The following is a 288,358-nucleotide window of genomic DNA, read 5'->3' on the forward strand; positions in this document are numbered from 1 at the left end:
CGGGAGCTTCCTTTGTCAAAGCATACATCAAGGAAGCAGCTTTTGCTACACGAAGAAGCAGAACACAACAGAATCCTCATCCCTGTGCCTTTGCCACCTCTGCTCCTGACTATTCTCATTCTCTGCTGCTCGGTCTCCTCTTCCATCCTGCATAAACGCCAGCTCAACAAGAACTCTGCCGCCCGCACGCTAACTCGCACACAATTCCATTTACCCTTCGCCATTCTCTCACTGACCTGCCTTGGCTCCCTGGTCTGACGCTGTTTTGATATTAAAATTCCCAACCTTGTATTCGAATTCCTCATGGCCTTGCCCTCCCCTCGCTCTGTAATCTCCTCCAGCCCTACCTCCCTCAATGATCCTCCAACGCAGACCTCTTGTACATTCGCCGCCCTCCTCCGCAGCATCATTGGTGGCCAGGCCTCCAGCTGTCTTGGCCCGAAGGTCTGGGATTTCCTCCCTAAAACTGTCCATCCCTTTACTTTTCTCTCCTCCTTAGAACTCTTTGATCATGCTTTCAACCACTTTCCTACCGTCTCCTTTATGTGACAGTTTTTGCATAGAAACATAGAAAATAGGAGCAGGAGGAGGCCATTCGGCCCTTCGAGCCTGTTCCACCATTCATTATGATCATGGCTGATCATCCAACTCAGTAGCCTAACCCCATCTCCCCCCCCATATCCTTCGCCCAAGAGCTGCAACGACCTCCTTGAACACATACAATGTTTTGGCCTCAACTACTTCCTGTGGTAATGAATTCCACAGGCTGACCACTCTCTGGGTAAAGAAATTTCTCCTCATCTCTGTCCTAAATGGTCCACCCCGTACCCTCAGACTGTGACCCCTGGTTCTGGACACCCCCACCATCGGGAACATCCTTCCTGCATCTACCCTGTCCAGTCCTGTTAGAATTTTATAGGTTTCTATGAGATTCCCCCTCATTCTTCTGAACTCCAGTGAATATAATCCTAATATACTTCAGTTCCGCCATCCCAGGAATCAGTCTGCTAAACCTTAGTGTCGTGGAAATTATAATAACGATAAATTCCTCGAGGTTCGATTTAAAGAAACTTATTTACACAAATATATTTGCGGAGAGAGAGTGTTCCAGCTGCAAAGCCAGTGCCCTGCACTCTGAGATTCGATTGAAGACAGCATATTTTTACAGTCTGAAATAACAGCTTGAAGTAAACAGGCATGTTTATATTAAATAGACCTTGGAAAGTGAGTAAGATGAAATACGTAGTACGTATGTTCTTGCCCTTGGCTAAAAACAACTGGAGTACACATTTTGTTATCTTTCGGAGGACAATGTGTTTTCATAATAAGGCCGAGACCAGAATATTAAGCAGTATTTCATTTATGTTTCCTGACCTACTTATTTCCATTCAAAAGCAGTGTTGAACTATAGTCAAGCATTTCCCAGCATGCTTCTAAATTGGCAATTCATTAATTTCCCATCCACACTTAGAACATACAGTGCAGAAGGAGGCCGTTTGGCCCATCGAGTCTGCACCGACCCACTTAAGCCCTCACTTCCACCCTATCCCCGTAACCCAATAACCCCTCTTAACCTTTTGGACAGTCAGGGCAATTTAGCACGGCCAATCCACCTACCCTGCACATCTTTGGACTGTGGGAGGAAACCGGAGCACCCGGAAGAAACCCACGCACACACGGGGAGGATGTTCAGACTCCGCACAGACAGTGACCCAAGCCGGGAATCGAACCTGGGACCCTGGAGCTGTGAAGCAACAGTGCTAGCCACTGTGCTACCGTGCTATATGAGTGAGAGTTGTTGTTGTAATTATAACAACACTGGTGGGCATCTATGAGAAAATAGCCCACCCACCTTCTTCACCGCAAACAACATGGAACATTACCAGACCAGGAGAACAAAACTTCACAAATAAATATATGTCCTAATTCAAAATCAACAACCTGTGACTGACCTGGGAACTAACTTTGCAAGTACATTGAAATGCAATAAATCAGTGTTCTTCAGTGAAGATCAAGGACAGTGTTTATATTATGTTTAACTTAACTAATTGGTAGATTCCATTTACCTGTCATCCATCACTGAAAGATAAAGCTGCACTGTTCCCTTCGGTTAGAAGCTTCTGGAAGCGCATCGTAGGTGAACACTGCCCCCTTCTGGATGGTAGTAGTTTTATAATCTTTATTAATGTCAAAAGTATGGCCACGCTAAATTGCCCCTTAATTGGAAAAAATGAATTGGATACTCTAAAAAAAAATTTTTTTTAAATTAGTGTCACAAGTAGGCTTACATTAACACTGCAATGATGTTACTGTGAAAAGCCCCTAGTCGCCACACTCTGGTACCTGTTCAGGTACACTGAGGGAGAATTCAGAATGTCCAATTCACCCAACAAGCACGTCTTTCGGGACTGTGGGAGGAAACCGGAGCACCCGGAGTAAACCCACGCAGGCACGGGGAGAACGTGCAGACTCCGCACAGACAGTGATCCAAGCGGGATTCGAACCAGGGTCCCTGGCGCTGTGAAGCAACAGTGCTAACTATTGTGCCACCGTTCCTTGAGTTTTGTTTTATAAATTTACAGTATCCAATTCATTTTTTCCAATTAAGGGGCAATTTTAGCGCGGCCAATCCACCTACCCTGCCCATCTTTGGGTTGTGGGGGCGAAACCCACGCAAACACGGGGAGAATATACAAATTCCACACGGACAGTGACCCAGAGCCGGGATCGAACCTGGGACCTCGGAGCCGTGAGGCAGCAGTGCTAACCAGTGCGCCACAGTGCTGCCTTTCCCCGTTCAGTGAGTTGAAGATTTGCTCAAATTCGGCGAACTCAGTTGAAATGGCAAACGGCATAAAATTTTCTTGGAATCATTGAAAAATGATTTTTGAGTGGTGGGGGGGAATAGCTCGATGAAGTATATTGGTGCTCTGGTGAAACAGCTAAATATGTGGGTGAAATGCGGGGGGGGGGGGGGAGCGGAGAAGTCCAGATATTTTCTGTGTGAGGCAGCCAGGTTCGAGCAATCAATCTTATTATTTATTGTGGTTCCTAGAACTTCCATCGCACTTTTGACACTAACTCTGGAGTTTACAACATGTAGAATTTCTCACATTGGTTCATGACTGCCGGACCAATACAATACCCGTATGATACACAGAGTGAGCAAGCCCCGCATTATGGGTTATACACAGATATGAAAACTATATGGATCCCAAATCATTTTGGAATGATGTAGCATCTCAGTTTTAAAGAATGCAACGCCTCTTTCTGTCAGCATTATCATTAACTTGCAAATTTTCCTTTTGCTTCGAAAGGTGTGGTTTGCTTAGCCATTTTAGAGGGCAGTTAAAAGTCAACCACGTTTCAAGGGGCGGCACGGTGGCGCAGTGGTTAGCACTGCTGCTAACGGCGCTGAGGACCCGGGTTCGAGCCCGGACACAGGTGTGGAGTTTGCACATTTTCCCCGTGTCGGCGGGGGTCTCACCCCCACAACCCAAAGATGTGCAGGATATGTGGATTGGCCACGCTAAATTGCCCTTAATTGGCATTTAAAAAAAAAAGTCAACCACCTTTCTGTGGGTCTGGAGTCACAAATAGGTCACACCGGGTAAGGATGGCAGATTTCCATCACCTTCAAGGGCATCAGTGAACCAGATGGGGTTTTTACAACAACTATGGTCATCGTTAGACCTTTAATTCCAGATTATTTTTCATTGAATTCAAATGTCATCATCTACTGAAATTCGAACCCTGACACTGGGTCAGTAGTCCAGTGACAATATCAGTACTCCACCATCTCCCCTCTCTGTTTCGATTGTGTTTTTTTGATCATTTTGTATCATTTTAGTCCTCAGCGTGAAATAAGATAAACTGAGACTTCAGTTTCTTCCAATAATGTTTGTCATTGTGCGAGAAAATTCTGTTCATTTTTTTAAAACCGCAAAAAAACTATTGGATTACCAGGATGAAGGACAGCAATCTGTTGGCTCAGAAACCACAGGATTATTCTGCCTGCAGCAATGGTTTCTAACCTATTCCCATTCACCTTCGTGAAGCCAAATTTCAGGATGCATGTTTTCTTTTCACTTCTAACATCATCAGGGGCCACGTTAGTCTTTTCTGTTCTTTCTTTCCTTCAGTTTTCTCTCCAATAAAACATTTTTGGTGCTTCTGGGTCATAGTTTACTGCATTTGCTGATCTGTACGTCACTGCTTGTTCAGTTTCACTCTTGCTATAACTTGTAAGCCTTTTTTAAAACATGTCTAACCTTAAAAGAAAATTTACAATCAAAGTTTTACAACTAAGATCTTGGTATGTGTTGTATTCAGCTGTTTGACGATTGATTGAAGTGTGCCTGTTGACTGCTCACTGCGCTGTGAGTCAAGCCTATGGGTGCTGTTAGAGAAACGGAAGAAAGTTGACTGCATGAGTATTGTAATAATCCTGGTCCTGGACACAGATGGTGTGTCATCTCTGCATAGCTCTGAGGCGGAAAACACAAGGGTGATGGAGGGGGAGAATAGTTTAAACTCAGGTCAGCACTGCTGTCTCACAGGGAACCGGGTTCGATTCCGACCTCTGTGCGGAGGCTGCACGTTCTCCCCGTGTGTGCGTGGGTTTCCTCCGGGTGCTCCGGTTTCCTCCCACAGCCCAAAGACGTGCTGGTTAGGTGGATTGAGCAGCCTAAATTGCCTCTTACTGTCCAAAGGTTAGACGGGGATATGGCTGGAGGAGTAGGCCGAGGTAGGGAGCTCTTTCAGAGGGTGGGTGCAGACTCAATGGGCCGAATGGCCTCATTCTATGATGAAATGTAATGGCTCCAGCACCTTTCCTTTCTTTGCTGGGAGGTCCATTCGGGCCATGGCGTCAATGGATTTTGGGGATCAAGACCTGCTTGGTTAGGATGGGTATGGCCTGTCCACAGGTAGTAGTGGCCCGTAGGAAGTGATACACGTCCATTGCCTTGGGGCTGGAAGCCAATGAGCATTTGGGAAGCTTGCAGAGGTATATCTATGGCCGGGGCTATCAAACTCACATTGACCCCCAGTGGCATCTTCCGGTTCCACCAGAGTCTACGGCTCACCCATCCCACCACCGGGGAACCCCTGGTGGGGATCGACTTCACCAGGGGCGGAAGATGCCCGCAGCGGGGATGACCGTAAAACCCCGCCCTACATATGTCACAGACGGCAACTGTTCGTGAAAAAGAAAAGTATGATGATCGATCGATACACATTCTGCCAGACACGGCAGGGAAATGGGGAACGCACAACAATAGATGGCACAGATGCAGCTAATTGTAAATTTGACAACAACCTCATTTGTGACCAACTGATCGAAAATACTTCAAATCCATGAATTAGAGAATTGCTCCACAGGGAGGGTGAAGATCTAACCTTGGCAAAAAAACCATAACCTTGGCAGTCCAAATTCAATCTGCCATGTTTGACTGGAAGAGGCTCCAACAGGAATGCACTCTGAGACGCAAGGACGGCAGACACAGCTTGTGTAGCCAGCTCAAGTACAAGGGTTATGGACAAACCGGCCACAGCAGTCTGGGCAACACATGTCATGCATCACGGACAGAGACTCTCAGAAATGTGGAAGTACCCATTGATTCAGGATCACATTTCAATGGTGGGAAGTGTAACTCATGCTCAAAAATGAGTCACTTTGCAAAGGTGTGGAGGCCTTCGACAAAGACTTCCATCGGTTCAACACATGGAGCAATCTATTCCTGCGAGTGAAATACAGCATGTGTGTTACATCAGTGATGGTAAAGCACTGCGTTATTTTAAGGATTGCTCAGTAGATATTGCAGGCATCTCAGTGACACTCCTTATTGATATTGGTTCAAAAATGTTTATATTGAGTGACGGACTTTACCATTGGTGTTTTCCGCAATTTTCTCTAACTCCTGCCACCGACACTCTGCAAGCTTACGATGACTTGATCGTTCCTGTTTTTGGAATGATCACAGTTCCAGTCTGCTACAAAGACGTCAACCTAGGCAAGTTCACATTCTTGGTAGCCAAAGGCTTATGGGGGTAAACCTGTTCGATAATCTTTGCTGAAACTTTTAAGACTCTATTGGAACATGTACTAATGTGATCGATGACCCTGACTAGATGTGGCAGGGGACTAGCTTAACTCAGTTGACTGGACAGCTGGCTCGTGATGCAGAGCAAGGTCAGACGATAGAGCAAGGCCAAAAACGCAGGTTCAATTCCCATACTGGCTCAGGTTATTCATGAAGACTGCGACTTCTCGACCTTTTCCCCTGCCTAAGGTGTGGCGATCCTCAGGTTAAATCGCCACCTCAAAGGGGAAAGCAGCCTTTGGTCATCGGGACTATCGCGACCTTACACAGCAATATCCTTTTCATAGAATTTACAGTGCAGAAGGAGGCCATTCGGCCCATCGAGTCTGCACCAGCTTTTGGAAAGAGCACCCTACCCAAGGTCAACACCTCCACCCTATCCCCATAACCCAGTAACCCCACCCAACACTAAGGGAAATTTTGGACACTAAGGGCAATTTATCACGGCCAATCCACCTAACCTGCACATCTTTGGACTGTGGGAGGAAACCGGAGCACCCGGAGGAAACCCACACACACATGGGGAGGATGTGCAGACTCCGCACAGACAGTGACCCAAGCTGGAATCAAACCTGGGACCCTGGAGCTGTGAAGCAATTGTGCTATCCACAATACTACCGTGCTGCCCCACGGTGATTTCTTACAGATCACCAGATTGATTCCGGGGATAAAGGGGTTGACGTATGAGGAGAGATTAAACAGTTTGGGTTTATACTCGCTGGAGTTTAGAAGGATGAGAGGGGATCTGATTGAGGTGTATAAAATACAAAAAGGGATTAATAAAGTAAATGTAAACCAAATATTCCCCCTTTTGGGGAAATCTAAAAAAAGAGGTCACAGATATAGGTTGAGGGGCGGTAGATTTAGAACTGAGATGAGGAGGAACTACTTCTCGTAGAGGGTGGTGAATTTGTGGAACTCGCTGCCTCATAGTTTGGGAGAGTCCGAATCATTAAATAGTTTCAAGAGGGAGAAAGATATATTTCTGATACAAAATGGGTGAAAGGGATATGGGGAACGGGTGGGGGAGGTGGATCTGAGACCAGGAAGAGATCAGCCAGGATCTGATTGAATGGGGGAGCAGCTTCGAAGGGTTGAATTGGCGACTTCTATGTCCCTGTGTATGAGCTTGGAGGCTCTGCTTTATCAACAACCTTTGCTGGGCTTCAGGTTTTCAGGGTTGGATCCTCTCCATGTCCAGTTTGTTCTCTCAACAACTCAAGGCAAGGATGTGGCAAGACCTGGAGTCACAGAGAATATTACAGTGCACAAGCGGCCCTACAGCCCATCGAGTCTGCACCAACACATGAAAAACACCTGACATGTCTACCAATCCCATTGGCCAGCACTTAGTCCATAGCCTTGAATGTCAGGATGTGCCAAGTGCTCACCTAGCTACATTTTAAAGGATGTGAGGCAACCCGCCTCTGCCACCCTCTCAGGCAGCGCGTTCCAGACCCTCACCACCCTCCCAGGCAGTGCGTTCCAGACCCTCACCACCCTCCCAGGCAGCGCGTTCCAGACCCTCACCACCCTCCCAGGCAGCGCATTCCAGAGCCTCACCACCCTCCCAGGCAGCGCGTTCCAGACCGGCACCACCCTCCCAGGCAGCGCGTTCCAGACCGGCACCACCCTCTTGGGGAAAAGGTTTTTTCCTCACCCCTACATCCCCCTTCTGTCCCTCACCTTGAAATTGTATCCCCTCGTGTGTGACCCTTCAACTAAGGGGAACAGCTGCTCCCTATCCACCCTGTCCATGCCCCTCATAACCTTGCTCACCTCGGTCAGGTCGCCCCTCAGTCTTCTCTGCTCCAGTGAAAACAACCCAAGCCTATCCAACCTCTCTTCATAACTGAAACGTTCCATCCCAGGCAACATCCTGGTGAATCTCCTCTGCACCCCCTCCAGTGCAATCACATCCTTCCTATAATGTGGCGAACCTATTGACCTATTGACTACAAAGGTAAGAATGCTACCACTGAGCAATCTGCGACCATTGTTCTTGTATCCTTCCCAAAATTGAATTGCATCTACTGTTTATTAGGACTTAAAGCTTCAGGTCTGCAGGAAAAAGCATGGTTAAAATACAATGTTAAAAAAAAAATAGTACGAAGTCTTACAACACCAGGTTAAAGTCCAACAGGTTTGTTTCGATGTCACTAGCTTTCGGAGCGCTGCTCCTTCCTCAGGTGAAGGAGCAGCGCTCCGAAAGCTAGTGACATCGAAACAAACCTGTTGGACTTTAACCTGGTGTTGTAAGACTTCGTACTGTGCTCACCCCAGTCCAACGCCGGCATCTCCACATCAAAAAAAAAAGACATGCTACGAATAGACTACAAATGGAAAGGCCTCAAATTGCAGGACTGAGCTAATCAAATCCTCCATCCTCACCACAAAATGGATAATTCAAATGTGGAGACTTTGTACCTCGGTTGAAATGGGTCCACAGAATGTGTACCTACCACTTGTTCCCTGAATCTCGAAGCTGCCTGTTGAGATACGAGTGCGATCTTCACAATCGTTCTCAGAATTATTGCCAATTTATTGACTGCGCAGTTGACAGGTAAATCTGTTGGAGCTCCCGTGGATGTTTCACACCCGCTCCGAATTGTATCCAAGTAAGCGTAATTAATCTTTGTTAGAAAGACCTGCTTCAACATTGCCAGATTAACGAGTTCTCGGTCATTCTCATTACACACACAAGTGACAGGTTAATCCCCTTTGCTGTTCATTCAGGTCTTTTCTCTCATGTTGCAAATCAAATATTCTCAGTTACGGCTAAACAAGAACTAATTTATCAATATTAAAGTCTCTTCCTTTTCCCCACTCCCCCAACTACTGTGCGACATTCACTCTGGAACTTGGTAACCCTTTCAATTCAGATTTTCAGCTCTTTTAACGATACTGGGCTGGATTCCCGCAGCCGCGTGTTTCGCGACGGAACGGCGTCCGCTAGCGCCGGGATTCACTACTCCTGCCGCTTGTCAAAGGGATTCCCCGTTGAAGCCGCCCCACGTCACCAGGAAACCTGGCCAGAGAATTCCAGTCACTTCCTGTGCTGCACACAAGCACCTCGGCTAGGTACGTTACTGATTGCCTCTTTCTTGATCTATCACATTAGCTTATTACAAAAGTGAGTGATGCACGATCAATAACTCCAGAAGCGAGGTTGGAGACAATTGAAGGCTTTAATACTCTAGATGTTTCCCTCAGCAGCGCAGGTACAGAAGAAAGCTGCTGGGGAGGCACGGGCTCTTATACCCCGTCTTGCAGGGTGGAGCTAACATACAAGCTTATCCAATGGGAACAAGAACATTCTCCACCAATGGTATTCCGGCATTACCAGGTACCGTAATCCTTCTAACACAGACTACCACATTCACCCCGTGTTAAAAAAGAGTCCGGCGGGGTTGGCGGCTTCGTATTACAACGTGGTAAAGTGGTAGAAGTTACAATTATGAAGGCACCGTAATACCTCTGTACAGCGTTTTGCTTTATTACATCTTAACTATTTACAACAGTAATGTACATTTCAAAATGAAGCAATTAGTCGATCGGGCGCCCTGGTCATCCTCTTCGATCGTCGTAGCTTTGGTGGTGATGCCGGTGGAGGTTCGGACGTCTGTGACTCCGGGAGCGTGGCTTCGGCTTCTGTGGCCACTTCATCACCCCTAGACGGGGCCTCTGGAAGGACCGACTGACCTGGGAAAGGGGCAGCTGTGGGGTGCGCCGGTGGGCAGGAGGGCCTAGACGGGGCGGGTGGAAGAACCGATCCACCTGGGAAGGGGGCGGCTATGGGGTGCGCCGGTGGGAGGGAGGGTGGGGCTGATGGCGGGGGTGTGTGTGGCGATCCAGCGGGCGCCAGGTCCCGTAGGGAGGCCGTATCCTGTCGGCCGTCGGGGTACGCCACGTAGGCGTACTGAGCGTTAGCATGGAGGAGATGGACCCTCTCGACCAATGGGTCCGATTTGTGCACCCGCACGTGATTTTAGAGCATGTTGGGTCCGGGAGTTGACAGCCAGGTCGGGAGCGAGGTCCCAGAGGAGGACTTCCTGGGGAAGACAAGGAGACGTTCGTGAGGTGTTTGGTTGGTCGTGGTACAGAGCAGCGACCGGATGGAGTAGAGGGCATCCGGGAGGACTTCCTGCCAGCGGGAGACTGGGAGATTCCTGGACCGCAGGGCCAGTAGGACGGTCTTCCAGACCGTTCCGTTCTCCCTTTCTACCTGTCCGTTTCTCCGGGGGTTGTAACTGGTCGTCCTGCTCGAGGCAATGCCCTTGGTGAGCAGGAATTGACGCAATTCGTCGCTCATAAAGGAGGACTCCCTATCACTGTGTATGTAGGCGGGGAAACTGAACAGCGTAAAGATACTATGGAGGGCTTTTATGACGGTGGTTGCGATCATGTTCGGGCAGGGGATGGCGAATGGGAACCGGGAGTACTAGTATCACATCCAGGAAGTACGTGTTGCGGTCGGTGGAGGGGAGGGGGCCTTTGAAATCCATACGTTCAAAGGGACGGGATGGGAAGCCTTTATCAGGTGCGCTTTCTCTGGCCTGTAGAAGTGCGGCTTGCACTCCGCGCAGATTTGGCAATTCCTGGTGGCTGTCCTGACCTCCTCGATGGAGTAGGGCAGGTTGCGGGTCTTGGTGAAATGGAAAAATCGACTGACCCCCGGGTGGCAGAGGTCCTTGTGGAGGGCTCGGAGGCGGTCCACTTGTGCGAGGGCACATGTGCCACGGGATAGGGCATCAGGAGGCTCGTTTAGCTTCCTGGGACGATACAAGATCTCATAGTTGTAGGTGGAGAGTTCGATCCTCCACCGCAAGATCTTGTCATTTTTAATCTTGCCCCGCTGTGCATTATCGAACATGAAAGCAACCGACCGTTGGTCAGTGAGGAGAGTGAATCTCCTGCCGGCCAGGTAATGCCTCCAATGTCGCACAGCTTCTACTATGGCCTGGGCCTCCTTTTCGACTGAGGAATGGCGGATTTCGGAAGCATGGAGGGTGCGTGAGAAGAAGGCCACGGGTCTGCCCGCTTGGTTGAGGGTGGCCGCCAGAGCTACTTCGGACAAGTCGCTCTCGTCCTGGAAGGGGAGGGTCTCGTCAATGGCGTGCATTGTGGCCTTTGCAATGTCTGCTTTGATACGGCTGAAGGCCTGGCGAGCCTCTATTGACAGGGGAAAAACTATGGATTGGATCAGTGGACAGGCCTTGTCCGCATAGTTGGGGACCCACTGGGCATAGTAGGAAAAAAAACGTAGGCAGCGCTTCAGGGCCTTGGAGCAGTGCGGGAGGGGGAATCCATAAGGGGGCGCATGCGTTCAGGGTCGGGGCCTATAACTCCATTATGCACTACGTAGCCGAGGATGGCTAGGCGGTCGGTGCTGAACACGCATGTATCCTTGTTATACATGAGGTTAAGGATTTTTGCGGTCTGGAGGAATTTTCAGAGGTTGGTGTCGTGGTCCTGCTGGTCGTGGCCGCAGATGGTGACATTATCGAGGTACGGGAGTATGATCCATAACCCGTGCCGGTCAACCATTCAGTCCATCTCTCGTTGGAAGACCGAGACCCCATTAGTGACACCGAAGGGAACCCTTAAGATGTGGTAGAGCTGCCCATCTGCTTCGAAAGCAGTGTATTTGCGATCACTAGTGCGGATGGGGAGCTGGTGGTAGGCGGACTTAAGATCCACCGTGGAAAAGACCTTGTATTGCGCGATCCTATTGACCAGGTCGGATATGCGGGGGCGAGGGTACGTGTCAAGCTGCGTAAACCTGTTGATGGTCTGACTGTAGTCGATGACCATCCTATGCTTCTCCCCGGTCTTTACAACCAATACTTGAGCTCTCCAGCGGCTGTTGCTAGTCTCAATGACACCTTCCCTCAGTAACCATTGGACCTCTGACCGAATAAAGATCCGGTCCTGGGCACTGTACCGTCTGCTCCTGGTGGCGACTGGTTTGCAATCCGGGGTGAGGTTCACAAACAGGGAAGGCGGATCGACCTTGAGGGTCGCGAGGCTTCGGACAGTGAGGGGGGTATAGGGCCGCCGAATTTGAAAGTTAGACTTTGGAGGTTGCACTGAAAGTCCAACTCCAGGAGTGTGGCTGCAGAGTTGGGGAAGGACGTAGAGTCGGTAATTTTTGAACTCCCTTCCCTGGACCGTGAGGTTTGCTACACAAAACCCTTTGATCTCTACTGAGTGAGATCCGGAGGCCAGGGAGATTTTTTGATTAACGGGGTGGACGGGGAGAGAACAGCGCCTTACCGTGTCGGGGTGTATGAAGCTCTCCGTGCTCCCAGAGTCGATTAGGCAGGACGTTTCATGCCCATTGATGAGCACCGTCGTCGTAGCAGTCGAGAGTGTTCGGGGCGGAGACTGGTCCAGGCTCACCGAGGCTAATTGTGGCAGCAGTTGGATGTTCTCTTCGGGCGGTGTGTGGTCAGCCGAACTGTGGTCCTGGGAGTCCATCCAAGATGGCGGCGCCCGCTGGCCGCACGTGGTCCGTGGAGAGAGTTGTGATGGCGGTCTGTATTCGCCTCTGGAGACCGCGGCGACCGCCCGGGCCTGGCATACCGCCACAAAGTGGCCCTTTTTGCCGCATCCCTTGCAGATGGATGAACGGGCCGGACAGCGCTGTCGGGGGTGCTTGGCTTGCCCACCAAAATAGCAGCGGGGCCCCGCAGTTGCCCGGCCTTCTCGCAGCACAAGCTTGTGGGGGGATGGGAGATGCCTCGGGGTCGGCCGCGGTGGGTTCCATGCTGCCCAGGGGGCTGCCACACGGCCGGGGACGTAAGCGCGGGCATTTCGGGAGGCCACATCCAGGGTGCCGGCAAGGGCCCGTGCCTCCTTGAGGCCTAGTGTCTCTTTCTCCGGATTTGTGAGGACAGCATACCTGCAACGAAAGCGTCCCGAATCAAAAGTTCTCTGTGGTTGTTTGCTGAAACTTGCGGGCAGCTGCAGTTTCTCCCCAACACCAGGAGTGCACTGTAGAATTCTTCCAGTGATCCCCCAGGGATTTGTCGCCTCGTCGCTAGTAGATGTCGGGCGTAGACCTGGTTTACAGGGCGAACAAAATGTCCTTTCAGCAGCTTCATGCGGCATCGAAATCGTCCGCGTCCTTGATGAGGGTGTAGATTTCTGGGCTCGCCCTTGAGTGCAGAATTTGTAGTTTCTGTTCTCCCGTGGGTGTTTTCAGCCATCCCGAGATATCCATTGAAGCACGCCAGCCAGTGCTTGAAGGTTGCCGCTGAGTTTGCCGCGTGGGGGCTGAGTTGCAGACACTCCGGCTTGATTTGGAGCTCCATTCTTTTAAATCTAGTGAATTAAATTGATGCACAATCAATAACTCAGAAACGAGATTGGAGACAATTGAAGGCTTTAATACGCTAGATGTTTCCCCCAGCAGCGCAGGTACAGAAGAAAGCTGCTGGGGCGGCACGGGCTCTTATACCCCGCCTTGCAGGGCGGAGCTAACATACAGGCTTAACCAATAGGGCAGCACGGTAGCATTGTGGATAGCACAATTGCTTCACATCTCCAGGGTCCCAGGTTCGATTCCGGCTTGGGTCACTGTCTGTGCGGAGTCTGCACATCCTCCCCCTGTGTGCGTGGGTTTCCTCCGCGTGCTCCGGTTTCCTCCCACAGTCCAAAGATGTGCAGGTTAGGTGGATTGGCCATGATAAATTGCCCTTAATGAACAAAATTGCCCTTAGTGTTGGGTGGGGTTATTGGGTTATGGGGATAGGATGGAGGTGTTGACCTTGGGTAGGGTGCTCTTTCCAAGAGCTAGTGCAGACTCGATGGGCCGAATGGCCTCCTTCTGCACTGTAAATTCTATGAAAATGGGAACAAGTACATTCTCCACCAATGGTATCCCGGCATTACCAGGTACCGTAATCCTTCTAACACAGACTACCACAGTGAGTATCGCTTCCTTAGAGGATGAGACTGGGGAATGAATACTGGGGAATGAGGAAATGGCAGAGCCCTTGAACAAGTATTTTTAAAAATGTGTCTTCACACCAGGAGACACAAATGGCGACTGAACGAGAGGAGGAGTCCACTGTAATGGCTTTTGGAAATTAGCATACTACAGGACAGCCAGAAACGACTGCTCGATAAAGTGGAAGACTTGGAGAACCGGTCTCGCAGGCAAAATATCCGAATCGTCGGGCTACCAGAGTTGGGGGGGGGGGGGAAAGAAAAATAATTCTATGTTTTGTTTTGTCTTGTTTAAAATTTCAGTCTTTCTAATTCTGTGAGTTAAGTCGCAATGTTTGGGAAGAAAAGGTTTTTTTTTCTTGTGTAATTTGATTTTGATTTATTGCTTTATGTACTGGGTTACAAAGGAAAAAACTTTTAAGTTGCGATGGGGGGGGGGGTTACTTTTCTGTAAGAAAGGTGGTTGATTCTTGCATGCATAATTTTGCTTAAGCGGCTTGAAGCTTCTTCTAGTGTGTTTGATTCTGTTTGAAGGTGATCTGGCAGATGGCAGGTTTTCTGATGCCAGAGGGTGGGAGCTGATGGGCTAGCTGGATAGCTAGCTCAAGGGAGCAAAGTGGGGGGAGAGCTGAGGAAAGACAAAGTGGGGGGAGGGGGCGGGGGGTACTGCTGACGGGTAAGGGACAGCTAGGAGATGAGGGATGGAGATCAGATGGTGGTCGCCGCTGAGGGGCGGATCAAGTGAGGTGTGGAACACGGGCTAGGAGCTGGCCTAGGAAGGTTCGTGGCTGATCGACAGCGGAGGGGGCAAGGGCCCCCCACTGACCAGACTGGTTACGTGGAATGTTCGTGGACTGAACAGGCCGGTTAAGAGAACCCGTGTGATTGCACATCTGAGAGTTAAAAGCGGACGTGGCCATGTTACAGGAGACACACCTGAAGCTGGGAGACCAAATTAGATTAAAGAAGGGATGGGTCGGGCAAGTGTTTCATTCAGGACTGGACTTTAAAACAAGGGGGGGTGGCTATCCTGATTAACAAAAGGGTGACATTCGAGGTGGGGAGGATAGAGGCAGACCCGGGAGGCAGATTGGTTATGGTTAGCGGGAAGCTGGAGGGAATGGCAGTGGTGCTGGTGAATATATATGCCCCAAACTGGGATGATGTCGCGTTTGCCAGGAAGGTGCTGGGAAAGATCCCAGACCTTGACTCGCACCGGCTGATCATGGGGGGTGACTTTAATATGGTCCTGGACCCAAGATTGAACCGGTCGAGTGCTAGGTCGGGGAAACTATCAGCAATGGCAAAGGAACTGCAGGGGTTCATGGAGCGCATGGGAGGGGTGGATCCGTGGAGATTTGAGAGACCAAGGAGCAGGGACTATTCATTCTACTCCCATGTACAAAAGGCGTACTCCAGGGTAGATTTCTTTGTGCGAGATAAAATACTTTAGCAGTGGAAGGAGCAGTGCACCGAAAGCTAGTGTTTGAAACAAACCTGTTGGACTTTAACCTGGTGTTGTAAGACTTCTTCCTGTGCTCACCCCAGTCCAACACCGGCATCTCCACATCACTGTTAGCAGGGGTTGAGGACACTGAGTGCTCAGCAATTGTGGTCTCAGATCATGCACCTCACTGGATAGACCTACGGGCAGACACGGGAATGTCCCAGCGCCCACAGTGGAGGCTAGATACAGGGCTGTTAGTGGATGAGGAGATCTGTGAGCGAGTGAGAGAGGCCATTCGGGGGTACATAAAGATCAATGACACGGGAGAGACTGCGGCTGGGGTGGTCTGGGAGGCACTGAAAGTGGTTATTAGAGGGGAATGTATTTCGATTCGAGCCCACAGGGATAAAACTGAGCGGTCGGAGCTGGACAGGTTGGTAGGAGAAACCTTACAGGTGGACAGGAGATATTCGGAGTCTCCAAATGAGGAGCTCCTGAAGGAGCATCAGAGACTTCAAATGGAGTTTGGGCTCCTTTCCACAGGAAAGGCAGAGGGTCAGCTGAGGAGGGTAAAAGGGCAATGTATGAACATGGGGAGAAAGCTGGCAGGATGCTGGCACATCAGCTGAGGAAACAGGAGGCGGCGAGAGAAATAGGGAAAATAAAGGATATGAGGGGGAAGACGGTGACGGACCCGGGGGCGGTGAATGAAGTGTTCCGGGAATTTTATAGCCAGCTATACGAGTCGGGACCCCCGGTTGGGGAGGAGGGCATGAATCAATTCCTGGGGAGGTTAAAGTTCCCGAAGGTAAATGAGAAGCTGGTGGAGGCCCTGGGGGGCCCGATTGGGGTGGGGGAGGTGATAGATAGTCGAGGGGCGATGCAATAGGGTAAAGCCCCGGGACCTGACGGATTCCTAGTGGAATTTTATAAGAAGTTCTCTGGGTTACTGGGGCCGCTCCTGGTTGAGGCTTTTAACGAGTCCAAGGAGCTGGGAGTACTCTCCCCAACGTTATCACAGGCATCAATTTCTCTCATCCTGAAGCGGGACAAGGATCCGGAGAGCTGTGGATCGTACAGGCCAATCTCCCTCTTGAATGTAGATGCCAAATTATTGGCAAAGATCCTGGCCACTGGAATAGAGGATTGTGTCCCGGAGATAATTGGGGAGGATCAGGCGGGATTTGTAAAGGGCAGGCACCCGACATCCAAACTAGACGGCTTCTTAATGTAATTATGATGCCAGCGGAGGGGAGCGAGGCTGAGGTGGTAGTTGCCATGGACGCGGAGAAGGCTTTCGACTGGGTGGAGTGGAAGTATCGATGGGATATTTCAGGCAGGTTTGGGTTTGGGCAGGGATTTGTGGAGTGGGTCCAGTTATTGTACAAGATGATCAGAGGATTGGATAGGGTGGACAGTGAGAGCCTTTTTCCTCGGATGGTGATGTCTAGCACGAGGGGACATAGCTTTAAATTGAGGGGAGATAGATATAGGACAGATGTCAGAGGTAGGTTCTTTACTCAGAGAGTAGTAAGGGCGTGGAATGTCCTGCCTGCAACAGTAGTGGACTTGCCAACACTAAGGGCATTCAAATGGTCATTGGACAGACATATGGACGATAAGGGAATAGTGTAGATGGGCTTTAGAGTGGTTTCACAGGTCGGTGCAACATCGAGGGCCGAAGGGCCTGTACTGCGCTGTAATGTTCTATGTTCTATCCGGCCTATTGAGTCTTCACCAGCCCTCCGAAAGATGACTCCATCTAGGCCCACTCCCTTGCCCTAACCCCATACCCTAGCCCGGACATCTTTGGACACTAAGGGCAGTATGGCATGGCCAATCCACCTAACCCGCACATCGTTGGACACCAAGGGGCAATTTTAGCGTGGCCAATCCATCATCCTGTGCATCTTTGGACTGTGGGAGGAAACCGGAACACCCGCAGGAAACCCACGCAGACATGGGAAGAACGTGCAAACTCCACACAGACAGTCACCCAAGGTCGGAATCGAACCCGGGTCCCTGGTGCTTTGAGGTAGAATGCTCCTTCGGAAAGTAAGTGCAGACTCGATGGGCCACATAGCCTCTGTCACCATCTAAGATGGCCACCTGCAAAGGGCCATGGGAATTATGGCTAACCCAGGACTCAGACAGATAGAGAACCTATGTGTATCTAAAACACAGGTAACCAGACCTGACCGAAACCCCCGCTTGTTTACATTTTAATGGCCCATTTTCCCAGGACAATAGAACTCAAATCAAACAGGTGTCAGAGGTAGGTTCTTTACTCAGAGAGTAGTAAGGGCGTGGAATGTCCTGCCTGCAACAGACTCGCCAACATTAAGGGCATTCAAATGGTCATTGGATAGACATATGGACGATAAGGGAATAGTGTAGATGGCCTTAGAGTGGTTTCACAGGTCAGCGCAACTTCGAGGGCTGAAGGGCCTGTACCGTGCTGTAATGTTCGAATGGACCCCGGTGGCAAACGTAAGAACTAACCGAGTTCGGGTGGAATACTTTAGTCTATGTCGGGGAACAAGGCCGGGATGCCCGCTCTCCCCATTACTGTTTGTCCTGGCCATAGAACCCTTAGCAATGGCCCTGAGGGCAGTGAATGCCCGGCAGGGTATAGTGAGGTGGGGGGGGGGGAATGCAGGGTCTCTCTCTATGTGGACGATTTGCTGCTTTACGTCACGGACCCGGTTTTGGGGGGGGGGGGGGGATGATAGGAATCATGGAGGTATTAGGAGAATTTGGGCGATTTTCAGGCTACAAGTTAAATACGGGAAAGAGCGAGATGTTCGTGATCCAGGCACGGGGGCAGGAAAGGAGGCTGAAGGAGCTACCTTTTAAAGTGGTTGGGAAGAGTTTTAGGTATCTGGGATTCAAGTGGCCAAGGATTGGGGCAGCTTCACAAGTTAAATTTGGGCAAAGCAGTGGATCAAATGAGAAGGGATTTTTGTAGGTGGGACATGCTCCCACTGACGCTGGCGGGGAGGGTTCAGACGGTGAAGGTGACGGTCCTTCCGAGGCTGCTTTTCTTGTTTCAGTGTCTCCCGATTTTTGTCCCAAAGGCTTTTTTCAGAAGTATGAATGCGGCGATATCGATGTTTATATGGGCGGGTAAAACCCCGAGAGTAAGGAGGGCACTCCTGGAACAGGCCCGCGGGGAAGGAGGATTGGCTCTCCCGAGCTTTATTAACTATTACTGGGCTGCCAACATATCGCTGGTCAGGATGTGGGTCGTGGGGGAGGGGTCGGTCTGGGAGCGGATGGAGGCAGCATCCTGCAAAGGTACGAGTTTGGACGCTTTACTGATGGCGCCCCTGCCGTTCCCGCCGGCTCGGTACTCCACAGGTCCGGTGGTGGTGGCAGCCCTGAGGGTGTGGGGGCAATGGAGGCAGCATATGAGACTGGATGGGGCGTCAGTGTGGTCACCGATCTGTGACAATCAACGGTTTGTCCGGGGGGGGGGGGGGTGGCTGGGGGGGGGCTTTAAGGTATGGCAGCGGGCAGGGATTGAGAGGTTTGGGGATCTATTCGTCCAGGAGGGCTTCCCAACCTTGGAGACATTAGAGGAGGAGGTTGATTTGCCGGGTGGAAATGGGTTTCGGTACCTTCAAGTGCGGGACTTTGTACGGAGACGGGTCCCAAGCTTTACCCAAGCTCCCCCTGAGGGGACTACAGGATAAAGTGCTGTCAAAAACAGGGGTTGGAGGTGAAAAGGTTTCGGAGATACACAGGGAATTGTTAGAGTGGGAAGGGGTCCCTATCAGAGAGGTGAAGAGGAAGTGGGAAGAGGAGTTGGGAGGGGAGCTGGAAACTGAACTGTGGGAAAAAGCCTTGTAAAGGGTAAATGCATCCTCGTCCTGCGCCAGGCTCCGCTTGATTCAGTTCAAGGACCCAGGGCCCACATAACGGTAGCCATGATGAGTAGGTTCTTCAAGGAGGTGGAGGACAGATGTGGACGGTGTGGGGGTAGCCCGGCCAACCATGTTCATATGTTGTGGGCATGTCCCGAACTGAGGGGATTCTGGCAGGGATTTGCGGATGTTATGTCAGAAGTCCTGGAAGGTAGGGGAACTCCGAGTCCAGAATTGGCAACATTTGGGGTGTCGGAGGGTCCGGGGGCAAAGGGGGGAGGGAGGCGATATCCTTGTGGTAATACCAGGTATTGCGGTACCAGAGAGAGGAATAACCATTGGCTAGACCGCGGCGTCTACCATTGGGCAATGTACATAGCCCCGCCCTGAGAGGCGGGGTATAAGAACCAATGCCGTCCCAGCAACCTTCACTTCTGTAACTTCGCTGCTGGGTGCAGTTCTATCTGATTAAAGCTGAATCGATATGACTCCTCGTGGTCTCGAGATTATTGATTGTGCATCAATTTAATCAAATAAGTACTTTTGAAGGATGGATCTCCGCATCAAGCCGGCGTGCCTTCAGCTCAGCCCGCACGCAGAAAACTCCACCGAGATTTTTAAGCATTGGCTGGCATGCTTCCAGAGCTACCTTGAGACGGCTGCCGACATCCCCACGGAAAGGCAGAAAATGCACCTCCTACGCTCGCGGGTCAGCCCGACGATCTACCCCCTGATCGAAGGGGCGGCGAACTATGATAAAGTCATGGAACTGCTGGAAGGACACTACATTCGTCCACTTAATCAGGTCTACGCCCGTCACCTGCTGGCAATGCGACGACAGAGCCCACATGAGACGCTTGAAGACTTCTACCGGGCACTGATCGTGCTGGGCCAAAACTGCGGCAGCCCAGCGGTGACGGCGAACGAGCACTCCGAACTTTTAATTCGAGACGCTTTCGTGGCAGGTATGATCTCCCCCGACATTCGCCGAAGGCTGCTCGAAATGGAGACGCTGGGCCTCACCGAGGCCCGGGCACTGGCAGGGTCCATGGACGTGACGTACAAGAACGCCCTTGCGTACGCCCCCGCGTGCACCGCGCCCCCCTGGGCTGCGTGGCACCCCCGACATACCCGCCTAACCCCCAGACTTACCCGCTAACTCCGCAGGCCTGCGCGGCAAGGCGCCCCGCTACCGCCGTCGGCCAACGCTGCTTCTTCTGCGGCCAGGCGAATCACCCGCGCGCGCGCTGCCCGACCCGCACCATCACCTGCAAAGGATGCGGCAAGAAAGGCCACTATGCCGCGGTCTGCCTCGCCCGCGCGGTGAACGCGGTGTCCAATGACTACCCTCAGCCATTCCTCCAGCCACCCGCTGCGCAACCACAGCCGTTCTTCCACGACCCGACCATCCCAGGCCCACCGCCGCACTCCCTTTTCCCAGCCCCGCCGGCCCAAGGTGCACCTCAGCCTTTGCCCCACCAGGCAGCGTCGCAGCCACAGCCATTTTTCCCCCCGGCAACCATGCTGGAGGAGTGCGCGCAGCAATTTTGTCCCTCGCCGGTCCAATCGTCGGGGTCTCTGTCCCCGAACTCCATGGGCGATCCCTGGCCGGCACCATCTTGGATGGGGCCTCAAGCCCCCAGCGCGGCTGGCTACGTGCTGTCAGACCAAAACCCCTTGCTGCAGCTGGCCTCCGCCACGCTGGAGCAGCGTGTGCCGCCAGCTTGCTCCTCCCCGCCGCCATCTTCCGAGTCCCCGGACTCCACATGTGATCCATGGCCGGCGCCATCTTTGATGGGGCCTCAAGTCCCCAGCGCGGTTGGCTACGTGCTGCCCGACCAAAACCCTTTGTTGCAGCTGGCCTCCGTGGGAGCAGAGTGCGCCTTCCCGCCGCCATTTTGTTTCTCCCTGCCGCCATCCTCGGAGTCCCCGGACTCCATGTGCGATCCATGGACGGCGCCATCTTGGATGGGGCCTCAAGCCCCCAACACGGCTGACGATGCGCTGCCCGATCTTCACTCCTTGCTGCAGCTGGCCTCCGTTACCCTGGACCAGAGTCGGCCCCGAACGCTAGCAAAGGCCACCACGACGATCGGCATCAACGGCCACGTGACGTCATGCCTCATCGACTCCGGGAGCACGGAGAGCTTCGTCCACCCCGACACGGTAAGGCGCTGTTCTCTGGTCACCTATCCCACCCAACAAAGGATCTCCCTGGCCTCCGGGTCACACGCAGATAAAAGAGTTCTGCCTCGCGAACCTCACCGTCCAAGGCAGGGAATTCCGCAATTTCCGCCTATATGTGCTGCCGCACCTCTGCGCAGCCACCCTTCTGGGACTGGATTTCCAGTGCCACCTACAAAGCCTTACTTTTAAATTCGGCGGCCCAATACCCCCTACTGTTTGCGGCCTCGCGACGCTTAAAGTCGACACGCCTTCCCTGTTTGTGAACCTCACCCTGGATTGCAAACCCGTCGCCACCAGGAGAAGACGGTACAGCGCCCAGGACCGGACCTTCATCAGGTCCGAGGTCCAAAGGCTGCTGAAGGAAGGGGTCATCGAAGCGAGCAACAGCCCCTGGAGGGCTCAAGTAGTGGTGGTAAAGACCAGGGAGAAGCATAGGATGGTCATCGACTATTGCCAGACCATCAACAGGTTTACGCAACTGGACGCGTACCTCCTCCCCCGTATTGCCGACCTGGTAAACAGGATTGCGCAATACAAAGTCTTCTCCACGGTGGATCTCAAGTCTGCCTACCACCAGTTACCCCTCCGTTGTGACCGCCAGTACACTGCCTTCGAAGCAGATGGGCGGCTCTACCACTTTTTAAGGGTTCCCTTTGGTGTCACTAATGGGGTCTCGGTCTTTCAGCGTGAGATGGACCGAATGGTTGACCGGTACGGCTTACACGCAACGTTCCCGTATCTTGACAACGTCACCATCTGCGGCCATGACCAGCAGGACCACGACACCAACCTCCGTAAATTTCTCCAGACCGCGCACCTCCTGAATCTGACCTACAATAAGGAGAAGTGCGTGTTTAGCACCGACCGTCTAGCCATCCTAGGCTACGTAGTGCGAAATGGAGTCATAGGCCCCGGCCCCGAACGCATGCGCCCCCTTATGGAGTTCCCCCTCCCTCACTGCCGCAAGGCCCTAAAGCGCTGCCTCGGCTTCTTTAGCTACTATGCACAATGGGTCCCTAATTACGCAGACAAAGCTCGACCCCTAATCCAATCCACGACCTTCCCCCTGACGACGGAGGCCCACCAGGCCTTCTGCCGCATCAAAGCGGACATCGCAAAAGCCACGATGCGTGCCACCGACGAGTCCCTCCCCTTCCAGGTCAAGAGCGACGCGTCTGACGTAGCTCTGGCCGCCATCCTCAACCAAGCAGGCAGGCCCGTGGCTTTCTTCTCCCGCACTCTCCATGTCTCCGAAATTCGCCACTCCTCAGTCGAAAAGGAGGCCCAGGCCATAGTAGAAGCTGTGCGACACTGGAGGCATTACCTGGCCGGCAGGAGATTCACTCTCCTCACGGACCAACGGTCGGTGGCCTTCATGTTCGATAATGCACAGCGGGGCAAGATTAAGAACAACAAGATCTTGCGGTGGAGGATAGAACTCTCCACCTTCAATTACGAGATCTTATATCGTCCCGGGAAGCTGAACGAGCCTCCTGATGCCCTATCCCGCGGCACTTGTGCCACCGCACAAGTAGACCGCCTCCGAGCCCTCCACGAGGACCTCTGCCACCCGGGAGTCACCCAGTTCTTCCATTTTGTTAAGTCCCGGAACCTGCCTTACTCCATCGAGGAGGTCAGGACTGTCACCAGGAATTGCCAAATCTGCGCAGAGTGCAAACCGCACTTCTACCGACCAGAGAGGGCGCATCTGATAAAGGCTTCCCGTCCCTTTGAACGCCTCAGCATGGACTTCAAAGGCCCCCTCCCCTCCACCGACCGCAACACGTACTTCCTGAACATGATTGATGAGTACTCCCGGTTCCCATTCGCCATCCCCTGCCCCGACATGACCACAACCACCGTCATCAAGGCCCTCCAGGGTATCTTTACACTGTTCGGTTTCCCCGCGTACATACACAGTGATAGGGGGTCCTCCTTTATTTTAAAAAAATATATATTTTATTCAAAATTTTTGGCCAACCATAACAGTACATTGTGTATCTTTTACACAGTAATATAACAATATAAATAACAATGGCCAGTTTTTTAAACAAGAAATAAATAATATATAAACAACATCAAAATTAAAAAACAAAACTAAATGGCAACTGCCTTGTCCCGAATAAATACTCTCAAAAAATACAATTCAGCAGTCCAGTATACAATTACCTATAACAACAACCTATACATATTATACTCATACACTAACATCCCTGAGAGTCCTTCTGGTCCGTCCCCCCCGTCCCCCCGTCCCCCCACCCCCCCCCCCCCCACCCCCGGGTTGCTGCTGCTGTCTTCTTCTTTTCCATTCCCTCTATCTTCCTGTGAGTTATCCGACGAACGGTTGCCACCGCCTGGTGAACCCTTGAGCCGATCCCCTTAGGACGAACTTAATCCGTTCCAGCTTTATAAACCCTGCCATGTCATTTATCCAGGTCTCCACACCCGGGGGCTTGGCTTCCTTCCACATCAACAGTATCCTGCGCCGGGCTACTAGGGACACAAAGGCCAAAACATCAGCCTCTTTCGCCTCCTGCACTCCCGGCTCTTCTGCAACCCCGAATATAGCCAACCCCCAGCTTGGTTCGACCTGGACCCCCACCACCTTCGAAAGCACCTTTGTCACCCCCACCCAAAACCCCTGTAGTGCCGGACATGACCAGAACATGTGGGTGTGATTCGCTGGGCTTCTCGAGCATCTCGCACACCTATCCTCTACTCCAAAAAATTTACTGAGCCGTGCTCCAGTCATATGCGCCCTGTGTAACACCTTAAATTGTATCAGGCTTAGCCTGGCACACGAGGACGATGAGTTTACCCTACTTCGGGCATCAGCCCACAGCCCCTCCTCAATCTCCTCCCCCAGCTCTTCTTCCCATTTCCCTTTCAGCTCATCTACCATAACCTCCCCCTCGTCCCTCATTTCCCTATATATGTCTGATACCTTACCGTCCCCCACCCATGTCTTTGAGATCACTCTGTCCTGCACCTCCTGCGTCGGGAGCTGCGGGAATTCCCTCACCTGTTGCCTCGCAAAAGCCCTCAGTTGCATATACCGGAATGCATTCCCTTGGGGCAACCCATATTTTTCGGTCAGCGCTCCCAAACTTGCAAACGTCCCATCTACAAACAGATCTCTCAATTGTGTTACTCCTGCTCTTTGCCATGTTCCAAATCCCCCATCCATTCTCCCCAGAGCAAACCTATGGTTATTTCTTATCGGGGACCACACCGAGGTTCCCGTCTTTCCCCTATGCCGTCTCCACTGCCCCCAAGTTTTCAGAGTAGTCACCATCACCGGGCTTGTGGTGTATTTCTTCGGTGAGAACGGCAACGGCGCCGTCACCATGGCTTGTAGGCTAGTCCCCCTGCAGGACGCCCTCTCCAATCTCTTCCACGCCGCTCCCTCCTCTTCTCCCATCCACTTACATACCATTGCGATATTGGCAGCCCAGTAGTACTCACTTAGGCTCGGTAGTGCCAGCCCCCCCCTATCCCTACTACGCTGCAAAAATCCCTTCCTCACTCTCGGGGTCTTCCCGGCCCACACAAAACTCATGATACTCTTCTCAATCCTTTTGAAAAAAGCCTTCGTGATCACCACCGGGAGGCACTGAAACACAAAGAGGAATCTCGGGAGGACCACCATTTTAACCGCCTGCACCCTCCCTGCCAGTGACAGGGATACCATGTCCCATCTCTTGAAGTCCTCCTCCATCTGTTCCACCAACCGCGTTAAATTTAACCTATGCAATGTACCCCAATTCTTGGCTATCTGGATCCCCAAGTTGCGAAAGTCCCTTGTTACCTTCCTCAGCGGTAAGTCCTCTATTTCTCTGATCTGCTCCCCTGGATGCACCACAAACAACTCACTTTTCCCCATGTTCAGTTTATATCCTGAAAATTCCCCAAACTCCCCAAGTATCCGCATTATCTCTGGCATCCCCTCCGCCGGGTCCGCCACATACAACAACAAATCGTCCGCATACAGAGATACCCGGTGTTCTTCTCCTCCCCTGAGTACTCCCCTCCACTTCCTGGAACCCCTCAATGCTATTGCCAGGGGCTCAATCGCCAGTGCAAACAATAATGGGGACAGAGGACATCCCTGCCTCGTCCCTCTATGGAGCCGAAAATACGCAGACCCCCGTCCATTCGTGACCACGCTCGCCATCGGGGCCCTATACAGCAGCTGTACCCATCTAATATACTCATCTCCAAAGCCAAATCTCCTCAACACCTCCCACAAATAATCCCACTCCACTCTATCAAATGCTTTCTCGGCATCCATCGCCACCACTATCTCCGCTTCCCCCTCTGGTGGGGGCATCATCATTACCCCTAGCAGCCTCCGTATATTCGTATTCAGATGTCTCCCCTTCACAAACCCAGTTTGGTCCTCATGGACCACCCCCGGGACACAATCCTCTATCCTCATTGCCATTACCTTGGCCAGAATCTTAGCATCTACGTTCAGGAGGGAAATAGGCCTATAGGACCCGCATTGCAGCGGGTCTTTTTCCTTCTTTAGGAGAAGCGATATCGTTGCCTCTGACATAGTCGGGGGCAGCTGTCCCCTTTCCCTCGCCTCATTAAAGGTTCTCATCAGTAGCGGGGCGAGCAAGTCCACATATTTCCTGTAAAATTCAACTGGGAATCCATCCGGTCCCGGGGCCTTTTCCCCCCTGCATGCTCCTAATTCCTTTCACTACTTCCTCCATTTCGATCTGTGCTCCCAGTCCCACCCTCTCCTGCTCCTCCACCTTAGGAAATTCCAGCTGGTCCAGAAAACACATCATTCTCTCCTTCCCATCCGGGGGCTGAGCTTCATATAATCTTTCATAGAATGCCTTGAACACTCCATTCACTCTCTCCGCTCCCCGCTCCATCTCTCCCTCCTCATCCCTCACTCCCCCTATTTCCCTCGCTGCTCCCCTTTTCCTCAATTGGTGGGCCAGCAACCTGCTCGCCTTCTCCCCATATTCGTACTGTACACCCTGTGCCTTCCTCCACTGTGCCTCTGCAGTACCCGTTGTCAGCAAATCAAATTCTACGTGTAGCCTTTGCCTTTCCCTGTACAGTCCCTCCTCCGGTGCCTCCGCATATTGCCTGTCCACCCTCAGAAGTTCTTGCAGCAACCGCTCCCGTTCCCTACTCTCCTGCTTTCCTTTATGTGCCCTGATTGATATCAGCTCCCCACTAACCACTGCCTTCAGCGCCTCCCAGACCACTCCCACCTGGACCTCCCCATTATCACTGAGTTCCAAGTACTTTTCAATACACCCCCTCACCCTTAGACACACCCCCTCATCCACCATTAGTCCCATGTCCATTCTCCAGGGTGGACTCCGTTCTTTTTCCTCCCCTATCTCCAAGTCCACCCAGTGTGGAGCGTGATCCGAAATAGCTATAGCCGTATACTCCGTCCCCCTCACCTTCGGGATCAACGCCCTTCCCAAAACAAAAAAGTCTATTCGCGAATAAACTTTGTGGACATAGGAGAAAAACAAAAACTCCTTACTCCTAGGTCTGCTAAATCTCCATGGGTCTACTCCTCCCATCTGCTCCATAAAGTCTTTAAGCACCTTGGCTGCTGCCGGCCTCCTTCCAGTCCTGGACCTCGATCTGTCCATCCCTGGTTCCAGCACCGTGTTAAAATCTCCACCCATTACCAACTTCCCCACCTCTAGGTCCGGGATACGTCCTAACATGCGCCTCATAAAGTTGGCATCATCCCAGTTCGGGGCATATACGTTCACTAAGACCACCGTCTCCCCCTGTAATTTGCCACTCACCATCACGTATCTGCCCCCACTATCCGCCACTATAGTCTTTGCCTCAAACATTACCCGCTTCCCCACTAGTATAGCCACCCCCCTGTTTTTCGCATCTAGCCCCGAATGAAACACCTGCCCCACCCATCCTTTGCGTAGTCTAACCTGGTCTATCAGTTTCAAATGCGTCTCCTGTAACATAACCACATCTGCCTTAAGTTTCTTAAGGTGTGCGAGTACCCGTGCCCTCTTTATCGGCCCGTTCAGCCCTCTCACATTCCACGTGATCAGCCGGGTTGGGGGGCTCTTTACCCGCCCCCCCCCCCTTGTCGATTAGCCATCCCCTTTTATCCAGCTCCTCACCCGGTTCCCACGCAGCTGTGTCTCCCCCAGGCGGTGCCCTCCCGCCCCGCCCACCCCACCCCATACCAGCTCCCCCTTCCCCCCAGCAGCAGCAACCCAGTAAATCCCCCCGCCCACCCCCCCGCTAGATCCCCCACTAGCGTAGCTACACCCGCCATGTTGCTCCCAGAAGTCAGCAAACTCTGGCCGACCTCGGCTTCTCCCCGTGACCTCGGTTCGCACCGTGCGACGCCCCCTCCTTCCTGCTTCCCTATTCCCGCCATAATTATCATAGCGCGGGAACAAAGCCCGCGCTTCCCTTTTGGCCCCGCCCCCAATGGCCAACGCCCCCAGCTCCTCCACCTCCCTTCCTCCCTCCCCCACAACCTGTGGAAGAGAGAAAAGTTACCGGGTCGCAGGATTAACAACATAAAAATCATCTCTCCCCCCTTTTTTCCCCCCTCTTTGCCCCGCATATTTGCCCCACCACTTTTTTAATAACCCGCTTATTCCAATTTCTCCTCAACAATAAATGTCCACGCCTCATCCGCCGTTTCAAAGTAGTGGTGCTTCCCTTGATATGTGACCCACAGTCTTGCCGGCTGCAGCATTCCAAATTTAATCTTCTTTTTATGAAGCACCGCCTTGGCCCGATTAAAGCTCGCCCTCCTTCTCGCCACCTCCGCACTCCAGTCTTGATATACGCGGATCACCGCGTTCTCCCACCTACTGCTCCGAGTTTTCTTTGCCCATCTGAGGACCATCTCTCTGTCCTTAAAACGGAGGAATCTCACCACTATGGCTCTGGGAATTTCTCCTGCTCTCGGTCCTCGCGCCATCACTCGGTATGCTCCCTCCACCTCCAACGGACCCGTCGGGGCCTCCGCTCCCATTAACGAGTGCAGCATCGTGCTCACATATGCCCCGACGTCCGCCCCTTCTGCACCTTCAGGAAGACCAAGAATCCTTAAATTCTTCCTCCTCGCTTTATTCTCCAGCACCTCCAGCCTTTCTACACATCGTTTATGGTGTGCCTCGTGCATCTCCGTCTTCACCACCAGGCCCTGTATATCGTCCTCGTTCTCGGCAGCCTTTGCCTTCACGACCCGAAGCTCCCTCTCCTGGGTCTTTTGCTCATCTTTTAGCCCTTCAATCGCCTGTAATATCGGGGCCAACAGCTCCTTCTTCATCTCCTTTTTAAGCTCTTCCACGCAGCGTTTCAAAAACTCGTGTTGTTCAGGGCCCCATATTAAACTGCCACCTTCCGACGCCATCTTGGTTTTTGCTTGCCTTCCTTGCCGCTGCTCTAAAGAATCCACCGCAATCCGGCCACTTTCCTCTCCTTTTTCCATCCGTATCCAGGGGGGATTCCCTTCTGGTTTACCGCACAGTGCTTTTAGCCGTTAAAATTGCCGTTGGGGCTCTTATTAAGAGCCCAAACGTCCATTCCACCGGGAGCTGCCGAAACGTGCGACTTAGCTGGTCATCGCCGCACCCGGAAGTCCTCGGGGTCCTCCTTTATGAGCGACGAGCTGCGCCAGTTCCTGCTTAGCAAAGGCATCACCTCGAGCAGGACGACCAGCTACAACCCCCGGGGAAACGGGCAGGTAGAAAGGGAAAATGGAACGGTCTGGAAGACCGTCCTGCTGGCCCTTCGGTCCAGGAATCTCCCAGTCTCCCGCTGGCAAGAAGTCCTCCCAGTGGCCCTGCACTCCATTCGGTCACTGCTATGTACTGCCACGAACCAGACACCTCATGAACGTCTCCTTGTTTTCCCCAGGAAGTCCTCCTCGGGGACCTCGCTCCCAACCTGGCTAGCAACACCTGGAACTGTCCTGCTGCAAAAACATGCGAGGGCGCACAAGTCGGACCCGCTGGTCAAAAGGGTCCACCTGCTGCATGGCAACCCCCAGTACGCCTACATAGCATTCCCCGACGGACACCAAGATACGGTCTCCCTCCGGGACCTGGCGCCCGCCGGAGCCCCATGCGCGCCCGAGCCACTGCCACCCCCCCCTCCGTACCTGACCGGAGGGTCAGTACTGCCGCCAGAACCCCGACCCAGAGCCGAGCAAGCACCGACGCCCCCTACAGGCACCCCTTCCTTCTGCCCATCTTTCGACCTTACAGCGCCGCCTAGGGGTGACGAAACTGCCTGGGAGGAAGACACCATGTTCCCGGAGTCACTACTACCAGGGCCCTCACCAGGATCGCCGCCGAAACTTAGACGCTCCAGTAGGACGACCAGGCCGCCCGATCGTCTGATTGCAGCACCATGAGGAAAATTAACAACGCAAGAACTTTCTCCGCAACCCTCGATAGCATGGTACCTGCAATACCTGGTCCTACCATGAAAAGGCGACAGTAATACTGGGCCATCACCCGGCTGACTCTTTTTTTAACAGGGGGTGAATGTGGTAATACCAGGTATTGCGGTACCAGAGAGAGGAATAACCATTGGCTAGACCGCGGGGTCTACCATTGGGCAATGTACATAGCCCCGCCCTGAGAGGCGGGGTATATGAACCAATGCCGTCCCAGCAGCCTTCACTTCTGTAACTTCGCTGCTGGGTACAGTTCTATCTGATTAAAGCTGAATCGATATGACTCCACGTGGACTCAAGCGTATTGATTGTGTATCAATCCTGGCCTTCTCCTCCCTGGTGGCCCGGAGATGGATCTTGCTGAGATGGAGGGACTCGGAGCTCCCGGAGTCAGGAGTGTGGGTCAGCGATATGGTTGGGTTTCTCAGTCTGGAGAAAATCAAGTTCGTTCTGAGAGGATCAATACAGGGATTCGCCCAGAGTTGGCAGCCGTTCATCGATTCCTTCAACAAAAACTGAATGTCAGCAGTAAGGGGGGTGGGGGGAGGAAAACAGGAAGCACGGTACTGTTAAATGAGGACAGGGAGCTTTGTATACGGGTAATTGGGGACAGGGCGGGAGAAGTGGGGGACGTGGTTTATTGTTTGTTATTCTTTTAGGGGGTATTTTGTGCGTCGACTCGTGCGGTTGTTTTAGAAATGTCAACATGTTAAATTGTGAAAATTACAAATGCTTCAATAAAATATTTTCTAAAAAAAAAAGTCTTCGCATGATGTAGAGCTTGAGACCTGGATTTTTCCTATGAATGTCTGACAGCGTTCCTTTTTGGACCAAGTCCATCACTTTCCCCATCATTGGATCCGTTCGTGTATATCTTTGAACAGGAGGTGAAGTCGCAGGTACACCGTCCACGAGCAAGAAATACAAAATATTGAAAAAATGTTCTTCAGGGTCACGCTGGACTTTTAACAGCAATCGTGCTAAAGCATTTACCTGCTGCTCGGAATCGCGATACTGGATATCGTAAGTGTGTGCCGATAATATCAACGAAATCTATGAGTTGCCAAAGGGGATATACTTTTATACGGCCCAAAGATTGTGGGCAAGAGTTGATGTTTCGTCAAAAGGGTAAAATGAATCCCTAAAGGTAATGATGGAACCTTCTTACACCGAAAATGATGTTAAAAGCTTCTTTTTCTAGCTGAGCGTAATTCATTTCTGCGCTAGTAAGAGTGCGTGAAGCAAATGCTAGTGTTCATTCTTCTTGTCAAAGAGATCTAGGAGTACAGGTCCACATGTCATTGAAAGGGGCAACACAGGTGGAGAAGGTAGTCAAGAAGGCATACGGCATGCTTGCCTTCATTGGCTGGGGCATTGAGTATAAGAATTGGCAAGTCATGTTGCAGCTGTATAGAACCTTAGTTAGGCCACACTTGGAGTATAGTGTTCAATTCTGGTCGCCACACTACCAGAAGGATGTGGAGGCTTTAGAGAGGGTGCAGAAGAGATTTACCAGAATGTTGCCTGGTATGGAGGGCATAAGCTATGAGGAGCGATTGAATAAACTCGGTTTGTTCTCACTGGAACGAAGGAGGTTGAGGGGCGACCTGATAGAGGTATACAAAATTATGAAGGGCATAGACAGAGTGGATAGTCAGAGGCTTTTCCCCAGGGTAGCGGGGTCAATTACTAGGGGGCATAGGTTTAAGGTGAGAGGGGCAAGGTTTAGAGTAGATGTACGAGGCAAGTTTTTTACGCAGAGGGTAGTGGGTGCCTGGAACTCACTACCGGAGGAGGTAGTGGAAGCAGGGACGATAGGGACATTTAAGGGGCATCTTGACAAATATATGAATAGGATGGGAATAGAAGGATACGGACCCAGGAAGTGTAGAAGATTGTAGTTTAGTCGGGCAGTATAGTCGGCACGGGCTTGGAGGGCCGAAGGGCCTGTTCCTGTGCTGTACATTTCTTTGTTCTTTGTTCTTTGTTCTCCTGGAGGCACAATGTGCAACATGACTGCACCCACCCCACAGGGTGAGGCATCGCAAGCTAATTACGACTTCGTCTCGGGATTATAACGAACCAATAGCTCTGATTTCAGTGAAGCTTCTTTCACTTCATTGTAGCAGTTTCACACTCTTCCTGCCAGTTCCATGCCTGTTTGACACATGGCAACATGTGTAAAGGTATCAATCCTGTTGCTAAATTTCGCACAAATTTACCATAATAATTGATAAATCCTAAAAACAACCTTAATTGTTTTACATTTTGAGGACGTGGTGTTTCTAAGGTTGCTGATATTTTCTTCGGCTTTTTGTGCAAACGATCTTTGTCGATGATCCGACCAAGGTAATTAATAGATAACTTGAAAAATTTGCACTTTTACTTTGTAACTCTCAGGTTGTGGCTCTGTAACTGCTTCAGGGTAGCTTCCAAATTCATCAAGTATTCCTGTTCACTCGAACTGGTGATGAGTGTGTCATCTGAATGACATTTCACTCCATTCAACCCACTTAGAATTTGATCCATGGATCTTTGAAAAAGAGCAGGCGCAGAGGTTATTCCAAAAGGAAGTCTTCTGTACCAAAACGGACTTCTGTGTGTTACTATGGTGACTAGCAGCTGTGATTCAGAAGCCACGGTCATCTGCAGGCATGCCTGTGGAAGATCAATTTTACTGAATTCCTGTCCTCCAGAATGTACAGCAGCAGTGGATAATGATCTATGCACTAAAGTGGGCCGAATGGCCTCCTTCTGTGCTGTAAATAGCAAACAAATAACAAATTAGTAGTTTTTAAATCTCCACAAATTCTCACTGAGCCATCCTGTTTTAATACAGGAATGATTGGTGTCGTCCTATCACTTGTAGCAACAGGTCCAATGACTCCTGTCCTTACCAATCTGTCTAGTTCTTCTTTGACTTTAGGCCTGATGGGATATGGTAAGGTTCTAGCTTGAGGACATTTGGGTGTGCTGCCTGGCTTGGTTTTTAGGTATACCTCAACTCAGTCATAGAGCCCAGCGAATCTTCAAGCACCTTCCTGTACTTCTTCAGGAGGTGGGCTGTGGGGTTGGGGTGATCAGGCATGAAACACCATTGCCACAGCCGGCAAGGCAGCCATGAAGCTGCACCCGCCGCTGGCTGCCCACTGTGAACTTAGGGCCACTGGTCGTATGGGTGACCCCCCCCCACCCAGGCCACCCCCTAGGTGGCCCACCTGACCCATCAGCAGTATGGGTGCGCTCCAGTGCAACCAGTGTTGGCTGGGATGGTGCGTGTGGGAAGTGAAATGTGTGTAAGCGGCTGCAGCTGGTCAGCCTCCTGAGCGTCAATCGTGAACCTGGCGAATCCCGTACCGCTTCTCATTGGAATCGATTGTTTGCCACATAGCGCCAGTGCTAGCCCCTCAACGGTCGCTGTATCGGTCCAGATGTGGTGGCAGTTTTGCTGTCGTAGGAACCCACAAATCCTGCCCTGGCGTCAACACTTAGTCTCAGGAACGTAGAAGCCCGCCCCAAGTCTTTTTATTCCAATGTGAAAAGACGGGATCTCTCTTTCTAGGTTATTAGCAGCGGACTTGGACAAGGTTTTACAGGTCAAAGTCACCATCAATTGACATATTTAGCTGGTTATGATTTTGGCATTTAAAACGGTTTCCCAGTATTTTAAAAGGACATTTGAAACATTTCTGGTTAGGGGTTTCTGGATGGTTGGTGGTGGGTTTGCGGGGGGGGGGGGGGGGGGGGCTGGCAGTAACTGCCTCTCATTGTGTACCTGGTACAATGACATGTTTTTCACCTCTTCCAAAGTTATTTGGTGCTGAATAATCACTCTTATTTCACATCTGCTGGAGTAAGGTCATCGTCAGAATATAATGGCAGGGGTGACTTGCAACACCACACACTTCCACTTCTCTAACTAAGGGTAGATGCAGGAAGCATGATGATCTTCCCAGAACCCACTCACCTTCTTTGTCTCTAAATTTCCCAAATTTAAATTTCAACGCGTCTGCGCCGGCCATCAAACATCTATCTACTGCTACGGCATCTAAAGTGCTCATCTAAATGCTACTTAATTGTTGTGAGAGTTCCTGCCTCTACCACCCTATCAGGCAGCGAGTTCCAGATTCCCAACACCCTCTGTATCAATCCCTTCATTTTGGAAAAAAGTTGATCCCTGGTATATGGGAGTCGCTCGCAGGATTAGCATTTATTGCCCATTCCTAATGGCCCTCGAGACGGTGGCAGTGAGCTGACATCTTGAACCGCTGCGACCCATGTGGTGTAGGTACACGCACAGTGCTGATAGTTAATGAGTTCCAGGATATTACCCCAGTGACAGTGAAGGAAAGGCAATGAGTGAGTGGGAAAAAATCTGGCAAATGTGAAATTGTCCAATTTGGCAGGAAGAATGAGAGAGCAACATACTATTTACATGGTGAGAGAATGCAGAGGGATCTGGGTGTCCAAGTGCATGAATCACATAAGTCTAGTATCGAGGTTAATAGAATATTATTGCTTATTGTGGGGGGAATTGAATACAAATTCAGGACATCAGTGAGATCACATATTCTTTTTAATTATTGTCACAAGTAGGCTTACATTAACACTGCAATGAAGTTACTGTGAAAAGCCCCTAGTTGCCACACTCCGGTACTTGTTTGTGTACATCAAGGGAGAATTCAGAAAGTCCAATTCATCTAACAAACACGTCTTTCGGGACGCGTGGGAAGAAACCGGAGCACCCGGAGGAAAACCACGCAGACACGGGGAGAACGTGCAGGCTCCGCACAGACAGTGACCCAAGCCGGGAATCGATCCCGTGTCCCTGGTGCTGTGAAACCACAGTGCTAACCACTGTGCTACCCTGTCTGGAGTATTGGGTACAGAATTGATCGCCTTATTAAAGGAAAGACGTAAGGGAAAAATGCGTTGGAAGCAGTTGTCTTATGAGGAATGATTGGACAGGTTAGATCTGTATCCACTGTAGAAGAGTGAAAGGCAACTCGATTGAAACCTTTAAGATGCTGAGGGGGGTGGGTATTGACAGGGTGGATGTGAAGAGATGTTTCCTCTTGCAGGGAATCTGGAACCCAGGGGTCACTGTTCAAAAATGAGGGATTGCTCATTTAAGAAGGAGATGAGGAGAAATGTTTTATTTCTGGGGATTGAGAGTCACTGGAACTCTCTTCCTCAGAAGCCGGTGGAAGCAGAATGTTTGAATATTTTTAAGGCGGAGTGAGATAGATTCTGGATTAACAAGGGGGTGAAAGGTTATCAGGCGTCGGCAGGAATGTGGGGTGAGGTCACAATCAGATCAGATCTTATTGAATGGGATAGCAGGCTCGAGGGGCTGAGTGACCCACTCCTAATTCGGATGTTCATAAAGTTCCAAGTCGGGATGGGGAGCGATTCGAGAGGAAGCTATCGCACTCCCACTTTCATGTTGCCCTTGTCCTTCAAGGTGGTGGGGGTTGTGGGTGTGGCAGATGCACGGATGGATGTAAAGTTGCCCCGATGAAATGGAGATGAAATTCAGGTGGACTTCCTCTTCCCCGGGATGACCTCCCGCTGCAAATATGCTCTCTTCCCCCCCCCAGTCCCTGTGAATACGGGGGTAGTGAATCTATGGAGCAGGCTTTCTGAGGAAGATGGTGGAAGCTGAAAGTGTCGATTCCTTCAAATGCAAGAAAGAGGGGGCAGCACAGTGGCGCAGTGGTTAGCACTGCTGCCTCACAGCGCCGAGGTCCCAGGTTCGATCCCGGCTCTGGGTCACTGTCCATGTGGAGTTTGCACATTCTCCCCGTGTCTGCGTGGGTTTCGCCCCCACAACCCAAAGATGTGCAGGTTAGGTGGATTGTTTACGCTAAATTGCCCTTAATTGGAAAAGTGAATTGAGTACTCTAAATTTATAAAATAAATAAATAAATAAATGCAAGAAAGATTGATTGGTATGATTGGCCAGTGTCATAATATACACCAGTATATCATGGTGCAGACACACACACTGATGGACACACAGCAAGACCAATCAACACACACAACACCGCAGCCAATCACCAGTTAGAGCACACTCACTATAAAGACAGAGGGCATCAGAGTTCCCGCTCATTCGGGATGCAGCCTCCTAGAAGGACAGAGCTTACAGCTTACAGCACAGATCTTCACCATGTGCTGAGTGCATAGACTGGTTAGGACAGGCATAGGTCTTTAGTTCAAGCTAACATCGTGTTAACCCACAGTGAAAGTATGTTCAACAGTTTCTAACTTAATAAAATAGTGTTGCACTGTTTTAAGTGTTGGTGGCCTGTATGTGTTCCACGGATCCAGAGCACCCAACACATCATGATACCAGGAGTTGAGGGATATTAGAACTTCTTAGACCTACCTGCAAGTGATCTGCCTTCCACCAGCATACAGCCATCCTGCAAAATGGACAGTGTCCGCCCGCCGCCGCCGCTCCGCATCACCGGTAACCTGGGGGCCAACTGGAAGATATTCAAACAAGGCTTCCAGCTCTACCTTGAAGCTACAGACCGGGAAGCTGCCTCTGACACCAGGAAGATCGCTCGCTTCCTATCCATGGCCAGGGAACATGCCATCCACATTTTCAATTCTCTCACCTTTGCTGATGATGAAGATAAATCAAAATTCAAGACGGTCCTCCTTAAGTTTGACACTCACAGCAGCATAGAGGTGAATGAAAGTTGAGCAAACTTGGCCACTATGCTGCTTTATGCAGATCAGCTCAGCCTGCCAACTCATATCGCTCCAGCCAGCCTCGCAGGAATGTTCGGGCCATCCAACCCATGGTCACCGAGTCCGATTCGGACCTGCTACCCGATATTGACACCGAGGACCCGAAGGCGCCTTTTCGAGTCGGTATCGTTACAAAAAACAGGGTGTCCCCGAAGCAAAGAATCCAGCCTCTATCGGTATACAGCATCGATCCAGACGATGAGTGGTGTGCCACCCTGATGGTCAACCGGACCCAAATACGATTCCGCCTGGACACTGGTGCCTCCGCCAATCTCATTGCGTGGTCTGACCTCCAAAGCCTTCGTGTCAAACCAGCCATCCTGCCATCAGCCTGCCAGCTATTAGATTATAATGGCAATGCCATTGCTGCCAGCGGCTCATGCCAACTTGAAGTGACGCACAGGTCACGCAGAGCCATCCTTCCCTTTGAAATCGTGGGCTCCTCGAAAGCCTCCCTGCTTGGCGCGCAGGCATGCAAGCTGTTGAACCTAGTTCAGAGAGTTCACTCTCTCTCTCCTGCTGACGCGTCTGCCTTTCAGGACACCGACTTCAGGGCGCAGCTCACCGCTATTATCAACCAGTACCACAACGTCTTCGAGGGCATGGGCACGCTCCCGTACGATTTTATTAAAACCAAATGCCACACCTGTGGTGCACGCACCTCGCAGGGTCCCGGCACCCCTTAGGGACCGCCTCAAGCAGCAGCTGCAGGACCTCCAGAACCAAGGAGTGATTTCCAAAGTCACGGAACCAACCGACTGGGTCAGTTCCATGGTATGTGTAAAAAAGCCTTCCAGCGAATTGAGAATTTGCATTGATCCCAAGGATCTAAATCGCAATATCATGAGGGAGCATTATCCAATTCCCAAGCGCGAAGAGCTCACATGTGAGATGGCTCACGCCAAGCTCTTCACCAAACTCGACGCCTCAAAAGGATTCTGGCAAATCCAGCTCGACAAATCCAGCAGGAAACTTTGCACATTTAATACCCCCTTTGGCAGATATTGTTACAACAGGATGCCGTTTGGGATCATATCTGCATCAGAAGTGTTCCATAGGATTATGGAACAAATGATGGAAGGCATTAAAGGTGTGCGCGTCTATGTCGACGACATAATCATTTGGTCCACCACCCCGCAGGAGCATGTTAGTCGCCTCCAGCGCATATTCAGACGTATACATGAGCATGGCCTCCACCTCAACAGGGCCAAATGCTCTTTTGGTCAGACGTAACTCAAGTTCCTCGGGGACCACTTCTCCCAATTGGGTGTGCAGCCAGATGCGGACAAGGTAGCTGCCATCACAGCTATGAAAACACCAGAGGACAAGAAGGCGGTCCTCCGATTTCTGGACATGGTCAATTTTTTAGGGACATTTATCCCTAACCTCGCCTCTCATACCACGGCTCTCAGGAACCTGGTCAGGAAGACGACAGACTTCCAATGGCTCCCTGCCCACGAGCACGAATGGAGAGAACTCAAAACAAAACTGACCACGGCCCCGGTCTTAGCTTTCTTTGATCCAGCAAAGGAGACCAAAATTTTGACCGATGCCAGTCAATCCGACATTGGGGCAGTGCTGCTTCAACGTGATGAGGCCTCATCATGGGCCCCCGTTGCATATGTGTCACGTGCGATGACCCCCACGGAGCAGCGCTACGTGCAGATAGAAAAGGAGTGCCTGGGCCTTCTGACCGGTGTGGTTAAGTTTCACGATTACGTCTACGGACTTCCTCAATTCACTGTCGAGACCAACCATCGCCCGCTGGCCAATATAATACAGAAAGACTTGAACGACATGACGCCTCGCCTCCAGCGTATTCTTCTCAAGCTCCGGCGATACGACTTCCAGCTGGTATGCACCCCAGGCAAAGACCTCATCATTGCTGACGCTCTCTCCAGGGCAGTCAACACTCCATGTGACCCAGCGGGATTTGTCTGCCAGGTTGACGCCCATGTGGCATTCGCGGCCTCCAATCTACCTGCCACGGATGAATGCCTCATCCAAATTCGCCGCGAGAGGGCGGCTGACCCCTTGCTACAGCGTGTCATGCGCCACCTAACAGAGGGATGGCTCAAGGGCCAATGCCCTCAGTTCTATAATGTCAGAGATGATCTGGCGGTAGTAGACGGGGTTCTTCTAAAACTGGACCGCATTGTCATCCCGCATTGTCATCACGCATAGCATGACCTGGAACAACTACACGAGGGCCACCTAGGCGTGGAAAACTGCCGCCGACGGGCCCGAGAGGCTGTCTCCTGGCCCGGCATTAATGAGGACATAGCCAACACAGTGCTCAACTGCCCCACTTGTCAGCGCTTCCAGCCGGCCCAACCACGTGAGACCCTGCAGCCCCATGAGTTGGTCACGTCACCTTGGACCAAGGTGGGCATCGACCTGTTCCACGTGCTGGGTAGAGACTATGTCCTGATCGTGGACTACTTTTCGAATTACCCGGAGGTGATACGGTTGCACGACATCACCTCGTCTGCAGTCATTCGTGCATGTAAAGAAACCTTTGCTCGACACGGCATCCCGCTCACGGTTATGTCGGACAATGGCCCCTGCTTCGCCAGCCAGGAATGGTCCAACTTTGCCAGGCGGTACAATTTTTCCCATGTGACATCCAGTCCCCTGTACCCCCAATCCATCGGCAAAGCGGAGAAGGGAGTACATACAAAGAACAACAAAGAACAAAGAAATGTACAGCACAGGAACAGGCCCTTCGGCCCTCCAAGCCCGTGCCGACCATGCTGCCCGACTAAACTACAATCTTCTACACTTCCTGGGTCCGTATCCTTCTATTCCCATCCTATTCATATATTTGTCAAGATGCCCCTTAAATGTTCCTATCGTCCCTGCTTCCACTACCTCCTCTGGTAGCGAGTTCCAGGCACCCACTACCGTCTGCGTAAAAAACTTGCCTCGTACATCTACTCTAAACCTTGCCCCTCTCACCTTAAACCTATGCCCCCTAGTAATTGACCCCTCTACCCTGGGGAAAAGCCTCTGACTATCCACTCTGTCTATGCCCCTCATAATTTTGTATACCTCTATCAGGTCTCCCCTCAACCTCCTTCGTTCCAGTGAGAACAAACCGAGTTTATTCAATCGCTCCTCATAGCTAATGCCCTCCATACCAGGCAACATTCTGGTAAATCTCTTCTGCACCCTCTCTAAAGCCTCCACATCCTTCTGGTAGTGTGGCGACCAGAATTGAACACTATACTCCAAGTGTGGCCTAACTAAGGTTCTATACAGCTGCAACATGACTTGCCAATTCTTATACTCAATGCCCTGGCCAATGAAGGCAAGCATGCCGTATGCCTTCTTGACTACCTTCTCCACCTGTGTTGCCCCTTTCAATGACCTGTGGACCTGTACTCCTAGATCTCTTTGACTTTCAATACTCTTGAGGGTTCTACCATTCACTGTATATTCCCTACCTGCATTAGACCTTCCAAAATGCATTACCTCACATTTGTCCGGATTAAACTCCATCTGCCATCTCTCCGCCCAAGTCTCCAGACAATCTAAATCCTGCTGTATCCTCCGACAGTCTTCATCGCTATCCGCAATTCCACCAACCTTTGTGTCGTCTGCAAACTTACTAATCAGACCAGTTGCATTTTCCTCCAAATCATTTATATATACTACAAAGAGCAAAGGTCCCAGCACTGATCCCCGTGGAACACCACTGGTCACAGCCCTCCAATTAGAAAAGCATCCCTCCATTGCTACTCTCTGCCTTCTATGGCCTAGCCAGTTCTGTATCCACCTTGCCAGCTCACCCCTGATCCCGTGTGACTTCACCTTTTGTACTAGTCTACCATGAGGGACCTTGTCAAAGGCCTTACTGAAGTCCATATAGACAACATCTACTGCCCTACCTGCATCAATCATCTTAGTGACCTCCTCGAAAAACTCTATCAAGTTAGTGAGACACGACCTCCCCTTCACAAAACCGTGCTGCCTCTCACTAATACGTCCATTTGCTTCCAAATGGGAGTAGATCCTGTCTCGAAGAATTCTCTCCAGTAATTTCCCTACCACTGAAGTAAGGCTCACCGGCCTGTAGTTCCCGGGATTATCCTTGCTACCCTTCTTAAACAGAGGAACAACATTGGCTATTCTCCAGTCCTCCGGGACATCCCCTGAAGACAGCGAGGATCCAAAGATTTCTGTCAAGGCCTCAGCAATTTCCTCTCCAGCCTCCTTCAGTATTCTGGGGTAGATCCCATCAGGCCCTGGGGACTTATCTACCGTAATATTTTTTAAGACGCCCAACACCTCGTCTTTTTGGATCTCAATGTGACCCAGGCTATCTACACCCCCTTCTCCAGACTCAACATCTACCAATTCCTTCTCTTTGGTGAATACTGATGCAAAGTATTCATTTAGTACCTCGCCCATTTCCTCTGGCTCCACACATAGATTCCCTTGCCTATCCTTCAGTGGGCCAACCCTTTCCCTGGCTACCCTCTTGCTTTTTATGTACGTGTAAAAAGCCTTGGGATTTTCCTTAACCCTATTTGCCAATGACTTTGCCAATGACATATAGTCAAACGGCTCCTATGCAAGGCTGCCGATGCTGGGTCTGATTTCTACCTTGCCTTGCTGGCCTATCGCCCCGTCCCACTGTCCACTGGCCTGTCGCCAGCCCAGTTACTCATGGGTCGCACCCGGAGGATGACGGTGCCGTCCATCCATGACCCAGACCTCAACCACATTCCGGTCCTTTGCCGGATGCAGCTGTCTCGTGCACAGCACAAGGCGGCTCATGACTCCCGTGCAGCTGATCTCCCTGCTCTGGCTCCAGATGACAATGTCTGCGTCCATCTTCCGGATGGTGGCTGGTCTGCAACCGCTGTTGACCTTCGGCAGGTGGCCCCCCGCTCGGTCCTGGTTCGTCTACCGGATGGCTCTATTCTGCGCCGCAATCGCCGCATCTTCGTCTCGTTCCGCGCTCGCTACGTGATCCTCTGCCAGCGCCACGCCCTCCTGTTGACCCTGACCTGAACTATGCAGAGATTCTGGTCACTCTGCATCCTCCTCACTCTGACGCAGTCCTGCCCGCTCCTGAACTGGCGGCTCTCGACCCACCCTTGAGGGGGTCAACCAGAATTTGTTGCTCACCTCAGAGACTTAATTTATGAACTTTGCGGACTTATAGACTCTCTGAATTGTTCCGTTGCTTTGTTTGATCGTTTCCCTGGTTTGTATATAGTGTTGATCTCGTTATTCTTGTTGCATACTGCTTCTCTGCATCAGGCACCTTCCCATGTAAATTGCTTAGTTCTCATGTACGTAGTCCTGTAAATATGTCTTTGCACCCCACACGTAGCTAGGAACATTCTCAGCATACATTATTTATTGCCACACACATACATTCTTTTATAAAAGGGGGGATGTCATAATATACACCAGTATATCATGGTGCAGACACACACTGATGGACACACAGCAAGACCAATCAACACACACAACACCGCAGCCAATCACCAGTTAGAGCACACTCACTATAAAGACAGGGGGCATCAGAGTTCCCGCTCATTCGGGATGCAGCCTCCTAGAAGGACAGAGCTTACAGCTTACAGCACAGATCTTCACCATGTGCTGAGTGCATAGACTGGTTAGGACAGGCATAGGTCTTTAGTTTAATCTAACATCGTGTTAACCCACAGTGAAAGTATGTTCAACAGTTTCTAACTTAATAAAATAGCGTTGCACTATTTTAAGTGTTGGTGGCCTGTATGTGTTCCACGGATCCAGAGCACCCCACACATCGACCAGGATGACGCAAGTAGAACAAGTTGAATCTTGGGGAAGCCTACGTGATTTGCAAATGAGATGATGGAGGCCATTTTACGCGATGTCGTCATGAATGATAACCTGGTGTAAAGAAGGTAAACTAACCAGTCACAGATCTGTAAGGGGTCCTGTCCCTCCATCGGGCACTCAGGCCTTTTCCATCTATTGATTGGTAAAAGCTGCCTTACCGCCAGCTCTTTTTCACCAGACACTCCTCCCGGTCATAGGTGGAACCAACGTCCCTGGACGCGGAAATCTCTGCTGTTGTCATTGTAACAAAGGGCGGCACGGCGGCGCAGTGGTTAGCACTGCTGCCTCACGGCACTGAGGGCGCGGGTTCGATCCCGGCCCCGGGTCACTGCCCGTGTGGAGTTTGCACATTCTCCCCGTGTCTGTGTGGGTCTCACCCTAACAACCCAAAGATGTGCAGGGCAGGTGGATTGGCCACGCTGAAATGCCCCTTAATTGGGAAAAAAATAATTGGGTACTCTAAATTTATTTTTAAAAGTTGTTGTAACAAATGAGACGAGAGAAGACAGTTGCTAAAGGAGGGGGGGGAAGAGGGTAGGGTTGGGGGCGGATTGCTTTTTGAGTCATAGGTGGGTTGGTTGGTAGAATGGGGGCATCCTTTTGTTTTGTGTTATTTTGTTTTATGTATAAAATGTTAAAAACTGAATAAAAGCGAAGAGAAAACCAGGTTCTGAAGTGATGCAATTTAATATCCCAGTGTTACTGTGACAAAATTCATAAACTATTCCCAACTCTACATTTCAGCTAATTAAATAACACTACATTTAATGGAAAACAACTTCACGTAAAACTTAAATATTAGTATCAAATAACAACTTTAGTATCGAACAAAAGACAAGCCAGATGTGTTTGCACTTCAATCATCCCACACTCCCTCCCTCTCCTCAATGTATTTGACCCCTTGGTATTAGGTTTCGCAGGCCCTCAGCTAACTTAACTCTCACTGTCAACCTTCGCATGCGAGCCTAAATGGCAATGTACGTCCTGGCTGACTAATTGACGTTGAGGCCATCATATCTTGGGCTTCACTTGAACGCCAATCCATGCACCTTTGGACAGCGGGCAACAGGGAACAAATGCCCTAGTTGTTCTTTTATCCCCCCCCCCCCCCCCCGCCCAAGCCTAAACATGGCATCTCCAACTCAGTGACAACACAGCCCAGTGCTCAGAGCTGATGTTCCTGATCAATACCGTCTGCAACACAGCGTGTAATACATTGCTGCTTTTGCTGGAAACCAAAAGAAGGCTGGTATCAGACAACTTACAGCAACAATTTGCATTTATATAGCACCTAAATGTAGCAACATGGGCACTTCACAAAGGCGTCATCAAACCAATAGTTTTAACGCTGGGTTACACAGGGCATTGTTAGCACAGGTGGCCAAAATACTTGGTTGGAGAGGTACAAGAATGTGTTAAAGGAGGAGGGAGGAGAGTTTAAGAGACCAACTGGCTGCAGCACGTCCACTTAGCGGTGCTGTTGAACGAAGTGGGCGGATGGACAGAGTTCACAAGAGAATTGTAAAGCCAGAGATTACAGAGATGGAGGGGGGCGACAGGACTGAAAAATGGAATCTCTGGCAGGACCCCTTAAAAATCAGTGTAATCGTTCCAAAGGAATATCTCTCTAACCGTGCCCCGATTTCCTGGAATGATTTGGTTGGAAGGGGGAGCACGGAGGAGTTAACGAGGTGAAATACCCAAGCTCACAGATTTAAGGGAGTGGGAATAACACTCAGCAGGAAGTTGAAACCCTGCTGGTAATTTTAAACTAGCTTGCCTGGCGGGAAGCCAACACATTTGGATCACTGGCCTGATTTCCCACCCCACAGAGATTTAATTTTCAGGAAATTTGGGCGAAGCAGTGGTTAGCACTGCTGCCTCACAGCGCGAGGTCCCAGGTTCGATCCCGGCTCTGGGTCATTGTCCGTGTGGAGTTTGCACGTTCTCCCCGCGTTTGTGTTTCGCCCACACAACCCAATGATGTGCAGGGCAGGTGGATTGGCCACGCTAAATTGCCCCTCAATTGGGAAAAATAAATAAATGGTTGTGTACTCTAAATTTACATTAATGAAAGAATGAAAATCGCTTATTGTCGCATGTAGGCTTCAAATGAAGTTACTGTGAAAAGCCCCTAGTCACCACATTCCGGCGCCTGTTCGGGGAGGCTGGTACAGGAATTGAACCTGCGCTGCTGGCCTTGTTCTGCTTTACAAGCCAGCTGTTTAGCCCACTGTGCTAAACCAGCCCCAAAACCATTTTAAAAAAAGAAATTCAAAAATGAGGCTGCTTCGAGCCACATTCATTCTCCACTGGAGTTCGAGGTCCACATGACCCTTTGCGCTAATACAGCTCTCGATACTTTTTTTTGGGGGGGGAAGAGGGGGTGGTCAGTCCTGTGGCGGAATATTACAGCCCCCCCCCCCCCCCGCCCTTTTTTGCTGGCGGGCTTTTCTGGTCTGGCTGGAGTCAATGGACTTCTGAACAGCCCGCCAAATTCCCCCCTGCCCCGCGCCGCGACAGGACCATACAATCCTGCCCTAGGTTTTCCCCTGTGGCTTTCCTGTTTCACCCCCGCTCCCCCCCCCCCCCCCCCCCCACCCCCAGCACCATCAGAACAAAATGTCAGTCACATAAACAAAAAATCAAGAACTCTTTGTTGCCATTTCACTCTTTTTTTTAAAAAATAAATCTCGTACCGGTACTAGCTCCTCCAGAGATATGGGATCCAGTTACAAATATGTGCTCCATAGACTGGGGAATGAGAACTGTAATTGAGGGCCGGCCTCCAGTCTTTGGTAGCCTGAGAACTTTAATCGTCACCAAAAATAACATCCACATAAAAATAAATACGGCCTAATAAAATCTACAGAAAGATCCAATAGCTTGTCGAGAATGCAGTGGTATCTGGGCCGATGAAGTCAGCGCAGTTGATTAACCCTGGACCAGCCAACACTTTAAAATTTCATTTCTAATCCGTTGCTGTGGAAAATAGCAAAATGTCTAACGTCATGCCGACGGGCAGTTTGCCAACCTAGGGTGTAACCAGGAGATCAGTTTATGCCACTGTGCACTATAAAAGGATAAGGAATAATTTTGATTTCCGATGAATAAATGCATGTTGGCTCTCACACTGTACCATAGAATCGCAACAGTACAGACAGAGACCATTCGGCCCATCGAGTCTGCACCGACCCACCCGAAAGAGCACTCTACCTACATCCACTTCCCAGCTACCCTGCACCATCTCCGTAACCTAACCTGCACATCCCTGGAAGCTAAGGGGCAATTGATCGTGGCCAATCCACCTAACCTGCACATCTTTGAACCGTGGGAGGAAACCGGAGCACCCGGAGGAAACCCACGCAGACACGTCACCCAAGGTTGGAATTGAACCCTGGCGCTGTGAGGCAGCAGTGCTAACTACTGTGCCACCATACCACACGTTATCTCACTATCATCAGAGTTCTGAATATTATTTATATAATGCATTTTTCCCACATGTGCACTGCATAAAACACACTGCCACGCAGGGGGTTCCCCTGCTAACTAATATTGTGACCCACAAGGATCACTCTATATTTACCCTCCCTTCTGTGCGGAATGAATAGCAAGTCTTGAAGAGATATGCAGGTTAGGTGGAGTGGTCATTCTAAATTGCCCCTTAGTGTCCAAAGGTTTGGTGGGGTTACGGGGATAGGGTGGGGCCGTGGGTCGAGGTAGGGGGCTCTTTCAGAGGGTCGGCGCAAACTCGATGGGCTGAATGGCCTCCTTCTGCACTGTGGGGATTGTATGATTTTTGTTGGGTACCTGCCTCCCTCTGCTCCGCTGGCCTGAGGAACTGGCGATATCGGGATCTTGCAGAGGCAAGCCTGTTGAACCTTTGACTCATGCTACAGAGCCTAGATGACCCCCGCTCCCTTTCATAAACTGGTTTGAATGCATTTGTGAAAATTGAGCACCAGATCACACGAGAGTCCAGAAACTCTGCCAACGCCAGTTGACTTTGTGAATGCGTCTCCGAAGTGCATCATGGAATTAATGCTCATTCGCAATGCTGGTGTCTGGCTCATTGAATGCAACAAGCAAATGCCAACAGGATTTACGGGAGAACATTTGCATCTCTCATTCTCCAGGTTCACTTACTGGCAACACACGCCAAGAGCTGGGAGGAGGTACATACCTATACGTTTCTGTTAATTAACTCTGGCAGACAAATCATAACATGAATCGACCCCGATGTTTTAATGTGCAGTGCCAACTCGTCCCGACAGGGGAGTTGCAAAGCATCAATGCCATTTTCCTTCCCTAGGCACGGTCAACTCCTCTCTCGAATGGAGATGTGCATCGTCCAATGCTATCCCCTCCAAAGACAGAGTTGTCAATCTTCCCTCCGACCTCTTCCCTCCGACCTCCTCCTCTCCCGTCAGGGGATCCGTCATCAGCTCCCATCATCAGAAACAGAAAATCCTTCCATAAACAAAAACAATACTTAGGTGGCGGTTTTGGACCAGAGCAGGTGCGATGGTCCATTTCTGTGCTGCAAACCTCTGTGACTCTAGTAGTATTAAGTGTGATCAGGAAGCTCTTGTTTACAAACCATTGCAAAAATGAGCTTCGAACAAATAAATAGGAGAATAAAACTGGATCAGATTTTTAAACATGATTCGATCACTAATCGATATAAACAGGAATTGACCTATACTGTAATATCTTGGGCTGCTTGCTGCCCTTTTACTGTCTTGACATTCAATAATGAATGCATTATGGTCCGTCGCTTAGGAGAAACAAAGTCTTTGCACAATCTGCCTTAAAACGCATCTTGTTTTCAGTGAGTGTCGCCAGTGAGTCCAATATACAACAATAATTGCCCAGGTTCGATTTCGGATTGTAAGTGCTGTGCAGGAAAAAGCAACATCTACAGGAAAAGACAGGGTCCATGAAGGTAAACTGTTGCCTCTGGTTGGAGATTCTAGAACTAGGGGACATAGTCTAAAAATTAGGGCCAGGCCGATGAGGAGAGATGTTGGGAAGGGTGGTAGCAGTTTGGAACTCTCTCCCACAATCAGCAGTTGATGCCAGATCAGTTGTTAATTCTAAATCTGAAAGAGATAGATTATTGTTGAGCAAAGATATGAAGGGATATGGACCAAAGGCAGAAAATGGAGTTAGGTCACAGATCAGCCATGATCTCAGTGAATGGCGGGACAGGCTCAAGGGGATAACTAGCGTACTCCTGTTCCTGTGCTTCACCTTCAGCAAGGAGGGAAAGAAACTGTTCCTCCGTCTCTGGGCAGCACGGTAGCATCGTGGATAGCACAATTGCTTCACAGTTCCAGGGTCCCAGGTTCGATTCCCGGCTTGGGTCACTGTCTATGCCGAGTCTGCACATCCTCCCCGTGTCTGCGTGGGTTTCCTCCGGGTGCTCCGGTTTCCTCCCACAGTCCAAAGATGTGCAGGTTAGGTGGATTGGCCGTGATAAATTGCCCTTAGTGTCCAAAATTGCCCTTAGCGTTGGGTGGGGTTACTGGGTTATGGGGATAGGGTGGAGGTGTTGACCTTGGGTAGGGCGCTCTTTCCAAGAGCCGGTGCAGACTCAATGGGCCGAATGGCCTCCTTCTGCACTGTAAATTCTATGATAATATATGGCGGCAATTATTTCCATGAGCATATTGGGTTTGGCCGCCTTGGTCCAAATTTAACAGCACTCCCGTTTGCCCAGGAGTACTGGACACTTACACTTTGTTGGTAAACATGAAGAGCGGATTGAGTCAGGGTCCAGCTTTCCAACATAGGTGTAAATATTATGGACAGGAGTAACGCCACCAGCCCCTCATGAAGCCTCAAATGTGCTGTCAGTTATATCTGACAGACTGCTCATCATTAGGGACAAAGATCAGGAACAAAAGGAGTGACCTGAAACATTCAGCCTGGTAAAGGATGCAGCAGTGATTAAGGTGAGATCTAGAAGGGCTGCGATTCGGGTCAGATTATCCGGAGTAATGCAGAAAAACGTGGGGGTCGGTTAGCTCAGCTGGCTAGATGGCCTGAGTGCGAATCAGGATGACGCCAACTGCACGGGTTCAATGCCAGTTCAATGGTGGTTCATTGAGGCGCTGCCCCTTCACCTTGTCCCTTCAGTCAATTGATCTCTCGTTAGAGAATTTTCTATTGTCCTTTGTGGACTATTGTCGAATTACTTGCTGCAGGAGATCTTGCTCCGGGATTTTGAGGAACATTTACTTCTCGACGTTGTGTTCAATAGATTCCAACCAACTGAATGTTTAGAAGAAATAAGCAACAACTTTAGGATTGGTGCTGGTGGGAGCAGCAGTCGGTGGAGGTGACAGGAGTATAAATTCAGCCAACATAATGTGGCATGTCTATGGGTGGGTGCGGAGTTCTAGTAGAGTTATTCACTCTCCAGTAATGACGCCATGTCAACGTGCCACCAACTTCATAAACCAAGAATCTAACATTTTGGAAGCGGTTAAAGACAAACAGACGGTCCGTTACGTCCAGATGACAGCAGGCATTGACAAATAAACCCAGGCATTAGGTTCCCTTTCCGGCGGACTTCTGATGAGTTTGCCTGAATCCCGCTGGCATCAGAGGGCTGCCTATCGGAGACGGCACCATCTAATTCCAAAAACGTACCGTCAGTTCCGGGATTGGAAGTAACAATTTGATTGGCTCCAGGAGGCAAATTCGACAGGCTGACAATTGAACCATGACTGAATTCATAACGTTTTACCTCTCGATACTAATAATGGAGCCCAGGAACTGGGCAGGAGTTGCCAGCAACCCTACCAAAAACATAAGTAGCTGACCTAAGTGTAATGTTTCTATTGAGTGCATAACTACAAATATTTAATATTTAGCACACTCTGAAGAAAGCTGGATTTGTCCGCTCGGTTCAATATTATGGGAAAGTGCTATCAACTCCCATTTGATACGTCACGCTCGTCATTCTCCTCTGGTTGGTTGAACATTCGAGCCGGGCAGGTCGGCGGCTTGACCTCCCGCTTGTTGGCACCGGTCCGTGTTCCTGACCCGCAGGCCTTGCTGGTGTCCTTTGTGACGGTGCTGTCGGGCGCCCGGGCACAGTCTTGGTGAGTGCTGGTGGCATCCGCTTCCACACGAGCGGCGGGCATTGTCCTGTACAGCTCCAGCCGTGCAATCAAGGGGTGCCCCAAGTTCACCGCTGCCGTTTCTTCCAGCTTTGGGTTCTCCTTCAAGAGGCGGTACCGGACCGTCACCCATAGGATCAAAGGTTTCTATAGAAACAGAAATAGGGATTAAGACGAGCTTCCAAGAAAAGCAGGTTTGTTTCCCGTTTTGGATAACTTACACCATCCCTTGTTTTACCAATCTTAACCTGTTCTGAAAAACAACGTACTAAACCAAACAAAAATGTGCTAAAGAAAAATCACCTGCTATTAAGAATGCGTATAATGGTGGTAATGTCACTGGATGAGAAATCCGGAGGCCCGTCTAATACTCTGGGGACACAGGGTTCAAATCCCACTACAGGAATCGGTGGAATTTAAATTCAATTAATAAATCTGGAATATAAAGCTATAAATATGAAACTGTCACTGGTCAAGTCTACTGTGATGAACGGTTACTGCCTTATCATCATGTAAGGTGATGTCCCCTTTAAGACCAGGCTTGGAACCCTTGGGACTCCGCCTCTGGCTCCGCCCATCTGGGAGCCATACATAAAGGCCTGCCTCATGGTCTGTATAGCAGTCAGCACTCATCCAAATCTGTAGCATAGTTATTAGCCTAATAAAGCCTTCTTTACAGTTTAATCTCTAAGCATCATTATTGAGGGTACCTCATCTACTGCTTCTCGAAAACATCCATTTGGCTGATTAATATCCTTTAGGGAAGGAAATCTGCACAAATCAGCCAGAATCTAGTGGAAGAGGCCTCGCCGTGACCTTGAGTCAACTCAGGAAGGCTAAAGCATTTCCTTTGTGGGCAACTGGCCACCAACAAACATGTCGAGTGAGATAGTGGCTGGAATTCTCCATCCTTTGGGATTCCCTGTTCCCATTGGCGGGCCATTCGCTGGAGATCCCACTGACAAGCGGCGGGAGTAGAGAATCCCACCGCCAGCGAACGACGCGCCGCCGAGGCTGGGGCAGCGGAAAATCCAGCCCACTAACTGGACACGAGAGCAACATGCCTCACAATGCAGCTGCAGCAGGAGCAAGGATGGCAAACGTCAGAAAGGTCAAAGCGTTAACCCCGGGCCAAGCGAAGGCGGCAGATGTTAGCATCACCATTTCAGTCAACCACCAAATGCACCACTGTCCCTCAGTCCTGCCAGTCAGCCGCGCAAGCCAGGGTCCAGATATTGAAGAAATGTGAGAAGAAGCCCGGCTCAGAAACACACAGGAATTCTTGACATGACGCATAGGGGCGGCATGCTGGCATAATGGCTAGCACTGCTGCCTCACAGCGTCAGGGTCCCGGGTATACTTTAAACTATCGGTGTGGAGTCTGCACGTCCTCCCCGTGTCTGCGTGGGTTTCCTCCGGGTGCTCCGGTTTCCTCCCACAGTCCAAAGATGTGCAGGTGAGGTGGATTGGCCGTGATAAATTGCCCCTTAGTGACCAAAGATGCGTAGTTTAGATGAGGTAATGGGGTTACCGGGATAGGACGGGTGGGTGGGCCCAGGTAGGGTGCTCTTTCGGAGGGTCGGTGCAGACTCGATGGGCCGAACAGCCTCCGAACAGCACTGTAGGGATCCGACGTTTCTATGAAGGAGGAGTTAGTGCAAATCACCTCCTTTATTTCTGGGTATAAGAAATGAAGGAGCAGGAGGCCATTCAGCCTTCCTGGCCTGCAACACCATTCAGTTAGATCACGGACCTCAACCACATTTAACCCGTCTTCTATTCTTTCATGAGATATGGATGGCGCAGGCTTGAGTGGCTTGCCAGACCATTTCAGAGGGTAGTTAAGAGTCAACCACATTGCTGTGGGTCTGGAGTCACATGTAGGCCAGACCGGGTAAGGACGGCAGATTTCCTTCCCTAAAGGACATTAGTGAACCAGATAGTTTTACATCGTTACTGAGACTAGTTTTACAAATCCAGATTTATTAAAGTAAATTTGAATTTTAAATTTGAACCCGTGTCCCCATTTGGATCTCCAGGTTACTGATGTTGCCACCATTTCCCCAAAGGCCTTGTTGTACATCCCTTGACACCCGCACCTGACAATTGACACCAAACATTTATGGGGAATAGCGAGCTCCGGTAGTGTTTTTGAGTGTTACCATTCTGAGGAAGGCTGGCGACTTCCTTTGACCCCCTCCATGGGTACCATTTTGAATATGGGCTCAACCAATTATAGCTTCTCATTCTTGCCCCTATTAGGTGGTTTGACTGAGGAGGAGCATCAGACAGATCTGTGACACCCGGCTGACCTGAAGGGGCAGGTCCACCCCACAGCGTTGTGACTCCGCCACATCTAGGGCAAGGAGGCAGGTCCCCAAATTATTCCAGCCACAAGGGGAAACAGAACCTCACGCTGTGAGCACCAATCCGGCCCACACTGGCCGCCCTGCCAACGGGCTCCCCCAAGGAGACCGGGTTGCTGTGGCTACACACGGTTTTTACATGTATGAAACTCTGGCTAGCGATGGCAAGTTATTTCCATCAGATGGCTGACCTCTCCCACTCTTGCCGCTTGCTATTAATCTGTGTTGGAAGGATTTACAAGTTGATAATCGACCTCGTTTGGTCGCATTGTGAATGCGACTTCCATGAACATCCAGAATGATGAGCTATTGGTTCAGGGATAAGGATACTACGCCGCAGCTAGAGGGGTTTTAGGGAGGGAATTCCAGACCCCAGGGAGATGAAGGCATAACTATTAATAGGCCGGAGTTGGGGTTTCGTGGGCCAGATCTGAGAGTTCTCCGAGGGACGTAGAACTGGAAGAGGTTACAGAGATAGGCATGGTGAGATCATGAAGGTTTATTCTTAAGGCAAAGTAAAGACCGACACGCAGCATACAGCACGCAGGTCCCAGCTGGCTACCGATCATGCTGGGCCCAATCCGGGCCGGTTTTTAAGTGTTAGTTTCATGAGATCCAGCTGCTAGGCCTCTGCCCCTCAGTGGGGGAGCTTGTATTCCCGCAGCGCGGGTTCAATTCCCGTACCAGCGGGACTAGGGGGTTTTCACAGTAACTTCATTGAAGCCTACTTGTGACAATAAGCGATTATAATTATTATTCCACGCACCCCACGGGGAGATCAATCAGGTCATCCCCGGGGGTCTCGTGAGGGCCATCACGACGAATATACAAATTTTAAATCTGAGGGGGATGGAGGGCTGCCTGCCAAAGTAGGCTGATGAGTACGAAGGTTGGCAAAGGCATGGATAACGGGTTTGACGGCTGCTGGCTGAAGCAGGTGCCAAGACGGACGATGCTTCAGATATGGAGGTAGGTCGCCTTTGTGATGGAGGGGATATCGGATCAGAGGTGTGGCCAGGGTCACTGCCAACAGTCTGGTTCACCCAGAGCCGACGTCTCAGGAGAGGGGGATGCCGAGGGGATGGAGTTTGCGACAGGAAAGACGATGGATTCTGCCGCCCGAAAGTCTTTAACGAGAGGAAATTGCAGCTTATCTAGGGCTGGACATCAGAAGAAGATTCTGACAACACAAAGTAGGATTTGTGGCCTAGCGAGACGAACGGGGAACTATATACAGAGCCCTCTGCCCGCCTCAACTGGGGTCTGTGATATCTGAGGCTTGAGCGTATAATTCAGGCTAATACTCCAGTGTCGTGTGGAGTCCGTCACTTGGGGAAGTTTCCAATGAAATCTTAAATAACGGCCCCAGCTACCCTCTCCAGTGAATGTAAAAGATCCAATTCTATTCTCTAGGTGAGCCTGACCAATAGTTATCCCTCAACCAACATCACAACAGATTATCTGGGCAGTGCCGCATTTCCTGTGGGTGGGAGCTTGCTGTGCACAAATTGACTTGTCGTTTATCGGCATTACAACAGCGACTAGCTATAATCGGCGGTAAAGTGCTTTGGAGAGCGCTGGGGTTGTGGGAGGTGCTATATAAATGCAGGTTTCCTCTTGTTACCTCCAGTTTATGCAGGCCGCACAGATGGAGTGTAGTGTCTGACTGCTGCTGATCATTCAGACTAGACAGCAGGAAATCCATTTGTGCTGAGCCCCCGCTCAGGTCCGAACAAACACTCGCCAGCTCCTGTTGGAAAAATAAAGAAGGTACCAATCTTCCGACAAGCCACTCGATGTGCGTCACAAATGTAAAGAAAAAAAAAAGGCATCTTAAGTTCATTCTTCCCTTCACTCGGCCCATCTTCTTCATTTTCCTGCCCCTCCGTACCACAACCATTACTGAGATTGCAGGGCGGCCCTTTCCAATACCCTCACCCTGAAATGGTGGGTGCCCAGGAGGTGAAAGCATGGAAGATACGATATCTTCCCATTTGGATAAAGGAGGAGTGACCTCCTGAAACACCTTCCCATCCTGTTGCTCTCACTAGGCCAGCACTGGCCAGGCAAATAAACATGAGGATTTCTTCATGTTTACTAACCGGGTACAGGGCCTCACATACATCACTGAGTTGACCATTTCCCAAGAGGAATGAGCTGACGCTCCACTGGTTGTTGACTTGCCAGCTTGTGACTGTCAAAAGGTACATTCCACAATCCACTCTGCAATATGCTGCCTGGTCACAAGGTTTCTTACAGGTATTACGTCAATCTTTGTCCTCTGCTTGTGACCTCCAAAGCATGTGATGGGTAAAGAAATCTGGGAGTTGCCGTATATAATAGTGTTCCTGGCCTGATGGTGTCAGCTGTCCCACAATGAGCTGCTTCACCCACTTGTATTATTTACTGTGTGTGTTGGGAACTTGGCATCCTCTAATCTCCTCTATTCCCTACAACCCTCCCTATCTCTGCAACTTCCTCCAGCCCCTCCAGCCCTCCCTACCTCTGCAACTTCCTCCAGCCCCTAAACCCTCCCTATCTCTGTAACCTCCGTTAACCCCTATAACCCCCCTATCTCTGTAAAAGCCTCCAGCCCCTACAATCCTCCCTATCGCTGTAACCTCCACTGACCCCTACAACCCTCCCTATCTCTGTAACCTCCGCTAACCCCTACAACCCTCCCTATCTCTGTAACCTCCGCTAACCCCTACAACCCTCTCTATCTCTGTAACAGCCTCCAGCCCCTATATCCCTCCCTATCTCTGTAACCGCCTCCAGCCCCTATATCCCTCCCTATCTCTGTAACCTCCTTCAGCACCTATAACCCTCCCCATCTCTGTAATCTACTCCAGCACCTATAACCCTCCCTATCTCTAGCACCTCCTCCAGCACCTATAACCCTCCCCATCTCTGTAACCGCCTCCAGCCCCTTTAACCCACCCTATCTCTGCAACTTCCTTCAGCCCCTACAACTCTCCCCATCTCTGCAACTTCCTCCAGCCCCTACAACCCTCCCTACATCTGCAACTTCCTCCAGCCCCTACAACCCTCCTCATCTCAGTAACTTCCTCCAGCCCCTACAACCATCCTTATCTCTGTAACTTCCTCCAGCCCCTACAACCATCCCTATCTCTGCAACTTCCTACAGCCTCTACAACCATCCCTATCTCTGTAACTTCCTCCAGCCCCTATATCCCTCCCTATCTCTGAAACTTCCTCCAGCCCCTGCAACCCTCCCTATCTCTGTAATCTCCCCTAACCCCTAGAACCCTCCTATCTTGCAACTTCCTCCAGCCCCTACAACCATCCCTATCTCTGCAATGTCCTCCAGCCCCTATATCTCTCCCTATCTCTGTAACTTCCTCCAGCCCCTGCAACCCTCCCTATCTCTGTAACCACCACAGCCCCTACAACCATCCCTATCTCTGTAACTCCCTCCAGCCCCTACAACCATCCCTATCTCTACAACTTCCTCGAGCCCCTATATCCCTCCCTATCTCTGTAACCTCCTCCAGCCCCTATATCCCTCCCTATCTCTGTAACTTACTCTAGTCCCTGCAACCCTCCCTATCTCTGTAACCACCACAGCCCCTACAACCCTCCCCATCTCTGCAACATCCTCCAGCCCCTACAACTCACACTATCACTGTAACCTTCTCCAGCACCTATAACCCTCCTTATCGCTGTAACCGGCTCCAGCCCCAACAACCCTCCCTATCTCTGCAACTTCCTCCAGCCGCTACAACCCACCCTATCTCCGCAACTTCCTCCAACCCCTCCAACCCTCTTTATCTCTGCAACTTCCTCCAGCCCTATATATCCCTCCCTATCTCTGCAAGTTCCTCCAGCCCCTACAACCCTCCCTATCTCTGCAACTTCCTCCAGCCCCTACAACCATCCCTATCTCTGCAACTTCCTCCAGCCCTGCAACCCTCCTTATCTCTGCAACTTCCTCCAGCTCCTATATCCCTCCCTATCTCTGTAACCACCTCCAGCCCGTATATCCCTCCCTACCTCTATCACCTCCTCCAGCACCTATAACCCTCCCCATCTCTGTAACCGCCTCCAGCCCCTTTAGCCCACCCTATCTCTGCAACTTCCTCCAGCCCCTACAACCCTCCCTATCTCTACAACTTCCTCCAGCCCCTATATCTCTCCCTATTTCTGTAACCTCCTCCAGCCCCTATATTACTCCCTATCTCTGTAACCTCCTCCAGCCCCTATATCCCTCCCTATCTCTGTAACTCCCTCCAGCCCCTGCAACTCTCCCTGTCTCTGTAACCACCACAGCCCCTACAACCATCCCTATCTCTGCAACTTCCTCTAGCCCCGACAACCCTCCCTATCTCTGTAACTTCCTCCAGCCCCTACAACCATCCCTATCTCTGCAACTTCCTCCAGCCCCTATATCCCTCCCTATCTATGTAACCTCCTCCAGCCCCTATATCCCTCCCTATCTCTGTAACTTACTCTAGTCCCGGCAACCCTCCCTATCTCTGTAACCACCACAGCCCCTACTACCCTCCCCATCTCTGCAACATCCTCCAGCCCCTACAACTCACACTATCTCTGTAACCTCCTCCAGCACCTATAACCCTCCTTATCTCTGTAACCGGCTCCAGCCCCGACAAACCTCCCTATCTCTGCAACTTCCTCCAGCCGCTACAACCCTCCCTATCTCCGCAACTTCCTCCAGCCCCTACAACCCTCCTCATATCTGCAACTTCCTCCAGCCCCGACAACCCTCTTTATCTCTGCAACTTCCTCCAGCCCTATATCCCTCCCTATCTCTGCAAGTTCCTCCAGCCCCTACAACCCTCCCTATCTCTGCAACTTCCTCCAGCCCCTACAACCATCCCTATCTCTGCAACTTCCTCCAGCCCCTGCAACCCTCCTTATCTCTGCAACTTCCTCCAGATCCCCCCGCATCCTTCTAAACTCCAATGAGTACAGTCCCAGCCTACTCAACCTCTCGTCATAATCTAATCCCCTCAACTCTGGGATCAACCTAGTGAATCTCCTCTGCACTCCCTCCAGTGCCAATATGTCCTTTCTCAGGTAAGGAGACCAAAACTGAACACAATACTCCAGATGCGGCCTCACCAACACTTATACAATTGCAGCATAACCTCATTAGTCTTGAACTCCATCCCTCTAGCAACGAAAGACAAAACTTGATTAGCCTTCTTAATCACCTGTTGCACCTGCACACCAACCTTTTACGACTCGTGCACCAGCACACCCAGGTCCCTCTGCACAGCGGCATGTTTTAATATCTTACCGTTTAAATAATAATCCATTCTGCTGTTATTCCTCCCAAAATGGATTGCCTCACACTTGGCAACATTGAATTCCATCTGCCAGACCCTAGCCCATTCACCTAACCTATCCAAATCCTTCTGCAGACTCCCGGTATGCTCTGCACTTTTTGCTTCACCACTCATCTTAGTGTCGTCTGCAAACTTTGACACATTGCACTTGGTCCCCAACTCCAAATCGTCTATGTAAATTGTGAACAACTGCGGGCCCAACACTGATCTTTGAGGCACCCCACTAGTTACAGGTTGCCAACCAGAGAAACACCCATTTATCACCACTCTCTGCTTTCTGTTAGTTAACCAATCCTCTACTGTAACCGCCTCCAGCCCCTTTAACCCTGCCTATCTCTGTAACCTCCTTCAGCACAGATAACGCTCCCCATCTCTGTAACCTCCTTCCAGCACCTATAACCCTCCCTATCTCTGTAACCTCCTCCAGCACCTATAACCCTCCTTATCTCTGCAACTTCCTCCAGCCACTATATCCCTCCCCATCTCTGTAACAGCCTCCAGCCCCTACAACCCTCCCCATCTCCGCAACTTCCTCCAGCCCTACAACCCTCCATATCTCTGTAACCACCTCCAGCCCCTACAACCCTCCCTATCTCTGTAACCTCCGCTAACCCCTTCAACCCTCCCCATCTCCGCAACTTCCTCCAGCTCCAACAACCCTCCCTATCTCTGTAATCTCCTCTATCCCCTATAACCCTCCTATCTCTGCAACTTCCTCCAGCCCGTATACCCCTCCATATCTCTGCAACTTCCCCCAGCCCCTACAAAGCTCCCTATCTCTGTAACCGCCTCCAGCCCCTACAAAGCTCCCTATCTCTGTAATCTCCTCTAACCCCTACAACCCTCCAAATCTCCGCAACCTACACCAGCCTCTACAACCCTGCATATCTCTGTAACCGCCTCCAGCCCCCACAACCCTCCCTCTATCTCTGCAACCTCAGTTAACCCCTTCAACCCTCCCTATCTCCGCAATTTCCTCTAGCCCCTACAACCTTCCAGATCTCTGTAACCGCCTCCAGTCCCCACAATTCTCCCTATCTCTGTAACCTCCGCTAACCCCTACAACCCTCCCTATCTCTGTAACCTCCGCTAACCCCTACAACCCTCCCTATCTCTGTAACCTCCGCTAACCCCTACAACCATCCTTATCTCTGTAACAGCCTCCAGCCCCTACAACACTTCCTATCTCTGTAACGTCCTCAAGCCCTAACAACCCTCCCTATCTCTGTAACCTCCGCTAACCCTACAAACCTCCCTATCTCTATAACCTCTCCAGTCCCCACAACCCTCCATATCTCTGTAACCTCCGTTAACCCCTACAACCCTCCCTATCTCTGTAATCGCATACAGCCCTTACAACCCTCCCTATCTCTGCAACATCCTCCAGCCCCTACAACCCTCCCTATCTCTGTAACTTCCTCCAGCCCCTACAACCCTCCCTATCTCCGCAACTTGCTCCAGCCCCGACAACCCTCCCAATCCCTGTAATCGCATAGAGCCCTTACAACCCTCCCTATCTCTGCAACATCCTCCAGCCCCTACAACCCTCCCTATCTCTGTAACTTCCTCCAGCCCCTACAACCCTCCCAATCTCCGCAACTTGCTCCAGCCCCTACAACCCTCCCAATCTCTGTAACCTCTCCAGTCCCTGCAACCCTCCATATCTCTGCAACTTCCTCCAGCCCCTACAAACCTCCCTATCCCTGTAATCTCCTCCTTATCTCTGCAACTTCCTCCAGCCCCTATATCGCTCCCTATCTCTGTAACAACCTCTAACCCCTACAACCCTCCCTATCTCTGCAACTTCCTCCAGCCCCTACAACCCTCCATATCTCTGTAACCGCCTCCAGTCCCTATAACCCTCCCCATCTCTGTAGCATCCTCCAGCCCCTATATCCCGCCCTATCTCTGTAACAGCCTCCTGCACCTACAACCCTCCCTATTTCTGTAATCTCCCCTATCCCCTACAACCCTCCTATCTCTGCAACTTCCTCCAGCCCCTATACCCATCCATATCTCTGCAACTTCCTCCAGCCCCTACAAACCTCGCTACTCTGTCACCTCTCAAGCCCCTACAACCCTTCCTATCCCTGCAGCTTCATCCAGCTCCTACAACCCTCCCTATCTCTGTAATCTCCTCCAGCACCTACAACCCTCCCTATCTGTGTAACCTCCTCCAGCACCTATAACCCTCCTGATCTCTGCAACTTCCTCCAGCCCCTATATCCCTCCCTATCTCTGTAACAGCCTCCAGCCCCTACAACCCTCCCTATTTCTGAAATCTCCTGTAACCCCTACAACCCTCCCTATTTCCGCAACTTCCTCCAGCCCCACAAACCACCCTATTTCTGTAAACTCCTCAATCCCTACAACCCTCCCTATCTCGGTAACTTCCCAGAGCCCCTACAGCACACCCTATCTCTGTACCATCCTCCACACCCGATAACATTCCCCATCTCTGTAACATCCCCCAACCCCTACAACTTTACTCATCTCTGTAACCTCCAGACAACACACTAGGGTAGGGAAATCACATCCTATATCACACACTGGGATAGGGAAATCACATCCTATACCACACACTGGGATAGGGGGAAATCACATCCTATATCCCACACACTGGGATGGGGGGGGGGGGGGGGGGGGAAATCACATCCTATATCCCACACACTAGGATAGGGGGAAATCACATCCTATACCACACACTGGGATAGGGGGAAATCACATCCTATACCACACACTGGGATAGGGGAAAATCACATTCTATATCCCACACACTGGGATAGGGGGAAATCACATCCTATATCCCACACACTGGGATAGGGGGAAATCACATCCTATATCCCACACACTGGGATAGGGGGAAATCACATCCTATACCACACACTGGGATAGGGGGAAATCACATCCTATATCCCACACACTGGGATGGGGGGGGGGGGAAATCACATCCTATATCCCACACACTGGGATAGGGGAATCACATCCTATACCCCACACACTGGGATAGGGAAATCACATCCTATATCCCACACACTGGGATATGGGGAAATCAAATCCTGTACCCCACACACTGGGATAGGGAAATCGCATCCTATATCCCACACACTGGGATAGACGGAAATCACATCCTATACCCCACACACTGGGATAGGGAAATCACATCCTATATCCCACACACTGGGATAGGGGGAAATCACATCCTATACCCCAAACACTGGGATAGGGAAATCACATCCTATATCCCACACACTGGGATAGGGAAATCACATCCTATATCCCACACACTGGGATAGGGTGAAATCACATCCTATACCCCACACACTGGGATAGGGAAATCACATTCTATATCCCACACACTGGGATAGGGGGAAATCACATCCTATGCCCCACACACTGGGATAGGGAAATCACATCCTGTATCCCACACACTGGGATAGGGGGATATCAAATACTATACCCCACACACTGGGACAGGAGGAAATCACATCCTATGCTACACACACTGGGATAGGGAAATCACATCCTGTACCCCACACACTGGGACAGGGGGAAATCACATCCTATACCCCACACACTGGGATAGGGGGAATACACATCCTATACCCCACACACTGGGAGAGGGAAATCACATCCCATATCCCACACACTGGGATAGGGGGAAATCACATCCTATACCCCACACACTGGGATAGGGGAAATCACAGCCTATACCCCACACACTGGGATAGGGGAAATCACATCCTATACCCCACATGCTCGAATAGGGGGAAATCACATCCTATACCCCACACACTGGGATAGGGGGAAATCACTTCCTATACCCCACACACTGGGATAGGGGGAAATCACATCCTATACCCCACACACTGTGATAGGGAAATCACATCCTATACCCCACACACTGGGATAGGGAAATCACATCCTATACCCCACACACTGGGATAGGGAAATCACATCCTATACCCCACACACTGGGATAGGGGGAAATCACATCCTATACCCCACACACTGGGATAGGGGAAATCACATCCTATACCCCACACGCTGGGTTAGGGGAAATCACATCCTATACCCCACACACTGGGATAGGGAGAAATCACATCCTATACCCCACACGCTGGGATAGGGGAAATCACATCCTATATCCCCCACACTGGGATAGGGGGAAATCACATCCTATACCCCACACACTGGGATGGGGGAATCACATCCTATATCCCACACACTGGGATAGGGGGAAATTACATCCTATACCCCACACACAGGGAGGGGGGAAATCACATCCTGTGCCCCACACACTGGGATAGGGGGTAATCACATCCTATACCCCACACACTGGGATAGGGAAATCACATCCTATACCACACACTGGGATAGGGGGAAATCACATCCTATACCCCACACACTGGGATAGGGGGAAATCACATCCTATACCCCACACACTGGGATAGGGGGAAATCACACCCTATACCCCACACGCTGGGATAGGGGGAAATCACATCCTATACCCCACACGCTGGGATAGGGGGAAATCACATCCTATACCACACACTGGGATAGGGGGAAATCACATCCTATATCCCACACACTGGGATGGGGGGGGGGGGGAAATCACATCCTATATCCCACACACTGGGATAGGGGGAAATCACATCCTATATCCCACACACTGGGATAGGGGGAAATCACATCCTATATCCCACACACTGGGATAGGGGGAAATCACATCCTATATCCCACACACTGGGATAGGGAAATCACATCCTATACCACACACACTGGGATAGGGAAATCACATCCTATACCACACACTGGGATAGGGGGAAATCACATCCTATATCCCACACACTGGGATGGGGGGGGGGGAAATCACATCCTATATCCCACACACTGGGATAGGGGGAAATCACATCCTATACCACACACTGGGATAGGGGGAAATCACATCCTATACCACACACTGGGACAGGGGGAAATCACATCCTATATCCCACACACTGGGATGGGGGGGGGGAAATCACATCCTATATCCCACACACTGGGATAGGGGGAAATCACATCCTATATCCCACACACTGGGATAGGGGGAAATCACATCCTGTATCCCACACACTGGGATAGGGGGAAATCACATCCTATATCCCACACACTGGGATAAGGGGAAATCACATCCTATACCCCACACACTGGGATAGGGAAATCACATCCTATATCCCACACACTGGGATAGGGGGAAATCACATCCTATATCCCACACACTGGGATGGGGGGGGAAATCACATCCTATACCCCACACACTGTAATAGGGAAATCACATCCTATATCCCACACACTGGGATAGGGGGAAATCACATGCTATACTCCACACACTGGGATAGGGAAATCACATCCTATATCCCACACACTGGGATAGAGAAATCACATCCTATATCCCACACACTGGGATAGGGGAAATCACATCCTATACCCCACACACTGGGATAGGGGGAAATCACATCCTATACCCCACACACTGGGATAGAGAAATCACATCCTATATCCCACACACTGGGATAGGGGAAATCACATCCTATACCCCACACACTGGGATAGGGAATTCACATCCTATATCCCACACACTGGGATAGGGGGAAATCACATCCTATACCCCACACACTGGAACAGGGAAATCACATCCTATATCCCACACACTGGGATAGGGGAAATCACATCCTGTACCCCACACACTGGGATGGGGGGAAATCACATCCTATACCCCACACACTGGGATAGGGGAAATCACATCCCATACCCCACACACTGGGATAGGGGAAATCACATCCTATACCCCACACACTGGGATAGGGGGAAATCACATCCTATACCCCACACACTGTAATAGGGAAATCACATCCTATATCCCACACACTGGGATAGGGGGAAATCACATGCTATACCCCACACACTGGGATAGGGAAATCACATCCTATATCCCACACACTGGGATAGAGAAATCACATCCTATATCCCACACACTGGGATAGGGGAAATCACATCCTATACCCCACACACTGGGATAGGGGGAAATCACATCCTATACCCCACACACTGGGATAGAGAAATCACATCCTATATCCCACACACTGGGATAGGGGAAATCACATCCTATACCCCACACACTGGGATAGGGAAATCACAGCCTATATCCCACACACTGGGATAGGGGGAAATCACATCCTATATCCCACACACTGGGATAGGGAAATCACATCCTATATCCCACACACTGGGATAGGGGAAATCACATCCTGTACCCCACACACTGGGATGGGGGGAAATCACATCCTATACCCCACACACTGGGATAGGGGAAATCACATCCTATACCCCACACACTGGGATAGGGGAAATCACATCCTATACCCCACACACTGGGATAGGGAAATCACATCCTATACCCCACACACTGGGATAGAGAAATCACATCCTATACCCCACACACTGGGATAGGGGAAATCACAGCCTAAACCCCACACACTGGGATAGGGGAAATCACATCCTATACCCCACACACTGGGATAGGGAAATCACATCCTATACCCCACACACTGGGATAGGGGGAAATCACATCCTATACCCCACACACTGGGATAGAGAAATCACATCCTATACCCCACACACTGGGATAGGGGGAAATCACATCCTATACCCCACACACTGGGATAGGTAAATCACATCCTATACCCCACACACTGGGATAGGGGGAAATCACATCCTATGCCCCACACACTGGGATAGGGGAAAACACATCCTATACCCCACACACTGGGATAGGGGAAATCACATCCTATACCCCACACACTGGGATAGGGGAAATCACATCCTATACCCCACACACTGGGATAGGGGAAATCACATCCTATACCCCACACACTGGGATAGGGAAATCACATCCTATACCCCACACACTGGGATAGGGGGAAATCACATCCTATACCCCACACACTGGGATAGGGGAAATCACATCCTATACCCCACACACTGGGATAGGGGAAATCACATCCTATACCCCACACACTGGGATAGGGAAATCACATCCTATACCCCACACACTGGGATAGGGGGAATCACATCCTATATCCCACACACTGGGATAGGGGGAAATTACATCCTATACCCCACACACAGGGAGGGGGGAAATCACATCCTGTGCCCCACACACTGGGATAGGGGGTAATCACATCCTATACCCCACACACTGGGATAGGGAAATCACATCCTATACCACACACTGGGATACGGGGAAATCACATCCTATACCCCACACACTGGGATAGGGGGAAATCACATCCTATACCCCACACACTGGGATAGGGGGAAATCACACCCTATACCCCACACGCTGGGATAGGGGCAAATCACATCCTATACCCCACACGCTGGGATAGGGGGAAATCACATCCTATACCACACACTGGGATAGGGGGAAATCACATCCTATATCCCACACACTGGGATGGGGGGGGGGGAAATCACATCCTATATCCCACACACTGGGATAGGGGGAAATCACATCCTATATCCCACACACTGGGATAGGGGGAAATCACATCCTATATCCCACACACTGGGATAGGGGGAAATCACATCCTATATCCCACACACTGGGATAGGGAAATCACATCCTATACCACACACACTGGGATAGGGAAATCACATCCTATACCACACACTGGGATAGGGGGAAATCACATCCTATATCCGATGGGGGGGGGAAATCACATCCTATATCCCACACACTGGGATAGGGGGAAATCACATCCTATACCACACACTGGGATAGGGGGAAATCACATCCTATACCACACACTGGGACAGGGGGAAATCACATCCTATATCCCACACACTGGGATGGGGGGGGGAAATCACATCCTATATCCCACACACTGGGATAGGGGGAAATCACATCCTATATCCCACACACTGGGATAGGGGGAAATCACATCCTGTATCCCACACACTGGGATAGGGGGAAATCACATCCTATATCCCACACACTGGGATAAGGGGAAATCACATCCTATACCCCACACACTGGGATAGGGAAATCACATCCTATATCCCACACACTGGGATAGGGGGAAATCACATCCTATATCACACACACTGGGATGGGGGGGGGAAATCACATCCTATATCCCACACACTGGGATAGGGGAAATCACATCCTATACCCCACACACTGGGATAGGGGGAAATCACATCCTATACCCCACACACTGTAATAGGGAAATCACATCCTATATCCCACACACTGGGATAGGGGGAAATCACATGCTATACCCCACACACTGGGATAGGGAGATCACATCCTATATCCCACACACTGGGATAGAGAAATCACATCCTATATCCCACACACTGGGATAGGGGAAATCACATCCTATACCCCAGACACTGGGATAGGGGGAAATCACATCCTATACCCCACACACTGGGATAGAGAAATCACATCCTATATCCCACACACTGGGATAGGGGAAATCACATCCTATACCCCACACACTGGGATAGGGAAATCACATCCTATATCCCACACACTGGGATAGGGGGAAATCACATCCTATACCCCACACACTGGGATAGGGAAATCACATCCTATATCCCACACACTGGGATAGGGGAAATCACATCCTGTACCCCACACACTGGGATGGGGGGAAATCACATCCTATACCCCACACACTGGGATAGGGGAAATCACATCCTATACCCCACACACTGGGATAGGGGAAATCACATCCTATACCCCAGACACTGGGATAGGGGGAAATCACATCCTATACCCCACACACTGTAATAGGGAAATCACATCCTATATCCCACACACTGGGATAGGGGGAAATCACATGCTATACCCCACACACTGGGATAGGGAAATCACATCCTATATCCCACACACTGGGATAGAGAAATCACATCCTATATCCCACACACTGGGATAGGGGAAATCACATCCTATACCCCACACACTGGGATAGGGGGAAATCACATCCTATACCCCACACACTGGGATAGAGAAATCACATCCTATATCCCACACACTGGGATAGGGGAAATCACATCCTATACCCCACACACTGGGATAGGGAAATCACATCCTATATCCCACACACTGGGATAGGGGGAAATCACATCCTATATCCCACACACTGGGATAGGGAAATCACATCCTATATCCCACACACTGGGATAGGGGAAATCACATCCTGTACCCCACACACTGGGATGGGGGGAAATCACATCCTATACCCCACACACTGGGATAGGGGAAATCACATCCTATACCCCACACACTGGGATAGGGGAAATCACATCCTATACCCCACACACTGGGATAGGGAAATCACATCCTATACCCCACACACTGGGATAGAGAAATCACATCCTATACCCCACACACTGGGATAGGGGAAATCACAGCCTAAACCCCACACACTGGGATAGGGGAAATCACATCCTATACCCCACACACTGGGATAGGGAAATCACATCCTATACCCCACACACTGGGATAGGGGGAAATCACATCCTATACCCCACACACTGGGATAGAGAAATCACATCCTATACCCCACACACTGGGATAGGGGGAAATCACATCCTATACCCCACACACTGGGATAGGGAAATCACATCCAAAATCCCCACACTGGGATAGGGGGAAATCACATCCTATGCCCCACACACTGGGATAGGGGAAAACACATCCTATACCCCACACACTGGGATAGGGGAAATCACATCCTATACCCCACACACTGGGATAGGGGAAATCACATCCTATACCCCACACACTGGGATAGGGGAAATCACATCCTATACCCCACACACTGGGATAGGGAAATCACATCCTATACCCCACACACTGGGATAGGGGGAAATCGCATCCTATACCCCACACACTGGGATAGGGGAAATCACATCCTATACCCCATACACTGGGATAGGGGAAATCACATCCTATACCCCACACACTGGGATAGGGAAATCACATCCTATACCCCACACACTGGGATAGGGGGAAATCACATCCTATACCCCACACACTGGGATAGGGGAAATCACATCCTATACCCCACACACTGGGATAGGGGAAATCACATCCTATACCCCACACACTGGGATAGGGGAAATCACATCCTATACCCCACACACTGGGATAGGGAAATCACATCCTATACCCCACACACTGGGATAGAGAAATCACATCCTATACCCCACACACTGGGATAGGGGAAATCACATCCTATACCCCACACACTGGGATAGAGAAATCACATCCTATACCCCACACACTGGGATAGAGAAATCACATCCTGTACCCCACACACTGGGATAGGGGAAATCACATCCTATACCCCACACACTGGGATAGGGAAATCACAGCCTAAACCCCACACACTGGGATAGGGGAAATCACATCCTATACCCCACACACTGGGATAGGGAAATCACATCCTATACCCCACACACTGGGATAGGGGGAAATCACATCCTATACCCCACACACTGGGATAGGGGAAATCACATCCTATACCCCACACACTGGGATAGGGGGAAATCACATCCTATACCACACACTGGGATAGGGGGAAATCACATCCTATACCCCACACACTGGGATAGAGAAATCACATCCTATATCCCACACACTGGGATAGGGGAAATCACATCCTATACCCCACACACTGGGATAGGGAAATCACATCCTATATCCCACACACTGGGATAGGGGGAAATCACATCCTATACCCCACACACTGGGATAGGGAAATCACATCCTATATCCCACACACTGGGATAGGGGAAATCACATCGTGTACCCCACACACTGGGATGGGGGGAAATCACATCCTATACCCCACACACTGGGATAGGGGAAATCACATCCTATAATCCACACACTGGGATAGGGGAAATCACATCCTATACCCCACACACTGGGATAGGGAAATCACATCCTATACCCCACACACTGGGATAGGGGGAAATCACATCCTATACCCCACACACTGGGATAGGGGAAATCACATCCTATACCCCACACACTGGGATAGGGGAAATCACATCCTATACCCCACACACTGGGATAGGGAAATCACATCCTATACCCCACACACTGGGATAGGGGGAAATCACATCCTATACCCCACACACTGGGATAGGGGAAATCACATCCTATACCCCACACACTGGGATAGGGGAAATCACATCCTATACCCCACACACTGGGATAGGGGAAATCACATCCTATACCCCACACACTGGGATAGGGGAAATCACATCCTATACCCCACACACTGGGATAGAGAAATCACATCCTATACCCCACACACTGGGATAGGGGAAATCACATCCTATACCCCACACACTGGGATAGAGAAATCACATCCTATACCCCACACACTGGGATAGGGGGAAATCACATCCTATACCCCATACACTGGGATAGGGAAATCACATCCTATACTCCACACACTGGGATAGGGGAAATCACATCCTATACCCCACACACTGTGATAGGGAAATCACATCCTATACCCCACACACTGTGATAGGGAAATCACATCCTATACCCCACACACTGTGATAGGGAAATCACATCCTATACCCCACACACTGGGATAGGGAAATCACATCCTATACCCCACACACTGGGATAGGGAAATCACATCCTATACCCCACACACTGGGATAGGGGGAAATCACATCCTATACCCCACACACTGGGATAGGGGAAATCACATCCTATACCCCACACGCTGGGTTAGGGGAAATCACATCCTATACCCCACACACTGGGATAGGGAGAAATCACATCCTATACCCCACACGCTGGGATAGGGGAAATCACATCCTATATCCCCCACACTGGGATAGGGGGAAATCACATCCTATACCCCACACACTGGGATGGGGGAATCACATCCTATATCCCACACACTGGGATAGGGGGAAATTACATCCTACACCCCACACACAGGGAGGGGGGAAATCACATCCTGTGCCCCACACACTGGGATAGGGGGTAATCACATCCTATACCCCACACACTGGGATAGGGAAATCACATCCTATACCACACACTGGGATAGGGGGAAATCACATCCTATACCCCACACACTGGGATAGGGGGAAATCACATCCTATACCCCACACACTGGGATAGGGGGAAATCACACCCTATACCCCACACGCTGGGATAGGGGGAAATCACATCCTATACCCCACACGCTGGGATAGGGGGAAATCACATCCTATACCACACACTGGGATAGGGGGAAATCACATCCTATATCCCACACACTGGGATGGGGGGGGGGGGAAATCACATCCTATATCCCACACACTGGGATAGGGGGAAATCACATCCTATATCCCACACACTGGGATAGGGGGAAATCACATCCTATATCCCACACACTGGGATAGGGGGAAATCACATCCTATATCCCACACACTGGGATAGGGAAATCACATCCTATACCACACACACTGGGATAGGGAAATCACATCCTATACCACACACTGGGATAGGGGGAAATCACATCCTATATCCCACACACTGGGATGGGGGGGGGGAAATCACATCCTATATCCCACACACTGGGATAGGGGGAAATCACATCCTATACCACACACTGGGATAGGGAGAAATCACATCCTATACCACACACTGGGACAGGGGGAAATCACATCCTATATCCCACACACTGGGATGGGGGGGGGGAAATCACATCCTATATCCCACACACTGGGATAGGGGGAAATCACATCCTATATCCCACACACTGGGATAGGGGGAAATCACATCCTGTATCCCACACACTGGGATAGGGAAATCACATCCTATATCCCACACACTGGGATAGGGGGAAATCACATCCTATATCCCACACACTGGGATGGGGGGGGGGAAATCACATCCTATATCCCACACACTGGGATAGGGGAAATCACATCCTATACCCCACACACTGGGATAGGGGGAAATCACATCCTATACCCCACACACTGTAATAGGGAAATCACATCCTATATCCCACACACTGGGATAGGGGGAAATCACATGCTATACCCCACACACTGGGATAGGGAAATCACATCCTATATCCCACACACTGGGATAGAGAAATCACATCCTATATCCCACACACTGGGATAGGGGAAATCACATCCTATACCCCACACACTGGGATAGGGGGAAATCACATCCTATACCCCACACACTGGGATAGAGAAATCACATCCTATATCCCACACACTGGGATAGGGGAAATCACATCCTATACCCCACACACTGGGATAGGGAAATCGCATCCTTTCTCCCACACACTGGGATAGGGGGAAATCACATCCTATACCCCACACACTGGGATAGGGAAATCACATCCTATATCCCACACACTGGGATAGGGGAAATCACATCCTGTACCCCACACACTGGGATGGGGGGAAATCACATCCTATACCCCACACACTGGGATAGGGGAAATCACATCCTATACCCCACACACTGGGATAGGGGAAATCACATCCTATACCCCACACACTGGGATAGGGGGAAATCACATGCTATACCCCACACACTGTAATAGGGAAATCACATCCTATATCCCACACACTGGGATAGGGGGAAATCACATGCTATACCCCACACACTGGGATAGGGAAATCACATCCTATATCCCACACACTGGGATAGAGAAATCACATCCTATATCCCACACACTGGGATAGGGGAAATCACATCCTATACCCCACACACTGCGATAGGGGGAAATCACATCCTATACCCCACACACTGGGATAGAGAAATCACATCCTATATCCCACACACTGGGATAGGGGAAATCACATCCTATACCCCACACACTGGGATAGGGAAATCACATCCTATATCCCACACACTGGGATAGGGGGAAATCACATCCTATATCCCACACACTGGGAGAGGGAAATCACATCCTATATCCCACACACTGGCATAGGGGAAATCACATCCTGTACCCCACACACTGGGATGGGGGGAAATCACATCCTATAGCCCACACACTGGGATAGGGAAATCACATCCTATACCCCACACACTGGGATAGGGGAAATCACATCCTATACCCCACACACTGGGATAGGGAAATCACATCCTATACCCCACACACTGGGATAGGGGGAAATCACATCCTATACCCCACACACTGGGATAGGGGAAATCACATCCTATACCCCACACACTGGGATAGGGGAAATCACATCCTATACCCCACACACTGGGATAGGGAAATCACATCCTATACCTCACACACTGGGATAGGGGGAAATCACATCCTATACCCCACACACTGGGATAGGGGAAATCACATCCTATACCCCACACACTGGGATAGGGGAAATCACATCCTATACCCCACACACTGGGATAGGGGAAATCACATCCTATACCCCACACACTGGGATAGGGAAATCACATCCTATACCCCACACACTGGGATAGAGAAATCACATCCTATACCCCACACAATGGGATAGGGGAAATCACATCCTATACCCCACACACTGGGATAGAGAAATCACATCCTATACCCCACACACTGGGATAGAGAAATCACATCCTGTACCCCACACACTGGGATAGGGGAAATCACATCCTATACCCCACACACTGGGATAGGGAAATCACATCCTATACCCCACACACTGGGATAGGGGAAATCACATCCTATACCCCACACACTGGGATAGGGGAAATCACATCCTATACCCCACACACTGGGATAGGGAAATCACATCCTATACCCCACACACTGGGATAGGGGGAAATCACATCCTATACCCCACACACTGGGATAGGGGAAATCACATCCTATACCCCACACACTGGGATAGGGGAAATCACATCCTATACCCCACACACTGGGATAGGGAAATCACATCCGATACCCCACACACTGGGATAGGGGGAAATCACATCCTATACCCCACACACTGGGATAGGGGAAATCACATCCTATACCCCACACACTGGGATAGGGGAAATCACATCCTATACCCCACACACTGGGATAGGGGAAATCACATCCTATACCCCACACACTGGGATAGGGAAATCACATCCTATACCCCACACACTGGGATAGAGAAATCACATCCTATACCCCACACAATGGGATAGGGGAAATCACATCCTATACCCCACACACTGGGATAGAGAAATCACATCCTATACCCCACACACTGGGATAGAGAAATCACATCCTATACCCCACACACTGGGATAGTGGAAATCACATCCTATACCCCACACACTGGGATAGGGAAATCACAGCCTAAACCCCACACACTGGGATAGGGGAAATCACATCCTATACCCCACACACTGGGATAGGGAAATCACATCCTATACCCCACACACCGGGATAGGGGAAAATCACATCCTATACCCCACACACTGGGATAGGGGAAATCACATCCTATACCCCACACACTGGGATAGGGGGAAATCACATCCTATACCCCACACACTGGGATAGAGAAATCACATCCTATATCCCACACACTGGGATAGGGGAAATCACATCCTATACCCCACACACTGGGATAGGGAAATCACATCCTATATCCCACACACTGGGATAGGGGGAAATCACATCCTATACCCCACACACTGGGATAGGGAAATCACATCCTATATCCCACACACTGGGATAGGGGAAATCACATGGTGTACCCCACACACTGGGATGGGGGGAAATCACATCCTATACCCCACACACTGGGATAGGGGAAATCACATCCTATACCCGACACACTGGGATAGGGGAAATCACATCCTATACCCCACACACTGGGATAGGGAAATCACATCCTATACCCCACACACTGGGATAGAGAAATCACATCCTATACCCCACACACTGGGATAGGGGAATTCACAGCCTAAACCCCAAACACTGGGATAGGGAAATCACATCCTATACCCCACACACTGGGATAGGGAAATCACATCCTATACCCCACACACTGGGATAGGGGGAAATCACATCCTATACCCCACACACTGGGATCGGGGAAATCACATCCTATACCCCACACACTGGGATAGGGGGAAATCACATCCTATATCCCACACACTGGGATAGGGGGAAATCACATCCTATACCCCACACACTGGGATAGGGGGAAATCACATCCTATACCCCACACACTGGGATAGAGAAATCACATCCTATACCCCACACACTGGGATAGGGGCAAATCACATCCTATACCCCACACACTGGGATAGGGGGAAATCACATCCTATACCCCACACACTGGGATAGAGAAATCACATCCTATACCCCACACACTGGGATAGGGGAAATCACATCCTATACCCCACACACTGGGATAGGGGAAATCACATCCTATACCCCACACACTGGGATAGGGGGAAATCACATCCTATACCCCACACACTGGGATAGAGAAATCACATCCTATATCCCACACACTGGGATAGGGGAAATCACATCCTATACCCCACACACTGGGATAGGGAAATCACATCCTATATCCCACACACTGGGATAGGGGGAAATCACATCCTATATCCCACACACTGGGAGAGGGAAATCACATCCTATATCCCACACACTGGGATAGGGGAAATCACATCCTGTACCCCACACACTGGGATGGGGGGAAATCACATCCTATAGCCCACACACTGGGATAGGGGAAATCACATCCTATACCCCACACACTGGGATAGGGGAAATCACATCCTATACCCCACACACTGGGATAGGGAAATCACATCCTATACCCCACACACTGGGATAGAGAAATCACATCCTATACCCCACACACTGGGATAGGGGAAATCACAGCCTAAACACCACACACTGGGATAGGGGAAATCACATCCTATACCCCACACACTGGGATAGGGAAATCACATCCTATACCCCACACACTGGGATAGGGGGAAATCACATCCTATACCCCACACACTGGGATAGGGAAATCACATCCTATACCCCACACACTGGGATAGGGGGAAATCACATCCTATACCCCACACACTGGGATAGGGAAATCACATCCTATACCCCACACACTGGGATAGGGGGAAATCACATCCTATGCCCCACACACTGGGATAGGGGAAATCACATCCTATACCCCACACACTGGGATAGGGGAAATCACATCCTATACCCCACACACTGGGATAGGGGAAATCACATCCTATACCCCACACACTGGGATAGGGGAAATCACATCCTATACCCCACACACTGGGATAGGGAAATCACATCCTATACCCCACACACTGGGATAGGGGGAAATCACATCCTATACCCCACACACTGGGATAGGGGAAATCACATCCTATACCCCACACACTGGGATAGGGGAAATCACATCCTATACCCCACACACTGGGATAGGGGAAATCACATCCTATACCCCACACACTGGGATAGGGGAAATCACATCCTATACCCCACACACTGGGATAGGGAAATCACATCCTATACCCCACACACTGGGATAGAGAAATCACATCCTATACCCCACACAATGGGATAGGGGAAATCACATCCTATACCCCACACACTGGGATAGAGAAATCACATCCTATACCCCACACACTGGGATAGAGAAATCACATCCTGTACCCCACACACTGGGATAGGGGAAATCACATCCTATACCCCACACACTGGGATAGGGGAATCACAGCCTAAACCCCACACACTGGGATAGGGAAATCACATCCTATACCCCACACACTGGGATAGGGGGAAATCACATCCTATACCCCACACACTGGGATAGGGGAAATCACATCCTATACCCCACACACTGGGATAGGGGGAAATCACATCCTATACCACACACTGGGATAGGGGGAAATCACATCCTATACCCCACACACTGGGATAGAGAAATCACATCCTATATCCCACACACTGGGATAGGGGAAATCACATCCTATACCCCACACACTGGGATAGGGAAATCACATCCTATATCCCACACACTGGGATAGGGGGAAATCACATCCTATACCCCACACACTGGGATAGGGAAATCACATCCTATATCCCACACACTGGGATAGGGGAAATCACATCGTGTACCCCACACACTGGGATGGGGGGAAATCACATCCTATACCCCACACACTGGGATAGGGGAAATCACATCCTATACCCGACACACTGGGATAGGGGAAATCACATCCTATACCCCACACACTGGGATAGGGAAATCACATCCTATACCCCACACACTGGGATAGGGGGAAATCACATCCTATACCCCACACACTGGGATAGAGAAATCACATCCTATACCCAACACACTGGGATAGGGGGAAATCACATCCTATACCCCAAACACTGGGATAGGGAAATCACATCCTATACCCCACACACTGGGATAGGGAAATCACATCCTATACGCCACACACTGGGATAGGGGGAAATCACATCCTATACCCCACACACTGGGATCGGGGAAATCACATCCTATACCCCACACACTGGGATAGGGGGAAATCACATCCTATATCCCACACACTGGGATAGGGGGAAATCACATCCTATACCCCACACACTGGGATAGGGGGAAATCACATCCTATACCCCACACACTGGGATAGAGAAATCACATCCTATACCCCACACACTGGGATAGGGGGAAATCACATCCTATACCCCACACACTGGGATAGGGGGAAATCACATCCTATACCCCACACACTGGGATAGAGAAATCACATCCTATACCCCACACACTGGGATAGGGGAAATCACATCCTATACCCCACACACTGGGATAGGGGGAAATCACATCCTATACCCCACACACTGGGATAGAGAAATCACATCCTATACCCCACACACTGGGATAGGGAAATCACATCCTATACCCCACACACTGGGATAGGGGGAAATCACATCCTATACCCCACACACTGGGATAGGGGGAAATCACATCCTATACCCCACACACTGGGATCGGGGAAATCACATCCTATACCCCACACACTGGGATAGGGGGAAATCACATCCTATATCCCACACACTGGGATAGGGGGAAATCACATCCTATACCCCACACACTGGGAGAGGGAGAAATCACATCCTGTACCCCACACACTGAGATAGATAAATCACATCCTATATCCCACACACTGGGATAGGGAAATCACATCCTATACCCCACACACTGGGATAGGGAAATCACATCCTATACCCCACACACTGGGATAGAGAAATCACATCCTATACCCCACACACTGGGATAGGGGAAATCACAGCCTAAACCCCACACACTGGGATAGGGGAAATCACATCCTATACCCCACACACTGGGATAGGGAAATCACATCCTATACCCCACACACTGGGATAGGGGGAAATCACATCCTATACCCTACACACTGGGATAGAGAAATCACATCCTATACCCCACACACTGGGATAGGGGGAAATCACATCCTATACCCCACACACTGGGATAGGGAAATCACATCCTATACCCCACACACTGGGATAGGGGGAAATCACATCCTATACCCCACACACTGGGACAGGGGAAATCACATCCTATACCCCACACACTGGGATAGGGGAAATCACATCCTATACCCCACACACTGGGATAGGGGAAATCACATCCTATACCCCACACACTGGGATAGGGGAAATCACATCCTATACCCCACACACTGGGATAGGGAAATCACATCCTATACCCCACACACTGGGATAGGGGGAAATCACATCCTATACCCCACACACTGGGATAGGGGAAATCACATCCTATACCCCACACACTGGGATAGGGGAAATCACATCCTATACCCCACACACTGGGATAGGGAAATCACATCCTATACCCCACACACTGGGATAGGGGGAAATCACATCCTATACCCCACACACTGGGATAGGGGAAATCACATCCTATACCCCACACACTGGGATAGGGGAAATCACATCCTATACCCCACACACTGGGATAGGGAAATCACATCCTATACCCCACACACTGGGATAGGGGGAAATCACATCCTATACCCCACACACTGGGATAGAGAAATCACATCCTATACCCCACACACTGGGATAGGGGGAAATCACATCCTATACCCCACACACTGGGATAGGGAAATCACATCCTATATCCCACACACTGGGATAGGGGAAATCACATCCTATACCCCACACACTGGGATAGAGAAATCACATCCTATACCCCACACACTGGGATAGGGGGAAATCACATCCTATACCCCACACACTGGGATAGGGGGAAATCACATCCTATACCACACACTGGGATAGGGGGAAATCACATCCTATACCCCACACACTGGGATAGAGAAATCACATCCTATATCCCACACACTGGGATAAGGGAAATCACATCCTATACCCCACACACTGGGATAGGGAAATCACATCCTATATCCCACACACTGGGATAGGGGGAAATCACATCCTATACCCCACACACTGGGATAGGGAAATCACATCCTATATCCCACACACTGGGATAGGGGAAATCACATCCTGTACCCCACACACTGGGATGGGGGGAAATCACATCCTATACCCCACACACTGGGATAGGGAAATCACATCCTATACCCCACACACTGGGATAGGGAAATCACATCCTATACCCCACACACAGGGATAGGGGGAAATCACATCCTATACCCCACACACTGGGATCGGGGAAATCACATCCTATACCCCACACACTGGGATAGGGGGAAATCACATCCTATATCCCACACACTGGGATAGGGGGAAATCACATCCCATACCCCACACACTGGGATAGGGGGAAATCACATCCTATACCCCACACACTGGGATAGAGAAATCACATCCTATACCCCACACACTGGGATAGGGGGAAATCACATCCTATACCCCACACACTGGGATAGGGGGAAATCACATCCTATACCCCACACACTGGGATAGGGGGAAATCACATCCTATACCCCACACACTGGGATAGAGAAATCACATCCTATACCCCACACACTGGGATAGGGGAAATCACATCCTATACCCCACACACTGGGATAGGGGGAAATCACATCCTATATCCCACACACTGGGATAGGGGGAAATCACATCCTATACCCCACACACTGGGAGAGGGAGAAATCACATCCTGTACCCCACACACTGGGATAGATAAATCACATCCTATATCCAAACACTGGGATAGGGAAATCACATCCTATACCCCACACACTGGGATAGGGGGAAATCACATCCTATACCCCCCACACTGGGATAGGGGAAATCACATCCTATACCCCACACACTGGGATAGGGGGAAATCACATCCTGTACCCCACACACTGGGATAGGGAAATCACATCCTATATCCCACACACTGGGATAGGGGGAAATCACATCCTCTACCCCACACGCTGGGATAGGTGGAAATCACATCCTATACCCCACACGCTGGGATAGGGGAAATCACATCCTATACCACACACACTGGGATAGGGAAATCACATCTTATATCCCACACACTGGGATAGGGAAATCACATCCTATATCCCCCACACTGGGATAGGGGGAAATCACATCCTATACCCCACACACAGGGAGGGGGGAAATCACATCCTATACCCCACACACTGGGATAGGGGGAAATCACATCCTGTACCCCACACACTGGGATAGGGAGAAATCGCATCCTATACCCCACACTGGGATAGGGGAAGTCACATCCTATATCCCACACACTGGGATAGGGGGAAATTACATTCTATACCCCACACACAGGTTGGGGGGAAATCACATCCTATACCCCACACACTGGGATAGGGGAAATCACATCCTATACCCCACACTGGGATAGGGGAAGTCACATCCTATATCCCACACATTGGGATAGGGGGAAATTACATTCTATACCCCACACACAGGTTGGGGGGAAATCACATCCTATACCCCACACACTGGGATAGGGGAAATCACATCCTATACCCCACACTGGGATAGGGAAATCGCATCCTATACCTCACACACTGGGATAGGGAAAATCACATCCTATACCCCACACACTGGGATAGGGGGAAATCACATCCTATACCCCACACACTGGGATAGGGGGAAATCACATCCTATACCCCACACACTGGGATAGCGGGAAATCACATCCTATACCCCACACACTGGGATAGGGGGAAATCACATACTATACCCCACACACTGGGATAGGGGAAAATCACATCCTATACCACACACTGGGATAGGGAAATCACATCCTATATCCCACACACTGGGATAGGGGGAAATCACATCCTATACCCCACACACTGGGATAGGGAAATCACATCCTGTACACCACACACTGGGATAGGGAAATCACATCCTATATCCCACACAGTGGGATAGGGGAAATCACATCCTATATCCCACACACTGGGATGGGGGGAAATCACATCCTATATCCCACACACTGGGATAGGGGGAAATCACATCCTGTACCCCACACACTGGGATAGGGAAATCACATCCTATATCCCACACACTGGGATAGGGGAAATCACATCCTATATCCCACACACTGGGATAATGGGGAATCACATCCTATACTCCACACACTGGGAATGGGGCAAATCACATCCTGTACACCACACACTGGGATAGGGGAAATCACATCCTATATCCCACACACTGGGATAGGGGAAATCACATCCTATACCCCACACACTGGGATAGGGGGAAATCACATCCTATATACCCCACACTGGGATAGGGGAAATCACATCCTATACCCCACACACTGGGATAGGGGGAAATCACATGCTATACCCCACACACTGGGATAGGAGAAATCACATCCTATACCCCACACACTGGGATAGGGGGCAATCACATCCTATACCACACACACTGGGATAGGGAAATCTGATTCTATACCCCACACACTGGGATAGGGGGAAATCACATCCTATACCCCACACGCTGGGATAGGGAAATCTGATCCTATGCCCCACACGCTGGGATAGGGAAATCTCATCCTATATCCCACACACTAGGATAGGGGGAAATCACATCCTATACCCCACACACTGGGATAGGGGGAAATCACATCCTATATCCCACACACTGGGATAGGGGGAAATCACATCCTATACCCCACACACTGGGATAGGGGGAAATCACATCCTATATCCCACACACTGGGATAGGGAAATCACATCCTATATCCCACACACTGGGATAGGGAAATCACATCCTATATCCCACACACTGGGATAGGGGGAAATCACATCCTATACCACACACACTGGGATAGGGAAATCTGATCCTATACCCCACACACTGGGATGGGGGAAATCACATCCTATACCCCACACACTGGGATAGGGGGAAATCACATCCTATATCCCACACACTGGGATAGGGGGAAATCACATCCTATACCACACACACTGGGATAGGGGGAAATCACATCCTATACCCCACACACTGGGATAGGGAAATCTCATCCTATACCCCACACACTGGGATAGGGGGAAATCACATCCTATATCCCACACACTGGGATAGGGGGAAATCACATTCTATATCCCACACACTGGGATAGGGGGAAATCACATCCTATATCCCACACGCTGGAATAGGGGAATCACATCCTATATCCGACACACTGGGAAAGGGAAATCACATCCTATACCCCACAAACTGGAATAGGGAAATCTCATCCTATGCCCCACACACTGGGGATTCACCTGAGGAAGGAGCAGCGCTCCGAAAGCTAGTGACATCAAAATAAATCTGTTGGACTTCAACCTGGTGTTGTAAGACTTCGTACTGTGCTCACCCCAGTCCAACGCCGGCATCTCCACATCAATGCTACCACACACTGGGATGGGGGAAATCACATCCTATATCCCACACACTGGGATAGGGGGAAATCACATCCTATATCCCACACACTGGGATGGGGGGGAAATCACATCCTATATCCCACACACTGGGATAGGGAAATCACATCCTATATCCCACACACTGGGATAGGGGGAAATCACATCCTATACCCCACACACTGGGATAGGGGGAAATCACATCCTATACCCCACACGCTGGGATAGGGGGAAATCACATCCTATACCCCACACACTGGGATAGGGGGAAATCACATCCTATACCATACACACTGGGATAGGGAAATCTGATCCTATGCCCCACACACTGGGATAGGGAAATCACATCCTATATCCCACACACTTTGATAGGGGGAAATCACATCCTATACCCCACACACTGGGATAGGGGGAAATCACATCCTATACCCCACACGCTGGGATAGGGGGAAATCACATCCTATACCCCACACACTGGGATAGGGGGAAATCACATCCTATACCCCACACACTGGGATAGGGAAATCACATCCTGTACCCCACACACTGGGATAAGGAAATCACATCCTATATCCCACACACTGAGATAGGGGGAAATCACATCCTATATCCCACACACTGGGATAGGGGAAATCAAATCCTATACCCCACACACTGGGATAGGGAGAAATCACATCCTATACCTCACACACTGGGATAGGGAGAAATCACATCCTATACCCCACACACTGGGATAGGGAAATCACATCCTATATCCCACACACTGGGATAGGGGGAATCAAATCCTATACCCCACACACTGGGATAGGGAGAAATCACATCCTATACCACACACTGGGATGGGGGAATCACATCCTATATCCCACACGCTGGGATAGGGGGAAATCACATCCTATACCCCAATCACCGGGATAGGGAAATCACATCCTATATCCCACACGCTGGGATAGGGGGAAATCACATCCTATAACCCACACGCCTGGTTAGGGGAAATCACATCCTATACCCCACACACTGGGATAGGGAGAAATCACATCCTATACCCCACACACTGGGATAGGGGGCAATCACATCCTGTACCCCACACACTGGGATAGGGGGAAATCACATCCTATACCCCACACAGTGGAATGGGGGGAAATCACATCCTATATCCCACACACTGAGATAGGGGAAATCACATCCTATACCCCACACACTGAGATAGGGGAAATCACATCCTATACCCCACACACTGGGATAGGGGAAATCACATCCTATACCCCACACACTGGGATAGGGAAATCACATCCTATATCCCACACACTGGAATGGGGGGAAATCACATCCTATGCCCCACACACTGGGATAGGGGGAAATCACATCCTATACCCCACACACTGGGATAGGGGAAATCACATCCTGTACACCACACACTGGGATAGGGGGAAATCACATCCTATACCCCACACACTGGGATAGGAGGAAAATCACATCCTGTACCCCACACACTGGGATGGGGGAAATCTCATCCTATACCCCACACGCTGGGATAGGGGGAAATCACATCCTATATCCCACACACTGGGATCGGGGGAAATCACATCCTATATCCCACACACTGGGATGGGGGAATCACATCCTATATCCCACTCACTGAGATAGGGGGAAATCACATCCTATACCCCACGTGCTGGGATAGGGGGAAATCACATCCTATGCCCCACACACTGGGATAGGGGGAAATCACATCCTATACCCCACACACTGGGATGGGGGGAAATCACATCCTATACCCCACACACTGGGATATGGGAAATCACATCCTATATCCCACACACTGGGATAGGGAAATCACATCCTATACCCCACACACTGGGATAGGGGGAAATCACATCCTATACCCCACACACTGGGATAGGGGGAAATCACATCCCACACACTGGGATAGGGGGAAAGCACACCTTATATCCCACACACTGGGATGGGGGGAAATCACATCCTATATCCCACACACTGGGATGGGGGGAAATCACATCCTATACCCCACACACTGGGATAGGGGGAAATCACATCCTATATCCCACACACTGGGATAGGGAAATCACATCCTATACCCCACACACTGGGATAGGGGGAAATCACATCCTATACCCCACACACTGGGATAGGGGAAATCACATCCTATACTCCACACACTGGGATAGGGGAAATCACATCCTATACCCCACACACTGGGATAGGGGGAAATCACATCCTCTCCCCCACACACTGCGATAGGGGAAATCACATCCTATACCCCACACACTGGGATAGGGGGAAATCACATCCTATACCCCACACACTGGGATAGGGGGAAATCACATCCTATATCCCACACACTGGGATAATGGGGAATCACATCCTATATCCCACACACTGGGATAATGGGGAATCACATCCTATATCCCACACACTGGGATAGGGGGAAATCACATCCTATATCCCACACACTGGGATAGGGAAATCACATCCTATACCCCACACACTGGGATAGGGGGAAATCACATCCTATACCCCACACTGGGATAGGGGGAAATCACATCCTATATGCCACACACTGGGATGGGGGGGGGGGGAAATCACATCCTATACCCCACACTGGGATAGGGGGCAATCACATCCTATATCCCACACACTGGGATGGGGGGGGGGGGGGAATCACATCCTATACCCCACACACTGGGAATTGGGGGGAAATCACATCCTATACCCCACACACTGGGATGGGGGGGGGGGAAATCACATCCTATACCCCACACACTGGGAATTGGGGGGAAATCACATCCTATATCCAACATACTGGGATGGGGGGAAAATCACATCCTGTACCCCACACACTGGGATAGGGGGAAATCACATCCTATACCCCACACACTGGGATAGGGGGAAATCACAGCCTATACCCCACACACTGGGATAGGGGGTAATCACATCCTATATCCCACACACTGGGTTGGGAAATCACATCCTATATCCCACACACTGGGATGGGGGGGGGGGGAAAATCACATCCTATATCCCACACACTGGGATGGGGGGGGGGGGGAAATCACATCCTATATCCAACATACTGGGATGGGGGGAAAATCACATCCTGTACCCCACACACAGGGATAGGGAAATCACATCCTATATCCCACACACTGGGTTGGGAAATCACATCCTATATCCCACACACTGGGTTGGGAAATCACATCCTATATCCCACACACTGGGATGGGGGGGGGGGGAAATCACATCCTATATCCAACATACTGGGATGGGGGGAAAATCACATCCTGTACCCCACACACTGGGATCGGGGGAAATCACATCCTACACCCCACACACTGGGATGGGGGGGGGGGGGGGGGAAATCACATCCTATATCCCACACACTGGGATAGGGGAAATCACATCCTACACCCCACACACTGGGATGGGGGGGGGGGGAAATCACATCCTATGTCCCACACACTGGGATAGGGGAATCACATCCAATACCCCACACTCTGCAGGGGTTTGATGAAAATGGCTCCCCCACACATTGGGAATATCTGGTCTGCTGGCAATGGGCAGTGCCATCATGTGCCATTGAAAGATAGTGACCGTCGGGTGACTGATGCCCCTCGGGTGCCCACTGCCCTTTGGGTGACCGCTGCCCATCAGGTGGCCATTGTCGCTCACAACAACCAGAATGATTCCACCCACCAGCTACTCAGAGTCTGCTACGCGTAAGAGGATTAGCGAGCTCAGTCTCAATCATCATACTGGCTCCGAAAGCATTTGTCCCAAAACAGAATTAACTGCTAATTCACTCTGACATCACTGAGCTGCAATGTGTCTGTCCTTAAGAGTTCCTCAGCATCTGTGGAAGAGACTGACAGCAGTGAGTCAATGGACCGCATCTCCAATCTCGGACCGCCCCATTCGCGTTGCAGTCACTCACCTCGGGTTTCAGAAGGGAAACTTTGCACTCGCTGACCTGCGGAGGTCGCGTCTTGATCTTGGCGTAAACGATCATCACATTGGAGAATTTGGCGCTGCAGCTTAATTCCACTCCCACACCACAGGGAAAACGGATGGTTGTCCTCTCGGGCAGCTCTGTGAACGCACCAAGAAAGGCATTCAGCAACTCGTCACCTGTTATATAATCAGAATTTCATAACCCCAAAGTTGCTCACTGGGGTTTAGTGGAGGAAGGGACAAAGGATAGAATCATAGAATCCAGACAGTGCAGAAGGAGGCCATTCTGCCCATCGTGTCAGCACCGACTCTCGGAAAGACCACCCTATCAAGGCCCAAGCCCCCACCCTGTCCCCCTAACCCCACCTACCCTTTTTATGTACACCAAGGGGCAATTTAGCACGGCCAATCCACCTAACCTGCACATCTTTGGACTGTGGGAGGAAACCGGAGCCCATGGGTGGAAACCCACGCAGACACGGGGAGAACATGCAAACTCCTCACAGACAGTGGCCCAAGGCCGGAATCGAACCCAGGTCCTTGGCTCTGTGAGGCAGCGGCGGTAACCACCGTGCCACTGTGGAATTTTATGAAACCAGATGCTGGAAAAACCCAGCAAGTCTGGCAGCATCTGTAGGGAGAGAGAAAACTGAGAGAACTTTTTGAGTTCTTCGGACTCTTCATCAGAACTTAACTTGCTTTTTATGAACTCGCCTTGATGGGTGGACCCCCCCCCCCGGGAAGCTGAAGACTTGGCCACCGATGGCTGGACAATAGAAATCTAGGGTGCACAAGAGGCCCGAATTGGAGAGATCTCAGAGAGATGTGGGGCTGGAGGAGGTGGCAGAGGCAGCGAGGGACTCCGGGCGAGGTACTGAACTAGCCAAGGATGGAATGAAGAGAGAAAGTGCCGGGAAAACCCAGCAGTTCTGGCAGCTTCTCTGGAGAGTAATGGTGCAGGGGTACCGGGAAACAGGCAAGGGTGGGGGGGGGGGGGGGGGTGGCAATACGTCACAGTGCTCGTTTGGAGAGTCGATGCAGGCATGATCGCCAAGTGGCCTCCTCCTGCACCAGAACAATTCTGAGAGAGCGACAGAGTTAACATTTTGAGATCTCCTTCGGCTCCATAACCCTCGCAACAAGCCAGGGAGTGAGACAGTTCCCGCACACAGTCTTACAGGAAGCTCACCACCTTCATAACAAAGGAGCCTGACATGTCAGGAGGCAGCAGTGACCTCGAGGTCAATGAGGTCACAGCAACGCTCTCGGCAAAGTTGATCATAATATCAAGAGCCAGCGATGCCAGCTTGCCAATGCCACACTAGCATGTGTTGGAGGAACTCAGGAGATTGGCATCTATCCCTGACCACTCCTAAAACACACATCACCAGATTAAACATCAAGGTACCTGAAGTTTTAGTCTTTAAACTGATCCATGGCTTCAGATGGGGTGGCACGGCATCACACTGTGAGGTTAGCACTGCTGCCTCAAAGCGCCAGGGACCCAGGTTCAATTCCAACCTTGGGTGACTGTCTATGCAGAGACTGCACGTTCTCCCCGTGTCTGCGTGGGCTTCCTCCGGGTGCCCTGGTTTCCTCCCACAGTCCAAAGATGTGCAGGTTAGGTGGGGTTACGGGGGTCGGGCAGGGGGGTGGACCTACGTAGGATGCCATATCAGAGGGCCGGCGCAGACTCGATGGGCCGAATGGCCTCCTTCTGCACTGCAGGGATTCTATGGATTCTATAAACGCAAGTCTTTTTTGTTAGTCACAGTCCAGCAGGGGGCAGCACAACGCTAGACAACTGGATAATCTTTATTGCAAATGCAAAATACTGCCGACGCTTGCAATCAGAAATAAAAAATAATGCTGGAAAATCTGTGGAGGTGGAAACAAGGTTTAATGTTTCAGGTCGAAAGGTTTATCCTTCTTCAGTTCTGATGAAAAATCACTGGACCCGAAAAGCTATTTCTCTCTCTACACATGCTGCCAGACTTTTGTTGAGTTTTACCTTCAATTTTTTGTTTTCTTATACAAGTCAACAGACTCAATTGTTTATGTCATGGAGTTAGCCTGTCCTTTCACAAAATATACTTGGAGAAGTGTCTCAGAAAGAGCAAATAGCAGTATTGTCACCAATCAGACGAGGCGCTGGGGGACTATTGGGAGTAGTGGGTGGAGCGGGGGGCGGTGTCAGTGATTGGGGGGGGGGGGGGAAATGTATTAAAGCAGTGATGTGTTAACAATGGAGATCAGGTTAAAGATCCCAGCAGCGGGGCACAGCCTGAGGCTCCCCAGTAATGCACAGGTCAGGTAAATAAAAAGCAAAGTGGTAAAGTCACCACAGTCGCAGACGACCACAGGCTGCTTTCCTCTTTGAGGGGGAGAGCTGGCTGGTGGGGATTTAACCCGAGGGTCACCCACACCTCAGCCGGTACGGGAATTCAACCTGCGCTGTTGGCCTTGCATCATGAACCAGTCAACTGAGCTAAACCGGCCCCCACAGGTACTTGGCTCCTACAGCAGCAGTTCCCAACCAGTGTGCTGCACTGGTGTCCACAAAGACCGCACCCCCCCCCCCCCCCCCCCCCACCCCTCCATGTGTGCTGCGTAAAATGCTTTAGAATTTCTGCAATTAAACTAATACCAACCGTCGCCTTTTTTAATAATAATAATCTTTATTGTCGCAAGTCGGCTTACGTTAACACCGCAATGAAGTTACTGTGAAAAGCCCCTAGTCGCCACATTCCGGCGTCTGTTTGGGTACACAGAGGGAGAATTCAGAATGTCCAATTCACCTCACAGCACGTCTTTCGGGACTTGTGGGAGGAAACTGGAGCACCCGGAGGAAACCCACGCAGACACGGGGAGAACGTGCAGACTCCGCACAGACAGTGACACAAGCCGGGAATCGAACCTGGGACCCTGGCGCTGTGAAGCAACAGTGCTAACCACTATGCTACCGTAACCGTCCTTTCAGCCCTGTGGTTGGCATTCCCAAGACCCGACGAATCTTGGTTCTTCCCGCTGGCTGAGAAAGATCCGCAACTCGAGTGGTTCAGATTTTTTATGTTGGTCAGGCCAATGGGGGAGCAAAGGTCCCATGCGCCCAATCACAGAGCGAAACCTCAAAAAGGGTGCACAAACCTGGGAGAAGAGAGAGGGACAGGGAGAGGTACAGGAGAGAGGACAGGGAGAAGTTTAAAAACAATGTTCCCAGTCAGGAAAGAAGACAAAGAAAACAGAAGGTGGGCCTCAAATAGTTTTTTCCAGTCTAGAGGTGTACTGTGACATGTGAAAGGTCGCGAACCACCCTCCGGAGTGTGATCTTGGCCACTGAATGTATTTTCTGGAGCTGCTCAAGGGAAGAACATTAAACCGCAACAAAGTGGTGATGTATGATGTAAAATGCAATAAAAATAATACAGGGTGTTCTCCCCTGCCTCCCCCACACTACCTGATAGATTATTGTGGGAGGGAAATAAAGACTGCTCCCTAGTTGGCAAAGTATCTTACCATTGGCTCGTTTCCAGCGTTCGTTCCTCACTCTGAGCTGCACCGTATGTCCCTTGGTGCAGATCTCATCCGTCAGTGCACGGCACTCCTTCAAGGTGTGCCTGATCTCCATGACCTGTTTGCCAGTAATCAGCTGGTCCTTCCCCATGTCTGTGGGAGAAAATAAGTTTCACCAATTCAAAGTGAATAAGGCGCTAAGACAACGTGTTGGCATACAATAGCCTTGTTGCGTCACTCCCCAATGGCTTTTCATTGCTCTGTGCTGCAAGTGTTTGAGAATTATCTGCTAGAAATTCGCTGGGTGAATGACATATACATGTATTTAAATTTAGAGTAGCCAATTCTTCTTCTTGTCCCAATTAAGGGGCAATTTCGCGTGGCCAATCCACCAACCTTTCACATCTTTGGGTTGTGGGGGTGAGACCCACGCAGACACGGGTAGAATTTGCAAACTGTCCGTGACCCAGGATCAAGCCTGGGACCTCGGCGCCGTGAGGCAGCAGTGCTAACCCACTGTGCCACCATGCCCCCCCGGCCCCCGGGCCGGGTGAATAATATTGATCATCTAATCATTCTATTGTTCCCGAACCCAGCATTCCTTTATTTCTAGAAATACAGGAACTCTCACCCACCTATAGATGCTCCGCAAGGCTGTGAGAGGAACAAAACTCAATTTAAACTTTACATTCAGAATTTGCAAGCTTTTTGTATCCAGGGGCTACTCAATTACACAGCATTGTCCCAGAAAGCCATTATCATAGAATTTACAGCGCAGAAGGAGGCCATTCAGCCCATCAAGTCTGCACCAGCCCTTGGAAAGAGCACCCAATCCAAGCCCACATCTCCGCTTTATCCCTGTAACCCAGTGACCCCACCTCATCATTTTTGGACACTAAGGGCAATTTAGCATGGCCAATCCGTCTAACCTGCACACCTTTGGACTGTGGGAGGAAACCGGAGCACCCGGAGGAAACCCACGCAGACACGGGGAGAACGTGCAGACTCCGCACAGACAGTGACCCAGCGGGGAATCGAACCTTGGACCCTGGCGCTGTGAAGCAACAGTGCTAACCACTGTGCTGCCGTGCCACCCAAATTAACCCCTCTACAGATCTCACAGAGACTCGAATTGTTAACTCCGTATCTCTCTCGCCACAGATGCTGCCTGACCCGCTGAGTCTACCCAGCATGCTCTGTTTTTAGTTCAGATTTCCAGCATTCGCAGTATTTTGCTTTTGATTAACTCTCCCTAATCGAGATGTGGAGATGCCGGCGTTGGACTGGGGTGAGCACAGTACGAAGTCTTATAACACCAGGTTAAAGTCCAACAGGTTTGTTTCGATGTCACTAGCTTTCGGAGCGCTGCTCCTTCCTCAGGTGAATGAAGAGGTCTGTTCCAGAAACACATATATAGACAAATTCAAAGATGCCAGACAATGCTAGGAATGCGAGCATTAGCAGGTTATTAAATCTTTACAGATCCAGAGATGGGGTAACCCCAGCTTAAAGAGGTGTGAATTGTGTCAAGCCAGGACTGTTGGTAGGATTTCGCAAGCCAGATGGTGGGGGATGAATGTAATGCGACATGAATCCCAGGTCCCGGTTGAGGCCGCACTCATGTGTGCGGAACTTGGCTATAAGTTTCTGCTCGGCGATTCTGCGTTGTCGTGCGTCCTGAAGGCCGCCTTGGAGAATGCTTACCCGGAGATCAGAGGCTGTATGCCCTTGACTGCTGAAGTGTTCCCCGACTGGAAGGGAACATTCCTGCCTGGTGATTGTTGCGCGATGTCCGTTCATTCGTTGTCGCAGCGTCTGCATGGTCTCGCCAATGTACCACGCTTTGGGACATCCTTTCCTGCAGCGTATGAGATAGACAACATTGGCCGAGTCGCACGAGTATGTACCGCGTACCTGGTGGGTGGTGTTCTCACGTGTAATGGTGGTATCCATGTCGATGATCTGGCACGTCTTGCAGAGATTGCCATGGCAGGGTTGTGTGGTGTCGTGGTCACTGTTCTGGAGGCTGGGTAGTTTGCTGCAAACAATGGTTTGTTTGAGGTTGCGCGGTTGTTTGAAGGCAAGTAGTGGGGGTGTGGGGATGACCTTGGCAAGATGTTCATCTTCATCAATGACCATCTTCTTCACAGCCTTCAACACGTCATTGATTGTAAAGATTTAATCACCTGCTAATGGTCGCATTCCAAGCATAGTCTGGCATCTTTGAATCTGTCTATATATATGTTTCTAGAACATACCTCTTCATTCACCCGAGGAAGGAGCAGCGCTCCGAAAGCTAGTGACATCGAAACAAACCTGTTGGACTTTAACCTGGTGTTGTAAGACTTCGTACTGTGCTCCCTAATCGAGGTGGCGGTGACCCTCCGCTGTGGTCATCACCACGGAGATGATTCCCTCAACTTGCTGTTTGGGAGTCGGCACTTGAGCGCAGCGACAACGAAGAAAAGGAAATATTTTCCCACCGATGGCATGCGGTTTGAAGGGGAATGGCAGGAGATGGCGTTCCCCTGCGTTTGCAGCCCTCCACAGGACACAGGTCTGTGAAGCACCATCAAAGAATCTTGGGTGAGCTGTTTCAGCGAATCCTTCAGATGGTCCACACTGCAACCATGGTGGAGGAGTCAGATCTTTTCACGCTAATACATTTGGAGTATTGTGTGCAGTTCTGGTCACCTCACTATAGGAAGGATGTGGAAGCATTGGAAAGGGTGCAAAGGAGATTTACCAGGATGCTGCCTGGTTTGCAGGATCGGTCTTATGAGGAAAGGTTGAGGGAGCTAGGGCTTTTCTCTTTGGAGCGGAGGAGGATGAGAGGCGACTTAATAGAGGTTTATTAGATAATAAGGGGGATAGATAGAGTGGACGTTCAGAGACTATTTCCTCGGGTGGATGTAGCTGTTACAAGGAGGCATAACTATAAGGTTCAGGGTGGGAGATACAGGAGGGATGTCCGAGGTAGGTTCTTTACTCAGAGAGTGGTTAGGGTGTGGAATGGACTGCCTGCTGTGATAGTGGAGTCGGACACTTTAGGAACTTTCAAGCGGTTATTGGATAGGCCCATGGAGCACACCAGAATGACAGGGAGTGGGATAGCTTGAACTTGGTTTCGGACAATGCTCGGCACAACATCGAGGGCCGAAGGGCCTGTTCTGTGCTGTACTTTCTATGTTCGATGTTCTAATAGGTGAAGAGTCGATTAGGCAGAATACGTCGTCTTGGATGGTGTCGAGCTTCTCGAGTGTTGTCCATCCGGGGAAATTGAGTGTCTTCCGTTGCACTCCTGCCTCGAGAAGTCAAAGACTCCGGAGAGTCAGAAAGTGAGTCTATTGTCACCCAATAACCCAGCCTCGGATCGGTTCTGAAGGCCACGACATTTAAGTGGCTGGTTCAATCGAGGTTCTAGTCAATGGTGGCGATCCTCCCCCCCCCCCCACCCCGGCACAGATGAGGAATGTGAATCGCCATCGACTTCTGCGGAACTGGAAAATGCGGCAGGCCGCCGAGGGGGAGCTGCCTCCGCCGTGGAAAACCCCACCCTCCAGATGCTGGGGAACTTGGCCCCAATGTTAGAAATCGCTCCTGGCACACATGATGGATGTTCATTAGAGGAGATCGGTAACACATTTCACAGAGAAACATTTTAAAATAGCTTTTTCATAACTATCCTGTAGGTGGAGGTCACGTGAGCGGAGCGTGTAATTGTGTACGAGTGGATCGGAAAGTTAAAATGTGTTGAACCAATCAGGGCAGGGGAGTTCTCCTGATGCCTTCGCCAACATTCCTCCCTCAACCCAACTGCACCAAAACAAATTAACTGGCTAATTATTTCAGTAATTACGGACTAATTAACTGCCTCATTTGCCTACAAAACAACTGCAATTACTATTCAAAGGTGATGAGCTTCGAGATGGAATTAGAATCCACGGAATCCCTCCAGAGCAGAAGGGGGGCCATTCGGCCCATCGAATCTGCACCAGCCCTTCGAAAGAGCACCCTACCTAGGCTCACTCCTCCGCCCTATCCCTGTAACCCCGCCTAACCTGCACACCTTTGGACGGTGGGAAGAAACCGGAGGAATCCCACACAATCAGGGGGGAACGTGCAAACTGCAGGGGAGCGATTCTCCGACCCCCCACCGGGGTCAATCTATTCCGAATGTGACCAGTTCACTTCCAGAGGTTTCAGCACACACAGGACCTGGGCTGCCCCGCCAGTGCTGTATTGAAGGAGCGTTCAGCTGGTCAGACGCACCATCCTTGGGATTAGACATTAAACAAAGGGAGGACTTTTGTGCAGAGGAGTGGTGCAGTTCCAACCAGTGTCCGGGCAAATAGTTTCCCCTCAGGCGCATCACACACACCCGAAAACCATTTAAGAACCAATTGGGGGTCTTTGTGGGGGGGGCGCGCAGATGGTGGCACAGGTGCAAAGTCTCGCGAGAGCCTGTGAACGGGATTCTCGCTGGCGAGATCTCGTTTCCCGATTCTCCCCCCCCCCCCCCCCTCCCTACGCTGGTGATGTAACGAGGTTCCCGCCTCATTTAGATGCATTTTAAGGAATATTATTAACCGGCCGTCCGGACTCACGATTCCCGCCTCACTGAATATTCAAACTTTGCCCACGTGATGTCATGTCGGTGAAGTTTGCAACGGCTTCCGATCAACCGAAATCAGTCATAGATTATCATAGAATTTAGAGTGCAGAAGGAGGCCATTCGGCCCATCGAGTCTGCACCTGCTCTTGGAAAGAGCACCCTACCCAAGGTCAAGACCTCCACCCGATTCCCATAACCCAGCAACCCCACCCAACACTAATAGATAGTTCATAGAAGTTACAGTGCAGAAGGAGGCCATTCAGCCCATCAAGTCTGCACCGGCTCTTAGAAAGAGCACCCTATCCAAGCACCCCCCCCCCCCCCACCCTATCCCTATAACCCAGTAACCCCACCCAACACGAAGGGCAATTTTGGACACTAAGGGCAATTTATCATGGCCAATCCACCTAACCTGCACATCTTTGGACTGTGGGAGGAAACCGGAGCACCCGGAGGAAACCCACGCACACACGGGGAGGGACGTGCAGACTCTGCACAGACAGTGACCCAAGCCGGAATCGAACCTGGGTCCCTGGCGCTGTGAAGCTATTGTGCTATCCACAATGCTACCGTGCTGCCAGGGATGCAGTATAATCTCCTGGGGGGGGTCATGGGGGAAGTGCTTGGGGCGACCCTTCTGGGGGGCTCCATTGGGGGGGGGATCCATTTTGTGGAAGGGGGATCTTGCCAGTGAAGGGGTGGGGTTCTTACCAGTGAAGGGGAGGGGTTCTTGCCAGTGAAGGGGAGGGGTTCGTGCCAGTGAAGGGGAGTGGTTCTTGCCAGTGAAGGGGAGGGGTTCTTGCCAGTGAAGGGGAGGAGTTCTTGCCAGTGAAGGGGAGGGGTTCTTGCCAGTGAGGGGGATGGGGTTCTTGCCAGCGAAGGGGTGGTGTTCTTGCCAGTGAAGGGGAGGGATTCTTGCCAGTGAAGGGGAGGGGTTCTTGCCAGTGAAGGGGAGGGGTTCTTGCCAGTGAAGGGGAGGGGTTCTTGCCAGTGAAGGGGAGGGTGGTCTTGCCAATGAAGGGGAGGGGTTCTTGCCAGTGAAGGGGAGGAGTTCTTGCCAGTGAAGGGGAGGGGGCTCTTGCCAGTGAAGGGGAGGGGTTCTTGCCAGTGAAGGGGAGGGGTTCTTGCCAGTGAAGGGGAGGGTGGTCTTGCCAGTGAAGGGGAGGGGTTCTAGCCAGTGAAGGGGAGGGGTTCTTGCCAGTAAAGGGGAGGGGTTCTAGCCAGTGAAGGGGAGGGGTTCTTGCCAGTGAAGGGGAGGGGTTCTTGCCAGTGAAGGGGAGGGGCTCTTGCCAGTGAAGGGGAGGGGCTCTTGCCAGTGAAGGGGAGGGGCTCTTGCCAGTGAAGGGGAGGAGTTCTTGCCAGTGAAGGGGAGGGGCTCTTGCCAGTGAAGGGGAGGGGCTCTTGCCAGTGAAGGGGAGGGGTTCTTGCCAGTGAAGGGGAGGAGTTCTTGCCAGTGAAGGGGAGGGGTTCTTGCCAGTGAAGGGGAGGGGTTCTTGCCAGTGAAGGGGAGGGGTTCTTGCAGTGAAGGGGAGGGGCTCTTGCCCGTGAAGGGGAGGGGCTCTTGCCCGTGAAGGGGTTGGGAGGGTTGGTGGGGAGTGTAGGAGCCCTTGATACCTTGGTGAGGGTGGGGGGGGGGGGGGGGGGGGGGGGAGGGTGTCACAGTGAAGCTTGGGGGGGGGGGCGCCCCCCCCTTACAGGTGGCCTGAGATAGGAAGGTGCCAAGGCACTGCCTGCAATATTGCACAAAGTTCATGACCTCCGTATCAAAGCAACCTGATAGGGGATAGCAGTGACCTCGAGATCAGAAGGGTCACCAGAGGCGGAAATGATCATGACACCAAGAATCAAAGACAATTACGATAATGAAAACCAACACTTCCGATATGATCTGAACAATGCTGCACTGTTGGAAAAGATTTGAATGAGATTCTTATCTGTCCCCGACAACTTCATACACTCGCATCACCAGATTAATCATTCGGACATCTCAGTCAAAGCCCTCAAAAGAGTAGGTTCTGTACAAAAGCTCCCGCTGCGGCTGCATCACGTGACATCCAGCATGGCAGAATCATAGAATCCCTACAGTGCAGGAGGCGGCCATTCGGCCCATCAGGTCTGCACCGACTCTCTGAAAGAGCAGCCGACCTAGACCCCGCCCTATTCCCGTAACCTGTGGGAGGAAACCGGAGCACCCGGAGGAAACCGCGCAGACTCTGCACAGACAATCACGCAAAGCCGAAACTGAACCCGGCTTCCTGGCGCTGTGAGACAGCCGTGCTGACCACTGTGCTGCCCCGGGGAAGCTCGCTTTTTTTACATCTGGCAGATCTTGTGATTTTCTTTTGCCCCAATCATTTGTGACTAAATTAGGAGTTACTAAGAGGCTCGTAAAAGTGAATAAATTACCTCCTGACCCCTTAAAGCTTGTCCACCATCTACAAGGCACAAGCCTGGGGTGTGATGGAATACTCACCTGGGTGAGTGCAGCTCCAACAACACTCAAGAAGCTCGACACCAACCAGGACAAAGCAACCCCGCTTGATTGCTCTTCCTTCCACAAACATTCAATCCCTCCTCCACCGACGCACAGTAGCAGCCGTGGATAGCATCTACAACATGCATTGCAGAAACTCACCAAGGTTCCTTAGGCAGCACCTGCCAAACCCACGCCCACTGCCATAAGGACAAGAACTGCAGAGACCTGGGAACCCCACCACCTGGAGGTTCCCCTTCAAGTCATATAGAATCCCTACAGTGCAAAGGAGGCCATTTGGCCCTTTGAGTCTGCACCGACCCTCTGAAAGAGCACCCTACTAGGGTTACTCCCCCGCCCTATCCCCGTACCCCCACCTAACCTGCACATCTTTGGACTGTGGGAATAAACCGGAGCACCCGGAGGAAACCCACACAGACACGGGGAGAACGTGCAGACTCCGCACAGACACCCACCCAAAGCCGGAATCGGACCTGGTGCTGTGAGGCAGTAGTGCTAACCACTGTGCAACCCTATTTCATAGAATTTACAGTGCAGAAGGAGGCCATTCGGCCCATCGAGTCTGCACCGGCTCCTGGAAAGAGCACCATACCCAAGGTCAACACTTCCACCCTGTCCCCATAACCCAGTAACCCCACCCAACACTAAGGGCAATTTTGAACACTAAGGGCAATTTATCATGGCCAATCCACCTAACCTGCACATCTTTGGACTGTGGGAGGAAACCGGAGCACCCGGAGGAAACCCACGCACACACGGGGAGGATGTGCAGACTCCGCACAGACAGTGACCCAAGCCGGAATCGAACCTGGGACCCTGGAGCTGTGAAGCAATTGTGCTATCCACAAGGCTACCGTGCTGCCCTTAAACCTATGGTTGAACTAATTAAACTTGATGGCTGAACCAATTAAAGGCTCCGATATGGTCATGATCATCAGGTATTGGTGGGCAAGTTCATCTCCAAGCGGGGGTGTCATTACAGGTAAAGGCAGCAAAAAGTGAAACAGAAGATTTGTATCGAGTCATTTATTAAAATTGACTTTTCAGATATTCCTTCCTTTAAACTCAGAGCTGCTGTTCTGTCTCTACTGCCCATTCCAATACTTTAAATAGGCACATTTCACAGATATTCCTTCACCAAATGTGTGTGTTAGATGGATTGGCCACGCTAAATTGCCCCTTAGTTTGGTGGGGTTACGGGGGAAGTGGGCCTGGATAGGGTGCTCTTTCAGAGGGTCAGTGCAGAGGGTAGGCGGTGACAAAGTGGCATTGTCACACCGAATCCAGAGACCCCGGTTAATCCTGTGGGGACCTGGGTTCAAATCCTACCATGGCCGATGAGTTCAATTAAAACCTGGAACTGAACATTTAATGGTGACTGCGGACCCATCGTCGATTGTTGCGAAAACCTTCCTGGAGGGAAGGAAATCTGCCGTCCCTTACCCGGTCTGGCCTGCATGTGACTCCAGACCCCCAGCAATGGGGCTGACTCTCAACTGCCCTCCGAAATGGCTGAGCAAACTCCTCAGGGGGGGGGGGGGTGCATTTCCTTTTCTGCGGAGCGGAATGTTCAAATCGAAATGAATTGCAAAATGCGACATGTTTCCTCCCACAAGTCCCGAAAGACGTGCTTGTTAGGTGAATTGGACATTCTGAATTCTCCCTCTGTGTACCCGAACAGGCGGCGGAGTGTGGCGACGAGGGGCTTTTCACAGTAACTTCATTGCAGTGTTAATGTAAGTCTACCTGTGACAATAAAGATTATTATTATATTCCGATGCACCCAGTGACATTCTCGATCGCTTTGGTGAATTGCTCCAATCGGTAAATGGTTCTGAAATATTCAATTCTATTAAATAGGAAACGCTCTGGCCAGCCAGTGTGAAAGAGGAAGATAATGAATGTTACATGAGTGAAATAAATCAGCAAAGTTCTGTACAACGAGTTGAAGGGAGGGTAATCTCGGAAAGATAAATCCCACCGTCGTCAGATACCACTAGTTGAGCAGTGCCGTGGGTCCCAGGATCTGTGGCGTTCGTCCAAACAATGGCTGAAGTCACTCAAGCCATGATTATTTCCTGCAATTTGTGGCAGGCACCAACAATCCATCAAGGTCCAAGTTTCCAGTAGATTTCAGCCTGTTATCCCGGGCCTGTTCCACAGGCCCCTTGCTGCCACAAGCAATAGCTCCAGCCAGGGATTCCATTGGTATGGTGCCTGTTTCTATTTAAACTGCCCGGGCCTTTGATCTCCATCGGCCGGGGAAAAGCTGGGATCGCTTTTCCATATCCCTGTATTGCGTCGAGCTGCGGACCCATTGCAGACGCAGCTGTCAGTGGGCAGGAGGTCAAGGAGTTCAGGTTTCTGCGCCCCCCCCCCATCCCTGTGAAAGTTCAGTGTGCATTTCAGGCGAATGAGGCCACTGCTTACGCAGGTCCAGCCCACAAAGAGGAGTCTGATTACCAGGCAGACCTTTTAAAATGGCAAAACATTATCAACCAAGCAGAAATGGCTGTTCTTAATCAACAGCCCTGCGTCTCCAAACGAACAAAGTGATTTATCTTTGTATCAAATATTTTTGCCCCCCCGCCCCCCCCCCCCCCCCCCGCGCAGCGCCTGTGCGACTCCCCCGCATTCTCCTGTCCAAGGCCTCGACGATTCGGAAGATTTGACTCCAAGGGTTTGAGCACATAATCTAAGGTGGCACTCTGGTGCCCTGCTGAGGGGGTGCGGCGCTCTCTTTCAGATGAGATGTCAACCCTTCAAACCAGCAAGATGACAACAGAGCGCTCAAGTCGTAGAATCATAGGATTTACAGTGCAGAAGGAGGCCATTCGGCCCATCCGGTCATTGTCTCATTGCGGTTTGTGGCAACTTGCTGTGCGCAATTCGGCAACATTGTCTCGTGCATTACAGCGGTGGTCTCATTTTAGAAGTGCTACATTGGGAAGCACTTTACGATTTCCCCGAGGTTGTGAAGGGCGCTATAGCAATGTAACTCCTTTTCTTTCAGAGAGTTGCAAAGTGCAACTCATGCCCAAAGTCGACACATCTTCTCGTTCGGTTTGGAGGTACAATTGAGTGCTGTGAAATAATGGCCCCCTTTTCCCCCAGTGTCTATACCAGAGATCGACCTGCCTGGTTCTCTGACACTCCTATTTATTTTCCTTCATTTCCACCACCAACCCCTCCCCATTCGCTGTTTCACCTTACTCCCACCACCCCCGACCTCCCCACCTGTTTTGATTACCCATCAACCACCCCGACTAACCACCTGACACTCCCCCCCAACTCCCCCCCTTCCCCATCCCACAGACACCCAACCCTCAGGTCAACCCCAGCAATCCCTCTCGAACCCCCCTTCCCAACTGGCTCCCTGATTCCCCCTCCAACCACCTGACTACTACCCCCTGGCCAACCCCCCCTACCCCGACTACCACCCACCGACCCGCTACCCTCCACCCGCCAGCCCAATACAACTGCAGAGTCCGAGCTGGGTTATAGCAATCTGCCCCAACGGGCCATTCTTCACGTACAAGCCTAGACTGCGAGCGCTGCCAGCCCATCTGCTGTCACAGTCTGGTTCAGTTTGTCCCCGCAAAAGTGGGGAGGGGTTTTGGGGGGGGGGGGTGGGTGCGGTGATGTTGGTGCCTTTCTAACCTCCAATCCCGGCTGTCGGCCACAGTCTCTAGATCAGCTGGCTGAGTCTAGGCCGGATGAAGGAGCTGGAACTCCCCCAGTCTGTGCGTCTCAGTTGCACAAATACAATCGGCTCAGACAGAAGGCAGGTAGCTTCGTGACATTCTCAGAACCTGGGATGACCAGACTGGTTTCAATCACCTGAGGGACTCGGAGAGGAATTTCCCAGACAATTTGTTTCTGGAATTTACCAGGGTTTATTTTCTTTTGGCCTCCCCCCCCCCCCCCCAGGATTACATCTGGCTGCCTGAGGGATGTTGGACGTGGAGGGGATTCGGACATGTCTGCATTGTAATGCACACAAGTGAAGCACAGTTGTGTAGGACCGGCGGTTCCTGGTTGTGGTGCTGTATTTAGGAACTGCATTTACTGCACTTAACCCCGGGGGGGGGTTCGAGGGCTGAATGACCTACTCCTACTGCTAGTTCTTGGCCGGTATTCTCCAAAATCCCGGCCAAATGTTGACGCCGGCGTAAACACTGGAGTGGTGTACGCCAGCATCAACGGGCCTCCTGGCCCCCGGAATTCACCAGTGTTCAGGGGGCTAGCATGATGCCGGAGTACTGGGCACTGCTCCGGCGGCGAAAGGCGGCCCTGCATGGCCTGCGCATGCGCGCGACGGTCGTCTGCGCGCCGGCGGGGAGCAACACGTCGGGGACCTAACAGCGGGCCGCGCGAAAGGAGGCAGGCTCCCTCCAGATCGCGGCCGCCCGCCGATCGGAAGCCCCCGATCGCGGGCCTGAACCCCCCGAACCCCGTGGAGGCCCGCCCCCGCCCTCCTGCCGGGTGGTACCAGGTTGGAACCAGGACGGCGGGCGTTCGGCCGACCGCCCGAGGAGAATCGCCTCGGGGGCCTGTTTCAGCAGCCCCCAACCGCGCGGGGCGCGATTGCCGCCGATTCTCCGCCGGCCGGGGAATCGGCGGACTGGCTTCGGAGCGGCGCGGCTCTTGGAGAATCCCGGCCCCTGTGTTCTTATGAACGCACTTATAAAATACGTCATCGCGCTAATCCTCAGTGAAACAGCATTCCAGTACCGGGTCCCGGTTTAGCTCAGTTGGTTAGACAGCTGGTTTGTGATGCAGAGCCAGGCCAGCAGGGCGTGGTCAATTCACCGGCTGAGGTTATCCATGAAGGCCCCACCTTCCCAACCTCGCCTGACGTGTGGTGATCCTCAGGTTAAATCACCACCAGTCAGCTCTCTCCCCCCCCGCCCCCCCAAAGGGGAAAGCAGCCTACGGTCATCTGGGACTGTGGTGACTTTACCTTTACCTTACAACAAAAGAGGATGCTCATAGGGGCCAGTACTGATGTACAATATTCCCCACATATATATTTTTCATCTTTACAGCTCAATAGTAGGTACAGTCAAGCAGCAGGTACACAGCGTAGCACGGTGCAGCGCATTGGGCCCAATGGCCTCCTTTTGCATTGCAGCAATTCTATTTGTCTCTCAACCAACATCTTAAGGAGGAACTTAAATGGTCATTATCGAATTGCCTTTGGGAGCTAATTGTGTGCAAAATAGTGGTCATAATTCCCAAATTACATTACTAAAGGGTTCTTTGTTGACTGTAAAATCCTTTGAGATTGGGACTGATGAGTTTTTATTTTATTGTGCTCAAGGCCAGGCAATGGTTCAGGTCTGTTTTGCTGTTGCGAGGCTAGTTTTTGGATCATACAATGTTGTTAAAAAGAGAATGAGGCTGATAGCAGTTGTTATTTATGTGCAAATGCCACAGTTACCTTCAGTCGAGGGCAGGCTAAATCCAAAAGTCGCTCTCAGAAGTTCCCTGTTCTACTCCAAGAGCAGGTCAGAGGCTGGGAATCCTGCGGAACGTAACCCACCTCCTGGCTTCCCAAAGGCTGCCCATCGTCAAATCGTCTACAAGGCACAAGTCAGGAGTGTGATGGAATACTCTCTACTGGTCTGGATGAGCGCAGCTCCAACAACTCAAGAAGCTCGACACCATTCAGGCCAAAGCAGCCTCGCTTGATAGGCACTCTCGCCAGCACCGTCAACATCCACACTCTCCACCACGTATGCACAGTGGCAGTCATGTGTACCATCTACAAGATGCACTGCAACAAGTCACCAAGGCTCCTTTGTCAGCACCTTCCAAACCCACCACGTTTACCACTCAGAAAGGCAAGGGCAGCAGATGCATGGGACTGCCACATGCAAGTTCCCCTTCGAACCACACACCATCTGGACTTGGAAATATACCGTCCGTCCCTTGACTGTCACTGAGCCAAAGTCCTGGAACACCCTCCCTAACAGCACTGTGGGTGTACCTGCACCACAGGGACTGCAGAGATTCAGGAAGGCAGCTCACACAAGGGCGATTTGGGAGGGGCAATATAAATGTCAGCGATGCCCATGTCCCATAAAAGAATAAAAACAGTTCCAGGAAAACAGCACCTCACTGCCTGTCTCATCATTATTAATCTGCATCGAGTGGTATGATGTAACTACATTTGGACAGTAGGTATGAACTAAACCCGGAGAGTTAAGTCTTGGCCATTCCAGCCTAAGTATCCTTTTAATGATGTGATAATTTGCTAATTACTATCAGCCAGCTCCTCTGGCACTGGTAATTACCTATTACAAGTGTGGAGTCACGTGCATCAACATTTAATCGTTGTTGGAGATTTTTAAAATAATCTAAACACTTCCTTCTCCACCCTCGTGTTCTTTATTTCAATTGGCTAAGGGGGCGCGCAGTTACTTGCCCCTTTGACGCGGTTCCTAGATTCGCGGGGTCCCTCACTGCGCCATTATCGGCTCACACTTCCAGCAGCTTCCCGAGCAAAATATTGGAAAGCCAACACGCGGAGGGGCAAGGTTAACCTGCGGCCGACCTCGTTAGATACCCAGTCACGGTAGATTAAGGCCCTTTGTTTGGCTCCAAGCTAACTCCTTGTTCTTGGCCTGATCAGTGGAAACTCGGGCTGGTTTACTTTGCTGTCCTCTTTCCAGGCATTCGCGTGTGTGTTTACATGACCTGAGCTGGACTGGTTCCTTGCTTCTATTTGCAGACAACTGGTAACAAGAGACTTTATCGCTTGCATCATACCCAGTGGCACTTCACCCCCTCTCTGCCTGTTTTCCATTTACGCCTCATTGCTAAAGAATTTGGATTTCTATAGCACCTTCCACGCCCATAAGGATCCCCAAAGGGTTCTACAGCCAATGGCGTACTTTTTGAAGAAACGTAGGAAACACGGCAGCCAATTTGGGCACAGCAAGATCCCACAAAGTGGAATCAATTACTTTTTGAGGTGAAATTGATTGACCGATAAATGTGGATCACAATATGGGAGTGCCCTCCTTTGTTTCCAATAGCGGCAAGGGATTTTTTACATCGAATTATCGCATCGGGGAGGCGAGTAATCCAGAGGCCCAGGGTAGTGCTATGGGGGTCCGGGTTTGAATCCCACCATGGCAGGTAATTGAATTCAATGCAAAACTGGAGCTCAAAGGCTAACGTTGACCATTGTAGCCAGTTAAAATGGCTAACTCCCGATTTAAAATGGTGAACGGCAAAGGCTGATGGGAAAACCAGCCAACAGGACTAAAACAAGCAGCTACAGGTAGACTGTGTATTCACCTCTGGGAAGGCCAGACAAGATCGATACCTGTAGCCATCAGCACAATAAAACACCAGCCATCTGAATACTAATGAGTAATCCCCGGGAACAATGTGCAACAATTTAGACACACAAAGCCAACCCAGACTCTTCGGCGCCAACAGAAGCCTACACAAAGGGAGGTGAACGACCACCTCAAGACCGCCCATCGATCAAGGAATCGCTCCAGCATTGGAGAATATCGAACCAAGTGATTGGGACAAAGTCCAATCACTTGGAACCAGGTACAGGGTCCGCCCCGAAAGGCGGGAAGCCCCTGGGGACTATAAGAATAGAGTCCAAGTTCAAATCGACCCTGCTGCTACCCCTTCTGCATCCTCCTGCACCCTTCTGCTTCTTCTTCTGACCGGGTCACTCAGCAACGCGAACCAACCCTTGACAGTGACCGGTCCAGCCATCGCGAAACATCCCGTAAGTCTTACTTCAACGCTCGCTACGAGATAGGTGCTCCTAGCTATCAATCTGTACCAACTTTGAATCCCGCAGGCTCAGAACCCGAAAGAAAGGCCATTCGTTTCCCTGACCTGGTGGGCCATTTCCAAGTTAAGTATTGGCCTGTTAGTTGTAGGGAGTAGTCTAGACGTAGAATTTATGCATGAGTATTGATTACTGTATATAATAAATGTGCTTTGATTTAACTCTTACCAAGCGGTGTATTGAATTATTGATCATTACTCGGACTTGAACCACGTGGCGGTATCAGAAAGATACCTGGCGACTCAAGAACAAAGGCGATAGAACAGAGCAATTAAACTAAGGCTAAAGTTAGCAACACCATATCAACAACAATTGTTGTAGAAACCCATCTACTTCACTAATGACTCTTTCAATGTCCATAGATGTGCAGCTTAGGTGGGGTTACTGGGATAGGACGGTGGAGTGCACCCAGATAGGGCGCTCTTTTAGAGGGTCGGTGCAGATCCGATGGACCGAATGGCTTCCCTCTCCACTGTAGGGATTCTATGAATTCCAGATGCACAGTAATGTGGCCGAATCTTAAATGCCCTCTGAAATGTTCAATAAATGATCGGTAATGAATGATAAAAAAAACATGTGGGAGCTTCCTGTGCATCAGGTGGGAATTAACAATCTCTACCATTAGTGACCATGTGATCTCTGTACTCACGGTATAAGCATCTGAATGTTCAATTTAGTAAAACATTAAGACAGAAAGTGCCAGCGACTATTTTAAACAGTACTTTATTGGCTGCGAATGGATGAGGTTATGAAAGCGCTATATAAATGCTAGGCAGCACAAAGCTAGGCAACACGTTATCAGCAAAGGATGCCCTTTGTCTGAAGAGAACGACTGCACTCACCTTCAGAGACATTCTCCAAAATCTGTGTGACTTTCTCCTTCTTCAGGATGTGCCTCTTGAGGTACTTCATAAAGATTCCCGAGCTGTGCTCTCCGTCCTGCACCTCGTACGCCTCCGCATCTTCACACCTGCAGCCCGGCACCCAGGAAAAGATATTGTACACGTTTACGATGGCTCCAATTCTTTGCCCTTTCTTCCCCTCTCCGCTCCTGAAGGCCGGGCCTACAGCAGCGCTGCCCAATAGGGTTAGCCCAATCGGAGTCGCCAAAAAATCCCCGGTGGCCCAGTTGCATTTTAGAATGGGAAATTGAGATTGGGACAGATTTGCCATTCGCGGCCGTGCAATCTCAGTATTTATGGTGTAGGCGGGTGATTGGGTGAAGACAGAAAGCAGAGTGTGGGCATTCATTTTAAATCTTTCAGAGTCTCATTTCTTTGGCCAGTGAATGGCGTGGGGTCTTTCAATCGGGAAAAGGGGGGGGGGGGGGAGTGGACAAACCCAGGGAAAAGGCACGCAGCCGAGAAACTTGGGCCGGGGGAAGAGGAGAATCCAGCCCGTTGCCTTTTTGGATGGGGCATTAGATTGACGCCTAGTCTAGCCCTGAATGTAACGCTTGATTTGACGAGCAGCAGCAGGGAGTGTTTCTCAATGTCCAGGCCAATATCCGCCACTCAATCAACACCACCGAACAGATTATCTCAATGGTGTGTGGAATCTGGTCGCCATGTTTCCTACAACAGGCACTCACACTTGAAGAAGTACTTTATCGGCTGTATAGCACGTTGGGACCTGCTGAGGTCAGATAAGGTGCTGCAGAAATGCGGTCTTTTCTGCTTAGTGACTGGGATGATCTGTCTATAACTGCAGGTTGCAAGAAAGTTCACTAGCCTGTGCCGGAGAATGTATTTGACTTAGCCTTGGATCACAATGGGCCACTGTTGTTCCTGGAATTATCCACAGGGATCGCCAGCGTTTAAAACTGACAGTCGAGTATCCAATTCTTCTTTTCCAATTAAGAGGCAATTTAGTGTGGCCCATTCACCTATCCGGCACACCTACCCACGCAGACACGGGGAGAATGTGCAAACTCCACACCGACAGTGACCCGGGGCCGGGATGGAACCTGGATCCTCGGCGCAGAGAGGCAGCAGTGCTAATCACTGTGCTGCCGTGCCGTCCGCTGGGCTCGCCAGGTTTTGGGGAGGCCTTGGATAGGCCTCAGGCTGATCTGCAAGCAACCCAGTAAACTCTGGGGGAGTCGAATATGAAACTGCAGAACTGGTATTAGGAAAGCTTGCTGTTGTTGTGTGAGCATCACCTTGCCGGGTCCATGAAACCATAAGACGTAGGAGCAGAATTAGGCCACTCGGCCCATCGAGTCTGCTCCGCCATTCAATCATGGCTGGTATTTTCTCATCCCCATTCTCCTGCCTTCTCCCCATAACCCCTGATCCCCTTATTAATCAAGAACCTATCTATAAGACCATAAGGCATGGGAGCAGAATTATATATTTCTAGAAAGCGGCTAATATTAATTAACAGCATACAGAATCCCCTTGGCAGGCCTGGAACATGTAATATGGCGGCTACAGCTCCACCCAGGTTACCATGGTGCTAATAATTCTGACACAGCAAACTCTGGTTCTCATCCTCCGCCTGAATGACGCAGAAAATAAACTCTGCCCTTGCCCACTACCCCACCCAACCCGCCTCTGCCGAGCTCCGTCCCAACTGTTCCTCCGATTCAGGTTAGCCAGTCCCACAGAAAATCTAATGTCAGTCAGGATTTTCCATCCATTAACTTTCAAAAACATGAAAGCCATGGGATGGGTCTGCGTAATGTACGTACAACGGGCAGCACGGTAGCATTGTGGTTTGCACAATTGCTTCACAGCTCCAGGGTCCCAGGTTCGATTCCGGCTTGGGTCATTGTCTGTGCGGAGTCTGCACGTCCTCCCGTGTGTGCGTGGGTTTCCTCCGGGTGCTCCGGTTTCCTCCCACAGTCCAAAGATGTGCAGGTTAGGTGGATTGGCCATGATAAATTGCCCTTAGTGTCCAAATTGTCCTTAGTGTTGGGTGGGGTTACTGGGTTGTGGGAATAGGGTGGAGGTGTTGACCTTGGGTAGGGTGCTCTTTCCAAGAGCCGGCGCAGACTCGATGGGCCGAATGGCCTCCTTCTGCACTGTAAATTCTATGAACCGGCTCAAAACAGAAGGAGTTCAACTGGCTAAGTTTTTTTTTCAGTTAGTCGGTGTTACGGAACATGGAATCAAGAGAATTAAGATATAGATCAGACACGATCAGACTGGAGGACGGTCAAGATCGAGGGGCTGAATGGCCTTCTCCTGTTCTCAAATCACAGAGTGAGAGAGAGGCAGGATCTTGTGAGGTTGTGAAGATAGTGGTTGGGGGGCCCAGGAATGAAGGGCTTAGTCCTGCCTCTGATCTACCAGCCCCGTTAGATCGGATACCAAGTGGGGTGGCACAGTGGTTAGCACTGCTGCCTCACAGCTCCAGGGACCCGGGTTCAATTCCAGCCTCGGGTGACTGTCTGTGCGGAGTCTGCACATCCTCCCCATGTGTGCGTGGGTTTCCTCCGGGTGCTCCGGTTTCCTCCCACAGTCCAAAGATGTGCAGGTTAGGTGGATTGGCCGTGATAAATTGCCCCAGTGTCCAAAGGTTAGGTAGGGTTATTGGGTTACAGGGATAGGATGGAGGCATGGGCTTAGGTAGAGTGCTCTGTCCAAGGGCCGGTGCAGACTCAATGGGCTGAATAGCCTCCTGCTGCACTGTAAATTCTATGATTCTATGAGATCTTGCCTGCAAATCATTATCATCTCCTTAAATTAAATACCAGGAGGATACTCACGTCGCATAGCCATAGACGATATTCCCAGTGGGAGCAAGTGGTTGTAGATCGGAGGGAAGGTACGCCTGATTATACCTAGAAAGCAAATGCAGAAAGGATTCATTGACATATCTCAAATCTCTCAAATGAGGAGATATTCATGCGGTGGAGGCCGGGACGTTGAGTGTCTTTAAGACAGAAGTTGATAAATTCTTGATTTCTCGAGGAATTAAGGGCTATGGAGAGAGAGCGGGTAAATGGAGTTGAAATCAGCCATGATTGAATGGTGGAGTGGACTCGATGGGCCGAATGGCCTTACTTCCACTCCTATGTCTTATGGTTACACTGGGGCGCGGCTAAGCTGAATCTGGGAGACGTGGGGGACGGGCTTGACAGAGAATGAAAACTTGAGACCGGATGCACGAGGCTGCGACTCGAGGGAATCAGCGTGGCACCAGACCCATTCTGGTCCGAAGCTCAATTTAGTGTGCAGCCAAGGTGGGCCGGCACGGTAGCACAGCGGTTGGCACTGCTGCCTCACAGCACCAGGCACCTGGGTTCAATCCGGGCCTTGGGGTGACTGTGTGGAGTCTGCACATTCTCCCCGTATCTACGTAGATTTCCTCCAGTTTCCTCCCACAGTGCAAAGATGGTAAAATTGCCCCTTAGTGCCCATACGTGTGGGTTGGGTGGGGTTACAGGGATGGGGCAGGGGCACGGTAGCACAGTGGTCAGCACTGTTGCTTCACCGCTCCAGGACTCCGGGTTCGATTCCCGGCTTGGGTCACTGTCTGTGCGGAGTCTGCACGTCCTCCCAGTGTCTGCGTGGGTTTCCTCCGGGTGCTCCGGTTTCCTCCCGCTGTCCAAAGATGTGCAGGTCAGGTGTATTGGCCGTGATAAATTGCCCTTAGGTTAGGTGGGGGTCACTGGGTTACGGGGATAGGGTGGAGGTGTGGGCTTAAGTGGGGTGCTCTTTCCAAGAGCCGGTGCAGACTCGATGGGCCGAGTGGCCTCCTTCTGCACTGTAAATTCTATGAAAATCTATGTCTGCTCTTTCAGAGACTCGGTGCAGATTCGGCAGGCCGAATGGCCTCCTTCTGCACTGTAGGGATTCTATGAGAAACCTGTCCCTCAATTATCTGGGAGGTGGAATGCTCAGATGCGGCAGGCAGAACGTGGAGGGCCTGTGGCAGCACTCGAAGATGAGGAACAGTGGTGCCAAGAATCAGAGCACGTTTGGGCAGTGTTGTCTCAATGTTGAGCTATTGGTGGCTAATTGAGAACCTAGGTGTAGCCAATTACCTTTCTGATTAGGGAATTACCTTGCTTAAAAAATTGACAGAATATATACTGAAATGGAAATGACAAACACATGCAAGACTGGAATGAATCACAGCGACTGAATGTATGGACCCAAGGCAGAACAGCTGAAAGACGTATAAAACATGCAACATGGAAATGGGATTTGCCTGCACGGATCAATGCTCGTGTTTCCCTCGTGTTCAGGCTCCAATCGCAGTTCTGGTGTCACTTCAATCCCTTCGTCAACTTAGTTTCATTACTAACACGGGAAATGAGTTTAATATTCCAGTGCTGTAGGGAACGCTTTGTTCCATCCCAAGTGTTGTACTTTTTATTGTATGTGGCTCTTTGCTTTTATCGGCTCTTTGCTTTTATCCCAACCAAACTTTTTCATCCTGTGATCTGCAATCTACCTCTACCACCCTCTCAGGCAGCAAGTTCCACATCCCAGCACCCTCTGGGTAAAGGAAATCCTCCTGGACTCCTCTCTGATCACCAATTACTTTAAATTTATGTCTTCCAGTTATTGATCACTCTGCAAATGAAAAAAATGGTCCTTCATATTCACTCTATCACCTGGCCCCTCTTAATTTTGTACATCTCAATGAATTCTCCCCTCAACCTTCTCTGTTTCAAAGAAAATAACCAATCTTTGCTCGTAACAAAATTATTTGTTTCTGATAACATCGTCTTAAATCTCTTCTGCACGTTCTCCAGTGTGATCACATCCTTCCTGTAATGTGGTGGCCAGAACTGCACGCAGTACTCTAGTTGTGATCTAACTAGTGTTTTACACAGTTCTAGCAAATCTTCTCTCCTGTTGTATGCTAAACTTCGACCAATAAAGGTACAACGTTTATTGTGTATTCTCTTGCTTTGTTTATCCTTTTCAGATTACATCACATTTACAGTCTTTACGGCAATGAAGGGTCCATTCGGCCCATTGACTCCATGCTGGCTCTCTGTAGTGCAATTCAGTCAGTCCCCCATCCCCACCCCTTTTCCACAGCCCAGCAAGTTCAGTTCCTTCAAGCGCTCATCCAATTTCCTTTTGAAATCATTGACTGTCTCTGTTTCCACCACTCTCCAAGGCAGTGGGTTCTAACTCATTCACACTCACGGCGTAAAAGGTTCTTTGCCACATTCCTCCTCCCCACAACCTTAAATCTATGTCCTCAAGCCTTTCTACCATCAGCTTTTCTTTTTCGGGACTGAATTCCATTCCCCACTTTTCTGCCAAATGGTGAAGTCCATTGATATCTTCCTGCAGTCTACCACTTACCTCCTCTGTTCCGACCTCACTGTCAACTCTCGTATTGTTTCGATCCCCTTTTCAGCAATTTGGCTGCATAGTTGCTCCCCCATTTCTATACTCCCAGTTGTCTAACTACTGCTGTGTTCCTTAGGCATATTCAAATGGATTGTCAATATGCTATACACATTGGTGGGAGGGTCTTTCAATCTTCACACACAAGCAATTGTCGGCATTATTATTTTGTGAATGTAGTATCTTAAAGCAATGGCGCAAAGGAGAAAGGCGAACAAAGCACCGTACCATTTCCGGCACATGTCCAATAGGAGGACGTTCAAGGCTGTGTTCTTCACCTGCATCCTGCAGAGGATTTTCTGAACGTTGATGCAATTCTCCGGCCTGTATGGATTCGGAGCGTTTACCGGCACCATGTAATTTCGACCGGAGCATTCGTAGCCATGCCCAGCATAGTAAAACAGAGCTAGTGGGTCAAAAATAGGAATGAGAGAGTGAAATGTTTCCAAACTATCTTCACAGACATACATCCCCCACCGAGAGGGGACCGGCATACTGGGAAACCCTCGCAGTTATAACACGGCAGACTTTGCGTCACTCCCTTAATTAAAAGACCCATATCTTTAGGTATCGAATAATATTTTTTCTAACTCTTGAAAAATATTAAGATGAATAAGTCCCCAGGGCCTGATGGGATCTACCCCAGAATACTGAAGGAGGCAAGAGAGGAAATTGCTGAGGCCTTGACAGAAATCTTTGGATCCTCGCTGTCTTCAGGTGATGTCCCGGAGGACTGGAGAATAGCCAATGTTGTTCCTTTGTTTAAGAAGGGTGGCAAGGATAATACAGGGAACCACAGGCTGGTGAGCCTTACGTCAGTGGTAGGGAAATTACTAGAGAGAATTCTTCGAGACAGGATGTACTCCCATTTGGAAGCAAGTGGATGTATTAGCGAGAGGCAGCACGATTTTGTGAAGGGGCGGGCGTGTCTTACTAACTTGATAGAGTTTTTCGAGGAGGTCACAAAGATGACTGATGCAGGTAGGGCAGTGGATGTTGTCTATATGGCCTTCAGTAAGGCCTTTGACAAGGTCCCTCATGGCAGACTGGTACAAACGTTGAAATCACATGGGATCAGAGGTGAGCTGGCAAGATGGATACAGAACTGGCTAGGTCATAGAAGGCAGAGAGTAGCAATGGAAGGGTGCTTTTCAGATTGGAGGGCTGTGACTAGTGGTGTTCCGCAGGGATCAGTGCTGGGACCTTTGCTGTTCATAGTATATATAAATGATTTGGAGCAAAATGTAACTGGTCTGATTAGTAAGTTTGTAGACGACACAAATGTTGGTGGAATTGTGGATAGCGATGAGGACTGTCAGAGGATACAGCAGGATTTCGATCGCTTGGAGACTTGGGCGGCGAAATGGCAGATGGGGTTTAATCCGGACAAATGCGAGGTAATGCATTTTGGAAGGTCTAATACAGGTAGGGAATATACAGTGAATGGTAGAACCCTCAAGAATATTGACAGTCAGAGAAATCTTGGTGTATAGGTCCACAGGTCACTGAAAGGGGCAACACAGGTGGAGAAGGTAGTCAAGAAGACATACGGCATGCTTGCCTTCATTGGTCGGGGCATTGAGTATAAAAATTGGCAAGTCATGTTGCAGCTGTATAAAACCTTAGTTAGGCCACACTGTTTAGCACAGGGCTAAATCGCTGGCTTTGAAAGCAGACCAAGGCAGGCCAGCAGCATGGTTCAATTCCCGTAACAGCCTCCCCGAACAGGCGCCGGAATGTGGCGACTAGGGGCTTTTCACAGTAAGTTCATTGAAGCCTACTTGCGACAATAAGCGATTTTCATTTCATTTTCATTTCACTTGGAGTATAGTGTTCAATTCTGGTCGCCACACTACCAGAAGGATGTGGAGGCTTTAGAGAGGGTGCAGAAGAGACTTACCAGGATGTTGCCTGGTATGGAGGGCATTAGCTATGAAGAGAGGTTGAATAAATTTGGTTTGTTCTCACTGGAACGATGGAGGTTGAGGGACGACTTGATAGAGATCTACAAAATTATGAGGACCATAGACAGAGTGGATAGTCAGATGCATTTTCCCCAGGGTAGAGGTTTCAATTACTAGGGGGCATAGGTTTAAGGTGCGAGGGGCAAGGTTTAGAGGAGATGTACAAGGTAAGTTTTTTTACACAGAGGGTAGTGGGTGCCTGGAACTCGTTACCGGAGGTGGTGGTGGAAGCAGGGACGATAGTAACGTTTAAGGGGCATCTTTGACAAATACATGAATAGGATGGGAATAGAGGGATACGGACCCCGGAAGTGTAGAAGATTGTAGTGTAGTCGGGCAGCATGGTCGGCGCGGGCTTGGAGGGCCGAAGGGCCTGTTCCTGTGCTGTACATTTCTTTGTTCTTTGTTAACTCCCTGTATTTCATCATAGTTTTAACAATGATTTCAAAACCATCATGCAAATCCAATAGCCAGTTAGGGAGATAAGAAATTAGACACTAATACTTCTCTTGATAATCGGTTTATTCACAGAATACAGCATTACACGGAGTGTGCTTCCTAACCACCAATCCAGTGTCCCAGCAGTCTCTCTTTATATGTGCTCTAAGTACTTAATTTAAAAACGCCCTTAACCTGGGTATGTTGCCAATATAACTAACGTATCATTAACACAGCGACTCTTACACAGATAGCATGGAGCCCCATGTATCCACCTACCACATTTCAAACCACAGTGATGGTAACCCATCCTGTCGTAGAGTCAGAAGGTTGTGGGGTTCAAGCCCTTCTCCAGGGACTTGAGCACACAATCCACATGATGACAATTTCATGCATGCCACATTGTCAGAGGTGCCATCTTTCAAACGAGATGTCAGACCACGACCGTCTCTGCCTCCTCAAGTGGATTTAAACATCCCACAAAACTGACCAAATGCAACTTGACCGACAGGAGAAGGTTCATCCAGCCTGTTCTAACGGTGTCCACCCCCTATCCGCAACCCGAGTGATCTCCTGGGAGAGGTGAAAAAGTAGACTAAAAAGGCAGGGTAATCTGAGGCAAAAAGACTTCGCTCTGCCTTCCTTAGGCGCTCAAAACAATTGTAAAGAGTACCCCTGCTCTGGTGGATGTTAAACATGACCTTTGCACTCAGTGACCCTGGTCCATCTCAAGAATTAACATATGACACACACACATTTTATACATACATATGTAAGTTACTCTTTTTGTTTTGAATTGCTAATTCAGCTACAGTTTGAGCTGTAGACCAAAAAGTGAACATTGGGCACCATTCAAAAGTTGAAGTAAATAAGAATTACAAACAGGTGGAATTTGTGACATATTGATCCTTTGTGGATCAATCACAGACTCTTGGCAGTGCAGAACATAAGAACTAGGAGCAGGAGTAGGCCATCTGGTCCCTCGAACCTGCTCCACCATTCAACGAGATCATGGCTGATCTTTTGTGGACTCAGCTCCACTTTCCGGCCCGAACACCATAACCCTTAATCCCTTTATTCTCCAAAAAACTATCTATCTTTATCTTAAAAACATTTAACGAAGGAGCCTCAACTGCTTCACTGGGCAAGGAATTCCATAGATTCACTACCCTTTGGGTGAAGAGGTTCCTCCTAAGCTCAGTCTTAAATCTACTTCCCCTTATTTTGAGGCTATGCCCCTAAGACGCAGGCCATTCATCCCATCGAGTCGACACTGGCTCTCTCACAGAGGATTCTGCCATCTCCCACACCCCTGCCGTACATCCAATTTCCTTTTGAATACCTCGATCGAACCAACCTCCACCACCCTCTCAGGAAGTTTGTTCCAGAGTCCAATTACCTGCTGGGTGAAAATTCTTTTCCTTACATCATTTGTACTCCTTTTAGTCATTATATTGAATCTGTGCACTCTGATTCTTGATGCTCTCTTGAGGGGGAACATTTTCTCACTATTTACCTTGTCCGTACCCCTCAGGATCTTGAATATCTCCAACAAGTCTCCCCTCAGCCTTCTTACCTCCAAAGAAACCAGTCTCAATCTCTCCAATCGTATCAATACTGGCTCATATTGTTAATCAACAGAATTGCGAATCGCAATATGTGTACATTGGGGAAGGCGCATCATTGGCACGATAGAATGGATTAGATTGGATTGGATTTGTTTATTGTCACGTGTACCGAGGTACAGTGAAAAGTATTTTTCTGCGTACAGTCCAGACAGATTGTTCCATACATGAAAAAAAACAGGACCGACATAGACACGCAATGTAAACGTAGGGGCTGTTTAGCACAGGGCTAAATCGCTGGCTTTGAAAGCAGACCAAGGCAGGCCAGCAGCACGGTTCGATTCCCGTAACAGCCTCCCCGAACAGGCGCCGGAATGTGGCGACGAGGGGCTTTTCACAGTAACTTCATTTGAAGCCTACTTGTGACAATAAGCGATTTTCATTTCATTTTTTCATTTCAAATACATAGGTTCAGGCACCGGGTGAAGCGTACGGAGTGTAGTACTGTTCACTAGAGAAGATGTGCAAAGAGATCAGTTCAGTCCATAAGAGGGTCATTCAGGAATCTGGTAGCACACGGCATTACCATCGCTGAATCCCCCACAATCAACATCCTGGGGGTTACCATTGATCAGAAACTGAACTGGACTAGCCACATTAATACTGTGGCTACCAGGGCAGGTCAAAGGCTAGGAATCGTACGGCGGGTAACTCCCCTCCTGACCCCCCCCCCCCCCCTCCCCCAAGCCTGTCCATCATCGACAAGGCACAATTCAGGAGTGTGATGGAATACTCTCCTCTTGCCTGGATGAGGGGGTCTCCCCGGGGTCGACAAATCTTGGGGAACGGCGCCTGGGGCTGGTTGTGACAGGCCTATCAGCCATAGTGCAGTGAGGGGTTGGAAAATCTGCGGACCCCCCCAGACTCTATGCCGAACATTGAATAGGAGTACAAAGGTATTGATGCATCTCCGAGAGGCATGTACTGTGTGAAGGGAAGTTGAATTGAAAATATCAGAAGAATTGTGAAGGTAAAGTCCCCATGGTCCTAGACGACAAGAGGCTGCTTTTCCCCTTTGAAGGGGGAAAGCTGACAGGTGCCGATTTAACCTGAGGGTCACCACACCTCAGGCAAGGGGGGGCAAGGTTGAGAAATCGGGACCTTCGTGAATGACCTCAGCCGGTGCGGGGAATCAAACCCCTCGCTCCGCATCACGAACCAGCCGCCCAGCCAGCTGAGCTAAAGCGAATGTTCTGGACAAAGTCTATTTTTGGACACACTAAGGAGTGGATGAGGTGAAAAGCGCAAAGGCGCTTCAAGTGAAGATAGATAAACAGCGAGGGAGAAAGTAACAGGTTGTGTTGCTGGAGTTCGATAACGAGGCTGGGAGAAAGTTCGTATAGAACGCCAACACCAGCCAACTGAGCTGGAAAGCCTGTTTCCATTTTGTATGAAACGCCTGTTTCCCGGCTGTACGTTCTGTACAATTCTATGTAAACCGGGCTTAGGCAGTTCACTGTCAAAACGAGACAAACAGCAGAGCAACCCACTGCGGTCAGCTTCCTGTCAACACCTCTTCACTGCCCTGTCTAAGAGTGGGATCTCTGCCTCTCCTGGTGATGTCTAGAAAAATATTCACGGCAACAAACAGAGCAAGAGGTGCACTCTCTCTCTCTCTGTCTGTCTGTCTCTCTCTCTGTCTCTTTCTCTCTCTCCGTTTCGTTCCCTCCCCACTACCAAACAAGGAGGTGAAACAGTGGCAAGCCAGAAATAGCACATACCCCACATCCTCAATACAGGCCATGTCCTGGTTCCTGCTGCCTTCCTCCTCTCCGTCACTTAACCGCTGCCAGAACTGACCCCAGGGGAAGCTGGGGGAGGGCAGACACTGCTCTCACAGCACCGTGGGCCCCACGCTCGTGTCACTGTACGGTTCAGAAAAACGACGCCTTTGTGAAGTGAGTTGACCCCTGGACAGTTTTTGCCGAGGATGTGCGAAATGGGCACAGGGCAACAATGGCCCCTGCCCATTGCGCCATCAATATTGATCCATAGACCAGGAGCGGAGGCTTTCCCGCAGCCTCTCAATTCACACAATACAGCGGTTCCACAACTCTCCGGAAAGGCAGCAGGAAGGAAACGGGGAAGGGGAGGGTGGGATGTGGTTCAGTAAATTCTCGAGAGCACAGTCCCAGCTGGGCCAGGCCTGCAGAAACCTGGCTGGGAGAGTACGGAACATCAAGGCCTGACACCGGGCCTGCCAGGCTCAATGGGGCGTCGGGGGCGATCCTGGGCTCGTCGCTGAATTCCCCGCGACAAAGCGAAGCAACATCAGAGGTGCCGATTGTAAAGACTTTAGTGACATTTGGCCAACGTTGGAATCAAGGACACAATGACAGCTTGTATTTATTTGGTGCCTTTAGTGAATGTGCTTCCCAGGAGCATTGGCAGCTCTCCCTGGTGTCCAGGCTGTGGGATCTGGACCTGGTCAAACTGGCTGCTGTACTTCCCACACTACTACAGTGACAACTGTATAAACGGTCCTCCTATTGGCTGGAAGGCGCTTTTGGGACATTCTGAGATTGTCTCGGGACGTTTTACGATACCAAGACTGCTCTACAAATACAATTTGTTGTTCTTTGAAAGGCACTATATAAATGCAACTTCTTCCTTCATCTTGTCAACATGCCATCTCTCAATCCATTCAAAACAATGGCCATTCTTCAAGTGGAAAGGGGTACGAGGGTAGGGGAGGAGTGGGCGAGGGTGCACAGATGCCGTTGCATCTCTCCTTTAAAGCCATACATTCTGCCCTTATTTAGAACGAGAGGCAGGCACCAAAGTTCTTAAGACGGCCTCACGGTTCCTGTGCCTCGGGGACAGCCTCCAGAGGGTTTATTCTCCGAGGCTTCGGGGGCTGGCGAACACCAAGTACGGACCATCGAATCGGGACTTTGACTCGGTGGCCCCTTTCCCCGAGCTGTGCCCGTCTCGACTGAGAATTAGCCCTGGGCGTGCTGTGCCAGCTTTGAGCCATGCTTCACCCCTGTTGGTACGGTGAACGCGCTTGGGTTAGAGGGCTGCCGACAAGCAGTTCAATAATTTCGCCACCAGGAGCTGGACACATACCTCACCAAGTATAGACATGTACCCAATGGAAAACGAGAGAAACAGATGGGGGGACTTTGGCTTGCAATGACTTTCCGAGACCTCTGTTGGTGGTGTCACAGTTTATAATTACAGGAGTGACGCATTAACATTGATCGATAGATTAGAAGTGCAGGCTATCCCACAGGATTTCAACTCATACTAACTACAATGTGAAAATGAACAGCCAATCTATTTTAATGATGGTTGAGGGATAAATATTTGCCAAGGGAGAACTCTTCTCCTGCTCTTGTTCAGGAGAGTGCCACGGGATTTTCCACATCCCCCAGGGAGGGGGAGATACATTTCCCCCTGAAGCAGTGCAGTACCCTCTCGGTAGTGTCTTAGAGAGTGTCCGTCAGTCCATACTTTGTGCTCACGTCCCTGCAGTGGGACCTAAACTCACAAGTTTCAGACTCAGGGGAGAGGCGTTACCAATGGAGCCACGGCTGGCACCAGGCTACCCTGCTCCCAGCGCATCCGGGAATATCTGTTGCCCAACACAGGATACATATTGCAGGGATTAGGTCTTGTAGTGCAGTGGGTTAAGCGTCCCTGCCTCTGAGCCGGAAGCTCTGGATTCGAATCCCACCCGGGACTTGATGGCCAAGGAACGTGTGTTCGTAATGCAGCCCAACAGGTTGAGTGTGTGAACCTGCAAAATCCTTCCAAACAAGCCAATGGCTGGCGGTAAGACTGGGAGAGACTCCTGGTCAGTGATGCTTGATGTGGAGTGGTGCCCCTCAAGCTAGAAGCCCCTGATGACAGACTAGCGACCTGTTCCGGGGATAACTAGCTATGGAAACGGATGAATGTCTACCTTAGTGCGCCACAAGGTGAGGGAATAGGATTGGACTGGAATACCAGGGAGTACCCCTGCCATGGATAATGCCCAATATTCCGATATACACCCGATTGTTGTGGAGTGGAAATCCACTCTTACATCGCTGTTAATTTTTAATTTCCCCTCTGCCTCCAATTCCGTCTGAACCTTTGAGGGGCATAGACAGAGTGGATAGTCAGAGGCTTTTCCCCAGGGCAGAGGGGTCAATTACTAGGGGGCATAGGTTTAAGGTGCGAGGGGCAAGGTTTAGAGTAGATGTACGAGACAAATCTTTTACACAGGGGGTAGTGGGTGCCTGGAACTCGCTGCCGGAGGAGGTGGTGGAAGCAGGGACGATAGTGACATTTAAGGGGCATCTTGACAAATACATGAATAGGATGGGAATAGAGGGATACGGACCCCGGAAGTGTAGAAGATTCTAGTTCAGTCGGGCAGCATGGTCGGCACGGGCTTGGCGGGCCGAAGGGCCTGTTCCTGTGCTGTACTTTTCTTTGTCTTTGTTTTTGTAACATTCCGCACCAACCGACAATCCAGGACTCAACCCTCAAACAGCTGCCAGGGTGATGTTAGCATGAGCCCTGTCCGGCGGCCATGTTGGGAGGTGAAAGATAGGCAGTTTGGGATAACGGAGCAAATGTGGGGTCAACTCTTGACCTGTCCAATAAGATGCAACGGTTCTGAGCAGCCTGGTTTGGACCAGTGCCGGAGAGAGGGATGGAAGTGGTGGCTGAGAAATGAATACTGCGGCAAGGAGGGTGGGAGGTGGGGGAAAGAGAACACCAATTCTCCCATAGGATTCGTAGCTTAGCAGAGTTCGTCAGGCTGAGAACATGCAAATGTAATTAAATAGATTGGCAGAATCTTTCTTAAAGCGTCTCGGCTGAAGAGAACACTCGTTTAACCATCAATTGAATTCATGGCTTTTGTTATATTATTAATTCATTCATCCGGAGACACACGCAAATATAGGGAGTAGTTCGCAGCAACCGTGTTAAAGACGTGACTCAAGAATCAGTGCATCTGCCCTGTAGCGCCTGATGTAGTGCCATAGAGTTTTACAACACAGAAAGAGGCCATTCGGCCCATTGAGCCTGCGCCGGCCATCAAGCACCCATCTATTCTAATCCCATTTCCCAGCACTTGTATGCTGCGGTGATCTAAATGCTTGGCAAGTCCCTTCCCAAGACTAGGTCAGACGGACCCCAAGCTCAAAACAATTCTCCCTCACTGTCCAGTGAGTAACTTTCGAAAACAGGTTTGCCTCATTGCCATGGGCTGTGTTCAGAATGGTGCGAGATTCCAATGTTAGCCTCAGGCCCACTCACCGTAGACGCCACGATCCAGCAGCTGGAGAAACTGCTCGACTGCACTCTGCATCTCCTCTTTGGTCAGGTCCAACAGGGAAACCACCCGGAAGTCAAGCTGGTGCAGCAGGCTGCACAGTTCCATCACATCCATCATGGTGGCCACCAGCTTGGGGTGATTCACGTAGTTCATGTTCCCAATCAGCAGCGCCACTTTGTCAGTCGCTGAAACGCAAAGCGGTACAGAGTTACTGTTCGATCGGTGCCAAAGGAGGAGGGGGCTCACTGTCCAAAATGTCCAAGGGGGCGGGGGCTACAGGATCGAGTGGTGGAGAAAGACCGGCACCTCACCCTCGAGTCAGGAGATTAACTCCCGCTCCACAACCCTGAACATTAGATTCAGGCTGTCAAAATGGAGCACAACGCTGAGGGAGGGTCGTGGCGTCAGGAAGTGCCGTCTGACGGATGAGGGGGAATATTGAGACCCCCGCCTTCTCTCTCAGGTTGATGTTAAAAAAAATCCCACAGTACCACTCAAAGATCAGCAAGGGTGTCCTGGCCAACATTCATCCCTCAACCAATGCCACAAACAGGTCAGCATTGCAGTCCGGTTCGTGGAATCTTGCTGTGCATGCATTGGCTGCCACATTTCCTACACTACACTGGTGACTACACTTCAAAAGTACTTAATATCGGTGTGGAGCATCCCGAGGTTGTGAAAGGCCCTATATAAATGCAAGTTTCTCTTTTTGGCTCAGTGTACTCACTTAAATAAGGGAGTGAGGGATTATTGCACAATGTTCAGAAGCATTCGCAACTCCTCAGACTCTGAAGCAGTCCATGTCCAAATGCAGCAAGACCTGGACAATATTCAGGCCTGGGTTGGCAAGTGGGAAATGACATTTGTGTCATACGAGTGCCAGGCAATGATCAACTCCAAGATAGACTCTAACCACCGCCCCTTGACATTCAATGGCATTACCATCGCTGAATCCCCCACTATCAACATCCTAGGTTACCATTGACCAGAAACTGAACTCAACTAGCCGCATAAATATTGTGGCCACCAGAGCAAGTCAAAGGCTGGGAATCCTGCGGTGAGTAACTCACCTTCTCACCCCCAAAGCCTGTCCACCATCGGCAAGGCACAAGTCAGGATTGTGATGGAATACTCTCCACTTGCCTGGATGAGTGCAGCTCCAACAACACTCAAGAAACTCGACACCATCCGGGACAAAGCGGCCCCGCTTGATTGCTCCTCCTTCCTCAAACCCTCCACCACTGATGAACAGTAGCAACCATGTACACCATCTACAAGGTGCACTGCAGGAACACACCAAAGTTTCTTAGCACCTTCCAACTCCACGATCGTTATCATCTAGAAGAAGGGCAGCAGATATCTGGGAACCCCATCACCTGGAGGTTCCCCTCCAAGTCACTCAAGCCACCACCCCCCCCCCAAAACCTGGAAATATTTCACCGTTCCTTCACTGTCACTGGGTCAAACTCCTGGAACTCCCTCCCGAATGTTGTGTTGGGTGCTCTGGATCCGTGGAACACATACAGGTCACCAACACATGAAATAGTGCAACACTATTTTATTGAATCATTAACTGTATAACATACTCTGACTGTGGGTTAACACGATACTAGCTTTAACTAAAGACCTTTGCCTTGTCCCAACCAGTCGATGCACTCAGCACATGGTGAATATCTGTGCTGCAGGCTGTGAGCTCTGTGCTCCTAGCTAGCTGCAACTCGAATGAGTGGGAACTCTGTCTTTATAGTGCGTGTGCTCTCACTGGTGATTGGCTGCGGTGTTGTGTATGTTGATTGGTCCCACTGTGTGTCCATCAGTGTGTGTCTGCACCATGATATACCGGTGTATATTATGACACCGAACAGCACTGTGGGCATACCTACACCTCAGGGACTGCAAGAAGGCAGCTCACCACCACCGTCCCAGGAGCAACTAGGGATGGGAAATAAATGCCGGTCTAGGCAGCGCGCCAGCACCCCTTAAATTAGCTTAACAAAAAAAATTCTTGTTCTTCCTCGCGCTTGGCGGGTTGGGCAGTCAGATACCCAGGGACATGACGGAGCTCGAGATGAATTGGAGATCCCCTCAGGTTTTAGGTAGCTGGGCAGGAAAGCCCATTTGCACGTGTCACCCCTCCCCCCCCCCTTTAGCAGTAGGTTGATGTTTAGACGGTGGCGCCTTCTGACTGACCTTCTTTGACTTTTAGTACATGATTTATGGTTTATCGTCAAAGTCACAGGGCCTGACAAAGCGTTTACTGCTCTGCTATCCGAAAGACTAGGTCAATACGGAGGACTCTGCATCAACTCGGTGACCTAATTAGAGCAATGTGAACTCCTATCTGATCAAGCTCAATACCACATTACCAGGCATTGTCTGTGCAAAGTCTCACTTTGATTGGGAGATAGCAGGAACGTACCAAATGGTTTTTTTTTGATATTCAGTGAGAGTGGAATGGCTGAGTAAAGCTGGAAATTGTAACGCCTACTTTACAGCAATGATTATACATCAAATGTACTAATTGGCTGTAAATCACTGAGGCATTTGGACATGGGAGCTTGTGAATTCCAGTCAGTATTGACATACCCTGAAAACCCCCTGGAAATGCTTCTTTGAGCACAGCAAGCTCCCATTAAAAAAAGCAATGTGACAATGATCAGATAATAGAACATACAGTGCAGAAGGAGGCCATTCGGCCTATCGAGTCTGCACCGACCCACTTAAGCCCTCACTTCCACCCTATCCCCCTAATCCAATAACCCCTCCTAACCTTTTTGGAAACTAAGGGTAATTTAGCACGGCCAATCCACCTAACCTGCACGTCTTTGGAATGTGGGAGGAAACCGGAGCACCCGGAGGAAACCCACGCATCCTATTTTCAGTAAAATTGAAAAATATTGGCCAAGGCACTGGGAAATCCCTGTTCCTCTTTGAAGTGACGGATTGGAATTTTCCCTGAGGGGGCAGACAAGGTCTCGATTTAACGTCCACACCCCCACCCTGCAGTGCAGAGCTCTCTCGGTACAATAATAGAGCCTTAGCCAAGGTTTAGTGCCGCAGTCTCCGGAATGGTGCCCAAACTCCCAACTTGCCATCTCAGGGGTGTTGGACAGACACCTCGCACTCGCCTCTCATCCTCAGGGTCTTCCGAAAATAATGTTGATTCAGTCAAGGAGTAGGACTGTTGGAGAAAGTCCCCAAACTACCGTAGTCTAACCCCAATGCTACTCACTATCGAACGGTGGATTAAAAAAGCAGAGGATTACTCAAACAGAGAACGGCTGCAGAATTCCGAGGTGCAGAAGAATCTAGGTGTTCTCGTCTTGAGTCATAAGCAGATACAGAATGTAACCAAGAAGGCTTGTGGAATAATATTCTTTATTATGAGAGGAACTGAATATAAAGTAAAGCTATTATGCTTCAGTAATACAGAGCATTGACCATGAGACGTAGAAGCAGAAATAGACCATTCAGCGAGTTCGTGACTGATCTGATATAACCCTCAACTCCACTTTCACTCCTATCCCTATAACCCTTCATTCCCTGACTGATTAAAGATCTATCTCTGCCTTGAACATACTTAACGACCCAGCCTCTACAGCTCTCTGCAAGAAAGAATTCCACCGATTCACTCCCCTCTGAGAGAGGAAATTCCTCCTCATTTCTGTCTTAAATGGGCGACCTCTTACTCTGAGATTCTGCCCTCTGGTCCCAGACTCTCCCACAAGGGGAAACAACATCTCAGCATCGACCCTGTCAAACCCCCAGAGAATCCGATATGTCTCAATAAGGTCGTCTCTCATTCTTCTAAACTCCCGTGAGCACAGACCCGACCTACTCAACCTCTCCTCATAAGAAAATCCCTCCATACTCGGGATCAACCGAGTGAACCTTCTCTGGACTGCCTCCAACGCCAGAATATCTTTCCTTAGCTACGGGAACAAAACTGTTCACAGTATTCCAGGTGTGGCCTAACACCTACCTGTATAGTGTCCTGGTGAGACCGTATCTCAAACACTGTGTGCAGTTTTGATCTCCTTATTTAAGAAAATGCACTGAGGGGGAGGGGTCCAGAGGAAATTTACTCAATTGATACTGGAATGAGGAAAGTTTGGACAGACTGAGGTGGTGTCCACTGGCGTTTAGAAGAGTGAGGGGGTGACTTAATTGAAGTATACAAGATCCTAAACGGTCTTGACAAGCAGGACGTGGCGTGGATGTTTCCTCTTGTGGGCGAGTCGAGTACTAAAGGGAAAATTTGAAAATTAGGGGTCGCCCTTGGAGGACAGAGATGAGGAGAAGGTTTCTTTCTCGAGAGGGTTGTGTGACTTTGGCTCACGCTGCCTCAGAAGGCGGTGGAGGCAGGGGTCACGGAATGGGCCAAGTGTGCAGGTTTTCCTCTGGTGATTCCATCAATCTCCTGTTAGCGGGGAGAGGAACTGTGCCACGAGAAGCTGGGTTCTTACCGTTACGTGGACACAGGTTGTAGAACGTACCTCAATGTCGGAAAACGTTCGAACACCAACGTTCTGAACAACCACAGAATCTTACTCAAACAGAGCCACAATCTCTTCCTGTGAAACACCTGGGACTCGGGTCGCCAACTTTCAAATGTGTTCCTGGAGGTTTCATCACACGAACCCCCCCCCCCCCCCCCCACCCCCGCCGAGCTATTAGTCGGCCAACACAACCATCGGGCGACCTTCGTCCTTCCCACGCCAACTGGGGAGCAAAGAGACTCATTCCTCAATTGGACAATGCTCGTCTGTCAGACAGACAGCTTTTCCCCTCCCCCCCCCACACATTTTCAACATTTTCATCTCCACCAAATAAAATGAAAGTCAAGAAAAACATTCAACGCCATTGGATCTTAGAATAGAATCCCTACAGGTGCAGAAGGAGGTCATTCGGCCCATCGCATCTGCGCCGACCCTCTTGCCTAGGCCTCATCCCCATAACCCCACTGAACCTGCACCTCTTTGGGCTGTAGGAGGAAACCGGAGCATCCGGAAGAAACCTACACAAACTCCACACAGACAGTCACCCAATCCGGGAATCGAATCCTGGCCCCTGGCGCTGTGAGGCAGCAGTGCTAACCACTGTGCCACCGTGTCCCGGTGATTTTTCTCCAGGGTTGCCCTGGAGATTGATCTTCAATTCCTGGGGACACCAGGCCAACCCTGGAGGGTTGGCATGCCTAGCTGTGGCTAGTCGACAGTCTGTCCTCAATGCCAAGAGTTCCGCGTGAAAACCCTGTCCACGGCAACAGGAGGGGGATTCGATGAACGGGATTTTTAATTGCTGAAAAGAGACACATGTTGTGGAAGTTTTCCGCCTTGCACTCATCAGGGCACGAATACAAAATTTCAAAATATAACAATTTATACTACAGGAGAAAAGAGTGCTGATTGATAGGCAAGTCGACTCTGATTGGCTCCAGTGTTGCCATGGAGAAAGCCATGGGGAGCTGTATGTTCCCCAAGTTCCAGCAACATGCCTCTCTCTTCAACAATATTCAAGTTCTGCACTGCCAAACCTTTCTTGTCAGCTTCTTGCAAATTGTAAACACCTTAAATCAGACAAATAGCTTTCCCCGTTAATGGGGAAAAACAGCACGAGATGAATGGAGGAGAATGAGGCTCTTAGGGACCGTAAACACCAACAAAGGCCGTTTCTCTGGTGTAAGTACCCAGTAACAGGTAAGCCTAGATAGTTTGTGAAAAAAACATTAGAACGGTTGTGACATAATTTCTTTTTCTACTTTAATGTTTGTTACTGATGGGACTGATGGGAAATGTCAAGTCCTTTGGGTGTTTTATGTCACTCATTGTAAAACCCAAAAGTCACCTGCAAATAACTAAAACTAGTGTTAACATACCACATAATCCAACTTCCTGAGGCGTGTCTGAAAGAGAAAGGGGGAGAACATGTTAGAGCGAGTGAAAGATCATGTCCGTGTCCTTGTTATTAAGACAGAGGGAACATTGTGGGCAGATTAAGGAGGGCCGTTTCTCGCCATAATTGATTGTCACCGACTTTCATGAACAGTGTTGGCACCCCGATGAGACTGTGGGCATTTGTGAGGTTACCACAGCAATGCAGCCAATCTTGGCAGCATTCCTACCACTAATTGGTTGTCCTTACTCAAGTCTTTACCTAACGGATCACCAACTTGCACAATTGGGGGATCAGTTAAAGAAACAATGCGCTATGTGAGTGATTGAACCCCAGTTCACCCCTGTTCAGAAGCAATGGAAGCTTTAAAACTTGTTGGTCATTTCCGGCTCTGCTCGCCCCGCCTCCATTTTGCCTGGGGCTTCATGAGGCCAGACTCTGTGCCCTCCTGAAGCCGGTGGGAGCAGAGTCAAAGCATGCTATTCGGCTCCCACTATAACAACAACCACTTATAATGATGTGGCCCCGTTCAGGTAATGAAACACGCTTCAGAGGAGCGGTATCATAGAATCATAGAATTTACAGTGCTAAAGGAGGCCATTCGGCCCATTAGGTCTGCACCTGCCCTTGGAAAGGGCACCCTTATTAAGCCCACAGCTCCACCCTATCCCCATAACCCAGTAACCCCACCTAACCTTTTTGGACACTAAGGGCAATTTATCATGGCCAATCCACCTAACCTGCACATCTTTGGACTGTGGGAGGAAACCGGAGCACCCGGAGGAAACCCACGCACACACGGGGAGGATGTGCATACTCTGCACAGACAGTGACCCAAGCCGGGAATCGAACCTGGGACCCTGGAGCTGTGAAGCAGGGATGCTAACCATTGTGCTACCGTGGCGCCCACGCTGTGCTACTGGGCCGCCCACCATATAAACAAACTGCCACCGAGCCACATAAGGGGTATTTAGGTCAGGTGACCAAATGCTAGGTCGAAGGGGTAGGTTTTAAGAAGGTCTTAACAAAGGAGGAGAGAAGCAGAGAGGTGTAGGGAGAGATTTCCAGAGCTTAGCGCCTTGGCAGCTGATGGGAAGACCACTGACAGTCGAACAATGATGATTGGGGGACGCAAGAGGCCAGAATTAGAGGAGCATAGATACTTGGTGGATCGTAGGGTTGGAGGGGATTGTAGAGATAGAGAGGAGCCATGGATTTGAAAACAAAGATCTGGGGCAGGATTCTCCGTCCCGCTCTGGGGTGCGGCGTGCCCCTGGCATTCTCCATCTCGCCAGCCAGCCAATGAGGTTTCCCATTGTGGGCAGCCCCACTGTGGTAGTCACCACTGATTGTATAATATTTGTAACGATGATTATTAGAGGTAATACGGTAAGGTACTACAGGTACGGAGGTAAATCCCTGCCTGCTGGCTCCGCCCAGTAGGTGGAGTATAAATGTGTGCGCACACCCGAGCTGCTTCCATTCTGGTAGCAGCTGCAGGAGGCCACACATCTCTGCTTAATAAAGCCTCGATTACTCTCCACTCTCGTCTCGTCGTAATTGATAGTGCATCACCCATGCCGACAGGAACCCCCTGGGCTGCCAGCGCAATGGAGAATCCCGGCAGCGGAGAACCAAGCTCAAGATCTTTAAAAACACGATGTTGCTTGACTGGGTCACAGGTGTAGGTCAGAGATCACCGGGGAGGTCGGGGAACGAGTTAAAAACCCGGACACAGATGACCTCAAGGTTACGGAGGGGAGAATAGGGAGTAGCAGCCAGGAATGCGTTGGAATGGTCACATCTAGAGATAACATTTCCGGGAGAGAGAGAGGGAGCTGGAGTGCAGCTTGGGAATCAGGTAGGTGCTTAAGTGTTTAATTCTTACCTCTATTTAAGTTGGGCGGTTGCTAAACCCGAGACACTACACTTGTTGTGTCTCCTACCCTTCCACTCCTCTCACCTCAGGGGGTGACTGAATATCAGGTAAGCTCTCTCTTTTCTTTTTCTTTTATCCGCAAGTTAGGGGCTGGTTTAGCACACTGGGCTAAATCGCTGGCTTTGAAAGCAGACCGAGGCAAGCCAGCAGCACGGTTCAATTCCCGTACCAGCCTCCCCGAACAGGCGCCGGAATGTGGTGACTAGGGGCTTTTCACCGTAACTTCATTGAAGCCTACTTGTGACAATAAGCGATTTTCATTTCAAGTTATAGCTTCAGGTTTTCGGCGGGAGCAGTGGCCAGGGGTTTGTCTGGAAGGCAAGTAGCTGGGAGAAATTTAACTCTTCGTGGGTTGGTAAGTATTGTGATTTGTAAGTAAAATCCTTCTTCCTTTCACTTATTCATTATTTGATATTATATTTGTAATCAGTTAAGGTAAAGTGTAAAAATGGCAGGAGATCCCAGACCCGTGTTATGCTCCTCGTGCTCAATGTGGGAGTTCAGGGACGCGGCCGATGCCCCTGACTCCTTCATGTGCGGGAAGTGTGTCCAGCTGCAGCTCCTGTTAGACCGCATGACGGCTCTGGAGCTGCGGATGGACTCACTTTGGAGCATCCGCAATGCTGAGGAGGTCGTGGACAGCACATTCAGTGAGTTGGTCACACCGCAGATTAGGATTGGTGAGGGAGACAGGGAATGGGTGACCATAAGGCAGAGAAAAAGCAGGAAGGCAGTGCAGGTGTCCCCTGCGGCCATCTCCCTCCAAAACAGGTATACCGTTTTGGATACTGTTGGGGGAGATGACTCACCAGGGGAAGGCAGTAGTAGCCAGGCTCATGGCACCACGGCTGGCTCTGCTGCACAGAAGGGCGGGAAAAAGACTGGCAGGGCTATCGTCATAGGAGATTCAATCGTAAGGGGAGTAGACAGGCGTTTCTGTGGTTGAAAACGAGACTCCTGAATGGTATGTTGCCTCCCGCGTGCACAGGTCAGGGATGTCTCAGATCGGCTGCAGGACATACTGAAGGGGGAGGGTGAACAGCCAGTTGTCGTGGTGCATATAGGCACCAACGATATAGGTAAAAAACGGGATGAGGTCCTATAATCAGAATTTAGGGTGTTAGGAGACAAGTTAAAACGTAGGACCTCAAAGGTAGTAATCTCAGGATTGCTACCAGTGCCACGAGACAGTCAGAGTAGAAATTCAAGAATAGTCAGAATGAATACGTGGCTTGAGAGATGGTGCAGGAGGGAGGGGGTTCTGATTTTTGGGACATTGGAACCGGTTCTGGGGGCGGTGGGACCATTACAAATCGGATGGTCTACACCTGGGCAGAACTGGAACCAATGTCCTAGGGGGTGCTTTTGCTAACACTGTTGGGGAGGTTTTAAACTAATGTGGCAGGGGGATGGGAACCAGATTAGGAAGTTAGAGGTCAGTAAAGAGGCAGCAACTAAAGCCAGTAAGGGACTAGATAATAAACTCAATGTGACTAAGGGGAAGAGTAGACAGGGAAGAGATGATGAACGCAAAGGGACAGGTGGTCTGAGGTGCATTTGTTTCAATGCGAGAAGTGTAGCAGGTAAGGCAGATGAACTTAGGGCTTGGATTAGTACCTGGGAATATGATGTTATTGGTATTACGGAGACTGGGTTGAGGGAAGGGCAAGACTGGCAACTAAATATCCCATGGTATAGCTGCTTCAGGAGGGATAGAGAGGGAGGAAAAAGGGGTGGAGGAGTTGCATTACTGGTCAGAGATGATATCACAGCTGTGATTAAGGAGGGCACAATGGAGGATTCGAGCACTGAGGCAATATGGGTAGAGCTAAGAAATAGGAAGGGTGCACTAACATTGTTGGGACTTTACTGCAGGCCTCCCAAAAGCGAGCGTGAAGTAGAGGTACAAATATGTAGACAGATTATAGAAAACTGTTGGAGCAATAGGGTGGTCGTGATGGGAGATTTTAACTTCCCCAACATTGAATGGGACTCATGTAGTGTTGGAGGCGTAGATGGAGCAGAATTTGTAAGGAGCATCCAGGAGAGTTTTTTAAGAGCAGTATGTAAATAGTCCAACTCGGGAATGGGCTATACTGGACCTGGTATTGGGGAATGATCCCGGCCAGGTGGTTGAAGTTTCAGTCGGTGATTACTTTGGGAATAGTGATCACAATTCCGTAAGTTTTAGAATACTCATCGACAAAGACGAGAGTGGTCCTAAAGGAAGAGTGCTAAATTGGGGAAAGGCCAAGTATAACAAAATTCGGCAGGAGCTAGGGAATGTGGATTGGGAGCAGCTGTTTAAGGGTAAATCCACATTTGAAATGTGGGAGTCTTTTAAGGAAAGGTTGATTAGAGTGTAGGACAGACATGTCCCTGTGAAAATGAGGGATAGAAATGGCAAGATTAGGGAACCTTGGATGACGGGTGGAATTGTGAGACTAGCTAAGATGAAAAAGGAAGCATACATAAGATCTAGGCGACTTAAATCTGATGAAGCTTTGGAGGAATATCGGGAAAGTAGGACAAATCTCAAACGCGCAATAAAGAGGGCTAAAAGGGGTCATGAAATATCTTTGGCCAACAGGGTTAAGGAAAATCCCAAAGCCTTTTATTCGTATATAAGGAGCAAGAGGGTAACTAGAGAAAGGATTGGCGCACTCAAAGACAAAAGAGGGAATTTATGCGTGGAGTCAGAGGAAATGGGTGAGATTCTTAATGATTACTTTGCATCGGTATTCACCAAGGAGAGGGACATGACGGATGTTGAGGCTAAGGGTGGATGTTTAAATACTCTAGGTCAAGTCAGCATAAGGAAGGGGGAAGTTTTGGATATTCTAAAAGGCATTAAGGTGGACAAGTCCCCAGGTCCGGATGGGATCTATCCCAGGTTACTGAGGGAAGCGAGGGAAGAAATAGCTGGGGCCTTAACAGATATCTTTGCAGCATCCTTGAGCACGGGTGAGATCCCGGAGGACTGGAGAATTGCTAATGTTGTCCCTTTGTTTAAGAAGGGTAGCAGGGATAATCCAGAGAATTATAGACCTGTGAGCTTGATGTCAGTGGTAGGCAAACTGTTAGAGAAGATACTGAGGGATAGGATCTATTCATATTTGGAAGAAAATAGACTTATTAGTGATAGGCAGCATGGTTTTGTGCAGGGAAGGTCATGTCTTACAAACCTAATCGAATTTTTGAGGCAGTGACAACGTTAATTGATGAGGGAAGGGCTGTAGATGTCATATACATGGACTTCAGTAAGGCGTTTGATAAAGTTTCCCATGGCAGGTTGATGGAAAAAGTGAAGTCGTATGGGGTTCAGGGTGTACTAGCTAGATGGATAAAGAACTGGCTGGGCAACAGGAGACAGAGAGTAGTGGTGGAAGGGAGTGTCTCAAAATGGAGAAAGGTGACTAGTGGTGTTCCACAGGGTTCCGTGCTCGGACCTCTGTTGTTTGTGATGTACATAAATGATCTGGACGAAGGTATAGGTGGTCTGATTAGCAAGTTTGCAGATGATACTAAGATTGGTGGAGTTGCAGATAGTGAGGAGGACTGTCTGAGAATACAGCAAAATATAAATAGATTGGAGAGTTAGACAGATAAATGGCAGATGGAGTTCAATTCAGGCAAATGCGAGGTGATGCATTTTGGAAGATCTAATTCAAGAGCGGACTATACGGTCAATGGAAGAGTCCTGGGGAAAATTGATGTACAGAGAGATGTGGGAGTTCAGGTCCATTATACCCTGAAGGTGGCAACGCAGGTCGATAGAGTGGTCAAGAAGGCATACAGCATGCTTGCCTTCATCGGACGGGGTATTGAGTACAAGAGTCGGCAGGTCATGTTACAGTTGTATCGGACTTTGGTTAGGCCACATTTGGAATACTGCGTGCAGTTCTGGTCGCCACATTACCAGAAGGATGTGGATGCTTTAGAGAGGGTGCAGAGGAGGTTCACCAGGATGTTGCCTGGTATGGAGGGTGCTAGCCATGATAAAGGTTGAGTAGATTAGGATTGTTTTCGTTGGAAAGACGGCGGCTGAGGGGAGACCTAATTGAGGTCTACAAAATTATGAGAGGTATGGACAGGGTGGATAGCAACAAGCTTTTTCCAAGAGTGGGGGTGTCAATTACAAGGGGTCACGATTTCAAGGTGAGAGGGGGAAAGTTTCAGGGAGATGTGCGTGGAAAGTTTTTTATGCAGAGGGTGGTGGGTGCCTGAAACGCTTTGCCAGCGGAGGTGGTAGAGGCGGGCGCAATAGCATCATTTAAGATGCATCTAGACAGATATATGAACGGGCGGGGAACAGAGGGAAGTAGATCCTTGGAAAATAGGCGACAGGTTTAGATAAAGGATCTGGATCGGCGCAGGCTGGGAGGGCCGAAGGGCCTGTTCCTGTGCTGTAATTTTCATTGTTCTTTGTTCTAACAGAGGCACGACAGTAGTTTACGTATAATTGAACAAAGTGTGCACTGTGCGTGCTCCACTCTGTGCTGAGCTCTTTAAAACAATCACTGCTGCCTACGGACAAAACAACCTGGGATACGTCCTACATTATTCTTTTTATTGGGGCCAGAGAGAGCAGCAGGACACCTGCTGGAGCGCAAACCCGAATCCAGGCTTCGGTCAGCCTACCTGGGCCCTTCCCTGACAGAAGATTGCCTCTCACCCACGCTCGCCCCCCCTCAATGTCTAGGCTGCTGGCCTGCAAAACATGGGAGGGGCTGATTTCCTACGTCCTAGAGCTGAAGAGATTCGCTCAGTCACCCATAGCTGACGAGTGGAAGATAAATGAGGCTCTGGTCTATGAATCGATTCATTACATTGATTCCTGGGGAAGACGGCTGTCCTCTGAGAAGCAATTGAGTAGAGTGGGCCGATATTCTTTCTGGTTTAGAGAAAGGAGGCGATCTCAATTAAATGTGCAATATTTTTTAGAGGGATTAACAGGGAAGCTGTTGAGAAGCTATTTCCCTGTAGAGAGTTCAGAACTAAAGGTTCACAATCCCAGGATAAGTGGTCAACCATTTAAAATCCCTACAGTGCAGAAGGAGGCCATTCGGCCCATTAAGTCTGCACCGACCCTCTGAAAGAGCACCCCACCTCGGGTCAGACCCCCACCCTATCCCCATAGCCCAGTAACACCACCTAACCTTTTTGGACACTAAGGGACAATTTAGCATGGCCAACCCACCTAACCCGCACATAGATTATCATTATCATAGATTATCATAGAATTTACAGTGCAGAAGGAGGCCATTCGGCCCATCGAGTCTGCACCGGCTCTTGGAAAGAGCACCCTACCCAAGGTCAACACCGCCACCCTATCCCCATAACCCCACCCAACACTAAGGGCAATTTTGGACACTAAGGGCAATTCATCATGGCCAGTCCACCTAACCTGCACATCTTTGGACTGTGGGAGGAAACCGGAGCACCCGGAGGAAACCCACGCACACACGGGGAGGATGTGCAGACTCCGCACAGACAGTGACCCAAGCCGGAATCGAACCTGAGACCCTGGAGCTGTGAAGCAATTGTGCTATCCACAAGGCTACCGTGCTGCCCTGTTTTTGGACAGTGGGAGGAAACCGGAGCACCCGGAGGAGACGCACACGGACACGGGGAGAACGTGCAGACTCCGCACAGACAGTCACCTGAGGCTGGAATTGAACCCGTGTCCCTGGCGCTGTGAGGCAGCAGTGCTAACCACATTGCAGGGTTGAGGAGAGGTCAAATTTATTCACTCGCAGGATTGTGAGACTACGCGGGAGGCCTGGGGATACTCAGTTAGATCCATAGAAACACAGACTCCCTACACTGCAGAAGGAGGCCATTCAGCCCATGGAGTCTGCACTGACTCTCTGAAGGAGCAGCCTACCTCGGCCCACTCCCCCACCCTATCCCCGTAACCCCACCTAACCGGCACATCCCTGAACACTAAGGGGAAATTCTACCATTGCCAATCCACATAACTTGCCCATCTTTGGGAGGACGCCTGAGCACCCAGTTAATGATGACCAATGGGTTTTTGACTCAATCAGGCGATACGGGAAAGGACGGAGTGTAAAAGAGGTAGAAATTCAGCCACTATCTTATCGAATGGCAGTGCATGCTCGAGAACTCACTCCTGCTCCTGTTTGTCACGTTTTTATCCCCTGATTGGGAAGGAGGCAGGACTCCGAGTCAGTGCATCGCAGGATATAATTGCATAGCAAACTCTTTCCCAGAGTCAAACGCAACCAAATGCGAGGAATACCTCTGAACAAAAAGATTCACAACAGATCGGTGGAGGTTTGAACAAAGAACAAAGAAAATGACAGCACAGGAACAGGCCCTTCGGCCCTCCCAGCCTGCGCCGATCCAGATCCTTTATCTAAACCTGTCGCCTATTTTCCAAGGATCTACTTCCCTCTGTTCCCCGCCCGTTCATATATCTTTCTAGATGCATCTTAAATGATGCTATCGTGCCCGCCTCTACCACCTCCGCTGGCAAAGCGTTCCAGGCACCCACCACCCTCTGCGTAAAAAACTTTCCACGCACATCTCCCTTAAACTTTCCCCCTCTCACCTTGAAATCGTGACCCCTTGTAATTGACGCCTCTTGGAAAAAGTTTGGGCATGCGTTCGAGGAGGGAAAGTTTAAAGCTTCCTGGCCATAGTTTTAAACACAAAAACCCGGTCAGTCAGGTATGGACATCGCCCTTTCCACATTCTGGTTCTGGTCAGACTATTTCCCTGTCAGTAACATGTGGATCAACCACAAGCCAAAAGTGTATTTTCCCCATGGCGGAAGAGGCTATTAGCCAAGGGGTTTGGACAGGGGAGGCTGTGGTTTGCAGTTCAGAGGTTGGCACGATCCTCAACAGCAGAAACAGGTTTACCAAAGGGAAGACCGTCCCTGGCTTCACAGAGGCACAGAACATTACAGCACAAAAAGAGCCCTTTGGCTCATTGCGTCGGCCATCAAGCACTTATCTAGTCTAATCCCAGTTGCCCAGCACTTGGTCCGCACCCTTGCTCGCTGCGGTGTTCGACACTCACACACAAATTCACATTATTCCAAGCATTCTCAGCTCTACCTGCTTTCCGGCAGACTGTCGGGGACTTGGCTGTAACCTTCCTCTGTCCAGAGCCTGGAAATGAATTACAGCTGATTATCTCACATGTCAAACCCGACTCCAGGAACATCCAGAGAAACCAACATTGCTCCCGTCAGCATTGAGAAGTGATTTAATTGAAGCACCTTAGTTAATTTTAAGTTTTTATTCAGTTTGGATAGTGGGTCGGAATGATGTCCTCTGGTGGGAGAGTCCAGAACAAGGTGAAAATTAGACACAGGCCAGTCAGGGGTAATAACAGGAAGCACATCAAATCTCACGTAAATCCGGAACCCTCTTTCTCCAAAATGATGCAGAGGTTGCTGAGTAACTGAAAATGTCAAGATTGACATTGATGGATCTTAAGGGTTATGGAACCAAGATGGCCGACTGAATTTTCAGATGCAGATCAGCCATGATCAAACTGAAAGGAGGAACAGACTAGAGGGGCTGCATGGCCTCCTTGTGTTCCTTTTCACAGTTAGATCCAATTCCAGCCTAGGTTGCAGGGATAATAGACTCCTCGCTCTCTGCTAATTGCAAGAATCAGGTGAGAAGTGAGCTTGGGAGTTCTCAACATCATTCCTTGAGCTCCCGGAATGACTCAATCAGGCGATACGGAACAAAAGTACGATTAACCCAATAGAAAATACAAAGGACCCCCAAGTTTGACAATGGGATGGATTGGGCAGTGTAATAACCCCTACGAAGCCCACGGGGATACCCTGACTGATCTCCCCATGGGACTGGGGGAATATGAGCTTCCCCGCTAGTGGGCAGAGGCTGGGGCCCATAAGAACATAGTATAAAGGCCGGCCCTGACGGGGATTGGCATGTTGGTTGCCCAATGGGACTTATCCGGCGTATTTACTACCATAGGCAAATTTCTTGTGGCCATGAAGAAATCATGGTTCACCCTATTCCGCTTCCTGGGTCTTCAGACGCAGCAGACTCACTCGGCCAGATTCACACCCTCGTTTTAGATGTAAATGCCGGGCAGGCTTTAACACTTTCTTTCATCAATGTTTGACTGGAAATGTACAAAGAGAAATTGGCTCTTACCTGAGATTCTGAGGGACGGCAATGATATGGCTATCGGAATGTTTTCAACTGTAAGAGAGAAACAGATGAGATTTAATTTAAAACATTGGAAGCAACTCACGAACATGCCTGGGGCTGGAGCATCAGAAAGCGCATTTGTCGAAGTCAGAACTAATCAGGCTATATGAATGTAGGTTTAGTTATGGGGCATACACATTCAGGACTAAGCAACCCCGTTTGATTGGGACCCCATCTACCACCTTCAACATTCACTTCCTCCACCAGCAACGCACAGTGTCAGCCGTGTGTACCATCTACAAGATGCACTGCAGCAACTCACCGAGGCTCCTCAGGCAGCACCTTCCAAACCCACGACCGCTGCCATGTAGAGGACAAGGGCAGCAGGCGCCTGGGAACCCCGCCCCCTGGAGGTGCCCCTCCAACTTACGGGCCATTCCCACTTGGGCGTTTATCGCCTTTTCTGCATTTTCACTGGGTGGAAACTAACAGCACCGCGGGCGCACCCTCACCACACAAACGGCAAATGGTTCAAGCTGGTAGCCCACCACAACATTCCCAAGGCCAACTAGGAATGGGCAACAAATGAGTGTGATGCCCACACGCAAAGACAGAATAAAAAGTGTCCACTGGTTAAGACCAGTGTCAAAAAAGCACAAATGAATTTCATACCTTATAGATCTCGTGCAAATCAGAACCTTTACACAAAACATTTCTTCTTTGATTTGTGGTGAATGTTACAATAATCCAGAGGTATGGAACATTTCTTAAGAGTTCTAGTGGCTGGCGTCAGCCAGCATTAATCTCGGAACCAGACACAGCATGATTTTCTGCAACAGTAAAGCCCAATTTCTCAGCTCAGCACCTTTAAGTCCGTTATTAGGCGGCTCAGATAACCTCAAAAGCCTGCTGCGGGTTGCTGTCGCAAACTTAAGTTAATAGAACCCGTCTGACATTTTCATAAACCTCACACCGGAAATAGTTTGATCCTCTCTAACTTTCACTGGCAGCCTGGTGATAATTAGCATCGAACGTCCGTCGTACCAGTGTGAGAAAGAGAGAGAGATGCCAATCCCATTGCCATAAGACCATAAGACATAGGAGCAGAATTAGGCCACTCGGCCCATCGAGTCTGCTCCGCCATTCAATCATGGCTGATATTTTCTCATCCCCATTCTCCTGCCTTCTCCCCATAACCCCTGATCCCCTTATTGATCAAGAACCTATCTATCTCTGTCTTTTAAAAACACTCAGTGATTTGGCCTCCACAGCCTTCTGCGGCAAAGAGTTCCACAGATTCACCACCCTCTGGCTGAAGAAATTCCTCCTCATCTCTGTTTTAAAGGATCGTCCCTTTAGTCTGAGATTGTGTCCTCTGCTTCTAGTTTTCCCTACAAGTGGAAACATCCTCTCCACGTCCACTCTATCCAGGCCTCGCCATATCCTGTAAGTTTCAATAAGATTCCCCCTCATCCTTCAAAACTCCAACGAGTACAGACCCAGAGTCCTCAACCGTCCCTCATACGGCAAGCTCTTCATTCCAAGGATCATTCCTCTGGATCCTTTCCAAGGCCAGCACATCATTCCTTAGATACGGGGCCCAAACTGCTCACAATACTCCAAATCGGGTCTGACCAGAGCCTCGTACAGCCTCAGGAGTACATCCCGGGTCTTGTATTCTAGCCCTCTCGACATGAATGCTAACATTGCATTTCCCTTCCTCCTGAACCTGCACGTTAACCTTAAGAGAATCTTGAGCAAGGACTCCCAAGTGGCAGCCAATTTGCGCACAGCACTCTGACATGCAACAACGATAACGGCCAAATGGTCCGTCTTATCTTAACGGGGTCTGAAGGTCAGGAGATTGCAAAGATTGTGACTCTGCAAAGGAATAACGGCAGCATCGCGCTGCTGAGCACCATGGGAAAACCATGTGGCCCTAGTTGCATGCCCTGACCGGTCACCTCTACCCAGAATCTCAGCAAGGTGTCAGAACTGGAAGGTCCACAATTGACGCGGTCGTCCCAGTCCGGCAGTCACGAGAGAAATGCCGTCAACACAGAGGACGTTATATATTGTCTTCATCGATGTCACTAAGATATTCACCCATATGAGTGAAGGCAGTCTATTAAAGGTGAAGAGAAATCATTGTCCTCCAAAACTGTCCAACGAGATCGTCCCTTTCCGTGACAACACAATGGGTACGGTTAACTATGACGGGGCAACATCAGACACCTTTGAGACTGGCAGTGATGCCAAATAAGGCTTAGTTCTGGCACCAATACTCTTTGGCGTATTTTTCTCTATATTCCAGTCATGTGCTTTCTGGTCATCTACAGAGAGTGTCCACTCACCACACACCAGAACGTTCGGAAAGCTGTTCAGCTTTGCCCGCCTGAGATCTAACACATACATCCATCACGTTCTTGTCAGAGGGTTCCTCTATGCTGATGACGCTGCATTAACATTCCAAAACTTAACACCATCAACCGTACTGACTCCCTCACCCCTGTAAAGTGTTCGGTTTGACCATCAGCGGCAGAAAGATAAAGGCCGTGGCCCAAGATGTTGCCGTACCATCAACTGTCAGCATTGACAATGTGACGCTGGAGGTTGGTGACAGGTTCGCATACTTGTGCTCCACAATCACCAGCAATCTATCACTTTCTGCTGAAATGTACACGCATACGCCACAAAAGCTGCAGCTGTTACGTCCAATCTAAGGAAGAGAGCCGGGGGCACAACTGTAACCTGACTGAGAACGCCAAACTGTATCCTCGGCACATCCTCGGCAGTGGCCAGGCAGTAGAAAAGGCTGAACAGTTTCCACCTTTGCTGCCTCCGACATATCCTCGGAATCTCTTAGTAGGACAATGTCACCAACTCAAAGGTCCTGGACATGCTAATTCTATCAGGACGCACCCATTGCTAAGCCAACGGCATATCCTCTCTGACAGGGCCACATTCATTGGATGAACGATAGCGGTATACCCCAAGATCTTTTTTGCTGTAAACTGGCCACTGGGTCTGGGTGTCCATACCACTGCCGGACATTGACACTGACAACTAGGGGACAGTCGCTGATGGCTGTGGAGGATGACCGCTTGGAAGGACATTAGAAGAGGCGAGGAGAAATGAAAAGCTCAACTGCCACAGGGAAAACAGAGGCCGGCGAATCATCCTCCTCAGCCCACCATCTTCCTCTGCTGGAAGTGTGACAGGGGCAGCCAGGTCAGAGTGGGAGCTCCTGAGTCACACCGAGCGATCCTCAACATAGAGCTGACCATAACGGCGTAAACCGTTGCCTTACGAGACCGAAGGCTACCAATGATTGAGGGTTAAATATTGGCCATGACTCTGGGGAAGACTGTCATACTCTTAATCCAAAAGAGTGCCAAGGGAGGTTTTAAATTTACCTCAAGGAGGACAGATTGGGCTTCGCTATACCCCAAAAGGTGGCACCGGCACAGCAGCACTCCCTCTAACGGTCTCCCTCCCTTTTTATTCAAACACATGTTCAGAAGGATGTTGTAGGTTACAGAGGGACATAGATAAGCTGGGCTGAGAGGTGGCAAATGGAGTTTAATGTAGAGAAGTGTGAAGTGATTCACTTTGGAAGGAATAACAGGAATGCGGAATATTTGGCTAATGGAAAAGTTCTTGAAAGTGTGGATGAGCAGAGGGATCTAGGTGTCCATGTACATAGATCCCTGAAAGTTGCCACCCAGGTTGATAGGGTTGTGAAGAAGGCCTATGGAGTGTTGGCCTTTATTGGTAGAGGGATTGAGTTCCGGAGTCGGGAGGTCATGTTGCAGCTGTACAAAACTCTGGTACGGCCGCATTTGGAGTATTGCGTACAGTTCTGGTCACCGCATTATAGGAAGGACGTGGAGGCTTTGGAGCGGGTGCAGCGGAGATTTACCAGGATGTTGCCTGGTATGGAGGGAAAATCTTATGAGGAAAGGCTGATGGACTTGAGGTTATTTTTGTTAGAGAGAAGAAGGTTAAGAGGAGACTTAATAGAGGCATACAAGATAATCAGGGGGTTAGATAGGGTGGACAGTGAGAGCCTTCTCCCGCGGATGGAAATGGCGAGCACGAGGGGACATAGCCTTAAACTGAGGGGTAATAGATATAGGACAGAGGTCAGAGGTAGGTTCTTTACGCAAAGAGTGGTGAGGCCGTGGAATGCCCTACCTGCAACAGTAGTGAACTCACCAACATTGAGGGCATTTAAAAGTTTATTGGATAAGCATATGGATGATAATGGCATAGTGTAGGTTAGATGGCTTTTGTTTTTTGACTTCCCATGTCGGTGCAACATCGTGGGCCGAAGGGCCTGTACTGCGCTGTATCGTTCTATGTTCTAAATGTGTGTGTTAAAATGGCTTGGTGTAGAAGCCAGCATTGCGCTGAAACCCTGCAGACCTGGGCTCTATTCACCCTGGACCTGCGACGTGAGGGACCTTCTGACTGTAACTGGACTCAATTCAGTTTCTGGGCTCCGTGTCCGGATTGAAAAAAAAATGCTCCCCTCTCTCCTCGATGAACCCTCCATTTTATAGACATTAATGTGGATGGCATTCAATGCCGATGATAGAATAATGATTATTCTATTGAATGGGAGTAGGGATATAAAAATAAGGCATCATAGAAATCAATCCAGTTACCAATCGCCACTGCAATAACATCTTTCGAATAGTCCTCGCTTTCAACTTGATACCAACGCAACATTTTTTTTGTTCCAACCTCTAATACAAGGATCGAGGGAAAATTAGTCAGAAGTGAGTCACTGCAAGTACGTTGCTGGAGTTTGGCTAAGGGAGAGTTATCTAGGCACGGTCCGATGTTACTCGGGAAACGCATTGCGACGGAATTCCATATTATTGATACTTAGAATCAGTGTCACAAAGCAGAGGTATCCCGGATCTCGAACCGGCATGATGTTCCAGGATATTTGATGCATTTCTGGGGGACTTAAGCAAGTGCATTTGGAGAAAGGGACACAGAAAGGAATGTGTTGACAAGGTTAGAAGAGGAAGAATGACAGAAGGTTGGCGTGGAACACAAACGGCAGTTGAATGGCGGGTTTAAGATACCCTGGGCTAGTGCCCGGCAATTCCAGCCCCTCAGGCCCGGGACACAACGCAAGTGAATTAACCAACAATTCTGAGAAAAATACCTGAAATCTTTGGCTCTTGGCTGCCCAATAATTACAGTCACCAGGTTTGTAAATTCAAACACAATTATTGTTTACTTACAACAAGAACTATAATGAATAATGCAGCAAATCCAACCGGTTAACTAATATCTAATTCCTAATTCCCCACTTTAACTTGCCCCCCACCCTCTACACACACACAAGACAGACAAACACAGAGGGAATGAAAGGAGTATAAATCATAAGTAAAAGGAAACATACACCGTGGGATTCTCCGTCGGCGGGATCCTCCACTTCGCCGGCAGCGCACCCACGCCTGCGGGCTTCCCGACGGCGTGGGTGGCCACAATAGGAAGCCCTGGTTGCCGGAACGGAGGATCCTGCTGCCGGTGGGGTGCGCTACGCTGGAAAATGGGGCTGGCGGGACGGAGAACCCGCCCATAGTTTTTGCTTCAGATGGTGGTTTCCAGCACCTTACTCCTCCTCAAAACTTGCTTTCAGTTCCTGGCTTTTATTGTGAATTCCTCCAGGTCTCTGGAGTTCCAGAAGTACAGCACTGGCAAGCTTTCTGGAGGGACATAGTAAGTCCTGGCCTTTGTTTGTAGCCTGTAATTGCTCGCCTTTGGGTAGATTCATTCACGTTCTCTGCAAGTTTAGAAATATACTCACAGTTCTTTTGGAGAAACTGCAGAGGAAAGAGAGAGAGAGAGAGAGAGAGAGAGTTGCAGGAATTTCTCTCTGGGCTGCCAGGATCAACCTGACCCTCCTCGGGACTCTGAAAATCAATCCACTGGGATAGGAGCTAATCACCACCTGTTACCTGGCAGAGTGCGGCCTTTTGGACCAATTCATTGGCCACCAGCCAATCAATCAATCTCAGTCTGATCTCAGTCTACCCTCTGATTCTAGTTTCTCTGCTGTTTGGCCTTTCACACCTTTTGTCCTCTCTGGGGACTGCCATTAGCACTCTTTCCCCTGGGTTTCTGTGGCCATTAGCACTCTTTCCCCTGAGTTTCTGTGGCCATTAGCACTCTTTCCCCTGGGTTTCTGTGGCCATTAGCACCCGGTTTCCCTGGGTTTCTGTGGCTATGACTCATCTTTCATTCTCACTCCACAGTATAAATATTTCCCACTTTCGCTGTCTGTTAGCTTTGACAAAGAGTCATCGGACTCGAAACGTTAGCTATTTTCTCTCCCTACAGATGCTGCCAGACCTGCTGAGATTTTCCAGCATTTTCTCTTTGGTTTCAGATTCCAGCAGCCGCAGTAATTTGCTTTTAATCGAACTCAGTCCCCGCCCCAAATCATTCTCTGGTGCCGACAAATCTGAAGCTCCTGGTTAGACCAGTAGAGGGCTCTCTTCCTGTAACTTCTGAATCCTGCCTTAAAGACACATGTCCATTAATCACCCATGGATCAAATATAATCACGGCATCATAAAAGAAAGGAGAAATAAGGGAATAAACAGGAAGGACCCTTACAAGGTGCGGTAAATTCCATACATTTCTGTGACCGTTAGCGACAATGCCACTCCAGTATTTACCTACGCTCACATCAGCCGCAGAGCTCCAGCACTCCTGTTGCCGATCATTGGCAACGGAACACAAGTACGTCCCATGGTGTCTCATCTCAACCGTGGATATCTAGGCACAAAGAAAACCAAACGTTTAATCATACATCCGACTCAACCACAGCATCTAACTAGCCACAGTTCAGTGATCACACCTCTGCAGGTTCAATTCCCAGTGAGGATATCTGTTGATGTCCATGTGGAGGGTGCGGGCCAACAGGTAACGGTGGCACCAAATGCTCAGTTTCCTCGGGCAGCCTTTTTTACAATTTCTAATAACTAGTAGGCAGACGTAGAAAGGGCGACGGGAATGGATGGAAGGCGAAGATTAAGCTTCTCGGAGCACAGAAACAGGAGCCGGCCATTCGGCCCCTCAAGCCTGTCATATTATTCAGGGACGGATTCTCCGGCCTCCCAGCCGCGTGTTTCTCAGCAGCGGAAGGCGGCGCGACGTTCGCTGGAGGCGGGGTTCTCCATTGACGCCACCCCACGGTGCCGGGAAACCCACGGGCGGGGGTGTATTGCCGGCGGGACTGGAGAATCCCACCACCAGCGAACGTCCTGAGAATTCCGGCCTCGATATTTCAAAAAATTATTTTCTTCCCCGCGTGGGATCTGGGTGTCACCGGCAACCCCAGCCGTTGCCACACAGCCCTAATTGCCCTTGAACTGAGTGCCTTGCTTGGCCATTTCAGTGAGCAGCGAAGAGTCAACAATGTTCCCGATGGATCTGGAGTCACATGTAGACCAGGCCAGGCAAGGATGGCAGATTTCCTTCATTAGTGAACCAGATGGGGTTTTACAACAATAGACCATAGTTTCATGGTCATTACTGAGACTAGCGCTTTCATTACAGATTTATTAATTCCTAGCATTTAAATGCCACCAGCTTCCATGGTGGGATTTGCACCCACGTCCCTAGGGCATTAACCTGGGCCTCTGGATTGTTAGCCCGGCCGTCATCCCCTTCGCATCTTAGAAGTTCATGGCTGAGGTATCGTAACTCTGTCTGCCTCAGATCCATTTCCCTCAATAATCTATCAATTCCAAATTGTGGGCGGCACAGTGGTTAGCACGGCTGCTTCACAGCTCCAGGGTCCCAGGTTCGATTCTGGCTTGGGTCACTGTCTGTGTGGAGTCTGCACGTCCTCCCAGTGTGTGCGTGGGTTTCCCCCGGGTGCTCCGGTTTGCTCCCACAGTCCAAAGATGTGCAGGTTAGGTGGATTGGTCAAGCTAAAATTGCCCTTAATGTCTAAAATTGACTTTAGTGTTGGGTGGGGTTGCTGGGTTGTGGGCATAGGGTGGAGGTGTCGGATTGGGTAGGGTGCTCTTTCAAAGAGCCGGTGCAGACTCGATGGGCCGAATGGCCTCCTTCTGCACTGGAAATTCTATGATCTATGATAGGTGGATTGGCCGTGCTAAATTGCTGATAGTTTCCAGAGATGTGCAGGTTAGTTGGGATTACGGGGATAGGTCAGGGGTGGGGGCCGAGGTAGGGTGCTCTTTTAGGGGGGTTGGGTAGACTCGATGGGCCGAATGGCCTCCTTCTGCACTGTAGGGATTACATAGAACATAGAAAATACAGCACAGAACAGGCCCTTCGGCCCACGATGTTGTGTCAAACCTTTGTCCTAGATTAATCATAGATTATCATTGAATTTACAGTGCAGAAGGAGGCCATTAGGCCCTTTGAGTCTGCACCGGCTCTTGGAAAGAGCACCCTACCCAAACTCAACACCTCCACCCAACACCAAGGGCAATTTTGGACACTAAGGGCAATTTATCATGGCCAATCCACCTAACCTGCACATCCCTGGACGGTGGGAGGAAACCGGATTCTATGAACATTTTCAAATGACACCCCAGCTGGACAGCATTTTAAAGCAGAGAGTTTCAGATTTCCACCCTTTCGGTGCCACAGAACTTGTGTATATTCAGCTTGCTTTTTATTCGGCCAATTCCTCAAGGAGTCTGGCCATAAGCTGCACCCCACTCTGTGCTTTTTAAAATCTCTGAGTGCATTAAACATCCTGGAGTGTGTTGTTGTGGAGGGTGGGGGAACAGATTGGGGAATGCCACCACATTGTGCTGCTCATTTGGAGACCGGAGTAGACAAAATGGGCAAAATGTCCTCCTTCTGCGTCGCAACAATTCTGTGAAGTTCAGCCCCCATTTGGAGTATTGTGAGCAGTTTTGGGCCCCGTATCTAAGGAAGGATGTGCTGGCCTTGGAAAGGGTCCAGAGGAGGCTCACAAGAATGGACCCTGGAATGAAGAGCTTGTCGTATGAGGAGCGGTTGAGGACTCTGGTTCTGTACTCGTTGGGAGTTTAGAAGGAATTTCTTCAGCCAGAGGGTGGTGAATCTGCAAAACTCATTGCCGTCGAAGGTTGTGGTCAAGTCACTGAGAGTCTTGAAGACAGAGATGTATAGGTTCTTGATTAATAAGGGGACCAGAAGTTATGGGGAGAAGGCAGGAGAATGGTGGGGTTGGGTTCCCGGGGATAGTGTGGAGGTGTGGGCTTAAGTAGGGTGCTCTTTCCAAGAGCCAGTGCAGACTCGATGGGCCGAATGGCCTCCTTCTGCACTGTAAATTCTATGATAATCTATGATGGGAAGGATATGCTGACCTTGAAGAAGGAGTGCAGTGTGGATTTCCCAGAATGATGCCTTTGCTGCTCCAAGGGCTACGCTACAAGGAGACAATATACAAACTAGGGTTTTATTGCCTGGAATTTAGCAGGTTAAGCAGTAATTTCACCCAAGTTTTCCAGCAATCAATTTGGCATCCATTTGGCATAAATCCGTTTTAACTTACCACCAATTCCGCTTTCGTTTGGTGAGGTAACGGAATGCCATTTCTGTGCCACTGGTATTTCGGGGCAGGAATCCCGAATGCGACACACCTCAAGGACGCTCGTTGGCCAACTTTGACCCTCAAGGGTTCAGGCTGCAGTCCAATCACCGGCTCTCCCTGCCATCTGCGAGGTAAGGCTGCTATCAGGGTACACAAAACAACGCTTAGAAAGAAGGGCAAAATGCCATGGGTGCTGAATAAACGCACAGATCCTGGAGTTGCCGCATGAAAACAGTCAACTTTTCCTATTGTTTTCCAAATAACGGAGGTGGCACAATGTAGTCAGACAGAGGAGACTCCAATATGGCTGGGGAAGATGAAGAATCAGCTTATTGTGGGTCTGTACTCATTTGAGTTTAGAATGATGAGGGGGGGGGGGATCTTATTGAAACATACAGGATACTGCGAGGCCTGGATAGAGTGGACGTGGTGAGGATGTTTCCACTTGTAGAAAATACTAGAACCCGAGGGCACAGCCTCAGATTAAACGGACGATCCTTTAAAACAGAGATGAGGAGGAATTTCTTCAGCCAGAGGGTGGTGGATCATAGAACATAGAACATAGAAAAATACAGCACAGAACAGGCCCTTCGGCCCACGATGTTGTGTCGAACCTTTGTCCTAGATTAATCATAGATTATCATTGAATTTACAGTGCAGAAGGAGGCCATTCGGCCCTTTGAGTCTGCACCGGCTCTTGGAAAGAGCACCCTACCCAAACTCAACACTTCCACCCAACACCAAGGGCAATTTGGACATTAAGGGCAATTTATCATTGGCCAATTCACCTAACCCGCACATCTTTGGACTGTGGGAGGAAACCGGAGCACCCGGAGGAAACCCACGCAGACACGGGGAGAACGTGCAGACTCCGCACAGACAGTGGCCCAAGCCGGAATCGAACCTGGGACCCTGGAGCTGTGAAGCAATTGTGCTATCCACAATGCTACCGTGCTGCCCTTGAGAACAAATAAATCTACACTATCATTTTACTGTAATCCATGTACCTATCCAATAGCTGCTTGAAGGTCCCTAATGTTTCTGACTCAACTACTTCCACAGGCAGTGCATTCCATGCCCCCACTACTCTCTGGGTAAAGAACCTACCTCTGATATCCCTCCTATATCTTCCACCTTTCACCTTAAATTTATGTCCCCTTGTAATGGTTTGTTCCACCCGGGGAAAAAGTCTCTGACTGTCTACTCTATCTATTCCCCTGATCATCTTATAAACCTCTATCAAGTCGCCCCTCATCCTTCTCCGTTCTAATGAGAAAAGGCCTAGCACCCTCAACCTTTCCTCGTAAGACCTACTCTCCATTCCAGGCAACATCCTGGTAAATCTTCTTTGCACCTTTTCCAAAGCTTCCACATCCTTCCTAAAATGAGGCGACCAGAACTGTACACAGAACTCCAAATGTGGCCTTACCAAAGTTTTGTACAGCTGCATCATCGCCTCACGGCTCTTAAATTCAATCCCTCTGTTAATGAACGCGAGCACACCATAGGCCTTCTTCACAGCTCTATCCACTTGAGTGGCAACTTTCAAAGATGTATGAACATAGACCCCAAGATCTCTCTGCTCCTCCACATTGCCAAGAACTCTACCGTTAACCCTGTATTCCGCATTCATATTTGTCCTTCCAAAATGGACAACCTCACACTTTTCAGGGTTAAACTCCATCTGCCACTTCTCAGCCCAGCTCTGCATCCTATCTATGTCTCTTTGCAGCCGACAACAGCCCTCCTTACTATCCACAACTCCACCAATCTTCGTAGCGTCTGCAAATTTACTGACCCACCCTTCAACTCCCTCATCCAAGTCATTAATGAAAATCACAAACAGCAGAGGACCCAGAACTGATCCCTGCGGTACGCCACTGGTAACTGGGATCCAGGCTGAATATTTGCCATCCACCACCACTCTCTGACTTCTATCGGTTAGCCAGTTCGTTATCCAACTGGCCAAATTTCCCACTATCCCATGCCTCCTTACTTTGTGCAGAAGCCTACCATGGGGAACTTTATCAAATGCCTTACTAAAATCCATGTACACTACATCCACTGCTTTACCTTCATCCACATGCTTGGTCACCTCCTCAAAGAATTCAATAAGATTTGTAAGGCAAGACCTACCCCTCACAAATCCGTGCTGACTATCCCTAATCAAGCAGTGTCTTTCCAGATGCTCAGAAATCCTATCCTTCAGTACCCTTTCCATTACTTTGCCTACCACCGAAGTAAGACTAACTGGCCTGTAATTCCCAGGGTTATCCCTAGTCCCTTTTTTGAACAAGGGCACGACATTCGCCACTCTCCAATCCCCTGGTACCACCCCTGTTGACAGTGAGGACGAAAAGATCATTGCCAACGGCTCTGCAATTTCATCTCTTGCTTCCCATAGAATCCTTGGATATATCCTGTCAGGCTGAATCTGTGGAACTCTTTGCCGCAGAAGGCTGTGGAGGCCAAATCACTGAGTGTCTTTAAGACAGAGATAGATAGGTTCTCGATTAATAAGGGGATCAGGGGTTATGGGGAGAAGGCAGGAGAATGGGGACGAGAAAATATCAGCCATGATTGAATGGCGGAGCAGACTCGATGGGCCGAGTGGCCTAATTCTGCTCCTATGTTTTATGGTCTAATATGCCGCAAGGAACATACAGGGTGGGAATGATTATCGTCCCTGTGATGCTCACCGAGTACGAGCTCTCCCGTTGATGGATGGGGGATCTCCAAAACTAAGGCACCGAACTTAGAGATAGGGCAGCACGGTAGCACAGTGGCTAGCACTGTGGCTTCACAGCTCCAGGGTCCCGGGTTTGATTCCCGGCCTGGGTGACTGTCTGTGCGGCGTCTGCACATCCTCCCCATGTGTGCGTGGGTTTCCTCTGGGTGCTCCGGTTTCCTCCCATAGCCCAAAGATGTTCGGGTTAGATGGACTGGTCATGATAAATTGCCCTTAGTGTCCCAAAAAAGGTAAGGTAAGGTGGGGTAACGGGGAGAGGGTGGAAGTGTGGACTTAGGTCAGGTGCTCTTTGCAAGGGCCGGTGCAGACGCGATGGGCCAACTGGCCTCCTTCAGCACCGTAAATTCTGTGATTCTGTGACCAGGAAAGGAACTCGGGATGTGTAAACACCCCGATCGTAAATAAATACACGGTCTTTATTTTACTCGTTGAAGACTCCTTATTAAAATAGGACAAATGGAAGGGGAGATACCCCAATCTTCACAAACCTCCGGGCCGTTAGTCCTTGGGCAACACTGGCGAAGACCACCCTCCATTTGGGAGAAAAGGCAATTGAGCGCCCCCCTCAAAATCAGAAGCGAAGCAAACAATCGCTCGAGCCACGCGAAGCCGGAGCGGTAACAAATGTCCCCCCACGCTTCATGAAGCAGCCGCTAATTCCTTCCCGATAACCAATTGTAAATGAAGGAGACATTACCAGATTTGATATAATGAACTTTGACCTTTGCCCACTCGCTGAACACACAGCGGTTCTGCTGATCATTCACGCGGCACACGTAGATCCCACTCCTCTCATTCACCAGCAGCGCCGACTGGGCGGCCCCGGCGATCTGTAACCAAGGGGGGGAAAAGCGGCTTAAAAATAGGCAAAGCACTTCAAAAGACCAACTCTCACCAACATCAACGGGGTGCTGCCATCAATCACTTCCTTCCCTGCCCATTCCCAAGGCGGCCGAGGAGAACGACAATTTAACCCAAGGTTTCTCATTGAAACGTACAGGATACTGAGACCTGGACAGAGTGGACGAGGAGAAGGCGTTTCCACTGGGAGGAGAGACTAGAACCCAAGGGCACAGCCTCCGACTAAAGGGACGATCCTTTAAAACTGAGATGAGGAGGAATTTCTTCAGCCAGAGGGTGGTGAATCTGTGGAACTCTTTGCCGCAGAAGGCTGTGGAGGCGAATTCACTGAGTGTCTTTAAGACAGAGGTAGATAGGTTCTTGATCAATAAGGGGATCAGGGTTATGGGGAGAAGGCAGCAGAATGGGGATGAGAAAATATCAGCCATGATTGAATGGCGGAGCAGACTCGATGGGCCGAGTGGCCTAATTCTGCTCCTATGTCTTATGCTCCTCAAATTTAGAGGGGGGGGGGGGGGGGGGGGGGGGGGCTCACAGACAGAATTTGACAGAGTTATTAAGCAAGTGGCAACTTGCATTTATCGAGCGCTTTTTGATGCAATCAGAACATCCCAAGACCCTTCACAGGAGGACGATCGAATCAATTTTTGATACAGAGCCAAATACTAAATATTGGGATGGGTGACCCAAAACCTTGGTCGAGCGGTTGGCCATTTAAGGAGCGACCTCAACGAGCGAGAGGGTTTAGGGAGAACATTCCAGCGCTCACGGCGTTGGCAACTGTCAGCACGGGCACCCAATGGTGAAGCGATTGTCGTCCCATCTCTATTAACAAAATAAGGTGAGCCTGCCTTCTCATGAGGCAGGAACAAACGTACCACCACAAGCAAAAGCCAGGAGTTACGAGAAGATCAACCCTTGCTGTAGATGCTGCCATGCCTTCAAGAACAGCGCCACTTTGAAATATGCCCACGACATGTTACCAGCGTGCACTGCAGTCTTCCTGGCGGAGACGGATGTTCAACTGGGACTGGAATAGGTTGAATCGAGTTCACAGCAACGTTTGGAGGATGCAGGATCTGTACGGAGAGGGATTGGAGCAGCTTTCTCATTTGATCGGGGGTTTGGGGGTGGGGGTTGCAGGGAAGAGTACATCACCTTCTCTTGAAAGGAAGCACTCAAATTGTCAAACTCGATGGATTTGGGAACGATTTATTTTTAGGTCATTAATGCCTACATTTTCAAATGCATGAAGATAGCGTTGCTAAGTAGCTGCTCAAGTGGACACCGGTCCCTTTTTAAAACAATATTTCTTTACTCTCCTCCTTTTTTGCATTTTCTCCCAAATTTACATCCACCAACAATAAACAATAATCAGTAACAAATATGCCAATCTCCATATCAATTACAACGATCCCATCCTCCCACCAAACCCCAAACATTAGCCCGCATGTTCACATTAACAACTGACAAAAAGGAATCCGGAATCACCCATAGTCACCATCAACACCCATCTGCCCCCCCGCCCCCCCCCCCAACCCTCCCACCCCCCCAACTAATGTTCGATGTTATCCAGTTCTTGAAAGCGCATAATGAATAATGCCCATGAATTGCAGAACCCCTCCATCCTTCCCCTCAGTTCAAACTTAACCATCAAAGAGTCAAGAATTCCAACAGGTCCCCCCGCCACACCAGGGCACAGGGTGGAGGTTGCTCTCCAACCTATCAGGATTCGCCTTCGGGCGATCAACGAGGCGAAGGCTACAACATCTTCCTCCGCACCCGTTTCCAACCCCGGCTGGTCCAACAACCCGAATATGGCCTCCCGGGGGCCCGGGTTCAGTTTCACATGCACCACTTTAGAAATTATCCTAAAAACCTCCTTCCAATAATCCTCCAGCTTTGGACAGGACCAAAACATATGAACGTGATTAGCGGGGCCTCCCCCGCAACGTTCACACACATCTTCTACTCCTTCAAAGAATCGGCTCATCCTCGCCCTCGTGAGGTGTGCTCTGTATACCACCTTCAGCTGTAACAGCCCCAACCTCGGCCACGAGGTGGAGGCGTTCACTCTCCGGAGCACTTCACACCAGACCCCCTCCTCCATATCCTCTCCCAACTCTTCCTCTCATTTTGCTTTGATCCCTTCCAGTGGTGCCTTCTCCTCTTCCAAAATAGCTCCGTAAACCGCCGACACTACCCCCTTCTCCAGTCCCCCTGTCGTCAGCACCTCCCCCAGCAATGTGGAGGCCGGCTCCACCGGGAAGCTCTGTATCTCCTTTCCGGCAAAATTTCGGACCTGCTTATATCTAAACATTTCCTCCTACTCCAGCCCACACTTCGCTTCCAGCTCCTTCAATCCTGCAAACTGACCCCCAAGAAACAAATCCTTCAGAATCTTAATTCCCTTCTCCTCCCATTTCTGAAAACTTCCATCCCACCTCCCTGGCTCAAATCTGTGGTTCTCCCGAATCGGCATTTCCCTTGACCCTGCCACCAACCCGAAGAGTTGGCGAAACTGCCTCCAAATTCTCAATGAAGCTATTATTACCGGACTCCCTGAGTACCTCCCAGGGGCTATCGGGAGCGGTGCTGTTGCTAGTGCCTTCAACACCGGTTCCTTTTAAGACAACCACAAACAGAGCAAGCTTTAACCGGAATCTCTCCTGTAACTATTCACCTCAGAGGAATGTTGCGGCAGCTGGGAGCCAAGACACATCTAATCAGGCTAACTTTGGAAAGGCAAGGTCATGACACAAAATATATACAAATGGGAGAGTGGAAGATGTTGTTGAGGGGTGCTGGTGGTGGGGGGTTGGCGGTGGTGGGCGGATTTTTACAACCACTGGATGCCTGACAGCACAATTGTTGAAGGAACACCACTGTTGGAATGTAGGAACCAGAGGCCCAGGGCTTTGTAGAACCAGTTTTAAAATGGTGGGCGGGATCCAATTCCGGGATTGAAGCTCCCATTTTCCGGGTGCTCCCAGTTCTCACCCTGCACTCCTGACAAAGCCGGCTCCGGTGCGATTGGGGGGGGGTGGGGGGTAGGCATCTCCCAGTTCCACCGCAATTTCCGTGGCACGGTGGTGTCAGGAGACAGAGTCTGCATTTGGAAATCTTTGAAAAGGCGACTTCACAAAAAGGTCGGACCCCTGTCCACGGCCCCCTCCGTTCCAGCTCATTGCCTCGTCATTGCCCCCATGCCAACTCACGGGTGCCCCACGCCAACCCAAGATGCTTCCATGCCCATTCCTCCAGTGATGCGGAGATGCCGGCGTTAGACTGGGGTGGGCACAGTAAGAAGTCTTACAACACCAGGTTAAAGTCCAACAGGTTTGCTTCGACTGGGGAAGGAGCCGTGCTCCGAAAGCTAGTGATTCCAAACAAACCTGTTGGACTTTAACCTGGTGTTGTAAGACTTCTTACCATTCCTCCAGCGTACACAATGCACAGAGCCAGTGAGGCACATAGTAATAATGACATGTACTGAACTGCTTGGGATTGGGTCGAGGGTGGGGGACGGGACGGGGGGGGGGGGGGGGGGTGGACGACTGCTATTCCTACAATTAATAAAAGGGCCAATCAGACAGACCATTAAAGTAACAATATCGGAGGTTTCAAACACTTCACTTCTCCTAATCTTGTACAAATAAGCTTTGAGACATTGATAAAGAGAAATAAACCTTTTATGAGTCTGGGCTCCCGGCCAAACCAAGCGTGCACGAGGTCACCCAGTCCGACTGGAGAGTTCCCCTCCTTTCCTGGAATTCTAAAAGGACATCTTAGTCGGGGTCGTTCCAACAATCGAGGAGAATTGTTGATGGGCGTGGGTGGGCATGAGTTGCAATGGAGGTGGCATGGGGAGTGGGTGGGTCGGGGGGGGGGGGGGGTTCAGGAGGTGAGCGCTGGAGGGTCGAACAGCCTGTAATAGAACTCGGTAATAGAACACTCCGCCGCTCCTGTGGCCCGCTACACGCCTCTTCCAGGGTTGGCGGTCTGGACTCTGTACAGCACCCACCTCCAAAGCAACAGCTGCCACATTCAGGGGCCTTTTTTACCTAGGCAGGTACGGCAAGTCGGGAACCGAAAATCTGGCCCCGTGCCCCCAATCTGCACACAGCAAACTCCCACAAACATCAGTACAATATAGACGAGCCAATCTGTTTTTGTGATGTTGACTGAGGTTTAAATGTTGATCTTGGCACCAGGTCTTTCATATCCACCAGATAGAGCCGAGGCCTTCCTCAATGTCTTATCTGAAAGACGGTGTAATGATATGTATATAGGCATGCCAGTGAAGGGTTAATTATTACATCTCAGTGTAACTCAAACACTAGGGGGCAAAACACCAGTTCCCAGTATAAATATCAGACCTCAGGGAATGTAGGGTAGTTAGTGGAGAGTTAGCAGAGGAACGGGATTGATCACAGCTCAAGGACTAGTTTAGATTAGAGAGAAGTAGCACGAGGACATCATTAGTTAATACTGGATTATAGACTACTGTTTAACAGACTCAATCTTACTTTAATAACAGTTATAGCTCTGTATAGTGTGCAAACTCTATTTAACTAAATCGTTATTCAATAAAATCAGTTTTTCTTCAAGTTAGAGATTGATGGTTTCTTTATCATCAACCCATCAGACCATTCTGGATCACAAAGCAAAGAGTAACGATATATTACCCCAAAGTGTAATATAACAGGCGATACCTCAGCACTCCCACGGTAGTGCCGTGCAGTGCCCACCTTGTCCTCAAGCTCTGGAGCGAGACTTGAACCTGAAACTTCGTGACTCAGATTCTACCCACTGAAGCCGCAGCGGGCAATCTGATAAAGGCAGAGATAGCGGGAGATTATGTCTAAGTGTCGTGTGTGCGTGTGAGGGTGAAAGTGAGAGGGTATTTCTGAGGGAAAACCTGACATTTTGGTTGCACACTCTGATGATGAGCGCGGGGGGGGGGGGGGGGGTGCTCACCAGTAAAAGGGAAGGTGCAGAGTTGAGTGGTTTAGCGAGGAAGGTGACTAACTGAAACAGAGGTAGAAAACAAAAGTGCAGAACCATTTAAATTAAAATTTAGGCTTAAAAGTGAGGGAGGGAAGTTGAAGAATCTTAGTTTCAGTGCTACCTGGACAGAATTTCTGGTTCTTCGCTTTCCTGAGAATTCATAATCACCAAAATGTCCTCTTTAACCTCGACTCACAAAGATTTTTTTGCTCTTTCTTTAACGGCGGCACAGTGGTTAGCACTGATACCTCACAGCACCAGGGACCCGGGTTCAATTCCGGCCTCGGGTCACTGTCTGTGTGGAGTCTGCACGTTCTCCTCGGGTCTGAGTGGGTTTCCTCCGGGTGCTCCGGTTTCCTCGCACAGTCCAAAGATGTGCAGGTTAGGTGGGGTTGCGGTGATAGGGCGGGGGAGTGGGCCTAGGGGGAGTGGGCCTAGGGGGAGTGGGCCTAGGGGGAGTGGGCCTAGCGTACTCTTTCAGAGGTTCGGCACAGACTCGATGGACTGAATGGCCTCTTTCTGCACGGTAGGGATTCTATGATTCAAACCTTTTTAATCAGTAAATCATACGAGATCTGTCGCTTTGATTTTAACCCCCCGCACCCAGCGAGACCAGGATATGCGAGTCAAAGTATAGGTGGCATGGTGCTCCCTGGGTCCAGGCAGATCACAGATCACGTGCCATTTTAACAGGAGTATAATCCAGTGTCCGAGGGCGCTTGACAGGTAAGGGTGTCATGGACCTTCCGAATCGCGGTCCGACGACCTTTCAGATCTCAATGGCTTTTTAGGGATTGGTGGCATCCAAGGTTGGAACTTTGGGGAGTTATTACCACAGCACCCCAGCACTGACCAATAGGCCCAACAAGACAGGGGCCTCGGGATCCCACCGATAGAAAGAGTCTCCCCTGCCTCGAGCGTCAACGATGCTTCCCCTCCCCCTTCACTCCTGACTAACCCTTACGAAGGAGCTCACATGGGTCCACATCAGTCGGGTTCTGCCACTCCTGCCTGCTGATAACACCGCAGACGTTCGGGTGAGTCAGAGCTGACCTATTTAAATGAGGGGTAACCTGGGTCCGACAGTGAGTCCAACAGGCGGGAGTTAAAAACATTGCCTTGGTGTATGTTTTGTAATGTTTGCCTCTTGCACTCAACTCACTACGGAACTAAAAAAACAACTTTTAATTGCTTGAATACCACTACACTGATAACAGGTTTCTGGTTTTTCAGTTCCTTGTGTGATTAAGACCGATAATTCGCAACTGAGTCATGCAGTATTTAAACTGGGATGATATTGAAATACTCAAAGGGCTTATTGAAGTAACTGATTCAGTCAGGGGCTTGGAAACGACGAACATGCCCCTCGTTACAAATCAAAGTGCTAAAACCTGCACATTCACACCTATCTTTTAGCTGGGGGGTTAGCGAAGTCAGTTCTGAGCAAAGGCAAGGCTGTATTGTGAAGCTATTGTCACCTCAACTCCAGCCCAAAGGGATTCCATCGGGATAATCTCAAAACCACAAGTTTTATTAAAATAAATGCAGGATCAGTTTCTGATGACACCTTGCTATCTTTCAAAACTGAAATTGCTGGATGGAGTTATGAGGTACCCTCTTCGTTGCTCTGACCATTAATAAATAATGGGAGGAGATAATTTTTCTGGATTTGCTGAGATCTATGGGCACCACGGTAGCACAATGGTTAGCACTGTTGCCTCACAGCGCCAGGGACCCAGGCTCGATTCCCGGCTTGGGTCACTGTCTGTGCGGAGTCTGCACGTTCTCCCCGTGTCTGCGTGGGTTTCCTCCGGGTGCTCCGGTTTCCTCCCACAAGTCCCCAAAGACGTGCTTGTTGGGTGAATTGGACATTCTGAATTCTCCCTCTGCCTACCCGAACAGGCGCCGGAATGTGGCGACGAGGGGGCGTTTCACAGTAACTTCATTGCCGTGTTAATGTAAGCCTACTTGTGACACTAATATTATCATAACAGGAAAAAGGAAAGGAACATCCTGCATTTATGTAGCACCTTTCACATCCTCAGATTGTCCCATTGCTTTACAGAAAATTGATTACTTTTGAAGTTGGGTGGGAGGGTGAGCTGTGAGGAGGCTGCAGAGATGCTTCAGTGGGATTTGGACAGGCTGAGTGAGTGCTTACATGCACGTCAGATGCAGTAAAATGTGGATAAATGTGAGGTTATCCACTCTGGTAGCAAAAATAGGAAGTCAGATTATTATTTGAATGGGTGTAAATTGAGAGAGGCGGATACTCAGCGAGACCTTGGTGGCCTCGTGCATCTTCTGAGGAAGGATGTTCTTGCTATGGAGGGAGTGCAGCGAAGGTTTACCAGGCTGACTCCCGGGATGGCGGGACTGACGTACGAGGAGAGATTAAATCAATTTGGAGTTCAGAAGAGTGAGAGGGGATCTCATAGAAACTTACAAAATTCTAACAGGATTTGACAGGGTTGATTCAGAAAGAATGTCCCCGATGGTGGGGGAGTCCAGAACTAGGGGTCATAGTTTGAGGATAAGGGGTAAACCTTTTAGGACTGAGGTGAGGGGAAATTTCTTCACCCAGAGAGCGGGGAATCTGTGGAATTCACTCCCACAGAAAGTAGTTGAGGCCAAAACATTGCAATTTCAAGAAGGAAGTATTAGCTCTCGGGGCTAAAGGGATCAAGGGGTATGGGGGGGGAAGGCGGGATCAGGGTATTAAACTTGATGATCGGCTATGATCATAATGAATGGTGGAGCAGGCTCGAAGGGCCGAATGGCCTCCTCCTGCTTCTATTTTCTATGTAAGTTTCTATAGATGAAGCGCTGTCACCTACATGATGCGGGGAACACATACGCCAATTTGTGCACAGCATGATTCCACACATGGCAAAGACGACATCATCTGTTCCTTGAGAGATTGGTTGAGAGATTAAAAGACACCAGCTGAACATTCGCAGATGAACATTGTTCTGTCAGACCCTTTCTGGCCACCTGACGTGGCAGAGTGGGCCTTGCCCCACTGTCTTCCCTGAAGGATGACATCCCTGACACTGCAGTATTGCTGCAGTATTGCACTTGATTGTCACAGCGAAGTTGGGCGGAGCGGACATGTTTGTGTGCTATATCTCCAATTTAATGGATAGCCTCAATAAGCAGGTGATCGGAGGGCTTTTTCGGTCAATGTCAAGTTCTGAGTTTATAATCTAGAGCATGTCCTCCAAAGATCCACAAGGAGAGAACTTGCAATATCGCTCCTTGACCCGCCTCAGGATGCCCAAAGTGAATTAAAGCTAGAGTAATTATAACGTTGACTCTGTTGTCTGCTGTTCGGAGGGAACCACCCATTTAATGTCTCCCTCTTCACAGGAAAGCTACATCGCTGGCAAAGCTTACTCCAAAGACAGTAGGCTCTGCGAGGCCTTGTGATTTAAGTGAGAGGAGAGCAAGGGTTCCTGACAAGGTTTTGGCAAGCCGCGATTCAGTTGTCAGAATAACCTTTTGACGATGTGGCAGCATCACTCTCAACAGGAATAAAGAAGGCAGCGTTGCACGAGAGCAGGAAATGGAGGGGTTTGTGGAAACCCTGACAGATATGCCAAAAAGGCCCAACTCAGCCACACCAGACCCGTTAATGGCCCCTGGACTAACCTCCAGATTGATTTTATAGGTCCATTGCCCCCCTGCAGGAATGGCTATAACTATGTACTTGTGGTCATAGACACATTTACAAAATGGGTGGAAGCATTTCCAGCCCGCACCAACACTGCGAAAACCACAGCCAAGATTCTAACCCACCACATCTTTACAATGTACATCTTTGCTCATGTAAAGATGAGACATGAAGGTTCAGTTAGGGCACTCGCGAGTTCCAAGTTAGCTAGGAAGGACCTAAAGAGAGAGCTAAAAAGAGCCAGGAGGGGACATGAGAAGTCTTTGGCAGGTAGGATCAAGGATAACCCTAAAGCTTTCTATAGATATGTCAGGAATAAAAGAATGACTAGGGTAAGAGTAGGGCCAGTCAAGGACAGTAGTGGGAAGTTGTGTTTGGAGTCCGAGGAGATAGGAGAGGTGCTAAATGAATACTTTTCGTCAGTATTCACACAGGAAAAAGACAATGTTGTCGAGGAGAATACTGAGATTCAGGCTACTAGACTAGAAGGGCTTGAGGTTCATAAGGAGGAGGTGTTAACAATTCTGGAAAGGGTGAATATAGATAAGTCCCCTGGGCCGGATGGGATTTATCCTAGGATTCTAAGCTAGGGAGGAGATTGCTGAGCCTTTGGCTTTGATCTTTAAGTCATCTTTGTCAACAGGAATAGTGCCAGAAGACTGGAGGATAGCAAATGTTGTCCCCTTGTTCAAGAAGGGGAGTAGAGACAACCCCGGTAACTATAGACCAGTGAGCCTTACTTCTGTTGTGGGCAAAGTCTTGGAAAGGTTTATAAGAGATAGGGTGTATAATCATCTGGAAAGGAATAATTTGATTAGACATAGTCAACACGGTTTCATGAAGGGTAGGTCGTGCCTCACAAACCTTATTGAGTTCTTTGAGAAGGTGACCAAACAGGTGGATGAGGGTAAAGCAGTTGATGTGGTGTATATGGATTTCAGTAAAGCGTTTGATAAGGTTCCCCACGGTAGGCTACTGCAGAAAATATGGAAGCATGGGATTCAGGATGATTTAGCAGTTTGGATCAGAAATTGGCTAGCTGGAAGAAGACAAAGGGTGGTGGTTGATGGGAAGTGTTCAGACTGGAGTCCAGTTACCAGTGGTGTACCACAAGGATCTGTTTTGGGGCCACTGCTGTTTGTCATTTTTATAAATGACCTGGAGGAGGGCGTAGAAGGATGGGTGAGTAAATTTGCAGATGACACTAAAGTCGGTGGAGTTGTGGACAGTGCGGAAGGATGTTACAAGTTAGAGAGGGATATAGATAAGCTGCAGCACTGGGCTGAGAGGTGGCAAATGGAGTTTAATGCAGAAAAGTGTGAGGTGATTCATTTTGGAGGGAATAACAGGAAGACAGAGTACTGGGCTAATGGTAAGATTCTTGGATGAGCAGAGAGATCTCGGTGTCCATGTACATAGATCCCTGAAAGTTGCCACTCAGGTTGAGAGGGTTGTTGAGAATGCGTACGGTGTGTTTGCTTTTATTGGTAGAGGGATTGAGTTTCAGGAGCCATGAGGTCATGTTGCAGCTGTACAAAACTCTGGTGCGGCCGCATTTTGAGTATTGCGTGCAATTCTGGTCACCGCATTATAGGAAGGATGTGGAAGCATTGGAAAGGGTGCAGAGGAGATTTACCAGAATGTTGCCTGGTATGGAGGGAAGATCTTGTGAGGAAAGGCTGAGGGACGTGAGGCTGTTTTCGTTAGAGAGAAGAAGGTTAAGAGGTGACTTAATTGAGGCATACAAGATGATCAGAGGATTGGATAGGGTGGACAGTGAGAGCCTTTTTCCTCGGATGGTGATGTCTAGCATGAGGGGACATAGCTTTAAATTGAGGGGAGATAGATATAAGACAGATGTCAGAGGTAGGTTCTTTACTCAGAGAGTAGTAAGGGCGTGGAATGCCCTGCCTGCAACAGTAGTGGACTCGCCAACACTAAGGGCATTCAAATGGTCATTGGATAGACATATGGACGATAAGGGAATAGTGTAGATGGGCTTTAGAGTGGTTTCACAGGTCGGCGCAATATCGAGGGCTGAAGGGCCTGTACTGCGCTGTAATGTCCTATGTTCTAAGATGGGGACTCCCCCGCAGCATTGAATCTGACCAAGGCTCCCATTTTACAGGATGTGTCATGCAGAACGTCCTCACGATATTTGGCATCACCCAAAAATTCCACATAGCATACCACCCACAGTCGAGTGGTATCGTGGAGCGCATGAATCGGACCCTAAAAACCACCCTCAGAAAAATGGTCCAGCAGAACAGCACCACTTGGGACTCAGCCCTCCCTTTTGCGCTGATGTTTTTGCATAACACTATTTCTACCTCCACAGGTTACACCCCACACACCCTCATGACCGGACGCCCCATGCAAGGCACAGAATATTTGTTAGGTTTGGACCTGACCAGCCCCGAAGTGACGGCCCTCACACACGAGAAAGCCGTGGAGCAATTAGTTGCAAATGTTAAAACGGCTCAGCTAGCAGCCGCAGTAAAATTGGGCACCAGAAAGAAACAGAGCAAGGCTTGTTTCGACAAGACAGTGCATGCGACTGAGTACAGTATCGGACAGCAAGCGATGCTTCCTGTATATAACCCCAGCACATTCCTGTCACCAAAATACTCGGGTCCGTATTCCATTGCGGATAAAGTAAGCCCTTCCGTTAACAAAACAAAGTACCCCAATGGTAAGACTGCGTGGTTTCATATTAACCAGCCGAAGGCATATGGAACACAGTCGAACCAGACACACCACGTCATGCTCGACACAGCACACCACACCCCGCCCACAGCCAATGTAACCCTACCAACCCCCACCACGTCCAGCCCAGCCACGGACCCGACCTCGACTCCACGCCCGAAATATACACTCCGCCCCAGAATGCCCACAGACTGCAGCAGCAGAGACAGCGACTGTGACTCAGACGATAGCCACAGCACGCCTCCCTACTATCCCCACGCACCAACACCCACACCCAGCGACTCCGAATTCGATCCAAGTGATCCCTTCCTGCTCACTTTTCTGAACAACCCCCACCACCGAACCACACTGACGACCCCGATTTTGTCCCCACACAACTAGACACTAATTATTGGCACCATGACAACTCATACCGACACGTCCGCAACGACGAGGGCAACCCCAACTCACACCACGCAGCCCTTTCAGCCCTAATCCACTCCAGAGTTTGGCACCCGGGAGAAGAGGACGACCTTGCGCCTGACTCCCAAACCGCCAACCCCTTTGTGACCCTGTTCGCAACCGAGAACTGAGGTGTCCAGATGATGTTTGAAAGGAACCGCTTGGGAGAAAAGTGTTGTCTTTTCTGATGGAACCTGCAGAATGTTTTATGTTGTTTGTAAGTTTGTTAAATGTTGTATGTCCGACAGGAGAATAATTTTCTCACTGCCACACGCCTATTCGGCCGAAACCTCTGAGGACTTGCCTTCAGAGACCCACCGTTGCCAGACGCTTGTTCAGAGGAACTAGCTTTTCGGCTGATACTTGTTTGGGTACCAGACGCCCGCTCGTAACTGCCCTTCTGGTTCGAAGAATAGAACCACTACGGCAGCCCCACCACGATGACTACAATTTTGCCCGTTCTTGTTGGTTGCTCAGGCAGTGGAGAAACGGCTTGAGACCTGCCCTGCCTGGGGACCCCCCCCGCTGGTCAATCACGCTCGGGTAGGGGAGATACGGCATTGGTAGCCGTCCTACCCGGGGACTCCATCCACCTCTTACCCGTCGCGGCCCATACGCACCTCATTTGGCATTTTTCTTTTCAAAAAGTTTTGTTTGTTTAGGTAACCCTTAGGTTGGCGGCCATCTGCTATTTACATCCTGGAACATTTGGATGGTAAAACAGCACTGGTTTATTATTGGGAAGTGTACCCTGTCCTAAAATGTGTTTTTTTTAAAAAAAAAATGAGGGAGTCACACATAGTGACCAATTATAAAGGGAATAATTGGCACCAAAGGACAGACACACTAGCATACCAGATATTAAACAAAGATAGTTACAGACACTATGCTTGTTTCTACAGAACTCTGGAAGCTCCAGGACCGGAGAAAATAAAGAAAGGGAAGGAAAGAGAAGAGCCATGAGGACTTCCGTCATATGGATCAACATACTGTTTATGAACTTTTGGTTGCGTGTGACCGCGAACCCCATGACTTCAAACCCCCCCCCAGCCGTTAATGTTTCACTGCCCCGCAGTACCCAGAGCCCAGTCACCAGCGACTCTACATCTTCTTGGTGTGCCAGGTTCATAACCTGGTACTCCCTGTCCTATGTGATCGAAACACTGATAGCGTTGGCGATACTCTGCTGTGTAATGCAGACTATGCGCCTCCGTAAATGGAGAAGGAGAGCGTACCGCGCTCGAACCCCGGTATATAGGATCAGATCCCCTATATTCAGTTACGACCAGACCCCCGACCCCCGCGATCGATTATAAAATAATAAAGTGCATTCACTTGCGTTTATTGTTGTTGTAAATAAAGAGACGTAAAAAAACTTTTTCATGAACAAAAAAAATTGTATGATCCTGAGCTTGACTGCCAAGCCAGGAAAGACCGTATGAAATGCTGTGAACCTCTCGGCGGTTGTGGCAAGGACTAAACAACATAACGGGCTACAAAGCGAAGCCGAACGGTATCTCTGGCAGCAGCGCACCCCTCCCCGATGAACTCAATGCATTCTATGCTCGGTTCGAGCAGGTAACCAACAATCCGTTGGCGAGTGCCCCAGCAGCCCATAATTCACCCATACCCACCACCACAGCTTCCGAAGTCAGATTGGCCTTCCTGAAAGTGAACCCTTGGAAGGCGACGGGCCCAGACGGGATCCCTAGTCGTGCACTCAGAGCCTGCGCGGACCAGCTGGCAGAGGTATTCACGGACATCTTTAACCTGTCCCTACTCCACTACGAGGTCCCCACCTGCTTCAAGAAGACCACCATCATACCGGTGCCAAAGAAGAACCAGGCAACGTGCCTCAATGACTACCGACCAGTGGCCCTGACTTCAGTCGTAATGAAGTGCTTCGAGAGGTTGATCATGAAGCGCATCACCTCCATACTCCCAGAACGCCTTGATCCACTGCAATTTGCATACCGCTGCAACCGGTCCACATCAGACACCATTTCCTTGGCCCTACACTCATCCCTAGAGCATCTCGAAAACAAGGACTCCTACATTAGACTCCTATTTATTGACTACAGCTCCGCCTTCAACACCATAATCCCAGCCAAGCTCATATCAAAGCTCCAAAACCTAGGACTTGGCTCCCCACTCTGCAACTGGATCCTCGATTTTCTGACCAACAGACCACAATCAGTAAGAATGAACAACAACACCTCCTCCACAATAGTCCTCAACACCGGCACCCTGCAAGGCTGCGTACTTAGCCCCCTACTCTACTCCCTGTACACACACGACTGCGTGGCAAAACTTGGTTCCAACTCCATCTACAAGTTTGCTGACGATACGACCATAGTGGGCCGGATCTCGAATAACGATGAGTCCGAATACAGGCGGGAGATAGAGAACCTAGTGGAGTGGTGCAGCGACAACAATCTTTCCCTCAATGCCAGCAAAGCTAAAGAGCTGGTAATTGGCTTCAGGAAGCAAAGTACTGAACACACCCCTGTCAGCATCAACGGGGCTGAGGTGGAGATGGTTAGCAGTTTCAAATTCCTAGGGGTGCACATCTCCAAAAATCTGTCCTGGTCCACCCACGTCGACGCTACCACCAAGAAAGCACAACAGCGCCTATACTTCCTCAGGAAACTAAGGAAATTTGGCATGTCCACATTAACCCTTACCAACTTTTACAGATGCACCATAGAAAGCATCCTATCAGGCTGCATCACAGCCTGGTATGGCAACTGCTCGGCCCAGGACCGCAAGAAACTTCAGAGAGTCGTGAACACCGCCCAGTCCATCACACAAACCTGCCTCCCATCCATTGACTCCATCTACACCTCCCGCTGCCTGGGGAAAGCGGGCAGCATAATCAAAGATCCCTCCCACCCGGCTTACTCGCTCTTCCAACTTCTTCCATCGGGCAGGAGATACAGAAGTCCGAGAACACGCACGAACAGACTCAAAAACAGCTTCTTCCCCACTGTCACCAGACTCCTAAATGACCCTCTTATGGACTGACCTCATTAACACTACACCCTGTATGCTTCACCCGATGCCGGTGTTTATGTAGTTACATTGTATACCTTGTGTTGCCCTATTATGTATTTTCTTTTATTCCCTTTTCTTCCCATGTACTTAATGATCTGTTGAGCTGCTCGCAGAAAAATACTTTTCACTGCACCTCGCTACACGTGACAATAAACAAATCCAATCCAATCCAATTAGCTTTTCTGGGGAAAATTATCCTGAAAAAAAAACCCCCAAGGGAGAAAGGTGGCAGACGTCTTGCTCTCTACTCCCAACAGGACACTCAAGATTGGAAAGATAAACGAGGCTAGCAGGCCTAAGTTTCTTTGTGACTTGACCACAGACAATGGCAGGCAAATTGCCAACTTTTCAATTTTGGTGATATTTGGTCCGCTACTGTCCTTTAGGGAAGGAAACCTGACCGCTGCTGGCAAGGCTAACATTGGCTGCTCATCCCTAAGTACCCTTTGACCCCGAGTGGCTCGCTCAGCCAGTTTAGAGAGTAATTAAGAGTCAGCCACAGTGCTGTGGCTCTGGAATCACATGTAGGCCAGACCAGGTAAGGACAGCAGATTTCCTTCCCTGAAAGACATTAATGAACCAGCAACAGATGATAGTTTCATGGTAACCATTATTGAGACGACCTTTCCATTCCAGATCCAAACAAAAAAAAAAAAATAGTTTGAATTCAAATTCCATCAGCGTACGTGGTAGGATTCAAACCTGGAGACTTTTTCTAGGCCTCTGCATTACTAGTCCAGTGTCATCACCACCACACCACCGCCTCGGGCTGATTCAGAGAGCGGAGAGGAGAAGGCGAGGTAAGGTTTACGTGGCTGACCTTTCCTCACCCCTTAACCTGGGGGGGGGTTGGTGATGGACAGGGAAGAGGAAAGCTCAACATAGCTGTGTTTGCACAGTGAGCGGTATTTGCACTGTTGCGTGTGGGCGTGTGTGCGTGCCCTTGCGCGAGGATGTGTGCGGGGGGGGGGGGTGGGAATAACACAAAATACCAGGAATTAGATGGGGGAGATTTGAATAATTTACGACCCATCCTTCCAGTCAATATGCCGCACTACCTATAAGTTGTTTTACCACATCAAAGAGATTGTGCATTTAGGTCTTAAGATAATGAAAGCAGGAAACCGTGCCTGATATATATATAACCACAGTAATTCAGATAAAGTCATTTGAAACTCAAACAGGTCTCTAGTAGTCTTATTGTTTTGTACGCCGCATGCAATATTGCTTCGTCTAGCTTTATTTGCAAGTCACTGAATTTATATTGCCCCCATTCGCTGGTTGGCCCAGGTGCGATGGTTCACCGACAGCTTTCTCACCTCTTGATTACGGGTTCAAGCCCCATTCCAGAGAACTGGGTGCAAGATCTGTCTGATTCGCCCAGTATTGAGGGAGTGCCACACTGTTGGCGACGCCGTCTTTCAAATGAGACGCTAAATGGAGGCTCCACCTGCTCGCGGAGGTGTACACGATGATGAACAGTAGCCCCTCTTCGTGGGGGGGGGGGGGGTGGGGGCATGATGGCACAGTGGTTAGCACTGTTACCTCACAGCGCCAGGGTCCCAGCTGTCACGAGAGTCAGTCACGAGGGGCCACAAGTTCAAGGTGAGGGGCAGGAGGTTTGGTTGGGGCTGGTGGGAGAATGTGAGGAAAAACCTTACGCAGAGGGTAGTGATGGTCTGGAATGCACTGCTGATAGAGGCGGGTTGTCTCCTATCCTTTAAAAAGTACCAGGATGAGCACGTTGGCTTAACATTCAAGGCTATGGGCCGCATGCTGGCAAATGGGATGCGGTAGGTAGGTCAGGTGTTTTTCACACTGACTCAATGGTCCGAGGGGCCTCTTCTGCACTGTGACATTCTGTGGCGTAAACATTCCATTGGCCTTTATAGAAGAGCAAGGGAGCCCTCCCCAGTATCCTGGCCAATATTTACCCTTCAATCAACATCACTAAAATAAGTTCATCTGGTCATGATCATATTGCTGTTTTGTGGGAGCTTTCTGTGTACTAATTGGCCGCTGTGTTCCCAGCATCACAACGGTGACCACACTTGGGCTCTATACAGCCGTGGGACATCCCGAGGTCACGAAAGCTTGGAAACAAACTCAAATTGTTTTTCGGACTCAAGTTTTTCTCGTCACCTGACCGTGGGCGAGACACCAGATATAGAACGTGCGCTCCAGCCTCTGGAACCGGCGACTCCTCAGGAAAATCTCTTCCCCTCGAGGTGGCAGCTGGGAGCCTGTTGGGACTGGGAGGGAAGAGAACTCCGCAGCCTGTCCACCTGTGCGGAGGGAGGGACAGAGAAATCCGGGCTAAAAGGACGGGGCAGGAAACCCCGCCATCAGGAAAATCCAGCCTAAGGAGTAGTCCTAATCCCATCCATCCATCCTTCCCATGCCCAACCCTCACTTATTCCCCCATCCTTCAACTGTGCCCTGGTTGTTTAAATAAACAATTTATCTTGCTCCCTGTCACATCCAAGTGTAGGCCCTGGTTAGTGGCTCACTGGATACTTCCTGAACTCAGTAACATTGGGAACAGGAGTAGGCAATTCAGCCCCAGCGAACGATGACTCAGCACTACTGCTTGTGGGATTTTGTTGCCTGGAAACTGGCCGTCACAACACAGTGACTGCACCTGAAAAGCGGCTCGTTGGTCGTAACGCACATTGGGCTGCCGTGATGATCTTAAAGGCCTTATTCAAACCAAAGTTCTCTGCTGCTTTTGGCTCCTATACACTGGGGTTGCTTCCCCACCCCATTGCTGCACATAGACCTGTCCGACCATTGACCTTAATGAGTAATCATGGCGTTACTGGGAGATTCTACTCAACGCAGTGGGGGTGGGGAGAAATATTGAACGGAGGTTGACAAACTAAAGCAACTCGCCCCCAGCTCATGAGTAACGCTGGGACTTAAAAATAAAGTCAAAACTTTAAAAGGATGTTGATGCCATTGCACTCTTTAAACGATCCAAGTGATGGGTGGTGGAAGGTTGGATTGTTCTTCTTGGGGTGCATTGGGACTGACTGCAGTCCTGTCTGGAGATGTGGCATGGATTTAATGGGCTGAATGGCCTCATCCTCTGTCTTTCCTCCATTCGCCGGTGACTTCATTCATCAAGCCCCAAATCGTCAACGTGGTTCTCCCTCCAATTCTCGCAGCTCAGCCTATGCCTCTCTTTTCCCCATCATCTCCTACACCTGAATATGCTTTTCTTTCCCACATTTGCACAGTGGTTAGCACTGCTGCCTCACCAGGCCAGGGACCCGGGTTCAATTCCGGCTTCAGGTGACTGTCTGCGCGGAGTCTGCACGTTCTCCCCGTGTCCGCGTGGGTTTCCTCCGGGTGCTCCGGTTTCCTATCACCGACCAAAGGTGTGTAGGTTAGATGGGGTTGCGGGGAAAGGGCGGGGGAGTGGGCCAAGGTCGGGTACTCTTTCAGAGTGTCGGTGCAGACTCGATGGGCCGAATGACATCCTTCTGCACTGCAGGGATTCGATGGTTTCGATCGCACTCATAACCCTCAAACAGTCAGTTTCTTTCTCTGATTTCTTCTTACTTCTACCCTATGTGTCCTAACGTGACTCCCTCTAATCCAAATAGTTTCTCTCTCAATCATTGGGATTATGATGGGGAGATGCCGGCGTTGAACTGGGGTGAGCACAGTCAGAAGTCTTATCTAGTGATTGGAAACAAACCTGTTGGACTTTAACCTGGTGTTGTAAGACTTCTGACTGTGATTTTTGGCATGAATTCAACGTCCAGGTAAATCTCAGAAGAACATTTTTTTCAAGGATATCGAACAGCTGACTGAGAACAAAAGGAAAATGGAGGGGGTGCCCGTTTTGCTCATGGGTCCACAGCATCGTTACAGTGCAGGAAAAGGCCATTCAGCCCACTGTGTGTGCACCAGCTCACTGTATGAGCGACTCATTTAGTTCCATTCCCCCATTTTCTCCCCATCACCCTGCACATTATTCCTTCTCCTGTGGCAGGTAACTCACCTCCTGACTCGCCAAAGCCTGCCCACCATCAACAAGGCTCAAGTCAGGAGTGTGATGGAATACTCCCCACTTGCCTGGATGAGCTCAGGTCCAACAACGCTCAATGAGCTCGACGTCAGCCAATGCCGGCTTGGGTCACTGTCTGCGCGGAGTCTGCACGTCCTCCCAGTGTGTGCGTGGGTTTCCTCCGGGTGCTCCGGTTTCCTCCCACAGTCCAAAGATGTGCATGTTAGGTGGATTGGCCATGATAAATTGCCCTTAGTGTTGGGTGGGGTTACTGGGTTATGGGGATAGGGTGGAGGTGTTGACCTTGGGTAGGATGCTCTTTCCAAGAGCTGGTGCAGACTCGATGGGCCGAATGGCCTCCTTCTACACTGTAAATTCTATGATATCTATGATCATCCAGGACAAAGCAGCCCTGCTTGATTGCTCGGCCTTCCACAAACATTCACTCCCGACACCACCAATTCACAGCCGTGTGTACCATCTACAAGATGCACTGCGGGAACTCGCCAAGGCACCTTGGACATCACTTCCAAACCTCGACCACTATTATCCAGAAGGCCAAGGGAAGCAGATAGCTGGGAACACCACCACCTAGAGGTTCCCCAAGTCACTCACCACCCTGACTTGGAAATATATCGGCCGTTCCTTCACTGACACTGGGTCAAAATCCTGGAACTCGCTCCCGAACAGCACAGTGGGTGTACCTACATCACACGCACTGCAGCGGGTCAAGAAGGCAGCTCAGCACCACCTCAAGGGGCAATTAGGGATGGACTACAAATGCTGCCTCGACACCGCCACCCACATCCCGTAAAAGTGAATTAAACAAAATAACAAGTCTGATTCCCTTTTGAACCTCTCAGTTGGCCCAGACTCCACCACGCACTGGGGCAGAACATTCCGGAGCCTAACCACTCGCTGCGTGAAAACGCTTTCCCTCAATCGCTTCTGCTTCTTTCACCAATTACTTTAAATATTTGCCCTCTCGTGTTCGCGATCCTTTCACGAGTGGAAACGATTTCTCCCCCTCTACCCTGTCCAAGCAACAGAGAGGAAAAAAAAAAAAATCAAAACGGGCATTTAGAGCACTTTTTCCTTCAAGACATCTCAAAGTGCTTAATAGCCAGCCAATCGAGTATTTGTGAAGTGTAGTTTTTGTTTTTATTCATTCATGGGATGCGGGCGTCGCTGTTATTGCCCATCCCTAATTGCCCTTGAACGGAGTGGCAGGCTAGGCCATTTCAAAGGGCATTTAAGAATCCACCACATCGTTGTGTGGGTCTGGAGTCACGTGTAGGCCAGACCGGGTAAGGATGGTAGATATCTTTTCCTGAAGGACATTAGTGAACCAGATGAGTTTTTTCACGACAGTTGGCAACGGTCATCGTTCGATTTTTAATTCCAGATGTTCTACTGAGTATAAATTCCTCCATCTGCCTTGGTGGGATTCGAACCCGGGTCTCTGAATTACTAGTCCAGCGACAATACCATTACACCACCGCCTTGCAGTTGAGGAATTGCGAAAATCAATTTGTACACAGGAAGATTCCACAAACGGCCATGGAATAAGTCAGCCAGTAATTTGTGGTCACCGATTCCGGATGAGGAATGTGCCTTGTCCAGGGCCCGTCTGCTCAAATAGCTCAATGGCAGCTTCGGAACACCCAACAGGGCAGGCGGGACCTCCCCCCCCCCGTTTTGCACCTCATTTGAAAGACAGCTGCTCGGACAGTGCCGCACCCACTCAGCACTGCCTGGGGACGTCAGCCTCGATGTTGTTGTACGGGTTTCTGGATTCGGGCCTGAACTGTTGACAGTTAGCAGGGCAGCCTATCGAACCATGACTCACAGCCTTGGTTTAGTTGTAGTGCTTCGACTGAAAGTGTTTTTTCCCCCCCCCCTCCCAGAATAGCCCCAAAGATCTTGTTGCTGGGGTGACCCCCGAGGGGGTCTTTCCGAGGTCGCTTATGGGGTACCTCCCGGAGCGTCTCCCTCACAAACAGTCGGGGGATGGACCTTCTGGCCTTCAAACCAGCGTTATCCTCCGGGCCGAAGCAGCACCAGCGCACATTGATGAACGAAAGCCCAAAATGTTCCCACATGAGGATCTTGTCTCCCTTTTGTAGATTTTAAAAATAGAATCAGTTGGTCAAATGGTGAGTAACGGTCACACAGCATTTTCTGGCACAGGCACGCAATCTCAACAAAACTATTTATGGAGCAATGGAACAAGCATTTCATGACCACAGTCTCTTAACTGTTGAATTAAAGAAGCCATCAGCATAACTGGTTCGTATGCAAATAAAAGGTTGCATGGTTGAGGGAGATGACCTCAGCCTGAGCCTCCGCTGCAGTTTGTCCCTTGCTCGGGTCACATGGTCGCGACAAAGGATATTGATTCGTGACCAAGTCTCACGTGTGGCACACGGACTAAAGTATGTCAAGGGCAGTTAACTTGCGAAACGGAACACAGAACCTCCGATCTGCGCCTGTTAACTTTTTCTAACTAGTCAACGCCGGAACTTCGGCTCACCAAAAGCTCAGAGCTGACCTGGCTTGCGTTGCTAAGAGAGGCAAGAAGCTCCAATAACCCAGCAACAGACAAGCTGCTCGCCATTTTACAGTGACTTATTAGGCCACAGGGCTGGAGGCCTTGGTACCTGGAGCCTGCATGTCGAAGGCCCGGTCTCACTATGGTTATCGCCAACCGATGCCAACTGAAGGGGGGATGGCAGACCCTCAGAAATGAGAGAGTGGAATGAGTTCATTAACACTCGACCGCGTGAAGGAGGTCTTCTCTTCGAGGGTTCAGCCTTGACGGGTGATCAGCCAGGCTAACTCACTGAAGGGATCGACCTCCTCGACTTGGAGTGTCGTTATCCACTTGGTTCCCAGTACTGGACAAATCAATGCCCGATTAAAGTAGGGTCGTTCTGGGTAGCAGGAAGCTTGGGTGGTACTCCATGCTGCTTTAACTGCTGTATAATTCCGACACACGCAACATCGTGGGGCAGCACGGTAGCATAGTGGTTAGCACTGTTGCTTCACAGCGCCAGGGTCCCAGGTTCGATTCCCGGCTTGGGTCAGTGTCTGTGCGGAGCCTGCACGTTCTCCCCGTGTCTGCGTGGGTTTCCTCCGGGTGCTCCGGTTTCCTCCCACAATTGGACATTCTGAATTCTCCCTCCATCCCCACAACTCTCCGTGAATTCCACGTTCCTCCAATTCTGACTGATTGCGCCTGCCGAATCTTTCACCCATATCCATTGGCGGCCAGCTGTCTGGGCCTTAAATTCGGGAATTTCCTTCTCCATAAATCCCTCCAGCTCTGAACCTCTCTCCCCTCTTTTAAGATGCTTCTTAAAACGCAACTCAGTGCTCAATTCTTTGCTCACCCACCCTAATATCTCCTTACGTTGGCACGGTGTTTAATTTGGTCCAATAGCGTGAAGCAATTTGGGATTATTTACTATGTCGAAGTAACTGTATAAATACTCTGGGACCATCGGAAGTTGTACCCCTGCCACCCCCCCTCCCGCCACCCCCACTCACCGCCCTCTTAAATGCCAGTCCTGCTGGGTGTACTGTCAATGCTGTGGGGTCCAGTATACATTCAGTTGAATTAACCAAGGGGCTGAATCTTACCCTGGGCTTTGGGGCTGCGATGTCTGGGCGAGTGGTTTGTCCTCAGGCAGCTTGCTGGCAGTGGGACCGACTTGGCGATTATTGGCAGGCAGACTCCCAGGTGGCCCAGAGGGCTGGCACCTCCGAGGCCTCAGGAGCACCAACAGGAGGGGTGGTGGCTGCTGAGGCAGGTAGGAGACCTCGGGTGCCTGCCGGTAAGTGAACTGAAAGTAAAAAAGGTTTGGTGTGTATGTGGGGGGGGGGCGGGGATTGATGGTATCACTGGGGCTGGCGACCTGACCCACAGGCCCCCTTCTTTGGTCCATGGTTCCTCTGGTATGAAATGAAAATCGCTTATTGTCACAAGTAGGCTTCAAATGAAGTTACTGTGAAAAGCCCCTCGTCGCCACATTCCGGCGCCTGTTCGGGGAGGCTGGTACGGGAATTGAACCATGCTGCTGGCCTGCCTTAGTCTGCTTTCAAAGCCAGCGATTTAGCCCTGTGCTAAACAGCCCCTGACATACCTCTATCAATGACATACCCCTGCGCCTGGGTTGTCACAGGGAGGCTATCTCCATTGTCATGGGAGTGTCCCTTTAAGAAAGATTTTTGTCTTATAACATGGCTTCAGGGATGTCGGTTTGTGGGTGGAGCTGGGCTGTGGCTGTGAGGTGTTTTGGTTTCAGTTTCAGACTCAGAGGAAGAAAGTATTTTTTCTCTTTCTGTCTCTATTTTCATTGTAAAAACTGTTCCAGGAAAAACATTGGCTGTGGCCGCCTGCCTTAGTAACTTCAAATATACAGTTTGCTTTTCAGAAGGAGTTTGAATCTGCTGGTTGAGACTGGTTCAGAATCTCAGGGAAAGGACCAGCCCCATGGGGGAGGGGGCGGAATGCTGGGGTGGGGGGGGGGGGGGTTCATTCATTCCTGCCAATGGACCAGAGGGTGATCTCAGTCCCCAATGGAGCCAATCTCTGATGGGCCTTGAACATAGAACATTACAGCACAGTACAGGCCCTTCGGCCCTCGGTGTTGCGCCGACCTGTGAAACCACTCTAAAGCCCATCTACACTATTCCCTTATCGTCCATATGTCTATCCAATGACCATTTGAATGTCCTTAGTGTTGGCGAGTCCACTACTGTTGCAGGCAGGGCATTCCACGCCCTTACTACCTACCTCTTATATCTGTCCTATATCTATCTCCTTTCAATTTAAAGTTATGTCCCATCATGCTAGAATCACCATCCGAGGAAAAAGGCTCTCACTGTCCACCCTATCCAATCCTCTGATCACCTTGTATGCCTCAATTAAGTCACCTCTTAACCTTCTACTCGCTAACGAAAACAGCCTCAAGTCCCTCAGCCTTTCCTCATAAGATCTTCCCTCCATACCAGGCAACATTCTGGTAAATCTCCTCTGCACCCTTTCCAATGCTTCCACATCCTTCCTATAATGCGGCGACCAGAATTGCACACAATACTCCAAATGCGGCCGCACCAGAGTTTTGTACAGCTGCAACATGACCTCATGGCTCCGAAACTCAATCCCTCTACCAATTTTGCCTTTTAAAAAAAAAATGTTTATTAAGAATTTCTTAACAAAATTTTCAACCATACAAAACAACCCCCCCCCCCACCGCACCCCCCCCCCACTCCCCGCCCCCCGTAACAAAAAAGAAAGAAAGCGCACATAGCAAGACATGAACATGGCAAGTCAATATGATACAGAACTTTTTTTTTTTATTAAATATTTTTTTGAAAATTTTTGGTCAACCAACACAGTACATTGTGCATCCTTTACACAATATTATAACAACACAAATAACAATGACCTATTTTATAAACAAAAAATGAATAAATAATAAATAACAAAAATGAAAACTAGCCCTAATTGGCAACTGCCTTGTCACAAGTAACACTCTCCAAAAATATAATTTAACAGTCCAATATATAATTATCTGTAGCAACGACCTATACATACTATACAGTATATATTAACAACCCTGAGAGTCCTTCTGGTTCCTCCTCCCCCCCCCCCCCCCCCCCCCGATCCTGGGCTGCTGCTGCTGCCTTCTTTTTTCCATTCCGTCTATCTTTCTGCGAGGTATTCGACGAACGGTTGCCACCGCCTGGTGAACCCTTGAGCCGACCCCCTTAGGACGAACTTAATCCGCTCTAGCTTTATAAACCCCGCCATGTCATTTATCCAGGTCTCCACCCCCGGGGGCTTGGCTTCTTTCCACATTAGCAATATCCTGCGCCGGGCTACTAGGGACGCAAAGGCCAAAACATCGGCCTCTCTCGCCTCCTGCACTCCCGGCTCTTGTGCAACCCCAAATATAGCCAACCCCCAGCTTGGTTCGACCCGGACTCCTACTACTTTTGAAAGCACCTTTGTCACCCCCATCCAAAACCCCTGTAGTGCCGGGCATGACCAAAACATATGGGTATGATTCGCTGGGCTTCTCAAGCACCTCGCACACCTATCCTCCACCCCAAAAAATTTACTGAGCCGTGCTCCAGTCATATGTGCCCTGTGTAATACCTTAAACTGAATCAGGCTTAGCCTGGCACACGAGGACGACGAGTTTACCCTGCTTAGGGCGTCTGCCCACAGCCCCTCCTCGATCTCCTCCCCCAGCTCTTCTTCCCATTTCTCTTTTAGTTCATCTACCATAGTCTCCCCTTCGTCCCTCATTTCCCGATATATATCTGACACCTTACCATCCCCCACCCATGTCTTTGAGATCACTCTGTCCTGCACCTCTTGTGTCGGGAGCTGCGGGAATTCCCTCACCTGTTGCCTCGCAAAAGCCCTCAGTTGCATATACCTGAATGCATTCCCTTGGGGCAACCCATATTTCTCGGTCAGCGCTCCCAGATTCGCGAACTTCCCATCCACAAACAGATCTTTCAGTTGCGTTATTCCTGCTCTTTGCCACATTCCATATCCCCCATCCATTCCCCCCGGGGCAAACCTATGGTTGTTTCTTATCGGGGACCCCCCCCAAGGCTCCAGTCTTTCCCCTATGCCGTCTCCACTGTCCCCAAATCTTCAGTGTCGCCACCACCACCGGGCTTGTGGTGTAGTTCCTCGGTGAGAACGGCAATGGGGCTGTCACCATAGCCTGTAGGCTAGTCCCTCTACAGGACGCCCTCTCTAATCTCTTCCACGCCGCTCCCTCCTCCTCTCCCATCCACTTACTCACCATTGAAATATTAGCGGCCCAATAATACTCACTTAGGCTCGGTAGTGCCAGCCCCGCCCTATCCCTGCTACGCTGTAAGAATCCCTTCCTCACTCTCGGGGTCTTCCTGGCCCACACAAAACCCCTGATGCTCTTTTCAATCCTTTTAAAAAAAGCCTTCGTGATCACCACCGGGAGGCACTGAAACACAAAGAGGAATCTCGGGAGGACCACCATCTTAACCGCCTGCACCCTCCATGCCATTGACAGGGATACCATATCCCATCTCTTGAAATCCTCCTCCATCTGTTCCACCAACCGCGTTAAATTTAACCTATGCAATGTGCCCCAATTCTTAGCTATCTGGATCCCCAGGTAACGAAAGTCCCTTGTTACCTTCCTCAACAGTAGGTCCTCTATTTCTCTACTCTGCTCCCCTGGATGCACCACAAACAACTCACTTTTCCCCATGTTCAATTTATACCCTGAAAAATCCCCAAACTCCCCAAGTATCCGCATTATTTCTGGCATCCCCTCCGCCGGGTCCGCCACGTATAGTAGCAAATCATCCGCATACAAAGATACCCGGTGCTCTTCTCCTCCCCTAAGTACTCCCCTCCACTTCTTGGAACCCCTCAACGCTATCGCCAGGGGCTCAATCGCCAGTGCAAACAATAATGGGGACAGAGGGCATCCCTGCCTTGTCCCTCTATGGAGCCGAAAATATGCAGATCCCCGTCCATTCGTGACCACGCTCGCCACTGGGGCCCTATACAACAGCTGCACCCATCTAACATACCCCTCTCCAAAACCAAATCTCCTCAACACCTCCCACAAATAATCCCACTCCACTCTATCAAATGCTTTCTCGGCATCCATCACCACTACTATCTCCGTTTCTCCCTCTGGTGGGGCCATCATCATTACCCCTAACAACCTCCGTATATTCGTGTTCAGCTGTCTCCCCTTCACAAACCCAGTTTGGTCCTCGTGGACCACCCCCGGGACACATTCCTCTATTCTCATTGCCATTACCTTGGCCAGGACCTTGGCATCTACATTTAGGAGGGAAATAGGTCTATAGGACCCGCATTGTAGCGGGTCCTTTTCCTTCTTTAAGAGAAGCGATATCGTTGCTTCAGACATAGTCGGGGGCAGTTGTCCCCTTTCCTTTGCCTCATTAAAGGTCCTCGTCAGTACCGGGGCGAGCAAGTCCACATATTTTCTATAGAATTCGACTGGGAATCCATCCGGTCCCGGGGCCTTTCCCGCCTGCATGCTCCTAATTCCTTTCACCACTTCTTCTACCTCGATCTGTGCTCCCAGTCCCACCCTTTCCTGCTCTTCCACCTTGGGAAATTCCAGCCGATCCAAGAAGCCCATCATTCTCTCCCTCCCATCCGGGGGTTGAGCTTCATATAATTTTTTATAAAATGTCTTGAACACTCCATTCACTCTCTCCGCTCCCCGCTCCATCTCTCCTTCCTCATCCCTCACTCCCCCTATTTCCCTCGCTGCTCCCCTTTTCCTCAATTGGTGTGCCAGCAACCTGCTCGCCTTCTCCCCATATTCGTACTGTACACCCTGTGCCTTCCTCCATTGTGCCTCTGCAGTGCCTGTAGTCAGCAAGTCAAATTCTACATGTAGCCTTTGCCTTTCCCTGTACAGTCCCTCCTCTGGTGCTTCCGCATATTGTCTGTCCACCCTCAAAAGTTCTTGCAGCAACCGCTCCCGTTCCTTACTCTCCTGCTTCCCTTTATGTGCCCTTATTGATATCAGCTCCCCTCTAACCACCACCTTCAACGCCTCCCAGACCACTCCCACCTGGACCTCCCCATTATCATTGAGTTCCAAGTACTTTTCAATGCACCCCCTCACCCTTAGACACACCCCCTCATCTGCCATTAGTCCCATGTCCATTCTCCAGGGTGGGCGCCCTCCTGTTTCCTCCCCTATCTCCAAGTCCACCCAGTGTGGAGCGTGATCCGAAATGGCTATAGCCGTATACTCCGTTCCCCTCACCTTCGGGATCAATGCCCTACCCAGCACAAAAAAGTCTATTCGCGAGTAGACTTTATGGACATAGGAGAAAAACGAGAACTCCTTACTCCTAGGTCTGCTAAATCTCCACGGGTCTACACCTCCCATCTGCTCCATAAAATCTTTAAGTACCTTGGCTGCTGCCGGCCTCCTTCCAGTCCTGGACTTCGACCTATCCAGCCCTGGTTCCAACACCGTATTAAAATCTCCCCCCATTATCAGCTTTCCCATCTCTAGGTCCGGAATGCGTCCTAGCATCCGCCTCATAAAATTGGCATCATCCCAGTTCGGGGCATATAAGTTTACCAAAACCACCGTCTCCCCCTGTAGTTTGCCACTCACCATCACGTATCTGCCCCCGTTATCCGCCACTATAGTCTTTGCCTCGAACATTACCCGCTTCCCCACTAATATAGCCACCCCCCTGTTTTTCGCATCTAGCCCCGAATGGAACACCTGCCCCACCCATCCTTTGCGTAGCCTAACCTGGTCTATTAGTTTCAGGTGCGTTTCCTGTAACATAACCACATCTGCCTTAAGTTTCTTAAGGTGTGCGAGTACCCGTGCCCTCTTTATCGGCCCGTTCAGCCCTCTCACGTTCCACGTGATCAGCCGAGTTGGGGGGCTTCCTACCCCCCCCCCTTGTCGATTAGCCATCACCCTTTTCCAGCTCCTCACCCGGTTCCCACGCAGCTGTATCTCCCCCAGGCGGTGCCCCCCCGCCCATCCTCTCCCATACCAGCTCCCCCCTCTCCCCAGCAGCAGCAACCCAGTAATTCCCCCCTCCCACCCCCCCCCCCCGCTAGATCCCCCGCTAGCATAATTACTCCCCCCATGTTGCTCCCAGAAGTCAGCAAACTCTGGCCGACCTCGGCTTCCCCCCGTGACCTCGGCTCGCACCGTGCGACGCCCCCTCCTTCCTGCTTCTCTATTCCCGCCATGATTATCATAGCGCGGGAACCAAGCCCGCGCTTCTCCCTTGGCCCCGCCCCCAATGGCCAACGCCCCATCTCCTCCACCTCCCCCCATCACCACCTGTGGGAGAGAGAAAAGTTACCACATCGCAGGATTAGTACATAAAACCCCTCTTTGCCCCCCACATTCGCCCCACCACTTTGTCCAAACGTTCTTTTTCATAATCCACTCATTCCAGTTTTTCTTCCACAATAAAAGTCCACGCTTCATCCGCCGTCTCAAAGTAGTGGTGCCTCTCTCGATATGTGACCCACAGTCTTGCCGGTTGCAGCATTCCAAATTTTATCTTCTTTTTATGAAGCACCGCCTTGGCTCGATTAAAGCTCGCCCTCCTTCTCGCCACCTCCGCACTCCAGTCTTGATAAACGCGGATCACCGCGTTCTCCCATTTACTGCTCCGAGTTTTCTTCGCCCATCTAAGGACCATTTCTCTATCCTTAAAACGGAGGAATCTCACCACTATGGCTCTGGGAATTTCTCCTGCTCTCGGTCCTCGCGCCATCACTCGGTATGCTCCCTCCACCTCCAACGGACCCGCCGGGGCCTCCGCTCCCATTAACGAGTGCAGCATCGTGCTCACATATGCCCCGACGTCCGCTCCCTCCACACCTTCAGGAAGACCAAGAATCCTCAGGTTGTTCCTCCTTGCGTTGTTTTCCAGTGCCTCCAACCTTTCCACACATCGTTTCTGATGTGCCTCCTGCGTCTCCGTCTTCACCACCAGGCCCTGTATATCGTCCTCATTCTCGGCTGCCTTTGCCTTCACGACCCGAAGCTCCCGCTCCTGGGTCTTTTGTTCCTCCTTTAGCCCTTCGATCGCCTGTAGTATCGGGGCCAACAGCTCTTTCTTCATTTCCTTTTTGATCTCTTCCACACAGCATTTCAAGAACTCTTGTTGTTCAGGGCCTCATGTTAAACTGCCACCTTCCGACGCCATCTTGGTTTTTGCTTGCCTTCCTTGCCGCTGTTCTAAAGGATCCACTGCAATCTGGCCACTCTCTCCTCCTTTTTCCATCCGTATCCAGGGGGGATTCCCTTCTGGTTTACCGCACAGTGTTTTTAGCCGTCAAAATTGCCGTTGGGGCTCCTATCAAGAGCCCAAAAGTCCGTTTCACAGGGAGCTGCCGAAACGTGCGACTCAGCTGGTCATCGCCGCACCCGGAAGTCTGATACAGAACTTTGTATATTGGATTCTTCCCGTACATGTTAGTTTTCCAGACCATTCATGTGTTTTCTTGCTCAAATGCCCCCCAGAAAACCCCCCCTTCCCCCCCCCCCCCCCCCCCAGGGTTGCTGTTGCTGCTGTCCGACCTTCATCTAACGCTCCGCGAGATAGTCTAGGAACGGTTGCCACCCCCTGTAGAACCCCTGCGCAGACCCTCTCAAGGCAAACTTTATCCTCTCCAACCTGATAAACCCTGCCATATCATTTATCCAGAACCCCTCCAGTGCCGGGCATGACCAAAACATATGGACATGGTTCGCCGGGCTTCCTGAGCACCTCCCACATCTGTCCTCCACCCCAAAGAACCTACTCAGCCTCGCCCCCATCATATGTGCTCTGTGAACTACCTTAAACTGTATCAGGCTGAGCCTGGCACACGAGGAAGAGGAATTAACCTACTTAGGGCATCAGCCCACAGCCCCTCCTCAATCTCCTCCCCCAGCTCCTCTTCCCATTTACCTTTCAGCTCCTCTACCAAAGCCTCCGCTCTTCTTTCATCTCCTGGTATATCGCCGACACCTTGCCCTCCCCGACCCATATGCCCGAAATCACCCTGTCTTGAATCCCCTGTGCCGGGAGCAGCGGGAATTCCCTCACCTGCCGCCTCACAAACGCCCTTACTTGCATGTACCTGAAGGCATTTCCCGGGGGTAGCCCAAACTTCTCCAGCGCCCCTAAGCTCGCAAACGTCCCATCGATGAACAGGTCCCCCATTCTTCTAATCCCTGCCCGATGCCAGCTCTGAAACCCCCCGTCCATCCTTCCTGGGACAAACCGATGGTTATCCCTGATCGGGGACCATACCGAGGCTCCCATCGCACCCCTGTGTCGTCTCCACTGCCCCCAGATCTTTAGCGTTGCCGCCACCACCGGGCTCGTGGTGTACCTTGTCAGCGAGAGCGGCAGCGGTGCCGTCACCAGCGCCCCCAGGCTCGTTCCTTTGCAGGACGCCATCTCCAACCTCTTCCACGCCGCCCCCTCTCCCTCCATCACCCATTTACAGATCATCACCACGTTGGCTGCCCAATAGTAGCCACCCAAATTCGGTAACGCCAACCCTCCTCTATCTCTGCTACGCTCCAGGAACCCCCTCCTTACCCTCGGGGTCTTGCTCGCCCACACAAGTCTCATAATGCTCCTGCTCACCCTCTTAAAGAAGGCCTTGGTAATCACAATTGGGAGGCATTGGAATACAAAATGAAACCTCGGGAGGACCACCATTTTAATTGACTGTACCCTGCCCGCCAGCGAGAGTGGCAACATGTCCCACCTTTTAAAATCCTCCTCCATCTGTTCCACCAGCCGCGTCCAATTAAGTTTGTGCAGGGCCCCCCAGCTCCTAGCTACCTGAATCCCCAAGTATTGAAAGCTCCTTTCCGCCCTCCTCAACGGTAGGTCGTCTATCCCTCTTCACTGGTCCCCCGGATGCACCACAAAGAGCTCACTCTTTCCCACATTGAGCTTATAGCCCGAAAAATCTCCAAACTCCCTTAGGATCTGCATGACCTCCGCCATCCCCTCCACTGGATTCGCCACATACAGCAACAGGTCGTCTGCTTACAGTGGCACTCGATGTTCCTCTCCCCCTCGAACCACCCCCTTCCATTTCCCCGACTCTCTTAACGCCATGGCCAAAGGTTCAATTGCTAATGCAAACAGCAGAGGGGACAGGGGGCACCCCTGCCTCGTCCCTCGATACAGCCGGAAATACTCCGACCTCCGCCGGTTCGTGACCACACTCCCCACTGGGGCTTTATACAGGAGCTTAACCCAACTAATAAACCCTCCCCCGAACCCAAACCTCCTCAACACTTCCCAGAGATACTCCAACTCTACTTTGATACCGATCAAAGGCCTTCTCTGCGTCCATGGCTGCCACTATCTCCGCCTCTCCCTCCACCGATGGCATCATTATCACATTTAGGAGCCATTTGGCCCATCGAATCAGCACCGACCCTCTGAAAGAGCACCCTACCCAGGCTCACTTCCCCCACTCTATGGTCGTGACCCCACCTCACCTGCACATCTTTGGACTGTGGGAGGAAACCGGAGCACCCGGAGGAAACCCACGCACACACGGGGAGAACGTGCAGACTCCGCACAGACAGTGACCCAAGGCCGGAATCGAACACGGGTCCCTAGCGCTGTGAGGCAGCAGTGCTAACCACTGTGCTACCATGCCGCACCATTGTTTTCTGCCGATGTGCGTTGATGTTTGCATGTCTGTACGCCAATTCTCTGCCTCAAGCAATTTCAGAAGCAGAGTGCTGAACTTTGCCTAAAAGAATTTGAAGTAGCTTTTTTTTTAAAAGGGGACATTCCTGGTGTAAGCTAGCCCTCACTGTGCAACACTGTCTCCCCGCACCCCCCCCCCCCCCCCAGACCGTCAAGATACATGGCAAACCATTGGAAAACGTGGAACACTTCTCATAGCGCGGGAGCCTCCCCTCCGTGTCGGCAGACAATGATGAAACTCAACATCACCTCCAGTGTGCCCGCGAGTTCCAGTTTGAGGATGAGTATTTGATGGCAAAGTCCTCAAATCTCGCACCAAGCTCGTGTTTTACAAGTGCTTCGCACATTGGCGTTTAGCTGCCTACCCTTTACGAATCCCGTCTGGTCCTCGTGAATCACCCCCGGGACACAGTCCTCAATCCTTTAAAGCCAACATTTTTACCAGCAACTTAGCATCTACGATGAGGAGCGAGATCGGTCTATACGACCCGCATTGCAGTGGGTCCTTATCCCGCTTCAAGATCAAAGAGATAGTCGCCTCCGACATTGTCGGGGGCAGGGTCCCCCCCTTCCTTGCTTCATTGAAGGTCCTTACCAGCAACGGGGCTAACAGGTCTACATACTTCCTATAGAACTCCACCTGGAACCCATCCGGCCCCGGGGCCTTCCCTGCCTGCATGCTCCCCAGTCCTTTAACCAGCTCCTCCACCCCAATTGGCGCCCCCAAACCAGCCACCTCCTGCTCTTCCACCCTCGGGAACCTCAGTTGGTCCAAGAATCGTTGCATTCCCTCTTTTCCCCCTGGGGGCTGGGACCTGTACAGCTCCTCGTAAAAGGCCTTGAATGCCTCATTCACTTTCACCGCACTCCGCACCGTAGTTCCCCTGCCATCTTTGACTCCACCTATTTCCCTCGCTGCCATCCTCTTACGGAGCTGATGTGCCAGCATCCGACATAAGGTGGAGAAGTAGGCTGCAAGTGTTGGGCACACTGGATAAGTGGGGCTTGTTCAAGGATCAGCTACTGCGTGTTCTTGATAAGTATGTACCGGTCAGACGGGGAGGAAGGCGTCGAGCGAGGGAACCGTGGTTTACCAAGGAAGTGGAATCTCTTGTTAAGAGGAAGAAGGAGGCCTATGTGAAGATGAAGTGTGAAGTTTCGGTTGGGGCGATGGATAGTTACAAGGTAGCGAGGAAGGATCTAAAGAGAGAGCTAAGACGAGCAAGGAGGGGACATGAGAAGTATTTGGCAGGAAGGATCAAGGAAAACCCAAAAGCTTTCTATAGGTATGTCAGGAATAAGCGAATGACTAGGGAAAGAGTAGGACCAGTCAAGGACAGGGATGGGAAATTGTGCGTGGAGTCTGAAGAGATAGGCGAGATACTAAATGAATATTTTTCGTCAGTATTCACTCAGGAAAAAGATAATGTTGTGGAGGAGAATGCTGAGCCCCAGGCTAATAGAATAGATGGCATTGAGGTACGTAGGGAAGAGGTGTTGGCAATTCTGGACAGGCTGAAAATAGATAAGTCCCCGGGACCTGATGGGATTTATCCTAGGATTCTATGGGAGGCCAGGGAAGAGATTGCTGGACCTTTGGCTTTGATTTTTATGTCATCATTGGCTACAGGAATAGTGCCAGAGGACTGGAGGACAGCAAATGTGGTCCCTTTGTTCAAAAAGGGGAGCAGAGACAACCCCGGCAACTATAGGCCGGTGAGCCTCACGTCTGTAGTGGGTAAAGTCTTGGAGGGGATTATAAGAGACAAGATTTATAATCATCTAGATAGGAATAATATGATCAGGGATAGTCAGCATGGCTTTGTGAAGGGTAGGTCATGCCTCACAAACCTTATTGAGTTCTTTGATAAGGTGACTGAACAGGTAGACGAGGGTAGAGCAGTTGATGTGGTGTATATGGATTTCAGCAAAGCGTTTGATAAGGTTCCCCGCGGTAGGCTATTGCAAAAAATACGGAGGCTGGGGATTGAGGGTGATTTAGATGTGTGGATCAGAAATTGGCTAGCTGAAAGAAGACAGAGGGTGGTGGTTGATGGGAAATGTTCAGAATGGAGTACAGTCACAAGTGGAGTACCACAAGGATCTGTTCTGGGGCCGTTGCTGTTTGTCATTTTTATCAATGACCTAGAGGAAGGCGCAGAAGGGTGGGTGAGTAAATTTGCAGACGATACTAAAGTCGGTGGTGTTGTCGATAGTGTGGAAGGATGTAGCAGATTACAGAGGGATATAGATAAGCTGCAGAGCTGGGCCGAGAGGTGGCAAATGGAGTTTAATGTAGAGAAGTGTGAGGTGATTCACTTTGGAAGGAAAAACAGGAATGTGGAATATTTGGCTAATGGAAAAGTTCTTGAAAGTGTGGATGAGCAGAGGGATCTAGGTGTCCATGTACATAGATCCCTGAAAGTTGCCACCCAGGTTGATAGGGTTGTGAAGAAGGCCTATGGAGTGTTGGCCTTTATTGGTAGAGGGATTGAGTTCCGGAGTCGGGAGGTCATGTTGCAGCTGTACAGAACTCTGGTACGGCCGCATTTGGAGTATTGCGTACAGTTCTGGTCACCGCATTATAGGAAGGACGTGGAGGCTTTGGAGCGGGTGCAGAGGAGATTTACCAGGATGTTGCCTGGTATGGAGGGAAAATCTTATGAGGAAAGGCTGATGGACTTGAGGTTGTTTTCGTTGGAGAGAAGAAGGTTAAAAGGAGACTTAATAGAGGCATACAAAATGATCAGGGGGTTGGATAGGGTGGACAGTGAGAGCCTTCTCCCACGGATGGATATGGCTGGCACGAGGGGACATAACTTTAAACTGAGGGGTAATAGATATAGGACAGAGGTCAGAGGTAGGTTCTTTACGCAAAGAGTAGTGAGGCCGTGGAATGCCCTACCTGCTACAGTGGTGAACTCGCCAACATTGAGGGCATTTAAAAGTTTATTGGATAAACATATGGATGATAATGGCATAGTGTAGGTTGGATGGCTTTTGTTTCGGTGCAACATCGTGGGCCGAAGGGCCTGTGTACTGCGCTGTATTGTTCTATGTTCTATGTTCTATGACTCGCCTTCTCCCCATATTCATATATTGCCCCCTGTGCCTTCCTCCACTGTGCCTCTGCCTTCCCTGTGGTCAACAAGTCGAACTCAGTCTGGAGACTTCATCTCTCCCTGAGTAGTCCCTCATCCGGAGCCTCTGCATAACTCCTGTCCACCCTTAAAATCTCCCCCACTAACCTCTCCCTTTCCCTGCCCTCTCTCTTCACCCTATGAGCCCCGATGGAGATTAACTCTCCCCTGACCACTGCCTTCAGCGCCTCCTATACTACTCCCACCTGCACCTCCCCGTTGTCGTTGGCCTCCAGGTACCTTTCGATGCACCCCCGCATCCTCCCACACACTTCCTCGTCTGCCAGCAGTCCCACATCCTACCGCCACAACGGGCGTTGGTCCCTCTCCTCCCCCAGATCCAGCTCCACCCAGTGTGGGACGTGGTCTGAAATGGCTATGGCCGAATACTCCGTTCCCGCCACTTTCGGGATCAATGCCCTACCCAGAACAAAAAAATCTATCCGGGAGTAGGCCTTATGTACGTGGGAGAAAAAAGAAAATTCTCTGGCCAAAGGCCTGGCAAATCTCCACGGATCTACTCCCCCCATCTGATCCATAAACCCCGAGCACCTTGGCCGCAGCCGGCCTCTTCCCCGTCCTAGATCTGGAACAATCTAATGCTGGGTCCAACACCGTGTTAAAATCCCCACCCATTATCAAGCTCCCTACCTCCAAGTCTGGAATACGCCCCAACATCCGTTTCATGAATCCAGCATCGTCCCAGTTCGGGGCGTATACATTCACCAATACCACCTCCGTCCTCTGCAACCTACCGCTCACCATCACGTATCGGCCTCCATTGTCCGCTACTATGTTCTTGGCCTCAAACGACACCCAGTTCCCCACCAGTATTGCCACCCCTCTATTCTTTGCATCCAGCCCCGAATGGAACACCTGTCCTTAACCTGACCTGATCAGCCACCTTCAGATGTGTCTCCTTAAGCATGGCCACGTCTGCCTTCAGTCCCTTTAGGGAACACTCGGGCCCTCTTAACCGGCCCATTTAGCCTCTCACATTCCACGGGATCAGCCGGACTGGGGGGCAACCCCCCCCTCCCCCCCAGCCGACTAGCGATCTCCTATCTTAGGCCAGTCCCGTGCCCCAGGCCAGTCCGGTGCCCGCGCCTCCCAGTCCCCCAGACGGGGAACCCCCGCCCCGACCATCTCTTCCATTTTCAGTTCCCCCTCGGACAGTGCAGCAGCAACCCTATTGTCTCCCCCCTCTCCTCCCCCCCCTCCCCGCTAGAACCGTACACCTTCTTAACAACCCTCTCAACCTGGGTGGCAACTTTCAGGGATCTATGTACATGGACACCGAGATCTCGCTGCTCATCCACACTGCCAAGAATCTTACCATTAGCCCAGTACTCTGTCTTCCTGTTATTCCTTCCAAAATGAATCACCTCACACTTTCCTGCATTAAACTCCATTTGCCACCTCTCAGCCCAGCGCTGCAGCTTATCTATTTCCCTGTGTATGTCCCTTGCGGAGGGACTCAGCAGTAAAACCAAGGTAGTGAGTTCCTGTCGATTGATCAAGGAGCCTATTCAATGCAAATGCCTCCTAGATGGCATTTGAAGTTGCTGAATTAATGCCCGGTGTCTTTGACTGACTGTGATTGCAGGCATTGGGGATGCTGTAGAGTCTCCATCACAGTTAATCAGAATTACCAAGAGCATCTCCACAGTGTGTGGACAAGAGGCCTTTACTTCAACCTCATACACTGGCTAAACTATTCATACAATCGGCAAAGAGAATAACTTTGGAGGAATGGATTAATGGTTTGTGATTTAGAAAAAAAAGTTTCAAATTGCAGAGTGCTTTGTATAGACTGAGATAGGGATTAAACCCTGGCAGCCGTCTGCCCTCTTAAATATAAAAGGATCTTGCGCCACTATTCAAGCAATAATGGGGGAGGGAGGAGAGAGTCCCCGGCTGTATCCTGGCTCACATTATCCATCCATTTTCACCCAAAATGATAAAAGCTCCTGTCATTTTATTACAACACTGTATGTGGGATCCTGCTGTGCACGGAGGGGCTGCGGCGTTTCCCACCTTTCAGCTTCATTGGCTGTAACCTGCTTTTGGGAATTGCTAAGGGAGTGAATGGCTAAGTGAATGGACTAGGGTCTGGCAGATGGAATACAATGTTGACAAATGTGAGGTTATCCATTTTGGTAGGAATAACAGCAAAAGGGATTATTATTTAAATGATGAAATATTAAAACATGCTGCTGTGCAGAGAGACCTGGGTGTGCTAGTGCACGAGTCGCAAAAAGTTGGTTTACAGGTGCAACAGGTGATTAAGAAGGCAAATGGAATTTTGTCCTTCATTGCTAGAGGGATGGAGTTTAAGACTAGGGAGGTTATGCTGCAATTGTATAGGGTGTTAGTGAGGCCACACCTGGAGTAGTGTGTTCAGTTTTGGTCTCCTTACTTGAGAAAGGACGTACTGGCACTGGAGGGAGTGCAGAGGAGAATCACTAGGTTAATCCCAGAGCTCAAGGGGTTGGATTACGAGGAGAGTTTGAGTAGACTGGGACTGTACTCGTTGGAGTTTAGAAGGATGCGGGGGAATCTTATAGAAACCTATAAAATTATGAAGGGAATAGATAGGATAGATGCGGGCAGGTTGTTTCCACTGGCAGGTGAAGAACTAGGGGGCATAGCCTCAAAATAAGGGGAAGTAGATTTAGGACTGAGTTTAGGAGGAACTTCTTCACCCAAAGGATTGTGATTCTATGGAATTCCTTGCCCAGTGAAGCAGTAGAGGCTCCTTCATTAAATGTTTTTAAGATAAAGATAGATAGTTTTTTGAAGAATAAAGGGATTAAGGGTTATGGTGTTCGGGCCGGAAAGTGGAGCTGAGTCCACAAAAGATCAGCCATGATCTCATTGAATGGCGGAGCAGGCTCGAGGGGCCAGGTGGCCTACTCCTGCTCCTAGTTCTTATGTTCTTACGAACGGGACTTTATAAAACGCAAGTCTTCGAAGGCAGAAAGCGCTTCATTGACTGTGAACCTCCAATATCCTTTGGAGGATATTTTCTATCTAATTTGTTCAGGCGACGTGGCTGGACCAGATGTTATTGCCCTTGATGGTGGTGGTGAGCTGCCTTCTTGAGGCGCTGGAGCCCATGTGGTGTAGGTGCACCCACAGTGCTGTTAGGGAGGGTGTTCCAGGATTTTGAACCAGCGACGGTGAGGGAACGGACGATATATTCCCAAGTCAGGATGATGTGTCGGCTTGATACAAAAAGACAAACTCTCCTCTATTCTACTTTAACTTGGTGGGGATTATTGTTCCCATCAACATTCCCCTTCAATACAGATTGTATTAAATTGGAGTTTATATTGGGATAACGGCCCATTCGGATAACAACCCTGACTGAGCATGTCCAAACCCCGGTGAGGATTGGATTTGGGATACAGATGGGTTGTTCCGCCAGGCAGCGATGAGAGTTTTAAAATAAATTTAGAGTATCCAATTCTTTTTTCCCCAATTAAGGGGCAATTTAGCGTGGCCAATCCACCTACCCGGCACATCTTTGGGCTGTTGGGGTGAGGCCCACGCAAACACGGGGAGAATGGGTAAACTCCACACGGACAGTGACCCGGGGGCTGGGATCGAACCCGAGCCCTCGTCGGCGTGAGGCAGCAGTGCTAACCACTGCGCCACCGTGCCTTCCCTGAGAGCTTCATCTTTGAAGCACAGCCACAAAAAAAAAGAGGGAGTCCTTTGATTCAGTCAAGATGCAAATCTTAAAAGTCAGGCCAGTGTATACCGGCCCAACAATGCTGCTTACCTCCTGCTGGCCTTCAAACCACTGGTAGTGCAGAGGGGTAGGTCCCATGGCAGCACAGTGAAGGGTAACAGGACACCCAGCTGGGACTGAGGCACACTCCGGCTGCTTCGTGATCACGATGTCTGCAGGGCAAGACACAGCTCGTTAAAACGGGAAACATTTTACTGCGACGCGCACAAAAACTAATCACCTGCGGCCTTCAAACTGGAGATGTCACCAGAGGCTCCCTCTTACCAGTTAGCGGAAACCAATCAACATCGGGTTAGAGAATGTAACACTTTATAAGAATGAGCTATTGAGTCCTCATAACAATCTTGAGGGGCAATTTTAACCTGGGTGTCTGCCTGTGCGGAATTCTCCCCGTGTCTGCGTGGGTTTCCTCCGGGTGCTCCAGTTTCCTCCCACAAGTCCCCAAAGACGTGCTTGTTAGGTGAATTGGACAGTCTGAATTCTCCCTCTGTGTACCCAAACAGGTGCCGGAATATGGCGACTAGGGGCCTTTCACAGGAACATCATTGCAGTGTTAATGTAAGCCTACTTGTGACACTAATAGAGATTATTATTATAATAATAGCACCAGCTTCACACCCAGTCAGATTTTAGCATTGGACGGAATAAGAATTCAGTTGATCCTGTTGGCGAATTCACTTAAAGTTGTCCTCGGAACATTCCAGCTCGGAAACAAGCTTCATCACGTCTGCAGGACGCTTTCCTCCACCTCATCTCAACTCACTTGGCACTGCTGTTTCTGCCTCGTCTTCTTAGGTGGTCCCTCGGATGACTTTCCCCCACTCTGGGGTTTGTGAGCCCCGAGGGGACTGAAAGGTCCAGCCCTGGGTCCACACACTCGGCCACAGGTGGGGCAGGCAGTGTTTCCGGCGTGAGGGTGGGTGGGGTGCTGAGAGTTTGGGCCACTGGCACCTTGGCCGCCATCTGGGCCTGTCGGCGACATTCAAAACGGTTCACCCTCGTTGCGGGGTGCTCCTTCTCGGGTTCGGGCCATCTCGAGCAAGAGATTCCCCCAGGTCGGTGGGGACGATGCATTTTTTATAGGGAGGCTTTGAGGACGTTTTGGAAACGTTTCGAGGAAGTCCCCCCTGCCCTCGTGGCAACCGCTTGTCGTGACAAAGCTTAACAGAGCTTGCTTTGGGAGTGGGAGTATTGTGTCAAGCACGTGGACGATGCGTCACCGCCCAATGTAGCTGATTAACCGTGACCTGCGCCTCGATACTGGGACTGTTGGTCTGGGACAGGACAATGGTGTGCCTGTCCTGCCAGTGAATATGCAGGATTTTGTGGAGGTATTGCTGGTGATGTGAACGGACTCTGCTGCATGTCTCCTGACGCAGATAGGACGGCAAATAGTACTGCAGCACTTGTAAAACACGAGCTTGGTGCGAGATTTGAGGACTTTGCCATCAAATACTCATCCTCAAACTGGAACTCGCGGGCACACTGGAGGTGATGTTGAGTTTCATCATTGTCTGCCGACACGGAGGGGAGGCCCCCGCGCTATGAGAAGTGTTCCACGTTTTCCAATGGTTTGCCATGTATCTTGACGGTCTGGGGGGGGGGGGGGTGGTGCGGGGAGACAGTGTTGCACAGTGAGGGCTAGCTTACACCAGGAATGTCCCCTTTTTAAAAAAAAGCTACTTCAAGTTCTTTTAGGCAAAGTTCAGCACTGTGCTTCTGAAATTGCTTGAGGCAGAGAATTGGCGTACAGACATGCAAACATCAACGCACATCGGCAGAAAACAATGGTGCGGCATGGTAGCACAGTGGTTAGCACTGCTGCCTCACAGCGCTAGGGACCCGTGTTCGATTCCGGCCTTGGGTCACTGTCTGCGCGGAGTCTGCACGTCCTCCCCGTGTCTGCGTGGGTTTCCTCCGGGTACTCCGGTTTCCTCCCACAATCCAAAGATGTGCAGGTGAGGTGGGGTCACGACCATAGAGTGGGGGAAGTGAGCCTGGGTAGGGTGCTCTTTCAGAGGGTCGGTGCTGATTCGATGGGCCAAATGGCCTCCTTCTACGCCGCAGGGTGTCTATCTTTCTATGAAAATGAGGGGAGGGGATAAAATAAAGACAACGCAAATCAAACCTTGCCCCAATTAAAAGATGTCAAGAAGAAAAATGGAACAGAACAGAACGGAGACCATCCTGCAAAAATAATCCATTGGCTACGAAACACCGGAACATCCCAAGAATAATATGACTGTTCAGGGTCTTGCAAGGAGATTTTCTCAAATGTTCCCCCACCTCCCCCCAATAGCACAGCACTCTGATTTTCTGTTACCCCTCAACAGGGTCTTTCTCTACCCCCAGAATGTAACGAGAACAGTGATTTGCTCCAGAGGCCTCTTCTCCTCTCGGTGCCATGCTCTAAGAGGGCAATGCAGCTATGAAGTTCCATTGGACTCGTCCGTGATTTAAAATTTTTAAAAAAAGTTTTGAGTACCCAATCCACCTACCCTGCACATCTTTGGGTTGTGGGGGTGAAACCCACGCAGACACGGGGAGAATGTGCAAACTCCACACGGACAGTGACCCGGAGCCGGGATCGAACCTGAGACCTCGACGCCTTGAGGCAGCAGTGTTAACCCCTGCACCACCGGGCCCTAAGACTGGTCCATCCTTACGCTTGGCAAAGTACGACCATGGTTTGCCGTTGTCTTCTGTAGTATGGCTAACCAAGAAACTGTCTCGCATTTATTGATTGCCATTCAATCTGTGTATTGGAAAAAACCTCCAGGCTGGTAATCAATGCGTTTGGCTACATAATGAACACACCATCCTTGGCTATCAAGAGGCTACCCACCGCACCAGAAGATCTTCCCACCACGCCACATACTACACACCTAAACAACTGTCAAACGTTACGTTAGTGCCTTTTCCGTCCTATTGGGCATGACTCCAAGTGTTTGCTGACTGCCCCACCCACGACCCTCCAATCTTGTTGGGATGGTACAACCTCTTCCGTGGCTACGTTTGGGGCCAAGTGTCCCTGGGGAGGGAGCATGAGGTATCCATGGGCATCCTCCAGACCTTCCATACGTTGGGCACCGCAGGGTTTGGGGCGCCTTACAGATCCCGTTATTCACATTTTGGTTTAATGACTAGATTTCTGATTTGCTTTTTCTTTTAAAGTAGTTTCCCTTTGAGGGACTGTCCCTTTAATTTGTCCCTCAGTTCATTTGATTTCGTTTATTTAGTTCTTTATGTTAAACAAAATAGTGGTTTCATATGGCCTTTTATTCCACTGCTGTTTGTGGGCATGTTGAGTGGTGCTTTTAATTTATAATAATCTTTATTGTCACAAGTAGGCTTACATTAACACTGCAATGAAGTTTCTGTGAAAAGCCCCTAGTCGCCACATTCCGGCGCCTGTTCGGGTACACAGAGGGAGAATTCAGAATGTCCAATTCACCCAAACAAGCACGTCTTTCGGGGCTTGTGGGGAAAAAAACCGGAGCACCCGGAGGAAACCCACGCAGACACGGGGAGAACGTGCAGACTCCGCACAGTGACCCAAGCCGGGAATCGAACCTGGGTCCCTGCCGCTATGACCAAACAGTGCTAACCATTGCGCTACCGTCACAACATTACAAAAAGAATCCAGTAGGCGTGATCTCCCGAGGACACTAAAATTGCATCGAAAATCTACGTTTTCCTTCTTCATCCCTTGGAGAAGGTTTTGGTGAAATTTGATCAATAGATGCGAAAGTTGCTACATACATGTAACTCTCTTTCTGTCATTCATAGCCCAAACATTCTGCTGTGGGAGCAAGGGTTCTGAGAGGAGAACAGTGATGTTCTGCATCTTGACGGGAGGAAGTTTTGCCGTAACACAGAATTGGCGCATCGTGCGGTAGCCCGCAGCCGACGCCACTCGTGACCTCTAAACGATCGTGCCCGGACCAGACGGCATTCACGAGGGCGCACAGGTGTGCTGTGGACTCCCGTCTGAGTGGACCCCTGCTCGGACGGAATTCCACATTGGCCCCAAACCCCAAAATCCTCCTTTGGGAGCTTGAACGCCCACAACCCTGGCTGCGGAAATGCCCCCTGTAAGGGCTGCTGCACGCCTCTTACCTCCTTGCCCTCGCCCGTACAAGAACAGGACTTGGCGTGCCTTGTGGCCGTCCGGCAGCGGAGGTCCCCGCTGGAGGTCCCTCGTTTGCACCGGTTCACAGACTCCCAAGTTGCCTGTCTTTTTTGCGGCCTTGTGGAGTCCGTGGACCGCGCCTACGTTAAATGTTTTAGGCTGCACCCGCTTTTTAGTTGCTTAACAAACCTTTGATTAAAGTTTTATTTGCACTTTGGTCCCGTGCTCCTGGCCTCCAGGCACACTGGGGGTGGAAGGCGGAGGACCTCCTCGTGAATCTGCTCCTGGCGAAACAGGTCCAGGCAGTGGGTGAACGAGGGGATCGTCCAACTGGACTGTCTTCCCCTCGTCCGTGGCTTCATTCACGGCCGGGTCCATGGGCAGCCTTCCATGCCCAGTGGTCTGGGGTGTTTCATCGACCCCCTTAATCACATTATAATTTGATGTTCTCGTGTTTCATTTGCTCTTTGTTTCTATTTGGGCAGCGCCCCTTTAAGGAGCAGATCCCTTTGATTTATCCCTCAATTTAATTTAATTTGATTTAGTGTTCACTACCCGCTGAGAGAAGAAATTCCTCCCCAGCTCTGTCTCAAATGGGTGACCTCCTTACTCTGAGATTCTGCCCTCTGGTCCTAGACAGCACGGTAGCACAGTTACTTCACAGCTCCAGGGTCCCAGGTTCGATTCCGGCTTGGGTCACTGTCTGTGCGGAGTCTGCACGTTCTCCCCATGTCTGCGTGGGTTTCCTCCGGGTGCTCCGGTTTCCTCCCACAGTCCAAAGACGTGCAGGTTAGGTGGATTGGCCGCGCTAAATTGCTCTTAGTGTCCAAAAGGGTTAGGTGGGGTTACTGGGTTACGGGGATAGGGTGGAGGTGTGGGCTTGGGTGGGGTGCTCTTTCCAAGGGCCAGTGCAGACTTGATGGGCTGAATGGCACTGTAAAGTCTATGATTCTCCCACAAGGGGAAACAGCCTCTCAGCATCGACCCTGTCAAGCCCCCCCGAAAATCCGACATGTCTCAATAAGGCCGTCTCTCATTCTTCTAAACTCCCGTGAGCACAGACCCGACCTACTCAACCTCTCCTCATAAGAAAATCCCTCCATACTCGGGATCAACCGAGTGAACCTTCTCTGGACTGCCTCCAACGCCAGAGTATCTTTCCTTAGCTACGGGGAACAAAACTGTTCACAGTATTCCAGGTGTGGCCTAACTAATGCTTGTTTCAGGAGGACTTCCCTCTATCCCCTCTGAAACAAAGGCCAACATTCCATTTGCACTGCGCCAGGCGTTTCACTGTAACACAGCATAACGCACTGTAATATTCCGTGGTGCGATTGTAACACGCCGTAACATGCCATATCACGGTGTTACACGGCATAAGACGATTGCAACACAGCTGTTACAAGGCCATACTGATCAGGTGGAGCCACGTTGAGTAAAATGCGCAAAAAAGGTTTTGACTTGGGGACCGTTTCTTTCAGTTCCTGATTCTGACGCCTGTGCTAATATTTCTGGAAGGTAGAGAAAGCCCAGTTCTCCAATTGACTTATTTAAAGAGACTGGTTCGAAGTCGCACTTCCAACAAAGGGCCACTTTTGTGAAAACAGGAAAAGCCGCAAGTTTCACAGAGGATGTGTGGAGAAACTGGAGGCAGCAGCAGGTGCCACGGAAATGAATTGAGAGAGCGCGGCACGTGGGCGGCCATTGCTGAGAGGCTGTAGGGGGAGGGGGGGGGGGGGGTCACTTTGTTACTTTCCACATCTCCTTTGCCCCCATCCTTCCCTGAAACCATTTGGGGTATTATTTCCACCCGAGCAGTGAGCGGCCTGGCGGAATAGGTCAGCAGACCACCCTCTTCCCCCCTTCCCAAAGTGCCGCACACCCTCCAGGACCGGGATTCGGGAATGATTACTTCAATCCAGGTGGTCAATTGGTCCAGGGGTCAGGTGACCCAACATTCCCCTTTTGTGGAGCTCGGTATCACCAAACTGTGCGTTTCTCCAGCAAATTATCAGGACTCCTTTCGGAACTGATAGCCAGAGAATCCCTACAGTGCAGAAGGAGGCCATTCGGCCCATCAGCTCTGCACTGATCCTCTGAAAGAGCCCCCTATCTAGGCCCACTCCCCCTACCCTAACCTGCACATCTTTGGACTGTGGGAGGAAACCGGAGCACCCGGAGGAAACCCACGCAGACACGGGGAGGGGGTGCAGACTCCGCACAGGCAGTGACCCAAGCCGGGAATCGAACCTGGGACCCTGGCGCAGTGAGGAAGCCGTGCTAAGCACTGGTGCAACTGCCGGGTGACCACGGCATTCCGGGTTTCACTAAATATTCTGCTGTCCTGATAGTTTTCTTCAAATTGATCAAAAGGCTCTTAGCTCCCCAGATCCTCCAACCCGCTCCTGGTGTTCCATCTGCTGTCAGCAAATACTAAAAAAGGGCCAGGCTAAATTGCCCTTAGTGACCAAAAAAAGATTAGGAGGGGTTATTGGGTTACGGGGATAGGGTGGAAGTGAGGGATTAAGTAGTTCGGTGCAGACTCGATGGGCCGAATGGCCTCCTTCTGCACTGTATGTTCTATGTTCTAAACTACTTGAGGCTCTGAATGGAGAACAGAATCTCCGCACACTGAGATACATTTAAAATCCAGCTACCGGCTGAAAAACGACAATTGTTAGAATCCAGCATGTGAACGAAAATAGATGGAGATTGGTTTTCCCATTGTAAAGCGAAGGTGGAGGATTCTGGGATCTGCTGACACGATGTTTCGGAACATGAGGCAGAAATGTCATTGTGACAAAAGTATTTGGCTTGTAACTGCTGTCTTCAATACCTGGGTATCTCAATTGTGTTGAGAATTGTGTTGCCAACCCTAACTGGACATACTCGAGGGGAAGACGTTCTGCTGCCCACCTCCCCCTAACCCAGGATTCCTTCCATTGGTTGTCCAACAGGGGGCAGCACAGTGGTTAGCACTGCTGCCTCACAGCGCCAGGGACCCAGGTTCAATTCCGGCCTTGGGTGACTGTCTGTGGAGTTTGTACCGCTCCATCGCGGGGTTACTGGAATAGGGCAGGAGGAGAGGGCCTAGGTAGGGCACTCTTTCGGAGGATCGGTGCGTACTCGATGGGCCGAATGGCCTCCTGCTGCACTGTCGGGATTCTATGTGCATCATCACAGAGTCCGGCCTTCCCAAGGCTTTTCCACCCGCGTCCCTGTTTTGACTCCTGAAAATCTGGTCACCCTAAGCAACAGAGGACGGGTTTTCAATGTTAGAGCGCTCGCAAAGTACCACAAGTCTTTCTCACAGGGGCTGGCCAGTGAGCTGGGTTTGCGGGCCGCAACGTGTTTGCAACGAAGCAGGTGACTGAACCCCGGTCATAGCGAAAGGGAGAAGTGGCAGAGCGCGGCAGCTGGCATCTCCGCTGGCAGAGAGAGCATCATTGGCACAGAGCTAGTCGGAGGTCACCAGCCCGCTTTCACACCGGGCGGGTGGGAGAGGGATCAACCTCGCATCGAAGGGGAGGGGGTTAATCATTGGACACTTGGAACGAGATTTTGGGGGAGGGTTAGGCCCAGTGCATGTGGACGAATAGAAAATGGTGGGCATCACGCATCTGGTGCTCTAAATCTACTCAGGCTGTGTTTGGGGCCTGTAACCCCTGGCTGCCTCAACCTCAAGGTCACTCCTTAAGTTATCGCCCTCACGCTGCCAAGCTAAGTAGCCCCTCGGACTGTTCCTCTCCAAAATATCAGCCTTCATTTTTCAAAAGGATCCCTGGCTTGGCGTGTGTCTTCTGTCAATGAGGTCATTTCTGTAACGGAGCTAATTCGTACACAGCAAGATCCCACAAACAGCAGCGAATAAATGACTGCACCTCTGGTACGGGAGACCCTGCTGAGGTTAAAGACTCAGCTGGTTCTTCATCAAAGGCGGGGACGCTGCTGCTGAGGCAGGCGGTCAGACATATTTTAGGCGCCTCACGTCAATACATCGTTGCAAAAATCTATTACCCCTTCAAGTAAAGGTGCTTTTCCCCCACTCCCAAGTCTGGTAAACATTTACTTTGAACTTGTACAAATTTCTCTTTCTCCAGCCCAGTGTATTCTAGATGTCAGATTCTGGGTTTTCAATCAGTTTACACCGTAACTTTCGCCTCGCTAGGCCGAAGCCTTCTCTTTCCTAATAATTCAATCCCCTTCACACCCGGGATCATTCTCATTGCCCTTTCTCTGCACCCACTCCAAGTTATCCACCTTCCAAGGTGCTGCCAACCTGCACAACCTCAATCCTTTTGAAGGTCACAGAACCCGAGAAACCATTTTCGGGGCCGAGCAGGGTTACCAACCGAGGGCTACGTGCTCAGAGGGCTCTGCAGGCGTGAGGGACGTGAACCCACGACCTTCTGACTCTGAGGCGCTGGTAGCTTTCCACTCCCTGCATAGGGAGAGCTTAAAGACAAAGGAAGTTGGAGGTAGAAGGAGCAGGTTACACACATTCCAATTCCCTCCACGTCGACATTCCACTAGAATTCTGAATTAGTAAAACGTAAAGTCGACAGAGTCTCAGAATCACAGATTTGTTACAGCGCACATGGAGGCCATTCGGCCCATCGCGTCTGCACCGGCTCTCCAAACAAAGCAGCCCGCTTGATCGTTCCTCCTTCCACAAACCTCCACCACCGACGAACAGTGGCAGCCGCGTGTAGCATCTACAAGATGCAGCAACTCACCAAGTTTCTCAGAGAACGCCTTCAGAACCCACGACCACTACCATCTAGAACGACAAGAGCACCTAGGAACCTCATCACCTGGAGGTTCCCCTCCAAGTCACTCACCATTCTGACTTGGGAAATATATCGGCCGCTCCTTCACTGTCGCTGCGTCAAAATCCTGGAACTCCTTCGCTAACAGCACAGTGGGTGTACCTACAACTCAAGGACTGCAGCGGCTCAAGAAGGCAGCTCACCCCCACCTTCTGAAGGGCAGCTAGGCATGGACAATAAATGCTGGGCTAACCACATCACGTAAATTAATTACGAAAAATTAGTGCCTTTTCCCCAGACCTCTGCACCTTGTTTCTGTTCAAATAAACATCTAACGCCCTCTTGAACGCCTCGATTGAACCTGCCTCCACCACACTTCCAGGCCGTGCATTTCAGACCCTGACCACTCGCTGGGTGAAAATCTGTGCCCGTCTCGTTCTTGACCCTTTCCCGAGTGGGGGCACTTTCTCCCCGTGTACTTTATCCAGCCGCCTCATGATGTTGGACATCTCTATCCTCTTCTCCACATTGAACCATAGAATTCCTACATTTGAAAGGGGCAACACAGGTGGAGAAGGTAGTCAAGAAGGCATACGGCATGCTTGCCTTCATTGGCCGGGGCATTGAGTATAAGAATTGGCAAGTCATGTTGCAGCTGTATAGAACCTTAGTTAGGCCACACTTGGAGTACAGTGTTCAATTCTGGTCGCCACACTACCAGAAGGATGTGGAGGCTTTAGAGAGGGTGCAGAAGAGATTTACCAGAATGTTGCCTGGTATGGAGGGCATAAGCTATGAGGAGCGATTGAATAAACTCGGTTTGTTCTCACTGGAACGAAGGAGGTTGAGGGGCGACCTGATAGAGGTATACAAAATTATGAGGGGCATAGACAGAGTGGATAGTCAGAGGCTTTTCCCCAGGGTAGAGGGGTCAATTACTAGGGGGCATAGGTTTAAGGTGAGAGGGGCAAAGTTTAGAGTAGATGTACGAGGCAAGTTTTTTACGCAGAGGGTAGTGGGTGCCTGGAACTCACTACCGGAGGAGGTAGTGGAAGCAGGGACGATAGGGGCATTCAAGGGGCATCTTGACAAATATATGAATAGGATGGGAATAGAAAGATACGGACCCAGGAAGTGTAGAAGATTGTAGTTTAGTCGGGCAGCATGGTCGGCACGGGCTTGGAGGGCCGAAGGGCCTGTTCCTGTGCTGTACATTTCTTTGTTCTTTGTACAGAAAGGGCCATTCGGCCCATCGAGTGATCACCGACACTCTGAAAGAACACTCTACCTCGGCCCACTCCCCCGCCCAATCCATGTAACCCCACCTAACCCGCACATCTTTGGACTGTGGGAGGAAACCGGAGCACCAGGAGGAAACCCACGCACACACGGGGAGGATGTGCAGACTCCGCACAGACAGTCACCCAAGGCCGGAATTGAACCCGGGTCCATGGTGCTGTGAGGCAGCCGTGCCTCTCCAAGTAGAACAGTACCTACCTCTCCAATCTGCCGTCATAACTGAATTTTCCAATTCCTGGAACCATTCTTGTGAACCTCTTCTGCGCTCTCTCCAACGTATTCACATCCTTCCAGACAGTTGAAATACTGCTTACACGCAATCCCAGATTTCGCTATTAATGGCTCAGTTGGCAGCAGCCTTAGAAGGCTGTGCTTAGAAGGTGCAAGTCCCACGTCAGAGACTGGAGCAGAAAAATCTGTGCTTGAAAGTCCCATTGCAGCACTGAGGGAGTGCTGCACTGTCAAACGCGTCATCCTTCAGGTGAAACACACAAAGGCCAATCTGCCCTCTTCAGGGGATGTACGAGACGTTTTGTCATTATTTTGAAGAACAAAAACAATGACTCTATTTCAAAAAAACCTCATTAACTAGTCAGAGCTTAACATGCTGGAGTCATGAAAGACTATAAATAGAAGTATTTTGGTCTTCAGTATCTCGTGCTCCTTACCTGTCCTCTCTCTGGATTGCAGGGTTAGGTTTTTTTTAAACCTTTCCTCCCAGCTCATCCTCCTTACACCCCGAATCTGTTCGGGTGCCCCCTTCCTCTTGCACCTTTCTCAAGGGATTGGGTGCCTGAGCATCTTTCTTGTTTTGCTGAAACAGGAAGATGACTGTTCAACGAGCAAAGGTTCACTGCCGTGCAGCTGAAAAATAAGCCCCGTAACATCCTGTGTGCTCGCATTCACAAATTCTCATATGAGTCACCCAGTGACCTAGAGAGAACCTCCTGATCCTCCAGGATGGAGAAGTAAATGCAAACAGTGTAACCACATCCGTGTCTTTTTTGACAGGCCCATTGGGTTCAGACCGAACCTTGGAAAAGTCCCTAGATTTCCAGTGCTTTGGCATACTATGCAAATTCGTTGGCTACGTTACAACAGGGATTACACTTTAACCAACTATGGTGGTGCCCTGAGATTAGCGCACTGTAAAAATGGACGTCTTTTTTTTTTGTCAGCCATTTTGAACAGAAGTAACATATCCCAGGATGCATCTTGGGTATTCTAGCTCTCTCTCTCTCTTATATATATGTTCAGACATATATAAAAGTGGGCAAATACTCTGGACTGATTCGAGTTTGGGTTCAAGCATCTCAATCTTTTTTCAAATTCATTTACGGGATGTGGACGTCGCTGGTTGGGCCAGCATTTATTGCCCATCCCTAATTGCCCTTGGGAAGGTGGTGGTGAGCTGCCTTCTCGAACCGCTGCAGTCCCCGAGGTGTAGGTACACCCACAGTGCTGTTAGGGAGAGATTGCCAGGATTTTTCCCCAGCGACAGTGAAGACACGGCCGATATGTTTCCAAGTCAGGATGGTGAGTGGCTCGGGAGGGGAAATCACCAGATGGTTCTTGTCCTTCTAGATAGTAGTGGTAGGGGATTTGGAAGGTGCTGCCGAAGGAAATTTGGTGAGTTACTGCAGTGCATCTGCCACTGTTCATCGGTGGTGGAGGGATTGCAGATTTGTGGAAGGGGGGAGCAATCAAGCGGGCTGCTTTATCGTGGGTGGTGTCGAGCGTCTTGTTGTTGAAGCTGCACTCATCCAGGCAAGAGGAGAGTATTCCATTACACTCTTGACTTGTGCCTTGTGGATGGCGAACAGGCTTTGGAAGGTCAGGAGGTGAGTTACTCTCCGCAGGATTCCTCGTCTTTGACCTGCTCTGGCTAGTCCAGTCCTGATAAAAATCCTGGAACTCCCTCCCTCACAGCACGATGGCTGTACCTGAACCACACGGACTGCAGCGATTCAAGGAGGACGTCTTGTGTCTGGGGGAGGAAATACGTTATCGCCCGGGGTACAGGTCACTCTGGCAGATACCCACCGATTGTCCTTCCCACTGAAACCTTCATTTTGTCTCACTATTTCATTCACCACGCTGCTTTTATGTACCATCGCCCATGCCCCCGAACGTTAGTTTGTGACGTTACACAGCATCCACAGTTTCTGCCAGTGTTAAACTCCTCCCCACATACTTCACCGAACGCCCCAGGTGCACCCTCGCATCACTTTCTCCATTTTGTACTGAACTAACATCCTCCAGTATTCTCGCTCCATGTGCTGTGAAGAATACGCACGCAAATTAGCCCACGCCTGAAGGGGCTGCTTTAGCACACTGGGCTAAATCGCTGGCTTTCAAGGCAGGCCAGCAGCACGGTTCAATTCCCGTACCAGCCTCCCCGAACAGGCGGCGGAATGTGGCGACTAGGGGCTTTTCACAGTAACTTCATTTGAAGCCTACTTGTGACAATAAGCGATTTTCATTTCATTTCATTCACGGAGGCTGGTTTAGCTCAGTGGGCTAGACAGCTGGTTTGTGATGCAGAACAAGGCCAGCAGCGCGCGTTCAATTCCCGTGCCAGCTGAGAATTCTGAATTCTCCGGGTTCAATTCCCGTACCAGCTGAGAATTCTGAATTCTCCCTCGGTGTACCTGAACAGGCGCCGGAATGTGGCGACTAGGGGCTTTTCACAGTAACTTCATTGCAGTGTTAATTCAAGCTTATTATTATTAACTGAGACCAGGTATCAGGCTCTGCTTTATTCCAATTTTCAATCCTGTTGCAAACCATAAGACCCGCTGGAGCAGAAGTAGGCCATTCGGCCCACCAAGTCTGCTCCGCCATTCAACGAGACCATGACTGATCTGATCTGATAATCCTCGAGTCCACTTTCCAGCCTTATCCCCATTACCCTTGATTCCCTCACTGATTAAAAATCTACCTCAGCCTTGAACATACTTAATGACCCAGCCTCCACGATAAAGAATTGCACAGATTCCCTCCCCTCTGAGAGAAGAAATTCCTCCTCATCGCTGTCTTAAATGAGCGACCTCTTACTCTGAGATTCTGCCCTCTGATCCTAGACTCTCCCACAAGAGGGAACAACCTCTCAGCATCGACCCTGTCAAACCCCCTGAGAATCCGATGTCTCAATAAGGTCGCCTCCCTTTCTTCTAAACTCCAATGAGTGCAGGCCCGACCTACTCAACCTCTCCTCATAAGAAAATCCTTCTATACCCGGTGTCAACCTACTGCACCTTTTCTGGACTGCCTCACATGTGTCCTTAGACAATGAAAGTCTTCCGTGTTTTCCTCCCAAGGGTTTCAGCTGTGGGTGCAGCTCCCAAATCCTGGATGTCCAGGACGTGCCACATTCCCGTCGACTCAACATTTAAAGCCCCTTAGATTGTTAATTAAAATATATATATATGTCCCCTTAAATCCCAAAGCAATTCATAGTCTGGTGACAGAAAAAGGTATTGGAGGTGTGATGCTGGTTCTGTTTAATACACAGATTAACCTTTATTGGGAGGCTGTGGAAGACTCTTGGTGGGTTACCAAGCCCCAGGCTGGTGATTCTGCTCAAAATTCAGTCGTGATGAGGCGGCAGACAACACCACTAACCCCCAGAGAAAAGGTGAAAGCGGCTACGTAAGGCCTTCGAGACGTCCCAGTGGCTCACCAGAGAATCAAACCAAGTGGTGCAATATTTAAAGCTTGCCACATAAGAGTGTGCATGTTTCAGATTGATGAAACTCGGCTGAGTAAGAACTTCCGAATGGGAAAGAATTACACAGCAGAGAGAATGTAAAGATTGAAAGCAAACCAGTCAAACATTAAGAGCCTCGATATAATGAAAGTGAAACTGGGCAAAATATTATTTTAATCCGGTTCTTATAACGGCAATCAAACTAAACAGGCAATATTAGAAAGGCTGGCTGCTCTTGCAATGAAATGAAATGAAAAGAAAATTGCTTATTGTCACGAGTAGGCTTCAAACGAAGTTACTGTGAAAAGCCCCTCGTCGCCACATTCCGGCGCCTGTTCGGGGAGGCTGGTACGGGAATTGAACCATGCTGCTGGCCTGCCTTGGTCTGCTTTCAAAGCCAGCGATTTAGCCCAGTGTGCTAAACCAGCCCCAGAACTCTTGAAATTCATTGGGCTTCAACTTCTCCGGGGGGGGCAATCAGAGATGAATTGCCACGCCTTTTCTACTTAAAAAAAAATACTCAAAATGTTTCCAGTCCTTTCTCGCCTTACATTCACAGTCAGGCCAGACGTGAACGTTGCTTCCCTGTGAAGAACTTCAGAGGTGGACACGAGGAGGCTTCGCCTCCCCCCCCCCTTTCTTTTAACCGTAGGTTTGTCAGGTAAGTGCTGAGAATTTGGGAGGGGGGGGGGGGGTGTGAGGGGGAAACGACAATGGGAGAGGGGGTGTCGGTCGGCCTGTCAGGAAGGGGCGGGCGGAATCATGCAGTCGGGGTATCGACATGCGGGGGGGGGGGGGGAATGGAGAGTTTTGGGGTTACAATTGGTCACATTCGGAACTGACCATAAAAGATTGTGTATCAACCTGTCAATCCTTCCAACACACACTGATGGCAGGCGGTAAGAATGGGAAAGATGATGGAAAGAATGTTGGGGCATCGCCCATCACTACCCAGAGCCCCGCACTACAACATGTCTAAAGCGCATGTTGCTATAGCAACTCAGACTCACTGAGCGAACTGAAACGCAACCACTATCACCCTTCAATACAGAAAGCAGAAGCAGTGCCTACGATTAGAAAAAGCACAGAGATGCCAGTATTGAGTTTCATCCAACTTTACACAGTGGTGTAAATGCCTTTCTCTGCAAGTGGAGTCTCTGTTGATGGGAGCAGAAATGCGGGGCGGGGTTTCTCCCGCCATGTCAGATTTCTGGTTCGGCACGCCGTCGGGATTCTCCGTTTCTCCGGCTGGTCAATGGGGTTTCCCACTGTGGGGTAGCCCCACGCCGTCGGGAAACCCCCTGGGGGGCTGCCGGTAAAATGGAGCATCCCGACGGCAGAGATTCAGCCTCAGAGATCTGGGCACCACAGGAAGTACGGTCAACTGATTTTAATGACATAGAATATTTATCGACTGTGGTACCCTCAATAATGATGCTTAGAGATTAAACTGTAAAGAAGGCTTTATTAGACTAATAACTATGCTACAGCTATGGATGAGAGCTGACTGCTACACAGACCATGAGGCAGGCCTTTATGTGTGGCTCCCAGATGGGCGGAGCCAGAGGCGGAGTCCCCAGGGTTCCAAGCCCGGTCTTAAAGGGGACATCACCTTACATGATGATAAGGCAGTAACTGTTCATCACATCGACAGACGCAGGTCATTTGGCCTCATTGGTCCCAGGGACAGTTACTAGAAGCTGGGGCAGAATCCGGGCTCAACATCAGGACTAGGCCTGAACTCAAACACTGGACCTACTACTAGGGAATGGGCCTGAACCTGGGGCCTACCACGCCAATTGCTTCTCTCAGGTCGACCCTGTCAACTAAACCTTCTATTCCTTTCTCCTTCCGTGTACCTATCTAGATTCCCCTTAACTGCATCTGTATAATTTATTTCAACTACACCAAGTGGCAGCGAGCCCCCATCCTCTAGGTAACCAAGTTTCTCCTCAATTTCCTACTGGATTTCTGAATAGAAGACAGTCGTCAATAAGTTCATAAGGTGTAGGAGCAGAATTAGGCCATTCGGCCCATCGAGTCTGCTTCGCCATTCGATCATGGCTGATCTCATCCTGGCCTTGACTCCACCGTCCTGCCCATTCTCCATAACCCTTCAACCCAGTACCAATTAAAAATCTGTCCAACTCATCCTTAAATGTACTCTTGCCCCAGCATCCACCGTACTCTGGGGTAGCGAATTCCACAGGTGATTGATATTATCTTATCCTTATGGCCCCTTCTCCAGCATTTCCTGATTGTTCCATCCCCTCAGTTCTGGTCATCATCCTTCTACGTCTTTTTTGTACCTTTCCCAGTGACTCTCTACCCTGTTTATCAGAAAGGAACCTGAACATCGCTCAGGACGAGTGCGGTCGAACCAAGATTTTGCGGAAATTGAACATAACCTCTCGGCTTTTCAAAGCTAACGACCTCAAACCAGGTACGCCGAGACGCTAACCTTCCTTTGATGCCAGAGGCTGCAGAGAGTCATTCAATGATGCATCCACAAAGCATCCACTCATCAATATTCCGTTCAATAAATCTCACTTCCTGTCCAAAACGTTACCCCACGTCTCCGGTGTAGCTTTCGTGTCAATAATTTATTGTTTGACGTCGCTACATCAATTAGTTTTGTCACCCATCTTCTTCAGGTAGCGGACAGGGTCTGTATAAAAGTTACAGCGGACCCGAGAAGGCGATTCAAAGGTTGGTTTATTCTTAACTAAAAGGCCGCAACGTAGCGCGCAACACATACGTCCTAGCCTGGACAACCGATCACACCGGTCCCAAGTCGGGCCGGCTTTCAAGGTCTGATTTCATGAGTTCCAGCTGACGGGCTCCCATCCAGCAACCTATTTCACGGGACCCACAGGGGGACGAATCAGGGCTTCCCAGTGGGTCATGTGAGGATAATTACAGTATAATTGCAGCTTCTAGGTGAATCAGGGGAGGGTGATTCCATTGTCCGTCCCCCACGCCCACTTCAAAACTCTTGCCAGCTACATGAGAAACATGACTTTCATTCGCTGAAACGTGTAATGAATCATAGAATCGACAGTGCAGAAGGAGGCCATTCGGCCCGTCGAGTCTGCACCGGCTCTTGGAAAGAGCACCCTACCCAAGGTCCACACCTCCACCCTATCCCCATAACCCAGTAACCCCACCCAACACTAAGGGCAATTTTGGACACTAAGGGCAACTTATCATGGCCAATCCACCTAACCTGCACATCTTTGGACTGTGGGAGGAAACCGGAGCACCTGGAGGAAACCCACGCAGACACGGGGAGGATGTGCAGACTCCGCACAGACTGTGACCCAAGCCGGATTCGAACCTGGGACCCTGGAGCTGTGAAGCAATTGTGCTAGCCACAATGCTACCGTGCTGCCCGTAGTGTGAAGGGAAATGTACTCGGACATATTCATCCAGCCACTGGTCTGTATATTCCCTAATGGTACTAACAGGTACCCGTCTCCCTCCTCTAATGTTTGCTGCTTTCATATTTACAAGCAAAATGGGCCTCAAAGTCTCTAGAGCGGGAAGAGAGAGGGAGAGAGAGAGAAAATCCTGTTGGGATCCCCTTTCCAATATTTGCTCTGATGAATTCTACTGACAGATGAGCACTTTAAACCATGGCTGAGCCTCGTACACATAGTCTTGGGTCTAGTGGGGAACGGCTGTGGCCAATTTGGACTTGCACCCCTGCAAGTGCCCCCTCTACAGGACAGGAGGAGAAATGAAATGGTAGTGACTTCCAAAGATTCACCACCCTCTGTGTGAAGAAATTCCTCCTCACCTCAGTCCCAAATGGGCTGCCACTTATCAGTGACCAATCCAATGGGAGTCCAGGGTTCCCAATGCACTCTTAGGGAATGATACCTGGAGGAGGAGGATGTTAGATGGTTTAACTCCCCTGTTCTCATAAGACAACATATCATCTGTATTACACCGAGCGACACCGTAGCAAATTGCCTTTAAAAAAAGGAAGTGATTTTCTAAACTAAACTTACTGAACATACAATGTTATTAAAGTTTTTTGCCTTTCCTTCCAATCGACACTGTAAAAAATGGTATACACACACAAATTATACATATGTATAACTCACATATGCAAAGTTGCCTACACACAAAGGCATACATACACACTTTGCGTGCAAGAATAATAGACACAAAGGTACACACACACACACAGGTAATTATAGACCAGTGAGCCTGATGTCAGTGGTAGGGAAGCTGCTGGAGAAGATACTGAGGGATAGGATCTATTCCCATTTTGGAAGAAAATGGGCTTATCAGTGATAGGCAACATGGTTTTGTGCAGGGAAGGTCATGTCTTACCAACTTAATAGAATTCTTTGAGGAAGTGACGAAGTTGATTGATGAGGGAAGGGCTGTAGATGTCATATACATGGACTTCAGTAAGGTATTTGATAAGGTTCCCCATGGTAGGCTGATGGAGAAAGTGAAGTCGCATGGGGTCCAGGGTGTACTCGCTAGATGGATAAAGAACTGGCTGGGCAACAGGAGACAGAGAGTAGTGGTGGAGGTGAGTTTCTCAAAATGGAGAAAGGTGACTAGTGGTGTTCCACAGGGATCCGTGCTCGGACCACTGTTGTTTGTGATATACATAAATGATCTGGACGAAGGTATAGGTGGTCTGATTAGCAAGTTTGCAGATGACACTAAGATTGGTGGAGTTGCAGATAGCGAGGAGGACTGTCAGAGAATACAGCAAAATACAGATAGATTGGAGAGTTGGGCAGAGAAATGGCAGATGGAGTTCAATCCAGGCAAATGCGAGGTGATGCATTTTGGAAGATTCAATTCAAGAGCGGACTATACGGTCAATGGAAGAGTCCTGGGGAAAATTGATGTACAGAGAGATCTGGGAGTTCAGGTCCATTGTACCCTGAAGGTGGCAACGCAGGTCGATAGAGTGGTCAAGAAGGCATACAGCATGCTTGCCTTCATCAGACGGGGTATTGAGTACAAGAGTTGGCAGGTCATGTTACAGTTGTATAGGACTTTGGTTAGGCCACATTTGGAATACGGTGTACAGTTCTGGTCGCCCCATTACCAGAAGGATGTGGATGCTTTAGAGAGGGTGCAGAGGAGGTTCACCAGGATGTTGCCTGGTATGGAGGGCGCTAGCTATGAAGAGAGGTTGAGTAGATTAGGATTATTATCATTAGATGGGCGGAGGTTGAGGGGGGGACCTCATTGAGGTCTACAAAATCACAAGAGGTATAGACAGGGTGGATAGCAAGAAGCTTTTTCCCCAGAGTGCGGGACACAATTACTAGGGGTCACAAGTTCAAGGTGAGAGGGGAAAAGTTTAAGGGAGATATGCGTGGAAAGTTCTTTACGCAGAGGGTGGTGGGTGCCTGGAACGCATTGCCGGCGGAGGTGGTAGAGGTGGGCATGATAGCGTCATTTAAGATGTATCTAGACAGATACATGAATGGGCGGGGAGCAGAGGGATATAGATCCTTAGAAAATAGGAGACAGTTTTAGATCGAGGATCTGGATCGGCGCAGGCTTGGAGGGCCGAAGGGCCTGTTTCTGTGCAGTAATTTTTCTTTGTTCTTGTTCACGCGTGCGCACGCACACACACGTGCGCATGCACACGTATACACATGCACACAGATGTGCACATACCCACACACTTGCACATACCCACACACGTGCGCATGCACATGTACCCACACGTGAGCATGCACCCACACACATGCGCACATATACACACGTGCGCACATACTGTAATTGAACATATGGAAAGATGTGTCATTTGAAACATGGAAGTCTGGCAATACCTGATTTAGGAAACATGAGAGAATATAGGGAAAAATCCCTCAAAGGGTTAACAGCAGCTGCAGGAGAGGATTGTAAAATGCAGATAGCCTTAGTCAAGCAGGCTTAGCAAACAAAACAAGCAGGTCTTTCAAGACACAATCAGTTAATTTTAGTATACAGCTAAAAGCAATGTTTTGCACCTCCTTTTGAAGTTAGGTAAGCAGATGAAAAAGAATGGATGAGGTTCAGCTGAATTAGGTGACAAATGTTTAAATGTGAGGCAAGTCTTTTAAACTCACCACCAATTGAATCTTTAGTATAAAGCTAAAAGCAATATTTCACACCTTCATGGAAGTTAAGTAAGCAGTTGGAAAAGAATGGACGAGGTTCAGTTGAATTAGGTGACAAATATAAAGGTGTGAAGTTCTGCTGATATCAGATAAATTAAAGAAAGCTGGAGACAACGTGTCTACGAGAACACAAATTAGACCCAAATCAAAGTCAAAATTATGAGCTGGGGACACAATTTGATAATAATGAAACTATAGAAATGACAGGAACCAAAAGTCACATCCCTTTGAAATTAAAGCCTTTTTGAACATCACAAAGGAAACAATGTAATCAGAGACCTATGAGATGAGGTCATGCTCAAAATGAATACATAGTCGTGTTAGAAAAAATTAGATTAAAGGTACCTTTTACAATCCAAGTGAAATAAAAGTTACATTACAATAAAGTCATAAAAACTTAATAACTGTTCGAAAAATATATAAACCCTGAGAAAGGGGACGGTAGGGAGAGAAGCAGAGAAGGAACAAGAGAAGCTAGCAGAGTCAGCTCAGAGCTCAGAGTCAGCTTACAGTCAGCTCGGTCATGGGAAAGGGACAGAGCAAAGCAGCCGAGCCAAAACAGCTAATACATCTGCGAAAGACCAAAAACTAAAGAAGAGAGAGAGAGCCAGCTCTTACAGCTCGATACATGGGAAAGATAGAGTATAGCAACCGAGCAGAACAGCAAATGCATCTGAGGAAGACCAAAAGCTAAAGTAGAGTGATTGTCAAGGTGGGCCTGAAGGTCTCTTCAACCAACCAGGAGAATTCAGAAGCAAGATCTTTTTACTTTTCTGTAAAGACAGTGATTGCATCTTTTAAAAGAAAAAATATAGTAATCGAATAACTTTAAAAGTTTTAACCTGAAACGGTGGTTATTACAAAGCCTACTTTACTTACTTAGCAACGCAGGACCCAGGGTATCGATGCTACTATGTGGTAAGTAGATAAAATTCTTCTGTGAAGGTATGGGTTATACTGGGGGATAACTTGAAAACATAGTTTGACCTGAATAGCACCCACCTAAGCCTGCACAGGAGTCAGGGAGTGAGAATCCCTGTTGACCATTTAAAATGTCAGCCCTTTTTGGTATAGGGGGTATTCTAAGAATAGCAGTGAGATTTTAACTTCAACACACACACACACGTGCATGCACACACACATGATTAATATGTTCTCTCAAGGCAGACATTTTAAATTTTGCTACTTGTTGAAGTCATAGAATCCTTACAGTGCAGAAGGAGGCCATTTGACCCAACGACACTGCGCCTACCCTTCGAAAGAGCACTCTACCCATGTCCACTCCTCCATCCACCTCACCCTATCCCTGTAGCCCCATCACCTAACCTGCACATCCCTGGACACTAAGGGGCAATTTAGCACGGCCAATCCACCTAACCCGCATATCTTTGGACTGCGGGAGGAAATCGGAGCACCCGGAGGAAACCCACGCAGACACGGGGAGGATGTGCAGACTCCGCACAGACAGTGACGCAAGGCCGGAATTGAACCTGGGTCCCTGGCGCTGTGAGGCAGCAGCGCTAACCACTGTGCTGTTCTTGTCAGAGTCTCCCTTCAAACCCAGAAGGTGACAAGAATGTCACCGATGTTGCAAGACATTTCCTAACTGTTTTCTTCACACGTGGTATGTTAACCTTGAACTGATTCATCACCCTCCTCGTTCTCTGTTGTTTTTGTCCTTTTTATCTCCACTGAACAGGTTGAACAGCTTTTCAGTGCCAAGTGTTATACAGCTTGTAATTAAAACAAATTGTTTATGAGATGTGGGTGTCACTGGCAATGGGCATCATTTGCTGCCCGTCCCCGATTGCCCTGGAGAAGTTGGCGGTAAGCCGGAGTCTTGAACCGCTGTCGTCCATGCGGTGTAGGTACACCCACTGTGCTGTTAGGGTGGGAGTTCCATGATTTTGACTCAAATGATGGATGAAGTAATGCTGATATATTTCCAAGTCAGGATAACGTGTGACTTTCCAGGAGAACTTGCAAACCAATTCTCATCATCTTGGACCATTTTACATTCAAAGAGTTAGGGCTGGTGACGTTAGTTGGATTAGCTCCGACAAGTGGGAAGGAACCAGGAAGGTTTAAGCGGCTGAATCTCTGAAGCACGGTGGGCTGGCGATGTTTGAAGTAGAAGCTAACAACTCCATCAAACTGTCTTGGCTCTGTAACTCCTACAAGCGTCTAAGATATCTTGGCAACTCACCCTGCTCAAACAATTGTAAACTCATACATGTCCTGCGGGGTTGTTCACAGTCAGAGGTGTCACTATGCGTTATTCTGCTGTTACGGTGCGCCTGCATGTAAATCTGAATGACTGCCTTAAGGCCAGTCCCAACTCGTCACACCCCAAGATAACTGCATGCCAACTTCTCCGGTGGTCATCAAGGGTGTAGAATCCCTACAGTGCAGAAGGAGGCTATTCGGCTCATCGAGTCTGCACCTGCCCTTGGAAAGAGCACCCTCCTTTAGCTCACACCTCCCCCCTATCCCCGTAACCCGGTAACGCCACCCAACCTTTTTTGGACTCGATGGGGCAATTTAACGTGGCCAATCAACCTAACCAGCACATCTTTGCGCTGTGGACAGAGACACGCAGGCACGGGGAGAGTGTGCAAACTCCACACAGACAGTCACCCGAGGTCGGAACTGAACTCGGATCTCTGGAGCTGTGAGGCAGCAGTGCTAACCACTGTGCCACCGTGCCACCCATAATCTACCCGAAATCCCATGCACTTTAATTTTACATAGTACCCTGTGATGCGAGACCACGTTGAAAGCCTTCTGAAAGTCTAAATAAACCACATCCACCGGTTCTCCCTGGTCAACTCTACTAGTAACAGTGGTCCCAGTAGATTTGTCAAGCGTGATTTCCCTGTCGTAAATACACGATTGTAGTTCTGAACGGATTCAAAACATGAGGGGTGGAATTTGAGTTGGAATCCACATGGGATAAGTTGGAGACGAAGACAATCGCTGAGGAAGGAAATTTGGCTGTGAAAGCGAGTATTAATAGAATTTACAGTGCAGAAGGAGGCCATTCGGCCCATCGAGTCTGCACCGGCTCTTGGAAAGAGCACCCTACTTAACTTAAGTGTTTTGGTAAACACTTTGTCAAAACACCAGGAGGGAAATGGAAAGCAAAGAAGGTGGACAGGGCAAAACAGACAAACGGAAAGCTTAATAGAATCATCATTGAATCCCTACAGTGCAGAAGGAGGCCATTCAGCCCATCGAGTCTGCACCAACCCTCTGAAAGAGCACCTAGCCCCACTCCCCCACTCGTAACCTCTTGGACACGGAGAGGCAATTTATCATGGCCAATCCACCTAACCTGTCCACCTTTGCACTTTCGTTCTATTCGTCAGGCTGGGGAAGCAGTTTTAATTTGATGTCAAGGTTAACAATTCTATAAACGCCTGCAGCAGATCCATTGTGAATGGTTATTATGCCACCAGGATCTCTCCGGGGAAGAATCCAGTGTGTGGGCGGTAATCTGACTCGGAATTGCCACGGTTCCAACTCCAGAAGCTCGACACCACCCAGGACAAAGCAACCCGCTCCATTGGTACCCCATCGGCAAACATTCACTCCCTCCACCATCGAGGAACAGTGGCAGCCGTGTGTACCATCTGCAAGTTGTGCTGCAGGAATTAACCAAGGCTCCTTAGGCAGCACCTTTCCATACCCGCGACCGTTACCATCTAGAAGGACAAGAGCAGCAGATAACTGGGAACCCCGCCCCCTGCATGTTCTCCTCCAAGCCAATCACCATCCTGACTTGGAAATATATCACCCATTCCTTCACTGTCTCTGGATAAAAATCCTGGGAATCCCTCCCTAACAGCACTGTGGGTGTACCTCCACTACACGGACTGCAGTGGTTCAGGAAGGCAGCTCACCATCACCTTCTCAGGGGCAGTTAAGAATGGGCAAAAAATGCCGGCCTACATGCTCACCCCATTAATGAATTTTAAAATTACCAATTAAGAATGATAGGCAATGTGTAACATAGCATTTCATAGAATTTACAGTGCAGAAGGAGGCCATTCAGCCCATCAAGACTACACCGGCCCCTGAAAGAGCACCCTACCTAAGCCCACACCTCCACCCTATCCCTGTAACCCAGCAACTCCACCTAACCTTTGGACACTAGGGGCAATTTAGCATGGCCAATCCACCTAACCTGCACATCTTTGGACTGTGGGAGGAAACCGGAGCACCCGGAGGAAACCCACGCAGACACGGGGAGAACGTGCAAACTCCGCACAGACAGTGACCCAAGCCGGGAATCAAACCTGGGACCCTGGCGCTGTGAAGCTACAGTGCTAACCACTGTGCTGCCGTGCCACCCCCTGGAAATGTATTATGCAGACTTACATATGTGTGTAAAATATACGGAAAGAGTCAAAAACCAAGAACGGATATCATTCACAATTGTGAAGTTATTTAAAAGGAGGCCTCGAGACTGAATGACCATTGCTTTGAGTGAAGTCGTGCTAGATTACCTAATTCAAACATCAGTTTCCACCGAGTTTTCAGATTCCGGTGAAACTGGAATCTGAATAGTTAAATCCAAACCACCTTCTCTGCCTCGACCCCTGTGAGAAAGATTGAAGGTAACATTGGATCATAGCAATCAAGTTGAAGAAAGTATTCTATGACTAGCCATCTCCAACTATTTTGTCCAACACAATTTAAGTAAGTAAAAGAAAATCAAATTAACTGAGGGATAAATGAAAGGGGAAGTCCCAAATAGAAACTGCCTTAAATAAAGAACGAGTCACAAAGGAAACTTAAGACATCAAACAAAAATGTGATTAATAATCTTTATTGTCACAAGTAGGCATACATTAACACTGCAATGAAGTTACTGTGAAAAGCCCCTAGTCTGCACATTCTGGCACCTGATCGGGTACACGGAGGGAGAATTCAGAAATTACCTAACCTGCACGCCTTCTCCTAACTTGCCCTGCCCTGCGCCCCCTTCCTCCCCTCCGCACAATCTCCAACAGCACCCCACAATATTGCCATCATTTGGGATGGGTTACAAGGGCCAACTGATCAAACACCAACAACGTTTAGACCAGGAAGCTAAAGACAGATGTTGCGAGTTTGAAACCAAACCAGAAAACACTCCGCAGCATCTTGGGACACACATCGCCACATCGCCTGTCACACAGAGAGAGAAAAAAAATCCCCAGAGAAAAAAGTTAGCAGAAATAAATGCACCATCGGCATGAAATAAAGCAATCGCTGTTCAGCCCTGCGGGTTCAGCAAGTTCAAAACCACTCACCTTATTTTCGGTAAGTGACAGGAGCTCACTTGTGTCCAAATATTAATCATTTCAAAATCCCTCGGCTGAAACCGGACTGCGGCAGGAGAGCATTCCTGAAGTTTTTATGTTGTTGGATCAGCCTGAAGGAAAATATCTGCTCAACCAAACCCACAGCCACTCGCTTTCCATTTCTACATTTTCAGAATGGTTCCTAATAATCATTTTAAAAAGCAACCTTTGCCCTTTCCTTAAAGAAACTATTCTGGACTGATGCAACATTTCCACAAACGCCTTAGACTTAGTTTGGTGGCACTTTGTCTCTGCATTTTCTGAGAAAATTAAAGGGAGCCACAAGATATATTAGCACAGGTGTTAAAAAGCTTGGTCGAAGAGGTGACTTTTGGAGGATCGTCCAAACAGCAGAAGAGAGGCAGGAATGTCATGAGGGAATTCTAGATTCAGCTTTTGCTGCTCTTGGTATGTCCACACAACCTGACACAGCACCCAAACTGCACCCACACGGCCGCCAGCGCCCACACAGTAACTGCGTGTTGTGTGCGGATACAACCTGCCTGACCCACACTCCCACAATGGCTCCTGTAGCACGCACTGCCTGCAATGTGCATATGGATCTTCCCCTCATCTACACATTAATCCAAACATCCATTTCACTCTGCACAGAATAGAAATGCTGCCCGCACCACATATATGCACGCATGCCACTTGTAAACATACACTGTATCTGGAGCTGCCCACAGGCCGCACAGCAGGAACTGTACAAGAGACCAAGACTATTTTTTCTTCATTCGTTCATGGGATGGGCGCTTGGCTGGGTCGGCCCAGTAATCAACCATTGCCCCTTCAGGGTGGTGAGCCGCCTTCTTCAACCGCTGCAGTCCTGGTGCTGTAGGTACATCCAGTGCTGTGAGCGAGTTGATAGAATCATAGAAGTTTACAGCATGGAAACAGGCCCTTCGGCCCAACCAGTCCATGCCGCCCAGTTTTTACCATTAAGCTAGTCCCAGTTGCCCGCACTTGGCCCATAACCCTCTATACCCATCTTACCCATGTAACTATCTAAATGCTTTTTAAAAGACACAATTGTACCCGCCTCTACTACTACCTCTGGCAGCCCATTCCAGACACTCACTACCCTCTGAGTGAAGAAATTGCCCCTCTGGGCCCTTCTGAATCTCTCCCCTCTCACCTTAAACCTATGCCCTCTAGTTTTAGACTCCCCTACCTTTGGGAAAAGATGTTGACTATCTACCTTATCTATGCCCCTCATTATTTTATAGACCTCTATAAGATCACCCCTAAGCCTCCTACGCTCCAGGGAAAAAAGCCCCAGTCTATCCAGCCTCTCCTTATAACTCAAACCATCAAGTCCCGGTAACATCCTAGTAAAGCTTTTCTGCACTCTTTCTAGTTTAATAATATCCTTTCTATAATAGGGTGACCAGAACTGCACACAGTATTCCAAGTGTGGCCGTACCAATGTCTTGTACAACTTCAACAAGACGTCCCAACTCCTGTATTCAATGTTCTGACCAATGAAACCAAGCATGCCGAATGCCTTCTTCACCACCCTGTCCACCTGCGACTCCACCTTTAAGGAGCTATGAACCTGTACTCCTAGGTCTCTTTGTTCTATAACTCTCCCCAACGCCATGTCGATTTCGGCGGGAGAATCAGCTGGTGAGTCAGTTTCAGCGGGAGCAGTGCGGAAGTGGTTGCTGGGAGGTAAGTCTGTCCTTTAAAAGCACTTGTCTTTGCAGGGGCAGGCCAGTCGATTTCGGCGGGAGAATCAGCTGGTGAGTCAGTTTCAGCGGGAGCAGTGCGGAAGTGGTTGCTGGGAGGTAAGTCTGTCCTTTAAAAGCACTTGTCTTTGCAGGGGCAGGCCAGTCGATTTTGGCGGACGTGGAGCTGGCTGGTTAGTCAATTTCAGCCGGAGCTGAGAAATGTTTTTTTTTTTAAATTAGTGTTTTAGGCGGGAACAGGAAGTCGACCCGCGGACGTCTGGGAAGACCCTCACCAATAAATTCTGGTGGAGAGGATGCAGGTTCCGGGGTTTAGGTGTTTTAGTAAGCTCAGAGAAGGAGGCAAAAGAGGGGGAGGTGTGGCGCTGCTAGTCAAGAGCAGTATTACGGTGGCGGAGAGGATGCTAGATGGGGACTCATCTTCCGAGGTAGTATGGGTTGAAGTTAGAAACAGGAAAGGAGAGGTCACCCTGTTGGGAGTTTTTTATAGGCCTCCTAATAGTTCTAGGGATGGAGAGGAAAGGATGGCGAGGATGATTCTGGATAAGAGCGAAAGTAACAGGGTAGTTATTATGGGAGACTTTAACTTTCCAAATATTGACTGGAAAATATATAGTTCGAGTACAATAGATGGGTCGTTTTTTGTACAGTGTGTGCAGGAGGGTTTCCTGAAACAATATGTTGACAGGCCAACAAGAGGCGAGGCCACGTTGGATTTGGTTTTGGGTAATGAACCAGGCCAGGTGTTGGATTTGGAGGTAGGAGAGCACTTTGGGGACAGTGACCACAATTCGGTGACGTTTACGTTAATGATGGAAAGGGATAAGTATGCACCGCAGGGCAAGAGTTATAGCTGGGGGAAGGGCAATTATGATGCCATTAGACGTGACTTGGGGGGGATAAGGTGGAGAAGTAGGCTGCAAGTGTTGTGCACACTGGATAAGTGGGGCTTGTTCAAGGATCAGCTACTGCGTGTTCTTGATAAGTATGTACCGGTCAGACAGGGAGGAAGGCGTCGAGCGAGGGAACCGTGGTTTACCAAGGAAGTGGAATCTCTTGTTAAGAGGAAGAAGGAGGCCTATGTGAAGATGAGGTGTGATATGATCAGGGATAGTCAGCATGGCTTTGTGAAGGGTAGATCATGCCTCACAAACCTTATTGAGTTCGTTGAGAAGGTGACTGAACAGGTAGACGAGGGTAGAGCAGTTGATGTGGTGTATATGGATTTCAGCAAAGCGTTTGATAAGGTTCCCCACGGTAGGCTATTGCAAAAAATACGGAGGCTGGGGATTGAGGGTGATTTAGAGAGGTGGATCAGAAATTGGCTGGCTGAAAGAAGACAGAGGGTGGTGGTTGATGGGAAATGTTCAGAATGGAGTACAGTCACAAGTGGAGTACCACAAGGATCTGTTCTGGGGCCGTTGCTGTTTGTCATTTTTATCAATGACCTAGAGGAAGGCGCAGAAGGCTGGGTGAGTAAATTTGCAGACGATACTAAAGTCGGTGGTGTTGTCGATAGTGTGGAAGGATGTAGCAGGTTACAGAGGGATATAGATAAGCTGCAGAGCTGGGCTGAGAGGTGGCAAATGGAGTTTAATGCAGAGAAGTGTGAGGTGATTCACTTTGGAAGGAATAACAGGAATGCGGAATATTTGGCTAATGGTAAAGTTCTTGGAAGTGTGGATGAGCAGAGGGATCTAGGTGTCCATGTACATAGATCCCTGAAAGTTACCACCCAGGTTGATAGGGTGGTGAAGAAGGCCTATGGAGTGTTGGCCTTTATTGGTAGAGGGATTGAGTTCCGGAGTCAGGAGGTCATGTTGCAGCTGTACAGAACTCTGGTACGGCCGCATTTGGAGTATTGCGTACAGTTCTGGTCACCGCATTATAGGAAGGACGTGGAGGCTTTGGAACGGGTGCAGAGGAGATTTACCAGGATGTTGCCTGGTATGGAGGGAAAATCTTATGAGGAAAGGCTGATGGACTTGAGGTTATTTTTGTTCGAGAGAAGAAGGTTAAGAGGAGACTTAATAGAGGCATACAAAATGATCAGGGGGTTGGATAGGGTGGACAGTGAGGGCCTTCTCCCGCGGATGGATATGGCTGGCACGAGGGGACATAACTTTAAACTGAGGGGTAATAGATATAGGACAGAGGTCAGAGGTAGGTTCTTTACGCAAAGAGTAGTGAGGCCGTGGAATGCCCTACCTGCTACAGTAGTGAACTCGCCAACATTGAGGGCATTTAAAAGTTTATTGGATAAACATATGGATGATAATGGCATAGTGTAGGTTAGATGGCTTTTGTTTCGGTGCAACATCGTGGGCCGAAGGGCCTGTACTGCGCTGTATTGTTCTATGTTCTATGTTCTATTAACTGAGTAGGTCCTGGCCTGATTCGATCTGCCAAAATGAATCACCTCACATTTATCTAAATTAAACTCCATCTGCCATTCGTCGGCCCTGATGGTGGCGTAGTGACAATGTCACTGGACTAGTAATCCAGGGGCCCGGGATAATGCGTGGGTTCAAACCCCACCACGGCAGTTGAAGTCAATCGATAAATTTGGAATTAAAAGCGGATTTCGGTAGCAGGGAACGTAGAACAATTTCCGACTTGGTCCCAGCAGCTCTATTGTCGTCAACAGTTTGGTTTTATAAGTGACTGTTCTGTTTCCAAGCCTCACTTCACTGTGTGATTGACTTTGCTTGATTCAAACAGTTAGATGATTAAAAAAAAACCCTGCCAATAGAGAACTTGCCACAATCAGGAGTAGACACCCCCCCCCCCCCCCCATGAGGATAAATATACTGCCCCAAAACACAGAAAATAGAGCAGGAGTTGGCCATTTGGCCCATTGCGCCTGCACTGACCCTCTGAAAGAGCACATTACCTAGGCACCTAGACACATTACCACACACCACCGTCCCATCCCCGTAATCACACCCAACCTTTTGGACACTAAGGGCAATTTATCACGGCCAATCCACCTAACCTGCACATCTTTGGACTGTGGGAGGAAACTGGAGCACCCGGAGGAAACCCACGCACACACGGGGAGGACGTGCAGACTCCGCGCAGACAGTGACCCAAGCCGGCATCGGCTGATGTCGAGCTCATTGAGCGTTGTTGGAGCTGAGCTCATCCAGGCAAGTGGGGAGTATTCCATCACACTCCTGACTTGAGCCTTGTTGATGGTGGGCAGGCTTTGGCGAGTCAGGAGGTGAGTTACCTGCCACAGGAGAAGGAATAATGTGCAGGGTGATGGGGAGAAAATGGGGGAATGGAACTAAATGAGTCGCTCATACAGTGAGCTGGTGCACACACAGTGGGCTGAATGGCCTCTTCCTGCACTGTAACGATGCTGTGGACCCATGAGCAAAACAGGCACCCCCTCCATTTTCCTTTTGTTCTCAGTCAGCTGTTCGATATCCTTGAAAAAAATGTTCTTCTGAGATTTACCTGGACGTTGAATTCATGCCAAAAATCACAGTCAGAAGTCTTACAACACCAGGTTAAAGTCCAACAGGTTTGTTTCCAATCACTAGATAAGACTTCTGACTGTGCTCACCCCAGTTCAACGCCGGCATCTCCCCATCATAATCCCAATGATTGAGAGAGAAACTATTTGGATTAGAGGGAGTCACGTTGGGACACATAGGGTAGAAGTAAGAAGAAATCAGAGAAAGAAACTGACTGTTTGAGGGTTATGAGTGCGATCGAAACCATCGAATCCCTGCAGTGCAGAAGGATGTCATTCGGCCCATCGAGTCTGCACCGACACTCTGAAAGAGTACCCGACCTTGGCCCACTCCCCCGCCCTTTCCCCGCAACCCCACCTAACCTGCACACCTTTGGTCGGTGATAGGAAACCGGAGCACCCGGAGGAAACCCACGCGGACACGGGGAGAACGTGCAGACTCCGCGCAGACAGTCACCTGAAGCCTGAATTGAACCCGGGTCCCTGGCCTGGTGAGGCAGCAGTGCGTGCAGAATGCATACAGCTGTTGCTTTTGGCTTTTTTGCCAATTACTTTATGTCTATCCCTACGGTTACCAAGGCCATCCAACACTGTAAACAGCATCTCTTTATTTACTATCTCAAAAAATCAAAAGGTTTTGAACACATCGAACCAATCTCCAAACGGATTGCGGGCGGGATTCTCTGCTTGTCGATTTCGGAATCACTGATCGGGCGGAGAATCCCTTTTTCCGACCGAATTGGGGGCGGCGCCCTTTTTCAGATGCTCCGCCCCCTCCAAAACGGCATCATCGAGGAGAACGCCGCCTGCTGTTGGGACAGCCTCAGGACGTTACCGGAAGGCCCTCCCCTGATGGGCCGAGTTCCCAACTACACGGTTGACTGATGGGGGCGGGATTCTCCGACCCCCCTGCCGGTCGGAGGATCGCCGGGTGGCGGCGTGAATCCCGCCCCGCCGCTCCGACGCCGGCTGCCGAATTCTCCGCCGCCGGTTATTTGGCGGGGGCGGGGATTGCGCCGCGCCTGTCAGGGGTTGATGGCAGTGCCCCCCCCCCCTGGCGATTCTCTGCTCCATGATGGGTCAAGCGGCCGCCTGTTTTCGGCCAGTCCCGCCGGCGTGAATTACACAAGGTTTGTTCTGGCGGGACCTGGCTCGGAGGGCAGCCTGCGGAGACGTCGCGGGAGGGATCCGCCTGGCCCGCGTTCGGGGCCCACCGATCTGCGGGTGGGCCTGTGCCGTGAGGGCACTCTGTCCCTCTGCGCCGGCCGCTGGAAGGCTCCGCCATGGCTGGCGCGGTGAAGAAATCCCCTGCGCACGCGCTGGCGCTCCTGCGCATGCGCCAACTCGCGCCGGAAGGCGGAGGCCCTTCGGCACCAATCACGCCAGCGCCGGCCGAGCCCCCGAAGGCGCGGAGGATTCCGCACCGCACCTCCCGGGCGGCCCGACGCCGGTGTTGTACACGCCACTCTTTGGTGCCGGTACGGCCCGCCCGCCGGATACCGCGCATGTGTCCAGCGCCGCCACAGTCGGGCGCGTGCCGTGCCCCTGGCCGGGGGTCTTGGCCGAGGGCTGGGGGTGGCAAGGGGATGTCCAGGTTGCCACTGTGCGCACGCACGGCCTCGGACCCGGCAATTCTCAGGCCGTTTATTTCGTGATGGTCGTGCGTTTTACGTGGCGCGGCTGCTAGCCCCTCACAGGGCGGAGGATCGGTGCTGGGGTCTCACCGGTTATTTTCATCATAAAACTAGACACTTCCTCCGAACACAGCCTCAAAATCGGAGAATCAGAGCCCAGTGTCTTTGAACTCGGAGCTAAATCATTCCTCATCTGCCCAGACAGATGAATCCCGCCACCACTGCCTCCTTTGGTTCCTTATCAATCTCCCCCGAATACCTCTCTCGGCAAAGATACGCTCAGCTGTCATCACTCTCGATTTGAGCCAGTTCTCAGCTACTGTTCAGCAACTGCTCCTGCCCACAGCTCACCAGCCAGCCTGGGTGTGCTACCCTCCCACAGGACCCCTGGCACTGCCCACCCCCTCCAACCCTCTTCCTCTCCTCTGGGGCTCTGCATCCGGGAACATGGGGCTTAACCCCTCGTACACACCGGTGTGACCACAGCTCCTCCTCGTTCTCAGCACCCAGAGTTCGGGGTTTAAGCAACTGTGAGTCGCTTCTGAGTACGTGGGGGGGGGGGGGTCACCCAGGACACACGGCGGGGGGGAGGGGTCACCCAGGACACACGGCGGGGGGGGGGGTCACCCAGGACACACAGAGCGGGGGGGGGGGTCACCCAGGACACACAGAGCGGGGGGGGGGTCACCCAGGACACACAGAGCGGGGGGGGGGTCACCCAGGACACACGGCGGGGGGGGGGGTCACGCAGGACACACAGAGCGGGGGGGGTCACCCAGGACACACAGAGCGGGGGGGGGTCACCCAGGACACACGACAGGGGGGGGGGGGGGTCACCCAGGACACACAGAGCGGGGGGGGGGTCACCCAGGACACACAGAGCGGGGGGGGGGTCACCCAGGACACACAGAGCGGGGGGGGTCACCCAGGACACACAGAGCGGGGGGGGGGTCACCCAGGACACACAGAGCGGGGGGGGGGGTCACCCAGGACACACAGAGCGGGGGGGGGGTTCACCCAGGACACACGGCAGGGGGGGGGGGTCACCCAGGACACACAGAGCGGGGTGGGTCACCCAGGACACACAGAGCGGGGGGGGTCACCCAGGACACACAGAGCGGGGGGGGGTCACCCAGGACACACAGAGCGGGGGGGGGTCACCCAGGACACACAGAGCGGGGGGGGGGGGGTCACCCAGGACACACAGAGCGGGGGGGGGGGGGGGGTCACCCAGGACACACAGAGCGGGGGGGGGGGTCACCCAGGACACACAGAGCGGGGGGGGGGTCACCCAGGACACACAGAGCGGGGGGGGGGTCACCCAGGACACACAGAGCGGGGGGGGGGGGTCACCCAGGACACACAGAGCGGGGGGGGGTCACCCAGGACACACAGAGCGGGGGGGGGTCACCCAGGACACACAGAGCGGGGGGGGGTCACCCAGGACACACGGCAGGGGGGGGGGGGTCACCCAGGACACACAGAGCGGGGGGGGGTCACCCAGGACACACAGAGCGGGGGGGGGGGGTCACCCAGGACACACGGCAGGGGGGGGGTCACCCAGGACACACGGCAGGGGGGGGGTCACCCAGGACACACAGAGCTGGGGGGGTCACCCAGGACACACAGAGCGGGGGGGGGTCACCCAGGACACACGGCGGGGGCGGGGGGTCACCCAGGACACACGGCGGGGGGGGGGTGGGTCACCCAGGACACACAGAGCGGGGAGGGGGTCACCCAGGACACACAGAGCGGGGGGGGGGGTCACCCAGGACACACGGCAGGGGGGGGGGTCACCCAGGACACACGGCAGGGGGGGGGTCACCCAGGACACACAGAGCTGGGGGGGTCACCCAGGACACACAGAGCGGGGGGGGGGGTCACCCAGGACACACGGCGGGGGCGGGGGGTCACCCAGGACACACGGCGGGGGGGGGGGTGGGTCACCCAGGACACACAGAGCGGGGAGGGGGTCACCCAGGACACACAGAGCGGGGGGGGGGGTCACCCAGGACACACGGCAGGGGGGGGGGGTCACCCAGGACACACGGCAGGGGGGGGGGGTCACCCAGGACACACGGCAGGGGGGGGGGGGGTCACCCAGGACACACAGAGCGGGGTGGGTCACCCAGGACACACAGAGCGGGGGGGGGGGTCACCCAGGACACACGGCGGGGGGGGGGTCACCCAGGACACACAGAGCGGGGGGGGGGGTCACCCAGGACACACGGCAGGGGGGGGGGTCACCCAGGACACACGGCAGGGGGGGGTCACCCAGGACACACAGAGCTGGGGGGGTCACCCAGGACACACAGAGCGGGGGGGGGGGGGGTCACCCAGGACACACGGCGGGGGCGGGGGGTCACCCAGGACACACGGCGGGGGGGGGGGGGTGGGTCACCCAGGACACACAGAGCGGGGGGGGGGGTCACCCAGGACACACAGAGCGGGGGGGGGGTCACCCAGGACACACGGCAGGGGGGGGGGGTCACCCAGGACACACGGCAGGGGGGGGGGGTCACCCAGGACACACGGCAGGGGGTGGGGGGGTCACCCAGGACACACAGAGCGGGGGGGGTCACCCAGGACACACAGAGCGGGGGGGGGGGGGGGGTCAGCCAGGACACACAGAGCGGGGGGGGGGGGGTCACCCAGGACACACAGAGCGGGGGGGGGGGTCACCCAGGACACACAGAGCGGGGGGGGGGGGGTCACCCAGGACACACAGAGCGGGGGGGGGGGTCACCCAGGACACACAGAGCGGGGGGGGGGGGGTCACCCAGGACACACAGAGCTGGGGGGGGGGGGGGGTCACCCAAGACACACAGAGCATCTCCGAGCTCCCAAATGGCAACTCCCGGCGAGGACTCTCAGACCTCCATGTTGTTTCAAAAGAAATCTAACTTCCTCAGAAACTATTTTAAAAATGTTTTTACATTTAAAGCCAACTTATCGTTGGCAATCCACCTACCCTGCACATCTCCTTGGGTTGTGGGGGTGAGACCCACGCAGACACGGGAGAACACGCAAACTCCACCCGGACAGTTGTTAGTAACCCTTTTTACCCCCAGATCAGCTTTCTACTCAAATCGATTCAATTTAACCTTATAATAATAATCCTTAGTGTCACAAGTAGGCTTACATTAACACTGCAATGAAGTTCCTGTGAAAAGCCCCTAGTCGACACACTCCGGCGCCTGTTCGGGTACACAGAGGGAGAATTCAAAATGTCCAATTCACCCAACAGCGCGTCTTTCGGGACTTGTGGGAGGAAACCGGAGCGCCCGGAGGAAACCCACAACACGAGGAGAACGTGCAGACTCCGCACAGACAGTGACCCAAGCCGGGAATCGAACCTGGGACCCTGGCGCTGTGAAAGAACAGTGCTGACCACTGTGCCACCCTGAACCTTTTCGATGGCGGTGTCTCAAATGAGTCCCTTTGAATTTTACCCCTTCAGTTACCCCCTGAAATTCCCCCACTCACCTCCTCCCAACAGTCTCCCAACTCTACTCATTAACACAGGGAGAGGAGGCAACAGATTCTGCTGGTCAAAGCTCCCTTGCTGGGAAAGGGTCGGGTCGACAGGATGTTTGTTTTCCCACCCACTCATTTTGGGAACCCACTCTCCCAAGTTGCTGTTTTTGTTTGTTGCAGAGGTGGCTGTCGATTTCAGCCCTGAAATTGCCCCGCTGCGCGCGCGTGTGTCTTTCAGTCCCTTACCTGAGGACACGGCGGTCGCTCTGGACACCGCCGGCATCGGGGACGCTCCGCCCAGCCGGGTGGGGGGGCCAACTTCCCACAACTTGCCAACTTCTGCCCAAACTTCAGGGCCACCGTGTAGCTGCTGAGCGGACAACCCGCAAACATACAACCGACTCCTGGCCGCCAGGAAAAAAAATCCCCGGAAGTTAATTCACATGAAACAGAGAGACACACAGAGACAAACTAGAGAAAAAAACTTTATGGAAAGTTCCGCCACACATTTCGAGGCTCCTCTAGGTCCTAACGCCTCCTGCCTAAATAACACCATTCCTCCCTCAGAAGGTCTTGCTGAACAATTGCATCATTTACATATAGAACATAGAACCGTACAGCACAGTACAGGCCCTTCGGCCCTCGATGTTGTGCCGAGCATTGTCCGAAACCAAGATCAAGCTATCCCACTCCCTGTCATTCTGGTGAGCTCCATGTGCCTATCCAATAACCGCTTGAAAGTTCCTAAAGTGTCCGACTCCACTATCACAGCAGACAGTCCATTCCACACCCTAATCACTCTCTGAGTAAAGAATACCTCAGACATCCCTCCTATATCTCCCACCCTGAATCTTATAGTTATGCCCCCTTGTAACAGCTACATCCACCCGAGGAAAAAGTCACTGAACGTCCATTCTATCCCTCTCATCATCTTATGCACTTCAATTAAGTCACCTTTCATCCTCCTTCGCTCCAATGAGAAAAGCCCTAGCTCCCTCAACCTTTCCTCGTAAGACCTACCTTCCAATCCAGGCAGCATCCTGGTAAATCTCCTTTGCACCCTTTCCAATGCTTCCACATCCTTCCTGTAACGAGGTGACTAGCACTGCACACAATACTCCAAACGTGGTCTAACCAAGGTCTTGCACAGTTACAGCATAACCTCTCGGCTCTTAAACTCAATCCCCCTATTAATAAATGCGAACACGCTTTCTTCACGGCTCTATCCACTTGGGTGGCAACTTTCAGAGATCTATGGACATGAACTCCAAGATCTCTCTGCTCCTCCACATTCTTCAGAACCCTGCCGTTAACCCTGTTACCCACATTGATATGTATTGATAATGAAAAGAAAAAATCCCCAGCAAGAGTGTGATTGCATTTGGAGCCTTTCAAAGTATCAACAGGTTTGTTTGGAATCACTAGCTTTAGGAGGGCAGCTCCTTCATCAGGTGAGTGAGTTTCAAATTATCATTGCGGATAAGGATGAGTTCTGGTTTCTTACTGTAATATCCCGCGTGGGGCCCACGGGATGGGAATGCTTGTCTTCTCTGTGCTCCTTGCGGAGTCCGCGCTCCCCCCCGCTGGGGGTGGGGTATCAGTTACCCAGTGTATATGAAGGACTGGTTAGATGAGGAATGGTTGAGGACTCTGGGTCTGTATTCGTTGGAGTTTAGAAGGATGAGGTGGGATCCCATTGAAACTTACAGGATACTGCGAGGCCTGGATAGAGTGGATGTGGAGAGGATGTTTTCACTTGCAGGAAAAACTAGAAGCAGAGACACCATCTCAGACTGAAGGGACGATCCTTTAAAACAGAGATGAGGAGGAATTTCTTCAGCCAGAGGGTGGTGAATCTGTGGAACTCTTTGCCGCAGAAGGCTGTGGAGGCCAAATCACTGAGTGTCTTTAAGACAGAGGTAGATAGGTTCTTGATTAATAAGGAGATCAGGGGTTATGGGGAGAAGGCAGGAGAATGGGGATGAGAAAATATCAGCCGTGATCGAATGGCGAGCAGACTCGATGGGCCAAGTGGCCTAATTCTGCTCCTATATCTTATGGTCTTAGTATACCAGGCATTCGATGACACTGAGAGGATGAACAATCCTGAAAATACCAGAGAACTGGGAAACTCTCAGAAACAGCAATGGTTTTAAAGAGCAGAATTTCACATACGCTGCACATTCCATAGAACAGATTGCAGGCAGTGAGTTAAATATTGTAACGAAAAGGGCAAGTCACTGAGTGTCTTTAAGACAGAGATAGATAGGTTCTTGATTAATAAGGGGATCAGGGGTTAAGGGGAGAAGGCAGGAGAATGGGGATGAGAAACGTATCAGCTGTGATTGAATGTGGAGCAGATTCGACGGGCCGAATGGCCTAATTTTGCTTCTATGTCTTATGATCTCATGGTATATAAGGTTGGCCAGTAAGGTACCGACCAGAGAAGCACCTGGTCGGGGTCTACCGGGGAATGTAAATGTGTTGTTTGTAAATACAACTTTGGTCTTTTACCTGGTTGAACTCTCCGTGCCCTTATTAAACTCGGTATCACAGTGGATAAGTTAATCATACATCAGCCTAAACAACGTTCAGCACCATGGCATGGCTTCACATCCGTGATATATCCTCCACAGTTGAGCCGTGGACCGTGTGCACTTGAAGTCACCTTTGATTTTCACCTGGGCTTAATCTGGACACAGCGATACCCACAAGGAGCGAATTGAATCAAGGAATCCGGTCGATCCATTTTGCTGATGTTCGTTTTTTGGCTGTGGGGGTAAATGGATACCACAGAATCCACAAAGTGGAGTCTGGCCAACATTTATCCCTTCAGCCAAAAAAGGACATAATTGAAACAGACTGACCAACCCTGGAGGACTCCAAGCATAGAAATTGTGCCAGGGGCTCTTTTATGCTGGGAGGGCAGACGGGGCCTCAGTTTCTTGTCTCGTCAAAAGACGGCCTTTCCAACAGCGTGGCACTCTCTCTCAGGGGCGCGCTGACGTTCCTGAGGTGGGACTTGACGCCATGACCTTCAGGTGAGAATGCTGCCAGTAAGTCAAGGCTGACATCATGAAATTATGCCCGAAGGGAACGGCACCCACCTTCCCGCTTTGCGTTTGCTGAGGACAGTGATTACCAAGCATTTATGTTTGCGGACTAATTAAGCGGGTTAACAGACACCATGGATCACCAGCCAGCCACACTCTCACCTAATCACTGCAAGATAAATCAACAGAATGATCAAACTGGTGCATTCTCCACACCTCTACCAATCAGAGCCCACTTGCCAACCAATCAGCATTGTCTTACCATGAAGTGTAAATTGTTGTCCCCTTCACAATTGGTTTTCTTGCATACTGGACTGATAAGTGCGAGACAAAAAGCTTCGACATGCCTCTTTCTTCAGCGATACTCTTCAGAATTAATGGCAAACTATAAATATTTCACTGCTTTTTAAATGTGATATGTTTATGAGCATTAATTTTTTGAAGTTAAATATCGTAAGTAAATTATTAAATCGAGCCAGAAACAAAAGTGTAGATATTTTCACATTTTAAACATCATTAGTACAAGAGAAAACATTTATTTGGAACAACCTAAACCTCATAGAACATAGAACATTACAGCGCAGTACAGGCCCTTCGGCCCTCGATGTTGCGCCGACCTGTGAAACCGCTCTAAAGCCCATCTACACTATTCCCTTATCGTCCATATGTCTATCCAATAACCATTTGAATGCCCTTAGTGTTGGCAAGTCCACTAGTGTTGCAGGCAGGGCATTCCACGCCCTTACTACTCTCTGAGTAACTGAGTAAAGAACCTACCTCTGACATCTGTCTTATATCTTTCTCCCCTCAACTTAAAGCTATGTCCCCTCGTGCTAGACATCACCATCCGAGGAAGAAGGCTCTCACTGTCCACCCTATCCAATCCTCTGATCATCTTGTATGCCTCAATTAAGTCACCTCTTAACCTTCTTCTCTCTAACGAAAACAGCCTCAAGTCCCTCAGCCTTTCCTCATAAGATCTTCCCTCCATACCAGGCAACATTCTGGTAAATCTCCTCTGCACCCTTTCAATGCTTCCACATCCTTCCTATGATGCGGCGACCAGAATTGCACGCAATACTCCAAATGTGGCCGCACCAGAGTTTTGTACAGCTGCAACATGACCTCATGGCTCCGAAACTCAATCCCTCTACCAATAAAAGCTAACACACCGTACGCCTTCTTAACAACCCTCTCAACCTGGGTGGCAACTTTCAGGGATCTATGTACATGGACACCGAGATCTCTCTGCTCATCCACACTGCCAAGAATCTTACCATTAGCCCAGTACTCTGTCTTCCTGTTATTCCTCCCAAAATGAATCACCTCACACTTTTCTGCATTAAACTCCATTTGTCACCTCTCAGCCCAATGCTGCAGCTTATCTATGTCCCTCTGTAACTTGTAACATCCTTTCGCACTGTCCACAACTCCACTGACTTTAGTGTCATCTGCAAATTTACTCACCCATCCTTCTACGCCCTCCTCCAGGTCATTTATAAAAATGACAAACAGCAGTGGCCCCAAAACAGATCCTTGTGGTACACCACTCGTAACTGGACTCCAGTCTGAACATTTCCCATCAACCACCACCCTTTGTCTTCTTCCAGCTAGCCAATTTCTGATCCAAACTGCTAAATCAGCCTGAATCCCATGCCTCCGTATTTTCTGTAGTAGCCTACCATGGGGAACCTTATCAAATGCTTTACTGAAATCCATATACACCACATCAACTGCTTTACCCTCATCCACCTGTTTGGTCACCTTCTCAAATAACTCCATAAGGTTTGTGAGGCAAGACCTACCCTTCACAAAACCGTGTTGACTATCTCTAATCAAATTATTCCTTTCCAGATGATTGTACATCCTGTCTCTTATATACCTTTCCAAGATTTTGCCCACAACAGAAGTAAGGCTCACTGGTCTATAGTTACCGGGGTTGTCTCTACTCCCCTTCTTGAACAAGGGGACAACATTTGCTATTCTCCTGTCTTCTGGCACTATTCCTGTAGACACAGATGACTTAAAGATCAAAGCCAAAGGCTCAGCAATCTCCTCCCTAGCTTCCCAGAGAATCCTAGGATAAATCCCATCCGGCCCAGGGGCCTTATCTATTTTCACACTTTCCAGAATTGCTAACACCTCCTCCTTATGAACCTCAAGCCCTTCTAGTCTAGTAGCCTGAATCTCAGTATTCTCCTCGACAACATTGTCTTTTTCCTGTGTGAATACTGATATAAAATATTCAGTTAGCACCTCTCCTATCTCCTCGGACTCCAAGCACAACTTCCCACTACTGTCCTTGACTGGCCCTACTCTTACCCGAGTCATTCGTTTATTCCTGACATATCTATAGAAAGCTTTAGGGTTATCCTTGATCCTACCTGCCAAAGACTTCTCATGTCCCCTCCTGACTCTTCTTAGCTCTCTCTTTTGGTCCTTCCTAACTAACTTGTAACTCTTGAGCGCCCTAACTGAACCTTCACGTCTCATCTTTACATAAGTTTCCTTCTTCCTCTTGACAAGTGTTTCGACTGCTTTATTAAACCACGGTTCCCTTGCTCGACCACTTCCTCCCTGCCTGACAGGTACATACTTATCAAGGACACGCAGTAGCTGTTCCTTGAACAAGCTCCACATTTCCATTGTGCCCATCCCCTGCAGTTTTCCCCTCCATCCGATGCATACTAAGTCTTGCCCCATCGCATCCTAATTGCCTTTCCCCCAGATATAACTCTTGCCCTGCGGTATATACCTATCCCTTTCCATCACTAAAGTAAACATAATTGAATTGTGGTCAATATCACCAAAGTGCTCACCTACCTCCAAATCTAACACCTGTCCTGGTTCATTACCCAGTACGAAATCCAATATGGCCTCGCCTCTCGTTGGCCTATCTACATACTGTGTCAGGAAACCCTCCTGCACACATTGGACAAAAACAGACCCATCTAAAGTACTCAAACTATAGTGTTTCCAGTCAATATTTGGGAAGTTAAAGTCCCCCTTAACAACTACACTGTTGCTTTCGTTCCTATCCAGAATCATCTTTGCAATCCTTTCCACTCCATCTCTGGAACTTTTCGGAGGCCTATAGAAAACCCCTAACAGGGTGACCTCTCCTTTCCTGTTTCTAACCTCAGCCCATACTACCTCAGTAGACGAGTCCTCATCAAACGTCCTTTCTGCCACCGTAATACTGTCCTTGACTAACAATGCCACCCCTCCCCCTCTTTTACCACCTTCCCTGAGCTTACTGAAATATCTAAACCCCGGCACCTGCAACAACCATTCCTGTCCCTGCTCTATCCATGTCTCCGAAATGGCCACAACATCGAAGTCCCAGGTACCAACTGTAGCGCACAAATACTCCCGAGAGACGAATAGAGGTGAAGTCGATGAGGCTTTATTAAGCGTGACTGTTCCCCCGCAGTTCAGCAACAGACTGGCCTGCGGGGGAGAACTCCTGGTTCTTATACTCTGCCTTCAGGGCGGAGCTAGAGGTCAACAGCCAACCAGGACCCAGGATCTGTCAGCCAATGACATCACGGCTTCACAGTCCCACATGACCCCTAATGCATACTACCACATTCACCCCTTGTTAAAAGTGAACCCGACGGGGTGGTGCTTCGCATGGTGGTAGAGGTTTACAAGGCTGGTCCTGGGAGGAAAAACTTTTGCATGTCATCACAGTATGTACAGGGTATTTTTTTGTTTTGAACTATTTACAGTATTCGTAAGAGGGAAAAAGGTAAAAAATTCTCGTTAAAGTCCACACCATTCTAGTGTTACACCGATGCCACAAGTCGGTCGGGCGGTCTGGTAGTCCTTGTCGATCGCCTCAGCCCTGGTGGTGGTGGTGCTTGTTCCGGTGTTGTCGCCTCCGGGAGCTTTACGGTTTCTGCTTCAGCTTCACTTCTGGTCGGACCTGGGAGGAGGACCGATCCTCCCGGGAAGGAGGCTGTCGTGGGGTGCGCCGGTGGCAGGAAGGGGGTGATAGGTGTCGGGGGGGGTGTGCGTGTTGCCGGCGGGCGCCAGATCTCGCAGGGAGACCATGTCCTGTCGGCCGTCGGGGTACGCCACGTAGGCGTACTGCGGGTTTGCGTGGAGGAGGTGAACCCTCTCGACCAACGGGTCCGACTTGTGCGCCCGCACATGTTTCCGGAGCAAGATGGGTCCTGGGGCCGCCAGCCAGGTCGGCAGCGACGTTCCAGAAGGAGGACCTCCTGGGGAAGACAAGGAGGCGCTCATGAGGCGTTTGGTTAGTAGTGGTACACAGTAGCGACCGGATGGAGTGGAGGGCGTCCGGGAGGACCTCCTGCCACCGTGAAACTGGGAGATCCCTGGACCGTAGGGCCAGTAGGACGGTCTTCCAGACCATGCCGTTCTCCCTCTCTACTTGCCCGTTCCCCCGGGGGTTGTAGCTGGTCGTCCTGCTCGAGGCTATACCCTTGCTGAGCAGGAACTGGCGCAGCTCGTCACTCATGAAGGAGGACCCCCTGTCGCTATGGACGTATGCGGGGCAACCGAACAGTGTGAATATGGTGTTCAGGGCTTTAATGACTGTGGCCGCTGTCATGTCAGAGCAGGGGATGGTGAAGGGGAAACGGGAGTACTCGTCCACCACGTTCAGGAAGTATGTGTTGCGGTCGGTGGAGGGGAGGGGCCCTTTGAAATCCAGACTGAGGCGTTCAAAGGGACGGGAAGCCTTGATCAGGTGCGCTCTATCTGGCCTGAAAAAGTGCGGTTTGCACTCTGCGCAGATGTGGCAGTTCCTGGTGGCTGTACGGACCTCCTCCACAGAGTAGGGGAGGTTGCGTGACTTTATAAAATGGTAGAACCGAGTGACCCCCAGGTGGCAGAGGTCCTCGTGGAGGGTTTGGAGGCGGTTAATTTGTGCGTTGGCACATGTGCCGCGGGATAGGGCATCGGATGGCTCGTTCAGCTTTCCGGGACGGTACAAGATCTCGTAGTTGAAGGTGGAGAGCTCGATCCTCCACCTTAAGATCTTGTCATTTTTAATTTTGCCCCGCTGTGCATTATCGAACATGAAAGCTACCGACCGTTGGTCAGTGAGGAGAGTGAATCTCCTGCCAGCCAGGTAATGCCTCCAATGTCGCACAGCTTCCACTATGGCCTGTGCTTCCTTTTCCACTGAGGAGTGGCGGATTTCTGAGGCATGGAGGGTTCGGGAGAAGAAGGCCACGGGTCTGCCCGCTTGGTTAAGGGTGGCCGCTAGAGCTACATCGGAGGCGTCGCTCTCGACTTGGAAGGGGAGGGACTCGTCGATGGCGCGCATCGTGGCCTTTGCGATATCCGCTTTGATGCAGCTAAAGGCCTGGCAAGCCTCTGTCGACGAGGGAAGGTCTTGGTCTGAATTAGGGGGCGGGCCTTGTCTGCGTACTGGGGGACCCACTGGGCGTAATATGAAAAGAACCCCAGGCAGCGTTTTAGGGCTTTTGAGCAGTGAGGGAGGGGAAATTCCATGAGGGGGCGCATACGTTCGGGGTCGGGGCCTATTATCCCATTGCGCACTACATATCCCAAAATGGCTAGCTGGTTTGTGCTAAAAACGCACTTGTCCTCGTTGTACGTGAGGTTCAAGGCTTTAGTGGTCTGGAGGAATTTTTGGAGGTTGGCGTCGTGGTCCTGCTGATCGTGGCCGCAGATGGTTACATTGTCGAGATACGGGAACGTGGCCTGCAACCCGTGTTGATCAACCATTCGGTCCATCTCTCGTTGGAAGACCGAGACCTCGTTTGTGACGCCAAATGGGACCCTTAGGAAGTGGTATAATCGCCCGTCTGCCTCGAAGGCTGTGTACTTGCGGTCACTTGAGCGGATGGGGAGCTGATGGTAGGCGGACTTGAGGTCCACGGTGGAGAAGACCTTATATTGGGCAATCCGATTGACCATGTCGGATATGCGGGGGATATGCTAGATATGCATCTAGCTGTGTGTACCTGTTGATGGTCTGGCTATAGTCTATGACCATCCTTTGCTTCTCCCCTGTCTTTACTACTACCACCTGTGCTCTCCAGGGACTATTGCTGGCCTGGATTATGCCTTCCTTCAGTAGCCGCTGGACTTCGGACCGAATGAATGTCCGGTCCTGGGCGCTGTACCGTCTGCTCCCAGTGGCGACGGGTTTGCAATCCGGGGTGAGGTTTGCAAACAAGGATGGGGGCTCAACCTTGAGGGTTGCGAGGCCGCAGATAGTGAGTGGGGGTATTGGGCCGCCGAATTTGAAAGTTAGGCTCTGCAGGTTGCACTGGAAGTCTAATCCCAGTAATGTGGGCGTGCAGAGTTGGGGAAGGACGTAGAGCCTGTAGTTTTTAAACTCCCTCCCTTGCACCGTTAGGGTCACTATGCAGTAGCCTTTGACCTGTACGGAGTGGGATCCTGCAGCTAGGGAAATCTTTTGCGCACTGGGACGGATGGTCAAAAAACAGCGTCTTACCGTGTCGGGGTGGATGAAGCTTTCTGTGCTCCCGGAGTCGACCAGGCATGGTGTCTCGTGCCCATTGATCAGCACCGTTGTTGTCGTCGCCTGGAGCGTCCGGGGCCGTGCTTGGTCCAGCGTCACTGAGGCCAGACGTGGTCGTAGTGCTTCAGCGTCTTCCTCGAACCCTGTTGAAGCGTCGATGCTGGGGTCCATTGTTGCCGTCCAAGATGGCGGCGGGGGTGAACAAAATGGCCGCCCCCATGCAAGGCACATGGCTGGGGGGTCACAAGATGGCGGCGGGGGTGGACAAAATGGCCGCCCCCATGCGTCGCACAGGGCTGGGGGGTCCCAAGATGGCGGCGCCCCTCATCCCCTCGTGGTGGCCGGGACCCAGAATGGCGGCGCCTGCGGGTCGCACATGGGGCGCTGGGGGGGGTTGGGGAGCGTTTGAAACGCGCAGGACTCCTTGTTCTCCGGGGACAGCGGCGACCTCCCGGGACCGGCACACAGCCGCGAAATGGCCCTTTTTCCCGCAGCTCTTGCAAATCGCTGTGCGGGCCGGGCAGTGCTGCCGGGGCTGTTTCGCCTGGCCGCAGAAATAGCAGCGGGCCCCCCCGGGACGACTTGGAGTCTGAACCGCGCAAGCCTGTGGGGTGGGGGGGGGGTTTGTCGCGACGGGGGTCCACGGAGCCCAAGGGGCTGCCGCGCGGTCGGGGCCGTCCGCGCGGGCGTTTCGCGCGGCTACATCCAGGGAGGCTGCAAGGGCTCGTGCCTCTGAGAGTCCCAGCGACTCTTTTTCCAAAAGTCTTTGGCGGATTTGGGGAGAGTTCATACCTGCCACAAAAGCATCGCACATCAACATGTCCGTGTGTTCAATCGTGTTTACCGGCAGGCAGCTGCAGGCCCGTCCCAAAATTAGCAGCGTGGCGTAGAATTCGTCCAGCGATTCTCCGGGACTTTGCCGTCTCGTTGCGAGTTGGTAGCGTGCGTAGATCTGGTTCACTGGGCGAACATAGATGCTCCTTAGTGCTGCGAACGCCGTCTGGAAATCCTCTGCGTCTTCGATGAGAGGGAAAATTTCCGGGCTTACCCTCGAGTGCAGGACCTGTAGTTTCTGGTCTTCTGTGACCCGGCCGGGGGCCGTTCGGAGGTATGCTTCGAAACAAGTCTGCCAGTGTTTAAAAACTGCTGCTGAGTTCACTGCGTGGGGGCTGATCCTCAGGCATTCCGGGATGATCCTGAGCTCCATAGTCCTTTAAGCACGCTTAATAAATTGTAGCGCACAAAGACTCCCGAGAGACGAATAGAGGTGAAGTCGATGAGGCTTTATTAAGCGTGACTTGTTCCCCGCAGTTCAGTAACAGACTGGCCTGCGGGGGAGAACTCTTGGTTCTTATACTCCGCCTTCAGGGCGGAGCTAGAGGTCAACAGCCAACCAGGACCCGGGATCTGTCAGCCAATGACATCACGGCTTCACAGTCCCACATGACCCCTAATCCCCTAATGCATACTACCACACTAACCCATGCCACAAGTTCACCCACCTTATTCCGGATGCTCCTGGCGTTGAAGAAGACACACTTTAAACCACCTTCCTGCCTGTCGGTACACTCCTGCAACTTTGAAACGTTACTCATGACCTCACTACTCCCAACCTCCTGTAAAATGGAGCTACAATTCAGGTTCCCAAGCCCCTGCTGAACTAGTTTAAACCCTCCCGAAGCGCATTAGCAAATTTCCCCCCCAGGATATTGGTACCCCTCTGGTCCAGGTGTAGACCATCCCGTTTGTAGAGGTCCCTCCGACCCCAGAATGAGCCCCAATTATCCAGTGCTTGAACGCTTCCTGTCGCTCCCACAGAAGCCGGACTGATTCTGTGATGTGAGTGATGATGATGAGGTTTCTGGCCTGTTCCCTTGTATAGCCTCAGCTAGGGTTTGCGCATCAGTCACATGCATTTTTGGACCAATCCGTGGTCCACATGCAGGACCATTGTGGTTGACCTGTGGTCCACGGGCTAAGCTTCAAGGACCACTGGCCTCGCGTTGTGTGGTCTCAGCTGCCCCACTGTCGGCTCAGTGATTACAGTACGGGCCGGTCAGAGGTCATCCACTCTCTGGAAAATGTCCTCCACGTCCTTCGGAACAATCCTTCGGAATTATATGGAGTCACGAGAGGAAGATAGATGAGAAGGGTAAGGGATAGAAGGATATCTGGTTCACTGATGCCCTTTAGGAACGGAAATCTGCCGTCCTTACCCAGTCTGGCCTCCATGTGACTCCAGATCAGAGCAATGAGATTGACTCTTAACTGCCCTCTGAAATGGCCTCGATGGCCACTTGGTTCAGGGGCAGTTAGGCACGGGCAACAAATGCTGACCCAGCCAGCGATGTCCAGATCCCATGCATGACATGAATGGGCGGCATGGCAGGGCAGTGTTTAGCACTGTTGCTTCACAGCGCCAGGGACCCGGGTTCGATTCCCGGCTTGGATCACTGTCTGCGCAGAGTCTGCACGTTCTCCCCGTGTCTGCATGGGCCTCACCCCCACAACCCAAAGACGTGCAGGGTAGGTGGATTGGCCACGCTAAATTGTCCCTTACTAAATCGGGTACTTATTTCTTATTTTAAAAAGTAACGGCCGATATATTTTCAAGTCGGGATGGTGAGTGGCTTGGAGGGGAACTCCCAGGTGGAGGTGTTCCCAGGTTTCTGCTGCCCCTTGTCCTTCTAGATAGTGGTGGCAGTGGTCCAGGAAGGTGCTACCTTTGGAGCCTTGGGGGTGCCAATCAAGCAGACTGCTTTGTCCTGGATGGTGTTGAGCTTCTTGGGTGTTGTTGGAGCTGCGCTCGTCCAGGCAAGTGGAGAGTGTTTCATCACACTCCAGACTTGTGTCCTTGGAGATGGTGGACAGGCTTTGGGGGGGGTCAGGAGGTGAGTTACTCTCCGCAGGATTCCCAGCCTCTGACCTGCTCCTGTAGCCGCAGTTTAGGTATGGCTGGGTCCAGTTCAGTTTGTGGTCACTGGTAACCCCTTGGATGTTAATAGACCGGGTGGGGTGGTTAGAAGCAGGAGATCTTGCGATTAAACCTCCAAGAATACATCTGACTTGAGTTGTCAGTGCTACACGGCAAACAGTTAGTGCACACCGATCATCGATGGTGATTGCCCACATTTTGTGATGTGAATCTTTGCAGAATTTACAGTGCAGAAGGAGGCCATTCGGCCCATCGAGTCTGCACCGGCCCTCACAAAGAGCACCCTACTCAAGCCCACGTATCTACCCTATCCCCGTAACCCAGCATCCCCCCTTTTTGGACACTAAGGGCAATTCAGAATGGCCAATCCACCTAACCTGCACATCTTTGGACTTTGGGAGGGAACCGGAGCACCCGGAGGAAACCCACGCACACACGGGGAGAACGTGCAGACTCCGCACAGACAGTGACTCAGCCGGGAATCGACCCTGGGACCCTGGCGCTGTGAAGCAACTGTGCTAACCACTCTGCTGCTGTGCTGCCCTTTGGTAGAATGGTCTCCCTAACGGGCGGCATGGTGACTCAGTGGTTAGCGCTTCTGTCTCACGGCGCCGAGGTCCACGGTTCGATCCCGGCCCCGGGTCACTGTCCGTGTGGAGTTTGCACATTCTCCCCGTGTCTGTGTGGGTCTCACCCAAAGATGTGCAGGGTAGGTGGATTGGCCACGCTAAATTGCCCCTTAATTGGAAAAAAAGAATTGGGTACTCTAAATTTATAAAACAAAAGAATAGTCTGCCTAACAACAGGTCCAATTTGGGGAAATTCCCTTCACACAGGCTTCAACGCTCCCCTTACATAACAAAAGAACCTTATTTCTCGCATGTAACACCAATCTGTATGACCTCACCTTTCTCAGTATCGAATGCTGCTTGTCGATAGGTTTCACCCATTTCTCGTCCTTGAGTCACAAAGGTCGTGAGTTCAGGTCCACTCTGGAGATTCAGGTACATAATTTATAATGATCTTTATTGTCACAAGTAGGCTTCCATTAACACTGCAATGAAGTTACTGTGAAAAGCCCCTAGTCGCCACATTCCCGGCGCCTGTTCGGGTACACAGAGGGAGAATTCAGAATGTCCAATTCACCCAAACAAGCACGTCTTTCGGGGCTTGTGGGAGGAAACCGGAGCGCCCGGAGGAAACCCACGCAGACACGAGGAGGATGTGCAGACTTCACTCAGACAGTCACCCAAGCCGGGAAACGAACCCGGGTCCCTGGAGCTGTGAAGCAACAGTGCTAACCTCTGTGCAACCGTGCTGCCAATCAGCCTGCCTGACATTTCCAATGTAGGACTGAAGGAGTGCTGCACTGCCAGAGGCGCTGTCTGTCGGATGATATGATAAACAACATTCCCGCCTGTTATTTAACATCTCGGACACATTTCCTGTTTAATCACACTGGCATACTGTTGCATGCCTGGGGGGTAACAGTTGGGTTTGGTTTGCAACAATAAGGAGCATATATATATTCAATTTTCTGCAGCAGCTCGTGTGGTGCGGTGAGTAGCTCTAGATTCTAATCTGACTCCAGGACTGGGTGACCAAGGAAGGTGTGTTAAACCCGGCCAAACAGATTGGGTGTCAGCGTGTAAATGCTCCAACACACCAATGGCAGGCAATAAGAGTGGTCAGCCATGGAATGGGAATAATACTGGCACCTCCACCATCACAGCCCACAGCTCCAGGCTACAACACACAGGGGAAAGTGCCCGTTGCCACAGCAACTCAGACCCTCGATGTTGTGGCCATTTCGGAGACATGGATAGAGCAGGGACAGGAATGGATGCTGCAGGTTCCGGGGTTTAGGTGTTTTAGTAAGCTCAGAGAAGGAGGCAAAAGAGGGGGAGGTGTGGCGCTGCTAGTCAAGAGCAGTATTACGGTGGCGCAGAGGATGCTAGATGGGGACTCATCTTCCGAGGTAGTATGGGCTGAGGTTAGAAACAGGAAAGGAGAGGTCACACTGTTGGGAGTCTTCTATAGGCCTCCAAATAGTTCTAGGGATGTAGAGGGAAGGATGGCGAGGATGATCCTGGATAAGAGCGAAAGTAAAAGGGTAGTTATTATGGGAGACTTTAACTTTCCAAATATTGACTGGAAAATATATAGTTCGAGTACATTAGATGGGTTGTTTTTTGTACAATGTGTGCAGGAGGGTTTCCTGACACAATATGTTGACAGGCCAACAAGAGGCGAGGCCACGTTGGATTTGGTTTTGGGTAATGAACCAGGCCAGGTGTTGGATTTGGAGGTAGGAGAGCACTTTGGGGACAGTGACCACAATTCGGTGACGTTTACGTTAGTGATGGAAAGGGATAAGTATACACCGCAGGGCAAGAGTTATAGCTGGGGGAAGGGCAATTATGATGCCATTAGACGTGACTTGGGAGGGATAGGTTGGAGAAGTAGGCTGCAAGTGTTGGGCACACTGGATAAGTGGAGCTTGTTCAAGGAACAGCTACTGCGTGTTCTTGATAAGTACGTACCGGTCAGGCAGGGAGGAAGGCGTAGAGCAAGGGCACCGTGGTTTACCAAAGAAGTGGAATCTCTTGTTAAGAGGAAGAAGGAGGCCTATGTGAAGATGAGGTGTGAAGTTTCAGTTGGGGCGATGGATAGTTACAAGGTAGCGAGGAAGGATCTAAAGAGAGAGCTAAGACGAGCAAGGAGGGGACATGAGAAGTATTTGGCAGGTAGGATCAAGGAAAACCCAAAAGCTTTCTATCGGTATGTCAGGAATAAGCGAATGACTAGGGTAAGAGTAGGGCCAGTCAAGGACAGGGATGGGAAGTCGTGTGTGGAGTCTGAAGAGATAGGCGAGATACTAAATGAATATTTTTCGTCAGTATTCACTCAGGAAAAAGATAATGTTGTGGAGGAGAATGCTGAGACCCAGGCTATTAGAATAGATGGCATTGAGGTACGTAGGGAAGAGGTGTTGTCAATTCTGGACAGGCTGAAAATAGATAAATCCCCGGGGCCTGATGGGATTTATCCTAGGATTCTCTGGGAGGCCAGGGAAGAGATTGCTGGGCCTTTGGCTTTGATTTTTATGTCATCATTGGCTACAGGAATAGTGCCAGAGGACTGGAGGATAGCAAATGTGGTCCCTTTGTTCAAAAAGGGGAGCAGAGACAACCCCGGCAACTATAGACCGGTGAGCCTCACGTCTGTAGTGGGTAAAGTCTTGGAGGGGATTATAAGAGACAAGATTTATAATCATCTAGATAGGAATAATATGATCAGGGATAGTCAGCATGGCTTTGTGAAGGGTAGGTCATGCCTCACAAACCTTATCGAGTTCTTTGAGAAGGTGACTGAACAGGTAGACGAGGGTAGAGCAGTTGATGTGGTGTATATGGATTTCAGTAAAGCGTTTGATAAGGTTCCCCACGGTAGGCTATTGCAGAAAATACGGAGGCTGGGGATTGAGGGTGATTTAGAGATGTGGATCAGAAATTGGCTAGCTGAAAGAAGACAGAGGGTGGTGGTTGATGGGAAATGTTCAGAATGGAGTTCAGTTACAAGTGGCGTACCACAAGGATCTGTTCTGGGGCCGTTGCTGTTTGTCATTTTTATCAATGACCTAGAGGAGGGCGCAGAAGGGTGGGGGAGTAAATTTGCAGACGACACTAAAGTCGGTGGTGTTGTTGACAGTGTGGAAGGATGTAGCAGGTTACAGAGGGACATAGATAAGCTGCAGAGCTGGGCTGAGAGGTGGCAAATGGAGTTTAATGTAGAGAAGTGTGAGGTGATTCGCTTTGGAAGGAATAATAGGAATGCGGAATATTTGGCTAATGGTAAAGTTCTTGGAAGTGTGGATGAGCAGAGGGATCTAGGTGTCCATGTACATAGATCCCTGAAAGTTGCCACCCAGGTTGATAGGGTTGTGAAGAAGGCCTATGGAGTGTTGGCCTTTATTGGTAGAGGGATTGAGTTCCGGAGTCATGAGGTCATGTTGCAGCTGTACAAAACTCTGGTACGGCTGCATTTGGAGTATTGCGTACAGTTCTGGTCATCGCATTATAGGAAGGACGTGGAGGCTTTGGAGCGGGTGCAGCGGAGATTTACCAGGATGTTGCCTGGTATGGAGGGAAAATCTTATGAGGAAAGGCTGATGGACCTGAGGTTGTTTTCGTTGGAGAGAAGAAGGTTAAGAGGAGACTTAATAGAGGCATACAAAATGATCAGGGGGTTAGATAGGGTGGACAGTGAGAGTCTTCTCCTGCGGATGGAAATGGCTGGCATGAGGGGGCATAGCTTTAAACTGAGGGGTAATAGATATAGGACAGAGGTCAGAGGTAGGTTCTTTACGCAAAGAGTGGTGAGGCTGTGGAATGCCCTACCTGCTACAGTAGTGAACTCGCCAACATTGAGGGCATTTAGAAGTTTATTGGATAAGCATATGGATGATAATGGCATAGTGTAGGTTAGATGGCTTTTGTTTTGGTGCAACATCGTGGGCCGAAGGGCCTGTACTGCGCTGTATCGTTCTATGTTCTATGAATGTGACACACTACCATTCATGTTTTAAGAGACTGCGATTCCTCCCCCTCAATCTGTTCCTCAGCTTTATTCCTCTCTGTTCCGCTACTCAGTTAGATGTATACTTTCAACTTTTAGTTCCCCATCTAATTCTTTACCTCTGCGTAAAATGACTTTGTCTTTTTTTAATTTACTTACCCATCTGGCTGATTTAGGCCTTGATATATGGGGTACTGAGGAAGTAGGGGGGCTGCAGAAGGATTTGGACGGGCTAGGAGAGTGGGCAATGAAGTGGCAGATGGAATACAATGTGGAAAAGTGTGAGGTTACGCACTTCGGAAGGAGGAATGGAGGCATAGACTATTTTCTAAATGGGCAAAGGCTTCGGAAATCAGAAGCACAAAGGGACTTAGGAGTCCTTGTTCAAGATTCTCTTTTTAAAAAATAAATTTAGAGTACCCAATTATTTTTTTCCAGTTAAGGGGCAATTTAGTGTGGCCAATCCACCTAGCCTGCACATCTTTGGGTTGTTGGGGGGGGGGGGTCATAATATCCACTCATGTATATAATGAGATGCAGACAGGTAGTGATTGACACACAGGATAACCAATGAACACACACGACACATAACAACCAATCACCAGACAGGACACCACCACTATAAAGCACACAGGGCATTAAGACCCTCCCTCTCTCTACAGGACACAGCTACTGGGATAGTCAGAGTGCACAAGCCAGTGAGCACTATCACCAGGAGGCAGAGAGTTAGTCTGGTCAGGCCAGTAGGCGGTTATCAGTTCGATTGATAGAGAGTCAACTCACAGCAGACTATGTACAGCAATCAGGAAGTTCAATAAAACAGTGTTGGACCATCTCCTGTGTCAGAAGCCTGTTTCTAGTTTTACTGCATCCAGTTGCAGTCAACGTTGAACCAACTTACTTAACACATCATGGTACCAGAGTGCTATTAATCCTAACGAACCTACCTCGAGTGCATCTGCAACGACCAGCAAGCAGCCATCCAGCGGCATGGAAAGGATCCAGCCTCCTTCGCAACTCCGGATCTCCGGCAACCTCGGTGCCAACTGGAAAGTCTTCAAACAGAAGTTCCTCCTGTACATCGAGGCCTCCGACCTCGAGGCAGCATCGGATGCCAGAAAGATTGCGCTGTTCCTGTCGACTGCGGGGGATCACGCCATCCACATCTACAACTCGCTTACGTTTGCCGATGGCGAAGACAAGACAAAGTTCAAGACAGTTCTGCTGAAATTCGACAGCCACTGCGACATTGAGGTGAATGAGAGCTTTGAACGGTACATCTTCCAGCAGAGGCTTCAGGGTAAGGATGAACCTTTTCAGTCCTTCTTGACCCATCTCCGCATCCTAACGCAGTCATGTAACTATGACTCGACGACTGATTCCATGATCCGGGATCAGATCGTTTTCAGGGTCCACTCCGACTCCCTGCGGTAGCAGCTCCTCAAAATCAAACGGTTGACCCTCCCTGTCGCTATCGAGACGTGCGTTGTCCATGAGCATGCCAGAAATCGCTACTCCCGCATCAGGGCAGCAGAAACTGCAAAACTGGCCTCCCACGAGGCAGAAAGGGTGCAGGCCATAGCGAGAATGCAAGGCCTGAGCATCGAGGAGAGTGGCCGTTTCGTGTGTCTTTCCCGGGTCCCTGCGCATGCGCACCACGACCGGGTGGACGATGAGACGAAGACTCTGAGGCACATGCGCGAACGTCGGCCGACCGCACTGCGCATGCGCGATGGCGCACAGAACATGCTGATGTCAGCGTCATGACGTGTCTGAATTGTGGCTCCGCCCATTTAAAGTGGCAATGTCCAGCCAAAGGCAGGCGATGTCTACAGTGTGGAAAGCCTGTCCACTACGCGGCACTACGCTTCACCGAGCAACAGCCAGCGATCCCAGCAGCAGCACAGACATGTCCGCTGCGTACAACAAGGCATGCAGGATCCTGATCCAGACAGCCCAATGGACCCCGATGCTGACTGCCTCGAGTCTCCATATCGGGTGGGCATCATCACCACAGGCGAGTTGGTCTCTACCATGCCTGCCAACCGCCTTTCGGTCCTCAGTGTGGATCCTGACGACGAGTGGTGTGCCGTCATCACGGTCAACCAGTCTCGCATCCGATTTAAATTGGACACTGGCGCGTCTGCGAACCTCATATCACAGTCGGACCTCGACAGTATCCGAGACCAACCAAGCATTCTTCCACCAGCCTGCCAGCTCCTTGCCTACAATGGTACTGCCACAGCGGCTAGAGGATCGTGTCAGCTAGGTGTCTCTCACAAGGCAATCAAGGCGACGTTGAGATTCGAGATCGTCCGGCCGGACAGGGCATCCCTGCTCGGTGTTCGCGCATGCAAACTCCTAAATCTGGCACAGCGAGTTCATGCCATGTCCTCAACATCGGCGACGGCCTCGCCCAATGCGAGTCTCCAGGCTGAGATAGACGACATTCTCTCACAATACCACAGTGTGTTTGATGGGATGGGCACTTTCCCGTATCGCTACAAGATATTGCTCAAGCCGAATGCCACCCCAGCCATCCATGCACCACGCCGGGTGCCAGCTCCTCTCAAGGATCATCTGAAAACGCAGCTACGAGAGCTCCAAGACCAGGGCATCATCTCAAAGGTCACGGAACCAACAGACTGGGTCAGCTCCATGGTCTGCGTCAAGAAACCCTCTGGCGAACTCCGCATTTGCATTGATCCCAAAGACCTGAATCGCAACATCATGCGAGAGCATTACCTGATCCCGAAGAGTGAAGAATTGACCTGTGAGATGGCTCACGCTAAATTCTTTACCAAGCTGGACGCCTCCCGTGGCTTCTGGCAAATTCAGCTGGACGAGTCCAGTCGGAAGCTGTGCACTTTTAACACTCTGTTCGGCAGGTACTGCTACAACCGCATGCCTTTTGGTATCATCAGCTTCCAAAGTATTTCATCGCATAATGGAACAAATGATGGAGGGCATCGAGGGGGTGCGAGTCTATGTGGACGACGTGATCATCTGGTCCACGATGCCCGAGGATCACATCGCTCGCCTCAAACAGGTTTTCCAGAGGATTCATGAAAATAGCCTCCAGCTCAACAGGGCCAAATGTGCGTTTGGGCGGTCCGCTATCAAGTTTTTAGGTGACCACATTTCACAGCAAGGTGTGCAACCTGACGCCGATAAGGTGCTGGCAATCAATGCCATGAAGACCCCAGAGGACAAAAAGGCGGTCCTCCGCTTCCTCGGGATGGTAAATTCTCTCGGAAAATTCATTCCCAACGTGACATCCCACACCACGGCCCTCCGGCACCTCGTTAAAAAGTCGACAGTGTTCCAGTGGCTTCCCGCACATCAAGCGGAGTGGCTTGAGCTGAAGGCGAAGCTCACCACAGCCCCAGTACTGGCGTTCTTTGACCCAACCAAGGATACCAAGATATCCACAGACGTAAGCCAGGACGGCATTGGGGCGGTGCTCCTCCAGCGAGACGATTCCTCGTCCTGGGCTCCAGTGGCATATGCCTCCAGGGCCATGACTCCGACCGAACAACGGTATGCCCAGATCGAAAAGAAGTGTCTGGGTCTCCTGACAGGAATAGTCAAGTTTCATGACTACGTATACGATCTGCCTAAGGTCACGGTGGAAATAGACCACAGGCCTATAGTCCACATAATCCAGAAGGATTTAAATGACATGACACCTCGGCTGCAGCGAATTCTTCTTCATCTCCGCCGACATGACTTCGAACTTGTCTACACACCGGGCAAGGAGCTGATCATCGCGGATGCCCTATCCCGATCCATCACCACACCGTGTGAACCGGGTGACTTAATTCGCCACATCAAGGCACAGGTGCAGTCGTGCGCCAGCAACCTCCCAGCCACTGATGAACGAGTTGTCCAGAAACGCGAAGAAACTGCCAAAGATCCTCTACTGCAGCGCGTGATGCAACACCTTGCCCATGACTGGCAAAAGGGGCAGTGCCCCCAGTTCTTCAACATCAAGGACGAGTTAACGGTTGTCGAGGGGATCCTTCTTAAACTAGATAGAATCGTCATTCCCCAAAGCATGCAAGCCATGGTGCTCAGGCAGATCCACGAGGGTCACCTTGGGGTTGAAAAATGTCGACGCAGAGCTCGGCAGGCAGTTCACTGGCCTGGCATCAGCCAGGACATTGCCAACATGGTCCTCAACTGCACAATGTGCCAGAAGTTTCAACCAGCTCAGCCCAAGGAAACACTGCAACAGCACGAGATCGTGACTTCTCCGTGGTCCAAGGTGGGGATAGACCTCTTTCACGCAAATGGGCGTGATTACGTGCTCTTGGTCGACTACTTCTCCAGCTACCCGGAAGTGGTGAAACTGTCGGACCTCACGTCCAAGTCAATGATTAAAGCCTGCAAAAAGACGTTTGCCAGGCACGGCATACCACTCACAGTAATGAGTGACAACGGCCCATGTTTCTACAGCCAAGAGTGGTCCGACTTTGCACGATCCTACCACTTCAGTCACATCACATCCAGTCCCCACTACCCGCAATCAAACGGGAATGCCGAAAAAGGGGTCCATATAGTAAAGCGGTTGCTGTGCAAAGCTGCAGACTCAGCCTCGGACTTCAGCCTGGCGCTGTTGACATACAGGGCAACCCCTCTGTCGACTGGTTTGTCTCCGGCGCAGCTGCTCATGAACCGCAACCTGAGGACGACTGTTCCAGCCATCCATGTTCCAGACCTTGACCACCTCACGGTGCTGCAGAAAGTGCAGCGATCCAGGAACCAGCAGAAGATCACGTATGATGCACATGCCAAGGCTCCAGACGATGTTGTTCGCGTCCAGTTGCCTGAGGGAGGTTGGTCAGCCCCAGCTATTGCCATCAGGCAGGCTGCCCGAGGTCCTTCATTGTCCAAATGGCTGATGGCTCCATTCTACGGCGCAACAGGAGGGCGCTACGAAAAGTCCCCTGCCCACCGCCTGGCCGCACTTCCCCGCATGTCATCATGCCTCCTCCGGACATCTCGCACCACGAGGCCACCGATCTGGCAGTGATCCCGCCTCTCCATGAGGCCACCAACATGGAAGCAATCCCGCCTGTCCAGGTGCCGGCGTCCCCCCCTCCACCTCGGAGGCGATCGACAAGAATTTGTCGCCCGCCACAAAGACTGAATCTATGGACATAAATCTTGTACATTTTGTTCAGTTTGCTCTGTATCTGCATGATAGACACCTTCCCATGTACATATGTTCATTCACTCACCACGTGTATATAATCATGCATGTATATATATCGCCACGTTCCAAAATTTACTTCAAAAAGGGGAGATGTCACAATATCCACTCGTGTGTGTAATGAGATGCAGACAGGCAGTGATTGACACACAGGATAACCAATGAACACACACGACACAGAACAACCAATCACCAGACAGGACACCACCACTATAAAGCACACAGGACATTAAGACTCTCCCTCTCTCTACAGGACACAGCTACTGAGATAGTCAGAGTGCAGAAGCCAGTGAGCACCATCTCCATGAGGTAGAGAGTTAGTCTGGTCAAGCCAGTAGGAGGTTATCAGTTCGATTGATAGAGTGTCAACTCACAGCATAGATCATAGATCATAGATCATAGAATTTACAGTGCAGAAGGAGGCCGTTCGGCCCATCGAGTCTGCACCGGCTCTTGGAAAGAGCACCCTACCCAAGGTCAACACCTCCACCCTATCCCCATAACCCAGTAACCCCACTAAGGGCAATTTTGGACACTAGGGGCAATTTATCATGGCCAATCGACCTAACCTGCACATCTTTGGACTGTGGGAGGAAACCGGAGCACCCGGAGGAAACCCACGCAGACACGGGGAGGACGTGCAGACTCCACACAGACAGTGACCCAAGCCGGGAATCGAACCTGGGACCCTGGAGCTGTGAAGCAATTGTGCTATCCACAATGCTACCGAGCAGACTATGTACCACAATCAGGAAGTTCAATACAACAGTGTTGGACCATCTCCTGTGTCAGAAGCCTGTTTCTAGTTTCACTGCATCCAGTTGCAGTCAACGTTGAACCAACTCACTTAACACATCAGGGGGTGAGACTCACGCAGACTCGGGGAGAAAGTGCAAACTCCACACGGACAGTGACCCAGGGCCAGGATTGTACCCGGGTCCTCAGTGCCGTAGGCAGCAGTGCTAACCACTGCGCCAACTTACCATCTAGTACAAGATTCTCTGAAGGTTAACGTGCAAGTTCAGTCAGCAGTTAAGGAGGCAAATGCAATGTTAGCATTCATGTCGCGAGGGCTAGAATACAAGATCAGGGATGTGCTTCTGAGGCTGTTTAAGGCTCTGGTCAGACCCCATTTGGAGTATTGTGAGCAGTTTTGGGCCCCATATCTAAGGAAGGATGTGCTGGCCTTGGAAAGGGTCCAGAGGAGGTTCACAAGAATGATCCCCAGAATAAAAGACTTGTCGTATGAGGAACGGTTGAGGACTCTGGGACTGTACTCGTTGGAGTTTAGAAGAATGAGGGGGGATCTTATTGAAACTTACAGGATACTGCGAGGCCTGGATAGAGTGGACCTGGAGAGGATATTTCCACTAGTTGGAGAAAGTAGAACCCGTGGACACAGCCTCAAACTAAAGGGACGATCCTTTAAAACAGAGATGAGGAGGAATTTCTTCAGCCAGAGGGTGGTGAATCTGTGGAACTCTTTGCCGCAGAAGGCTGTGGAGGCCAAATCACTGAATGTCTTTAAGACAGAGATAGATAGGCTCTTGATTAATAAGGGGATCAGGGGTTATGGGGAGAAGGCAGGAGAATGGGGATGAGAAAATATCAGCCATGATTAAATGGGCAGAATCGATGGGCCGAATGGCCCAATTCTTTTCCTAGATCTTAAGTGAGGGAACCATGGTTGACAAGAGAGGTTGAATGTCTTGTTACGAGGAAGAAGGAGACTTATGTAAGGCTGAGGAAACAAGGTTCAGACAGGGCGCTGGAAGGATACAAGATAGCCAGGAGGGAACTGAAGAAAGGGATTGGGAGAGCTAAGAGAGGGCATGAACAATCTTTGGCGGGTAGGATCAAGGAAAACCCCAAGGCCTTTTAAACATATGTGAGAAATATGAGAATGATTAGAGTGAGGGTAGGTCCGATCAAAGACAGTAGCGGGAGATTGTGTATTGAGTCTGAAGAGATAGGAGAGGTCTTGAACGAGTACTTTTCTTCAGTATTTACAAATGAGAGGGGCCATATTGTTGGAGAGGACAGTGTGAAACAGATTGGTAAGCTCGAGGAAATGTGTTGGGCATTTTGAAAAACTTGAGGATAGACCAGTCCCCCGGGCCTGACGGGATATATCCAATGATTCTATGGGAAGCAAGAGATGAAATTGCAGAGCCGTTGGCAATGATCTTTTCATCCTCACTGTCAACAGGGGTGGTACCAGGGGATTGGAGAGTGGCGAATGTCGTGCCCCTGTTCAAGAAAGGAACTAGGGATAACCCTGGGAATTACAGGCCAGTTAGTCTTACTTCGGTGGTAGGCAAAGTAATGGAAAGGGTACTGAAGGATAGGATTTCTGAGCATCTGGAAAGACACTGCTTGATTAGGGATAGTCAGCACGGATTTGTGAGGGGTAGGACTTGCCTTACAAATCTTATTGAATTCTTTGAGAAGGTGACCAAGAACATAGAAGATAGAACATTACAGCGCAGTACAGGCCCTTCGGCCCTCGATGTTGCGCCGACCTGTGAAACCACTCTAAAGCCCATCTACACTATTCCCTTATCATCCATATGACATTCGGCATTTGCCACTCTCCAATCCCCTGGTACCACCCCTGTTGACAGTGAGGATGAAAAGATCATTGCCAACGGCTCTGCAATTTCATCTCTTGCTTTCCATAGAATCCTTGGATATATCCCGTCAGGCCCAGGGGACTTGTCTATCCTCACGTTTTCCAAAATGCCCAACACATGCGGATGAAGGTAAAGCAGTGGATGTAGTGTACATGGATTTTAGTACGGCATTTGATAAGGTTCCCCATGGTAGGCTTTTGCAGAAAGTAAGGAGGCATGGGATAGTGGGAAATTTGGCCAGTTGGATAACAAACTGGCTAACCGATAGAAGTCAGAGAGTGGTGATGGATGGCAAATATTCAGCCTGGATCCCAGTTACCAGTGGCGTACCGCAGGGATCAGTTCTGGGTCCTCTGCTATTTGTGATTTTCATTAATGATTTGGATGAGGGAGTTGAAGGGTGGGTCAGTAAATTTGCAGACGATACGAAGATTTGTGGAGTTGTGGATAGTGAGGAGGGCTGTTGTCGGCAGCAAAGAGACATAGGTAGGATGCAGAGCTGGGCTGAGAAGTGGCAAATGGAGTTTAACCCTGAAAAGTGTGAGGTTGTCCATTTTGGAAGGATAAATATGAATGTGGAATACAGGGTTAACAGTAGGGTTCTTGGCAATGTGGAGGAGCAGAGAGATCTTGGGGTCTATATTCATACATCTTTGAAAGTTGCCACTCAAGTGGATAGAGCTGTGAAGAAGGCCTATGGTGTGCTCGCATTCATTAACAGAGGGATTGAATTTAAGAGCCGTGAGGTGATGATGCAGCTGTACAAAACCTTGGTAAGGCCACATTTGGAGTACTGTGTGCAGTTCTGGTCGCCTCATTTTAGGAAGGATGTGGAAGCTTTGGAAAAGCTGCAAAGGAGATTTACCAGGATGTTGCCTGGAATGGAGAGTAGGTCTTACGAGGAAAGGTTGAGGGTGCTAGGCCTTTTCTCATTAGAACGGAGAAGGATGAGGGGCGACTTGATAGAGGTTTATAAGATGATCAGGGGAATAGATAGAGTAGACAGTCAGAGACTTTTTCCCCAGGTGGAACAAACTATTACAAGGGGACATAAATTTAAGGTGAATGGTGGAAGATATAGGGGGGATGTCAGAGGTAGGTTCTTTACCCAGAGAGTAGTGAAATGAAATGAAAATCGCTTATTGTCACGAGTAGGCTTCAATGAAGTTACTGTGAAAAGCCCCTAGTCGCCACATTCTGGCGTCTGTTCGGGGAGGCTGGTACGGGAATCGAACCGTACTGCTGGCCTGCCTTGGTCTACTTTAAAAGACAGCGATTTAGCCCAGTGTGCTCGGGGGCATGGAATGCACTGCCTGTGGAAGTAGTTGAGTCGGAAACATTAGGGACTTTCAAGCAGTTATTGGATAGGTACATGGATTACAGTAAAATGATATAGTGTAGATTAATTTGTTCATAAGGGCAGCATGGTAGCATTGTGGATAGCACAATTGCTTCACAGCTCCAGGGTCCCAGGTTCGATTCCGGCTTGGGTCACTGTCTGTGCGGAGTCTGCACGTTCTCCCCGTGTGTGCGTGGGTTTCCTCCGGGTGCTCCGGTTTCCTCCCACAGTCCAAAGATGCGCAGGTTAGGTGGATTGGCCATGATAAATTGCCCTCAGTGTCCAAAATTGCCCTTAGTGTTGGGTGGGGTTGCAGGGTTATGGGGATAGGGTGGAGGTGTTGACCTTGGGTAGGGTGCTCTTTCCAAGAGCCGGTGCAGACTCGATGGGCCGAATGGTCTCCTTCTGCACTGTAAATTCTATGATAATCTATGATTAATCTAGGACAAAGGTTCGGCACAACATCGTGGGCCGAAGGGCCTGTTCTGTGCTGTATTTTTCTATGTTCTATGTTCTATGGTCTTGTGGCCTTATGCTATGTGGGGCCAAGGATCTCTGGCTAGCTAACTGTCCTATCTTTAAATTGTCAGTATTTTACCTCTGGTCACCCTATTTGCATCTGCAGGGGAGGCAATGGTGTAGTGATACTGTAGCTGGATTAGTAATCCAGAGGCCCAGAGTCATGCCCTGGGGCCAGGGTTCAAATCCCACCATGCGGAAGGTGAAATGTGAATTCAATATAAATCTGGAATTAAAAGTCCAAAGGTGATCTATAAAAGTCCAAAAGTGACCAATGATAAACACCATCTGGTTCACTAATGTCCGTCAGGGAAGGAAATCTGCCCTCCTTATCCGGCCTGGCCTACATGTGACTCCAGACCCACCGCAATGTGATTGACTCTTGAACGCTCTCGGGGACGGGGCAATGAATGCTGGTCCAACCAGCGACGCCCACAGCCCATAAACGAATAAACAGAAAATCTATCCAGCATGTAGGGATTTCAGCTCTCACATCTGTCCTTGTCCTGGTCAGGCCTTCAGGTCTATTATTACCCACACTCATCGGCTCAGTTCCCCAGCAACCATTCTCCCTCTTAATTGTTCACTTGCCAGCTTTCCAGTGCTCGGCCTTTGCTGGTTTCTTGCCTCTGTTCTATTTAGAGCATTTTAATGGCTTTCAAAACTGAAATGATCAGCTTCTCCCTCCAACTGGTTCTCTTCTGAGGTAGTTCCTCGGGATTGAGGATGACTCCAGATCAATGGATTTCGAGGTAGGTGTAGAGTCCTGTGCCCGATCTGAAAACCCGGTCACATGAGTGGGCGGGACGGGCTGTTGCTCGGTTTGCGCACTCGATCGCAGCCTTGATCTTACCTCTGCACAATCCCGACAGAATCTCTCGCTGCGCCCGGTGCCTTCTGGGACGAACCTTCTCCGATTTGTTCGATGGCAAGGCTGGGACTCCCATGATCTCTTCGGGGAAGAATCCCGAAAGCTTTTCCATCGTTCTCCTGGGAGTCTCCTGCAACGACGGAATTCCGAGTGGAATAATTGCTTTGTCTGGTGTCAGGTGTAGGAACGACATATGGCACGGTGGCACAGTGGTTGGCACTGCTGCCTCACAGCGCCAAGGACGCGGGTTCGATTCCAGCCTCAGGTGACTGCCTTGTGGAGTTTGCATGTGTCTGCGTGGGTTTCTTCCGGGTACTCTGATTTCCTCCCACAAAGATGTGCCGTTTAGGTGGATTAGACATAGACCATACGGTGCAGAAGGAGGCCATTTGGCCCATCAAGTCTGCACCGACCCACTTAAGCCCTCACTTCCACCCTATCCCCATAACCCAATAACCCCTTCTAAACCTTTTGGTCACGAAGAGCTATTTATCATGGCCAATCCACCTAACCTGCACATCTTTGGACTGTGGGAGGAAACCGGAGCACCCGGAGGAAACCCACGCACACACGGGGAGGATGTGCACACTCCGCACAGACAGTGACCCAGCGGGGAATCGAACCTGGGGCCCTGGCGCTGTGAAGCCACAGTGCTATCCACTTGTGCTACCGTTCTTGAGAGAGGACTCTGCCAGTCCCCCTTTCTTGCCAATGGATTTGGAGGGTCATCGCTGGTGGCATTGCTCCAGTGCTTTGAGGTACCAGCTCTAAGTTGTCCACAAGTCTCCAAAGCTGCCAAGCTGGGTGTTGAGTGAAAAACCCATTTGCTCAGAGAGAGAGAGTCATCAATGATCTGGAGCTGTTTCCGAGAGGGCGCACACAAACGTCATCGACATGTTGGAGTTCATCAGACGACGTTGGAGTGAGTTTGGTTTTGGAGTGAAGGCAGCGTAGGTTGGACAATTTCCCAACTGTTCTGTAAATAATCTCCATGCCAGCGGGTGATTTGCTGGAGCGCGAGGAGCAGTAACGGAGTGAGGACGATGGGGAAGGAGGGCTTGGTGCTGAAAGCTAGAGAAACGACCTTTCCACACAGCGAGTGGCTGGGGTCTGGAATGAATGGCCTGGATGTGTGGTGGAGGCAGGTTCAACCGGGGCATTCAAGAGGGGCCTGGATGATTATTTGAATAGAAACAGTGTGCAGGGGTGCGGAGAAAAGGCAATGGAAGGGCACTAAGTCATGATGCTTGTTTGGAGAGATGGGCCGAATGGCCTCGTTCTGTGCCGTAACAATTCTGTAATCCTGTGAATGCAGCCTTGTTTGACTCCAGCCTTCACTGTGCTCGGGTCTGCGGTGGTTTTGTTGGTGAGGACTGATGTGTTGGGTAAGCTGGGTCTGCGGGGACTGCGTTTACTGCAGCAGAGAGAGAGAGAGTGTGTGAATGGTGTGTGATGTGTTGGGTAAGCTGGGTCTGCGAGGACTGCGTTTACTGCAGCAGAGAGAGAGACAGGCTTCCAGCACTTGAATAAATGCAACTCTATTTTATTAAACTCTCAACTATTAAACATGCTTGAACTGTGGGTTGACACTGTGCTGAGTTGACTGGAGACCTGAGGCTAACCTGACCAGACTATCTTACTGCCACATGGTGGATGTTCTAGTTGTTGCTCACGGGCTCTGACTGTCTCAGAGGCTGGATCCCGAGAGAGCGGGAAAACTAGTGCCCTCTGGCTTTATAGTGGCCGTGTCCTGTCTGGTGATTGGCTGCTGTGTTCTGTATGTTCATTGGTCATCCTTTGTGTCGCTCACTGTCTGTCTATGCACCAACATATACCTGTGTGTATATTATGACATCTCCCCCCTTTCAAAAAATGCGTGTATGTGTCAATAAATAGTGGGTGTGTGTATGAGCCTGACTATGTACAAAGCATGTGAGCGTATTTACATGGGAAGGTGTCGAGTGCAGATAGAGTGCAGACAACAAACTAGGAAGAAACAATCTGTACAGATGTGTAAACGCAGCACAGGGAAATGCAACATTCAGTCAGTAAGTTCAGTCTCTGTGGCGGGCGACGAATTCTGGTTGACCGCCTCAAGGGTGGGTCAGGGGTCGTTGCACTGGAACGGGCGGAGCTGCGTCCAACGTAGACGGTGGCAAAAGAAGCGGCAGATCGGTGACCTCTTGGAAGGGTGTGTCCTGAGGAATCAGCAGGCGAGGCGGGACATACGTTCAGGTGGCGAGCGTGGAAGCAGCCGCAGTGCCCGCCTATTACAGCGAAGAAAGGAGCCACCATGCATGCGAACGAGGAACGATCTGGGGGCCAGTCGCTTGACCACCACAGCCGTAGCCGACCAGCCACCGTCAGGTAGCTGAACACGAACTCGGTCAGCAGGGACCAGAGCATCATACGTGGGCATCATACGCCGACTGGCATTGGGCCTGAGACAGTTGCATTCTTTGCAGGACCGGAAAATTGTCCAGATCCGGGTTGTGGATAGCCGGCACGGTCGTCCGTAGTGTGCGGTTCATTAGCAGCTGTGCTGGGGACAGGCCAGCAGACAAAGGAGTCGCCCTGTAGGCTGGCAGTGCCAGGTGAAAATCTGAACCCGAATCAGCAGCTTTACACAACAGCCGTTTTACAATGTGTACCCCCTTTTCTGCTTTCCCATTTGACTGGGGGTAGTAGGGGCTTGAAGTGACGTGCGTGAAATTGTACAGTCGGGCAAAATCCGTCCACTCCTGACTGAAGAAGCACGGGCCATTATCTGTCATGACCGTAAGTGGAATGTCCTGACGGACAAAGGTCTCTTTGCACGCCCTGATGACTGTTGCTGATGTGAGGTCATGCAGTCTGACCACCTCGGGGTAATTTGAAAAATAGTCCACGAGAAGGACGTAGTCCCAGCCTTTTGCGTGGAAGAGATCAATGCCAACCTTGGTCCATGGGGACGACGCCAGTTCATGCGGCTGCAAAGTCTCTTTCGGCTGAACCGGCTGGAACCGTTGGCACGTTGGGTAATTTAGGACAGTGTTGGCGATGTCGTCATTGATGCCAGGCCAATAAACTGCCTCTCGGGCTCGCCGGCGACACTTTTCCACCCCCAGGTGACCCTCGTGGAGTTGGCCGAGGACGAGCTCTCGCATACTCTGTGGTATTACTATCCTGGCCAGTTTCATTAGTATGCCATCGACCACTGCCAGGTCGTCTCTTATATTGTAGAACTATTTGCACTGGCCCTTCTGCCAACCATCTGTGAGATGGCGCATGACCCGTTGGAGTAAAGGATCCCTGGCCGTCTCTGGACGAATCTGCGCGACCCTTTCGTCAGTGGCCGGAAAGTTGGATGCGCAGAACTCAACGTGGGCGTTGATCTGGCAGACAAAGTCGGACTGCTCGCACGGCGCGGTGATGGAGCGAGAGAGTGCATCGGCCACAATGAGCTCCTTGCCCAGAGTGTACACCAGGTCGAAATCATAGCGTCGGAGTTTGAGGAGGATACGATGTATACGTGGCGTCATATCGTTGAGGTCCTTCTGTATGATGTGAACCAATGGCCTGTGGTCCGTTTCGACCGTAAACCTGGGGAGTCCATACACGTAATCATGGAATTTGTCAATCCCCGTGAGGAGGCCCAGGCACTCTCTCGATTTGAGCATATCGCTGCTCAGTAGGGGTCATGGACACGCTGGAGACGACTGATGTGCTCCTGTGGTGTGGTGGACCAGATGATAATGTCGTCTACGTAGACGCGTAGTACTTCGATGCCCTCCATCATCTGTTCCATGATGCGATGGAACACTTCGGAGGCCGAAGTTATGCCGAATGGCATCCTATTGTAGCAGTATCTGCCAAATGGAGTGTTGAAGGTGCACAGCTTCCTGCTGGACTGATCCAATTGAATCTGCCAAAAACCCTTTGAGGCATCAAGCTTGGTGAATATTTTTGCCCGAGCCATCTCGCTCGTGATTTCTTCTCGTTTGGGTATGGGGTAGTGTTCCCTCATAATGTTGTGATTTAAATCTTTTGGGTCGATACAGATCCGGAGCTCGCCGGAGGGCTTCTTGACGCACACCATGGAGCTGACCCGTGGCGTTGGCTCCGTGACCCGGGAAAGCACTCCTTGGTCCTGCAGGTCCTGCAGCTGCTGCTTGAGGCGGTCCTTGAGTGGTGCTGGGACCCTACGAGGTGCGTGAATGACCGGGGTGGCGTCCGGTTTGAGCCGTATTCTGTTCGTGTAGGGCAGTGTGCCCATGCCCTCGAAAACCCCCTGGTTGTGCGCGAGGAGTGAGTGGAGCTGCGCCCTAAAGTCTGCATCCGGGAAATCGGACGTGCCTTCTGGAGACAGAGTGTGTACCCACCGAACGAGGTGGAGGATCTTGCACACCTGTGCGCCTAACAGAGAGTCCTTCGAGAATCCAACAATTTCAAATGATAATGTGGCTTTGTGTGAGTTGTGTGTAACCTCGAGCTGGCAGGACCCTGTGGCCAGGATGACGTTTCCATTGTAGTCAACCAGCTGACAGTGGGATGGCAGAATCGGTGGTTTAACCTTCAAGGTCTGGAAGGCTGACCATGCGAGGAGATTGGCGGAGGCACCAGTGTCCAGGCGAAATGTGATCTGTGATCGGTTGACCGTTAGGGTGGCACACCACTCACCGCCCGGATCAATGCTGTGCACTGGCATCAGCTGGTGGTGCCGACTTGGGGAATCCGGTTCTTGTGGATTACCGCAACGCGGACGGGTTCCCTGTCTTCAGTGCCAGTGGTCTGCACGTTGTCAGGATATGACTCGGTGTATGGGGGCTGAATGGCCCGCATGTCCCTGCGAGGCTGGCAGAATTGTTGGGAGTTGGCAGGTTGAGCTGCTCGACAGCAGGCAGCGTAGTGGCCCATCCTGCCACATCGTAGGCATTGTCACGCTTTGGCCAGACATTGCCGCTTTAAGTGGGCGGAGCCACAGTTGCCGCACGTCGTGGCATCATGGCGTTCGTTGTGCCACCGCGCATGCGCGGTGCGGTCCTGCGTAGAGCACGCCTGCGCATCACGTTCCTCAGCGTCAGTGTCCCCTCTTTTGGCGCGTACAAGCGTGGGAAGCACGCAAAATGGCCGCCCTCGTCCGGGTCGAGGTCCGGGAGGAACTCGATCGACTGGACCCGCTCCGCCTCGTAGGACCCGTGCCGTGCCGTTTTGGCCGCCTGGATTTGGGAGTACCGGCTGGTCGCGTTCTCATGGAGGACGCAGGTCTCGATGGCAGTCGCTAGGGTGAGGCGCTTTATTTTGAGGAGCTGCTGGCGTAGGGTGTCCGAGGTGACCCCAGAAACTATCTGATCCCGTATCATGGAGTCGGAGGTGGCCTCATAGCCGCAGGACTGCGCGAGGATGCGGAGGTGTGTCAGAAAAGATTGAAAAGGCTGATCCTTACCCTGCAGGCGCTGCTGGAAGAGGTACCTCTCGAAGCTCTCATTAACTTCCACGCTGAAGTGTTCCTCGAACGTCAGAAGCACCGTCTTGTACTTCGTTTTGTCCTCGCCTTCCGCGAATGCCAGGGAGTTGTAGATGTGGATGGCGTGTTGCCCCACCGTGGAGAGGAGGAGGGCGATCTTCCTGGTGTCCAATGCATTCTCCCTGTCTGTGGCTTCTAGGAAGAGCTGGAAGAGCTGTTTAAACAGCTTCCAATTGACGCCAAGATTACCAGCGATTCGGAGCGGCTGCGGCGGGCTGATGGTGTCCATGGAGCAGGATGGCGGATTTCTGAAAGGGTGCAGGTAGGTCTCACAGTCGCTGGTTAGCGTCGACTACTCGTATCATGTCGTGTTGGGTGTTCCGATGCACAAATGATCCAACACGGCTGTAGATGGTACAACTCTGTTTTATTGTCTAGTCAATGGTAACAACTAACTATTGGCTTGGGTACGTGCTTCACCAGTTAACCTGTGGACCCAGCCCGAGCACTATCTTAGTGAGGCACTCAGCACATGGTGTATGTCTGAGTGGCACGCTGTGAGCTCTGTGCTCTGAGCTATCTCCTGGTAGAATCAGCGGGAACTGTTTTATAGTGCGTGTGCTCTCACTGGTGATTGGCTGTGATGTTGTGTGTGTGTTGGTTGGTCCAACTGCCTGTCCATCAGTGTGTGTGTGATTGCACCATGATATGCTGATGTGGATATCATGACAGTTCCGTCAAACTCAAGCATAACTCACTGGTACCATGATGTGTTGGGTAAGCTGGGTCTGCGAGGACTGCGTTTACTGCAGCAGAGAGAGAGACAGACTTCCAACACTTGAATAAATGCAACTCGATTTTATTAAACTCTTAACTATTAAACATGCTTTAACTGTGGGTTGACACTGTGCTGAGTTCACTGGAGACCTGAGGCTAACCTGACCAGACTATCTTACTGCCACATGGTGGATGGTCTAGTTGTTGCTCACAGGCTCTGACTGTCTCAGAGGCTGGATCCCGAGTGAGCGGGAAAACTAGTGCCCTCTGGTTATATAGTGGCCGTGTTCTGTCTGGTGATTGGCTGCTGTGTTCTGTATGTTCATTGGTCATCCTTTGTGTCACTCAGTCTGTCTGTGCACCATCATATACCTGTGTGTATATTATGGCAAGGATCACATTTGCTTGTCAATGTGGAGTAGGTGTTCCTGTCCAGCCTCTGCCTGGAGCTCTGGTCATCGCTGTCTCCTCAGCGCCAACTTCCCTAAGCATTGTGGCATCGGCCCTCCAACACACTACCTCCTACCCGCCTTGGAGGGCGAGATTGAAGGTTCCATAGCACAGGGCATAGATCTGACAAGGCACCATCAGGATCGCCAGCTCTGATTGGACGTTTTCTCACAAGTATTAATCACCTGACTTGCTTTCCCACCCCCAGTCTCCCGCCATTGGTTACCCACCCCCAGTCTCCCGCCATTGGTTACCCAACCCCAGTCTCCCGCCATTGGTTACCCACCCCCAGTCTCCCGCCATTGGTTACCCACCCCCAGTCTCCCGCCATTGGTTACCCATCACATCTGTCCTCACACTCAACGAACAGACACTTCCTTCGTCGATACAGTGAAACTCATCTTTGTCCCATCCCCAATTATTTTTAAGAAATAAAAATAAGTGTTCAAAGAAACACCACTCATGTGGAACACAATCGTTGGATTGGACTTGTTGGGCTGGAAGTCCCGTTTCTGTGCTGTAATCCCTACAGTGCAGAACGAGGTCACCCGGCCCTTCGGGGCTGCCCTGCCCCACCGAAAGAGCACTTTACCGAGGCCCACTGCCTCACCCACCCTGCCCTATCCCCGGAAACTAACGTGCACGTCCCTTGGACACTAAGGGGCAATTTAGCCACTAACCTGCACATCTTTGGACTGTGGGAGGAAACCGGAGCACCCGGAGGAAACCCACGCACACACGGGGAGAACGTGCAGACTCCGCACAGACAGTGACCCAGCGGGGAATCGAACCCGGGTCCCTGATGCTGTGAGGTGGCAGTGCTAACCACTGTGCCACCATGCTTAATAGCCTACTGACTCCCCCCAATCCACTCGCCTCGCTCGTATCAGATCAATCTGAAATTCACGGAGGCTTCATGACAGTCCTGGGGGCGGGGGGCTGGGGGCAAGTAGACAGCCCGAGGTATGATAGCGGATGAGTAAAATGGAGCCACACACGGGGCAAGAAGGTGGGCCAGCTGTCACACTGTGCCCAGACAATGTTACTGTTGGGGAGATTATCACCTCCATTTCAGGAAATTGATCGGATCGGGAGCGACGCTGGTCTCCCTCCTGCCCCCCCCCCCCCCCCAACCTAATTATTTTCTTAATTGGAGTCACCTTTGTTTCCGGACGTGAATCTGGGAAAGGCCTCCTCCTTGCAACCTCCGAATTAACTCGGATGTGGAATATCTGAACTGTAGGAGCTGCCAACCCTAATTCCTAATCAGGCAGCAAGGGGCCGACCTTTGGGTAGGCCCTGCTTTACCAGATCCGTAGATTCGTCGCTGATGGTCAACGTGTGCTGGGGAAGTCTGGCAATATCGGAGCGGAATCCTTCTTCACTACAGACCCTCGCCCTTTCCTGGGGGGGGCGGGGGGGGGGGGGGGGGGGGGGGGGGGCAAGGCAAGCACATCATTTGTTAGCAGCGATCATTAGGGGTCAGTAGAAGTTCAAATTCTGGAGCCCAATCTTCATTAACAATTAACCTACAAAGCAGACCGGTTGTAATCACCTTCCGGCTCTGTAAATTTGAACAAAGCTCTGTTCAACATTCCTGTGTTGATACAGGAGGTTTTAATCTGATGGTCTGTCACAATTTGACATTCCGAGCTCCTTCAAGGCAAACGGAGTTTTTAACTCAAAAATAAGAGGTGGGATTTCAACATTCCAATCGCTTATGGCTTGAATGTCTTTCCAAAGCATTAAATAATTGCGATGTACTGATAGCGGATTTCCAATTCATCAGCAGTTGTAAGTGGCCCCATGTCTCTGTGTGACATCAATACACAGGACTGATTGTTCTAGATTATTCTGAGTTCCACCTGTGAAATGATCTGCAAGAATCATTTTTAAATCAGAGATTTGGAGATCATTGCTCCCAGCTAAGGAAACATGATGATGATTGATATTTATTGTCACATGTACCGAAGTACAGTGAAAAGTATTTTTCTGCAGCCGAGGAGTGTACACAGTACGTACATAGTAGACAAAAGAGTAATAGACAGAGTACATTGACAAATGGTACATTGACAAACAGTATTGGTTACAGTGCAGAACAAGGGCCAAACAAAGCAAATACATGAGCAAGGGCAGCATAGGGCGTTGTGAACAGTGTTCTTACAGGGAACAGATCAGTCCGAGGGGGAGTCGTTGAGGAGTCTTGTAGCTGTGGGGAAGAAGCTGTTCCTGTGTCTGGATGTGCGGGTCTTCAGACTTCTGTACCTTCTGCCTGATGGAAGGGTCTGGAAGAGGCCAAAGCCTGGGTGGGAGGGGTCTCGAATAATGCTGTCTGCCTTCCTGAGGCAGTGGCACGCTGTATAGTGCAGGGATCATTCTCCATTGTTCTGCTCACAATGTGGAGCCTCCCAACACATCAGTGGAGATTTCTATATCGTTCCGAACCCCACTCTGTACAGTAATCCAGAGAGGCTGCAGGCCAGCAATAGTAACTTAGAACCTTGCAATGTTTTGTGTGTGAGTGAGTGTGATTGAGTGTGTGCAAGTGTGTGTGTGGGGTGTGTATGTGTAAATGTGTGTCAATATGTGTGCATGTGAGAGTGTGAGTTTGTGTGTGTGAGTGTGTTGTTATGGGCCAGGGTTTAGAGAATCCCAAAGTGTATCATGGAGTTCACCTGACCCACAACTTTTAATAGATTGTGGTATGGGGAGCACACGGCCCACTCTACAGGTGTGGTACAGCAGAAATGGAAAAGTACTTTTTAAAGCAAAACAATGTTTATTCTATGAACTCAAGTTAATCTTTTAAAACATACAGTGAACATCTTAGCAACCATTAATTCAAATACAACCCCCAAAGAATACAACACTAAGTAATGCTTAATAATTTCCCAAACAACATCCAGAAGACAAAAGAACCACCTTTTAACAGAAGCACATTAGGTTTACATTCACTACTGAGAACATTTATAATTCTGAATTCACCAAATGATCAAGAGATAGTCTTTTCATGGCAGAGAGAACAGCAGTACACCTGCTCTGTCTGGCTTCAGCTCCAACACTGAAAATGAAACTAAAACACACCCTGCAGCCAACAGCCTAAAACGAAAGTAAAAAGCTGCCAGACAGTCAAGCTCTACCCACTCTGACATCACTGCAGTAGTAAACACCCATTTCTTAAACGCCCATTTCTGAAAGGTACTCTCACATGACAGTGTGCTTGAGTGTGTGTGTGTGTTTAAGTGTGTGTGTTTGTGTGTATGAGCGAGTGTATTTCTGAGCTTGTGTATATGAATGTTAACATGTGTAAGTATTAGTGTGTGCATGTATGAGTGTGTGCGTTTGTTTGTCAGTGTGTACATGTGAGTGTGTGTGTGTCAGTGTGCTTGAGAGTGTGTATGTGTGCACCTGTGTGTTTCCGTGTATGTGCATGTGTGTGTGCATGTGTGAGAGTGTGAGTTTGTGTGCATGTGCATATTGTCATGTGAGAGTAACTTTAAGAAATGGATGTTTAAGCAATGTATTATTCTAAAAACCACGTGTCCATAATTGTAATACTACGCCAAGGGAACAAGCCGTGTGCTCGGAAAAGCAACAATAGCATTAAAGGGAGGGGGTTGGTTGGACTCAATGATACATTTTGGGGATCTGAAAACGCCTCTCCCATATCAATGTGTGTGACTGGGTGTCTGTCTATATGTATGTGAGTGTGTGCATATGGGCATGTGTGTGTGCATGGTTGAGTGTGTGATCATGTGAATGGGTGTATGTGTGAGAGTGTGTGTGAGTGTATTTATGTGTGTGTATGTATGATTGACAGGTTGTCACCACATCAAAAGCAGTTTAGTGCTTTCTGCTGAGAAAAAGAGGAAGGGAAAGCACTTAACTCTTAGATGTTTATAAATATTGAGGTTAGGTTCAAAGCAGGGAACTTGAGATGCATTCAAGTGTGAAGGGAAATGAAAATAAACAATCCAGACACTTGGCTCTCTGGAAGCTATTACCCTGTCAATTACAGCCTACTAAAAGCTATTTATCTTTGAAAGTCAAAGGATCTGAGTGGGTTTAAAGCCTTGTGATGTGGTTTTCGCTTTCTATGAAGTAACAGTTACTGTTTTCGACACCGCTATCTGAGGCAGCAGATGTAAGGGACAGGTAAATGTAAAAGCAGTGATATTTTACTTATTCTGCCTGGACCGCTCTTTAGCTTCCAGATATGGGGGATATGGGGGGGGGGGGGGGTTCTCTGATATAGGAGGCTCTCCGATATGGAGGTCTGATGTGGTCTCTGATGGGAGTCTTTGATGGGCAGTCTGATTGGGTTATCTGACGGGCGGGGGGGGGGGGGGGGGGTCTGATGACAGGCTTTTTGTTGTGGAGTGGAGGGGAGGGGAGCCCTCTGATGCACTTTGGGGCACCTACATTGGGAACTCTGCTACCGTCAATAGGCGGCAGAGAATCCAACCCCATGAGGCATGAAGTATGTGAGATTTTAATTCATAAATTTATAAGCTACAGGAGCAGAATTAGACCATTCGACCCATTGAGTCTGCTCTGCCATTCTATCAAAGCTGATATAATTAGTTGAAGATCTATCTTTGTTGAATTTTTTTGTGTCAGGAAAACAGAGGTAGTTTTATGTGATCTATATTTGCATTCTTAAATATTCGAAATAAAGTATAGTTTTGACTGGGTTCAACTTAGTGTTGCTGTGTCACAAACCTATAAACCTATAGTTTGATCCCTGCTGGTCAAAGCTGTTCATATGTGTGGAGGTGTGGTCAGCTCAAACTGTGCTTAGAGAGGGTTACACGTGAAAAGTAAACAAGCTGGGAGAGGTATAAAGTCGTTGCTTAGTAACCAGGGGCACCTTTAGGATTTTTGAGTGTAATTTTAGCTGGATATCGCCGTTGGGTTATAGGAGACTAGAGAGGGAACATCTCCCTCAGCTCTGCTGGCAGCTGACAAGCCATAACATGATGTAAGGTGGAACTAAAAAATAATTAGTTTGCGAAGCCAGGGATTGGAAAAGAAGCCCAGGAATGGAAAGGATCAAAGAGAAACAGCTTTTGGAGCAGAATACTGATGATGGAAGTCAGAATCAGACCTGGGAAGAGATGAGTTGATGAGGTTGGTTGCTGACAAGCCACATATCTGAAACAATCAGATGATTTGGTGGCCCTATTTCCAGTTTTTGAAGCAATAATATTCTGCTGGGGACTGAGGCCCTGGGTTTGTGTAGAAATTCGGATGGATGTCACAGTCCAAGATAAAGGAAGCCTGGCAGGAGAGGTGGAAAACCTGGTGCTGGATTAATTGTTAAAAATGGAGTGGAAGCTTTGTTTGATGGGATAGTTGGAGAACCTGGAGTGGACTCTTTTAAAAAAATATATTTTTTATTCTCCTCCTTTTTCACATTTTCTTCCAAATTTACAGCCACCAACAATAAATAATAATTAGTAATGAATATGTCAATCCCCATATCAATAACAACGATCCCATCCTCCCACCAACCCCCAAACATTAGCTCGCATGTTCACATAAACAAATGTCAAAAAGGAATCAGGAATCACCCATAGTCACCATTAACCGCAGCCCTCCCAGCATCCCCCCTAATGTTCGATGTAATCCAGTTCTCCAAAGTGCATAATGAATAACGCCCATGAATTGTTGAACCCCTCCATCCTTCCCCTCAGTTCAAATTTGACCTTTTCAAGCGTCAAGAATTCCAGCAGGTCCCCCCCCCCCCCCCCCCCCCTGCACCCCGCACGCACCCCGCACGCACAGGGTGGAGAGGTTGATCTCCATCCCACCAGGATCTGCCTTTGGGCAATCAACGAGGCAATCAACATCTGCCTCCGTGCCCGTTTCCAAACCCGGTTGGCCCGACAACCCGAATGAGGCCTCCCGAGGGCCCGGGTCCAGTTTCATGTGCACCATGTGAAAATTGACTTTCTACACTGATCATTTTGTTTCTTTAGTAGAGTATAATTGTTCCATGTTATCCTTCAAGCTCACATTCTGTATTTCTGCCAATTGTTCTTGGGACACCTCACCCTCTTTAGTGAGAACCTATATCTTCACCTGCTGTACTGCGTTCTTGATTTTCATCTCGTCGTCTATCCTTTTGGAAAAATGTTTTTGCAAGGGTCCTTTCAAATTCCCAACTGTTCTCTCCAGTGCTGCAGTCCCTTTCTTGAATCTCTCTGTTTCCTCAAAGAACAGAGGGAGGGATTCCCTCAGCCCAGGGCAGGGCCGGAGAATCCCCGCGACCGGCGCGAATCACGCCACGCCGCCCCGACGCGATTCCCCGCAGAGTGGAGAGTCGGCACCATTGGTGCCGGCGTGGTTGGCACGGTGGCAGTCAGGGGGCACTCTTCGCCCGCCACCCCCCCCCCCCCCACCGATTCTCAGCCCGGGATGGGCCGAGCAGCCGTCGTAAAAAAAACGGGTCCCGCCGACGCAGTTCACACCTGCTCTCAGCCGGCGGGACCTTGGCGTGGAAGGGTCCGGGGGCGGCCTGTGGGGGAGGGGGGGGGGTGGGGTGGGGGAAGGGGGTCCGAACGCTGGGGGGCCTCCAATGTGGCCTGGCCCGCAATCGGGGCCCAATGATCGGCGCACCGACCTCTCTGGCTGCGGGCCTCCTTTTTTCTGCGCCGGCCCCTGTAGCCCTGCGCCATGTTGCGTCGGGGCTGACGCGGAAAAGGGAGCCACTGCACATGTGCCCATTGACGCCGGTGCCACTGCGCATGCGCAGACCCCGCGTCGCCCAGTTGACACCAGGATCAGCAGCTGGAGCGGTATGGATAGCTCCAGTGCCGTGCTGACCCCTGGAGGGGCCAGAATTGCTGATCCTGAGGCCACTTTAAAGAACATAAGAACATAAGTTGGGAACATAGGCTGGCAGGGACGGGCACAAGTGAAATGTGGAACTTGTTCAAGGAACAGGTGCTACGTGTCCTTGATATGTATGTCCCTGTCAGGCAGGGAAGAGATGGTCGAGTGAGGGAACCATGGTTGACAAGAGAGGTTGAATGTCTTGTTAAGAGTAAAAAGGTGACTTATGTAAGGCTGAGGAAACAAGGTTCAGACAGGGCGCTGGAGGGATACAAGATAGCCAGGAGGGAACTGATGAAAGGGATTAGGAGAGCTAAGAGAGGGCATGAACAATCTTTGGCGGGTAGGATCAAGGAAAACCCCAAGGCCTTTTACACATATGTGTGAAATATGAGAATGACTAGAGCGAGGGTAGGTCCGATCAAGGACAGTAGCGGGAGATTGTGTATTGAGTCTGAAGAGATAGGAGAGGTCTTGAACGAGTACTTTTCTTCTGTATTTACAAATGAGAGGGGCCATATTGTTGGAGAGGACAGTGTGAAACAGATTGGTAAGCTCGAGGAAATACTTGTTAGGAAGGAAGATGTGTTGGGCATTTTGAAAAACTTGAGGATAGTCAAGTCCCCTGGGCCTGACGGGATATATCCAAGGATTCTATGGAAAGCAAGAGATGAAATTGCAGAGCCGTTGGCAATGATCTTTTCGTCCTCACTGTCAACAGGGGTGGTACCAGGGGATTGGAGAGTGACGAATGTCGTGCCCCTGTTCAAAAAAGGGACTAGGAATAACCCTGGGAATTACAGGCCAGATAGTCTTAATTTGGTAGTAGGCAAAGTAACGGAAAGGGTACTGAAGGATAGGATTTCTGAGCATCTGGAAAGACACTGCTTGATTAGGGATAGTCAGCACGGTTTTGTGAGGGGTAGGTCTTGCCTTACAAGTCTTATTGAATTCTTTGAGGAGGTTACCAAGCATGTGGATGAAGGTAAAGCAGTGGATGTAGTGTACATGGATTTTAGTAAGGCATTTGATAAGGTTCCCCATGGTAGGCTTCTGCAGAAAGTAAGGAGGCATGGGATAGTGGGAAATTTGGCCAGTTGGATAACGAACTGGCTAACCGATAGAAGCCAGAGAGTGGTGGCGGATGGCAAATATTCAGCCTGGATCCCAGTTACCAGTGGCGTACCGCAGGGATCAGTTCTGTGGCCTCTGCTGTTTGTGATTTTTATTAATGACTTGGATGAGGGAGTTGAAGGGTGGGTCAGTAAATTTGCAGACGATACGAAGATTGGTGGAGTTGTGAATAGTGAGGAGGGCTGTTGCCGGCTGCAAAGAGACATAGATAGGATGCAGAGCTGGGCTGAGAAGTGGCAGATGGAGCTTAACCCTGAAAAGTGTGAGGTTGTCCATTTTGGAAGGACAAATATGAATGCGGAATACAGGGTTAACGGTAGAGTTCTTGGCAATGTGGAGGAGCAGAGAGATCTTGGGGTCTATGTTCATACATCTTTGAAAGTTGCCACTCAAGTGGATAGAGCTGTGAAGAAGGCCTATGGTGTGCTCGCGTTCATTAACAGAGGGATTGAATTTAAGAGCCGTGAGGTGATGATGCAGCTGTACAAAACCTTGATAAGGCCACATTTGGAGTACGGTGTACAGTTCTGGTCGCCTCATTTTAGGAAGGATGTGGAAGCTTTGGAAAAGGTGCAAAGGAGAGTTACCAGGATGTTGCCTGGAATGGAGAGTAGGTCTTACGAGGAAAGGTTGAGGGTGCTAGGCCTTTTTCATTAGAACGGAGAAGGATGAGGGGCGACTTGATAGAGGTTTATAAGATGATCAGGGGAATAGATAGAGTAGACAGTCAGAAACCTTTTCCCCGGGTGGAACAAACCATTACAAGGGAACATAAATTCAAGGTGAAAGGTGGAAGATATAGGAGGGATATCAGAGGTTGGTTCTTTACCCAGAGAGTAGTGGGGGCATGGAATGCACTGCCTGTGGAAGTAGTTGAGTCAGAAACATTAGGGACCTTCAAGCAGCTATTGGATAGGTACATGGATTATGGTAAAAATATAGTGTAGATTTATTTGTTCTTAAGGGCAGCACGGTAGCATTGTGGATAGCACAATTGCTTCACAGCTCCATGATCCCAGGTTCGATTCCGGCTTGGATCACTGTCTGTGCGGAGTCTGCACATCCTCCCCGTGTCTGCGTGGGTTTCCTCCGGGTGCTCCGGTTTCCTCCCACAGTCCAAAGATGTGCAGGTTAGGTGGATTGGCCATGGTAAATTGCCCTTAGTGTCCAAAATTGCCCTTGGTGTTGGGTGGAGGTGTTGAGTTTGGGTAGAGTGCTCTTTCCAAGAGCCGGTGCAGACTCAAAGGGCCGAATGGCCTCCTTCTGCACTGTAAATGCAATGATAATCTATGATTAATCTAGGACAAAGGTTCGGCACAACATCGTGGGCCGAAGGGCCTGTTGTGTGCTGTATTTTCTATGTTCTATGTTCTATAAGAACTAGGAACAGGAGTAGGCCATCTGGCCCCTCGAGCCTGCTCCACCATTCAATGAGATCATGGCTGATCTTTGTGGACTCAGCTCCACTTTCCGGCCCGAACACCATAACCCTTAATCCCTTTATTCTCCAAAAAACTATCTATCTTTATCTTAAAAACATTGAACGAAGGAACCGCTATTGCTTCACTGGGCAAGGAATTCCATAGATTCACAACCCTTTGGGTGAAGAAGTTCCTCCTAAACTCAGTACTAAATCTACTTCCCCTTATTATGAGGCTATGCCCCCTAGTTCTGCTTTCACCCGCCAGTGGAAACAACCTGCTTGCATCTATCCTATCTATTCCCTTCATAATTTTATATGTTTCTATAAGATCCCCCCTCATCCTTCTAAATTCCAACGAGTACAGTCCCAGTCTACTCAACCTCTCCTCGTAATCCAACCCCTTCAGCTCTGGGATTAACCTAGTGAATCTCCTCTGCACACCCTCCAGTGCCAGTACGTCCTTTCTCAAGTAAGGAGACCAAAACTGAACACAATACTCCAGGTGTGGCCTCACTAACACCTTATACAATTGCAGCATAACCTCCCTAGTCTTAAACTCCATCCCTCTAGCAATGAAGGACAAAATTCCATTTGCCTTCTTAATCACCTGTTGCACCTGTAAACCAACTTTCTGCGACTCATGCACTAGCACACCCAGGTCTCTCTGCACAGCAGCATGTTTTAATATTTGATCATTTAAATAATAATCCCTTTTGCTGTTATTCCTACCAAAATGGATAACCTCACATTTGTCAACATTGTATTCCATCTGCCAGATCCTAGCCCATTCACTTAGCCTATCCAAATCCCTCTGCAGACTTCCAGTATCCTCTGCACTTTTTGCTTCACCACTTATCTTCGTGTCGTCTGCAAACTTGGACACATTGCCCTTGGTCCCCAACAACAAATCATCTATGTAATTTGTGAACAATTGTGGGCCCAACACTGATCCCTGAGGGACACCACTAGCTACTGATTGCCAACCAGAGAAACACCCATTAATCCTCACTCTTTGCTTTCTATTAATTAACCAATATAAATATGGATGATAATGGCATAGTGTAGGTTTGATGGCTTTTGTTTCGGTGCAACATCGTGGGCCGAAGGGCCTGTACTGCGCTGTATTGTTCTATGTTCTATGTTCTAATCCTCTATCCATGCTACTACTTTCCCCTTAATGCCATGTATTTTTATCTTATGCAGCAATCTTTTGTGTGGCACCTTGTCAAAGGCTTTCTGGAAATCCAAATATACCACATCCATTGGCTCCCCGTTATCTACCGCACTGGTAATGTCCTCAAAAAATTCAACTAACTTAGTTAGTCACGACCTGCCCTTTATGAACCAATGCTGCGTCTGCCCAATGGCACAATTTCCATCCAGATGCCTCGCTATTTCTTCCATGATAATAGATTCCAGCATCTTCCCTCCTACCGAAGTTAAGCTCACTGGCCTATAATTACCCGCTTTCTGCCTACCTCCTTTTTTAAACAGTGGTGTCACGTTTGTTAATTTCCAATCCGCCGGCACCACCCCAGAGTCTAATGAATTTTGGTAAATTATCACTAATGCGTTTACAATTTCCCTAGCCATCTCTTTTAACACTCTGGGATGCATTCCATCAGGGCCAGGAGACTTGTCTACCTTTAGCCCCATTAGCTTGCCCATCACTACCTCCTTAGTGATAACAATCCTCTCAAGGTCCTCACCTGTCATAGCCTCATTTCCATCAGTCACTGGCATGTTATTTGTGTCTTCCACTGTGAAGGCTGACCCAAAAAACCTGTTCAGTTATAGAACATAGAACGATACAGCGCAGTACAGGCCCTTCGGCCCACGATGTTGCACCGAAACAAAAGCCATCTAACCTACACTATGCCATTATCATCCATATGTTTATCCAATAAACTTTTAAATGCCCTCAATGTTGGCGAGTTCACTACTGTTGCAGGTAGGGCATTCCACGGCCTCACTACTCTTTGCGTAAAGAACCTACCACTGACCTCTGTCCTATATCTATTACCCCTGAGTTTAAAGTTATGTCCCCTCGTGCCAGCCATTTCCATCCGCGGGAGAAGGCTCTCACTGTCCACCCTATCTAACCCCCTGATCATTTTGTATGCCTCTATTAAGCCTCCTCTTAACCTTCTTCTCTCCAACGAAAACAACCTCAAGTCCATCAGCCTTTCCTCATAAGATTTTCCCTCCATTCCAGGCAACATCCTGGTAAATATCCTCTGCACCCGCTCCAAAGCCTCCACGTCCTTCCTATAATGCGGTGACCAGAACTGTACACAATACTCCAAATGCGGCCGTACCAGAGTTTTGTACAGCTGCAACATGACCTCCTGACTCCGGAACTCAATCCCTCTACCAATAAAGGCCAACACTCCATAGGCCTTCTTCACAACCCTATCAACCTGGGTGGCAACTTTCAGGGATCTATGTACATGGACACCTAGATCCCTCTGCTCATCCACACTTCCAAGAACTTTACCATTAGCCAAATATTCTGCATTCCTGTTATTCCTTCCAAAGTGAATCACCTCACACTTCTCTACATTAAACTCCATTTGCCACCTCTCAGCCCAGCTCTGCAGCTTATCTATATCCCTCTGTAACCTGCTACATCCTTCCACACTGTCGACAACACCACCGACTTTAGTATCGTCTGCAAATTTACTCACCCACCCTTCTGCGCCTTCCTCTAGGTCATTGATAAAAATGACAAACAGCAACGGCCCCAGAACAGATCCTTGTGGTACGCCACTTGTAACTGAACTCCATTCTGAACATTTCCCATCAACCACCACCCTCTGTCTTCTTTCAGCTAGCCAATTTCTGATCCACATCTCTAAATCTCCCTCAATCCCCAGCCTCCGTATTTTCTGCAATAGCCTACCGTGGGGAACCTTATCAAACGCTTTACTGAAATCCATATACACCACATCAACTGCTCTACCCTCGTCTACCTGTTCAGTCACCTTCTCAAAGAACTCGATAAGGTTTGTGAGGCATGACCTACCCTTCACAAAGCCATGCTGACTATCCCTGATCATATTATTCCTATCTAGATGATTATCTAGATGAGTTCCTCAGCCATTTCCTCATCTCCCATTATTAAATCTCCCTTCTCATCCTCTAAAGGACCAATATTTACCTTAGCCACTCTTTTTTGTTTTATATATTTGTAGAAACTTTTACTATCTGTTTTTATATTCTGAGCAAGTTTACTCTCATAATCTATCTTACTCTTCTTTATAGCTTTTTTAGTAGCTTTCTGATGCACCCTAAAGATTTCCCAGTCCTCTCGTCTCCCATTAATCTTTGCCACTTTGTATGCTTTTTCTTTCAATTTGATACTCTCCCTTATTTTCTTAGATATCCATGGTCGATTTTCCCTCTTTCTACCGTCCTTCCTTTTTGTTGGTATAAACCTTTGCTGAGCACTGTGAAAAATTGCTTGGCAGGTTCTCCACTGTTCCTCAACTGTTTCACCATAAAGTCTTTGCTCCCAGTCTACCTTAGCTAGTTCTTCTCTCATCCCATTGTAATCTCCTTTGTTTAAGCACAAAACACTAGTGTTTGATTTTACCTTCTCACCCTCCATCTGTATTTTAAATTCCACCATATTGTGATCGCTCCTTCCGAGAGGATCCCTAACTATGAGATCATGAATCAATCCTGTCTCATTACACAGGACCAGATCTAGGACCGCTTGTTCCCTCGTAGGTTCCATTACATACTGTTCTAGGACACTATCGCGGATACATTCTATAAACACCTCCTCAAGGCTGCCTTGACCGACCTAGTTAAACTAATCGACATATAGATTAAAATCCCCCATGATAACTGCTGTACCATTTCTACATGCATCCGTTATTTCTTTGTTTATTGCCTGCCCCACTATAATGTTACTATTTGGTGGCCTATAGACTACTCCTATCAGTGACTTTTTCGCCTTACTATTCCTGATTTCCACCCAAATGGATTTAACCTTATCCTCCATAGCACCGATGTCATCCCTTACTATTGCCCGGATGTCATCCTTAAATAACAGAGCTACACCACCTCCCTTACCATCCACTCTGTCCTTCCGAATAGTTTGATACCCTCGGATATGTAACTCCCAGTTGTGACCATCCTTTAACCATGTTTCAGTAATGGCCACTAAATCATAGTCATTCACGATGATTTGCGCCATCAACTCATTTACCTTATTCCGAATACTACGAGCATTCAGGTAAAGTACACTTATGTTGGCTTTTTTACCTCTATTTTGAATCTTAACACCTCGATCAGTAACCTCTCCTACGTTATATTTCCTCTTCACTTTTCTCCTAATTTTCCTTGTTGTTGAACCCATATCTTCCTGTAACAACCTGCCGCATCGCTTACCATTAATGTTTTCACTTCCCATTTTATTCCTTTCAGTATTACTGGGCCTATTCACTGAGCTCCCCTCAGTCACTGTACCTTGTACTGTCACCCTTTTTGATTTTTGATTATGGTTTCATAGAATTTACAGGAGGCCATTCAGCCCATCGAGTCTACACTGGCTCCTGGAAAGAGCACCCTACCCAAGGCCAACACCTCCACCCTATCTCCATAACCCAGTAACCCCACCCAACACTAAGGGCAATTTTGGACACTAAGGGCAATTTATCATGGCCAATCCACCTAACTTGCACATTTTTGGACTGTGAGAGGAAACCGGAGCACCCGGAGGAAACCCACGCACACATGGGGAGGATGTGCAGACTCCGCACAGCCAGTGACCCAAGCCGGAATCGAACTGGGACCCTAGCACTGTGAAGAAATTGTGCTATCCACAATGCTACCGCGCTGCCCTCTCCTAAATTATATTTCCTCTTAACTTTTCTCCTAATTTTCCATGTCGTTGAACCCATATCTTCCTGTAACAACCTGCCGCATCGCTTACCATTAATGTTTTTCTTCCAGTCTTATTCCTTTTAGTATTCCTGGTCCTATTCACTGAGCTCCCCTCAGTCACTGTACCTTGTACTGTCGCCCTTTTTAATTTTTGACTATGGCTTCTCTGCCTCACACTTTCCCCCTTACTGGTTTTTGTTTCTGTCCCTGTTTTACTACCTTCCAACTTTCTGTATCGGTTCCCACCCCCCTGCCACATTAGTTTAAACCCTCCCCAACAGCTCTAGCAACCCCCCCCCCCCCCCCCACCCCAGGACATCGGTTCCAGTCCTGCTGAGGTGCAGACCATCTGGTTTGTACTGGTCCCACCTCCCCAGAACCGGTTCTCATGCCCCAGGAATTTGCCTCTTGCACCATCTCTCGAGCCACGCATTCATCCTATCTATCCTGACATTCCTACTCTGATTAGCTCGTGGCACTGGTAGCAATCCTGAGATTACTACCTTTGCGGTCCTACTTTTTAGTTCAACTCTTAACTCCCTGAATTCAGCTTGTAGGACCTCGTCCCGTTTTTTACCTATATCGTTGGTGCCTATGTACACTACGACAGCTGGCTGTTCACCCCCCCCCCCCCCCCCCCCCCCAGAATGCCCTGCAGCCGCTCCGAGACATCCTTGACCCTTGCACCAGGGAGGCAACATACCATCCTGGAGTCTCGATTGCGTCCGCAGAACCGCCTGTCTATTCCCCTTACGATTGAGTCCCCTATCACTATAGCCCTGCCATTCTTCTTCCTGCCCAGCTGTGCAGCAGAGCCAGCCACGGTGCCATGAACCTGGCTGCTGCTGCCTTCCCCTGGTGAGACATCTGCCTCAACAGTATCCAAAGCGGTATATCTGTTTTGCAGTGAGATGACCGCAGGGGACACCTGCACTGCCTTTCTACTCTTGCTCTGTCTTTTGGTCACGCATTTTCTATCTCCCTCAGTACCTTTCACCTGCGGTGTGACCAACTCGCTAAATGTGCTATCCACGACGTCCTCAGCATCGGGGATGCTCCAAAGTGAGTCCATCTGCAGCTCCAGAGCCGTCAAGCGGTCTAACAGGAGCTGCAACTGGACACACTTCTTGCACGTGAAGGAGCCAGGGACAGTGGACGTGGCCCTGAGCTCCCACATCGCACACGAGGAGCATGACACGGGTCTGGGATCTCCCGCCATGTCTTAAACCTGAGGTAAACGTATACAACTACAATTCCAAAAAACGAAAGAAAAAATAAATAAATTAGACAATGGAAAGAAAAACTACTTACCAGTCACTTACCAGGGATAAAAAACACTCCACCCCCCCCCCCCCCCCGCCCCAAGCTTCAAATTCCCACCTAGATTCAAATTCCCAAACTCACTCTTGGTTGTGTCTCACTCTGGCTGTGTCTTATCTGGCTCACTGGGGGTACTCACTGGGAGTGAGTTTACAAGTTACTCCTTTTAAATTGGCCTGAGTTGACTCCCCTCGCCCACCTTCTTTCAGATCAAAGTGGAGTAAAGTGACTGACACTTAACTGCCAACCAGTTATGTGAGTGGGTGGGGCAGACCTTGTTAACCTACACTAGATTAATTTAAATTAAGTTAAACTCCTGAAATTTACAAGGAACAGACTTACCGATTGGGTTGGATTCAATTCCCACCTAGATTCAAATTCCCGCCGATGCCGTCGAGCAACGCGATGACTTTTCCGACAGCGTCAACACTTAGCCTCAGGATCAGAGAATCCTGCCCATAGAATTTCCCTGAGTCTTCCCTGCCAAGTGGTTTTACCGTTCTTTACGAGCGCGATTAAATTAATTTTGTTCACTTGGTGATTTTCCAGAGGAACAAACCTTGACCTGAGGGATCCTTGTAGCACGTGAAAGTCCTTCAACAGGATTAGGGCAGCACGGTAGCATTGTGGATAGCACAGTTGCTTCACAGTTCCAGGGTCCCAGGTTCGATTCCAGCTTGGGTCACTGTCTGTGCGGAGTTTGCACGTTCTCCCCGTGTGTGCGTGGGTTTCCTCCGGGTGCTCCGGTTTCCTCCCACAGTCCAATGATGTGCAGGTTAGGTGGATTGTCCATGATAAATTGCCCTTAGTGTCCAAATTGTCCTTAGTCTTGGGTGGGGTTACTGGGTTATGGGGATAGGGTGGAGGTGTTGACCTTGGGTAGGGTGCTCTTTCCAAGAGCTGGTGCAGACTCGATGGGCCGAATGGCCTCCTTCTGCACTGTAAATTCTATGATAAATTTACTTTGCATTGCAAAATTCAATTACTTGGTCTTGAATTTTCTTGTAATTTGACAGTCACAATGGGTTTGTTCTGCTGTCCCGCATTCTAATATTCAAGGTAGTCTTTATTCCCAAACCTGAAGGTTTATGTACTGTTTGTCAATGTGATCTTGAAGGACAATTAACTGTTGTTTCAACTGGGGCAGCACGGCGATGCAGTGGTTAGCATTGCTGCCTCACGACTTCCGGTGGCGGCCCATGGAGGAGTAGGTCGCACATTCAATAGCTCCCGCCTGAATCGGACTTTCGGACCTTTTTTCCCTGGATTTTTGTGGACTTTATGAAATAAATTGGTGGAGTGAGCATTAGTAAGGAGGATTTATCCCCCCGGTGTATGGATAGCTGGACCAGAAGTGGGCGTGTGAAACGAATAAGTCCTGACAGAGGGAAGCGAGGGGAGCTGGCAGCGCGGCGAAGCAGGGCAGACGTCAAGGACCAGGGAGCGGCGGCTCTCTGGCCGAAGGAGCAGCAGATGGAGTTTTTCAAGAGTTGCTTTGCCGAGCGAAAAAGGGATACGTTTGACCCGATGAAAGTATCGATCGACCAAATGGTCACAACTCAGGCGGCCCAGGAGAAAGCGATCCAGGAGATCAAATTAAATCTCTCCAACCAAGAGGACGAGATAACTGTACAGGAGCACAAGGTGGGGGTGATCGAGGACCGCCACAAGAAGATGCAGGAAAAGCTGGGAGGAGCTGGAGAACAGAACCAGGAGGCAGAATTTAAGAATCGTTGGCCTTCCTGAAGGTATTGAGGGACCAGAAGCGGTATGTGGTGAATATGCTGAAGTTGTTGATGGGAGCGGGGGCTTTACCTCGACCCCTGGAGCTGGATGGAGCGCACAGAGCCCTCGCAAGGAAACCCAAGGCGAATGACCCGCCAAGGGCCATGGTGGGCCGTTTTCACAGTTTTGCAGACAAGGAGCGTGTCCTGCGATGGGCCAAGACGGAACGGAGCAGCAAGTGGGAGAATAGTGAGGTGCGCTTCTATCAGGACCTGGGTGCGGAGCTGGCCAAGAGACGTGTGGGGTTCAACCGGGCAAAGGCCACCCTCTTTAAGAAGGGGGTGAAGTTTGTGGTGTTATACCCAGCGAGGCTGTGGGTAACGCACGGGGACCGACACTATTATTTCAAGTCGCCAGATGATATCTGGACATTTATTAGAGAGAAGAAGTTGGACTCGTGCTAAGAGACACTTAATGCTTCGAAGATGGGAGGAGGCGCCGGTTTGTACTTGTGTTCTGTTTTAAACAAGATTGTGGTCAGTCATGGGCGAGAGAGAGGGTTGGGGGGAGGGTTGGAGGGCGCTTTGTACAGAAGGTGGTTGATACAGGGGGGGGGGCCCTGAAGTTAGCACTACCCTTCGGGGTCTGGGTTCTGTTTTAAGTGAGTGTGTCTGTTCGGTTTTATGGTTAGGCCCCCGTCCAGGCTGAAGAGAGCACGCGTGTTCACGCATTCAAAGGGACTAAAAGCAGCCGTGGCAATGCTCCAGGAAACACATCTGAAGGTCACGGACCAGATGAGATGAGGAAGGGTTGGATGGGTCAGGTGTTCCACTCAGGGCAGGACTCGAAGACCAGGGGGGTAGCAATTCTGATCAGCAAGCGAGTGGCATTTGAGGCTGGGAGAATAGTGGCTGATAAAGGGGGCAGGTATATCATGGTGAGTGGGAAGCTGGAGGGGGTCCGAGTGGTGCTCGTGAACGTCTATGACCCGAACTGGGACGACGTGGATTTTATGAAGCGCTTGTTAGGCAAAATCCCGGACCTTGAGTCACACAACCTGGTCATGGGAGGGGACTTTAATACGGCCATTGAACCTGAATTATCTGGGAACCAGGTTAGGAAGTTGCAGGTCAGTAAAGAGGCAGCAACTAAAGCAGTAAGGGACTAGATAATAAACCCAACGTGATTAAGGGGAAGAGTAGACAGGGAAGAGATGATGAACGCAAAGGGACAGGTGGTCTGAGGTGCATTTGTTTCAATGCGAGAAGTGTAGCAGGTAAGGCAGATGAAAAGAATGAAATGAAAATGAAAATGAAATGAAAATCACTTATTGTCACAAGTAGGCTTCAAATGAAGTTACTGTGAAAAGCCCCTAGTCGCCACATTCCGGCGCCTGTTCGGGGAGGCTGTTACGGGAATTGAACCGTGCTGCTGGCTGCCTTGGTCTGCTTTCAAAGCCAGCGATTTAGCCCTGTGCTGAACAGCCCCCGCTGAATATAGGGCTTGGATTAGTACCTGGGAATATGATGTCATTGGTATTATGGAGTCTTGGTTGAGGGAAGGGCAAGACTGGCAACTAAATATCCCAGGGATAGAGAGGGAGGTAAAAGGGGTGGAGGAATTGCATTACTGGTCAGAGGTGATATCACAGCTGTGATTAAGGAGGGCACGATGGAGGATCCGAGCACTGAGGCAATATGGGTAGAGCTAAGAAATAGGAAGGGTGCAGTAACATTGTTGGGACTTTACTACAGGCCTCCCAAAAGCTAGCGTGAAGTAGAGGTACAAATATGTAGACAGATTATAGAAAAATGTAGGAGCAATAGGGTGGTCGTGATGGGAGATTTTAACTTCCCCAACATTGAATGGGACTCATGTAGTGTTGGAGGCGTAAATGGAGCAGAATTTGTAAGGAGCATCCAGGAGAGGTTTTTAGAGCAGTCTGTAAATAGCCCAACTCGGGAAGGGGCCATACTGAACCTGGTATTGGGGAATGATCCCGGCCAGGTGGTTATAGTTTCAGTCGGCGATTACTTTGGGAATAGCGATCACAATTCCCTAAGTTTTAGAATACTCATGGACAAAGACGAGCGTGGTCCTGAAGAAAGAGTGCTAAATTGGGGAAAGGCCAAGTATAACAAAATTCGGCAGGCGCTAGGGAATGTGGACTGGGAGCAGCTGTTTAAGGGTAAATCCACATTTGAAATGTGGGAGTCTTTTAAGGAAAGGTTGATTAGAGTGCAGGACAGACATGTCCCTGTGAAAATGAGGGATAGAAATGGCAAGATTAGGGAACCATGGATGACGGGTGGAATTGTGAGACTAGCTAAGATGAAAAAGGAAGCATACATAAGATCTAGGCGACTTATAACTGATGAAGCTTTGGAGGAATATCGGGAAAGTAGGACAAATCTCACACGCGTAATAAGGAGGGCTAAAAGGGGTCATGAAATATCTTTGGCTAACAGGGTTAAGGAAAATCCCAAAGCCTTTTATTCGTATATAAGGAGCAAGAGGGTAACTAGAGAAAGGATTGGCCCACTCAAAGACAAAAGAGGGAATTTATGCGTGGAGTCAGAGGAAATGGGTGAGATTCTTAATGAGTACTTTGCATCGGTATTCACCAAGGAGAGGGACATGATGGGTGTTGAGGCTAAGGATGGATGTTTAAATACTCTAGGTCAAATCTGCATAAGGAAAGGGGAAGTTTTGGGTATTCTAAAAGGCACTGAGGTGGACAAGTCCCCAGGTCCGGATGGGATCTATCCCAGGTTACTGTGGGAAGCAAGGGACGAAATAGCTGGGGTCTTAACAGATAACTTTGCAGCATCCTTGAGCAAGGGTGAGGTCCCGGAGGACTGGAGAATTGCTAATGTTGTCCCTTTGTTTAAGAAGGGTAGCAGGGATAATCCAGGGAATTATAGACCTGTGAGCTTGATGTCAGTGGTAGGCAAACTGTTGGAGAAGATACTGAGGGAGAGGATCTATTCACATTTGGAAGAAAATAAACTTATCAGTGATAGGCAGCATGGTTTTGTGCAGGGAAGGTTATGTCTTACAAACCTGATAGAATTCTTTGAGGAAATGACAACGTTAATTGATGAGGGAAGGGCTGTGGATGTCATATACATGGACTTCAGTGAGGCGTTTGATAAAGTTTCCCAAGGCAGGTTGATGGAAAAAGTGAAGTTGTATGGGGTTCAGGGTGTTCTAGCTGGATGGATAAAGAACTGGCTGGGCAACAGGACACAGAGAGTAGTGGTGGAAGGGAGTGTCTCAAAATGGAGAAAGGTGACTAGTGGTGTTCCACAGGGATCCGTGCTCGGACCACTGTTGTTTGTGATATACATAAATGATCTGGACGAAGGTATAGGTGGTCTGATTAGCAAGTTTGCAGATGATACTAAGATTGGTGGAGTTGCAGATAGCGAGGAGGACTGTCAGAGAATACAGCAAAATATAGATAGATTGGAGAGTTGGACAGAGAAATGGCAGATGGGGTTCAATCCAGGCAAATGCGAGGTGATGCATTTTGGACGATCTAAGCCAAGATCTATACGGTCAATGGAAGAGTCCTGGGGAAAATTGATGTACAGAGAGATCTGGGAGTTCAGGTCCATTGTACCCTGAAGGTGGCAACGCAGGTCGATAGAGTGGTCAAGAAGGCATACAGCATGCTTGCCATCATCGGACGGGGTATTGAGTACAAGAGTCGGCAGGTCATGTTACAGTTGTATAGGACTTTGGTGAGGCCACATTTGGAATACTGCGTGCAGTTCTGGTCGCCACATTACCAGAAGGATGTGGATGCTTTAGAGAGGGTGCAGAGGAGGTTCACCAGAATGTTGCCTGGTATGGAGGGTGCTAGCTATGAAGAAAGGTTGAGTAGATTGGGAGCGCTGGTAATGGTACCTCTGCCGTTCTCGCCGGCCCGCTACTCCACAAGTCCGGTGTTGGTGGCGACACTGAAGATCTGGGGGCAGTGGAGGAGACACAAGAGGGTGGAGGGTGCGTCAGCCTGGACCCCGATACGTAATAACCACAGGTTCCTGCCGGATAGGATGGATGGCGGGTTCCAGAGCTGGCAGAGGGCGGGTATTAGAAGGATGGGTGACCTGTTTATAGATGGGAGATTTCCCAGCCTGCAGGCGCTGGAGGACAAATTTAAACTGCCTCCAGGGAATGGCTTTAGATATTTGCAAGTGTGGACCTTCCTGAGGAAGCAGGTGGTGGCCTTCCTGCTGCTGCCGCCACGGGGGATACAGGATAGAGTAGTGTCTGGTACCTGGTGGGGGAGGGGAAGGTGTCGGATATCTACCAGGAGCTGTCGGAGGCGGAGGAAACCCTGGTGGAGGAGCTTAAGGGCAAATGGGAGGAGGAGTTAGGAGGAGAGTTAGAGCCGGGTCTGTGGGCGGACATGTGCCAGGCTCAGTCTAATACAGTTGAAAGTGGTCCATCGGGCACACATGACGGCGGCGAGATGAGCACGTTTTTCGGGGTAGAAGACAGATGTGCGAGGGGTGCGGGGAGCCCAGCAAACCATGTCCATATGTTTTGGGCATGCCCGAAGCTTGAAGGGTTCTGGCAGGGGTTTGCCAGGGCAATGTCCACGGTGCTAGGAACCCGGGTGGTGCTGAGTCCGGAGGTGGCGATCTTTGGAGTGTCGGAAGACCCGGGAGTTCAGGGGGCGAAAGAGGCCGACGTCGTGGCCTTTGCCTCCCTGGTAGCCCGGAGACGGATCTTCTGAATATGTAGGGACTCGAAGCCCCCGAGTGTAGAGACCTGGGTTAGTGACATGGATGGGGGTGGGGTGGGGGGGAGGGGGGATGGGGGGGGCGGTGATAAGTGTTGTGTTTGTTTGTTTTTTGTTACTTTTGGTGGTCTGTGAAGACAGGGCCGTTTGGGGAAATATCTATTTTTGCACCATGTGAATGTTTAATGTTTATTGTTTATTGTTCTTTTTCTGTTTCTGTTATAAAATTTGACAAATACTTCAATAAAAATATTTTTTAAAAAGAGCTTTGCTGCCTCACGGTGCCGAGGTCCCAGGTTCGATCCCGGCTCTGGGTCACTGTCCGTGTGGAGTTTGCACATTCTCCCAGTGTCTGTTTGGATTTCACCCCCACAACCCAAAGATGTGCAGGGCAGGTGGATTGGCCGCGCTAAATTGCCCCTTAATTGGAAATAATGAATTGGGTACTCTAAATTTATAAACAGAAGAAAAACCTGTTCTTTCAACTGTTTATTTTCTTGTTCAGCCGTTGCCCTCTCACTCTGCATTTCAGTGTATTGCTTTGTAACCGCTGGCAGTTCCAACACAGCTTTCACTGAAGTAGCATTCAACTTGTTTCTTTTAACTCCTTAGTGTTTCTCCAGCGGCACCTATTTATTCTTCAAAGTGTCTTTCAAGGCTGTCAGTTCTTTGAGTACATTTCCTGCCTGCTGCTGTGCCAGGCTGCCTGCTGTTGTGCCAGGCTGCCTGCTGTTGCGCCAAGCTGCCTGCTGTTGTGCCAAGCTGCCTGCTGTTGTGCCAGGCAGCCTGCTGTTGTGCCAGGCTGCACGCTGATAGGGAAATTGAGAGCTGTTATTTTCTCATTTTGAGATGTCTCAGAAATTTATTTCTTCAGCGCTTAAACAGTCTGATTCATTGAGGATTTTAGTTTATTGTACATTTTTTACACTCAGCTTAAATCTTGCTTTTAAATCTTCCGTTCCAGCTCTGATACAAACATTTTCTTATTTTACTTCTGCTTTTTCTTGCTCTGCCTGTCTCAGAGCTTTTGTCTGGTGCAGTTCTGGAAACATGCTGGCGTCGTCAAAAAGGCATAACTTTGGGACTTCTGGTAAGTTGCCTGCCTCTCAGGTGCCCTCTCGTGGTTTGTTCAGGTACTGTCTTAAACTCCTTCATCACTTTTACAAAGAACAAAGAACAATACAGCACAGTAACAGGCCCTTCGGCCCTCCAGGTCTGTACTTGTCATGATACCAACCTTTGCCAAAACCCTCAGCACTTCCTTGTGCCGTATCTCTCTATACCCATCCCATCCATGTGTTTGTCAAGATGCCTTTTGAACACCGTTAATGTATCTGTTTCCACAACCTCCCCTGGTAACGCGTTCCAGGCACTCACCACCCTCTGCGTAAAAAACCTGCTTTGCACATCCCCTCCACCCTGGGAAAGAGTGCCTGCCCATCCACTCTATCAATGCCCCTCATAATCTTGTAGATCTCTATCAGGTCGCCCCTCAACCTCCGTCTTTCTAATGAAAACAGTCCGAGTCTATTCAGCCTCACCACATAGCTAACACCCTCCTTAAGGCTGGTTGAGGTGTCATCAATGACATGCATGAGGATTGCTTCATCCGCAAGTGCACCAAACCTGTATAAAAAGGTATTAATCTGGACCAGTCGTGAAACAAATCTCTTCTCAAGGATACAATACTCCCTAATAAATAAAAGCAAATTACTGCGGATGCTGGAATCTGAAACCAAAAGAGAAAATGCTGGAAAATCTCAGCGGGTCTGGCAGCATCTGTAGGGAGAGAAAAGAGCGAACGTTTTGAGGCCAGATGACCCTTTGTCAAAGCAATACTGGGTTTGGCCCTTGGTGGAGTCCAAACAGATCTGGCAGGTTTTAGACTCTCGATTCAGTCACATTTGGAGTGTCTGCTTGTTTTTGACTCAGGTGGACTTGCTCCACCTTCCCGAAATATTTAATTCACTTGTTCCCTTTTATTCTTTTTTCAGAGCAGTTTGGGGATTTGGGTTTTAACGGTGGCACTTTTGACAGTGAGTTACTTTAAAGATATCTCAGGGCATCCGGAAACATGGCTTCCATAAGAGATTGAGTGCGGTCTTCTGCAGCGGGAAAGGAATTTGAAACCTCTGCCTTCAGCTTCCAGGCCTTTCTCTGGAGCTTGTTCCAGTAGTTTGTCCTCTGCACCTTTGCTTCTTTAGCAGCTTCTTTTCAGATCACAATGCTTTGTTGAACTTTCTCTCAGTCTGCCAGCATTTAAGTGTTTTAGGTTCTCTTTTCTTCCCCTTTTCTGCCACTGTGTTGAGGGATGCTAGTTACAGATTGGTATATCTTGAAGAATTCTCTCTACCCTTCCATAGGTTAACTACTGGAACTACTTATATCGGTAAGACCATAAGACATAGGAGCAGAATTAGGCCACTCGGCCCATCGAGTCTGCTCCGCCATTCAATCATGGCTGGTATTTTCTCATCCCCATTCTCCTGCCTTCTCCCCATAAGGGGAGCTTGTAAGGGTACAAGCAAAAGACGCTGTTTCCTGTCTCAGCTCGACACCACATTGACCCCTGAGTCAGGGTCATATGCCCTTTTACATCATGGTGTGGCTGGTACTGAACTCAGTCCCACATGAACCCTGCATGCGCCAGACCGTTATACAACATCTCGCATCCACAGCTGTGTTCTTCGAACTTTCTTTTCCTCCGGGGACTCATTTTTACCAACCGGCCGTTTTTCGGGACCCACACCGGTCTACCTTCATCACCCACGCCGGCCGACCTTCACGACCCATGCCGCCCGAACGTCATGACACACGCAGCCCGAACATCGCGGCCCACCATTTTCACTTACCTATAATGCGACAGGTGAGCCTGCTGGGTCCCCACGATCTCACTTTGTCATTCAATGTTACATTTCTGCTGAGGGCTTCGGCTGATGGTTTAAGTTCTCGCTGCATCCTTTGAAAAAAATCAAGAGGTTTGTCCTCGAACTCGCCATGTTTAGTCTTCAAATGCCTTTTATGGCTTGAAGGTTTTAGTTTTTCATTTGCCAGTACTTCCCTGCATGTAACACACATGGGGCGGGAACCTCCAATCCCGCGGCAGAGCGTCCACGCCGTCGTAAACGCCATCGCGTTTTACGACGGCGTGAACAGGCCGCTCCATCGACTAATTCTGTCCCCTACAGGGGGTCAGCACGGCGCTAGAGCGGTTCGCGCCGCTCCAGCTGCCGATCCCGGCGTGAACTGTGCGCTACGGGATCCACGCATGCGCAGTTGCGCTGGCGCCAATGAGGACATGCCGGCCCCGACGCAACATGGTGCAGGGCTACAGGGGCCGGCGCGTAGGAAACAGAGGACGGCCCGCCGATCGGTGGGCTCCGATCGCGGGCCGGACCCCATCGGAGCCCCCCCCCCCCCCCCCGGGGTCGGAGCCCCTCCCCCCACCGCAGGCCGCCCCCCCCCGACCCTGCTGTGGACGGCGCCAGCGGGACTCTGCCTTTTTAGAGCGGCCGCTCGGCCCATCCGGGCCGGAGAATCGGCGGCCCAGCCGCGTAGAGAATCGCGTGCCGGTGTCGGGGCGGCGTGGTGCGGTCGCGGGGATTCTCCGGCCCGGGGCGGGGCTGGGAGAATCCCGCCCATGAGCTTTGCATCCTGATTTGCATTGGCACAATTAAGAAAGCCATACTTCAAGAAATCATCTTTATACTGCTATGTTCCTGATTTCAGCTTCTTCTTAATGAGCTCCTGGATACAGCTCACACCAGCACTGCTTTGTCCTGCATGGACTCTCCTTAGCAGCGCTCTCTAGCAGATTCCGTTCTGTGATCTTGTCCTCTGGCCCTCTTCTATATTTCAAAATTATCCATTTTAAATTCTTCAGTCCTGTCGCTTGCTTGCTGCCAGCTATAAAATGGAGGAATCTCTCCCCGCAGCAGTAGTTTAGTGCCCAGAGCAAATGTAGTGCCCACTACACCTGGCTGCGCACCACTACATCCGGCTGCGCACCACTACATCCGGCTGCGCACCACTACATCCGGCTGTGCACCACTACATCCGGCTGTGCACCACTACATCCGGCTGCGCACCACTACATCTGGCTGTGCACCACTACATCTGGCTGCGCACCACTACATCCGGCTGTGCACCACTACATCTGGCTGTGCACCACTACACCCGGCTGCGCACCACTACATCTGGCTGCGCACCACTACATCCGGCTGTGCACCACTACATCTGGCTGTGCACCACTACACCCGGCTGCGCACCACTACATCTGGCTGCGCACCACTACATCCGGCTGCGCACCACTACATCTGGCTGCGCACCACTACATCCGGCTGCGCACCACTACATCCGGCTGCGCACCACTACATCCGGCTGTGCACCACTACATCCGGCTGTGCACCACTACATCCGGCTGCGCACCACTACATCTGGCTGTGCACCACTACATCTGGCTGCGCACCACTACATCCGGCTGTGCACCACTACATCTGGCTGTGCACCACTACACCCGGCTGCGCACCACTACATCTGGCTGCGCACCACTACATCCGGCTGCGCACCACTACATCTGGCTGCGCACCACTACATCTGGCTGCACACCACTACATCCGGCTGTGCACCACTACATCCGGCTGTGCACCACTACATCCGGCTGCACACCACTACATCCGGCTGTGCACCACTACATCTGGCTGCGCACCCCTACATCTGGCTGTGCACCACTACATCCGGCTGCGCACCACTACATCTGGCTGCGCACCACTACATCCGGCTGTGCACCCCTACATCCGGCTGCGCACCACTACATCCGGCTGCGCACCCCTACATCCGGCTGCGCACCATTACATCCAGTTGTGCACCACTACATCCGCATGGGCACGACTACATCCGGCTGCACACCACTACATCTGGCTGCACGCCACTACATCTGGCTGTGCACCACTACATCTGGCTGCGCACCCCTACATCCGGCTGCGCACCACTACATCTGGCTGCGCACCACTACATCCGGCTGCGCACCACTACATCCGGCTGCGCACCACTACATCCGGCTGCGCACCACTACATCCGCATGTGCACGACTACATCCGGCTGCACACCACTACATCTGGCTGCACACCACTACATCTGGCTGCGCACCACTACATCTGGCTGCGCACCCCTACATCCGGCTGCGCACCACTACATCTGGCTGCGCACCACTACATCTGGCTGTGCACCACTACATCTGGATGCGCACCACTACACCCGGTTGTGCACCACTACATCCGCATGTGCACGACTACATCCGGCTGCACACCACTACATCTGGCTGCACACCACTACATCTGGCTGCACACCACTACATCTGGCTGCGCACCACTACATCCGGCTGCGCACCACTACATCCGGCTGTGCACCACTCCATCTGGCTGCGCACCACTACACCCGGTTGTGCACCACTGCATCCGCATGTGCACGACTACATCCGGCTGCGCACCACTACATCTGGCTGCGCACCCCTACATCCGGCTGCGCACCACTACATCCGGCTGTGCACCACTACATCTGGCTGCGCACCACTACATCCGGCTGTGCACCACTACATCCGGCTGCGCACCCCTACATCTGGCTGTGCACCACTACATCCGGCTGTGCACCACTACATCCGGCTGCGCACCACTACATCCGGCTGCGCACCAATACATCCGGCTGTGCACCACTACATCCGGCTGCGCACCACTACATCCGGCTGCGCACCACTACATCCGGCTGCGCACCATTACATCCAGTTGTGCACCACTACATCCGCATGGGCACGACTACATCCGGCTGCACACCACTACATCTGGCTGCGCACCACTACATCCGGCTGCACACCACTACATCTGGCTGCACACCCCTACATCCGGCTGTGCACCACTACATCTGGCTGCGCACCACTACATCCGGCTGTGCACCACTCCATCCGGCTGTGCACCACTACATCCGGCTGCGCACCACTACATCCGGCTGCGCACCACTACATCCGGCTGTGCACCACTACATCCGCATGGGCACGACTACATCCGGCTGCACACCACTACATCTGGCTGCACGCCACTACATCTGGCTGCGCACCACTACATCTGGCTGCGCACCCTACATCCGGCTGCGCACCACTACATCCGGCTGCGCACCACTACATCTGGCTGTGCACCACTACATCCGGCTGCGCACCACTACATCTGGCTGTGCACCACTACATCCGGCTGCGCACCACTACATCCGGCTGCGCACCACTACATCCGGCTGCGCACCACTACATCCGGCTGTGCACCACTACATCTGGCTGCGCACCACTACATCCGGCTGCGCACCACTACATCCGCATGGGCACCACTACATCCGGCTGCGCACCACTACATCCGGCTGCGCACCACTACATCCGGCTGCGCACCACTACATCCGGCTGCGCACCACTACATCCGGCTGTGCACCACTACATCCGGCTGTGCACCACTACATCCGGCTGCGCACCACTACATCTGGCTGTGCACCACTACATCTGGCTGCGCACCACTACATCCGGCTGTGCACCACTACATCTGGCTGTGCACCACTACACCCGGCTGCGCACCACTACATCTGGCTGCGCACCACTACATCCGGCTGCGCACCACTACATCTGGCTGCGCACCACTACATCCGGCTGCGCACCACTACATCCGGCTGCGCACCACTACATCCGGCTGTGCACCACTACATCCGGCTGTGCACCACTACATCCGGCTGCGCACCACTACATCTGGCTGTGCACCACTACATCTGGCTGCGCACCACTACATCCGGCTGTGCACCACTACATCTGGCTGTGCACCACTACACCCGGCTGCGCACCACTACATCTGGCTGCGCACCACTACATCCGGCTGCGCACCACTACATCTGGCTGCGCACCACTACATCTGGCTGCACACCACTACATCCGGCTGTGCACCACTACATCCGGCTGTGCACCACTACATCCGGCTGCACACCACTACATCCGGCTGTGCACCACTACATCTGGCTGCGCACCCCTACATCTGGCTGTGCACCACTACATCCGGCTGCGCACCACTACATCTGGCTGCGCACCACTACATCCGGCTGTGCACCCCTACATCCGGCTGCGCACCACTACATCCGGCTGCGCACCCCTACATCCGGCTGCGCACCATTACATCCAGTTGTGCACCACTACATCCGCATGGGCACGACTACATCCGGCTGCACACCACTACATCTGGCTGCACGCCACTACATCTGGCTGTGCACCACTACATCTGGCTGCGCACCCCTACATCCGGCTGCGCACCACTACATCTGGCTGCGCACCACTACATCCGGCTGCGCACCACTACATCCGGCTGCGCACCACTACATCCGGCTGCGCACCACTACATCCGCATGTGCACGACTACATCCGGCTGCACACCACTACATCTGGCTGCACACCACTACATCTGGCTGCGCACCACTACATCTGGCTGCGCACCCCTACATCCGGCTGCGCACCACTACATCTGGCTGCGCACCACTACATCTGGCTGTGCACCACTACATCTGGATGCGCACCACTACACCCGGTTGTGCACCACTACATCCGCATGTGCACGACTACATCCGGCTGCACACCACTACATCTGGCTGCACACCACTACATCTGGCTGCACACCACTACATCTGGCTGCGCACCACTACATCCGGCTGCGCACCACTACATCCGGCTGTGCACCACTCCATCTGGCTGCGCACCACTACACCCGGTTGTGCACCACTGCATCCGCATGTGCACGACTACATCCGGCTGCGCACCACTACATCTGGCTGCGCACCCCTACATCCGGCTGCGCACCACTACATCCGGCTGTGCACCACTACATCTGGCTGCGCACCACTACATCCGGCTGTGCACCACTACATCCGGCTGCGCACCCCTACATCTGGCTGTGCACCACTACATCCGGCTGTGCACCACTACATCCGGCTGCGCACCACTACATCCGGCTGCGCACCAATACATCCGGCTGTGCACCACTACATCCGGCTGCGCACCACTACATCCGGCTGCGCACCACTACATCCGGCTGCGCACCATTACATCCAGTTGTGCACCACTACATCCGCATGGGCACGACTACATCCGGCTGCACACCACTACATCTGGCTGCGCACCACTACATCCGGCTGCACACCACTACATCTGGCTGCACACCCCTACATCCGGCTGTGCACCACTACATCTGGCTGCGCACCACTACATCCGGCTGTGCACCACTCCATCCGGCTGTGCACCACTACATCCGGCTGCGCACCACTACATCCGGCTGCGCACCACTACATCCGGCTGTGCACCACTACATCCGCATGGGCACGACTACATCCGGCTGCACACCACTACATCTGGCTGCACGCCACTACATCTGGCTGCGCACCACTACATCTGGCTGCGCACCCTACATCCGGCTGCGCACCACTACATCCGGCTGCGCACCACTACATCTGGCTGTGCACCACTACATCCGGCTGCGCACCACTACATCTGGCTGTGCACCACTACATCCGGCTGCGCACCACTAC

General features: G+C 50.3%; 1 protein-coding gene across 3 annotated transcripts; it reads right to left on the minus strand.

Moving 5' to 3' along the window:
- Window positions 1-45,204: 45,204 nt before the first annotated feature.
- malt3 (MALT paracaspase 3) lies at window positions 45,205-223,812 on the minus strand. Of its 3 annotated transcripts, none has more exons than XM_072493082.1 (16): window positions 223,625-223,812; window positions 187,723-187,844; window positions 148,449-148,581; window positions 144,964-145,139; window positions 142,121-142,220; window positions 135,420-135,467; window positions 134,340-134,393; window positions 125,296-125,322; window positions 119,399-119,602; window positions 110,344-110,521; window positions 107,508-107,582; window positions 104,638-104,765; window positions 88,865-89,014; window positions 85,332-85,486; window positions 53,718-53,843; window positions 45,205-49,874 (listed from the first exon to the last, which is right to left on the minus strand). In XM_072493082.1, the coding sequence occupies exons 1-16, from the start codon at window positions 223,659-223,661 to the stop codon at window positions 49,536-49,538; spliced, it is 2,052 nt and encodes a 683-aa protein (XP_072349183.1). In that variant the 5' UTR covers window positions 223,662-223,812; the 3' UTR covers window positions 45,205-49,535. The 3 variants fall into 3 exon arrangements, with proteins under 3 accessions (XP_072349183.1, XP_072349182.1, XP_072349184.1); XM_072493081.1 differs by having other exon boundaries at window positions 144,964-145,142; window positions 223,625-223,811; XM_072493083.1 differs by lacking the exons at window positions 144,964-145,139; window positions 223,625-223,812 and having other exon boundaries at window positions 187,723-187,839.
- Window positions 223,813-288,358: the final 64,546 nt, after the last annotated feature.

The sequence above is a fragment of the Scyliorhinus torazame genome, chromosome 30, assembly GCF_047496885.1.
Source record: "Scyliorhinus torazame isolate Kashiwa2021f chromosome 30, sScyTor2.1, whole genome shotgun sequence".
Taxonomy (NCBI): domain Eukaryota; kingdom Metazoa; phylum Chordata; class Chondrichthyes; order Carcharhiniformes; family Scyliorhinidae; genus Scyliorhinus; species Scyliorhinus torazame.

Coding starts and splice junctions, on each gene's coding strand:
- malt3 (XM_072493081.1), bottom strand. CDS start 223,661: ATGCCGGCGGTGTCCAGAGCGACCGCCGTGTCCTCAG. Junction 142,221..144,963: donor AAACGAAAGCGGAATTGGTG/GTAAGTTAAAAC, acceptor CTTTGTGCCTAG/ATATCCACGGTTGAGATGAG. Junction 107,583..110,343: donor TTGGACATGTGCCGGAAATG/GTACGGTGCTTT, acceptor TTTGCTTTCTAG/GTATAATCAGGCGTACCTTC.